The sequence below is a fragment of the Tamandua tetradactyla genome, chromosome 14 (assembly GCF_023851605.1).
Source record: "Tamandua tetradactyla isolate mTamTet1 chromosome 14, mTamTet1.pri, whole genome shotgun sequence".
NCBI lineage: Eukaryota > Metazoa > Chordata > Mammalia > Pilosa > Myrmecophagidae > Tamandua > Tamandua tetradactyla.
In genome coordinates this window covers 83,388,978-83,677,335 of record NC_135340.1, presented here as the reverse complement: position 1 = coordinate 83,677,335, position 288,358 = coordinate 83,388,978, and the positions used below count along the sequence as shown (strand labels likewise).

Genomic DNA, 288,358 nt, shown 5'->3' with positions numbered 1-288,358 from the left:
CCTCTGCTTTCCTTCTCCATTCAGACTTACTCAAAGAAAAGCACGCCACCGGTCCTTTACAGTTGGAATGTGACTGAGTTCAAATCAATAGCATGTCAGCCTGGGGTCCTGGATAGTTACTAATTTGGGGTCATGTGCTCCTCCCTCTCCTCAGGCACGAAGGCTGGTTCTGCCCAGTGCATCTGGAATCCCATATTTTATATTTTTATTGGTTTTTCCCCTTGCCCCCTACATCCTGAGTTGGGGGAGAGGGTTTATATGAGCCCACTAATTAAGAGAGAACAGAAGCCTTTCTATTTCATAAATAAAAGCATACATACACTGCATGAATAGAAATGCAACTGCTTGGAGAGTGTTTAAACATTCAAAAAATATTCCCCCCAGGGTCTGCGCAGGTGAGCCCTGAGGGGCTTATCCATGGGGTGGGGGTAGGGTGGCACAGTGTGGGAGCCCCTCAGGAGGAGGGAGTTTCCTTGGGCTCTGAACTGGGTCCCCCTGCAGTGGCCCCTTATGTGCCCATTCCTGTTCCAGGACCAGCCCTGGCAGGGCCCTCTCTGCCTTCCCTGTATGGGCTTTTTTTTTTTTTTTTCTGGGCATCTGGGCAGAGGTGGAAGAAGGGTTAATGACAGCTATCCCCAGAGTTAATAGAACCCAGCTCTGGAGGCTGATGAGGTGGGGCTGTGAGACCTTTGGCAAATCCCTGGCCCTCTCTGGATCTCCCTTTCCTCCATCTGAGGAATGGAAGGGGGAGGTGAGAAGAGCCCCAAGGTCTCATCACACTCTAAGCTCTGATGCCAGCTATGCAGAGGCTGTTCCGGGAGAACAAAGACCCAGAGCTCACCTGTAGGTGGCCAGACTTCAGCTTGCAGGTTTAATGCCTCAAATCACTTTTAGAAAACTAAACAAGACACAAGAAATATTATTTCAGTTTCACAGATGCAGAAACTCAGGCTCGGTGTTGATTCTGCACTCAGAAGAAAGCCGAACGGAGTTGACTGATACCTTCCTGCAAATATGGGAACCGAGACACTGAGAAATCCATCAATTCTACCAAGGTTGCTGGGAGAGACCAAGCAAGACTCTCATAAGGGGTCTTGCTCAAAGAGGATAATGGCCCCCAGGAAGCATAAAGTACAGGCTGTGTGACCGGGACAGGTCATTACACCTCCTGCCTCAGTGTCCCTTGCTCTGACCCAAAGCTAACTGGATAATGGTGTGGCCACTCCCAGAAGAGAGCAGCTGCTCTAAATCAAAGTTGGGACCGATAAACTTACAGCCTCTTCTTTGAGAGCCTGGAGGCCTGCAGTGTGCCATCTGGTGGCCAGACCCATCACTGCAGGAGCCCCCGCAGTTGCCACAGCTCAAGGTCTTCTGGCCCGATTTCCCGGAATTTCCAGAAACAACCTGCTTGAGAGTTTTAAGCCCAGATCACGAGGCAGCCAGAAGACTCAGAGGAAGCTGAGGCAGCTTCCATGCTGACCCTGCCACGGGAAAGACTCCTTCCCACCTGGTCTCCAGGGATCTGACTGCTGAGCTGCGAGAGAATCATCTAGCATTCTACCTCAGAGATCCCTGTACCCACACAATGGGGAGGCTGGGGCCCTAGAAAGCCCAGTCCTTGATTGAAATCACCCAGAAAATAGGGAAGAGGACAGGCCTCAGGGTTAATTCAGGACTTACTGTGTACAGTGAAGCCTAGCAGCTCTGTCTACTTGCTGTGTGACCTTCTGCAAGTCACACACCCTCTCTGAGCCTTGGTTTCTTTATTAGAATAGGAGGGATGTTGTGCAGATCAAAGGCATAACATGTACAAGATGTTTCCCACATGATAGTAAGCTATGATTATCATTATTATTACTGCAAATGCTTTCCATTGTTACCTCTCATCATCCTCACCATCAGGTGGGACCTTCTTAGCACCATTTCACAGGTGAGGACAGCTTGCCGAGGGGTACACTCAGTAAGCAGTCAGGCAGGGATTCAAATACTGGCTGTTTCAGGAAATATGCACTGAAGTCATAAGGGGTAGAGAGGTGATGCTTACAGCCTACTTTCAGATGGTTCAGAAAACAACATAAGGGAGAGAGGATAGCAAAACAAATAGGCAAAATGTAAACACTTGGATGATATTTTAAAACATTTTTAATCAGTTGTTTCAAAATTCTACCTAGTTTTCTCTACTACACTCTGCCTCCTGGGGAGCAGATGAAAAGCCAAGCCTCTGGAGTTCTTTCTTCCAGACTGGCCACCAAGCTCCTGAGATCGCTGGTGGAAACAGTCCTGCACTCCCTTGGAGGAAAAAGCTAGAGGTGCCCCTGTCCCGCAGCCAGCATCACCCATCGTTTTGGGTGGAGCAAACCAGACCCCCCAAAGCTGCTCCGAACCTGTCCTAGGCCTTGCGCTGCCCCTCCCCCCTCCCCTGGGCGGCTGTGCAAAGCTGAGGTGGGGTTTATTTATAAGTTCCCGCTGATTATGAATCACTGGAGGAACTGCTCATAGACTGGAGACAAAAGTCTGGGGCTGCCTGGCCGAGAGGAAACGCTCTTTACATTCGACTTTCCCCTTGGCACCGGTCGCCCCACGACCTGGCCCAGCCGGGCTCTGCCAGCCCCTTCTGTTCTCAGAGGCAGAAGCACATTTGCCGCCAAGTTCTATCCGCCTGTCCGCCTTGCTGTGTAAACAGGACCCGGGGCTGGCGGCCCGGCCCCGCATTGGAAATGAGCCTGCCTTCCGCAGCCCGGCCACTTCCTCTTCACATCCGGAGACTCCTCAGAGTTCAGATGAGGGCTGGGTGGGCGGGAGAGGAGGAAAAGCTGGGGCTTTGGCTTGCTGTGGTCTTCATCAGCATTGATGGAGGAGCAGTGGACAAATGGAGTTGCAGAGGACTCCTAGGCAACTGTCAAAGCCCAGTGTAAATGGTCCTTCCTCAGGGAAAAATGCCCCACCACTCTAGGTGTGGTCCGTTATTTTGTAGTTTAGTTACATTGAGTCTGACATGCACTGAACACTACAAGCCAGGCTCTGGGCAAGGTGTCTGTGAGGCAGGGGGCATGGAGATATTTTATTCTATATTATCATTAATTATTTTCACTCACTTGTGATGATCTTAAGGGCAGAGTTAATGTCTAATTCATGATTTGCCTGATGTTACAAAGTATATAGCATGATGCCTGCAAGCTAAAAAGTTTCTGTTGCATTGACTGGGATTAAACCAGGGCAGGCAACCTGGGAGAGAGCCCATATGCCAGCCCACTCCTCTTTCTGGGTTTCTGCCCCATCCTGCCCAACGTTCTGTGGCCAGAGAGTCATACCCCTTTTTGGAGCAACTTGATTTTCCACTATGAATATCTACGAGCTTGGGTTTCATCTGAGTAATTAATAAGGTAGATGATTTGCATTTAGGAGGTGCTAGAAAATATCTCCCCAACCTCATCCTGAAACATCTCCCCACTACTCTGAGCTGTCACCATGTTCAGGCGTTCCTCAGGGCTGCCCTCTCGCCAGGGGCAGCCATCTGGTCATGGGTCACCCCTCTGCTGGGCAGTATTTACTCCGGGTAATTGAATGGAGTTCACTTCTGGAGGTTGGCATTGTATCTCCATTTTGCAGATGAGGAAACCGCAGCTCAGAAAAGTAACTCACATCATCAGCAAAGGAGATCTGGGTTTTTGAGCTCAGCTCTGTGGGGTTGGGATCTTCATAAAAACCACTGCTTCCTCTTTTTCTGATGCCGCTTTGGGCATTGGAAGTGGATGCCGAGGAGGGAAGGGAGGAAAGCCAAGTCCCCTTAGGGAAGGCAGGACAGAAGTCAAAGCTAAAATCTTGCTGTGCCACCCATTCCAGGCTCCCATGGGGAAAACAGCACCTGTGCAACCTTCCCGTCACTCCATTTATCAACGGGCCCCATTGAACAGAGGGCAAAACTGAGGCTTAGACAGGTTGTGATGGGCTAAGGTCACCAAGGTAGTGTTGGCAACCAGGACCCTTACCCAGGCCCCCAGCTCTGTTTGGTTTTAGACGGAGGAGAGAAAGCATGAGAGGGGTACTGTGTCTTGTTCTCCTTCATTTGCAGCTTCCTCTCCTTGCCTTCTTCCCCACCTGTCCCCTCCTTCTATGTCCCCTCATTCCCTGCCTCCTTCCATCAATTCTTGCTGACGACCTAGAGTGAGGAGGCCAGGAGGCAGGGGAATGGACTCAGTGACTTCTCTGAGTCTTGCTTGACTACAGAATTCTGTGGGATGAAACTTCTGAGTTTGGGCTCCTGAAGCCTTTGCCTCAGCCAACAAGCAGGGATTTTTACATCGATTGTCCCACTTAACCTTCACAGCAACCTGAGCCCCATTTTACAGATGAGAAAACCGAGGCTCAGGGGGGCCAAGCAACTTGCACAAGGCCACTGGGCTAGAAAGGGGTGAGCCTGGATTTAAACTGAGGCCATGGTTTTGGTTGTACTGGTCTCCCTAGCTGAGGCGTTGGTGCCCAGAGAAGACAGGGTCTAAGTCTTGATTCACTGTGTGACCCAGCTCGGTCACCTCCTTGAGACTCAGCGTCCACCTCTGTACATGGGGACCACGGCATCCTATTGGTTGTTGGGAAACTTAACCGAAGTACCAGATGCAGATCCCCAGGGCGATACTTGGCATGAGCAGGGAATTAGTTCTTCCTCTTCGGTGACAATCGTGGTGTCTGACCCAAAGGAGCATGCAGTGAGGTTTGCACCTTCTCCAGGGGTGGGATGCTGGCTGCAAAATGTCAACCCATTAGCCACTGAGCTCCCAAGTTTATCATGCCATATACGTGGCCTGGTGCCCGCACAAAGTGGGTGCCCGGTAAACACTGCTGAATGAATGGATGTTGTCTGGATGCTGAAAGGTCGGCAGTGCCGCCCCTGTGCTGTCGCAGAGGACAATGGGGCGGCCTACTTGGAACGGGGGGCTGTCCCGGAATGTCTGAGGGGTGAGGTCATGGGCTTGGTTGAGCTGCCTACAGGAAGCACACTAGCTCGAGAGAGCCTGATGCCAGTGGGCAGACATTTCCTGGCTGGCAACAGGCCCTGCTGCCTTCTCTTCCTCCTCTTTCTCCCCTCAGGCCTCCAGGGTTGGCTTCATTCCTTGAGACAGGCCCCACCCTGAGATTGGAATGCCAGAGGGTCCGCCTGGGGCTTCTCTCTCCCTCCTCAGCTGCTCCGGGCTCAGGCCCCTCCTGCCCACAGCGGACGCAGAGCTGCTGTCCTCTCCAAAGTCCACCTCCTCTCGGAGGTCTGTGGACCCTGCAGGGAGGGATCCCCAGATTTGACCCTTTCCAAATTATTCTGGCCCGGCCTGACCAAAATAATTGGGTTGGAACAACTCCGCTTGGTAGGAGATGAAGTATCTTTCCTCAGGGGACCACCCAGCTCAGGGGACACTTGGGTCACCCCATGAGACGAGGGGAGCACATTGTACAAATGATGAACCAGTGCTTCAGAAGCAGAGCACCCCCAGCAGCCCCTCTGTGTGACCCACAGAGGGCAAAACTGAGGCCCAGCGAGCTGGGCTCCTAGTGCTGCCACAGTCTGGGCGGGCCCCTCTGGCCCTCTGTCTCCTCCTCTGACTGACGAGTAGAGACAACTGGATGTGCCTTCTGCCCCACATCTTCTTCCCCCAACAAACCCACCCCGTCCCACCATGGCCCCTTTCCAGCAGGCCATCACCCTTCCTTGTGTGATTCCCCCAAGTCCCTCAAACCTTCTCTCCTGCGGCCTCATTTTCTGCTTCAGTGGCAAAGGCTTGGATTTTAACTCAGGAGTGTTAATAAACCGTCACTTCCATGTTTCAACCCAGCTTTAAAAATCATTTTCACACATGATATTTTATTTATTTTTCCTTATCCCTCCATTTTTCGGATAAGGACACTGAGGCTGTTTGATTTTTCCCCGGTGCTGGCTGGGATTCAAACCCGGGCTCTTCAGGGACTGTCTGACTCATCCTGCCTGCCCCATTGGCAGGGAGATGCCCAGTAAACCTGTATGGGTACACGTTGGCCCTTTGGGGGTCCAACGTGTCCATTTAAATGGGGGTCTTCTGGAGATGAGGCCCTCCTGGGGGGTAGGTTTGGATCTTCTCACTTGAGAACCAAATCAGGAGGCACTTCTGCCTTCCCATGTGTCTGGTGGTTGCCAGAGCTGGGGAGCCATTCCCTCCATTTCCCCAGCTGTAAAATGGGAATAACAAGCATGCCGATGTCTTAGAGGATCACCTGGTGCCAAGTCCCCTCCCTCTACCAGCCCAAGGCAGTGGGGGGGTGGGGGGCGGCCCTGCCAAACAGTGGGGGTTAGGAGCTGGCCCTGAGCCTCTGGGGCAGCCCCCTCGGCCTGCTGCAGCAGGGCCCGGTGACTCCGACTCACGTCAAAGCCGAGGCCCCCGCCCTGCTTGCCAACCCAAACCTGGCTGCCCCAAGGGGCTGTCGCCAAGAAAAAAGCTGGGCCTGCCCAGGGATGCTTGCTCTGCAGCACCCTGATGGAGGGGTGATGGCCGCAGTGGCCGGGGAATGAAAGAGCACTCTGTTCCCTGAAGCCAGGGCTCCCGCAGGACAGGAGGGAGCCTGCTGCCCCCAGCCTGAAGTCATGCCCACAGTGCCGCACGCTGGCCTGGCCCTGGCCGCCACCGTGCACACCGGCCACACTCATTTCATCCTCAGGACAACCCTGCCACAGCGGCGCAGTCATCTCCATTGAATGGACAAGCAAACTGAGGTGCAGGGAGATGAAATGACTCATCTAGGTTCCCATAACTAGTGAGTGGTAAACTAGGTCTGCCTGACTGCGCTAAGCACAACACATGACCCAGCACCAAGATCTGACCATAATCTTTTTGGTGGTAAGAACCTAGCGAGGGCTGGACTGAGTTCACTTGAGCACCTCCTATGGGCCAGGCTAGCTGCTCTGCATGAATGCACTAGCTCCATTGTACAGATGAGAAAACAGGCTCACCGAAGCTCCACTTCAAATATCCACAGGCTCAGGTACTCTTTAGTAGCTGAGCTGTACCCCCTTCCACTTTGGAAAGAGAGCACAAGCACCAATAGTATCCTTTTGATTCCCAAATAATGCCCCTATGTCATGCAGCCTGTGCTGCACCAGGTCTAGCCATCTGTTTTGGGATCTGGGATGACCTGGTCCTGTCCCTTTTTCCTTAGCAAGATTCTCCATCAATTTTTTTTTTAAATTGCAGTTTAATAGGCCCACAGAAAAGGGCGTGCATCCTAAGTGGGCAGCCTGATCAATTACTGAAAAGCAAGCATACCACGGTAAGGTCCGAAGCCCCAGTTTTGGAAATGAGTGTGCTCACCTGAGCAGCTCAGCAGCACTTGGGGAAGCCAGATTGCGGGGTCAGGCCAGGCTACTCTGCCCAGAAAGGGGTCTCTGGGCTTGGGTATCTCAATGAGTCTTCTTGACAAAATCAAATTGAATCTTGTCCTGAGTCACCCAGGGCTCTAGTTAACTGCAGGTGTTGATTTAGAAGGTCTGAGATGGTTCTGAGAGCCTCACTTCTAAGGAGCTCTCAGCTAAAGCCGATGTGCGTCCAGGCTTTGAGCAGCGAGGCTGGCAGCATTGGCATTGTCGGGGAGCTGTGGGAAATGCAGGCTCAGGCCCCCCCAGGACACCGTGGCTGTCAGTCTTCACCGAGCATAGGAATCTGCTGGGAGCACAAGAAGCTATTGAGGTTTCACCTCCAGGTGTTCAACTTTCATTGTTCTCCGATGGGCTGTGGCTGGGTGTCTTCTGGGCTCCGAAGGTGCCTGTCACGCTCAGCTCCAGAGTCACTGGTCCAGGGTGCTGGAAGGGACCTGCTCCTTCAACCCGTTTTACCTCCTTTTACAGAGAAAGAGAAATAGCACCCAAAAGAGGGCTAGCGTGGTGATTTGGAGGTGAGGTACCCCACCAAACATGCTCTTCATTTCATCCATTCCTGTGGATGTGAACCCATTGAAAGTAGGGTCTTCAGTTAAGAGATGGGTCTTAATCCTGTAACTGGAGTCCTTCCTTAATCAGGAGAATGAAATGCAGACACACGCACAGAGAAAACCATACAGGAATCAGCCAGAAGCTGAAATCAATGAATCTGGGAAGAGAAGCTGAGTGACCAAGAGACGCATATATGTTGCCATGTGACAAATTAAGAGCCAAGGATCAGTGTCGGTCAGCCCCAGAATGCCACAACCTTTGGGGAGAAAGCATTACCTTGATTTAGACTTTCTTCTAACCTCAAAACCATAAGATAATACATTTCCATTGCTTAAGTTGACCATTTCATGGTATTTGCTTGAGCCCAGGAAATAAAAAGAGACAGTGACCTGTTTGAGGTCACAACAGGTTTAAATAGACTCACCAATTGTTAAAATAGAAAGTGACCTTGGAGTTCACCTAATTCAATCCCTTATTTTGCATCTAGAGGAACTGAGGCCAAGGGAGGTAGGGTAACTTTCAGGGGTGAGGCCAGAACCCAGCCCTGGACTTCTTTTCCACGCCATCCTGACTTGGCAGGGAACAGGCCCTCTGCAGAAAACCTGTGATCAGCAGACAGCTTTCTCCTCCCAATCTCAATATGTGAATGAAGAACCTTTGCAGTCACCAAGATTATGGTATTAAAAACGCAACTTGGGGTGCATGTAGTGAGAATTCAGTGGTAGAACTCTTGTCTGCCATGCGGGAGACCCGGTTTTAATTCCCAGCCCATGCACTTCCCAAACAAACCAACAAACAAGCAAACAAAAAACCGAACAAACAAAAATTTAGCAAATGGTGCTTCAATAACGGGATACTCACATGGAAAAAAGAATGAAATGTGACCCCCACCATACTGCATACAAAAAAAAAAAAAATGCAACCAGGCAAGAAACCAGAATTCTATAAAGGATAACTATTACTACATAAGATTTTAGATGTAAAAAAAAAAAAGACAATAAAGTAAAAATGTTAGCAATAAATTAAGAAGAAATATTTGCCAGTAATTATGACCAGCAAAAAGCTAATTTGATTTCCTATTTAAAGCACTTGTTACAACCAATAAGAAATAGACCAACAATTCAAGAGAAGAGTGGGCAATGCATATCAATGAAAGTGTAAAAGGCCGGTAAATTTAAGAGCAGTTCTTCTTCACTTACAGTTAATGAAATGCAAATTAAAACACTGAGCTACAACTCTCGCCATCAAATTAATAGATTGAAAAGATGGTGCGGTCATGGTTTGAGGAAACAGGCAATTGCACCACAGTTTGCAGACGTAAATGTACAAAAATTTGAATTTGACAGTTTGGTGATATCTATCAACATATTAAATATGCGTTTTTGTTTTTTTTTTACTCATTAATTGTACTTCTAGAAAGTGCTTTGCAGATTAGCTCATACAAGTGCATGAAGATTAAGTACAAAGTGTTGCATCACCACCGTAGCAAGAATGAAAAGCTGGAAAGGACCCAATGTCCATGAATGTGTTTATTCAAAGGTCAAGGGGACACGCATATGCTGACTGGTATATATGTGGCAGAACAGTATGTAGATTATGATTTTTTAATTATTTTATTTGCACAAATTATATGCTGTGTACACAGCTTATATATGCATAGAAATAATACACAGCAAACTGTTAACATTAGATGATGAGATGGAGAGGAACAGAGAATTTTCACTGTTTTTTTTTTAACCTCATATGTTCTATTTCACGCAAAAGCCCATACTTCTTTTACTATAAGTAATTCATAATGCAACTGTTCACTGGTTGTTAAAGACAGCGCTGGTTTTTTTTGGGGGGGCAGCATGGGGGCAATATGCTAGAACTTTCTTAGAAGGATATATGGAAATCTCATTTGAACAGTTGTCAGTCACCAGTACAACAAATTGCCTGCTAATGGCTGATGAAATCCACTAATCAAGTTAAACAATAAAATGTCTAATTATAGTCCTAGATATCTTTTTATGTGAAACTACAGAAAACTAATTGTAGGCTCACACCTCAGGTGTTCCCAGAAGAAATTCACGGGGAGAGGAGAGAAAGGGAAATCATGATGGGTATAGTATTTAATACTATTAACAAACAAAACTCCACTGCGACAACCTCCATCTCCTAGGAGGGATTAGTCAGCTAAAAAGCTCTGCCCATGTGTCTGCTTTGCGCCGGGGGCCTTGTCTTCTGGTGGAATAGCTCCCCTGTATCCAGCCCTGCAGGCGTGATGGACTCATTCCCATGAGAATCGTCTCCTGGGATTCCCAGAACCACCTCCAGAGCAGGATTCACTGGGGAAACTGAGGCCCAGAGAGAGGAGACACCAGGCAAGTAAGGGCCAGGACCAGGCTTTCTCCTGCTCCCAGACAGGGGTCCTGGACATTGTGCCAATAGGGTGCATTTTCTGAGGGCCCCCCACTTTTGGAGAGGACAGTGGGAGTCTCTGTTGGCTTTTTCTCAGGGTGATCAGAGAAGTTTGTGTTGCCCATCCTGCCTGGGGGACACCAAAGTGACCCGCCAGCCAGGATTCGGGAGGGGGCTGCGATTCCCGTGCCCTGCGCTGGGTTCCCACGGTCCCGGCTCCTTTGTAATACTTAAAGTCATGGTCGCTCTCCCTAGAAATAGTCTATTGGGACCCCTCACACCATTGCAAAACGCAAATTCCCTGAAATCCACCTTGGGCCACCCTGGGCTGGGGCAGGTCCTCTAGGGAGCCTCACCCGAATGGGGTGGAGAATCAGATCCCACCCCCCGCGCAAGAGGGCGTCTCAGAAGCACCGAGAGAGGCCATCCCCGGAGGTCCTCTGGCCGGGTCTGTGGCGCCCCCTGGGGGCGGGTCACTGAAGTGTCCCGGGGAACACAAAGCCCACCCCCACCCCCCAGGGCCCCCCCAAGCTTAAATTTCATGCCAAGATTCAGACGGAGAAAACGAGTTAAAGTCATTTAAAACCCTGTTTTTTTTTAATTTTTTAATTTTATTTTTTTAAATACCAAAAAACACCAAGCAAACTCATTCCTATTTTGATCATTCCTTTCTACATATATAATCAGTAATTCACAATATCATCACATAGTTGCATATTCATCATCATGATCATTTCTTGGAACATTTGCATCTATTCAGAAAAAGAATTAAAATGAAAACAGAAAAAGAATTTATACATACCATACCCTTACCCCTCCCTTAAACCCTGTTTTTTTAGTTGAAAGTGTCACATAGATGTTACAGAGCAAACTTTGCCCCAAACTTTAGGATAAAACCTCTAAGGCGATTCGGTCTCCTGTCATGGGAACTTGCCCTGCTGGGTCTCAGGGGCCACGCTGGTTTCCTGCCTCAGCCTGCACAGTAGTCAGGAGATGCCCTCTCCCGCGGGCCACACGGGGGTTACCTAAAACAGCACCCCAACAGAGTAAGCACCCAATAAATGAGACCTTTTATTACTATCACTGCTGTCTTATTACCGAAGGTGTGTGGTGTTCCCCTCCCAGAAGGTTCCTGCCAAGCAAAAAGGCCCTGATTCAAACCCCACCCTGGTGGGGAAGCCAGGCTCCGCCTCCCACCCCTCCCAGATCCATCCCCCCACCCCCAGTGTGCCCTCCCTGCTGTCAGGGCACCGGCCCAGCGCAGCCCCTCCAGTGGCTCTCAAGCCCCGTGTTTGTGGGGGTCCTACCAGTGCTATTTGTCAGATCTGTGGGTCTAAAGATAGCGAGTATGGGAAGCTGCAGGAGGGATGTGGGAAGCTGGGCAGGAGAGGTTGGGAGAGGCGAGTGGAAGCTCTTCGTAAATAGTAATAGAAATAATGATAATACGAATTATTGCTAGAATTTTTAATAATATAATATTGAGGCCAAGACAGCACTGGGTGAGAAGCCAGGAGGCCAGGCGTCTAATGCCTGCTCTGTCACCCACTAGCTGTGTTACCTTGGGCCACTCACTTTGCCTCTCTGGGCCTCCGTTTGCTTCCTACCGTGAGGAGGACTGGACTCACCCGATGATCTCTGAGGCCTTGTTTGCTGGGATTCCCAAGCCTTGGGGAATTGGCTTTGTCCTCTTGCTGCGGGGCTCATTTATGTCTCCTCCACCTGCCCTTCCCCAAGCCCAACAGCTCAAGCCTTTGGCCACTTCCCAGGCCTGTGAGAAGTACCAGGAGCAGACTCAGGGTTCTTAGTTATCTCATCTGTGTGGGCTCCAGCAATAGTTTTCAGAGCTGGAGGCGGCGCAACAGACCCTCTGAGTCCACCCCTCCATTTCACAGCTGGGGTGAGGGGAAAGTGACGGCCCGAGGTCACAGAAGAGCCAGGACAGGTACCAGGGGTCCTGCCTCCTGGATCCATAAGCCCCCAGGACCCTCCTTTCCAGAAAGACAGGCCTGGCAGGGATCCAGCCTGCAGCAGAGGGCGGGTGAGAACCAAAACGAAACCTTACTCAAGTACTGGGGGTGGGGCATGGGGAGGGATGGAGCTGATCCGCACGGGGACCCCCAGCCCCCCAAATCACCTTCTAAAGCCTGGTCTACCTGGGCCCCGTCCCAAACCCCAAACTGAAGGGCCATGGACCCAGGCCTCCCCACCCGGCCATCTCAGGAGAAAGAGGGAAGAACGGGGAAGAGAGAGGGTGACCAACTTGCCTTGGTTTACCGGAACTGTCCCTGTTTTAGAAATAAATGCCCTCCATTCCAGGAGCCACCCCCCTCAGTCCTGGGCGAACTGGACTGCCCTCTCCCCTCAGGGGACCAGCCTGTCCTTCCTCCCCAGCCTGGACCTGGGCTTGCCAGGCTTCCATAGTGGCTAAGTCAGTGACACCCAAGACTCAGGGGCCTCCAGAGTCTGACTGGGCCACCGGACCCTTTGACTCTGGGAGCTCATGGTGGAGTGATGATGTCAGCACACAGTGTGACCTGCTTTCCAAGGAAGAGCGAGTGGCAGGCTATCTCGACCCAGGAGGGACCCCTACCCCACTGGGAATATTGCACCCCCATCAGCAGAGCAGCCAGGGACTGGGGTGTGTTTTGCCCATACTGTGCTGTCCCCAGGAGACCAGGGAATGGCCTTCCCTGCCCCCCTTGCTGCCCACCGACCTGCACCCCACACTCCCGGACTGCAGGGGAGAGAGATAGTGCAGAGACCATTGATAGGAAAGCTGAAAAATCCTGGGGGGCAGCTGAACCCAAAGCATGTCTGAGGATCCAGGTGCTAAGGGGAGCTGCCCTAAAGGACACAGGAACTAGAAAGGGAATTTCTAGGGGGCACTTCTGACCATGGCCGCGATCATCCAGAAACTTCTGGGCCCCAGCGAGGGCCAGAGGCAGCAGAATGGTTCTCTAGCTCCCAGGTCAGGGAGTGCTGCCCGGCAAACTGAGGCCACCTTGGGGAAGAGGGGAAGACCCCAGCACCTGAGATGACGTTGGCATCACTTCCCCCTTCTGCTTCCCTCCATGTCGTGGCCTTCCAGTGGACCTCAAGTGGAATGGTAGAAGAGCAATGTATGTCACCTGCTCATCTGACTCGCTGGTCGGAGACACACCTGCTATATTGCTTGTTCCACTCCCTGAAGCCCACCCTCCCTGTCTGTCCCCAAAGTCCACCAACCAAAGGCCTGGTAAAGGGAGAGGGGCAGAGGCATGCCTGTTGCAGTGCCGCAGGGCCACCGGGAGCCCACGGCACCGTCCTTCCCCCGGGCAGCCGCCTGGACGCTGGTGTAGGAACTACGTCGCAGCTTCTGGGTTTGGGGTTGGAATACCAGCTCTGCCACTTGGCAGCCGCAAGCTTCTGCCAAGCTCATAAAGCCTGGAACCTTGATTTTCTCATCTGTAAAAATAGGGATAATGAGCCCCACCTCAGAAAGCTGTGGGGAGGTCCAAATGAGCTCATTCCCAGAGCACCCAGCACTCGCTGACCCGGAATCAGAGTTTGTGGGCCCCTCCACGAGGGCCTCAGTTTGCACACCCATACCCGGAGCAGACAGACAGGTCATCTGCCCCAGCTCCCTGCCCGCTCGGGGTGGTGGGCCCACGCCAGCTTTCTGTTACCTGCTCGAGGGCCCAGTGCAAAACAAGCCCCCCTGCCACAGCATGAGCTCCAGCTCTCGGGAGGGAGGGGCCCACCTCCGCCCTGATGAAATCCTGTTGAAAGCTGCAGCTGGCCCAGGCCGAGCCCAGCACCCACTGCACACCTGTCGGGAATGAATGACCCTTTAAACCAGACCCGCCCCGGAGCCTCCAGCCGGCACCCCTGTTCCCGAGGCAGCCTCTGCCCTCCATGTCTCCCCCAGTCTGGCCCGTTCGTCCCTTCCTCCTACACACACATTTTACGAGGGGCTCTGAGTGGAAGGAGCAAGTATTTGGAGCCACAGACAGGTGGGCCAGGCTGCCAGTCACGTGCACAGATGGGGGCGGGGCCGCCACAGGTGCCGTCAGCCTCCAGGTGGAGGGAATCCAGCCCCCACCCCTTCTCCCAGGAGGCTGCCCAGCCTGGCAGAGACTTGGGAGGATACCGGGTTTGTTGTTGAACTTTCATCTGGGGCACTCACCTCATTATGTTAGTTCTCGGGGAAGCAGGGGAAGGTCTGAGTGACAGGGGGGCAGAAGGAGGTGTGTCAAGAGGAGAGGAGACTCAGCTCAGACATTGCCAGCACTTACCTGTCCTGCGCTTGATAACTGACGAGAGCCTGCTCCCCTGTCCTTGCAGAAGTGACCTGCCCACAGCACCCCAACTTTCCCTGATTACAGCACCTAGATGCCCTTCTGGAGACCCACATAGCAGCATCTCCTTTTTATAAATGGAGCTAAAATATGTATAACCTCAAGTTTGCCATGTTAACTATTTTAAGTGCACAATCCATGTCATCAATCACATTTGCAATGCTGTGCAATCATCACCATGCCTATCCCCAAAACTTTTACATCACCCGGAACAGATGTTCAATTAAGGAACGGCCCCCTCTTCCCTCCACCACCCCCCAGCTCCTAGTAAGATCTGATCTTTCTGTCTCTCTGAATATGCCTAGTCAAGATGTTTCATGTATGGAATAATACTTTATTTATTCATTCGTACTTGGCTTCAACATAATGTTTTCAAGGTTAATCCGTGTTGTAGCATGTATCACAACTAACTTCGTTCCTTTTTATAGCTGAATACTATTCCATGCTTTCCAACATATACCACATTTTGTTTATCCATTCATCTGTGGATAGACACTTAGGTTGCTTCTATCTTTTGGCAACTGTGAATAATGCTGCTGTGAATATTGGTGTGCAAGTATGTGTTTAAGTTCTTGCTGTCAATTCTTTGGGGTGTATACCTAGGAGTAGAAATGCTGGCTTATATGGTAATAGCATGCTTAACTTTTTGAGGAGCTGTCAAGCTGTTTTCCACAATGGCTGCACCATTTTAAGTTACCACCAGCAATGCACCAGGGTTCCTATTTCTTCTCATGCTTGCCTACACTTCTTATTTTCCATTTTTTAAAAATAAATATATAATAGCCATTCTAGTGGGTGTGGGTACCTCATTGTGGTTTTGATTTGCATTTCCTTAATGGCTAATGGTGTTGAGTATCTTTTCATGAGCTTATTGCCATTTGCACATCTTCTTTGGAGAAACCTGTTGCCCATTTTTAATTGGGTTGTTTGTCTTTTTATTGAATCGTAGGATTTCTTTATATATCCTGGATATTACACCCTTATCAGATATATGATTTGCAACCATTTTCTCTCATTCTGTAGGATGTCTATCTTTTTTTGATAATGATAATGTCCCTTGAAGTATAAAAGTTTTCAATTTTATTGAAGTTTTATTTATCTATTTATTTAAGTGCCTTAAGTATAAAATGCACACTGGATTTTGAATACTTAACATAAAAAAGTATGCAGAAGATCTCATTAATAATTTTTACATTGACTACATACTGAAGTGATAATATTTTGGATATTATGGGTTAAATGCAAAGTACTATTAAAATTAATTATACCTAGGGTGCACGAGTAGTTCAGTGGTTAGAATGCCCACCTTTCATGTGGGAGACCCAGGTTCGATTCCCAGACCATGTACCAAAAAAGAAAAAAAAAAGTAAAGTTAATTATACCTGTTTCTTTTTTTTTTTAACTTTGTTTTATTGTATAGTATAACATATATACAAAGCAAAGAAATAAAAAAGCAATAGTTTTCAAAGCACTCTTCAACAAGTGGTTACAGAGCAGATCCCAGAGTTTGTCATGGGCTACCATACCATCCTCTCATATTTTTCCTTCTAGCTGCTCTAGAATATAGGAGGCTAGGGGGCTTAAATACTTTTTTATCATCACAATTGACTTTTTCTTCCTTCTTTTTATGTGAACAATAACATATATACAAAAAAGCTATAAATTTTTCAAATTTATACGATTAGTTGTAGAACATATTTCAGACTTTGACATGGGTTATAATTTCACAATTTTAGGTTTTTACTTCCAGCTGCTCTAAAATACTGGAGACTAAAAGAAATACCAATTTAATGATTCAGCAGTCATATTCATTTGTTAAGTCCTATCTTCTATGCATAATTCCACCATCACCTTTGATCTTTCCATACCTCTCTTTAGGGGTGTTTGGGCTATGGCCATTCTATTTTTGTTTTTTTTTTTTGACATGGGCAGGCACCAGGAATCAAACCTGGGTCTCTGGTATGGCAGGAGAGAACTCTGCCACTGAGCCACCATGGCCTGCCTGGGCTATAGTAATTCTAAATTTTTCATATTTGAAAGGTCTGTCACTGATATGGGGTAGGGAGATGGAACTATCTGATGTTCTGGAGAGGCTGGGCTAGGTTTCAGGACTTATCTAGACCAGAGACCCATATGGAGGTTGTAGGTTTCTGGAAAGTTACTCTAGTGTATGGAACCCTTGTGGAATCTTATATATTGCCCTAGGTGTTCTTTAAGATTGGCTGGAATGGTTCTGGTTGGGGGTTGGCAGGTTATGATAGGTAGCAAGGTGTATCTGAAGCTTACATAAGAGCAACCTCCAGAGTAGCCTCTCGACTCTATTTGAACTCTCTCTGCCACTGATACTTTATTAATTACACTTCTTTTCCCCCTTTGGTCAGGATGGAATTGTTGATCCCACGGTGCCAGGTCTGGATTCATCCCTGGAAGTCATCTCCCACGTCACCAGGGAGACTTTCACCCCTGGATGTCATGTCCCACATCGGGGGAGGGCAATGATTTCACTTGCAGAGTTGGGTTTAGAGAGACTGAGGCCACATCTGAGCAACAACAGAGGTCCTCCAGAAGTAACTCTTAGGCATGCCTATAGGTAGTCTAAGCTTCTCTGCCACCTACATAAGCTTCACAAGAGTAAGCCTCATAATCGAGAGCATGGCCTATATACCTGTTTCTTTTTACTCTCTTAGTGTGACCAAAACAAAATTAAAATTATATTTGTGACAAACATTGGACAGCACTGGGTTAGAGTATTCCCTCCTCTAATAGGCTGGAAGCTGTATGAGGGCAGCAAGCTGGAATGGGGACAAGGCTGAGACAAATCATGAAAGCCCACGGATGCCAAGCTGAGTGGTCTGGGGAGCCAGTGACTGTGGGAAGTGGTCCCCATAAGGCCAGCCCCGTCTACCCATCACCCAGCACCCAACTCCCCAGCCCCACCCACCGCAGCAGAGAGGGGAGGAGGTGGCCTCTGAGCTTGATCTCGAACAACGGTATAATTCAGGTGGGAAAAGGGGATCAGGAATTCCCTGGGGGACAGGTGTTCCAGGCAGAGGGAACTATCTGAGCAGTTTCGGAAGCAACAGCGTCAGGCTATGTGAGAGGGGACCAGAGAGAAGGGAAATAGAGAGAGGCAAGAGAGCAGAAGTAAAAAGATTGGGAAGAAGAGACCAGCCCAAAATAGAGAACCAAAAGGCGGTAAGAGTAGTCATCTTTGAAGATAAATTCTTTGAAGAAAGTAGTCAGTGCAATCCTCTTCATTGGGGCCCTTCAACTCTAGGGCATGTTTTCAAAGAAAATCTCCCGCCCCTTCCTTCCAGCAGGTGACACCATCAGCCTGCACCATGGCCAGTTTTGTCCTCCCAGCCAGCCCCGCTGCCCCAGCCCCAGACCATGACTCCATCTCGGGTCTACTGGAAAGCAGGGCAGAGCGGGGCCAGCCATGGGGGCCAACCTTTGCCCTCAGTTCCTGCCCTGAGACTGATCCCAGTTCCTGGGCGGACTTGGGAGTGTCTGGCCTTGAGAAGGTCTGTTTCTCACTTAGAAGGTGCTGGATCTTCAAAGGGCCCGGACAAGGGGCAGGGCACAGCCTCCTGCCCCTTTCTCCCGTGATCTGGAGGCAAACATGCAGAGAGCGAGGGGTGGGTATTATTAGCATCACACCACTGGCTTCTGGGAGGCAAAAATCCAGACTGATGAAATCGCTGATGCTAGTACTGCCTTTTCCAGGTAATGGAGGATTGGGGAGGGAAAGGGGTGGGGATGGGCAAACCACAGCTTAAGGGCCACATCGCCTGTTTTTGTACAGCCCTTGAGCTTAGAATGGTGTTTACATTTTAAATGACTGGAAAAAATGAAAAGAAGAGTAATATTTTGTGACGCATGAAAATTACATCAAATACTGCAGCAGAGCTGGGTGGTTGCAACAGACCCCACGTGGCCTGCAAAGCCTACAGTACTTACCACCTGGCCCATTATAAACAATTGCCAAACCCAAATTGGCTGATTTTGAGGACCTGCTTTAGATCTGGGACGAGGTTCTGGTCAGACAGAACTGGGTTGGAATCCCAGCCCATTATTGCTTAACTGGGTAACTTGACTGGTGGTTTAACTACTCTGTGCCTCTGTTTCCCCATCTACAAAGAGAAGATAATAACAGGGTCTACCTCAAAGGGTTGCTGAGAGGTGTAAATGAGACAATGCATTTAAAGGTGCCATAAACATTAGCAACTGTTATTATTACAATTACTATCCTTTTTTTTTTATCTAAACCTTTTTTTATTGTGAAAAATAACACGGACACAAGCAATAAATTTCCAAGTACCTTTTAACAAATAGTTATACAACAGATTTCAAAGTTTGGTATGGGTTACAGTTCCACAATTTTTCCTTTTTTCTTCTAGCTGCTCCAAGACACTGGAGACCAACAGAAATATCAATATATTGATTCAGCAGCCATACTCATTTGTTAAATCCTGTCTTCTCTGTTATACCTTTCCTTCTCTTCTTTTTTCTTCTTTGTGAAAAATAACATATATACAAAGAAGTGGTAGATTTTAAAGTACATGGCAATAGGTAGTTGTAGAACAGATTTCAGAGTTTGGTAGGGGTCACAATTCCACAATTTTAGGTTTTCAATTCTAGCTGCTCTGAGATACTGGAGACTAAAAGAAATATCACTATACTGATTCAGCACTCATACTCATTTGTTAAATCCAACCTTCTCTGTACAACTCCACCATCACTTCTGACCTTTCTCTACTCTTTAGGGGTATTCGGGCTATGCCCATTCTAACTTTTTCATGCTGGAGGGGGCTGCCGATAATACAATTAATATTCCTTTTAAATGGAGGAGTCTGAAGACTGTCAAATGTCTGTCCCCAACCCAGTTCCATCAAATATGCCACATTCAGCCTTGCCAAAACTGGCCTAACACTTTGTACCCCGCAACCTGCTCTCCCAGGTTAGTGATGTCAGGCAGACATGGGGAACAGCTGTCAAGAACCCCTCACCCCGTGGACCTTCCTGGCAACGTGGGACAGAAACCCTAGAATGAGCTGAGACCCAGCATCAAGGGATTGAGAAAACCTTCTCGACCAAAAGGGGGAAGAAAAAGAAATGAGACAAAGTGTCAATGGCTGAGAGATTCCAAACAGAGTCGAGAGGTTATCCTGGAGGTGATTCTTACGCATTAAGTAGATATCACCTTGTTATCCAAGATGTAATGGAGAGACTGGAGGGAACTGCCTGAAAATGTAGAGCTGTGTTCCAGTAGCCATGTTTCTTGATGATGATTGTATAATGATATAGCTTTCACAGTGTGACTCTGTGATTGTGAAAACCTTGTGTCTGATGCTCCTTTTATCTACCTTGTCAACAAACGAGTAGAACATATGGAATAAAAATAAATAATAGGGGGAACAAATGCTAAAATAAATTTAGTTTGAAATGCTAGTGATCAATGAAAGCGAGAGGTAATGGGTATGGTAGGTATAATTTTTTTTCTGTTTTCATTTTATTTCTTTTTCTATTGTCTTTTTATTTCTTTTTCTGAATTGATGCAAATGTTCTAAGAAATGATGATATGTAACTAAGTGATGATATTGTGAATTACTGATTATATATGCTAATATTTTATTTGGTTTGTTAATTTTTTTAAATTAATAAATAAATTTTAAAATTAATTAATTAATTTTAAATTAATAAATATATATTTTTAAAAAGAACCCCTCACCCCAACCCCCAAACACCAGCAGGTCTGGCACAAGCAGTTCCCAAATTGAAGTGGGTGAGCCAGGTAAAGTTCCAGCATCCTAGATAATGAGGGAAAGAAGAGAAGGGAGGGAGGTCTGTGCCGCACTGCCCTTTTGCCAGGCAATCCGGATATCCTTGTAAGGCTGGTGGTGCTACTGCCATTTGAGAGAAGAGGGAACTGAGGCTCAGAGAAGTCAAGGGACCTGTCCATGGCTGCACAGCTACACATGGCTGAACTGGGATAGATATATAAACATTTACATAATTGGAAATTCAAAATTTACAAGAGTACAGTGAAGAGTCTGTCCCCCAGCCCTGACTTCCAGCCTCCTAGTTCTTCCTGTTAGCAGCTGGCCTTCCAAAGATAATCTTTGTAGATGCAAATAAATATGCATATGCACATACTTAGATAGGTAAGTATAAATACATATCCTTCCCTCCCCCCTTGTTTTCTTTACCCAAATGGTAGTAAACTAAACACACTGTTCTTTACCTTGCTTTTTTCACTTACAATATATCTTGGAGATCTTTCCACAGAGATGCATCACTGTCTGTGCTGGTTTGAAAGGAAGTATGCCCCCTAAGAAAAGCCATGTTTTGATATAAATCCCATTTCTAAAAGGTAGAATAATCTTTATTCAATACTGTATATTTGAAACTGTAATGAGATCATCTCCCTGGTTGATGTGATTTAGTTAAGAATGGTTGTTAAACTGGATTAGGGGATGACATGTCTCCACCCATTTGAGTGGGTCTTGATTAGTTTCTGAAGTCCTATAAAAGGAGAATGAGAGATTCAGAGAGACTCAGAGAGAGCAGAGAATGCTGCAGCACCACGAAGCAGAGAGTCCACCAGCCAGCGACCTTTGGAGATGAAGAAGGAAAACGCCTCCCGGGGAGCTTCATGAAACAGGAAGCCAGGAGACAAAGCTAGCAGATGATACCGTATTCGCCATGTGCCTGTCCAGCTGCAGCACCACGAAGCAGAGAGTCCACCAGCCAGCGACCTTTGGAGATGAAGAAGGAAAACGCCTCCCGGGGAGCTTCATGAAACAGGAAGCCAGCAGACAAAGCTAGCAGATGATACCGTATTCGCCATGTGCCCTTCCAGCCGAGAGAGAAGCTCTGACTGCGTTCGCCATGTGCCTTTCCAGATGAGAGAGAAACCCTGAACTTCATCGGCCTTCTTGAACCAAGGTATCTTTCCCCAGATGCCTTTGATTGGACATTTCTATAGACTTGTTTTAATTGGGACATTTTCTCGGCCTTAGATCTGTAAACTAGCAACTCATTAAATTCCCCTTGTTAAAAGCCGTTCCGTTTCTGGTATATTGCATTCCGGCAGCTAGCAAACTAGAACACTGTCCATGTACAATAACTTCGTTCTTCTTTTTGTAATCTGTAATAGTACCTGTAATTCCGTAATAGTATTGCATTGTATGGATATATCACAATTTGTTTAACCAATCCCGTGTCGATGGACATCTGGGTTGTTTCCGATCTTTTGCAATTGCAACAATACTGCCTCAAATGGTCTTGCATATTTGTTGCTTCTCACATGTACGAGTATATCTGTAGGATAAATCCCTAGAAGTACAATTTCTGGGTTAAAGGATATGTGTGTCATTTTGACTGATAATGCAAAACAATGTACAAGGGAGGTGGGTCCACTTCGTAATTCCACCAGCACACGTGAGAACGGGGCCAGGATTTGACCTTAAGGACCACCTGGTTCCAAAGCTGGAGTTATTTGGCTGCACCAGTGATCACTCCCAGCACCAGTGATCACTCCCAGCACCGGTGATCACTCCCAGCACCACAGAGTCTTTCTGCAACAATGCTGAGTCTTGGATCCTCTTGCTTCCTCACCTGGAATGTCTCCTAGGCCGGCTCAGCTCTCCCTACTGCCTCCCATTTCCCGTGACTGAAGGAGACTCCACTTTCCCAGGACAATCCTAGGTGGTTTCCAGGCATCTAACAGCTTTTCCCTTCCTTCCTGAGGGTCACTCTTGCCCCTCCAGCTCTCCTGCAAGGGCAGAGATGGTGCCACACATCTCCAGAAGGATGAAGGCATGGTGCCTGGCACATGGGGTGGACTTAATAAACGTTGGCTGAATAAATGTGCCCGATTTCCTTACCAGGCGTACAGCTGTCCTAATTCTTTCTTCACCTTCAATATTTAACTAATCACCAGATCCTGTTGACATTTCCTCCCAAATATTTCTGAATTCTTTCCACGTGTCTCCTCCCAGCTGTCCTCTCTATCCAGGCCACCATAAACTCTCACCTGAGACACTGCCATGGCCTCCCACCTGGCCTCCCTGCTGCCACACCTACAGCCTTCCAACCCACTCCCTACATCACTTGCTTTGTGAGCAAAGCTGCCAGTTGTGCTCCCACATTCATTCTCCCCTCGTGTAGCAATAGAGCCCCTCCGTTTAGGCTGAGCACATGGCCACCCAGATGGGTGATGTCCATTCACAGCCTCCCTTGCAGCAAGGTGGGACCATGCGGTGAAATTCTGGCTTGGTGGATGTGAGTGTTTGTGGGCTGTACCCTCAAAGGGAAAGGGCAGCCTTCCACTCCCCCTTTCCCCTTCCCACACGGATGGCCGAATTAGACCTTAGATGGAAGCTGGGCATTGAAAATGGCAGAACAACAAAACAGAAGGAGTCTCAGGACAAAGGGGGCAGGGAGTACCTGGCAGGGACTTTCCAAACAGGACCCCTGGCTGAGTGAGGCATTGCTTCAGAATCTGAAGTCCAGCCAGGGGGCCAGCAAGTCCTTCTTCTCTTTAAAAATATTTTTATTGACAAAACTACACACCAACACAAAGATTCTTAACAAACATTCCATCCATGGTGTACTATGAACAGCTCACAGTATCATCACACAGTAGTATATTCATCACCATGATCATTTTTTAAAACATTTGCATGCAAGTCGTTCTTGAGGGTGCTGGGAATTCAGCAGGAAGCAAGACCAATTTTAATTTAAAATTTTCTGGGCGTTGAGTTGGAGCTCAGCTATTTAAATGTCATTCTCCAGGGTTCTTGCTTCCCACACAAATGTGCGCTCTACACTAGGAAAGAATGTGGCACTTTCCCTTCCGGCCGTCATCGCTGCTCTCGGACCACCTGCAGGCCTCCTTCCCTACATCAGCAGCCCCCGGCTCTGGGCAATCGCGTGGACACTGCACATACTCCGTGATCCCTCTACGGGGTCAGCTCTCTGCTCTCCGTGCCGGAGGACAGAGGAACAGACAATCCACAACCAGCCAATCGACACACACGAAACACACATGAAACACACATGTACATTTATTTCCTTTCATCCATGACCAGCGAGTGTCCACTATGGTCTGGGTGCTTAGCTGGGCCTTAGAGGACCCACACACGTGGTGGAGAAGCAGCCCCTGCTCTTCGGAAACAGGTCCATCATGTCCCTCAGAGCTCAGATCTGTGTCGAACCCACCCCACAGGCTCTGGTCCCCACCCGTCCAGGTCGCCTGTCCAGCCCCCTGCCGAGTTCCCCCAAGTACGAGTGGAAGTTCCTAAAAGTAGCTCACGTGAACTCACAAGAAAGAACAATTAATGAATGAGTATTCTATCCTTTGTAAAAGTTATCTTCTCCTGTGGCTCCTGTTGACCAGAATCAAGAAGTTCCCCCCCTCTCAGTGACACCCCAAGGACCCAACAAGCTGTGTCCAGATGACCAGTCATCTTTGTCCTGGGCCAGGGCCTTCAGCCTGGCTGTCTTGCTCAGAGTGAGGAGGACCCCTCCCCAGGAGCTCCCCCACAGCCCAGGACCCCCTTGACCCTTCGCATCCCACGTGGCTGTGTCACGGGGCAGTCCAGCCTCAGCTCACACCGGCGCCCCTCAACAAGGGATATAACCATCCTCATTTTGGTCATGAGGAAACTTAGGGCAGAGTGACTAATCAACTCACCCGAGGTCAGAGCGGAAGCCGGGACCGAAGCCTCCCCCCTCCCCAGTGTTCTTCATCAGCGCTTCACTCCTTAGGCATCCCGAGCTGGGTGGAGGGAGGGTTGTTTTAGGACTGGGTGGATGTAAAGAGTCTGTGCATCTGGGTGACACTGGGCAGTACGATGGAACTGGAATTGAAAACTCAGTAGAGAAGAGGGGAGGGAAGCAGATGTGGATAAGGGAGAGGTCCCAGTGGGAGAGTCGGGCGGAGAAACGGAAGACCATGGGGCATTAGGATGGCAGCTCCAAGCAGAAACCTCATTTTGGCCTCTGTTTGGCCCAGTAAGGGGGCTGGGTCAAGTCTGGAATTCTCAGGGCCTCAATCACTTGCCTCCTCAGCCAGGAAGCAAGCATGGGGGTTATATACGGAGTGGGTAGGTGGGGGCACAAAGTGTTGCAGGAAAGGGCAGCCTGGGGTCGTGGGAGCGCCGTGTGAGTGGACCTGGCACAGTGAGGGCAGTCAAGTAACTACCTCCACGAATGAGCCCAGTCTTGGGTGCTTTAACCGTCCCAGGAGACATCTATGGACAAAGGCTGGGCATCCTCGGAAGGAGCCAACGGAGCTAACGGTGGTGGTTCTGCTGCAGCGTCCACGACCGTGCCAGGCCGGCTCTAGGCAGGCAGCCGTGCCCTCCCCGTGACAGGGACGTAGGGATCTGCTCCCGGGACTGGGGGGAGGGGCAGGAGGCTGCTCTGTGCCAGGTGGTAGAGGGAAGAGGGGCAGTGATGGGGTGGCAACTCGGAGAGGAGAACAGGGGCTCAGCATGAGGGCCTTGAATGTCAGGCTAAAGCCAGCGACCGTGACTGCCCACAATGCACAGCCATGTGGCAGAGGTTCTGCTGGGATCCACTGCATACAGGTCACCTCTGCCGTTCTCGTGTGACGCTGCATCCCAGAGCCCAGAGCCAGCCTAAGCAGGGGCTCTACGAATATTTGCTGAATATATGAGTTCCTGGTTTTTTTATCCTAGCGATATCTTTAGGTGACATGGTTATCCCCACGGTATAAAGGAGGAAACTGAGGATCAAAAGGCCAGTGTCGCTGCCGGTGGGGCGTGGCGCTGGCACCGCACGGCTTACCCGCCCAGCCCGGCCGGCGCCCCGGCCTCACACAGCTTCTGCTGCCACTGGCGCGTGATGCAGGCGGCGGTCCCGGACTCAAGCAGGCCTTTGAACTCCCGATCCAGAGCTCTTCCTCCCTCTCAGTCATTCATCAACTGTTTCCTTGACCTTGTGAAATCCCCTCCCTGCTTCCTTGCTGGCTCTCAGCTCGGCCCCCGGAGGCCACGTGCCGCTTCTCGCTGTGACCCCTCCGTCTTCAAAGGCAGCCCCGGCGCAACCCCGTCTTGTGCTGCGAATCGCTCCGACTTTCCCTTCTGCCGCCCCCGGGAGGACGCTCTGCTCTCACGGGGCTCGGGTGGATTAGATCCGGCCCCCCCCCGGACAATCTCCCTTGTGTCATAGCACGTAGCAGAAGCAACGGAGTGGCGTCTCCTCGTGTTCGCAGGTTCCACCCGCGCTCACCGGGGAGGGGATGCCACAAGGTCAAGGGTCAGCCAGCAGCCCCCACGGGGGGCTTCACAGGTGTGCCGGGGGCGCTGAGATGTATCCCTGCCTCAATCAGTCGGTGGCTGTGGGCCAGCTGGGGAAGGGCCTGTGACCTTGGCGAGGCCCTTCCTGAAGCCCTGACGGCAAGTCCTACTGCTGGGGCAGCCGTGCTTCCCGGAAGAGGGGTCCGGACCGTGCAGCTCCAGGTCTGCTCAGGGGGACATGAGGCTGTCACCTCCCCCACCTGCTCTAGGCAGTGAACCCAGACTGGGGGGGGGCAGGGGGAGGGCTATGGGGTGGGGGTGGGGGGACCACACTGGGCTGGGAGCCAGGGGCTCCGGGGTCCCTGCATGGCCCCCTGCTGCTGCTCCCCTGGGAGTGATACCGCCCGCCACCCCCCACGGCATATTTTATGAAATCAGGGACGCGGCAGTGCGGGATGGGCAGCGCCTGTGGGCAGGGGGATGCGCCACAGCCAAAGAACTGCCGCCCTTACCGCTGTAAAACCCGTTTGTAATTCTCCACGTCTAGAGCCTAACTCTGCTTGACATAGAGACACAAAGTATTTGTTGTGTGGCTTTAACATACACGGAATTGTCCAGGGTTGCAACAACCGTATAAATCGAGGGAAGACGTGTGCTTTGTTCAGTTTGGAATTTTGCCAAGAAATAGTTATCTTTCAGAAAATATGCTAGGTATCTGAGCCACTGGAGCGAAACCCCTGAATGCACCTGCATTTGTACCTGGCACGTTCCCAATGCTTCTATTTATACCTAAAAGCTGGCAGTCGCTCGACATCATGACGTCTTCCTATAGTGATGCTTAAACATCTACAGACTGAAATACATTCCGGTTTATTACTGATTGCTTTCCTTTTATTTTTCCTTTGTATTACAGTTAAAGCAGCATACTTCTTTTTCACTCGTGTCTGTGGATTGACTGTGGTATCCATGAATTTCATTTCAGGGTGGCACAGGGGTCATCCGAATATGTTACAAGAGGCTATGAGCCTCTGGCCAGGGCGAGGGCCTTTTCCAGCCTGCCCTGTCTCTAAAGCGCACCCCAGGAGACCCAGCCCCTACACACACACACACACACACACACACACACACACACACACACACACACACACACGTGTGCCTTGGAACCGTGTGGGGAGGGCGCCCTCTGCAGGCCACTGGCTCCTCTCTCTGGGCAAAACAGGCCCAAGGGAACCCCCGGTTAGGGAACTGCCGTCTTGGGCAGAATCTTCATCTCGCCAAGTCTGTTAACATGGCTTCCTTCAGACCCATCATCGCTGATCCTGAACACTTTTGCCAAAAGGAAGTGAAATTCTGTCTTTCCAGCGACAAACATTTCACCCTGGGGACCTGGTGGAGGATTGGGGGGAGGGGCAGGGGGAGGGCCTAAAGGCAGTTGGGACCCGGGAAGTGGGCCTCTCCCAGCGGTCCCTTTCTGGGAGCAGCTTCCAGGCTTCAATCCCGCCTTCATGGACATTCCAAGGCAGTCATCTCTTGTGAGACATTTTCCCTGGGGACTTCAGCCAGCGAGGCTGGGCTCAGGCAGGGGGAATCTTGCAGGACAGCAGCAGAGAGACTGCCCACCTCACAGAGCTTGCAGCATCCGTGCGTCTACGAGGGGCGGGATTCTGTCTGAACAGCCAGGAACAGAACTTGGAAGTAGGAGTAGGGTTACCAGAGAAAATACACGACGCTCTGTTGAGTTTCAATTTCAGATGAACAATAATACTTTCAGTATAAGTATGTCCCAGGCAAACTTTGGAACACACGGCTGAAAAAGTATGCCTTGTTCCTCTGGAGCTGAAATTTAACTGGATCGTCTTGCATTTTTATTTGTGAATGTGGCAACCCTACTCGGATGCCAAATCCATCAGTCTGTCACCCAGCACTGTCACTGAGTGTGAGGGGAGCTGTGTGTGTCTGTGTGAGCACGAGCGTGTACGTCTGTGCATAGACTTACACACGTGCATTGTGTGCGCATTTGTGTAGGGGCTGTGTACGAGCCCTAGGGAGGCCAGGGTGGAGACAAGTGGAACTGTGAGAAGCCAGGTCCTGGAGAGGTATAAGGAATACGGGCCTGAGCGGTGCTTCTGCAGGTGAAAGGGCGTTGGTTCAGGACAGCCCATGTGGACGCCGCCTTGAATCCTTGGGCCTGGAGCCCAGTGGTTCTAAACCCTGGCGGGGGCTCCAGCATCTCCTGGGGTTCAGGTGCCCAGAATCACCCCAGCTTCTGATTCATGAGGGCTAAGGCTGCTGTTCTCCTTCACCCATCATTGGGTCCCCGGTTTTCTCATCTCCTCTGGGCCTCGAGGAGGTGAGGAGTGGGAAGGGATTTCTGGAAGGTGAGTGGGCTCAGACCCCCAGTCACTGCAGAGGTTGGAGCCTGGCTGACCATGTGAGGTCAGCAGGCCAGCTCCCTGGAGAGAGTCTGTCCTCCCTGCCTCCCTGTGATGAGGAATATTCTAGCAGGAATGACACTGTTCAGATGAGGAAATGGAGGTCACAAGCCAGCCCAGCACTGGCACCCAGCCTGCTGGAGTCCAAGCGAATGGAAGAAGCCGGTTCCAGCGTGCCCCCCACCAGCCGCAGCCCCAGTTTCCTCGCCTCCCCACCAAGGACCCTCCAGCATGACAGCCACGCAATCTGTGTTTTCCAGCCTGGCCAGACCCCATTTCAAACAATCTGTCCTGCTGCCCTCATAAGTATCCTAGGGTGTGTCAGCCCACGTGTTCTGGTCTTCCCGATCACCTCTTTCACCCTTCTCTCTCCTCTGTGCTAGAAGGATGTTTTCCAAACTGGCTCTCACTGCACCACATTGTAACCAACTGCATGGGAGCCGCTTCAGGGTGGAAACCCACCCGCGGGTCCCTCGCCACCCAGCTCAACGTGTGCTAGGAACATTTGAAGAACGAATGGGGGACCGGTCTCATAGAGTGACTTTTATAGGTCTCCTCCAGTGCCGGTAGCTGGAAACACATTCTAGGAACATAGAATCGTCAGCTGCTGAATGTGTGCACCTTCTGGGTAGGAATGGACAGAAATGATAACACATCAGGAAGTGCCCATGTAGCCACAGAAAATGAGGAATTGTGAGGAATATGAGTATGCATTTCTAATGTGCTGGGCAAACAGATCTGCATGGACAACCTAGGGCTTCTGGTTATTCAGTAATTTCATTGTCCCAGACACTCAACATCCTTAAAATTTAAGTATATTATGTTCCTATGGCTGTCTGTTCTGCTGTCCTCATATATTGATTACTATTTATCTATGATTATACATTATCATATATTCATATGTAGTATATATGATTACTATGATCTAGTATATTAGTTTCCTATGGCTGCTATAACAAATTTGGTGGATTAAAACAGCATAAACTTATCTCACAGTTCTGGGGACCAGAAGTCCAAAACGGAATTCCTTGGACTAAAAATAACAGTTAACAGGGCTCTGTTCTTTCTAGAAGCTCTAAGGCAGACTCTTTTTCCTTGTCCCTTCCAACATCTAGAGGCTGTCCCCATTCCTTGGCTTGTGGCCCCCTCCAGCCAATAGTTATGTCATTCCAGTATCTGCTTCCATGGCACATTTTCTTCTCTGACTTTCCCGCCTCCCTCTCACTCTCATGAGGACCCTTGTGATGACACTGGGCCCACCTGGATAATCCAGATAATCTAGATAATCCAGGATACTCTCCCCACCCCAAGATCCTTAGCTTAATCCCACCTGCAAAGGCCCTTTGCCACATGTCTTAGTTTGCCATGGCTGCTAAGACAAACACCATACAATGGGTTGGTGTAAACCACAGGAATTTTTTGTCTCACAGTGTTGAAGAGAAAGGTTCAACATCAAGGCATTGGCAGGCCATGCTTTTTCCTGGAGTCTGTAGCATTTCGGCAATCCTCAGTCACATAGCGTACCCGGTCTCTCTCTCCTACTGACTTCTGACTTCTACCTTGGTGTTTTGGTTTGAAAGGATGTATGTACCCCAGAAAAGCCATGTTTTAATCCTATGCAAAGGCAGCCATTTCTTCTAATCCTTATTCAGTACTGTATATTGGGAACTTTAATTAGATCATCTCCTCGGAGATGTGACTCACTCAAGTGGGTGTTACACTGGATTGAGTGGAGACACGTGGTCTTAATTACTTTACTAGAATCCTATAAAAGAGGAAACATTTTGGAGAAACCTGGAGATTCAGAGAGGGCAGAGAAGACAGACAGAGCCACAAGAATGCCACAACAGAGAACGCCACAGAACCACGAAGTAGAGTCCACCAGCCAGTGACTTTCGGAGATGAAGAAGGAAAACGCCTCCTGGGGAGCCAGAGAGGAAGCTAGCAGATGACGTCGTGTTGGCCATGTGCCCTTCCAGATGAGAGAGGAACCTTGAACTTCAACCTTCCTGAATCAAGGTATCTTTCCCTGGATGCCTAGGATTGGACATTTCTATAGACTTGCTTTAACTGAGACATTTTCATGGTCTTAAAACTGTGAACTAACAACTTATTAAATTCCCCTTTTTAAAAGCCATTCCATTTCTGGTATATTGCATTCCAGCAGCTAGCAAACTAGAACACTCCATGTCTAATTTATTTTGCCTGAAAGGACTCCAGTCATATTGGGTCAGGCCCCCCACCTCCTTCAGCTTGGCTTCACCTCAACTAATAATAACATCTTCAGGTTTCCATTTACAAGGGGTTCACACCCACAGGAATATTAATTAAAACTTTACAGTGTATTTTGTGGGGTACATGACTCAATCCCTAGCACCATGTAAAATAACATATTCAGATATTCCAGTGACTAGGAGATGGAAATCTTTGGGGGCTCATGATTCTGCTGGCCACACCTGCTTTAGGAGTCAAAATGCAAAATCCAATCAGGTTGTCAGCTTGAGAGGGAGCTGGACTTTGATAAGTGGGCAACAGAACTGGGAAATGTGTATATAATTTGTCTCCAAGGCTATGGGTTATTGTTTCAGTTTGCTAAAGCTGATGGGATGCAATATACCATAAATGAATCAGCTTTTACAAAGGGGATTTATTAGTTTACAAATTTACAGTTCTAAACCCATGAACACATCTGGATTAAAGCAGCAAGTGGAAGATACCTTCTCTGAGGAAAGGCTGCTGGCATCTGGGGTTCCTCTGTCATATGCAAAGGCACACGGCAATGTCTGTTGGTTCTTCTCTCCTGGGTTCTGGTTTCAAAATAGTTCTCTCTGCTCTTGTTGGGTCCTTCTGGCTTCTCCTGGGGCTTTTTCTTTCTCTGAGCTCTCTCCAAAGTATCTCTGCCTTTTATTCTCTCATAAAAGAACTCCAGCAAGGGAATGAAGACTCACCTTGAATAGGCTGGGTCACATCTCCATGGAAACAACCTAATCAATAGGTCCCACTCACAACAGATCTGCACCTGTAGATTGGATGAATTAAGAAAACGTGGCTTTTCTGGGATACATAACAGATTCACACCAGCACAGCTATTTGACCCATGAAATTAAATTTTTTTTTTTGTCTTAAGAGGGAATTAAGAGGTGATCTGTACCTATATGGCATTGCGTAATACTTGCATAAGATAATTTGGTCTTTTAGAGTGATAACCTTGCAACTCGTAATTAAAAGTGTAAAATTGAAGAATTTAGGCGTGTGTTTTAAGTTGAAATTTTACTGAATTTATGCACGATATTACAACATATAAGAGAACTTTAAAGTCACTGTATTTTAATTTTTATTATTCTATTTCAATTTTTAATTTTTATTACTTTAACTTATTGACCTCATAAAGATCATTCAGTACTCAGGAAGGAAGAAAGGGCTTGTTGGTTAAGTTAGAAATTGGCTACTGAAATAGAGAGTCTAATTTATAAATGAAGTTTAAAATATCTTAAGGTGTTTGATTAACTAAGTTTATAAGCTGAATCACAACATTGCTCACAGACCCCTCAAAGGGGATTGTTAAAATTTGCTCTACATAAATACAACAATAAGATTTACAAGTCGAGTTTTTGTTTTTTGGTTTTTTTTTTATACATTATTATCGATAAATCTTCACACACATACATTCCATACATGGGTACAATCAATGGCTCACAATATCATCACATAGTTGTGTATTCATCACTGTGATTATTTTTTAGAACTTTTGCATTGCTGCAGAAAAAGAACTAAAAAGAAAAAAGAAAAACTCGTATATACCATACCCCTTACTCCTCCCTCTCATTAACCACTAGTATTTACATCTACCCAATTTATTTTATCCTTTGTCCCCTCTATTTTTCATTTATTTTTATCCATATTTTTTTACTCATCTGTCCATGCCCTGGATAAGAGGAGTAATAGGCACAGGTTCTCACATCCCACAGTCACATTGTAAAAGTTATATCTTTATACAATTGTTTTCAACAATCAGGACTACTGGAACACAGCTCAACAGTTTTGGGTATTTCCCTCCAGCCATTCCAATGCACCATAAATTAAAAAGGATTATCTAGATAATGCATAAGAATAACCTCTTGACCCTGTTTGAAATATGTCAGCACTGAAACTTTATTTTGTCTCATTTCTCTCTTCCCCCTTTTGGTTAAGAAGACTTTCTCAATCCCATGATGCTGGGTCCAGGCTCATGCCGGGAGTTCTGTCCCATGTCGCCAGGGAGATTTACACCCCTGGGAGTCATGTCCCATGTACAGGGCATGGGGAGGGCAGTGAGTTCACCTGCCCAGTTGGCTTAGAAAGAGAGGCCACATCTGAGCAACAAGAGGTTCTCAAGGAGTGATGCTTAGGCCTAATTTTAAGTAGGCTGAGTCTATCCTTTTCAGGTATAAGTTTCATAGGGGCAAACCCCAAGATCGAGGGTTCGGCCTATTGAGTTGGCTGTCCCCACTGACAAGCTGAGTTTTAAAGTCAGGACGGCAATCCGTAGTTTTAACTTTCCCCAGGTTTGTCTTAGTCTGGCGGGAAAAGTGCTAGCTGGAGTATCCCCAGCAGCCTGGGGTTCCCCAGAACTTCAGAGACCTGCACAAGTGGCAGTAGGCCTGATGCACAGCTCTGTGGGTGCCCCCCACTGCATTTTTCATTGTTCATATTGGTATTGCTGTTTTGGACCTTTTATTATCAGAAAAATTAAATAAATACTTACATTTTGTTATGAATCAATATTTCTAACTTAAAAGAAAATTATATAATTGTAGGATCAAGAAATTAAGTAGGAACACTGTAGTATTAGAATTGAATTGGAGAGGACATCTCTACTTTCAATAAAGGCAGCATCAAAGAGCTGACGAGACAGCAATGAGATATACCGCTTCACACCCACAAGGATGGATATAATTTTTAAAAATGGAAAGCAAATGATGGAGAAGGTGTGGAGACATTGGGACTCGAGTGCACTGTTGGTGGGAATGGAAAATGGTGCAGCCACTGAGGAGAGTAATACTGTGCTTCCTCAAAGAGTTAAATACAGAATTACCATTTGACCCAGCAATCCTACTTCTAGGTGAGAGAGAAAAAGGTCACAGACAGACCCTTGTACACCACTGTTTATAGTAGCATTATTCACAATAGCCCAAAGTTGGAAACAAGCGAAATGTCCATCAACATATGAATGGATAAACAAAATGTGTTATAGACACAGGACAGAATATTATTCGCCATAAGAAAAAATAAAGTAATCAGACCTGCTGGAACATGGAAGAACTTTGAAAACCTGATGCTCAGTAAATAAGCAAGATACAGAGGGATTAAAGTTATGTGATATCACTTATAAGAGATGACTAGTAAGAGCAGATTTGTAGAGACAAAGCAATTAGAGGTTACTGAGGGAGGGTGTTGTAGTTTGCTAGCTGCTGGAATGCAATATACCAGAAATGGAATGGCTTTTAAAAGGGGAATTTAATAAGTTGCTAGTTTACAGTTCTAAGCCTGAGAAAATGTCCCAGTTAAAGCAAGTCTATAGAAATGTCCAATCTAAGGCATCCAGGAAAAGATACCTTGGTTCAAGAAAGCCGATGAAGTTCAGGGTTTCTTTCTCAAGTGGAAGAGCACATGGCAAGCACAGTCAGAGTTTCTCTCTCAAGTGGAAGGCACGTGGTGAACACAGTCACAGTTTCTGTCTTGGCTGGAAGGGCACATGGCGAACACAGCGTCATCTGCTAGCTTTCTCTCCTGGCTTCCTGTTTCATGAAGCATCCCGGGAGGTGTTTTCCTTCTTCATCTCCAAAGGTCACTGGCTGGTGGACTCTGCTTCTCGTGGCTATGTCGTTCTGCTCTGCTCTCTCTGACTCTCCTTTACTCTCCAAAATGCCTCTTCCTCCTCCTCCTCTATAGGACTCCAGAAACCCATAAGACCCACCCAAATGTGTGGAGACATGTCGTCACCTAACCCAGTTTAACCACTCTTGATTAAATCACATCTCCAGGGAGATGATCTGATTACAGTTTCAAACATATAGTATCGAATAGGGATGATTCTGCCCTTACGAAACGGGATTTAGATCAAAACATGGCTTTTCTAGGGGACACACATCATTTCAAACCAGCACAGAGGGAGAGGGTTGGGAAGAGGCAAAAGGGGGACAGTCTGTAAAAATAATATAATAAAGTAAAACATGTTAAGTTGGAGAGAAAGTAAAATTACCTGGCACCTAAAAAAAGAGGCTAACAATATACGAGGAAACTCCCTGTCCAGCGAGTCTGGCGTTGGGAGGCACTTCAGCTGTGAGGAGTTTGCCAGGTAGGGAGAGACAGTTGAGAAGAGCCTCTGAGAGCCTTGAGCGGTTTAAGGAATGGACTCAGAGGGGAGAACCTGGAAGCTACTCCACACTTGAGGCTGGGGAACCCAGAGGCTTGTACTGTGCGAGTAAAGGTGAGCCAGAAGGAAAGGAGCCCCAAGGGCTGTGTTCTGGACGCATCTGGGGAGGCCAGAGAGGCTTCAACATTGAAATTGGACTAAGGTGATTCCAGATTGCTAACATCCCAGACACCTGACAGAAGCAAACTGAACTCCTAGCTCAAAGAAGATAACAGCATTTTGGACTTCAAGTAATTTCCAAAAACAATATTTCAAAGAAATGTCCACTCTGCAGCTGAAGGTAACCAGGCACCCATGGTGACAAGATCACACGGACAAGAACCAGCTGAAACAGTGGACGTCAAAGACAGACCCCTGAGGACCTCAGTGAGGAATAATCATATCTTGCTGTGAAGCAAGTATGCTTGGTGTGGGTCAAAGATGGAACCCACTGTGTGAACTCCTGGGCTCATTCCAGGGAAGAGGGCTGGAGGAGAGTGGTGGCCAAGGCGCATTGGCCTCTGGCCTACTCCCTCCCTCCATTCACAGCTCACACCCTCCAGGTGACTCTGGGAAGTCTTTTTTCTTTTTTTGGTATGCTGTGTGGTGGGTGTCACATTTCATTATTTTTCCATATGGGTATCCCATTATTGGAGCACTATTTGTTGAGTTGGGGTAGAGGTAGGGGCCTGGGGGGTGAGTGCACAAGCCGGGAATTGAGCTTGGGTCTCCCACATGGCAGGTGAGAATTCTTCCACTGAACTACTCTTGCACCTCCCTGGGAGGAGGAAGGGGTGGTGGTTTGTGGTCTTGATGGCACTTTCCTACCTCGGTGCCTTTATTCCTGCAGTTCTCTCAGCCTGGAATTCCCAGTTCCTATGGGACCCCCATGGGTTGGATGCTTACCATGCCACTTCCTACAGGAAGCCCTCCCTACTTAGTCTAGCCAGCATACATCTCTCTGTCCCCTTCTGTTTTTTCCCTCTCATCACCCTTTTCTCACTCTGCCTTGTATTTTGAACCATTATGCCCCTGCTTTTCTTCCCAGTGGGCTGAGTGCTTTCGGGGGACTGGCCACCTCCCATTTCCTTTGTTCAGTGTGGGGCCCTTTGTAGGATGACCTCGGGGAGGCAGCAGATGGGCGAGGCTCCTGCGATGAGCACACTTTTCACTGTCGGTCCACGGGGTTCTAGAGGCCGAGGGGAGCCTTGGGGAACCCCACTGCTGCCCAAGCAAACCCTTCCTCCCACGGGCGGACGTGTGAAGACTTACTACCCAAGTGTTTACCTTTCCAACGTGCCTGAACACACCCTGGACGGCGATGGTTCCTCAGCAGCTGTGGAAAGCAGACATCATGAGCCCCACTCCACAGGCGAAACCGAGGCTCAGGGAGGTGACTGAGCAGCCCTGAGGTTCTCAAGCCTGGCTGCACTTTGGAACTGCCTGAGAAGCTTTTAGAAATTAAATCAGAATCTCTGGGAGTAAGGCCCAGGTGGCTAGTTTTTAAAGTCCCCACCCCACCCCCACCCCCCAGTGATTCTAATGCACGGTTCGTGGGTTACACAGCCAACTCTAAAATTCCAAATCTTAGAGCAGTGCTCTTTGTCCCGCCCCAGGTGAGAGCTGGGGGCAGGTTCCTTTGGGGCCCCCCAGGGCAGCCTTGGCTTCTGTGCAGCCAGCCCCTTCCCTCCATGCCCTTCCCTGACCCCAGAGCGTGGACCCAGACAGTCAGAGCCCAGGAGGACACGGGTGACTCACACGCTTCCTGTTTTCTTGGCCACAGTGACAGGGGAAATGGAAACAGCCGGGACTGGGGTTCATGGCCTGGGAGAAGGGGGCTGGAGGGAGGAGGGGACGGGAGCCACGGGAGGCCGGCCTGCCCCAGATGTGGGAGACAGTGTGAGCCGGTGAAGCCACCAGCCTCGGGAGGTGGAGACCAGGGAGGTTTGCTGAGTGGCCAGGTCAGCAAAGGGAGGGAGGATTTGGGGCAGCTTTCCTTGAAGTGTAGGGATTTCCTGAGTCCTCGGGGTTGAAGGAGCGGCCTGAGGTGCTGCCTGTAGATCTAGTGCAGACAAAGCACGCAAGCTCAGAGGCTGGGGCGTGGGCCGGAGGGAGGCACGCTTCCCCAGGAATCAAAGATCTTGGGTTATCTTGCCTCTGTGACTTGAGGAAGCCCCTGGTCATGGCCTGGGAACAGCGAAGAGCTGGGGAAAGCCCGGCTCTGACAAGTCCTGGGATTCTAAGAAAAGCTGCGCGCTCTTCCTGCTTTCCGGAGCACTGGGCAACTTGCAGAGGATTTCTGCTTGTGTGATTTTGATTTCAAGTCTGACAATAACCCCGAGAGGAAGGCAAGGCAAGTACTATTACTACCCGATTGTGATAGGAGACCCTGATGATCAGGGAGACTAAGAAAGGTGCTGGCCAAGAACAGGAGGAAACAGGAGACACTTCCTGGGGACTCAGCTTGGTTGAGTCTCTTCCTGGGATGGCAATTCGGGGCTGTTTACGAAAAAGCATGTTAGAATCCTGACCTCGATCATCTCCCTGCTGGGAGATGAATTTAGGAAACGATCCTAAATTCAGAAAAGGCTTATTATACAGGAGGATGTGGACTCAAGTGAATTTTCTATCAATGGATTAAACACAACCCAAAAGTCCAGCAATGGGAAAATGTAGAACCAAAAATGTACGTTAGCAATCTTTCGTCGAGTAGCAAATTATCCTCAAACTTAGTGGCTTAAAATAACAAGCGTGTGCTAGAACTGAAATTTTCTGTGGTGCGTAATCTAATTCAATCTATCTGTATAGCTCATTTGAACAATTGAAACACAGGGAGCACAGAATAAGAAAGAGGTTCTTTAGTCCTGTATAGATTATCGTAACGCCTGGAAACATCCTAGAATGTATTAAGCAGCTAATCAAAAAGTATTGGCAAAGTCCCCTCAGGGAGGGGAGAAAGTATATGGAACTATTAAACCTTACCATCAGGGAATCCCCTGATACTATGTCAAACCTTAGGGACACCCAAATCAATAGGTCATGCCCTTGATCATGAGGCTTACTCTAGTGAAGCTTATGTAGGTAGCAGAGAAGCTTAGACTACCTATAGGCATGCCTAAGAGTTACTTCTGGAGGACCTCTGTTGTTGCTCAGATGTGGCCTCAAGTCTCTCGAAGCCCAACTCTGCAAGTGAAATCATTGCCCTCCCCCGACGTGGGACGTGACACCCAGGGGTGAAAGACTCCCTGGTTATGTGGGAGATGACTCCCAGGGATGAATCTGGCCCTCGCTCTATGGGATCAATTCCATCCTGACCAAAAGGGGGGAAAGAAGTGTAATTAATAAAGTATCAGTGGCAGAGAGAGTTCAATTAGAGTCGAGAGGCTACTCTGGAGGTTGCTCTTATGTAAGCTCCAGGTAGACCTTGCTGCCTGTCATAACCTGCCAACCCCCAACCAGGACCATTCCAGCCAATCCTAAAGGACACCTAGGGCAATATATAAGATTCCACAAGGCTTCCATGCAGTAGAGTAACTTTCCAGAAACCTACAACCTTCAGATGGGTCCCTGGTCCAAATAAGCCCTGAAATCTAGCCCAGCCTCTCCAGAACATCAGATAGTTCCATCTCCCTACCCCATATAAGTGACAGACCCTTCCAACATGAAAAATTTGGAATTGCCATAGCCCAAACACCCCCAATGAGAGGTATGGAAAGATCAAAGGTAATGGTGGAATTATACATAGAAGATAGGACTTAACAAATGAATATGAATGCTGAATCATTAAATTGATATCTCTTTTAGTCTCCAGTATCTTAGAGCAGCTAGAAGTAAAAACCTAAAATTGTGAAATTGTAACCCATGTATCATGGTCAGGTTCATGTGTCAACTTGACCAAGTGGTGGTACCTGTTTGTCTAGCTGGCAAGTGCTGGCCTGTCTGTTGCATGAGGACATTTCATAGAATTAGATCATGAGCACGTCAGCTGCATCCACAGCTGATTCCATTTGTAATCAGCCAAGGGGCGTGTCTTCTGCAATGAGTGATGCTTAATCTAATCACTGGAAGCCTTTTAACAGGCTCTTCCTGTTTCGGCTGGTGGGCCTCTCCTGTGGAGTTCGTCCAGACCCTCCATTGGAATCACTGGCTTCACAGCCTGCCCTGTGGATTTTGAACCCTGTGTTCCCACGGTCACGTGAGACACTTCTTTAAGTTTTATATTTGCGAGTGTTCCCTGTTGATTCTGTTTCTCTAGAGAACCCTGACTAATACACCATGCCAAAGTCTGAAATATGTCCTAGAACTAATTGTGATGCTGTGCTTGGAAATTTATGGCTTTTTGGTATATATGTTATTGTTCACAAACAAAGAAGGAAAGAAAGTCGATTGTGATGATAAAAAAATATTTAAGCCCTCTAGCCTCCTATATTCTGGAGCAGCTAGAAGGAAAAATATGACAGGATGGCATGGCAGCCCATGACAAACTCTGGGATCTGTCCTGTAACCACTTGTTGAAGAGTGCTTTGAAAACTATTGCTTTTTTATTACTGTGCTTTGTATACATATTATACTATACAATAAAAAATGTTGAAAAAAATTTCCCCCTTAATAGAATAAAATTAAAAAAAAATAAGCATGTGTTATCTCACAGTTTCTGTGGGTCAGGAATCCAGCACAGCTTACCCGGGGGTCCCTGGCTCGGGGCCCAGGAGTGCACTGGGGCTGCAGGCAACTGAAAGCCTGAAGGGGAGGAGGGGCTGCGGGCAGGTCTTGGGTCCTCACTGCTGGGGGCTGGAGGTGGCAGTTCCTTGCTGCACGGGCTTCTCACGAGCAGAGTGAGCCAGCAAAAGAGCGAGAAGGGGTGAGCGAGGCAGAAGGCAGGTATACTCCTTTTATAACCCAGTCTTGGGAGGGGCAGTCTCAGCACTTTTGCCATATTCATTTGTTAGAGCCAGGCCCCAGGTCCGGGCCATGCTCAAGAGAGTGGATTACACGAGGGTGTATCCAGCAGGAGGGGGGCTCCCTGGGTGCCAGGTAAAGGCTGTCTGCCATGCAGTGTCTGTGAAATGTTTATGATCCTAAGTCCACCGAAGACAGCAGGATGCAAGACTGCACACGCGGGCTGCTCAGAGGGAACAGAGATGGGAAGAAATTAGTTCAAATCACACATACGTGCGCCTAAAGATCAAAACGGGGTTTGGATGAGATAAAGTGCTTCTGTAAACTACATCTCTTACTTTTCCACACAGATACACATTTGTGCATCCTTTTTTTATTTGTATGTTTTCAATTAAGTTTTCCAAACTTAACTGATTTTCTTGGAAGGAGTCTAGCCCCTGACTTTCTTCCTTGGAGCCTAGAAGTGAAGGCAAATCTTAATCACTTCTAATCTCATTCGTGTTCCTGGGATTTTTGGAGACTGAGGCTTTGATTTCCAGAGCGATCCTGAGCTTGGCGTTGCTTGGGGAGAATTTAGTGCAGACAGGATGGCAAGGAGTGGGACACAGTGGGAGTAAAGTGGCCCAGAGAGTAGGAGAGAGCAGCTGGTACAGTGAAAAAGCACCTGGAAGTTGGGGTCTCAGACTCTGTCCCTGCCCATCACTTGAGTGGGTAGCTCCTTCGAGTCTCAACTTCCTTATCCATCAAATGGGATGAAAATACGTAATATCAGACCCTCCTCATGTAATAGGGATAAATGGGATTGGTTATGCACATAGATATACTCTGTAAACTGTAAACCCTGGACCAATGATGAGGTTGTTAGGGATTAAGTAGAGCAAACATACCTCCCTCTTGCCACTGAGCTCCCAGCCGATGTCCCCAGCACCCGGGGCAGGGGCGGGGGGTGGGGGCTGCTGCCTCCCACACATGTGGCCACAATTCCAATCTCATCTCTAACCAGGTGAGGAGCTGAGTATGCTTGGGTTCAAAAGAATGCGGTTACTTCTATGAAGGGCAATTTGGCACCCCCCATCAACTGACTCAGCAATTCCACTTTTAGGCATAGAAATGATACATACACACACAGGTATGAAATTACACACACTGGAATATCTATTGCAGTATTCTTTGTGGGAGCAAAGCATTGTAAATTAAAGAAAAAAAAAAAAAGGTTCATCCACCAGGGACCAGTTAGCACGATCACTGACCATCCATACTGCAGAGTGGTGGGGTGTCATTAATAAGAGTGAGGCAGTGCTGGGGCCCTGATCCAGAAAGCTCTCCAAAATATAATATATATTATAGATGAAAACACAGCAAATTGCCAACCAATATTGCAGCATATGTCTTCCCTAATCAAACAGAGTTCCCCGTATGTGAGGAGGAACCCTGTGTCCCTTGTCGGAAGTGGCCACCCGGGAGAAGGGAAACATGGGCCAGGGGCCACAAGAGGAATAGATTCTAGTCCTGACTGCCTGTGACCCTTGCCCTTTCCAGGCTTCAACCTCCCCATTTGCCCCAGGGCTGCAGCAGCGCTCCTCTCCCGGGTGATGTGACCTGCACTCAGCCAGCCCTTCAGGTTCTCCCTCCGTCTGTCCCTTCCTTCAGGCCAGACTTTGGTTCTGGCTAGTGTTGTGGTCTCCTCAGAACTCCCTTCCCCGCCTGCCCCATACACTAGCCCACTGGGTACTCTGAGGTTTTACTGCGAATTGCTCAAGAGATTTTTGTGAGATTTTATTGGTTTATTGGTTTATCCAGGTTAGTGTTATGCTCCAATAAATCCCAGAGTAATTGGGGAATGAATAAAGAAGTATTTGTAAAGCCCCTTGGGGGATTGGGGAGATAGGAGGAAATATTCAACTTACACGTTTGGAGAATTTCTGATATTCTCACAAGCAGTGGGGACAACCATGTCAATAAGCCAAGCCCTCGGTCTTGGGGTTTGCTCCTATGAAACTTATTTCTGCAAAAGAGAAGCTAAGCCTACTTAAAATTAGGCCTAAGAGTCACCCCCAGGAACCTCTTTTGTTGCTCAATTGTGGCCTCTCTCTCTCTAAGACAACTCAGTAGGTGAACTCACTGCCCTACCCCGCTACATGGGACATGACTCCCAGGGGTGTAGACTTCCCTGGAAACACAGGACAGAAATCCTGGGATGAGCTGAGACCCAGTATCAAGAGATTGAGAAAAACTTCTTGGCCAAAAGGGTGAAGAGAGAAATGAGACAAAATAAAATGTCAGTGGCTGAGAGATTTCAAACAGAGTTGAGAGGTTATCCTGGAGGTTATTCTTACACATTATAAAGATATCACCTTTTTATGTTGTATTAAAGTGGTTGGAGGGAAGTACCTGAAACTGTAGAGCTGTGTTCCAGTAGCCATGTTTCTTGAAGATGATTGTATAATGATAGAGCTTTCACAATGTGAGTGTGTGATTATAAAAACCTTATGTCTGATGATCCTTTTATCCAGGATATGACAGATGAGTAAAAAACATGGATAAAAAATAAATAATAGGGGGAACGAAGGTTAAAATAAATCGAGTAGATTGAAATACTAGTGGTCAGTGAGAGGAAGGAGTAAGGGGTATGGCACATAGGAGTTTTTCTTTTTATTTCTTTTTCTGGAGTGATGCAAATGCTCAAAAAAATGATCATGATGATAGATATACTATTATGTGATGATGTTGTGAGCCATTGACTGTACACCATATATGGACTGTGTGGTAGTCAGATTCAAGTGTCAATTTGGCCAGGTGAAGGCACCTTGTTCTGTTGCTGTGGACATGAGCCAATGGTACATGAACCTCATCTGTTGCTGATTATATCTGCAGCCGGCTAGGAGGTGTGCCTGCTGCAATGAATGATGTTTGACTTAATTGGCTGGTGCTTAAATGAGAGAGCTCAACATAGCACAGCCCAAACAGCTCAGCATTCCTCATCTCAGCACTCACAGCTCAGCCCAGGCCTTTGGAGGTACAAAAAGGAATCACCCCAGGGAAAGTTGTTGGAACCCAGAGGCCTGGAGAGAAGGCCAGCAGAGATCGCTCTGTGACTTCCCGCATAAGAAAGAACCTCAGTTGGAAGTTAGCTAGCTTTCCTCTGAAGAACTATGCGTTAACTAAATAAATCCCCTTTTATTGAAAGCCAGTCTGTCTCTGCTGTGTTACATTCCGGCACCTAACAAACTAAAACAGACTGTATATGTGTGAAGATTTATCAGTAAAAATATTAAAAGAGAAAGAGTGGCAAAGAGAACCAGATTGGGAGATAAAATAGCAAGCACAGGGAAACTAAGCAAGCCTTAAATCCTTTACTGTCTTTGACATTTGGGGTCTCTGGTTACTGTTTCTTCTGAGGTCACCCCTACGGGCACTTATTCCTTCCTTGAGACTCTGTGTAGGAGGCTGCGGGGTCCCCTCTTCCAGGATGGCCAAGCCGGCACCTCTTCCCAGACCACCCCCCACCCCACCCCACGCCTGTGCCCGCCCGAGATGACCCCTGGAGCTTGTTCTCACACTGTCCATGCAAATGAGGGCAAAAGCCCCCTCTATTCATCCATTTGTTCACTCCTTAAACTAACAGTATTTCCTTGGGCAAAGCCATGGGGATTTAATGGTGAACAAATCCAGACAAGAGTCTAGTGAGGAGACCAATTAATCAATAGTCTTTTAAGTAAGGTCTGGAAGTGTGCTCTGGAAGACCCACTCCAGGGAATGCCCTGAGGAGAGAAAAGCCAAGGTCCTCAAACTGGAACCTTGAAGTCATTTTTTCCAGCTCTGGGCGGCAGCCAGCAGGGGGTCCCCTACCCCCCACTGAGCTGGGGATGGAGATTAGGGTGGGGTCCAGCCCAGAGAGGAGAGACGCAAGGCCTTCCCCGGGGAACTCGCCCATGGATGAGCTCAGACCCGAGAGCCCTGGCAGAGAAGCAGAGCGCTGGAGGGCTCTGCTGGCGGGTCTCACACCCCTTGCAGGCACCTTCAAACCCCTGCCCTCCCTTGCCTAACCCCCACCCTACAGGGACACAAGCAACAGGGTGTGACAGCTGCACGTTCCCCCACAAACCTGGGCTGAGCAGAATCTTTTGGTTTGAAATTGATAAGCTTCACTGTCAATGACAGAGTCTGAACCAAGATGAAATTCTTCAAATACGCATGTGCACGTGTGCATGTGTGTGTGTGCATGTGTATAATTATGCATGCAAGTCCACACTCTGTGGATAAGGGGCCAAGCCATTCCAGCTTTACTGGAACAATCTTGATTTCACCATTGAAATGTCTTGATGTAACCAGAGTCTTGCTGACACCAGAGTCAACTTAAGCCCCATTCCGAGTTTGGGGGTGTGCTGGTTTGAAGCTATTATGTACCCCAGAAAAGCCATTTTTTAAATTCTCATTCAAAGTTGCTAGTTGGAATCCTTTTTATTGTTTCCATGGAGATATGATGCACCCAATTGTGGGTGGTAACTTTTGGTTAGATGGTTTCCATGGAGATGTGTCTCCACCCATTCGAGGTGCGGTTGCTCACAGGAGCCCTTTAAGAGGGAATCATTTTGGAAAAAACTTTAGAGCCCACACAGCCAGAGACCTTTGGAGATAAAGAAGGAAAACGGCTCCAGGGGGGTTTCATGAAACAAGAAACCAGGAGAGAAAACTAGCAGATGTCTCCATGTGCCTTTCCAGCTGACAGAGGCATTTTGGACCTATGGACTTTTCTTGAGTCAAGGTTGCCTTAATTCCCTGGATGCCTTAATTTGGACACTTTTATAGCCTTGCCTTAATATGGACATTTTCAGTCTTAGAACTGTAAACTTGCAACTTAATAAATTCCTCTTTTAAAAGCCATTTCAGTTCTGGTATATTGCATTTTGGCAGCTTGCAAACTAGAGTGGAGCAGGGCGGCCGGGGTAGGGGGGTGGTTGTGGGGGGTGCCAATATGATTATTTCTTTATGCAGTACTCCTTCAATCTCATTCCAAAAAAAAGGTTTTGGAGCAAGCTTGGAGAGATGTATATATTTCAGACATATACACAATAGACTCGGAAATCAGGGGGAAGGGAGAATACGATAATGCAGAAATGCATAGCTAAAGTCCTGTGCTCATACCGGACAGGACACAAAGGCATCCCAGGATTTCCGAGCAGCCAGAGCCAAGAGGAAACAAGATGACGTTGACTGAAACCTGTGGGAATTTCCCTGAGAGTCCTCAAAAAATAGATGCGGGTGATGCAGGGTTTAAACAACACCCAGAGGGCAAGAAGTTGTGAGTTCTGTTCCCAGGGCCAGAGCTCACTGCCACCCTCAACATCAGCTGCACCCCTGGGTGTATTTCCATAAAGGCAGCACCCCCACGGCAGTAAGTGGGACTCAAGGCCGCAGACCCCGCCAACAGCTGGGTCAGAGGGGCTTGGGATTTGGCATCTCCCATACGAAGCTCTGAGATCATCAAGGTCCCTCGTTGGGCCACAGGCCATTGAAACTTTAGACACAGGGGCACCTCCCCTTTAGGGTGCTGTGCCTCACCCAGAACACTCGTCTAGGTGTCAGAAGTGGATTTTGACCTTGGCAATATGATGGCTTTGAGGACGGGCTCATTTGCTGGGACTTTTTTCTCTGCTAGGCACTGTGCTGTGCATTGACACCTATCATGGCACTTAATGTTCACAGTGAGCCTATGAGGCACGTGTTATTATCATTCTCATTTATACATGAAAAACAGGACTCAGAGAAGTCCTGTGACACGTGTGCGGCCACATGACTGGCAAAATGCCGAGCTGGGATTCGAACTGGCGCTTGCCTCTGAAGCCTTTGATCACAACCGCTGGTCTCTTCTACCTCACATGCCTCCCCTCTGCTCCATCCGCAGAAACTTCTGAACTGGGCTAACAGACCAAGTGCCCCACCACTGCCCCCATGCTCCCTGCACCCCAGACCAGCTCTGCACCCTGGCACTGGGTCCTGTCCCCAACACTCCGGGAACCATATGTACACATGCACATGGGGACACGCACACCATGACTCACTGAAAGACTGAACCAGCCCCACTTTTTTTCCTGCAAATCCCCCACGCCTACCCCAGCATCTTCAGGACTGCTCTGACCAGCTTCCCCACTGTTTTAGTTTCTTAAAAGTTGCCAGAATGCAATATACAAAGAAGCGGGATGGCGTTTAGAAAGGGGAATTTATTAAGTTGCAAGTTTACAGTTAAGGCCGTGAAAATGTCCAAATTAAGACATCCAGGTAAAGATACCTTGACTCGAGAACGGCTGATGGGTCCAGAACACCTCTGTCAGCTGGGAAGGCACGTGGTGCCGTCTGCTAGATTTCTCTTCTCATTTCATAAGGCTTCCCTGGGGGTGTTTCTTTCTTCATGACCAAGGACTCTGAATGTTGGGCTCTGAAGCCTTTTCCAAAATGGTTCTTTCTTAAAGGGCTCCAGTAAGCAACCCCACTTTGAATGGGTGGAGACATATCTCCATGGAAACCACCTAATCACAAGTTACCATCCACAATTGAGTGGGTCACATCTCCATGAAAACAATGAAAAAGATCCCAACCAGCAGTATTGAATGAGGATTAAAGAACTTGGCTTTTCTGGGGTACCCGACAGTTTCAGTCTGCATACTTACCTACTACAAAACTAAAATAAAGTCAACCTGAAAACCTCTTCAGTAGAAACCCAGAGCTAGAGAAGCCTTCAGATAGCTAACGCCAGCCGCCTCATTTTTCACAGAGGAGGCAATGAAGGCCCAGAGCGGGCAATGACTAACCTAAGGTCACACAGCAAAATTAAACCTTGTCTCCTCTCCTGGTCCTGGGGCTTGTCCCCTTCAATCAGGGCTGGGCAGGGCTGAGTAGGGCTGCAGGTCTGTGGTGTAGCGGATAAGGCCTGAAGGCCCCCTGGAGGGAAAAGACCAGCCTCTGGGGCCAGGGAAGAGAATTGCTGGGCCCCGCTGGGCCTGCCAGATGGACCCTGAAGGAGCATATGGCCCAGGCTTCACCTCAGTCCCAGACAGCAGAAGTGCCTGGCACAGGATTCCCCAGCCAGCTCCTGGAAAGACCAAGGCAGCCCTTGAGTCTCCTTCCTCTACTGCCCCCTTGAGTAACTTGCTCGTAAACATCCTGAGGTTCGGGGTGGGGGGCTGGGCTGGCCCAGTGCGTCCCTGAACTGCCCCTCTCCCCTTTCCCAGACCTGCCTGGCCCCTGCGCCCTCCCTGGGACCGGAGACCAGAGTCCTCACTGGCTTTAACCACGTCAGTCCTAAAAGTCACAGAGCTCAGAATGCGGCTGGGGCTCTGCCGGCAGAGGGCGCCCCACCTCTGCAGCCCCCTGTGGGAGGGAAGAGGAGGAGGTATGGGGGGCCGAGAGCCAGTCATTCCACAACACACCTGCTCATCGGCCAGCATCTGGCCTCCAGGGAAGGGTCCGGCCCTCAGGCAGGGCCTAAGCCACCCATGGAGTGTGTCTGTGGGGCGGGGGGCGGCACCCAGCTCTGACACCCACCATCCTTCCAGCCAGAGCCGCACACGGAGCCTGTGGGAGGAGAAGGAGGCATGAGAAGGTTTTGTGCACAGACACCCCTTCTCCACACAGCCCTGGCCACGCCAGGCTGACTAGGCCCCACCCACAAAAACATCGATCCCAGGCTCAGCAGGAAGGGGGCATTTTTTAACCATGACATCAGCTCCTAAAGTTCTATATTCCCTGCCCACCTGAGCTCACAGCACAGAGTCCCCCAGAGGCTGTCAACTTCGGGAGGCGGGCAGCGTGCTCTGCAGGGCCACCCTGCACAACAGAGATAGTACACTGCATGCCTTAGACACTCCCGGCGGCCCCACCCACGGAGAGACGACAGCACGCTCACCCTGAGGATACCCCTTACCTGGGCACTGCAGGCCAGATGAAAGAGGAAAGAAGGTACCAAGCTCCGAGGTCCCCAAACACACCCCTGGGCCTTTGGCTCATGCTGTTTCCTCTTTCTGGCATGACTTTCCTTCTTTGTGTCATCTAACAAACTCCTACGCATCCTTCAAGGATCATGCCCAATGATCCAGCCCCTGCAGCGTTTGTTTGCCCTTTGGCTGTAGCCCAGCTCACCCTGCATAATACTTAGCACCAACTCCCTACATCCCTCTCCCCCCAGCTCCTCCCACCCCTTAGGCCCTGAGATCCTGGAGGACACAGACAGGCCAAGCCACATTTTACTCTGGTCCCCAGAGCCTCTTGTAGCTCTTGGTGAGGACTCAAGAAATGTTTGTAGAGGAAACAATGGAGGCAGACTGATTGGAATTCTGTCATTAATTCCCTCATCCATCCAAATGTATTTGCTGAGGAACCCAGCCCTGGCATGCGCTTCCAGAAGCATCTTCTGACCCATGAATAAGGCTGGGAATGTCAGCATTTTGGGGAAGGGAGCCTCGGTGCAGGCTAGTGATCAGGTCCAGAAGGGAGCTGGTTTCTGGGCAGCACAGCAATACACACCTCCTTGCTGGGGGCCAGAAACAGCACCCATCCCACCCCCACTCCCCAATAAGGCTAAAGCTGCTTCAGCAGCCCTGCCTCAGGGGTTGTTGCAAAAAAATAAATGAATCAACACATGAAAAAACCTAGCCCATAGGAAGCACCCAGTAAATGTCAGCCATTTCTAGCACAATTGATCTGAATGTCAGCTCACATTGCTGAGTGCCAGCTATGCACTAGGCATTGTGTCAGCTCTGGGGATGCTGCATGAACAGAGTAGGTACAACCCTGCCTCTAAGGAGCTGACCAGCCAGCCAGGTTGACAGATGTACAGACAGCTGGCATGGAAGTGCAGGCTGGAGGAGAAAACCTGCAGCACCTAACCGGGCGGGGAGGCGGGTGGTGAGTGGGTCTGGGAAGGCTTCCTGGAGGAGGTGCTGCCCACCCAAACTCTGATGACTGAGCAGAAAGGGTTGAGAGCCTCCGTGAGGGCTCAGCTGAAAGCAGGAAGGCTGGAGATTGAACGAGGTGATGGGGGACTGCAACAGGGGAAAGGCCTTTTTGTCAGGGGCAGCCAACTAAAACAGGGGTTGAAGGGACTGCAGTGAAGGTCAGACAGTGGGGGAAGGACTTGAGCAGCTTGACTGGGGGACAAGAGGTGCTGAGCCTCCAGGAGGGTATGTTCCAGCCAGAGTGGTGATGGAATGAGTGAGTGAGTGGACGAATGAGGGACCCAAAGAGAGGAGGGCAAGTTGAACAAACCAACTTTACCTCCTGCAGTGACTTTTCTTGGCAGCAGGGAGAGCTAGACTGACAGACACGGCCTGGGATTCTGACTGCTTGTGCTGCACCCCACGGCCTGCCCCTTGAGCTTCGCAGGCCGGGAAGGTGGGGGCCTGTCCACTCAGCTGCTCCTCTGCCCTGGCGTGGGGCTGCTCTGGATGCCCAGGGTCAGGACAAGCTCTCCGGCCGCTGACTCAGGCCCCGCAGGCCAGCTCAGCACTCCCGCCCGGCCCAGCTGAATGGGGCTATTGTAGCTCTTTGTAGGGGGGTCAGGCCCCGCCCCTGCCCAGAGCCTTCCGTGCTGTAGGCTCTCTGGCTGCAGGGGGGCTGCGCAGACCCCGGGGGTCAGGCAGAGCGAGCTCTGGCCACGAGCTGTGGCCCCGGCAGAGCCTGCGACCAAGGACATTCCTGGGTGAGCTGGCAAGGCTTGCCACACAGAGGGGGGCCCCCATGGGAGGGAATCTCTCAGACCGTCACAGCATCCCCCCCGCTGGGTGGGCACTGGGGAGGGGAGTCCGTCCCGCTGCACGTGCCACAGTGTGGAGGTGTGACTGCTGCAGGGGCGCTGGGTGACAGCTGACCTCCCCCACTGTGGAGCTTCCCAGAGGCAGAGGTTGTTTCCCATTTGGTTAGCACCCCTCTCGGGACATGGGTGGGGTCCCCCCCCCATTGGACTGAGGGCCCAGGGAGGGCGAGGAGGGCTGGTTTGGCCATCAGACCTGGAGCTCTCCATGCCGAGCCTTTGTCTCCTCACCTGTGTTTACCATCGGGAGTTCTACCTGGGGGTCCAGCCTCAGTCTCTGCTGGCAGGTCCCAGCCAAGCCGTGGGCCAGCTACTCCCAGCAAAGCCAGTGCTCCTCCGGATAAAGCCCCCTGCCCTCCCCCACCTCGTCCTATACTCCTCCCCTCCTGACTTTTGCCCTGAAGCCCAAGGATCTGTCAGGTGTGCTTTTTCCAGGTATGGGGGAGGGCCAGGCACCATGAAGCCAATGCAGGTTGTCGCCCTTTGGTGGATGCTACTGCTGGAGCCCAGGCTGGGGGCTGCCAGGAAGGACCCACTGAAGAGGGCCTCCTTCTACTATGGAACCTTCCCACCCGGTACGTCCATTCCTCTGTTGGTCTGTCCATCTGCCTGTCAGCTTGCCGAGAGGTTTGTTGTGTTAGCCTCCAGACTGGTGGAAACAACTCCATGTAGTTACTCTAAAATGAAAGCAGCTCATAACAAATGTTTTAAATGTCACTAAAATCTACATAGACAGCGAGTACTAATCAGAGGTAAAATTACGCAAAAATTTTTTTTAAATGTTTTGTCCTTGGGTTTTGGTTTGCTAAAGCTGCTGGAATGCAATATACCAGAAATAGGCTGGCTTTTACAGTGCGGATTAGCTTACAGATTTGGTTCTAAGGCTGTGAAAATGTCCAAATTAAGGCATCGACAGGACGATATCTTCTCTGGAGAAAGGCTGCCGGTGCCTGAGATGCCTCCGTCACCTGGGAAGGCACGTGGCCGGGTCTGCGGCTCCTTCTCTCCATTTCGTGGCTTTAAGCTTCCGGCATCAGTGGCTTCCTCTCTGAGCTTCCGTGGGTCTGTCCTTGTCGCTCAGCTTCTGTGAGCTCTCTGAATTTCATCCCTTTTTTTTACCTCTGCTTGTGTTTTGTCTTATTATAAAGGACTCCAGTCAGAGAATTAAGACCCACCTTGAATGAGGAGAGGCATGTCTCAATTAAAATAATCTAATCAGAAGGTCCCACCCACAGTGGGTCTACACCCACAGGAACAGATCAAAAGAACATGGCCTTCAAGCCCTAGAGCTTGGGGTTCACCCCTATGAAGCTTATTCCTGCAAAGGATAGGCTAAGCCTACTTCAAATTAGGCCTAAGAGTCACCCCCAGAGAACCTCTTTTGTTGCTCAGATGTGGCCTCTCTCTCAGCCAACTTGGTAGTTGAACTCACTGCCCCATCACCCACCTCACGTGGGATATGACTCCCAGGGTGCAAATGTCCTTGGCAATATGGGACATCCCAGAAATCCTGGGATGAGCCAGGACCTGGCATCATGGGATTGAGAAAACCTTCTTGACCAAAAGGGGGAAGAGAGAAATGAAATAAAAGAACGTTTCAGTGGCTGAGATATTTCAAACAGTCAAGAGGTTATCCTGGAGGCTATCCTTATGCATTATATAGATATCCTCTTTTCAGTTTATGGTGTATTGGAGAGTCTGGAGGGAAGTTCCTGAAACTGTTGAGCTGTGTTCCAATAGCCTAGATTCTTGAAGATGATTGTTTAAAGGTATAACTTAAAAAAAAAAAAAAGAACATGGCCTTTTCTGGGGCACACAACAGCTTCAAACCAGCACATAATGTATTATATCTTCCCCAACAGGCCCCCCCAGGCTCCCGCTCCTAAGAAGACTAGGCCCCAGGGAGAAAAACAGGGTCGGGGGAAGGGACCTGCCCCATGGCCCTGGAGGCACAGCCCAGAGCCCTGGCTCTTGGGGGGAGCAGGAGAGTCCCAGCTTGGGGTGTTCTTTTCAGGCTTTTCTTGGGGCGTGGGCAGTTCTGCCTACCAGACAGAGGGCGCCTGGGATCAGGATGGGAAAGGGCCCAGCATCTGGGACGCCTTCACGCACAGTGAGAAGGGGACGGTGCTTGGGGATGAGACAGCAGATGCAGCCTGTGACAGCTACTACAAGGTCCAGGTGAGTGACACGTGTGTGCGTGTAAGCGTTTGCATGCACGCATAGCTGAGCTACTGGGGAGAACAGGGGACAAGGCCTACCCAGTACTCTGCTCAACTCTTCCAGCCCAGTGCCGTCAGTAAACAGGCCAGGGGCGAGAAACAGGAGATTGAATGCAGTCCTCAATGTGGCTAGAGCAGATGGGGCCGGTGGAGACTGGAGGCTGTGGAGCCAGAAAGGAGGCGAAAAGGAAGACCAAGAGATGGGTGGATGTAGGGCTGAGAGCTGAGCCCCAGGGCCTGCAGGCCAGCTGCCAGGAGCCCTCACTCCTAACTGTGCATTGGCCCCCCTGTGGAGGGAGTGGAGACCAGCTCACGCTCGGTCCTTCCGTTCAGCAGCATCTACTTTCCTCTCTGGATTAAATTCTGGGTGGGGGTGGGGGTTGGATTCATCACCTACAGTTATGGGGAACACCCGATGGACTTCTCAACATGACTTGATCTTGTGCATCTTGACTCCCAGCATATCCCCAGAATGAAGGGGGCAGGTGGCATCACTCCTATGGTAGAGATGAGGGAACAGCCCCTTCCTTCCCTCTGGAGCTGTGGATGGCAGAGAGCCTTGGCCCTGGGGCTCAACCCCTTCCCTGCACTCGCTTCCCAGGCCCTAGGTGCCCATGCCCTGCCTCCCGCCTCTGTCTCTGCAGGAGGACATCGCTTTGCTGAGGGAGCTGCACGTGGACCACTACCGATTCTCCCTGTCTTGGCCCCGGCTCCTGCCCACGGGCATCCGAGGTGAACGACGGCAGCCTCTCCCAAGCCCAGGCGGGCCCCTTGGGGCCACAGCTGGCTGGGTGGGATCCGCGGGGGGAAGGAGGCAGCTGGGGACACTCACAGGTTCCGCAGGTGACTGGCGCCCCCGGGAGTAGCTGTACCAGCTCCCTACAGAAAGCCACAGGGCCAGGAATGCTGCCCTTCCCTTCCGAAGGCCGAGATCAAGGTCCTTTGTGATTTCCCTACAGCTGACCGTGTGAACGGGGAGGGAATAAAATTCTACAGCGATGTCATTGATGCCCTCCTCGAGAGCAACGTCACCCCTGTGGTGACCTTGCACCACTGGGACCTTCCGCAGGTGAGGGGCTGCTGCAGGAGGATGCCTGGTTTGGGGATTTGGGTTGGGGGGCCCAGGGGCAAAGTCTGGGATCTGGACTCCGGCTCAGGACCGTAAGATGTGAGCGAGCGAAGCCAAAATCTCTCCGACTTGCTCCTGGCGGGGAGCTCATGCTGGCTTAATTGATGTTTATGATTTCAGGTGAAAAGTGTGGCTTTTGATGTTTTCCAAATCATTTGGCTTAAAATGATAAGCAAACAAACAAAAATCCAAAATACTATAAAGAAACGCCTTTGAGTACGATTTGATGACTTGGCATAATTAACCAACTTGGTTAGTCTTTCTTCCCTCCATTTGCACTGGCACCCACCTCGCCCCATAGCAATTTCCACAGTCTCAACATGCTTAAGAGCATCACTACCACACGTGAGTATTCAAGCAATTTTTGTATTCATTCTGCAAGGCCCCCCACAGAATCAGGCTGAGCATGGACAATTTTCTGTGACCTGGATAGAGGGCCTGGGGGGTGGGGTTGGGGTCAGAGGATGGAGAGATGGCTTCAGGGAGGCTGTGGGGAGAAGGTGGGAGTCCATCAATGCTTTGAAGGGTTTGCATATAAGGTTGGAGGAAAGGGTGAATCTTGGGAGCTTGGCAAAGAGGTGGAGAGAGTTCGGACAAGCGGTCCTGCTAGTCCGGGGAGCAGGTGAGAGAGGGGGAGGACAGAGGTTGGAAGAGGAGGTTGGGCTCAGACTCAAAGGCCTCAAAGACCGAGCTAAGCTAGCTGGGGTATGTTCTGTGGGAAGCCTGTAGGTTGGGGACGAGGAGGCAGAGGCGGCTGTAGGGAGCGGAACTGGATGCCATGCTCCGGACTTTTTCTTGGTTCATCACTTTCACTAACCTTTCCCTTGAGCATCCCTTCAGTTCCGTCAAGGAGAACACAGTCGGTAATCTCCAAGGAATAACAAATCTTGGGAAAATCTACCTTTGTTTGGGAGCGGGCTCTCAGCTGAAGGAAGCAGAGCCCACCCCCACGACAGAGACTTCTGGGCGGATTCTGACACCTGCATAGCCCTCAAAATTCAGATCACAGCTTTCACGCCAAGCATCATCTCATTTCTTCAGAACTTATGTTCAAGATTCCTTCCCCATTATCAGATTTCTTTCCCCCGATGATTTTTAAGTATTCAACACATCAGATTCCTTCCAAGCATGAATGTCAAGCTTTATCATCCTCCTGTTCAAATATATTACCCAGTTTTTTCTCCACATTTAAGTTGTTTTATGCTTTATCTCTGCCACTGTCTTCAAATCTTCAAACCAAGATCATGCATCTTTGCTCTCCTCTCAAGGTTTTCTAAGCCTCCTCTATAGGTGTAGTCACCCACGTTTTTCCTACACAGTCAGCCGATGGGCTCCAATAGTATTCTGGAGAAGGACTCTTCGGGCACCTGTTTCTCTTCTCCACTCCTGTTTGCAGCTGCTGCAGGTCAGGTATGGCGGCTGGCACAACGCGAGCATGAGTGGCTACTTCCATGATTATGCCAATCTGTGCTTTGAGGCCTTTGGGGATCGGGTGAAGCACTGGGTCACTTTCAGTGATCCTCGGGTAAGCTGGGGTTTCTCTTCAGGTGGGGAAACCTACTTCCCTGCTCCCTGTCACTTCTCCTGGTCTCATGGTCCCCACTTGCTGTCCCTACAGGCAATGGCAGTAAAAGGTTATGAGACGGGCCAGCACGCCCCAGGCCTGAAGCTCCGCGGCATTGGCCTGTACAAGGTGGCGCATCACATCATTAAGGTGAGATGGGCCGGTGGGTCCTTCTGGGAGTGAAGGCTGGGGTCAAGGAAGAGATGACCTCCAGTGTCAGCTCGGCCGGGCCCAGAGGTCCACACCTGAGTCAGACTTTAGCCTTTCCACCTCAAAGCCAGCATGTTCCACAGCACCTCTGCACAGCTCACGAGGACTCCCGGAGGGTCCTGTCATCCAGCCTCTGCTGGGCGCTGCAGTCCAAACGATACAGTGGCTTCCCTCTAAGAGCTTACAGTTCAACCCAAGGAATGGGACATATCATGTGAAAATGTGTCACCTGTAGGTCTACCTGTCTTGTGAGGAATTGTGACAGGAAAAAGGGGAGAGGGAAGACTGTGAGCTGGGGGCGAAACGCTTCAATGAATGAACTAGAAGTGGCTGGAGGTGGGTGAATGCCAAGAGTAAGAAGGGGTGAGGAGTGGCAGTCTGAGCATGGACTTCAGAGGACCTGGGGTTTTTTAAAGGAGGAAGGAGAAAAATGTTTAGAAGCAGCAGTAAAGGGCAAGGCAGTCACTACCCTTCTAGGCCCTAAGGTGCATGGGGTGTGAGAAAATAAATGCACTCTGCTTAAAAGAGCTACCACGGAGGTGGTCTTTATGGGCAGCCAGGGGTGGGCAAGAAAGTGAAGGAAACCTTCAGAGGGATGCCGAAGTGACAGACCATGAGTTCCAAGGCTACAGGAAAGGCATGAGGCAGGGAGGAGATTGGGTCACATGAGGGGCCATGGAACAATGTGGGGAGAAGGGTAATGATAAGTGAGGGCAGCAGTGACACGAGGTAGGAGGCTATTGGTCTTGATGGCGCACGATCTATTCAAGCTGGAAGGCGAAGGGCCACTGGGCTCATGTGAGGCCCTCAACACATGAAGGAGAGCTATTCCTCACTCTGCAGGAAGCTTATGATTTCTCAAACTGTGAGTATATAAAGGTCAGAGTTCTGACGACATTTCAGGCTTTCTCATCTATAAAAGTCAGTAGACTGAATATATGTGATCCTAAGATCCCATTTCATTAGACAATCCCATGATATGATCAAGAATTCATTTTCTTTTTCTAGCTGACAAAACCAAGTATAGGGGGAGAAGGCTGATAAATAGGGGTTCTCTATGACTAACAGAACCTCCAAATTTTGTAGTTAATTCTTCTAAATCAGTGCTTCTCAAACTCCATCAGAGCAGCTTGCCTCAGAATCATCTGGATGGTTTAGAAAAGTACAAATTGCTGGGCCACCCTCCCAGAGCTTCTGATTCAGTAGGCCTTGGCTAGGAGCCAAGAATGTCTATCAAGCTCCCAGGTACTTTGACCGCACTTTGAGGTCCTCTGTTCTAGACTGTCTTCCCTCTTTCCTTGATACCAAACTAGCCTTTGAAATGATCTCTTAGGCAGATCATTTGAGTCACTGGTATAAAATTTAGAGAGAGTGCAGGTTAGTACATTTTAGATTCCTTTCTTAAGACTGTGCAAGGTTTTTGGTCTTTCTTATGGAACATCTATGGGAAAAGTACTGCTTAGTTGCTATAGAGGATAAAGAAAGATAAAATAAGGAACTTCTGTGTAAGTTTTAGAAATAAAGAATAAGAACCCAAGGTGATGTATGCTGGGATTAAGCCACGTTTCCCCCACAGTGCAAAGAAAATGTCTCAGGAGGTCAGAGGCAGTGAGATTATGGATTGAGATCATCAAGGCAAGACTCATGAAAATGGTAGATCCTCTAGAGTTAGAAGGGAGAAAGGCCACCCCACAGAGAAATGAAGGAGAGGAAAGGATGTATCAGGCACCTCGGATGAATCCCTATTCCTCTTTCAGGCCCACGCCCGAGTCTGGCATTCTTATAACTCCACGTGGCGCAGCAAGCAGCAAGGTGAGCATTAGCATGTCAACTGCTGAGGGCAGACGGGTGCCAAAAGGATCAATGTCATCCCCAACCACCCATTTTTCTTTCTTTTCTTATAAGGTCTGGTGGGGATTTCACTAAACTGTGACTGGGGGGAGCCTTTGGACATCAGGAACCCCAGGGATGTAGAGGCTGCTGAGCGATACCTGCAGTTCTCTCTGGGCTGGTTTGCGAACCCCATTTATGCTGGTGATTACCCCCAGGTCATGAAGGACCGTATAGGTGAGCCAAGATGTGTTTTTAAACTCCAGATACAAATAGGTATTGAAATGGCCAAAGGGCAGGGTGGCAGAAGAACACCCTGGAGCTTGGGTGAAGCACTCAAAGGATAACTCAGCCCCCAAGGAATTGAGAACTGATAACTTGAATTGGGACAGCAGGACCCCAAACCTGAAAATGGAGAATTTCAGAACCCAGGAAAAAATTCAGCAATTCCTTGGGCTGTAGTCTTTCATGCTCAGCTGCCTGCCTTCTCCATCCCACTCTACTCCATTTCAAGTGAAGCAGGGAACTCAGAGTCACAGTGGTGGCATTGAGGCTATTGCCAGTTCTTTCTACGTTTAAGAAACACTTGCCAAGCTCTGATTTCCAGTGTCAGAGAAGAGAATAAAGACAGGTAGAGCTCACAGGGCTGTATCAAGTTGGGATGTTTTTGACTGTCACCTAACAGAACACTCCAACTAAAATGACTTGAAAAGTAGGGTATCTATTATCTCATCTGAGTCCAGAAAAGGGTAATCTAGGTCTAGTTAACCCAAGCCTCAGGGATGTTTTTGAGAACCGAACCTCATTCCATCTTTCCACTCAGGCACCTTTAGCTAGCGCATCAACCTTGGCCATGAGATGATAGTAGCACCTATGCAGCAAATCTTCACAGAATGACACCCAGGGGCTGAAAAAAGGAAGTAGCCGTAATATGTTTTTTTAATTGATAAATCTCCACACACACACAGTCCATACATGTACAATCAGTGGCTCACAATATCATCACATAGTTGTGTATTCATCACCATGATCATTTTTAGAACATTTGCATCACTTCAGAAAAAGAAATAAAAAAGAAAAAAGTCATACATCACATACCCCCCCCATTGACCACTACTATTTCAATCTACCCAATTTATTTTACCTCTTATTCTCCCTATTGTTTATTTTTATCCGATTTTTTTTTACTCATCTGTCCATACCCTGGATAAAAGGAGCATCAGACAAAAGGTTTTCACAATCACACAGTCACATTATAAAAGCTCTATCGTTACATAATCATCTTCAAGAATCAAGGCTATTCCAGAAACCTCCAGGTGTGTCCCTGGTCCAGATAAATCCTGAAACCTAGCCCAGCCTCTCCAGAACATCAGATAGTTCCATCTCCCCACCCCATCCATATTAGTGACAGACCCTTCCAATATGAAAAATTTAGAATTGTCATAGCCCAAACACCCCTGAAGAAAGGGATGGAAAGATCAAGGTGATGATGGAGTTATACAGAGAATACAGAATTTAACAAATGAATATGAATGCTGAATCATTAAATTGATATCTCTTTTTAGTCTTCTATACTTTAGAGCAGCCAGAAGTAAAAACTTAAAACTGTGAAATTGTAACCCATGTCAAACTCTGAAATATCTTCTACAATTAATTGTGGTGCTGTACTTTGAAATTTATAGCTTCTTTGTACATATGTTATTTTTCACACACACACACACACACACAAAACAGAAGGGGAAAAAAAAGTCAATTGTGATGATAAAAAAACATTTAAGCCCTCTAGCCTCCTACATTCTGGAGCAGCTAGAAGGAAAAATCTGAGAGGATCGTACGGTAGCCCATGACAAACTCTGGGATCTGTCCTGTAACTACTTGTTGAAGAGTGCTTTGAAAACTATTGCCTTTTTATTTTTTTGCTTTGTATATATGTTATACTATAGTTAAAAAAAAAAAAAAGAATCAAGACTACTGGAACACAGTTCAACAGTTTTAGGTACTTCCCTCCAGCAACTCCAATATACCATAAACTAAAAAGGGATATCTATATAATGCGTAAGAATAACCTCCAGGATAACTTCTCAACTGTTTGAAATATCTCAGCCACTGAAACTTTATTTTGTCTGTTCTAATTTGCTAGCTGCCAGAATGCAATATACCAGAAACAGAATGGCTTTTAAAAAGGGGAATTTAATGAGTTGCTAGTTTACAGTTCTAAGGCCAAGAAAATTTCCCAATTAAAACAAGTCTATAGAAATGTCCAATCAAAGGCATCCAAGGAAAGATACCTTGGTTCAAGAAAGCCAATGAAGTTCAGGGTTTCTCTCTCAGCTGGAAGGGCACATGGTGAGCATGGCATCATCTGCTAGCTTTCTCTCCTGGCTTCCTGTTTGATGAAGCGCCCCAGGAGGCATTTTCCGTCTTCATTTCCAAAGGCCACTGGCTGGTAGAGTCTCTGCTTTTTGTGGCTATGACGTTCTGTCTTCCAGAATCGCTTTTATTCTCCAAAATGTTTCTTCTTTTATAGGACTCCAGAAACTTATTAAGACCTACCCAAATAGGTGGAGACATGTTGTCACCTAATCCAGTTTAACAACCACTCTTGATTAAATCACATCTCCAGGGAGATGATCTGATTATGTTTCAAACATACAGTATTGAATAGGGATTATTCTGCCTTTATGAAATAGGATTTAGATGAAAACATGGCTTTTCTAGGGGACATACATCCTTTCAAGCCAGCACATTGTCTCATGTCTCTCTTTCCCCTTTTAGTCAAGAAGGCTTTCTCAATCCCATGATGCTCATCCTGGGAGTTCTGTCCCACGTTTCTAGGAAGATTTACACCTCTGGGACTCATATCCCTCACAGGGAGGAAGGCAGTGAGTTCACCTGCTGAGTTAACTTAGAGCGGCCTCATCTGTGCAACAAGAGAGGTTCTCTAGGGATGACCCTTAGGCATAATTATAAGTAGATTTATCTTCTCTTTTGTAGGAATAAGTTTCATAGGGGTGAACTCCAAGATTGAGGGCTCAGCCTATTGATTTGGCTGTCCCTACTACTTGCAAGAACTATCAGGAATTCTCCAAATGGGGAAGTTGAATATTTCTTCCTTTCTCCCCAGTCTCCCACGGGGACTTTTCAATACTTCTTTATTCACTACCCAGATTACTCTGGGAAATATCAGGATATCACACTAATCTGTACAAACCAACAAGATCTCACACCATATTCAAGATTCTGTGTATTTATGATGTTCAAGTAAACTGACCATATAAGTTAAATTAAGTAATGTACTAACCAAAATACAAATTTTGATCAAATAAACATCTCTTCCTTTGGTATCACACAGAAGTTGAAGTCTTAAAATATGGATGATGTCTTCCTTTACCCTGTATTCTCATCTACCTTCGTCCTATCTAGATCAGCTTCATTCATACCTCTAGTTGAAGTCTGCTCTCTTTTTCAACTTTTAATACAGTTTCTGTGTGTCATATTTGTTTTTAAGAAGGAAAATATTCCTAGGAAACAGCCCCCACCCCCAGATGACTTCCTTTCATTCCACTATCTAGGGTCCCAGAGGCTAAGTGGCAAACAGGATTATCATAAAGGATATGGCCCTTTGGAAGGGAGTGAGTAAAAAACCAACGTTCTGCTGGCAAGAAAGAAGACAGGCATGGGACAGAAGGGTGAGGACTACTGAGTAGGCAGCCAGCAGTGTCTGGCCAAAGGAATAATCTGTGATTTGGAGGCATTGTTCCCTTCCCCATCTCAACCACACTGCCAGCAGCACCAGCAGCACCACCACCAACCCCCTAAAAAAGAGAGAGCGAGTGTGTTGTGGATGGGTTACAACTAAAATGGGTTACAATCTCTCACAACAAGACTATATTAGATGTCTACAAGAGAACTAACTGTTAACATTTCAAACATTTCCCTTTCTAAAGCACCATTTATCAACCTTATCTGGAATAGGAGCAACACCTAATTCCAACTGTGCCACTAAGCAGTGAGTGACTCTGGGTATGCTTCACTTCTTTAGATCTTTTTTTAAAAAATATTTTTACTGATAAACAATACACAAACACAAGCATTCTTAACATACAAACATTCCATATATGGTATACAAAGTGGCTCACAATATCATCACATAATTGTGTATTCATCACCATGATCATTTCTTAGAACATTTGCATCACTCCAGAAAAAGAAATAAAAAGAAAAAAGAAAAAAAGGCATACATACCATACCCCATACCCCTCCCTCCCATTGACCACTAGTATTTCCATCTACCCAATTTATTTTAACATTTGTTCCACCTATTATTTACTTATTTTTAATCCATATTTTTTACTCATCTGTCCATACCATAGATAAAACGAGCATCAGTCACAAGGTTTTCACAATCAACACAATCACATTGCAAAAGCTGTATCATTATACAATCATCTTCAAGAAACATGGCCACTGGAACACAGCTCTACAGTTTCAGGCACTTCCCTCTAGCCTCTCTAACACACCTAAAACTAAAAAGGGGATATCTATAAAATGTGTAAGAATAACCTTCAGGATAACCTCTTGACTCTGTTTGGAATCTCTCAGCCACTGACACTTTACTTTCTCATTTCTCTCTTCCCCTTTCAGTCAAGAAGGTTTTTTCAATTTCTTGATGCTGAGTCCCAGCTCATTCTAAGATTTCTGTCCCATGTTGCCAGGGAGGTCCACACCACTGGGAATCATGACCCACATAGAAAGGGGGAGGGCAGTGAGTTTGCTTGCCGTTTTGGCTGTGAGAGGCCACATCTGAGCAACAAAAGAGGTTCTCTGGGGGTGAGTCTTAGGCCTAATTTTAGGTAGGCTTAGTTTATCCTTTGTGGGGAACAGTTTCATATGAACAAACCTCAAGATCAAGGGAGGGCTCAGCCTATTGATTTGGTTGTTCCCACTGCTTGTGAGAATATCAGGAATTCTCCAAATGGGGAAGTTGCTTTTCCCCCCTTTCTCACCATTCCCCCCAAGGGGACTTAGCAAATACTTCTTTCTTCACTATTCAAATCAATCATCTACGTTCTTTCTGGTTTCGTTTGTGCCTCCAGCCCTCCTCCCTCTATCATTCTCACATTCAGCTTCATTCAGTGTACTAACATTATTGTGCTACAATTAGGTAGTATTGTGCTATCCATTTCTGTTTTTTCACAATCAGTCCTGTTGCACAATCAGTATCCCTTCAGCTCCAATTACCCCAAATCTACCCTATTTCTATCTCCTGCTGGCCTCTGTTCTTAACTGAAATTCTCCAAGTTCATTTATTAATGTCAGTTCATATCAGTGAGACCATATAGTATTTGTCCTTTTGTTTCTGGCTAATCTCACTCAGCATAATGTCCTCAAGGTCCATTCATGTTGGTCTTAATATATCATCTGAAAATGGAGGGATTAGACAGAATAATCTCGAAAAATCTTTTGACATTACTAGTTCTGTGACACATATACACATACATTCAAAGTCTTGAGGATAACATCCTCAAGATGCACAAAGGAAAAAGCTCTCATGCCATGCCATGCCTTGTTTCCTGCTGACACACCCCATCATTCACTTGGTGCACTGGCTCTCTTGGAACCCTCAGAGGCCCCTTCAGTTGCCAGGAAAGGATGGCACCAAAAAAGCTGAAGTGATTGTTTACCATAGAACAGCTCTTGGGCTTAAAACCAATAATGTTGGATCCCACTGATTACTAACTTTGTGATGATTCAAATGGAAACTGGGCTGAAGTTTTCCTTTGTAAAATGTGGAAAGGATTCCTTATTAATATTTTAAATAATAAGTTAATATTTTCTTCAATAGTGAAAGCTATTCTGCCTGAAACCTTCTTTATAGATTATTTTCAGGCATCTTAGAAGCATCCTTTATAATAAATGAAAATATATAGACAATAGTAATTCTATAGCACTGTCCAGTAGAACTTTCTGCAATGACAGAATGTTCTCTACACTCTATTGCTGCCCAGTAAAATAGCCACATGCATCTATTTAATTACAATTTAAAATTCAGTTCCTCAGTAACACTAGCCATAATAGTACTCAATAGCAACATGGGGCTAGTGCTTACCTTATTGGATAGTGCCAAAACAATACCTGGTGTTTTTTCTCAAGTCACTAAATATAAGTGAAAGTAATAACAAGCTAAAATTTTGGAAACTTTGCACTAATTTAATCTAAACTAATAGCCTTGTTGGAACTTTTTTTATGCTTATATTTTAGTCTAACTCAAGAAAATGTTTTTTCTTCACTGATCCATTAAAATTTTTTTTGCATAGATTCTACAAGAATGTGATTCAAGCTGTTAAAAGTACAAAGTGGGGGCAATGGGGACTCAGTGGCAGAATTCTCACCTGCCATGCCAGACACCCAGGTTCAATTCCCGGAGCCTGGCCATACAAAAAAAAAAGAAAGAAAATAATAAACATTTATTTAAAAAAAAGTACAAAGTGAAAAGTCAAGCCATCGGCCACACACACCCTCTCCCAGCCCCTTGTACCCACCCCCCCGACTCCTCCCATTGTCTCCAGAGGGAAGTAAAATTTCAGAGAAGGATTGTGCATGGGTGAGCGAAATCACTGCTCTTTGTTGTGTGTGTGCTTACTACATTAAATGCATATACTATATATACCACTGCATCTTTTTTTTTGCTTAAATATCTATACATATAGGCATTTTTTCCATGTTGGTAAAGTGCTGCCTCATGTGCCCTCATGGCTGCACACTGTTGTACTGATAGACAACCCTTCATTTATTTAATCAGTCCCTACTGATAGACATTTAAATTGTTTCCAATTTTTTGCTACTCAATTTACAATGAAGGTCCTTGCACATACATCTTTTCACACTTGTGAGGAAATGTACAGGGTAAACAGAATTGGACTTGGCTAAAAGGCATATACTTTTTTTTAAAATTCTTATTCTACAGGATAGACTCTATTTTAAGTCACAAGTTTCAATAAATTTTAAAATGCTGAATTCATGCAGTATATCTTTTTGAACCACAATGGAATTATGCCACAAATCAATAATGAAGGGAGAGCTGGAAAATTCACAAACATTTCAAAATCAAAATAACCACATTTTTCTAAAATAGTTTAAATTCAGATACCATACAATTCATCCAAAGTATATAATCAATGGCTCTAAATACAATCACAGAACAGAGCTTTCATTACCACAATCCACTTTAGAACATTTTCATAGCTCCAGTGGGAAAAAACCCCAGCCCTTATAATCTTCTACTATTGACACTTAGTATTGGTGTGTTATGTTTGTTACAACTGATGGGAAACAGTAATATATTACTGTTAATTATAGTCCATGGTTTGCATTAGGGGTATTTTTCGCCATATACTCCCTTATTATTAATGCCTTGGAATTCTGACATACTTTTGTTCTAATTCATGGAAGAACATTTTTATATTTGTATTATTTACCACCTTCATTATCTACAATTGGGCTCACTATACTATCCCTTGTTTCACCTTATAGCTTTCCTTCAAGTGATATAAGTAAACGTAAATTTACAGCTTAACGGAAAACTTTCCTCCTTGTCTTTCCTGAGATCAGGAAGACAAGGAGGCCCTCCATCAACATTTTTATTCAACATTGTGCTAGACATTCTAGCTAGAGCAATTAGGGGAAAAAAACCAATATGTGATGATACTGTGAACTAGTGATGGTATACTTTGGATGGTTTGTGTGGTGTGTGAATATATCTTAAAATTGGGGAGGAGGGGAGGGAAGCATGACTCTTCTATATGCTGTTTGCAAGAGACTCCTCATATTCAAACACACAAGTAAGCTGAATGTGAAAGTCTAGAAAAATAATTCCATCCTACCATGAGATGAAATAGACGTTCAGTCAAAAACTGTCTCAAGGGACAAAGAAGGACACGATATTCTGATAAAGGGATCAATTCAACAAGAAATAACACTTATAAATTTACATATAAATAAAACAGAAAAGACAAAATATAAGAAGCAAATACTGACTTATATTAAGAGATAGATGGTTACAAATTAATAATAGGACACTTCAACAGCATCACTCCCAATAATGAGGAAAATATCTAGGCAGATCAATAGCTAAACAGAAGATCTGAAGGATATTATAAACTAACTAGACTTAGAACATTTTACCAACTGAATAAAAATACTGCTGTAGTGCACATGGCTCATTTTACAGAATAGACATCATTCTACATGACAAAACAAATTTAAACAAATCAAAAATACTGAATTCATGCAGTGTATCTCTTCCAACACAATGGAAGGAAGCTATAAACCAATAACGGAGGGAACAATGGAAATGCACAAATATATGGAAATTAAACCACCACATTTATTTCCAAAACAGTCTGATACAGACACCATACAGGCCCTCCAAATTATACAATCAATGGCTCTCAGTATACAATTGATGGTAGTACAGTAAAATATTATTAACTATAGTTCATAGTGTGCATTAGGTGTATTCTCACCCATATACTACTATATAATAATAGGGTAGCATTGCAATTGCAGCATACATTTATTCAAATTCATGGAAAAACGTCCTTATATTTGTATTTGTATTATGAATCAACTTCATCTTCACAAGAAGGGTCTACAGACAATACACTCCCTTGTTTCATCTTTTGGCTTTTCTTCTAGTGATATACACAACACCAAGCTCAGAGCTTAATGGCAAAAGACTGAAAACTTTCTATCTAAGAGACAAGGATGACCGCTGTCAATACTTTTATTCAAAATTGTGCTAGAAATTCTATCTGGAGCAATTAGGCAAGAAAAAAGAAATAAAAGGAACCCAAATTGGGAATAAAAAAGTAAAACTTTCACTAATTGCAGTCCACACGATCCTATATTTAGAAAGTTCAGAAAAATCTATGACAAAGTTACTAGAGCTAAATCAGTTCACTAAAGTGGCAAGATACAAGATCAACATGCAAACATCAAGTGTTTTTAAAACAACTGGAGGAGGAACTGAAGGAAAAAATTCCACTTATGATAGCAATGGAAAGAATCAAATATCTAGGAATAAACTTATCCACCCAGTGTTAAACAACCAATAGATTAAAGAAGAAATCAGAAAGGAAATTAAGAAATACCTTCAGGTAATAAAAATGAAAACAAAACATTCCAAATCCTATAGGATGCAGAAAAGGCAGCGTCAAGAGGGAAAATTTATAGCTCTAAATGATATGATAAAAAAGAAGATAGATTTCAAATCAGACTTAAAACTCACAACTTCAGGAACTAGAAAAAGGTCAGTAAACCTAATCCAATGAGCAGAAGAAAGGAAATAACAATTAGGGTGGAGATAAATGAAACAATTAGGGTGAATTAAAAAATAGTTAATAAAACCAAAAATTGGTTCTTTGAAAAAAAATCAATGAAATCAACAAGGCTTTAGCTAAATTGACATAGAAAAAGAGAATGCAAATAACATATCAGATATACATGGGAGACATTACTACTGATCACACAGAAATAAGAAAGTTATAGGTGAATACAATTAAATATTATACATCAATAAATTAGATAACCTACATGAAAGGGACAAATTCCTCAATACACAAAAAAACTACTTAAAATGTTAGATTCAATTTGAAAGCATTTTGTTGAGGATTTTTGTGTATAAACTCATTAGAGTTTGGTCTGTGATTTTCTTTACTTGTAGTATTTTTACCTAGTTTTGGTATTATGGTGGTGTTGGATTGGTATTAATTCTTCTTAGAATGATTGGTAGAATTCATCTGTAAAGCTATCTCATACTGGACATTCTTTGTTGGGAGGTTTTTGATGATTTTTCAAACTCTACTTGTGATTTGTTGATGTCTTCTGTATTTTCTAGTGTCAGTATAAATTGTTCATCTGTTAGTAGAAAATTGTCCATTTCATATAAGCTGTCTGTTTTGTCGCATACAGGTGTTCAGAGTATTCTCTTATGATCTTTTGCATTTCTGCGGGGTCAATAGTAATGTCCTTCTCTCATATTTGATTTCTTTCCATCTTCTTTCTTATTTTGTCAGTCTACTTAAGGGTTTGCCAATTTTTTTAATCTCCAAGAAGCAACTTTTGGTTTTGTTGATTCGCTCTATCGTTTTTGTTTTTCTTAATGTCATTTATTTCTGCTCTTATCTTTGTTATTTCTTTCTCTCTGCTTGTTTAGGGATTAGTTTGCTGTTCTTTATTTCCTTCAGCTTTGTAGTTAGATTGTTGATTTTAACTTTCTTCCTTTTTATGCAGGTATTTAGGACTATTAACATCCCTCTCAGGATTGCCCTTGCTACATTCCATAAGCCTTTGTATGAGGCATTCTCATCTTCATTCATCTCAAGATATTTACTGACTTCCCTTTCAGTTTTTCCTTTGACCCACTGTTGATTATATAAGAATATATTTTTTAACATCCATAAGTTAAGGAATTATCCAGTCCTCTACCTGTTAGTGATATCAAGATATGTTCCATTATGATCAGAGAAAGTGCCTTGTATAATTTCAATTTTTTTTTGAATTTATAGAGACCTGTTTTGTGTTCTATCCTGCAGAATAACCCATGAGCATTTGAGGACAATGTATAATTTCACTGTCATGGGGTGCACTATTCTGCATATGTCTGTGAGGTTTAGTTCATTTGTCAAATTATTCGAGTTCTTTGTTTTCTTATTGATCCTATATCTAGATGTTCTATACATTGATGTGACTGGTTATATTTAAGTCTCCAAGAATTATTGAGATATGTCTATTTCTCCCTTCAGTTTGCCAGTGTTTGCTTCATCTATCAAAGGACATATACTTTTATGATTTTGGAAGATAGGATGAAATTGCCCAATATAGAGGTGCACCAGCTTACATTACAACAATAATATGAACATGTCTATGTGTCCCTACTTTTCCCTCCTCAGCCTTTCAATTCCCTTCCCAGAGGCAACCAAAATGACCGACTTTTGATATAAGAATAATATAGGAACAAAATTCTACTTTTTTCCAGGTGGCTACCTACTTGTTCACATGCCACTTACTGAGAAATCCATGAAAAAATAACTTTAAGCAATATAAACTTTTTAATTTTTTGGTTAGTATTCAAATATCAATTCTAGTTTGAAAGGCTAAGGTTATATTTTCTATGAAGATGAATCCTAAAGTCCAGGATTTGAATAACAGCTTATGTCAACTGCATATAATGGTACATATTAAAACCAAAATGATCATGAGAAAATAAAACAAATTCTATTTCTCTCTCTCAATAGGAAGAAAGAGTGCAGAGCAAGGCCTGGATATGTCGAGGTTACCAGTGTTCTCACTCCAGGAAAAGAGCTACATTAAAGGCACATCTGATTTTTTGGGACTAGGTCATTTTACCACTCGATATATCACAGAAAGGAACTACCCCTCCCACCAGGGGCCCAGTTTTCAGAACGATCGTGATTTAATAGAACTGGTTGACCCAAATTGGCCAGATCTGGGATCTAACCAGCTATATTATGTGCCATGGGGATTTCGGAGGCTCCTCAACTTTGCTCAGGTAATTATTATATTAAACTATTAAAGAACATTTTTTACCTTCTTAACTCATGTTCTTACAGCTTAAGCTCAGGTACCTACATATCAAAGTTAATAGCTGATAAGAAGTATACACCTGGATACTCTTACTTCAGCGCCTACTGAAATACAGATCGTACAGACTAACAACTACTATGAATATCTGTTTCAATGTAAACAATAACTTGGGCTAAAATTTTAACCTATATTTATTTTGCTGCCCTTCTCACCTGAAATAGAATATGTGGAAAAGAACAAGACTGAAGTTTGTTTTACTCTCTGGTGAGGCTGATTTCTTGAGAAAAATGTTCTGTCATATGAACTAGCCTCCTGCCTACATTCATCTCTAACTAGGTTTACTGATATGAACTAAATGCTAAATACACTTGATAAGAATGTGGGAGGCTTGAATATTTGCTCTTACATATGTCTTTGACTTCAAAACCCATGTACAAGTCAGAATTTGTAAGATATTCATTACTGAGAGATTGTGGCAAGATGGTGGAGTAGGAAGCTCCAGGAATCAGTCCCTCTGCCAAAGCAACTATTTAAACTCTGCAGGAATTGTCTGAATCAACTATTTTGAAACTCTTGAGACTAGTGGAAAACTGTACAATACCCAGGGAAGAGCCAGAGGAAGAGGCAAGTAAATTATATTAAATATCAGCAAATTTCTCCTTCTGGACAGCAGCTACCACCTACCATCACCCATCCCTCAACAGCATGGCAGGCAGTAGTGGGTACTGCAGCCTGGGCTCCTTGAGCAGCTTGTTAGTGCCAAGGTGGGCTATACGGACTTAGTCCTCCAAAACCTGGGTCTGTGTGGTCTGTTTGCTGATCACTGCTTTCGATCAGCTACTTCAGATTGCCGTAGGCTGGTTCTGAGGGTAGCCACTGATCCAATCCAATCACCCTCTGGCAAAAGCAGCAGAGGAGTCTTAAAAGAGGTGGTACTTCATTTTTTTCCCGTTTTTCCTCTTTCCATTCCCCATTTGGGAGCAAATATAGTTTTGAAAAGTCACAAATTGATGGCTCTAGCTCTCAACAAAAACAACAAAATGTAGCAATCCCAGAGGAGAGAGAAAACTAAACTTCCAGAGCGATAAAATATAATACTCAGAATGTCTGGTTATCAATAAAAATTACAAAACACACAAGGAAATGGGAAAGTATGGCCCATCCACGGGGTAAAGAAAAAAAAAAAAAGAAATTGCCAGAAATCATCCCTGAGGAGGCTCATATATTGGAATTCTTAGTCAAAGACTTTAAATCAACTGTCTTAAATATGTTCGATGAACTAAAGGAATACATATACAAAGCACCCAAGGAAATCAGGAAATTTGAACAAAATAAATAGAAATTATAAAAAGAAACCAAACAAATTTTGGAGCTTCACAGTACCATAATTGAAATGAAAAACTTACTGGACAGATTCAATAGCAGATTTGAACAGACAAAAGGAAGGATCAGTGAATTTGAAGACAAGGCCATTGAAATTATCCAGTAGGAGGAGCAGAAAGAAAAAAAAATGAGCAAAATGAACAAAGCCGGAGCAACCTGTGGGACACCATCAAGTATACCATACCTACATATACATCTTTGGAATCCCAGGACAAGAGAAGAGGGCTGACAAACTTTTTTTGAGTCTTAGATATAGCCCAGGTGTTTTAGTTTGATAGCTGCCGGAATGCAAAACACCAGAGATGGATTGGCTTTTAATAAAGGGGGAATTTAATAAATTGCTAGTTTACAGTTCTAAGGCCGAGAAAATGTCCCACTTAAAAGAAGTCTATAGAAATGTCCAATCAAAGGCATCCTGGGAAAGATACCTTGGTTCAAGAAGGCTAATGAAGTTCAGGGTTTCTCTCTCAAGTGAGAAGGCACATGGCAAACACAGCCAGGGGTTCTCTCTCAGCTGGAAGGGCACATGGTGAGCATGGCGTCATCTGCTAGCTTTCTCTCCTGGCTTCCTGTTTGATGAAGCGCCCCAGGAGGCATTTTCCGTCTTCATTTCCAAAGGCCACTGGCTGGTATCATCTCTGCTTTTTGTGGCTATGACGTTCTACTCTCTGGAAGGACACATGGTGAACACAGTATCATCTGCTAGCTTCCTCTCCTGGCTTCCTGTTTCATGAAGCTCCCCGGGAGGCGTTTTCCTTCTTCATCTCCAAAGGCTGCTGGCTGGTGGACTCTGCTTCTTGTGGCTACACCATTCTTCTCTGCTCTCTCGGAATCTCTTTCATTCTCCAAAGTGTTTCCTCTTTTATAGGATTCCAGTAAATTAATCAAGACCCATCCGAATGGGTGGTGACATGCCTCCACCTAACAACCACTCTTGATTGAATTACATCTCCAGGGAGATGATCTAATTATAGTTTCACACATACACTACTTAATAGGGATTAAAAGAAACAGGTGCCTTTACAAAATGGGATTAAGATTAAAACATGGCTTTTCTAGGGTACATACATCCTTTCAAACCAGTACATCAGGGTATTCTCTAGGGTTTTTAGGAATAGTGTTGGTGGGGTTTGGCATACAATGGCAATTTACATAAGAGTAACCTCCAGAATGACTCCTCCACTCTATTTGAAATCCCTTAGCCACTAAAACTTTATTTTCTTAGTTTTTTTGCATGGGCAGGCACCTGGAATCAAACCCAGGTCTTCAGCATGGCAGGCGAGAACTCTACAACTGAGCCACCATCACACTGCCCTAAAACTTTATTTTGTTCCACTCCTTTTCCCCTTTTTGGTCAAGAAGGTATTCTCAATCCCACAATGCCAGAGCCAGGCTTGTCCATGGGATTCATGTCCCACATTGCAAGGGAAACTTACACCCCTGGGACTCATGTCCCACATAGGCAGGAAGGTAGTTAATTTGCAGAGCTGGCTTAGAGAGAGAGGCCATATCTGCATGCCAATTAATTTAATGGGCAAATGTGTAAAATAACATTTAATATCTATGTAAATGGTCATACAATATATAAAGATGTAATCTGAGGCAAGAATACAGTGGGATGATATATTTAAATTACTAAAAGAGAAAAACTGCCAACCAAGAATTCTATACCCAGAAAAACTGTCCTTCAAAAATGAGGGAGAAATTAAAACATTTTCAGACAAAAAATCACTGAGAGAATTTGTGACCAAGAGACCAGCTCTGCAAGAAATACTAAAGAGAGCACTAGAGACAGATACGAAAAGACAGAAGAAAGAGGTGTGGAGAAGAGTGTAGAAAGAAGGAAAATTAGATATGACATATAAAATACAAAAGGCAAAATAGTAGAAGAAAGTACTACCCATACAGTAATAACACTAAATGTTAATGGATTGAACTCCCCGATCAAAAGACATAGACTGGCAGAATGGATTAAAAAACAGGATCCTTCTATATGCTGTCTACAGGAAACACATCTTAGACCCAAAGATAAACATAGGTTGAAAGTGAAAAGTTGGGAAAAGATATTCCATGCAAATAACAACCAGAAAAGAACAGGAGTAGCTATACTAATATCCAACAAATTAGACTTGAAATGTAAAACAGTTAAAAGAGACAAAGAAGTCTTCTCCCCCCTCTTTCTCCGCCGGCCCGCCGCGCAGCGCCAACGCCCCGCAGCAGCCGACCCGCCCGCGCTCCTTCTCCCCCCTCCTCCCCCTCCTGCTCCGGCCGCTCTCCAACCACCACGGTGCCCTCTTCCCCCACCTTCACCGGCTCCTCCACCACCAGCCTCTACAGCCTTGCCGCCCTCACCTTTCCTCCTCCAGAACAGCTACTGGGGGAGTGGAGATAATACAGAGCAGCTCCCGGAGCCACGAGGGAGATCAAAGGGACGGCGTACCCCATCCTGGAACGGCTGACTATCTGGGAGAACCAGCTCCGGTGAGATCACCAAGGGGCATGGGCTTTCCTGGGTGGGACGGCAAGCGACCGGAGTCCCTCCCTTCTACCTTCCCAGGCCAGCTGGTAGAATTGGACAGGCGGTCCCCTTAGGCCGCGGCGGCTGGTGCCCCCACCACACGAGGCCCCCCGGAACAACAGAGATAGTTGGGTCGGAAATCCCCAGACTGCGGAGAACAGTGACCGGGGGATCCCTTCCAAACACGTGACTCCCCCATCGGCTGGGAATAGTGCACTCTCCTGGGCTGCGACAGCTGGCGCCCTCCCGCCACGCTTGGTGCCCCGGGCCAACTAGCTAATTCGGCCGGACGCTCTCCCGTGCTGCGGTGGCCGGCGACCCTCCCCGCATTCGGAACCCCAGGCCAGCTGGCATTCTTCCAAGACGCTTCGGCTGCCGAACCTCCCCTACGGCGAGAATTTTCCAGAGTTAAAGGACCCACAGCAACTTTAACTGGTGGAACCCGTAGACAAACGTGTGCCACGAGCGCCACCTACTGGGCAGGATAAGAAAAACAGAACCCAGAGATTGCACAGAAAAATCTTTCAACCTGTGGGGTCGAACACCCAGGGAAATCTGACTAAATGCCCAGACGCCAGCAGAAGATAACGGATCACGCTCAGAAAATTGAACATATGGCCCACTCAAATGAAGAAACCAATAGTTCAAATGAGATACAGGAGCTGAAACAACTAATGCTGAATATACGAACAGAAATGGAAAACCTCTTCAAAAACGAAATCGATAAATTGAGGGAGGACATGAAGAAGACATGGGCTGAACATAAAGAAGAAATAGAAAAACTGAAAAAACAAATCACAGAACTTATGGAAGTGAAAGATAAAGTAGAAAAGATGGAAAAAACAATGGATACCTACAACGACAGATTTAAAGAAACAGAAGATAGAATTAGTGATTTGGAGGATGAAACATCTGAATTCCAAAAAGAAACAGAAACTATCCGGAAAAGAATGGAAAAATTTGAACAAGGTATCAGGGAACTCAAGGACAATGTGAACCGTACAAATATACGTGTAGTGGGTATCCCAGAAGGAGAAGAGAAGGGAAAAGGAGGAGAAAAACTAATGGAAGAAATTATCACTGAAAATTTCCCAACTCTTATGAAAGACCTAAAATTACAGATCCAAGAAGTGCAGCGCACCCCAAAGAGATTAGACACAAATAGGCGTTCCCCAAGACATTTACTAGTTAGAATGTCAGAGGTCAAAGAGAAAGAGAGGATCTTGAAAGCAGCGAGAGAAAAACAATCCGTCACATACAAGGGAAACCAAATAAGACTATGTGTAGATTTCTCAGCAGAAACCATGGAAGCTAGAAGACAGTGGGATGATATATTTAAATTACTAAAAGAGAAAAACTGCCAGCCAAGACTCCTATATCCAGCAAAATTGTCCTTCAAAAATGAGGGAGAAATTAAAACATTCTCAGACAAAAAGTCACTAAGAGAATTTGTGACCAAGAGACCAGCTCTGCAAGAAATACTAAAGGAAGCACTACAGTCAGAACCGAAAAGACAGAAGAGAGAGACATGGAGAAAAGTGTAGAAAGAAGGAAAGTCAGATATGATATATATAATACAAAAGGCAAAATGGTAAAGGAAAATATTATCCAAACAGTAATAACTCTAAATGTCAATGGACTGAATTCCCCAATTAAAAGACATAGACTGGCAGAATGGATTAAAAAACAGGATCCTTCTATATGCTGTCTACAGGAAACACATCTTAGACCCAAAGATAAATATAGGTTGAAAGTGAAAGGTTGGGAAAAGATATTTCATGCAAATAACAACCAGAAAAGAGCAGGAGTGGCTATACTAATATCCAACAAGTTAGACTTCAAATGTAAAACAGTTAAAAGAGACAAAGAAGGACACTATATACTATTAAAAGGAACAATTAAGCAAGAAGACATAACAATCATAAATATTTACGCACCAAACCAGAATGCCCCAAAATACGTGAGGAATACACTGCAAACACTGACAAGGGAAATAGACACACATACCATAATAGTTGGAGACTTCAATTCACCACTCTCATCAATGGACAGAACGTCTACACAGGGGATAAATAAAGAAATAGAGAACCTGAATATTACTATAAATGAGCTTGACTTAACAGACATTTATAGGACATTACATCCCACAACAGCAGGATACACCTTTTTTTCAAGTGCTCATGGATCATTCTCAAAGATAGAACATATGCTGGGTCACAAAGCAAGTCTTAACAAATTTAAAAAGATTGAAATCTTACACAACACTTTCTCGGATCATAAAGGAATGAAGTTGGAAATCAATAATAGGCGGAGTGCCAGAAAATTCATAAATACATGGAGGCTCAACAACACACTCTTAAACAACAAGTGGGTCAAAGAAGAAATTGCAAGAGAAATTAGTAAATACCTAGAGGCAAATGAAAATGAAGACATAACATACCAAAACTTATGGGACGCAGCAAAGGCAGTGCTAAGAGGGAAATTTATTGCCCTAATGCCTTTATCAGAAAAGAAGAAAAGGCAAAAATGCAGGAATTAACTGTCCACTTGGAAGAACTGGAGAAAGAACAGCAAACTAATCCCAAAGCAAGCAAAAGGAAAGAAATAACAAAGATTAGAGCAGAAATAAATGAAATTGAAAATATGAAAACAATAGAGAAAATCAATAAGACCAGAAGTTGGTTCTATGAGAAAATCAATAAGATTGATGGGCCCTTAGCAAGATTGACAAAAAGAAGAGAGAGGATGCAAATAAATAAGATCAGAAATGGAAGAGGAGACATAACTACTGACCTCACAGAAATAAAGGAGGTAATAACAGGATACTATGAACAACTTTACACTAATAAATACAACAATTTAGATGAAATGGACAGGTTCCTGGAAAGACATGAACAACCAACTTTGACTCAAGAAGAAATAGACGACCTCAACAAACCAATCACAAGTAAAGAGATTGAATTACTTATTCAAAAGCTTCCTAAAAAGAAAAGTCCAGGACCAGACGGCTTCACATGTGAATTCTATCAGACATTCCAGAAAGAATTAGTACCTACTCTCCTCAAACTGTTCAACATAATCGAAGTGGAGGGAAAACTACCTAATTCATTCTATGAAGCCAACATCACCCTCATACCAAAACCAGGCAAAGATATTACAAAAAAAAAAAAAAACTACAGACCAATCTCTCTAATGAATACAGATGCAAAAATTCTCAATAAAATTCTAGCAAATCGTATCCAACAACACATTAAAAGAATTATACATCATGACCAAGTAGGATTCATCCCAGGTATGCAAGGATGGTTCAACATAAGAAAATCAATTAATGTAATACACCATATCAACAAATCAAAGCAGAAAAATCACATGATCATCTCAATTGATGCAGAGAAGGCATTTGACAAGATTCAACATCCTTTCCTGCTGAAAACACTTCAAAAGATAGGAATACAAGGGAACTTCCTTAAAATGATAGAGGGAATATATGAAAAACCCACAGCTAATATCATCCTCAATGGGGAAAAATTGAAAACTTTCCCCCTAAGATCAGGAACAAGACAAGGATGTCCACTATCACCACTATTATTCAACATTGTGTTGGAAGTTCTAGCCAGAGCAATTAGGCAAGAAAAAGAAATACAAGGCATCAAAATAGGAAAGGAAGAAGTAAAACTATCATTATTTGCAGACGATATGATACTATATGTAGAAAACCCAGAAAAATCCACAACAAAATTACTAGAGCTAATAAATGAGTACAGCAAAGTAGCAGGCTACAAGATCAACATTCAAAAATCTGTAGCTTTTCTATACACTAGTAATGAACAAGCTGAGGCGGAAATCAAGAAACGAATCCCATTTACAATCGCAACTAAAACAATAAAATACCTAGGAATAAATTTAACCAAAGAGACAAAAAACCTATACAAGGAAAACTACAAAAAACTGTTAAAAGAAATCACAGAAGACCTAAATAGATGGAAGGGCATACTGTGTTCATGGATTGGAAGACTAAATATAGTCAAGATGTCAATCCTACCTAAATTGATGTACAGATTCAATGCAATACCAATCAAAATCCCAACAACTTATTTTTCAGAAATAGAAAAACCAATAAGCAAATTTATCTGGAAGGGCAGGGTGCCCCGAATTGCTAAAAACATCTTGAGGAAAAAAAACGAAGCTGGAGGTCTCGCGCTGCCTGACTTTAAGGCATATTATGAAGCCACAGTGCTCAAAACAGCATGGTACTGGCATAAAGATAGATATATCGACCAATGGAATCGAATAGAGTGCTCAGATATAGACCCTCTCATCTATGGACATTTGATCTTTGATAAGGCAGTCAAGCCAACTCACCTGGGACAGAACAGTCTCTTCAATAAATGGTGCCTAGAGAACTGGATATCCATATTCAAAAGAATGAAAGAAGACCCATCTCTCACACCCTATACAAAAGTTAACTCAAAATGGATCAAAGATCTAAACATTAGGTCTAAGACCATAAAACAGTTAGAGGAAAATGTTGGGAGATATCTTATGGATCTTACAACTGGAGGCGGTTTTATGGACCTTAAACCTAAAGCAAGAACACTGAAGAAGGAAATAAATAAATGGGAGCTCCTCAAAATTAAACACTTTTGTGCATCAAAGAACTTCATCAAGAAAGTAGAAAGACAGCCTACAGAATGGGAGACAATATTTGGAAACGACATATCAGATAAAGGTCTAGTATCCAGAATTTATAAAGAGATTGTTCAACTCAACAACAAAAAGACAGCCAACCCAATTACAAAATGGGAAAAAGACTTGAACAGACACCTACCAGAAGAAGAAATACGGATGGCCAAGAGGCACATGGAGAGATGCTCAATGTCCCTGGCCATTAGAGAAATGCAAATCAAAACCACAATGAGATATCATCTCACACCCACCAGAATGGCCATTATCAACAAAACAGAAAATGACAAGTGCTGGAGAGGATGCGGAGAAAGAGGCACACTTATCCACTGTTGGTGGGAATGTCAAAGGGTGCAACCACCGTGGAAGGCAGTTTGGCGGTTCCTCAAAAAGCTGAATATAGAATTGCCATACGACCCAGCAATACCATTGCTAGGTATCTACTCAAAGGACTTAAGGGCAAAGACACAAACGGACATTTGCACACCAATGTTTATAGCAGCGTTATTTACAATTGCAAAGAGATGGAAACAGCCAAAATCTCCATCAACAGAAGAGTGGCTAAACAAACTGTGGTATATACATACGATGGAATATTATGCAGCTTTAAGACAAGATAAACTTATGAACCATGTAATAACATGGATGGACCTAGAGAATATTATGCTGAGTGAATCCAGCCAAAAACTAAAGGACAAATACTATATGGTCCCACTGATGTGAACGGACATTCGAGAATAAACTTGAAATATGTCATTGGTAACAGAGTTCAGCAGGAGTTAGAAACAGGGTAAGACAATGGGTAACTGAAGCTGAAGGGATACAGACTGTGCAACAGGACTAGATACAAAAACTCAAAAATGGACAGTACAATAATACCTAATTGTAAAGTAATCATGTTAAAATACTGAATGAAGCTGCATCTGAGCTATAGGGTTTTTTTTGTTTTTGTATGCTTGTTGGTTTGTTTGTTGTTGTTGTTTTTTACTATTATTACTACTTTTATTTCTTTTCTTTATATTAACATTTTATATCTTTTTCTGTTGTGTTGCTAGTTCCTCTAAACCGATACAAATGTACTAGGAAACAATGATCATGCATCTATGTGATGATGTTAAGAATTACTGAGTGCTTATGTAGAATGGTATGATTTCTAAATGTTGTGTTAATTTCTTTTTTTTTTCTTTCCGTTAATAAAAAAATAAAAAAAAAATAATAAAAAAAAAAGAGACAAAGAAGGATACTATGTACTAATAAAAGGAACAATTCAACATGAAGACATAACAACCATAAATATTTATGCACCGAACCAGAATGCCCCAAATACGTGAGGCAAACACTGCAAACACTGAAAAGGGAAATAGACACATCTACCATAATAGTTGGAGACTTCAATTCCCCATTATCATCAATGGACAGAACATCTAGACAGGATCAATAAAGAAACAGAGAATTTGAATTTTATAATAAATGAGCTAGACTTAACAGACATTTACAGGACATTACACCCCACAACAGCAGGATACACCTTTTTCTCAAGTGCTCATGGATCATTCTCAAAGATAGAACATATGCTAGGTCACAAAGCAAGTCTCAACAAATTTAAAAAGATTGAAATCATACACAACACTTTCTCAGATCATAAAGGAATGAAGTTGGAAATTAATAATAGGCAGAGGGCCAGAAAATTCACAAATATGTGGAGGCTCAACAACACACTCTTAAACAACCAGTGGGTCAAGGAAGAAATTACAAGAGAAATCAGTAAATATCTCGAGGCAAATGAAAATGAAAACACAACATATCAAAACTTATGGGATGCAGCAAAGGCAGTGCTTAGAGGGAAATTTATTGCCCTAAATGCCTATATCAAAAAAGAAGAAAGGGCAAAAATTCGGGAAGTAACTGTCCACTTGGAAGAACTGGAGAAAGAACAGCAAACTAACTCCAAAGCAAGCAAAAGGAAAGAAATAACAAAAATTAGAGCAGAAATAAATGAAATTGAGAACATGAAAACAACTGAGAAAATCAATAAAACCAGAAGTTGGTTCTATGAGAAAATCAATAAGATTGATGGGCCCTTAGCAAGATTGACAAAAAGAAGAAGAGAGAGGACGCAAATAAATAAGATCAGAAATGGAAGAGGAGACATAACCACTGACCTCGCAGAAATAAAGGAGGTAATAACAGGATACTATGAACAACTTTATGCTAATAAACACAACAATGTAGATTAAATGGACAACTTCCTAGAAAGGCATGAACAACCAACTTTGACTCAAGAAGAAATAGATGACCTCAACAAACCAATCACAAGCAAAGAAACTGAATCAGTCATTAAAAAGCTTCCCAAAAAGAAAAGTCCAGGACCAGATGGCTTCACATGTGAATTCTACCAAACATTCCAGAAAGAATTAGTACCAATTCTGCTCAAACTCTTCAAAAAAACTGAAGTGGAGGGAAAGCTACCTAATTCATTCTATGAAGCCAACATCACCCTCATACCAAAACCAGGCAAAGATATTACAAAAAAAGAAAACTACAGACCAATCTCTCTAATGAATATAGATGCAAAAATCCTCAACAAAATTCTAGCAAATCGAATCCAGCAACACATTAAAAGAATTATACGTCATGACCAAGTAGGATTCATCCCAGGTATGCAAGGATGGTTCAACATAAGAAAATCAATTAATGTAATACACCATATCAACAAATCAAAGCAGAAAAACCACATGATCATCTCAATTGATGCAGAGAAGGGATTTGACAAGATTCAACATCCTCTCCTGTTGAAAACACTTCAAAGGATAGGAATACAAGGGAACTTCCTTAAAATGATAAAGGGAATATATGAAAAACCCACAGCTAATATCATCCTCAATGGGGAAAATCTGAAAATTTTCCCCCTAAGATCAGGAACAAGACAAGGATGTCCACTATCAAAACTGTTATTCAACATTGTGTTGAAAGTTCTAGCCAGAGCAATTAGACAAGAAAAAGAAATACAAGGCATCAAAATTGGAAAGGAAGAAGTAAAACTATCACTGTTTGCAGATGATATGATACTGTATGTTGAAAACCCTGAAAAATCCACAGCAAAACTACTAGAGCTAATAAACGAATACGGCAAAGTGGCAGGTTACAAGATCAACATTCAAAAATCTGTACTATTTCTATACACTAGTAATGAACAAGCTGAGGGGGAAATCAAGAAACGAATTCCATTTACAACTGCAACTAAAAGAATAAAATACTTAGGAATAAATTTAACTAAAGAGACAAAAGACCTATACAAAGAAAACAACAAGAAACTGTTAAAAGAAATCACAGAAGACCTAAATAGATGGAAGGGCATACCGTGTTCATGGATTGGAAGGCTAAATATAGTTAAGATGTCAATCTACCTAAATTGATTTACAGATTCAACACAATACCAATCAAAATCCCAACAACTTACTTTTCAGAAATAGAAAAACCAATAAGCAAATTTATCTGGAAGGGCAGGGTGCCCCAAATTGCTAAAAGTATCTTGAGGGAAAAAAAACGAAGCTGGAGGTCTCACACTGCCTGACTTTAAGGCATATTATGAAGCCACAGTGCTCAAAACAGCATGGTACTGGCATAAAGATAGAAATATTGACCAATGGAATCGAATAGAGTGCTTAGATATAGACCCTCTCATCTATGGACATTTGATCTTTGATAAGGCAGTCAAGCCAATTCACCTGGGACAGAACAGGCTCTTCAATAAATGGTGCCTAGAGAACTGGATATCCATATGCAAAAGAATGAAAGAGGACCCATATCTCACACCCTATACAAAAGTTAACTCAAAATGGATCAAAGATCTAAACATTAGGTCTAAGACCATAAAACAGTTAGAGGAAAATGTAGGGAGATATCTTATAAATCTTATAATTGGAGGCAGTTTTATAGACCTTACATCTAAAGCAAGAGCACTGAAGAAAGAAAGAAATAAATGGGAGCTCCTCAAAATGAAACACTTTTGTGCATCAAAGAACTTCATCAAGAAAGTAAAAAGACAGCCTACACAATCTGAGACAATATTTGGACACAACATATCAGATAAAGGTCTAGTATCCAGAATTTATAAAGAGATTGTTCAACTCAACAACAAAAAGACAGCCAATCCAATTACAAAATGGGAAAAAGACTTGAACAGACACTTCTCAGAAGAGGAAATACAAATGGCCAAAAGGCACATGAAGAGATGCTCAACTTCCCTGGCCATTAGAGAAATGCAAATCAAAACCACAATGAGATATGATCTTACACCCACCAGAATGGCCATTATCAACAAAACAGAAAATGACAAGTGCTGGAGAGGATATGGAGAAAGAGGCACACTTATTCACTGTTGGTGGGAATGTCAAATGGTGCAACCACTGTGGAAGGCAGTTTGGCAGTTCCTTAAAAAGCTGAATAGAGAATTGCCATATGACCCAGCAATACCAATGCTAGGTATCTACTCAGAGGACTTAAGGGCAAAGACACAAATGGACACTTACACACCAATGTTTATAGCAGCATTATTTACAATTGCAAAGAGATGGAAACAGCCAAAATGTCCATCAACAGACGAATGGCTAAACAAACTGTGGTATATACAAATGATGGAATATTATGCAGGTTTAAGACAGAATAAACTTATGAAGTATGTAACAACATGGATGGACCTAGAGAACATTATGCTGAGTGAGACTAGCCAAAAACTAAAGGACAAATACTGTATGGTCTCACTGATATGAACTGACATTAGTGAATAAACTTGGAATATTTCCTTGGTAACAGAGATCATGAGGAGATAGAAATAGGGTAAGATATTGGGTAACTGGAGCTGAAGGGATACAGACTGTGCAACAGGACTGGATACAAAAACTCAGAAATGGACAGAACAATACTACCTAACTGTAATATAATTATGTTAAAACACTGAATGAAGCTGCACGTGAGAATGACAGAGGGAGGAGGGCTGGGGACATAAATGAAATCAGAAAGAAAGATAGATGTTAAAGACTGAGATGGTATAACCTAGGAATGCCTAGAGTGTATATACAATAATGAAATGTACAATGTACACAATTTTAAAAATATTTTTGCATGAGGAAGAATAATGGAATGTCATTATTGCAGGGTGCTGAAAATAGACGGTAATTAATATTTTAAAATGTCACCTTATGTGTGAGACTAAAGCAAAAAATGCTTATTTGTTACAAAATTTATATTTTGACTAGAGCATTTCCTAATATAACTTATATAGTTTGATTGAACGTAGTTCGAATCTCAGGTAGGACATGAGATTTTGTTGGTTTGTCCAGAGTGATGCCCCGATGAATCCCAGAGTGATTTGATCAGTGAGTGGAAAAGAATTTGAAAGCCCCCTTCGGGGAATGGTGAGAGTGGGGAGATATTCAACTTCCCCAAGTCGAATTCTTGATATTCTCACAAGCAGTGTGGACAACCAAAGCTACAGGCTGAGCCCCCAGTCTTGGGATTTGTTCATATGAAACTTAACCCCAGAAAGGATAGGTCAAGTCTACTTAAAATTTAGGCCTAAGAGTCACCCCCAAGAGAGCCTCTTTTGTTGCTCAGATGTGGCCTCTCTCTCCAGCCAACATGACGAGCAGTCTCACCACCCTCCCCCTCTCTGCGTGGGATATGACTCCCAGGGGTGTGGACCTTCCTGGCAACATGGGACTGAGATCCTGGAATGAGCTGAAACTCAGCATCAAGGGACTGAGAAAATCCCTAGAATGAGCTGAGAATTAACAGCCAGGGATTGAGAGAACCTTCTCGACCAAAAGGGGGAAGAGTGAAATGAGACTAAGTGTCAATGGCTGAGAGATTCCAAACAGAGTCCAGAGGTTATCCTGGAGGTTATTCTTATGCATTAAGTAGATATCACCTTCTTGCTCAAGATGTAGCGGAGAGGCTGGAGGGAACTGCCTGAAAATGTAGAGCTGTGTTCCAGGAGCCATGTTTCTTGATGATGATAGAACAATGATATAGCTTTCACAATGTGACTCTGTGAATGTGAAAACCTTGTGTCTGATGCTCCTTTTATCTACCATATCAACAAAAGAGTAGAACATATGGAATAAAAATAAATAATAGGGGGAATAAACGTTAAAACAAATTTAGTTTGAAATGCTAGTGGTAAATGAAAGCGAGGGGTAAGGGGTATGGTATGTATAACTTTTTTTTCTCTATTATAGTTTTATTTCTTCTTCTGCTGTCTTTTTATTTCTTTTTCTAAATTGATGCAAATGTTCTAAGAAATGATGAATATGCAACTATGATGATATTAAGAATTACTTATTATATATGTAGAATGGAATGATATCTTATTGCTTTGTTTGTTTGTTGTTAATTTTTTTAATTAATAAAAAAAGTTACTAGAAGGAAGGAAATGGTAACAAATAGAACAGAGAAAAATGAAACAGAGAACAGAAAAACAATAGAGATAATCAGCTAATCCACAAGTTGGTTTTAAAAAAGATAGATAAAATCAAGAAATCTTTAGTCAGATTGACAAAGAAAATGAGAAAAAGGACACAATTAAAATTAGGAATGAAAGTGGGGACATTACTACCGAACCTATAGAAATAAAAAGGATCATAAGAGGGCACTACAAACAATTTATATGCCAACATATTAGAAAACCTGGATGAAATGGACAAATTCCTTGAAACATACAAGTATCTAATCTGCATAAGAAACAGAAAATTTCAACAGCCCAATAATAAGAGGTTAAATAAATTATTAAAACCTCCCACCAAGGACAGTCCAGGGCTAGATGGTTTCATTGCTAAATTTAAGCAAACATTTAAAGAGTTAGCACCAATCCTTCTCAAGCCCCACTCCAACAGAAAAGGATTACTTTCTAACTAATCAGCAATACCCTGATACTAAAGCCAGATAAAGATAGCACAAGAAAAGAAAATTACGGACCAATATCTCTCAACAAACAAAATACTAGCAAACCAGATTCAACAATATAGTCAAAAGATTATACACTATCACCAAGTGAGATATATTCCAGGAGGGCAAGGGTGAGTCAACATAAGAAAATGAACCAAGGAAATATACCACAATAGATTAAATGGAAAGACATCCTATGTTCATGGACTGGAAGTCTTTATATTGCTAAGATGGCAATACTGCTTGAAGTGATCTAAATTCAATGCAATCCCCATCAAAATTCCACCAGCAGAAATGGAAAAGGTGATTTTCAAATTCATATGGAATTGCAAATGCCCTGAATAGTCAAATAACTTTGAAAAAGAAGAACAAAGTTGGAACACTTTCTAATTTTAAAACTTATTACAAAACTACAGTAATTAAAACAGTGTGGCACTTGCATAAGGACAGACACAAAGACCAGTGGAACTGGAGTGAGAATAATCCAGGCACTATGGCCAGTTGAGTTTTTACAAGTTTGCCAAGACCATTCAATGGGGAAAAATAATCTCTTCAAATTGTAGGTACTGGAACGACAGGAAATTCACATGCCAAAGGATAATTGTGAACCCTAACTTATCACCATATACAAAAATTAATTGAAAATGGATCAATGACCTAAATATTAGACATAATACTATAAAACTCTTACAAGAAAGCATAGGGAAATATCTTCAGGACCTGTTTTAGGCCACAGATTTTTAGACTTTACAACGAAAGAAAAAGCAGATAAAATAGACTTCATCAAAATTAAAACTTCTGTATATCAATGGATTTTATCAAGAAAGTGAAAAGACAACCTACAGAAAATATTTGGAACCATCTATCTGATAAAGATTTAATATCCAGAATATATGAATAACTCCTACAACTCAACAGCAAAAAGACAAACAACCCAATTAAAAAATGGCCCAAGAATTTGAGTAAACATTTCTCCAAAGATATTCAAATATCCAGTAAATATATGTAAAGCTGCTCAACGTCATTATCCATTAGAGAAATGTAAATTAAAACAACAGTGAGATATTACTTTACACTCAATAGAATGACTTATGAAGAAAACTGAAAATAACAAGTATTAAGAATGCAGAGAAATAGGACCCCTCGTATATTGTTGGTAGGAATGTAAAATGGTGCAGCCATTGTGGAAACAGTTTGGTGGTCCCTCAAAAAGTTAAACACAGAATTACCATATGACCTGGCAATTCCACTCCTAGGTTTATACCCCAAAGAAATGAGGGACTTGGACACATATTTGTACACCAATGTTTATCACAGCATTATTTACAATAGTCAAAAGATGGAAGCAATGAAAGTGTCCATCAAGAGATGCACAGAAAATGTCTTCAGATAGAGTATGGTGGCAAAGGCATGTCTATACACTTAGTCTGGCTTGTATGATGTGTGAATAAAACTGTTCAAAAAATGAAAAAAGAAAAAAGAAAAGAGATGAATGGCTAAACAAACTGTGGTATATCCACATAGTACAATATTATTTGGTTGCAAAAAGAAGTAAAGGGCTGGAAAATGCTACAACATGGATGAACCTTGAAGACATCACGTTGAGTGAAACACATGAAACACAAAAGGAAAAATATTGTATGATTTCTCTTATATGAAATACTTGGAATAAGCAAATTCATAGACAGAAAGCAGAATAGTAATTAGTAGGGGTAGGAGTAGGGATGGGGCGGAATGGGGAGTTACTGCTAAATAAGTATGAGTTTTGGTTTGGGATGATGAAAATAGTCTGGAAATAATGGTGAAAGTTACACAGTATTGTCAATGTACTTGTTGTCAAATAATTGTCCATTTAAAATGGTAAAAATGATCTTTATATTATGTATATTTTACCACAACTAAAAACAAATAATTCATTAAAAAAAAGATTTTCATTACTATTTTTCAGACTCAATATGGCAATCCTCCCATATATGTGACAGAAAATGGGGCGTCTCAAAAATTATATGGTACTCAATTATGCGATGAATGGAGAATACAATACCTTAAAGGATACCTAAATGAAATGCTAAAAGGTGAGATACAAACTAAGACTGTCTTCATATATCTTTCTATGTAACTTGGGCAAAATCTGAAAGCACACATGACCAATTACAACTTGTTCCTAAATTCCACAAATGAAAATATTTTAATACACATCCTCATAATTTTTCTAAGTAAAGAAAATATACTAAAAATGGAATGAAATGTCTTTGTAGCTATAAAAGATGGTACTAGTATAAAAGCGTATACTTCCTGGTCTTTACTGGATAAGTATGAATGGGAAAAAGGATACTCGGATAGATACGGATTCTACTATGTTGAATTTAACAACAGAAATAAACCTCGCTATGCAAAGGCTTCAGTTCAATATTACAAGAAGATCATCTCTGCCAATGGCTTTCCCAATCCAAAAGAGGTATGGCTAATTATTGACGTTACTCATTCTGGATTTTAGAAAAGCTACACAGCTAGGATACACAAAGTGTTTGGCAAATACTTCTCTTTCCTCCATGGAGGAAGATAGAGGGATGGGGAAGCATGGCCCTTTTTCTCTTCCCCCAACTCTTGCCACCTCTTTGCTAATTTGATTGGAATGGAGCAAACATGACTTAAAATTCAATTGCTAACACACAGAGCATTAAGTGCACAATTAGGGGTTGTACAGGAATCCTGTCTGCTTTAGGTTATGAGAAGGCAAAGTCAACAGAGAATTTTCAACATTATTCTAAATGTTGTGTCAATCCAAACAGACAAATACTACCTACTCTTCAACATATATAAGTAAATCAAGTGTATAATGACCTTACAGTTTTCATTTCTTTTCAAATCAAATGCAGAGCCAGACAAAATGCACTCACTGGCTCTATGAGATTAAAATAATGAAATTTAACAGTCCTTTAAAACCCACCATACATTTTCAATAATCTACAAATTTTTCCATCAATTTTCTGTCTATTCTCTATCTATGTTGCTATACCTATTGGCAGGGAAATACAAACTGTAATTTAGATTAAAGTGTCTTATTAAAAATAATGTTTAAAAAATCTTACATGTTTATCAAAATTCTGCTAGGTTGAACCCAGTGGGACTAGAAAAGGAAGCAGTGACTGACAGCTATTAGGCATTCACTAGTTTTCATTACTGGAAAAGCTCTAGAGGGTTAGATCATCAATAACAAAGACTGCTCTTAGATTTCCTCACAATGCCACACATAGAGGAGTTAGATGAATATTAACTAATTTAAACTACAGGCCAATTTTTATGTGTATTTTTATCCCAAAATGATTTTGAATAGCAAAAAATTAGTCTAAGACAACAATACTTACCTAGTGGGATTTTATTAGGTGGAAAATTGGCACCTCAAAGCCTTGGAAACCTGTGCTCTCAACAATCAGATGCTTGCTGCAGGTGAGTGTACTTTAATTTTTTCCTTTGATAATTAAGCTACATAAATATATATATATATATAAAATGACATTACCAAAATCTCAAAATATGAATATACCTGAAGTCAAATCTTCAAAAACCTTTGAACTAAAACTGTATTTTTTTCTTTGAAGCAATATAAAATTTCTATTTTATAAGCATCTTAATAGTATTTAAAAATCTACCATGAAAGAATTACTTTAACCACTCTAGTGCGATTCTTTCACAATAATTTATCTGAAAAGCTGAAAATGTTTCCCAAGGATTTTTCTTTCACAATTCCCACAAATGAAAATTACAGAAACAATGGAATATGACTCGGAATATTCTAATATTAATTCATGGAGAGCACAGGAATGACAATCTAAGTATTGAGATACATTTAAACTTTATTAGTTTCTGGGGAAAAAACAAATTCAGGCATTCTTCATCTCGTATTTCCTGAAGTACTTTACAAAGCCCTGTTTTTTTATAACCTTTAATTCATCAGGTTCTCTTTTATAGCAAATAAAAATTAGAAAATTTGATAATGCAATTTTCCAACCTTTTTTTTCAATACAATTACAGCTCTCAGGATGAAGCCATATTCCTTACAATGAGCACATTCTCATTTGTGGTGGTTGTTCGTTCTCTTTACCATTTCAGAGCCTTTATTAAGCCATATGCAAATGGTTACAGAGATTGTGGTACCTACAGTCTGCACGGTCTGCATTCTAATCGCTGCAGTTCTACTCATGCTCCTCCTTCAGAGGGACAGCTGAGACGGCATCACCAAGTTTGTAGCTACATTTTACAGAGAGACTCTGCAGGATCTTCCTCTTTTTCTGTTCTAAGGTTTAAATGTTCCTGTTTTCAGGTTCCATGATAAATACCATTCCTTTTTCTTTCTTTCTTTTTTTTTTTTGGCTTGTGCTGGGACTTAATTAGAAAATAAAAATAAGTATTAATAAAATAAAAATCACCTGTAATCTCAGCCTCCCAAAATTAGTTAATATTATTGCTGTATATTATGCACTTTACTTTTATCTTCTAAAATGGTATCAGAGTACAAGCTGTTTTATGACTTGACATTTTTCATTTTTAACATCTGTGCAGAAATATTACTGCCAACTCAGCAATGTCCTGCACATGACAGAGTCACTCATCTGTAGATAACAATTCTTCCAGGTTGTAAATCTTATTGCCCAACCTATTACTGCATTAGGTGAGTAGCAAACCTTTTTTGTGCTGAATTCAAGTTACTTCACCCAATGAAACACATCCAAGAAATGTTTTATGACTATATAAGAGTATATATTTAGTTTATATATCTTCTTTTTGACTAGATTTGTTAAAAAAAAAATGTCCATTTTTTTTTTAACTGTGCTAAAAGACTAAAACTAGTTCCCATTTATTTTTGGACAAAATACAGCTTAAGAAAGAATGATAATTTCAGGCATTTTACTCATTATCTGTTTCTATGTAATGCTATTACTGAAACACAACATAGGAAGATAATAGAAAATGTTATTACATTAGTTCTTTTGGTTAATATTATCTCAAACCAAAGCATTTTAAAAGGGGCTTGGTCCTACAACTGGCTAGAGTAAAAGTTTTTAACAAAGCTCTTTTTTTTCAATGCCAAATTGATATACCTGCTTGGGGTTTTTCTCTTCCATCAACGTTTTTAAAATCAAATTATCTTTCTACTAGACATACAGATTTAAAGTGCAAAGACATTACCCTATTCAAAAAAAAATTTTTTTTTAATTTTCTTGGTTGGGATTAAACTGACCTATTTAGTTGCCTGCAAAAGGGACAAAGAAAATTAAAGATTCTCAATGCTCAATAACATCTGGTAAGTTTTTTATGTGAGTACTGATAAATAATCCATCTTCCTAACATTTTAAGTCAGCACTTATGTTTTAGAAAGAACTAAAACATTAGGTACTAGCCAGCATTTATGTTTTAGAAAGAACTAAAATATTAGATACTTATTACACAATATTTGCAGAGAACAAAAATGAATAAAAATACCTTCTAGAGGACTTGATAAGCACACTTTACTTGAAAAGCACCTGGCTGCAGGTAACCATATTAGTAAAGGATATCCTTTCTTCCAAGCTACCGTTTAGTGTTAATTCAGAAAAATCTGTAACAAGAAAGATAGATCAGAACTGCTTAATGCCCTGCTGCCTCTTCTAGCATCTAGAATGCTGAATTTTATAAACAGCTACAATAATCAAGAGGTGGTATGAATGACAGGTGTCTTTTACTTTAAGATAATACTTTAGACAAAAAAATCAGGAAGGACAATTCTAAACACTAAACCCTCTCGGTATATTTAAAACATCAAGCAAACTAAAATATAAAGCACATTTTTAAAGAAGTAAATATTTTTAATTTGAGAACCTATTGCTTTATTTTTTGTGCCACATCAACAGAGTTAAATAATATAATAATCCATACACTAACATATTTCAGAAAAGAATTTCTACTTTGAATTTGTTGTTTGGGGACTAGACACATGTCCATTTCTTCTCCTGAAGATTGACTACTGCATTTCAAAACTAAATGGTCCAATTAACATTTAGATGGGATTATGTCCACTTCCTTGTAGGTCAACATTTTGGTTTCCATATTTTCCCCATTACCAGCAATCATTTTCTGAGCACCCACTGGGTGTGCAGCACTCTACTGGACACAGTTTTTCTCCCCCATTAACTTCAAATCATTATTCTCTCTTTCCATGGCAGCTCAAAATGCACTTTTCTCTTTTAAGTTGGCCTGCTTTTGATGTTAACCATTTTACTTGAGTATTTATTATCCCATAAGATATCTTGAAAGCTAGCATTTGGCCTAATTACTTAGTCCAGTGAAAAGGCGTATGATCTTTGGCAAAATAAATCATTATTGGGCTTCAGATATGTACCACTGGGGCCCTGTCTGAACAGTCCCGCAGATGAAGTCCTCCCTCAAGGGGATATAGGTTTGATCAAAAGCCATTAAATAATTTCTGGACAAAAACATCAAGAATATATGATAGGTAGAAGAGACTATAAAGTTTAAGCCAAAATGGAGCTTGAGTGTGTTTCCAAGCACAAACGTATTCAAAATTTTATTAAAATTCCTTACTTTCATAAAAGTCATTGGACCAATGTATAACAAGTCATTTTAACTTTAACATCCAAAATAACTTTCGCTTTTTTGAAGCAGCCTGCTTCAAAGCAAATGACAGGTTTGCTTAGTCAGTGTCCTTGAAAAAAGGTGTTTCATTATGTAATAAATTTTGAAACTTTAAAAATTATCATTTTTCAAAAATATATCATGCATACTTGTGTCTTTAAAACACTCTTTTATTAAGAGTAATACATGCTTTTAAAAAAAACCGAAACAAAAGCTGTAGATAAGACGTTTAATGCTGGTGGTTCTCAATTTTAATTACACAATGGAATCATGTGGGGAACTTAAAAATTATTGATGTCCAGGTTTTACCTCCAGAGATTTTTTATATACTTTGTGCAGTAGGACTTTTAAAAGCTTTTCTGATGAATCTGATGTAAGGCAAAGAATCACCCCATCCTAGAGCTTTCTCTGTACCCCAGTCTGTTTTTCTAGTCTTTTGCTACTATAAACCAGTCTCTGTGTTTTTCTAGTCTTTTCCTACTGTAAACAATACTACAATTAACAGACTTGTTCGTAGTGTTTTTTTTTTTTTTTTTTGCATATCTGGTTATTTGTGTAGAATAAATTCTTATTACTAGAACTGTAAGCTAAAGAATGTGTTCTTTTTAAAATTCAGTGGCTGTTGTCCTTTCCAGAGGCAGTACCACTTACACTCCAATGGACAATATATCAGATTGCCTGCTTCCCATATCCTTGCCAGCACTACAACTATGTACATTTTGATCTTTGCTAATCTGATAGGCGAAACATAGTATCTATGTAATATAAATCTGCAATTCTTATTAAATTTATATTTTATTTAGTAATATATTTACATTATATATTACTAGATATTATATTTTATTTGCTTTTTGCAACTTTTCCTTTCATTTTTTATTTATTTACTTTTTATTGATATATACTATATATTCGTATACCATGTCATCATCCAAAGTATATAATCAATGGTTCGCAATATCATAATATAACTGCGCATTCATTATCACAATTGACTTTTTAAAAATTTTTTGTGAAAAATAACATATATATATATAAAAGCATTAAATTTCAAAGCACATTGCAACAGTTGGTTGTGTAAGATTTCAGTTTGGTATGGGTTAGAATTCCACAATTTTAGGTTTTTACTTCTAGCTGCTCTAAGATACTAGAGACTAAAAGAAATATCAATATAATGATTCAGCAATCATACTCATTTGTTAAACCCTATCTTCTCTTTATAACTCCATTATCACCTTTGATCTTTCTCCCACACTTTATGGATACTGCAACTTTTCTTTTTAAGATGATACGTGAATATACTGGTAACTGTTCATATTATTTGCCCATCTTTAAATTGAGTTACTAATATTTTTGTTACTGAATTGGAATTTCTTAATATATTAAGCAGTGTAGCTGCTTTTTTGAACATAAGCTACAAATTTCTTTTCCTAGTTTACCATTTGATTATTGTTTTTGTTTTGCCAAAGACATTTTTCTACTTTTATATAGTCAATTTTCAATCTTTTATATCTTCTAGGGTTTATGTCACAATTAGAAAAGACACAGCACAATTTTAACTGATATCTCTCAGACAAATTTTTTCAGTTTCTTTAGGATTTTTGTAGTTCAGCCTTATGAATAATAAAACCTTTACTTGAGAGACGTTTCCATTACGCCCAAAAGATATTTGGGGGAAAGAATAAACATTTCTGGAAATAATTTTGCAAGGTTTTAGACAGTAAAATATAATAATTTTTATTTCCATAATGGTTGATTATATGCCATGAAATCTTCCTGGGTTGTTGTCTGAAAACCACCAAGATTGTTTTTTGATATCTTTGCAATATTTGAATGTAGCTATTTAATACCTATATGATTAAGAGATGACAGTATCGTACAATTCATATGCATGAAGACAATAGTTTTATATATGCTTTGCTGGAGAAGGAATAATTGGAAGCCAGCTAATTAATGCAATATTTAGCCAAAAAAAGATGATCTATGATAGAATACTAGAAATCTCAACCCTTAATTTAGCCACAGAGATGACACCAGGGCAGAAACATTATCACTGTTTTAAACAGTTCACAAAAGAATAAAATATGAGCTGGCATTCATATCCCAAAACCTAACTTACTCCTGGTCCCTATCATTTGATCTCTTTTAATAGAAGTTCCTCTTTCCAGGACAATGAGAAAAAGGATTCTTTCATGATCATTATACTTTGAATTTTTCTGGACATTATACTTACACAAAAATGATAGTTATTTTTTTTAAAGAATATATAAGTACAGCATCTAGAGTACAGAAAACCTAGTTTAAAACTGGGCACAAGAGCTAGAATAATGACTTCTTTCATTCAGATACAGTATATTTCCTATTGGAATAATTTATTTATCTGAACAGATTGTAAACTATAATTACCATATTTGTGAAAATTCACATGGTCTACAGGTGGGCTGTCACTCAGTTGCCAAACTGTTTTAACCTTCTTTTGACCACTATTTATTTCCACTCTCCATTTCTGTGGTTTCTCACTAAGGATATTTAAAAAAAAAAAAAATCAAAGGAAAGGATAAAGTTATTTCCATTCTTCTTTAGCCTTTAGTGAAGTCCTTATGTGATAAGCACTGAGGGAAGAGAGATAATAGGTCGTAATATTCACCTGCAAGAAGCACAGCCAAAATCAGAGACAAGTATAAAAGAAGGATATAAATAATAATTCAATGAAAAAAATGCTATAACAAAGAAATACAGAATGTGTTAGGGGACAAATAGAAGGGGAATTCCTAACTCAGACTGAAGGTTGTAAAGTTAGGGAATAAAGGCTCAGATTTTGGCACTGGTGTTAAGTAGGAAATGACCAGCAGAGCTAACTAAGCAGAAAAGGTAGAGAAACATGGTCAAGGATGAAGGGACAGCATGCACATAAGGACCAAGGGTAAGAAAGTACAGAGTGTCTGAATAAATGCAACAAGGCAGTGGCTATGTCTCTAAAGGAGAGTGTGAATCCAGGGGGGCACATGAGGTAAGAAAGGCACCACTGCTCAGGCAGAGGCCTCCCAGACCATGCTAAGGCATTGGACGCTGTCTTAAAGGTAACAGCAGCCACTGGAGAATTTTAAACAGACTGATGTCATGGCGGGACCTGAATTTTAGGAAAATCATTTTGGGGGTAACAGAGAAGATACGGGAGTAAGTACAGGAGTTTGGGAAAAGGATTTTACCATAGTCCAGGTTAGAAATGATGCAGATGTAAAACAATGACGATGTGGAAATACAGAGAAGGGGATGGATTCAGAGCTAGCAAGAAGGTCAAGACTTGGTAATTGTTTAAAGGAGTAAGGGGCAATAATAAGTGGAGGCTAAGACCTAGATTTTTCCATTAGACTATTTCTCCAGACTATCGATTGTTGCTTGAAAAAGAGAATACAGAGGAGGAAAAAGTGTTTGGAAGGGAATGAGGGTTAGACATTGGGGAGTCACATTTAATAGGCATTTGGTAACATGGGTCTGAAGCTCAGAAGACAGAAGTAGAACATATGGGTATTAAATCATTATTAGCTTCAAGGAACGAAAGCCCAGAGTATGAATGTAATTACCCATGGAAGATAGAAAGTGAGAAGGAAAGAGGGCAGAGGGTAGAATCCTGCTGAAAACTCACATAAAAGGGTAGGGAGAGGAAGAATTTGAAAGGAGAATTATTCTCAATGTTCAAGGCTGGCTAGAGAGGCAGAATTAAAATTAATATAGAATGTTATGTCATAGAAACTAAGGAAAGAAATAGGTTCAAGGCAACAGTGTTAAAAGCCAAACAGAAGTTAAGCAAGAGAAGACTGAAAATGATTTGGCAATCAGAAGACTGTTGGGAACTTCTGCCTGAGCAGTTTCAGGGGAGTGATAGGGTTTGGCTTAGAAGGAACTAAATAGGGGGAGGGTATAAATAAGAGTGGCTTTAGTATGAGAGAATTTCAAGTTTGTTTACATGCTTATGGAAATGCCAGGGGAGACCACTGCCAGAGAAAACCTCAGTGTCCATGTGGATGGCTGATGCATCACCTTAGCCTCATGGTTCGATACCTCCCCCAACCCCTATTCCTTCACTCACTCTGACAGCATACTCTTGACCTTGCTGTCATTATACTGATCATTTTTCTCCCAATCTACCATTTTCCTTCTGGCTAAACTTTTTTCCCTAATCAACTAGAAGGAATTACAAATTGAGAGAAAAATGAAAGACTAGAGGCCCAATGGTCTAAAAGAGAGTAGGCAGAAAGTCTGTGAAAAGAAGGAGAACTATATGAAACTGCAGTCAGAGAGAGGAATATAGACGATTAGGACTTCAGAGGTGATGCAGTTCTGGGTCGTACACTCCCCATGGAATACAGATACCAAAATTGCTCTGAATCATGGATGGACTTAAGGTATACTTTAATTATTAAATTGCTTACCTTTGATACAAGTTTTTTATAGCAGTTGGCCTGATTGGCAGCTGAAAAATATGTTGCTCATTAAGAGGATTTTGTTTATAATATTTAATGCAGGATCTAAAAAAAAAAAAAGGAATCTCTTTTGGAAAAAAAGAGCCATGTGGAGATAAAGTAGTGCAATGCTCACAAGGAAAACAACTTGAGTACCACTAACAACAATAACAGTAAAAGAATCACTTAAGGACCACAAACGTTAAAACAAAAATCAACTTCCTTCCTAAAACTTAGGTTATGTTTTTTTTCTTGGAAAGGAAATCCCACTCACTTTTCAAAAGTTAAAAATAAAAGAATTTCTCATAAATATGTTAAAATTTAAGTTAAGCCCAAATAAAGGCTTAAGTAGGGAGAAAAGAGGTATTAGAAAAAGAAAAACAGGAAGGCAAAAGAAAGAGAAAGTCATAGCTTCCATGGTTTTCAGAGTCTAGGGAATAGATTCTGGAAACAACAACAATTTAAAAATTTTCCCTTTACAATTAAGGTAAATTCTGATTTGGGGGTAAAGGCAATGGTACATTTTATTCTACAGGGGGAAAAAAAGTCCAGTCCTTCCACTTGGTAGTTCACTTATTCCCAGTTTGAGGCCAGGTGAATACACATAAGACACCAGAAGTTCACGTATGAAGATTATTCCAAACTTCTAGGCAGATTGATGAGTAGAATACCCAGATTTAAACAATGCTATTCCAGATTGGTAATAATATTTGATCCCATTAAATTACCATACAGATGGCTGGCTGGCAATGATTAGTTTGCCCCAAACTTGTATAATGAAAGGAGAAGGAAACTAAGATTTATTATGTACCCATTAAGTGCCAGGTACTTTATACACATTGCATCATTTAATCTCACAACAAACTCATGAGGTTATTAAATTCATTTTATATATGAAGAAACATGATTGAGGAGTCAGTGAAAGGTACCTTGTTAAGGCAGCTAGAAAGTGTACAGCCAGGTGTCAGACCTGACTCCTACTGAATGTCTTTCCTTCCCATGACATTGACTTAGAACCATTCTGCTACTATGAAGACAGGCATACAGGCTCTATCCTGACATGTAATATAAGCTATACATACTTTGGATGCAACTATTTCAGAACTGAATACACTTTCATATAAGTAAACAACAGGGAAATACTTACTGTGTTAAAGAAAAGAGGAGTTCATGTTGAAGTTGAATGAAAAGCATACAACTGACTAATATTTCTAAAATATGGTGGAGTTTTTGAACACGATTAACCTGTTCTTGTATATCTACTGATGGAGAAATGAAGTATTCCTGGAATATAAAAGGAATAAGCAAAACAAGGAGTTAAAGGAGGAAGAATAAAGCTGGGCCTGCTAAACCTAAGTCAGATAGATGCTTGATAACAGAGGGGAAAAAAAAAACCAGAAGGGAGCTAAATAAAATTTACCACTTTTCAATACTATTCTTCAATTCAATTAAAAGAAGACGTCACCGAGAATATTTTAAGCAAACCATTAAATGTTTTTCCTCGTAAAGGCAAATCACAGAAGTTTCACCAAGAAGGCCCAAGTGGTTAACTAACAGTACTTCCCCACCCCCACACCCACCAAGTTCTCCAGATGGAATGAATAGCAAATCCACAAGACAATTCTTTACCCTTTCCGGGTTGATGGAAATATCCACCTCTAAAAACAAAGCAAATCTGAAATACCAAGAAATTAATTGAGTGTACTGAGAAGCTTCCACTCATATATATTACTAGTAAACTGATACAGCCCTTTGGAAAGGTAACTTGGCAGTATATGTCAAAAATCATAAAAATGCTCAGGCCTTCTAACCCTATTTCTTAGAACCCATCCTGTGGAAATAATCCATGGTAAATGTGGTAGACAAAATTCTAAGATGGCCCCCAAGACTCCCACCCCTTAGGATATAAACTTCGTATAATCCTTTCCTCTTGACTGATGTCAGCACCTGTGAATACAATGGGAAATTACTCCCATGATATGCCATGATAATCAATGAATTTTTTTTTCAGTTGGCCAAAAGGGAGATCATCTTGAGCAGCCTGACCTAATCAGGCAAACCTTTTGAAAGAAGATGAAACATTAGAGCTGTTCTCCTGCTGCTGCCTCTGAAGAAACAAATTGTCATATTATGGAGAGGGCCACATGGCAAGGACCTAAGGAGTGACTTTCAAGAGATGAGAGTGGTCCCTTGTCTCCAACTAGCAAGAAAACAGAGACCTTAGTCATAGAGCCACAAGGAAATGAATTTTACCACCAACAAATAAGGGAGAGCTGAAGCAGATCTCTCCCTTGCCAAGCCTCCAAATAAGGTTGCAGCCAGCTGACACCTTGATTTCAGCCTTGTGAGACTCTGAACAGAGAACTTAGCTAAAATGTGAACTCCTGATCCCTGAACACTGTGAGATTATAGTGTTCTTTAAAGCTAAATTAGTAATCATTTGCTATGTAACAAAAGAAAACTAATGCATACAGGTAAGGGAAAAGCCATGGTCAACCCAACTAAGAGCAAAGGCAGGGAGATTCATGGATTATCGTAAATCATAGTTTAAAGGAAGCTAGGTAAAATGTGATAAAACTAATTTAATGTAAACTCATTTATAATTAAATCCAAAATATATGGACATGTTTATTGTTTACAAAGCTTATTCCAAACTGAAAATAATACAAGAAGAAAAATAGGCATACTCCCAGGAAGAGAATATCTTGACACAGGCCCACTCACCATTGGCCTGTGAATATGTTACATTTATAGGAAAAGGAATTAAGGTTGTAAATCAGTTGACTTTAAAATAGGGATTTTCCTGGATTATGCAGATGGACCCAATCTAATCACATGACCTCTTAAAATCAGAAAAGGAAGGCAGAAGAGTCAGAAAGATGCAACATCAGAAGGTCCTAACCAGTCACTGCTGGCACTGAACATGGAGGAATGAGGCCATAAGTCAATGAATGGCATGGTCTTTAGAAAATTGAGAATGACCCTCAGTAGAGAGCCAGTAAGAAAATGGAGACTTTAGTTCTACAATCTCAAGGAACTGAATTCTGCCAACAATAAAATGAGCAGGAAATTATTTCTCCCAATAGCCTCCAGACAAGAAAGCAGCCTGTTGACATCTTGATTTTAGTCTAATGAGACCTGTACTGGCCTTTTGACTTACAGAACTGTAAAATAATAAATTTGTTTTGCATTGAGCCAGTAAATGTTAGGCAATTTGTAATGGAAGCAACAGAAAATTAAACTAAAATCACCTGCACCAGAATCATCTGTGGAAGAGCCAGTTTGTTAAAAAATACATATTCTTGAGCCCTAGACCTATTGATATCCCAGGAATTAGCATTTAAACAAGTCTTCAAGGTGATTCTCAAAGTCTAAGAAGGACTATTCTTTGGGCAGCCTATAAAAAACATGTGGGGGGCGGGCCATGGTGGCTCAACAGGCAGAGTTCTCGCCTGCCATGCCAGAGACCCAGGTTCAATTTCCAATGCCTGCCCATGCAAAAACAAACAAACAAACAAACAAAATTAAAAACCATGAAATGACTTGAGGGAAATTCACAAAAATAAAAGGATTCATATTTGGGTGATGAGGTTATGGGTGTATTTGTCCTGTATTCTAACTTGCAAAAATGTTATTACATTTCTAAGTTTTAAAAACATAAAAAAACACCAGAGCACCCCCATCTGGGCCATCTAATACTACTTTTTTTCTCCTAGCAAGAGCATGCTTTCATTAAAAATACATACCCTTAATGAAATATTTAAAATTTGAATAGCAAAAGTTAAACCTCCAAAGAATCCAGTTTTATCTAACTTTACACAATAGACATAGCTAGAGATTTTCTCTTTATTATATGAGATACATGACAAACAAGTTGATAATTGTGGCAGTTTGACACTATTATGTACCCCCAAAAAGCCATGCTTTAATCCTGATCCAATCTTGTGGTAGCAACTATTTCTTTTAATTCTGATTCAAAACTGTAGAGCAGGGTGGTGCAACAGTGGCTCAGTGGCAGAATTCTCGCCTGCCACGCCGGAAACCTGGGTTCGATTCCCGGTGCCTGCCCATGCAAAAAAAAAAACCGTAGGGCAGAAACTTCAGATTGGATTATCTCTGTGAAGGCATGGCGTGCCCTACTAATGGATTAGATGGAGATATGGCTGCTCATTCAAGGTGGGTCTTGATTAGTTTACTAGAGTCCTTTAAAAGAGGAAACATTCTGGAGAAAGCTCAGAGCAAATGCAGATGCTTGGAGAACAGCTGCTTCAGAGCTAACAGAAACAGGGATGTTTGGGGATACCAGGAGTGCTGACAGAGAGAGCAGATGCCTAGACACGGGCAGAGAGCCCAGCAGACATTGCCATGTGCCTTCCCATGAGCTGAGCCAAGGGAAGCCAAGAGATGAAAGCCAACCCCTAAAAAGCAAAGTGAGGAACCCCCACAGAAATAGAGGCTGAAAGCAAAAGAGCCCAGGGGCAAGGGACCAGCCACGTGCCTTCCTAGCTGACAGAGGGATTTCAGACGGCATAAGCCTTTCCTGAGTGAAGGTAACTTTTTGTTGGTGCCTTAATTTGGACATTTTCTTGGCCTTAGAACTGTAAACTTTTAACTATTAAATTCCCTTTATAAAAGCCTTCCATTTTGGGTATATTACATTCTGGCAGCTTAATAAACTAGTATAGTAACACAGATTCATTTTCAAAAGGACCTTCCGATGAATGTCAAGGGTCCGTTCAGAAACTGATCTCTTAAACTTCTGAAGTAACAGGACAATGTTATAAGAAAGCTCATAATATTGACTCTGGGTCTCAGAACTATCTTTTGAATAAATATATTTAAAACATGCTTAAATTCTTTGAAAAGTATCTAAGCATTCTTTTGGAAATTACTTTCCAAAAATGTAAAATGTAAATGTACATTTACACATTACATTCAAGTGTAAATGTAGGCCCTTTTAGGGCCTATCTAAGAAAGATACCTCAATACCAATATTTTGATTCCCTAAACATTCTAGATAAATGAGATTTGTGTTAGTACATTGGCTTGAGCAGGATACAACTGTATGTCAGTATCACAAATTAATAAAGAATGAGAACTGATATTGAATGATCTGCATTTTTTTACTGTCTTCTACACTATAGTTAAGGGCACAGACTGTCTTATTTATGCTTCCTAGAAACTAGGAAAGAGGCTGTCATACAATGCGCTTAATAATTATATGCAGAATGTTTGAATTAAAGAAGTATCAACTTTAGAATAAGAAAAAATAAACTCACCAAATGATTCAAAGATGCAAGTTCCTGACCTATTAAGAAAAAACACACACGCAAATCAGTTTAGGCACTGTCTACAACATGTTAAGGAATTTAAGTAAAATTTTTCATAGTTCATACATGAAAGAGATAATCAAGCTAAATACTCTTTGAAAACAACCAAATTTTCTGGTAGAGCACAACATAAATATATATGAGTATTTATTCTGAAAATGATCACAGCTTGCCCCTAATAAAAACCAAGTGTGGGGCATCAAAAAAAGCAGCTCATGAAGTCCAGACAACAGAACAGTGTGGAAGTAATGGTCATTTTGCCACTGGGAAGAGATGGCCTCACCCGTACTGGTGGTGGTTAGCAAGATGACATCTCATGAATGAGTTTGGGCTTAAAAAAAGGGCAGCCCATAAAAGGGTTTTTATTTACTGCATTCACCTCAGAAACTCGAAATGTTTGAACTAAAAAAAAAAGAAAGAAAGAAAACATTGTAGTTATCTATAATCCAATCTCTTTATAAAGAAGAAACTAAAACCCAGAGAGTAAAAATGCTTGACTCATAGAGAACCAAGCAACCAGCACTACAAATGACTAGAAACAAGTAGAAAGATAAAAGAGAGTATCCATAGCTGACAACTGGTGTATTTTTAAAATTTTTTGAGGTGGGAAAGAGACTCACCTATGAAAAAGCTGATATAATCTTTCTTTATTTTGTCCAAACCAATTTCCAAAAGCATCTGAACTGGAATAGTCCCAATTAAAGAAACTGAGTCCATGGGTCCATGATAAGACTGATGAATTAGCTTACATAGTAAACTGCGACTCCCACTATGGAGCTAGAAATAAGACAATTTTACAACACTGTAAATTAAAACATACAGAAATCAATAAGCAAAAAAGAAATAAAATGCATTAACTACAAGCTAAAAATTTTAAGTCTAAATTCTTAGTCTCCAGACAATATAAACCAAACAAAAGCCCCCAAGTTACAAACATGTCAGTTTCTAAAATGCCACTCCTAACATCATTTAAGTCCAAAGCAACTAAAAAGGGTTCAAATTTGTCACCCCCAGATACAATTTCACCAAAGAGAAGTAAGATTTTGAAACTTTTAAACTAGAATGTCTTTTCTTCTTCCTGTTGATTTAAGTGCTACTGGACATCTTTTCCCAAAATTGAACACCTTTATCGATACTGGAAATCTGCGGAGGCAGGAAAGCTCTCTCTCCTTCAATGGTCCAACCATGTCTCATAAAACTCTTTTTTGGCTACAATATCCCCAACATACCAACAAGACAATTTGTAAATTAAGAAGAACCACAAACTTATAGATCTAACATGTATTCCAAATATTAAATGATTCATTTTAAACATACATAAAATATTTGTCATTTTCTCACTTACTCTTTCTATTATCACTTTAATTTTCATCATAACCATATAATTATTTTAAACTATTTTCCTTTTTTTTGCATACTGTACTTGGTGAGGTTCTTTATAAACATTTCACAAACACAACAAATTCTCTAGAAAAAAATCAATGGACAGGGCTAAAATGCCTAGAATTACTAGCACTCGGTCAGAGACAGCGCTGGCACGTCTTAGTTCTGCAGTGAGCATTTGTTCATGCCTATGAAGGTTTCTAGGTTTTACAATCATGAATTGGTAGCCATATCATTTAAAATAATTCCTATTATATGAAGAATCTTTTGTTTAGCTTTTTACTTAGATTTTCCTTGATTATAAAATATAAATTTATTGTGGAAAATCTGTCAGGTCCAGAAATGTATAATGAAGTTGGAAAACAGAATTTATAATCCTACCACCAGAGATGACTGCTATTAATACTTTACCATATTTGTTCCCAGGCTTTTCTCCCCAAAGTTTACATCTTTTATAGAATTGTGTATATCCCTTTTTTTTTTTTAACAAAACCCTATAAGTATTTTGCCACATCATTAAAACTAGTTAGCATCTTTTTAAACAACTATTACATGTGTCACTATGTGGATATAGCATTATTTACATAGCCATTCCATTAACAGTGGGAATTTAGGTCATTTACAATTTTTTGTTACTAAATGATGCAGTGATGAATATTCTGGTATATAAAATTTTGTTTCTGTTTATGTGCTTAGGGTAGATCCTAGCAAGAGTTAGGAGTTCAAAGGGCATTTTGAGGTTCTCAATACATGTTACTGAAATTGCGTTCTAGAAAGTGTGCCAATTTGTATTCTCATCAGAATATATATATCTGTATACGAGAATTTTCAATCATAATAATGGTAACAATAATAAGAGTAGTTGCTTACATATCCTAAGCCCTTAACTATGAGCTAAGCACAAGGTGCTTCATAGGAATTAAATTATTTAATCTTGTGTCCTTAACTACCACATTACTCCATGCTGCAGGAATAAAGGCTCTAACACACACTATTAAACCTACCCATGGCTGTATATCACCACACTGCAGACTCTGGATGACCAGTGTGAAACACTTCACCAAGTCTTGATATGAAATCACACCTTGGAAAACAAGTCAGTCTAATATTATTTTCCTGGATTTATGTAGAACAAATATGTCATTAATCCTAAGGATATACAAATGAAGTAGAAGATAAATATCTGTACTGTATACATGGGAAAGGGAAAAGAATTTAAAAAACATAAAGATAAAAGTACAGAAGATAAATATCTGTACTTTATAGATAGGGAAGAGGAAAGAATTTAAAGAATGTAAAAAAATGATTAAATGCATTTTCTTTTACTGATGGCCCACTACAATGTCTCATTAGATCTTATTTATTTTTATTTATTTTATTATTATTTATTTTTTTGCCTGGGCAGGCACCGGGAATCAAACCCTGGTCTCCAGCAAGGCAGGTGAGTATTCTGCCACTGAGCCACCATCAACTGCCCTAAATGCATTTTTAAAGCAAGAAATCAAACTCAGATTACTACAAAATAAACACACCTAATAAAATATTAAGGAACATCTTTTCCTTTATCTAAGAATTACAATGTCAATAATGTACACGTTTTGGTTCATATAAATATCACATAAAACCGCCTAAGTCTATTCTCAAAAAGTCAGGAGAAAAAATAGATGGTATGAATTGCCTTGTCTTACTACAGTTCTTGAGAAGAATGTGCCAATGAATTATGAGAAATAAATATGATACAATAAGAACCAGACTTCCAAACAAGGCTAATAGTACACATTATATTCTTATTTCCAAAAGACTTATAAATAAAAATAAGAAATAATAGGAATAATTTTATTTTATTATCACAATGGACACCTACTACTGCACATTTTGCACCACAGCTGCTCAGCAAAATCCAGATCACCACGTACTGTGAAAAGACACTCAATGGAATGATCAACTGCAGCAGTGTCATGCTTCACTGTCTGAAACAGAAGTAAACTTCAAGGAATACTCAGTTTATTAAAAAAAAAAGTAAAATAAGATCAGTAAACTTCCAAATGTTGCTCTGAAAAATGTGGATCCATCAACACACACAAAGAAAGATGTATACAAAATTGTTTTCTAAAACTTCATTCATTAGTGAGGAAATACAGTGAAAAACTGGACTTTTAAAAAATTGCTTTAAAATTATGGTACCTAAAAGCAACCATTCAACTTTCCTTCCATGCAAAAATACTGATTAAATTGCCTTTGTCTCCATTTTCCTACCTGTCAAATGAGAGCATATCTAACTTAATTTTATAGCACCATCTTATGGCATATTAACCTACCATCTTATAGCATATTAATGTACTATAGTAAGGACACAGCAAAACTATCTTAGTGTACATTAACATTCATTTCTATTTCTCTACAATCTAGCAACTTATAATATAAATGTGTTAGTTCTCTTTAAAAATATTTAGTAGTTCTGAAGAGAAGCAATCACCAGTGCTGACATTAAAGACCAACAAAAAACTACATAGTTTTTTAAATATAGAGCTCCATTTAATTTCATGCTTGTTGTTCCCCAATTATTTCCTCTGTATTTTCTGTCCTTCTTAACCACAAAGCTACGTGGGCTGTACTAGATCCATCTGAAATAGTACAACATGAAGGATAATGGTACAATCAAAATTTTAAAGGTATTTCATTGTACATAGCTAACTGATAATAATCACTTACCTCTATGTCTTTTTTTGCAGAATCACCAAATCCATCCAGTTTATTTAAGTCTAGAAAGTGGCAAGAACTTATTAACTCCATTTAATTTTCGGCTTTCTAACTTATTTCCATCCTATCCTATTTTCAAATGGCAAATGGGGAGTGTAGAAGTATATCTGCGGATTTTATGCAAATTAATTAACTCTCCAATAGAGGTAATAAAAGCTACTCATCAGGTAGGGGGAGGTGAGGATTAACTGAGGTAACATGACAGTCCCTGAATACAATGTTGGGCACCTAGTATATGAGTATATACTCCATTCCCTTCTATAATCTCAAACATTGTTCTATGTAAAATTTAAATTAAATTTTAAAAGTACTTGGAACTTTACTATTAGCACTTCAGAACCAAAGCTGGTCCACCCTCCTCCATGATGGACCTCATAAGCTTTATATATACCCTATGCAAAAAGAAAACTAAACCTAAAAATACCATTTATATTTAAATTTCCAAGTATACATTCTCAATTAAAACAAACAATTTACGAAGATGAGTTAGGAAAACAAACACCATTAAGAAATTCCTGCACAAGTTCAACAGCAGATTTTACTTCCAGAGGCTCGGGCCATTCAGTTATACCAGTCCTTAAACCATCAGCCAAAACCTATGGGAGGATAAAAACAAAATAAAACAAAACAAAAAACTTGTTAGCAGCAAACATATTTTAATCACTATGGATGCATTTAATAATATTAACTATGGTAACATTTCCTGAGTGTTTATCACATGCCAGGCACTGCTCTACGTGCTTTATACTTATTTGCTATTTAAACCTCACAAAAATTCTATGAGGCAGATATTACTACTATCCCATTTCATTGAGGCTAGGAGGTTAAGTAACTTGCCCAAGGTCACACAATTAGTAACCAACAGTAATTACTTATTGACAGGGTATACATGCAGCAGTATGACTCTGAACTAGGATGCCAGGAACACAGGTGCTACAGATGGCTCACGACTAATGATACCGGGCCTTTCTTGAAGATGCTTGTGATTATGGTTAAGACAGACAGAAAATACAGAGGAAATAATTGGGGAACTACAAGCATGAAATTGAATGGAACTCTCTATAAAAATAAACATGTAACATCTAAACAAAAATAAAGGGATTTTGATAGGCTATAATAGCTAGGAATACAATGTGAAACTTCAGCTGCAATTTAAATAAGGGAAGGATTGGCTACAGAGCAGGGAAGGGGCATGGGATAAGATAAAGAGGGTAGAATGACCCCAACTTGGGTGGAGCAAAAAACCGAGGGAACAGTGAGAAATAAGATTAGAAGGAAATGGGTTAGATCATCAAGAGATTTTAAAAACTGTTGTTTTCATAGAGAAGACAACAGCCACTTAATTTTTTTGGAAAATGGCATGGTAACATGATTCTTGTTTCAAAAGGACCCCACAATGGATTTCAATGAAGAGAGAAATGACAATATTTCTCAGCAGGATTGATATTTCCCCACCCCTACCCCAAGGGGGTCTTTGGAAAACATGAGGATAATTTTTGGGCAAGTTATCACAGTAACTTCGATGGGGGAGTACTTTGGGCATTTAGTTTGGTGGGGGCCAATGACGCTAAACATCTTGCAATATATACAATGGCCCCAAGCCACAAATAAAGGTCCTACCCAAAATTTTAATAATACTCCAGTTGAGAAAGACTGAATGATCATTAGATTCAGGAGGGATGTGATGAGGGCTTCAACTAGGAAGGAAAGAGTGAGAGACTGCAAAGGAAAAAAATAAAACAAATTATTCCATACAGTATATGTGTGTGTTGGAACAGGTTGGAGGTAGGGATATACATAGAATTAAAAAAAGAAAAAATCCTGCCCATTTATAAAATATAGGAATTGAACTCAGGAATTGGCCACATGCACATCTAAGATTCTGTGAATTTAAATGCAAGGTTGTAACATATTATGAACTTTTGAGTCAGAGATAGACACATATTTGAATCAAAGCTCTTCCACTTATCAGATGTTGTCACTTCAGGCAAAATAAATGAACCATCTAACACCATGCTTCATACACAGTAGAATGAATGGCAGCTGCTAGATGTAGTAGTAAGTGGCGGAGGTGGTGACAGAAATTGCAGTTCTTACAAAAATAAAATATAAGGTTTCTAGCCTAGGAAATTGAATGAAAAGTGGATCCACAGACAAAAATGGGGGGACTTTCTAGGTGATCTAGTCTGAAGAAAATAAGCAAGTTTCAACTTGGGCATATTAGGTTTGAGGCAAAGTTATTTGGTGGCTGTTGGAAAGACAGATAACGATAGTATCAGCTCAAAGTTGGGAGTCTGGAATTTACACAAAAGTATTAACCAAATCACTGAAATTAGATAAGCTCTCTACAGGTGTGTGGAGCGAGGGGCAGAAACGTGAGAGCCCAAGTATGATGGAAGACCATGACAAGTGAAAGAGGAGCTTTCAAGAAAATGAGAAAAGGGACAAAGGTAAAAAAAAAAAGTAAAACAGAATAGGAGATAGTACATGCAGTGAGTTAAAGATGTCCAGGTAGGGAGTTCAGTGGGATGCAAGAATAAGCTTAAAAAAAAAAAAAAGGCAGCAATAAACACATGAAAAGATGCCTAACATCGTTTTAGCAATCACTGTAATGCAAATAAAATCCATAAGATACCACTTCACACCCACTAGAATGGTTTATAATAAAAAGACAATATTAAGAATGGACAAGGATATAAAGAAATTGGATCTTTCATACATAACTGGTGGGAATGTTAAAAGGTGCAGCCACTTACGGAAAGTTTGTCAGTGCTTCAAAAGGTTAAACATAGAGTAGCCAAATGACGTGGGAATTTCACTCCTAGTTATGTAACCAAGAGATGTGAAACTATATATCCACACAAAACTTCTACATAATTGTTTGTAGCAGCATTAGTCATAATAACCAAAAAAGTAGAAATGATCCAAAGTCCATCATCTGATGAACAGATAAATAAAATGTGGTATAACCATGCAATGATATTTTATTTAGATGTAAAAAAGGAATGAAGTACTGACACATGCTTCAAAATGAATGAACGTCACAAATACTATGCTAAGTAAAAGAAGCCAGGCATCAAAGACTACATATTTTATGATTCCATTTATATGAATGTCCAGAACAGGAAAACTATAGAGGTAGAAAGTATATTAGCTGTTGCTAGGGGTGAGTGGGTGGGAAGGGACAGCTAATAGAACACAGGTTTTCTTTCTGGGGTGATGAAAATGTTCTAAAATTGACTGCAGCTACAGCTGTACAACTCTGTACATATACTAAAAACCACTGAAGTGCAGACTTAAAATAAGTGAATTTTATGGGATATAATTTGCATTTCAATAAAGCTGTGTAAGAAGAAAGAAGAAGGGCAATGGTTGGATCATAACTGGATTTATAAACTAGGCTAACGTGGAATTTCTGCGGCATTAAAATGAAGCACCCTCTTGAAATTCAATTGCCAAATGGAACTAAAATTACCGAAACTTAAAACTTTTAAAACACATGTTAATTAATCTTTAGCTTCAATCAAAACAGAAGTTATTAACAATCAGATTATATATACATTTGGAATATACTGGCAAGCTGACCCACATGGACAGAAGGAACCCATCATGTGAATAAAACCCAAACACTCCAGCAGACAGGATGGAAGAACTGTAGCTATTAACTATCTAACCTATGCTCCCTTGAATTATAAGGGCAAATACCATATGGTAAAATTAAACTGCCCAAATTGCAAGAATAATTAATATATAACATTTTAAAATGCTTATTGCAAAATATAGCATATATACAAAGAAGATAAAAAGCAATCATTCTCAAAGTACACTTCAACAAGTCGTTACAGAACACATGTCAGAGTTTGTTATGGATTACCATTCCACTATTTCAGATTTTTCCTTCTAGCTGCTCCAAAACACTGGAGGCTAGAATAACAATAGTGATCCAGCAGTCATACTCATTTGTTAAATCCTATTTTCTGTTATAACTCCTCCTTCTCCTTTGATCCTTCTCAATGTATAGGGAGATCTTTAGGCATGCCTCTTCTGACTTTTTCATATTGAGAAGGGGTGTTGACACTAAAGGAGAGGGGGGTATAATTAGTTGATAATCTTGGAGAGGCTGGTCTCTCTGGGTTTCAGGATTTATGGCCTAGGAATCCTCTGGAAATTATAGGGTTCCAGGAAAGCAAATTTAGTACATGAAACTTCAGATAGTCTCAGTTCGAATCCCAGATGGTCTTAGGAGTCACAGGAGTGATATTGGTTGGGTTTTGCAAAACATGGCAATTAGCACTATCTAACTGAAATTAGTGCATAAGAGTAGCCTCCAGAATAGCCTCTTGATTCTATTTGATCTTTCTTAGCCACTGATGTCTTTTTTCCCCCCTTTTGGTCAGGAATGCATCATCAATCCCATGGTATCAGGGCGAGGCTAATTCCCAGGAGTCACAACCCATGTTGTCAGGGAGACTTTCAGCCTTGAACATCATGTTCCACATAGTGGGGAGGGTAATGATTTTCCTTGCAGAATTGTGCTGATAAAGAGAGGGGCAATCCTGAGTAACAAAAGATATTTCCTGGAAGCAACTCTTAGGCCTCCTTTTAGGTAGTCTTAGCTTCTTCACTACAGAAATAAGTTTCATAAGGGCAAGCCTCAAAATTAAGGCGTTGGCCTATTTTCTTGGGAGTCACCAATGGCTCGAGAAGGTACCCAGGGTTTGCCATATGGAAAAAAGTTTAAGAGTCCTTTTTTTTTTTTTTCTTCAGACTTCAAGGGACTCTACCAGTATATAGTATGAGATGTATTCAGCAATTACATTAAACTATAAGAATGGCAAGGCCTTATTCCCGTTCCGAACTTCAGGATTTTGGGTTGATTTAGATTGTGTGTAACAGAACTTAGGTTCTAGACACAATAAACCTTTCTGCCTTTGGTCTTATATAGTAGGTGAAAGTCTAGAGCACATACACTATCATCTTTTATCCTGTATTCTGATTTACTTTAATCCCAGACAAATTGGCTTTCTTTTTATCTCTGAGGCCTGATCTCTTTCAATTATTTTAACTGTTACTGTATGTAGCTATGCTAACCTTCAGGGGTGCAGCACTCCATTTTTGGGTCTTAGGTGTCGCAGAGCTACTCAAAGTTCAGGAAAATACCAGCTGATACACACACAGCTCAGGGTTTCAGAATCCAGAAATACACTTACAACTTCAGACTAGGTGTGGCTCCTGTAAGGGCTTACAATCTAGGCTCCAATTTTCTTATAATTTTGGAGAGAGACCTTAGCTGGAAGGTTTTCTCATTCAGGATCTTAAATATATCATAACACTGCCTTATTGCCTCCATGGTTGCCTGACGAGTAGTTCAAACTCAGTCTTACGTGTTTTCCCTTATATGTAGTATATCGCTTTTCTCGCGCTGCTTTCAAGACTTTCTGCTTCTGTTTAACACGTGACAGTTTATTATGTGTCTTGAAGTAGGCCTATTTGGATTTATTCTATTTGGAGCTCATCAGGGCTCTCTGAGATGCATATTTATGTCTCTTATAAGGACATTTTTTCTGATTATATCTTTAACTAATCTTCCTAGCCCTTTACTCTTCTCTTCTCCTTCTGGGACACCGATGATTCTTACATTTCTGAGCCTCTTGTTGCCTATCATTTCCCTAAGATCCAGTTCCATTTTTTTCATCTTTCCTGCCTTTTGTTCTTTTTTGTGCTCTACTTCAATAATTCTTCTAGTTCACTTATTCTTCCTTCTGCTTTTTTGAATCTGCTACCATGTGTCTCTAGTACATTTCTAATTTGGTCTATTTATTATATCTTTCGTCTCTGTGAGAGGTGCCATCTTTCTATTTCATCTTTCAAATTCTTCTTTATGCTTTTCCAGTGTCTTCCTGATATCTTTTGTTTCCTTATAAATAACCTTGAGTGGTTACTCAGTCCCCTCCAGTGTTTTGATTCAGCTGTTTGGATGGGTCATTTTTGCTGGCTCTTCACATGCTTTATGATTTTCTGTTGTGTTTGGGGCATCTGATTATTTCCTTCTCATCTAAAGTTTTGTATTTACATGATTTTGCAATGAAGGTTCCCTTTTGCACTTGGTTTGTCAATGACTCCCAGCCAAACCTGGTTCTTGGAAAACTAAATATCAAGCTTCCCTACGATCTGGCAATACTACTACTTGGTATATACCCAGAAGAGCTGAAAGCACTGACACAAACAGACATTTACACAGATGTTCACAGCAGCATTATTCACAATTGCCAAAAGATGGAAACAATCCAAGTGTCCATCCACACACTAGTGGATAAACAAAATGGAAGATACATATGATTGAATTTATGCAGTAGTAAGATAAAATGAGATCATGAAGCATACGACAAATGGATGAACCATGGGATGTAATGCTGAGTGAAATAAGCCAAACACAAACGGACAGATACTGTATGATTTCACAATTATGACCTTGGTAAACTCAAAGCTTATAATATGGAATATAGGGGATCTAGAGATACACCGAAGCTAGAGATGGGTTGTTCTAGTTTGTAAAAGCTGCCAGAATGTAATACACCAGAAACAGAATGGCTTTTAAAAAGGGAATTTATTAAGTTGCAAGTTTACAGTTCTAACTTTACAGTTCTAAGCCTGTAAAAATGTCCAAACTAAGGCATCCAGGAAAGACACCTTGATTCAAGAAAGGTCAATGGGTCCAGAACACCTCTGTCAGCTGGAAAGGCACATGGCGATGTCTGCTGGGGTCTCTTTCTTCTCGTTTCAAACATCTTCCCTGGGGCATTTTCTTTCATCATATCCAAAAGTCTCTGATTGTGTGGGTTTTGTTGGCTTTGTGGGCCCTCTTAAGCTTTTTCTAAAAGTGGTTCCCTCTTAAAGGGCTCCAGTAAGCAACCCCACCTTGAACAGGTAGAGATACATCAATATGGAAACAATATAAAAGATCCCATCTAGCAACGCTGAATGAGGATCAAAGGACATGGCTTTTCTGGGGTACATAATAGTTTCAAACTGGCACATGGGTGAACCATTAGCTGATGAGGTTGAACTTAAATGTAAGGGAATGGATAGGAGTAAAGGCAGTTCATTAGTGGGTTTATAAGCAATATTGGTATGTTGAAGGTAAACAGGATTGAAAGAAGGTTGTATGGAGCCATGTATCCCAGCAATTAACACTAAAAATATAAATAAACTCTTGCATAAACAACTTCAAAGGTTTGAATCTTGTACAAAGAGTCGATAACAGAGAGATATTGGGGAAAACTACTATTGCATGCTATGGTCTATATTTAACAGGAAGACATCAACATTACCACAGCAATACCAGGGGTAAAAAGTTGTGGAGGAAGGACAAGAGCTATGGGGAAGTTTGGATTTTCTATCTAGTGAGGGTGGTATTAGTCATTTTTCTCTTTGGAGTAATGAAAATTGTCTAAAATTGAGAATGTTGATGATTGTACAACTTAGTGAGGATAATGTGAGACGTGGATTGTTGGCTTTGGACACTGTATTATTAGGGTTCTCTAGAGAAACAGAATCAATAGGAACACTCGCAAATACAAAATTTATAAAAATGTCTCATGTGGGAACGCAGAATCTAAAATCCGCAGGGCAGGCCGTGAAGCCAACTATTCCAATGCAGGGTCTGGATGAAGTCCACAGGAGAGGCTCACCAGTCAAAGCAGGAAGAGAGCCTGTCTCTTCTGAATCCTCCTTAAAAGGCTTCCAGTGATTAGATAAAGCATCACTCATTGCAGAAGACACTCCCTTTGGCTGATTACAAATGGAATCAGCTGTGGATACAGCTGATGTGATCATGATTTAATTCTATGAAATGTCCTCATTGCAACAGACAGGCTAGCACATGCCCAACCAGACAACAGATACCACCACTTGGCCAAGTTGACACATGAACCTGATCATGACAGACATCTCTGATCAGTCAGAGATTACTGACTGAGAAGTAAAATGGCAAACTGTGGTGTATACATAATGATGGAAGATTGTGCGGTTATAGAAAGGAGTGAAGTCATAAGGCATGCAATGAGGTGAATGAACCTTCAGAACATTATGTGGTGCAAAATAAGCCAGAAACAAACATACGAATAGTGTATGGTCTCTTTTAGAAAATATTTATAAGAAAATGTGGGGTTAGGTTGTAAGCTTTTATCACAGTCACATTTAGTCTGGAGCTGTAAATGTTATTTCTAGATCTAGAGATGCTGTGCTGTGTATGTATAACCTGGAATCTCCCTGGAACTTTGGCTACCTGTGTGACACCTAAGACTCAGAATTGGAGTTCTGCAACTCTGAAAGTCAGCACTGGACATACAATAACTGTTAAAGGAACTGAAAAAGAGATCAGTCTTCAATCAGAGATAAGAAAGAAGCCAACTGGGTCAGGACTAAGGTAAATAAAAATAAAGGGGTAAGGATGACATTGTCTGCAGTTTAGAACTTCACTTACTGTATGAGCCCAAAGGCAGGAATGTTTATTTTGTCCCAAACCTAAATTTTCTGTAGCACATATCTAACTCAACCTGTCTGGACAGCTCACTTAAACAACCCAAACACATGGAGCCCAGGATGGGAATGAGGGCTTGTAATTTTGTACAGTTTAATGTAAAACCCGATATATCCCAGAGTATGTTGGGCAGATAATTAAAAAGTATTGGCCTTCTGATCAAAAGGGGGAAAAGAAATGCAACAAATAAGTTATCAGTGGCTAAGAGAGTTCAAATAGAGTCAAGAGGCTATTCTGGAGGATACTCTTATGTGAGCTTCAGCTAGATATTACTAATTACCATGGGCTGCCAAACCCTAACCAAAACCAATCCTGTTAACCCTAAGGAACACCTAGGGCTCTATCTGAGATTGTACAAAGGTTTCACGTACTAAGATTACTTTCCAGAAACATATAATCTCCAGATAGATTCCTAGACCAGATAAATCCTGAAACCCAGAGGGGCCAGTCTCTCCAAGAACATGAACTAGTTTCATCTCATACTGTTGATACCCCTTTTCAATATGAAAAAGTTAGAATGGGCATAGCCCAAATATCCCTAAAGACTGGGAGAAGGATCAAAGGAGAAGGAGGAGTTAAAACAGAGAAGTTGGGATTTAACAAATGAGTATGACTACTGAATCGTTACATTGCTATTTCTTTTTAATCTCCAGTGACTTGGAGCAGCTAGAAGGAAAAACCTGAAACTGTGGAACTATAACCCATACCAAACTTTGAAATCTGTTCTGTTATTACGTGTTAAACTGTACTTTGAAAACTATTGCTTTTTTTATATTATATTTCACATCAATCAATCCATCAGTAAATATGATAAAAACATATGGAAAAAATAAATTTAAACAAAAAAACCCTGAGCTGATAGGAGTTTGACAGACTGCACTTACCACTTCTTCCCAGCAGGTGACACTCCTGAGGCACTCCTTCCCTCAGGCCTGCCCCTCCCCAACTGCAGTGGCTAGCTGGGAAGATGGTGCTCCCAGTGGGGAGAGCTGATCCTAGCGCTGGAGATGGCAGCGCCTGGCACTTGGTGGATCCACCATTCACCACACCCCATGGGACAGCTATCTGTCACTGGTGGGGGTCACAGCCTAACAGACTCACCCTGCTCTCCCTGTCCAATCTCCCAGCCTCTCTCCTCCCTATGAAATATTAAAGACCCTCTTTGATCATTCACCGCCAGCGATTACAGTCCCGGTTGTTTTTTCCCCATTACCTATCTCGCTCTATGGAGCCTACTCTACTCCACCATATTCCTGGAAGTCATAAATATATAACGATTGAAACAAATTTTGAAGAACAGAAAACTAAATATAAATTAGCAAACATTTTTATGATAACACAAAATTTAATGGAAATTAAAATTCCAGAAAAATACTCACAAGGAGAAATTTCAGTTCTCTGTGAAGATGATTCAGAGGACTTCTGGGTTCTCCAGATTCCACTTTAATATTCTAAAAAGTTCTCAAAGTATGTCAGTTTTCACCGGTAATCCCACCTTCTATACATAAGGGTCACAGTTACTTGCATTTCAAACTACCCACACATTAAAATGCATGTTTTATAAAGTGCCAGTGAATTGAAGATTCAGTCGATACTTAATTAAAAACATCCTACCCAGAGATACCAATGAGCTACCCCAAGCTAACAGAGTAATTTACCCCAAGCTAAATTCAGGTCGTGGCACTCTCTATATATACCACAAAACAATCGGACCTACAGGTAACCACTGCTCTCTTTTATGCTCTCCTACCCTTTATCACTGAATTTACAAGATGACAAGGTAGGGGAAATATAAATAACTACATTGTAAGACTTGATGATAAACTTGGCATTATCAAACATCAAAAAGAAAATCCCCCAAATAAATCTATCAGACTCTTCGCAACTAAATCAAGTGTACTGTCCTAGCCAGAGTTAAAAGTTTAAGAAACCTAAGACCATTTAAAATAAATAAATAAATAAATAAGGAAAGTAAAAGAAGAAAGTCAATGCCAATTACAAGAGAAAAAAAACATAAAGAATGTAATTGTCCATAATCTTACCACCCCAGGGAAACCACTATTAACAGAAAAGCACATTTCTGTGCCAGCTTCTTTCTAGACATGTTGAAAAAACATAGTTGAGGTCATACTGTATATACTATTTTGTACTTTTTCCCTTTTTTGCTTAATAATGAGCATTTCCTATTATTATTAAAGTTACTTTAATACTTGATTTTAAAAAGACTATATAATTTCCTCATATGAAAATCTATTTAACAATTCCTCTAATATGGAACAGTCAGGTCTTATCTTTAATACTTGGAAACACAGAATATCTTTGTATACAAATTTTTGCTAGCAATTTTTTTTTCTTTTCTTTTTTTTTTCCCCCCAGAAAAATGGTTTTGTCTCTTAGGTTTTGCTAGCAATTTTGATTAATTTCTTAAAATAGATTCCTAGAAATGTAAACAAAGAGTGCAATGGCATAATATTATGAAGATTCTTTTTTGTGTTGTCAATATCTGCAGTCTTTCAAGAACAGGGGAGACAATAAGTTACTTTGATGATTCGACCTAATTCCCCATTCAAGAGACTTTATCATCAATCACAGGAAAACTCTTAATTTATTCAATGATAGGCCTCTGCACACCTGAGAGACCAACATCCTAGTAAAACCTCCACTGGCTGCCCTGATGAGATCTGAGGGGCAAACCAAGCCTTTCAGAGTTGTCCAGCTTCACACCCAATAAATGCTGGGGCTGAAATAGGCACCACCAGCACCTAGCAAGTAAACGAACATTTAGGGGCCTCATTAACAAAGAAAAAGTAGGGTCTGCTCCTACCAGGTTTGCAGTTGAAGAGAGTGGAGGAATTTGAAGAATTTCATCCACAGGATTCCAAGAAATATCCAAAGTGATTGCTGTTTGTGATGTGGAAACTGTGTCATCCAACACAGTCGACTTAAAGAGTTCATACCGGGCAAAGCCCCTGGTTGTTACCTGAAAGGAGTACATTCAACAGACCATTTAGACTTGCCTTTTCACAGTTAGGGGCCACTACAGAACTACTTTTGTTTTTGTTCTAAAAGGAAGAAAATCATAATACATTTGTCTCAAATGTAAAAATAAGACAATTCTTTTTAACCACAAAGGTTAGCTAACAGGCAAGAAAATATACATTTTAATATTAGCCATTTTTTGATATGAAAAATATAAACATTTTGGTACTACAGAAAACACCTAGTCATATTTCACTCATAATTGGAGTGATGAAACCTTTAAACCAAGATGGAGGCTGGTTAACAGTTTGAAGAAAATAATATGAGAAGAGAAATACTCACAGTAGACAAATGGTGTCTTTTCTTGTGTGAATTCTTTAGGTCTTCAAGATTTACAGAATAATTTTTATCAACTATAGTATAGGAAAGAAAAAAAATTTAAGTATAATTCAAAATTTCATTTCTAGAGAAAAACAGAAAAATACAATCCTCAAATTCTGAGGGTACCAAAACCCAACAGTAATAATTGATGAAATTAAATTTTAAATCACAGATGAATAAAATGTTTAGAAAAGAATTAAAGTGGAACACAGTTCAATATCACCAAAAATAATTCAATGCCTACTGAGATTGGAATTATATTTGTAATTATATTGTTTCCTATTCTCCAGTGAAATTTTCCAAAAATACATATATACAAATCAAATCAAACCCAAACATAAAAACAGGTGTACACTGATACTCTCTCAAACCTTAGGAGTCCCAAGTTAATAAGCCAAGGTATCAATCTTGAGTCTTGCTCTTAAGAAACTTACTTTTGTAGCGGAGAAGCTAAGCCTACTTATAATTATGCCTCAAAGTTACTTCCAGAGAACGCTTTTGTTGCTCAGATGTGGCCTCTCTCTCTCTAATCACAACTCTGCCAAGTAACCCATTACCCTCCCCACTATGTGGGACACAACATCCAGGGGTGTGAGTCTCCCTGGCAATGTGGGACATGGTTTCCAATGATGAACCTAGCCCTGGCACTATGGGATTGACAATGCTTTCCTGACCAAAAGGGGGAAAGAAATATAACAAAATAAGGTATCAGTGGCTAAGAAAGTTCAAATAGAGTCAAGAGGCTATTATGGAGGCAACTCTTATTTGTTAATTGCCAAGGTTTATCAAACCCCAACCAACATCATTCCTGTTACCCTTAGAGAACACCCAGGGCTCTATCTGAGATCCTACAAAAGTTGAATGCACTAAGTTGTAGGTTTCAGAAACCTACAACCTCCAGATAGGTTCCTAGGCCAGATAAGTCATGAAACCCAGAGATGCCAGTCTCTCCAAGAACACCAACAAGTTTCATCCCCCTATCCATATTGTTGACATCCTTTTTTAAAGTAAAAAAAGTTAGAATTGGCATAACCCAAATATCCCTAAAAATTGGAAGAAGGATCAAAGGAGAAGGAGGAGTTATAACAGAGAAGTTGGGATTTAACAAATGAGTATGACCACTGAATCGTTACATTGCTATTTCTTTTTAGTCTTCAGTGTCTTAGAACAGCTAGAAGGAAAAATCTGAAATTGTGGAACTGTAACCCATATTAAACGTTGAAATTTGTTCTATAACTACTTGATAAAATGTGCTTTGACATTTATTGCTTTTTTATATTACATTATATGTCACAATAAAAAAATGCTAAAAAAAATACAGAAAAACAGGTATAAAGGCCATCCAGGCTTTTGAGGATCAGCATCTGATATTTCTGGAATACCTCCTCCATGCTGCAAATTATAGACTGGAGTAGATTCATAGTAATTGATGCAAGTTCCACTGTGTACAGTTCCCTCTTAACAATACCAATTTTCAGTAAAAATCACAAAACAAAACATTAAAAAATAAATACATTAGTAAATGCATTAAATATATATATGAAGAGTGAGCTCTCTCACCTTTACAACTGACTGCATAGAGGATAATTCCTGTAATGCTGTTATTTGTTGTCACAAGCTCAGCTCCTAGCCAACAAGTACCTTCAGGATCTGAACTGTCACATCTTACCCAAAGAGGAGGAAGGACAATAAGTGGCCGATTAATCTTCAAATGGGTCATATTAGGATTGTGGACCATGGTGTAAAGTCCAATTAACTGCCTTGAAAACAAGAGTAAAAAGAGTAAGAGTAAGAAGAATAAATTATAGACAGGCATTGCCGTTAAGCACTTCTGTAATCTGTTAAGAGTTTTCTTTTCCAGAGATATCAAGAAGGGTCTCACAGAAACAAAAAAATTTGGAAATTGAATTGCAAAATGTTCCACCAAGCAAAAAGACAGAAGGGCACATCAGACAGATCAAGATACACCCATCAAAAAGTGAAAATGTGACAGAATCAGGATCAGAACACTACAAACAAGGAGTTCAATATAACAAAGGTAGGGGCTTCAGTGTGAGTGGGAGTAGAGTATGAGATCACGCTAAAGAAAGAAGTAGAAGCCAATAAGCAAGTAAAAGATGTTCAATATAATTAGTCCTTGGGATACTTAAGGACATTTTAATATGGACTATGACTTAGACAATATTATAACAATGTCAGATTTCCAGATTTTGATCATTATTCTCCAGTCATATAAGAGAATGACCTTGTTCTTAGGAAATACATGGTGATGTATTTAGGGGTAAGGGGTATAGTGTTTCCAACTTACTGTCAATGCTTCATTTTAAAAAAAGTGAGTGTGCACATATGCAGGAGGTGGGGGGTGACAAAAGGGAAAGGAGTGATAAAGAGGAAGGGAGAGAAAGAAAATGATAAAGCAGATGCAACAAAACAACTAGTGAATCTCAGTTAAGGGAATACAAAAGTTCCTTTTAAAATTATTGTAACTTTCCTGTAAATTTGAAAGTACGTTAAAATAAAAGTTAGCAAAAAATGAGGCTTAAAAGATTTTCCAAAGAAATGAAAATTGAATTTATTACCAACATGTTTAGTAAAGGAATCTCTAAATGATTTTTCTTTAAAAAGGAAGTACAATAATCTCAGAAGGAAATTCTGAAATGCAAGAAGAAATGGAGAGCAAAGAAGTAGTAAATGTATGGACAGATCCAAACAAATACTGGCTGGAAAAAACAATACAGCTAAATACTTAAGTTGGGTGGGGGGGGGGGAGCAGATGGAAACAGGTCAAATATAAATTAAAATTAAAAAGCCCATAAAAAAGATTAATTCAACTACATAAAAATAGAAAAGTTTTTTGCATAGCAAAAATAACAAAAATCCAACATAAAGGAAAGTCACTTTAATATTGCTATTACAGTAGTTATTCTCTTGTGTTATAATTTATATGACTATATCCTACAGAATTTTTGAAGGCAAGGCTTTTTGGTTTTCGAGTTAGTGGAGGCCAGGCTCAGTAAACTGAAAATGAATGCATGGGCAGGGGAGGAGAGGAGGTAGGAAGTCAAGTTAGAGAGGGAGTCAGAGGCACCAGGGTTTCTAATAGGGGTATCAATGGCATGCTGGGTGGGATAATTCCTTATAATGCAGGAGAGCCCATGCATTGGAGGAGATTTACCATCCATGGCCCAGGTACACTAAAATGCCAGTAGCTATCCTTGGTAATTGCGACAACCAAAAACTATCCTCGCAAATTTCCAAACGCCTGATGGGTATGGCACACTGCAGGTGGAGGACCCCTCAATGAAGGTTCCTACATATTACAGGTAAGGAGCTTGAATTTTATCATGAAGGCAATGAAGAGCCACCAAAGGATTTTTAAGGAGAGGAACAACACGATCAGGTTTTCATTTTTAAAAATCACCCTGGCAGCAATGATGAAGAAAGACTGGAGAGCAATCAGATTAGATACAAGGAAAACAATTAAGAAGCAACAATATTAAACTGGTATGGGGTGGGAAGAGACCAAGGGCAGATATCTTCAGTCTTGGTCATATTTTGGATACCAATGGCATTTTTAAGTAGAGCTATCCTTACATAGCTGAGTATACAAATCTGGAGCTTGAAAGAGAAATAGAAAAGGAGAGAAAGATAGTTGAGCTAGACACATAATAGTGTATATAAACACAATTAAATTTAAATTCTACACCCCACCCCTACTCCTATTTCCATGCTAAGAAAAAACTTACCTTGCTCTCCCAACTGGTAAAGCAAGTGGTCCAATAGTCTCACCAGCAGAGAAATCAGAAATAGCAGTTTCTTCAGATTGCAGTTCTTCAACATGATCTGTTTCTTCCTTTTCTAAAGGCTTTTAAAATGTATTAGAATTATTTAATCAGTTAAAGGAACATTTAAGATGGCACTCAGAGAGAGGTCACAAATAAATCAGAAATGAAAGGGATATTACTACTGAACCCACAGAAACAAAAAGGATTATAAAAGTATACTATGAACAATGGTATGCCAATACATTAGAAAGCCTAGATGAAATGGACAAATTTATAGAAACACACAAACTAACTGTACTGACTCAAGAAGAAATAATAGATCTAAACACACCAAAAGTAAAGAGATTGAATTAGCTATCAAAAACCTCCAAACAAAGAAAAGTCCAGGTCCAGATGGCTTCGAAACTGGTAAATTTTACCAAATATTCCAAGAAAAATTAACAAATTAATTGGTTAATTTCAAAACAATAGAAGAGGAGGAGAAAACTTCCTAACTCATTCTATAAGAACATTACCCTAATATCCAAGCCAGATGAAGACAGCACAAGAAAATAAAATTATAGACCAATATTCCTAATGAATATAGATGCAAAAATTCTCAACAAAACATTAGCGAAACAGAATCTAACTGCATATTACAAGAATTAAACATCATGATAAAGTTGGGTTTATCCAGGTATTGCAAGTGTGGTTCAATATAAGAAAATCAATTACTCTAACAGATCATATTAATAGAACAAAGGCAAAAAACCACATGATCATCTCAGAGGGTGAATAAAAGTCATTTGACAAAATCCAGTCCCTCTTCTTTTATTTTTAAAATGTTTTTATTGATATATCTTCACACATATACAGTCCATGCATAGTGTACAAATCAATGGCTCACAATATCATCACATAGTTGTGTATTTGTCACAATTATTTTCAGAATTTTGTATCACTCCAAAAAAAAGAAATAAAAAGAAAAAATTCATACATCCTATACCCCTCACCCATCCCTCTTATTGACCACTAGTATTTCAATTTACTCAATTTTCTTTATTCCTTACCACCCTATTATTTGTTTATTTTTTTACCCATTTTTTTTTACACATCTGTCCACATCCTGGATAAAGGGGGCATCAGACACATGGTTTTCACAACCACACAGTCACACTGTAAAAGTTCTGTCATTACACAGTCATCTTCAAAAATCAAGGCTACTGGAGGTGCAATGGTGGCTCAGTGGCAGAATTCTCACCTGCCATGCCGGAGACCCAGGTTCGATTCTCGGTGCCTGTCCATGTTAAAATAAATAAATAAATAATAAGGCTACTGGAAAACAGCTCAACAGTTTCAAGTACGTCCCTCCAGCCACTGCAGTACACCGTAAACTAAAAAGGGATATTTATATAATGCATTAGAATAACCTCTCGACTGTTTGAAATCTCTCAGCCACTGAAACTATTTTTTCTCATTTCTCTCTTCCCCCTTTTGGTCAAGAAGCCTTTCTTAATCTCATGTTGCTGGGAATCAGACTCCATACTGCCATGGAGATTTACACCCCTGGGAGTCATGTCCCACACGGGAAGGAGGGCAGTGAGTTCACCTGTGGAGTTGGCTTAGCGAGAGAGGTCACATCTGAGCAACAAAAGAGAGCCTCTGGAGATTATAAGTAGGTTTAGCCTATCCTTTGCAGGAATAAGTTTCATAAGGGTGAGCCCCAAGATCAAGGGCTTGCAAGAATATCAGGAATTCTGCAAATTTGGAAGTTGAATACTTCCTCGTTTCTCCCAAGGGGACTTTGCAAATACTTTTTTATTCACTGTCCAAATTACTCTGGGATATATCAAGGCACTAACCTGTACAAACCGACAAGATATCAAGTCCTATTCAAGATTCCATGTACTTATGGTGTTCAAGTAAACTAACCATACAAGTTAAATTAGGTAATGTATTACCCAAAATATAAATTGTGCACTGTTGTAGTTTGCTAGCTGCCAGAATGCAACACACCAGAGACGGACTGGCTTTTAATAAAAGGGGATTTATTTTGTTAGTTCTTCAGAGGAAAGGCAGCTAACTTTCGACTGAGGTTCTTTCTTATGCGGGAAGGCACAGGGTGGTCTCTGCTCGCCTTCTCTCCAGGCCTCTGGGTTCTAATGTCTTTCCACAGGGTGCTTCCTTTCTGCATCGCCAAAGGCCTGGGCTGAGCTGCGAGTGCTGAGATGAGGTATGCCACGGTGCCTGGGCTGTGCTAAGCTGCGCTCTCTCATTTAAGCACCAGCCAATTAAGTCAAAGTCATTCACTGCAGCAGGCAAACCTCCTAGCCGGCTGCAGATGTAATCACCAACAGATGAGGTTCACGTACCATTGGCTCATGTCCACAGCAACAAAATTAGGTGCCTTCACCTGGCCAAGTTGACAATTGAATCTAACTACCATGTGCACCAAATAAATATCTCTCCTTTTGATCTCACACAGAAGTTGAAGTTTTAAAATATGGACAATATCATCCTCTACCCTGTATTCTGATCCATCTTTGTTATATCCAGATCAGCTTCATTGTATCTCTAGTTGAAGTCTGATCCCTTTCTGAACTTTTTAAACAGTTGCTGTATGTGGTACTGCTGACTTAAATAGCTTCAGAGCTATAACTCTGAGTCTCAGGTGTCACATAAATACCCGAAGTTTCTGGGAACAACTAGATTATATACAAAGAACTCAGTACCTCAGAATTAAGAAATAATAGTTACAACTCCCTGAATATGTATGACTGCTGTAAAAGCTTACAATCTAGGACACTTTACAAGAGATCCCAACCTGATAACTCATACCCTCAACTTCAGTTCTCTGAGGTTGTATATTACAGTTAGTCCATATGAGTGAGGCATGATAATATTTGTCTTTTTGTTTCTGACATTTCATTCGACATGCAGTCCTTAAGGTTCATTCACCTAGTCGCATGCCTCACAAATTCATTCCTTCTAGCAGATGCTCAGTAGTCCATTATATGTATACATCACAATTCCTCCTTCCTTTCCTCAGTCATTGCATACTTCAGTCACCTTCATCCACTGTGAATCACCAACACTGCCACGATAAACACCAGTGTACAAATGTACATTTGTGTCCCCACAGTTGGTTCCTCCACACATAATACTGAGCAACAGGGTTGTGGGATCACGTAACAACCAGCCTCTCTTCTTGCTAAAAGAATAAAACTAGGAACATGGAAAACTAGGAGAGGAAGGAAACATCCTCAACATGATAAAGGGCATGTATGGAAAACCCACTGCTAACAAAATCCTCACTGATGAAAGACTGAAAGTTTTCCCTCTAAGATCAGGAACAAGATAAGTATGCCCACTGTCACTTAATATTGTTCTGAGAGGTCTAGTCAGAGAAATTAGGCAAGAAAAAGAAAAAAAAAAAAGATATCCAGATTGAAAAGGAAAAGATGAAACTTTTCCTATTTGCAGATGGCATGACCCTATTACAGAAAACCCTGAAAAATTCATAACAAAGCTACTGGAGCTAACGAACGAATTCAGCAAAGTAGTGGGGTATGAGACCAACATGTAAAAATCAGTAGTGTTTCTACACACTAGAAATGAACAATCTGGAGAACAAAACAAAACAATTCCATTTACAATAGCTACAAAAAAATCAAATAAATTTAACCAAGGGCGTAAAGGACTTATACACAAAAAAATCTGCAAAACATGGCTAAAAGAAATCAAAGAAGACCTAAATCAATGGCAAGATACTTTGTGTTCATTGACTGGAAGACAAAATATTGTTAAATTGGTAATTCTACCCAACATGATTTACAGATTCAATGAAATCCCAATAGAAATTCCAACAGCTTTCTTTGCAGAAATGGAAAAGCCAATCATTCATTTTTTTCTTCACACCAAATCTACAGATATTGAAGGGCATTACCAAGAATATTATGAACATTACGCCCATAAATTCAACAAACCTAATATACAATAAAGACATTAAACAAATGCAAATTACAGAAAATCATTTCTCATGAATAGAAACACAAAAACCCCCAACAAATACATAATAAATTGATTAAGCCACATATTAAAGTGATAATACATTCTGATCAAATGCAGTTTATCCCTGAACGCAAAGACTATTCAACACCAGAAAATCAACTATAACACTAGACTAATGGTCATCTATTAGTCTATGACCATGTCAAAAGATGCAGAAAATCATTCAACAAAATTCAACATTCATCAATGACAAATATTATCTACAAACAGGAACATGGGAAGTTCCTCAACCTGATAAACAGACTTTATAAGAATTCTGCAAATCTCATTGTGCTTAATCATGAAACACTGGATGATTCCCACTCCCTTAAGATTTGGAATAAGACAACGATATTTGCTCTCAGCCATCTTATTGAACATTGCACCTATGATTCTAGCCAGTTGAATATGGCAAGAAAAATAAATAGAAAGGTATTGTCTTGTTCAAATTTATAGGGAAGGGTAAGAGGTCCCAAATAGCTAAAGCCAACTTGGAAAAGATTAATGAAGTTGGAGGACTTATATTTCTTAATTTTAAACTTATTACAGAGCTGCAATGGTCAAAACAGCAATACTGGCCGAAGAGGAGCCAAGATGGCAGGTTAGTGAGGAGTGGGACTTAGTTCATCCACAAGAGGAGCTAGTAAATAGCCAGGAACAGTATAGAACAACTGCTGGGGCCACGTCAGTGACCAGACACACAGCGTATCCCAGTTTAGACAAGCTGAACCGGCTGCGAGCTGACCCAGAACCATTAGTTTCCCAAGCTGCAGTGGCCAAGGCCCCTCCCCCACAGGTTGCCTCCCAGAGGGAAAATGAAAGAGACTTTACTAGCAGCAAGGGCTGAGCACAACCAAGCTCCAACTGCGGAATTAATTAACAAATTCTGATTACAAAAAATAAGCCCCCCAGCTCATCTGAACCTCAAGTAAAAGTGGAGGTTGCTGGTTTTTGCCTCGGTATAGAATGGGCACAGCTGACAGAGAAAAGAGAAAAACTAACAAAACCAGAGGTTTTTGGGTCAGACACCACAAAATACTTGAAAGGGTCTGGACCCTGAAGGAAAGGAGGCGCACACAGGATCTGGAGATACACAGAGCAACATTACCAACTTAAGCTCTAGATTGGCAAACTCAAGGAAAGGGGGCCCTGCTCTGAAAAGGACTTTTTTTTCTTTTCTTTTTTTTATGGCTGTGTTCTGTGCTTGACCACTCTTTGGATACAGATGCAGGGTTTCTCAGGCTCCAATTGACCAGGCATGAGCAGTATTAAGCTGGTCTGAGAGCCTGTCTGGAGGGTATGCCTTCCCCAGGAGAGGGATGGGACCCAGCTCAGGTGGAATCCCTCCCTCAAGGAATTCAGACCCCAGAGTCTGGAAAACTGAAGCAATTAAAGCCAATGTTCAACCTCTCCTCTGTCTCAACCATGCCCCAGGCAGGGAGAGTCTGCTGAAGTTAAAGGTACCACATCACCTTATGAGGGTGGGACCCGCTGTCAGACAAGCAGCAAATACCAGGCAGGATAGGAAAAACACAGAGTCCAGAGGCTCCACAGGAAAGTCTTTCAAACCACTGGGTCATACCCTCAGGGAAAACTGATGCAGGTGACTCTTTCCTCCTGAGAGGAGGCCAGTTTGGTCTGGGAAAATCTGACTGGGGTCTATAATACCTAAGTAGACCCTCCTGAGTAGAAAAACAAACTAACAAACAAAAAAGGCACCATACAGGTAGGGCAAGAAACAAGAAAACAAGAACTGAAAAACTCTGATCTGTTAAACTAAAACCTAAGCTGTTTAGAATAAGCTGAACTCAATGTCAAAGAACAGACAGACAATAAAGTCATCCAGCAAGAAAATCCTAGGTAAAAACAGTGAAAACAATCTCCAGAATAAATCAATTAAGGTAATGAAATGCCTAGATGCCAGCAAAAAATAACAAATCATACTAGGAAAATTGAAGATACAGCCCAATCAAAGGAACAAACCAACAATTCAAATGAAATACAGGCGTTGAAACAATTAATTCAGAATGTTCGAACAGATATGGAAAACCTCATCAAAAATCAAATCAATGAATTGAGGGAGGATATAAAGAAGGCAGGAAAGGAACAAAGAAGAAATTAAAAGTCTGAAAAACCAATCACAGAACTTATGGGAATGAAAGGCAAAGTAGAAGAGAAGAAAAAAACAATGGAAACCTACAACATTAGAGTTCAAGAGGGAGAAAATAGGATTAGTGAACTGGAGGACAGGCCATCTGAAATCTGACAAGCAAAAGAAAACATAGGGAAAAGAATGGAAAATATGAGCAGGGACTCAGGGAATTGAATGACAATGTGAAGCACAGAAATATACGTGTTGTGGGTATCTCAGAAGGAGAAGAGAAGGGAAAAGGAGGAGAAAAACTAATGGAGGAACTTCTTACTGAAAATTTCCCAACTCTTATGAAAGACTTAAAATTACAGATCCAAGAAGCACAGCATACCCCAAACAGAATAGATCCAAATAGATATACTCCAAGACACTTACTAATCAGAATGTCAGATGTCAAAGAGAAAAGAGAGAATCTTGAAAGCAGCAAGAGAAAAACAATCCATCACATACAAGGGAAACCCATAAGACTATACATAGATTTCTCAGCAGAAACTATGGAGGCGAGAAAACAGTGGTATGATATATTTAAAACATTAAAAGAGAAAAACTGCCAACCAAGAATTCTGTATCCAGCAAAACTGTCCTTCAAAAATGAGGGGGAAATTAAAACATTTTCAGACAAAAAATCACTGAGAGAATTTGTGAGAGACCAGCTCTGCAAGAAACACTAAAGGGAACACAAGGGACAGATAGGAAAAAACAGGAGAGAGAGGTGTGGAGAAGAGTGTAGAAATGGACACTATCAGTAAAGATAAAAAGAAGAAAAATTAGATATGACATATAAAATCCAAGAGGTAAAATGGTAGAAGTACTGCCCTTACAGTAACAACACTAAATGTTAATGGATTAAACTCCCCAATCAAAAGACACAGACTGGCAGAATGGATTAAAAAACAGGACCCCTCCCCCCCAAAAAAAGGAAAAAAAGCAGGACCCATCCTAGACCCAAGGATAAACACAGGTTGAAAGTGAAAGGTTGGGAAAAGATATTTCATGCAAACAACAATCAGAAAAGACCAGGAGTAGCTATACTAATATCCAAAGAATTAGACTTCAAATGTAAAACAAAAAGAGACAAAGAAGGACACTATGTATTAATAAAAGGAACAATTCAACAAGAAGACAAAATCATAAGTATTTATGCACCAAGCCAGAGTGCTTCAAAATACATGAGGCAAACACTGAAAAGAGAAATAGACATATCTACCATAATAGCTAGAGACTTCAATTCCCCACGCTCAGCAATGGACAGAACATCTAGACAGAGGATCAATAAAGAAACAGAGAATTTGAAGAACACAATAAATGAGCCAGACTTTAACAGATATCTATAGAACACCCCACAACAGCAGGATACACCTTTTTCTCAAGTGCTCATGGATCATTCTCAAGGATAGACTATATGCTGGGTCACAAAGCAAGTCTCAAAAATTTAAAAAGATTGAAATCATACATAACACTTTCTCGGATCTTAAAACAATGAAGATGGAAATCAATAAAAGGCAGAGTGCCAGAAAATTCACAAATATATGGAGGCTCAACAACACACTCTTAAACAACCAGTGGGTCAAGGAAGAAATTACAAGAGAAATCAGTAAATATCTCGAGGCAAATGAAAATGAAAACACAACATATGAAAATTTGGGGGATGCAGCAAAGGCTGTGCTAAGAGGGAAATTTATTGCCCTAAATGCCTATATCAAAAAAAAAGAAAAGACAAAAATGGAGGAATTAACTGTGCACTTGGAAGAACTAGATATAGAACAGCAAACTAGCCCCAAAGCAAGGAAAAGGAAAGAAATAACAAAGATTAGAGCAGAAATAAATGAAATTGAGAACGTGAAAACAACTGAGAAAAATCAACAAAACCAGAAGTTGGTTCTATGAGAAAATCAAAAGATTGATGGATCCTTAGCGAGGTTGACAAAAAGAAGAGAGAGGATGCAAATAAACAAAACCAGAAATGGAAGAGACATAACCACTGACCCCGCAGAAATAAAAGAGGTAATGAGAGGTTACAACGAGCACCTTTATGCTAATAAACTAGACAATGTAGATGAAATGGATAACTTCCTAGAAAGGCATGAACAACCAACATTGACTTGAGAAGAAATAGACAACCTCAATAAACCAATTACAAGTAAAGAAACTGAATTAGTCATTAAGAAGCTCCCCAAAAGGAAAAGTCCAGAACCAGATGGCTTCACATGTGAATTCTACCAAACATTCAAGAAAGAATTAGTATCAATCTGCTCAAATTCTTCAAACAAATTGAAGAGGAGGGAAGGTTACCTAATTCATTCTATGAAAACAACATCACCCTCATGTCAAAGCCAGACAAAGATATTACAAGAAAGAAAACAACAGACCAATCTCTCTAATGAATATAGATGCAAAAATCCTCAACAATATTCTTGAAAATCGAATCCAACACCACATTAAAAGAATTATACACCATGACCAAGTAGGATTCATCCCAGGTATGCAAGGATGGTTCAATGTAAGAAAATCAATTACTGTAATACACCATATGAACAAATCAAAGCAGAAAAATCACATGATCATCTTGTCTGATGCAGAAAAGGCATATGACAAAATTCAACACCCTTTCCTGTTGAAAACACTTCAAAGGAAAGGAATAGAAGGGAACTTCCTCAACATGATAAAGGGAATATATGAAAAACCTACTGATAATATCATCCTCAACAGGGAAAAACTGAAAACTTTCCCCCTAAGATCAGGAACAAGACAAGGATGTCAATTATCACCACTGTTAATCAACATTGTGTTGGAAGTTCTAGCCAGATTAGACAAGAAAAAGAAACACAAGGCATCAAAATTTGAAAGAAAGAAGTAAATCTCTCACTGTTTGCAGATGATATATGTTGAAAACCCTGAAAAATCCACAGCAAAACTACTAAAGCTAATAAATGAGTACAGCAAAGTGGTAGGTTACAAGATCAACACTCAAAAATCTGTAGTATTTCTATACACTAGTAACGAACAATCTGAGGGGGGACTCAAGAAAAAATCTCATTTATAATTGCAAACAAAAGAATAAAATATTTAAGAATAAATTTAACTAAGGATACAAAAGACCTATACAAAGAAAACTACAAGAAATTGCTAAAAGAAATCACAGAAGACCTAAATAAATGGAAGGGCATACTGTGTTCATGGATTGGAAGAATAAATATAGTTAAGATGTCAATTCTACCTAAATTGATTTACAGATTTAATGCAATACCTATTAAAATCCTCAAAACTTACTTTTCAGAAATAGAAAAAAACCAATAACCAAATTTATCTGGAAGGGTAGGATGCCCCGAATAGCTAAAAATATCCTGAGAAAGAAAAACAAAGTTGGAGGTCTCACACTACCTGATTTTAAGGCATATTACAAAGCTACAGTGGTAAAAACAGCATGGTACTGGAATAAAGATAGATATACTGACCAATGGAATCAATGTTCAGATGTAGACCCCCTCATCTATGGACAACTGATCTTTGATAAAGCAGTCAAGCCAACTCACCTGGGACAGAAATCTCTTCACTAAATGGTGCTTAGAGAACTGGATATCCACATGCAAAAAAAGAGGATCCATATCTCACACACTATACAAAAATTAACTCAAAATGGATCAAACACATAAACATTAGATCTAAGACCATAAAACTTTTAGAAGAAAATGTAGGGAAATATCTTATAAATCTTGTAATAGGAGGCTGTTTCCTAGATCTTACAGCCAAAGCATGAGCATCAGAGAAAGAAATAAATAAATGGGACCTCCCGAAAATTAAACACTTTTGTGCATCAAAGAACTTTGTCAAGAAAGGAAAAAGGCAGCCTACACAATGGGAAACAGTATTTGGAAATAATATATCAGATAAAGGTCTAATATCCAGAATATATAAAGAGTTTGTTCAACTCAACAATAAAAAGACAAACAACCCAATTATAAAATGAGCAAAAGACATGAACAGACACTTCTCAGAAGAGGAAATACAAATGTCTAAAAGGCACATGAAAAGATGTTCAACTTCCCTGGCTATCAGGGAAACACAAATCAGAACCACAATGAGATTTCATCTCACACCCACCAGAATGGCCATTATCAATAAAACAGAAAATGACAAATGCTGGAGAGGATGTGGAGAAAGAGGTATGCTTATCTACTGTTGGTGGGAATGTAAAATGGTACAAACAGTGTGGAAGCTAGTTTAGCAGTTCCTCAGGAAGTTAAGTATAGAATTGCCATATGATCCAGCAATACCATTGCTAGGTATCTACTCAGAGGACATGAGTGCAAGGACACAAACAGACATTTGCACACCAAGGTTTATAGCTGCATTATTTACAATTGCCAAGAGATGGAAACAGCCCAAGTGTCCATCAACGGACGAGTGGCTGAAGAAGGTGTGGTATATACATACGATGGAATATTATGCAGCTCTAAGACAGAATAAAATTATGAAATATGTAACAACATGGATGGACCTTGAGGACATTATGCTGAGTGAGACTAGCCAGAAACAAAAGGACAAATACTGTATGGTCTCACTGATATGCACTAACGTTAGTGAATGAAGTTGGAGAATTTCAGTTAAGAACAGAGGCTATCAGGAGATAGAAATAGGGTAGATTTTGGGTAATTGGAGCTGAAGGGATATAGATTGTGCAACAGGACTGATTGTAAAAATTCAGAAATGGATAGCACAATATTACCTAACTGTAATACAATGCTAGTGCACTGATTGAAGCTGAATGTGAGAATGATAGAGGGAGGAGGGCTGGGGGCACAAATGAAATCAGAAAGAAAATAGATGATAAAGACTGAGATGGCATAATCTAGGAATGTCTAGAGTGTACAATGATAGTGACTAAATGTACAAATTAAAAAATGATTTTGCATGAGGAAAAACAAAGGAATGTCAATATTGCAGGGTGTTGAAAATAGATGTTAATTCATATTTTAAAACTTGAACTTAAAAGTCTAAAGCAAAAAATGTTTATTTGGTACAAAATTTATAATTTGACTAGTGCATTTCCTAATATAACTTACGTGAGCAGTTTAATTGAACACTATAAATAAATGGAACCTTGAGTAGGGCATGAGATTTTGTAGGTTCGTCCGGAATGATGCCCCAATAAATCCCAGAGTGATTTGAACAGTGAATTTAAAGCATTTGCAAAGTCCCCTTGCGGGCACAACAAGAAAAGGGGAAAATTCAACTTCCCCATGTGGCGAATTCCTGATATTCTCACAAGCAGTGGGGACAACCAAAGCAATAGGTCAAGTCCTCAATCTTGGGGTTTGTTCATATGAAACTTATTCCCACAAAGGATAGGCTAAACCTATTTAAAATTAGGCCTAACAGTCACCCCCAGAGAACCTCTTTTGTTGCTCAGATGTGACCTCTCTCTCTCTTAGCCAACATAACAAGCAAACTCACTGCCCTTCCCATCTCTACGTGGGACATGACTCCCAGGGGTGTAAACCTTCCTGACAATGTGGGGCAGAAATCCTAGGATGAGCTGCAACTCAGCATCAGGGATTGAGAAAACCTTCTAGATCAAAAGGGGGAAGAGAGAAATTAGACAAAATAAAGTGTCAATGGCTGAGAGATTTCAGAGTGGAGAGATTATCTGGAGATTATTCTTACGTATTATATAGACATCACCTTTTTAGATAAGGTATATTGGAGGGGCTGGAGGGAAGTGACCAACTCATTTTTGATAAAAGTGCCAAGTCCAATCAATTGGGAAAGAGTATCTTTCTTTCCAGTACCAGCAACAAATGGTACTGGGAAAACTGAATATCCATATGCAAAAGAATAAAGATGGAACCTATGTCACACCATATACAAAAATTAAGAAAAAGTGGATCATATCCTCTTTTTTCACAATTTGCACCAGAACACAGGTTTTGTGAAAAACCATCACTATACTTAAGCCAAAATGGGAAAGGAAAAGACTCATATCAACGCTGTCGTTTTTGGACACGTAGATTCGGGCAAGTTCATGATGACTGGCCATCTGATCTACAAATGTGGTGGAATCAACAAAAGAACCATTGAAAAATTTGAAAAGGAGGGGGCTGCTGAGATGGGAATGGGGTCCTTCATGTCTGGTCTTGGATAAACTAATAGGTGAACATGAGCATGGTATCACCACTGATATTTCCCTGTGAAAATTTGAGAACAGCAAATATTATGTGATCATCACTGATGCCCCAGGACAGAGACTTTATTAAAAACATGATTATAGACACACTTCAGGCTGACTGTGCTGTCCTGATTATTGCTCCCGGTGTTTGTGAATTTGAAGCTGGTATATCCAGAGAGCATGTCCTTCTGGCTTACATACTGGGTGTGAAACAACTAACAGTTGGTGTCAACAAAATGGATTCCAGGGAACCACCTTATAGTCAGAAGAGATATGAGGAAATTATTAAGGAAGTCCGCACCTATGTTAAGAAATTTGGCTACAACCCTGACACAGCAGCATTTGTGCCAATTTCTGGTTGGAATAGTGACAACACGCTGGAGCCAAGTTCTAATACGCCTTGGTTCAAGGTATGGAAAGTCACTCTTAAGGATGGCAATGCCAGTGGAATCGTGTTGCTTGAAGCTCTGGATTGCATCCTGCCACCTACTCATCTGACAAGCCCTTGCATCTGCCTCTTCAGGATGACTACAAAATCAGTGGTATTGCTATTGTGCCTGTGGGCCGAACAGAGACTGGTGTTCTCAAATCAGGCATGGTGGTCACCTTTGCTCCAATAAAAGTTACAACCGAAGTCAAGTCTGTTGAAATGCACCATTAGCTTTGAGTGAAACTCTTCCTGGGGACAACGTGGGCTTTAATGTCAAGAACATGTTAGTAAAAGATGTTCATTGTGGCAATGAGGTTGGTGACAGCAAAAAATGACCCACCAATGGGAGCAGCTGGCTTCACTGCTCAGGTGATTATCCAAACTATCCAGGCCAAATCAGTGCTGACTATGCACCTGTGCTGGATTGTCACACAGCTCACATTGCTTCCACATTTGCTGAGCTGAAGGAGAAGATTGATCACTGCTCTGGCAAGAAGCTTGAAGAAGGCCCCAAATTCCTGAAATCTGGTCACTGATATGGTTCCTGGCAAGCCCATGCGTGTTGAGAGTTTCTCTGACTATCCTCCTCTGGGTGGTTTTGCTATTCATAAAATGAGACATATAGTTGCTATGAGTGTCATCAAGGCAGTGCACAAGAAGGCTGCTGGAGCTGGCAAGGTCACCAAGTCTGTCCAGAAAACTCAGAAAGCTAAATGACTATTACCCTTAACACCTGCCACTCAAGTCTTTATCAGTGGTGGAAGAACAGTCTCAGAACTGTTTGTCTCAATTGGCTATTTAAGTTTAAAAGTAAAAGACTGGTTATTGATAGTAATGCATCTAAAACCTTCAGAAGGAAAGGAATTTTTTTTGAAACATTTGCTTCTGTGTGGCAGTTTTAACATTAGTTTTTAAAATCAGTACTTTTTAAATGGAAACAATGACCAAAAATCGGTCACAGAATTTTGAGACCCATTAAGACATAGTTTAATGAGAAACCTGTCTCTTCTTTTGAAAGGTCAGCCTAGAACTGCTTAGGCAAAAGACTCAATCTATTTCTGGTTTTCCGTTTGCTGAAATTTGATAGTTCATGGTAATTATAAGAGTTTGCATTTTTTGAACGTTACTATGTACCAGACATTGTTTTAAGTTCTCATTTATTCCTCACAAAACCCTGAGATGAGACCCATTATCCGTGTATTATAGATGGGAAAACCTGAGGTAGCAACTAGCTAAATAACTTGCTCAGAACTGCATAGCTGCTAAGTAATAAAGCCAATACTGGAATTTAGTTAGCTGGACTTTAAAACTCAAGTTCTCGTCAGTTATGCTCTCCTGACAGTACACTACCCAGACATTTAATAGGTATCATATCTAGATGTTTTCTCAACTTTTAATTTATTTTGCCAAATTTCCAGGTTTTATTCTTTTCCAAGTCTGGCTCTCCAAACAGTTCCTAGAAATGTTATTTTTTCCCACTGTTGTACTTTTTAATATTCCATCGACCCAAATTTCATACTTTAAGCTCTCAATCATTGCAGAAATAAATGTTTATTTGTTTTCCTTTCAAAAATGGCAGGGCCTTACTGCAAGTTATCCCTCAAAATTTCAAGCTCTATTCTACCTAGTATCCAACCAAGGTTTCCACAAATTCCCTCTGCTCATCTTTACCTTTTCCAAGATAAACTGGCTTTATCTGACCTTAAGTTTTCTATCTTTTGCTCTACTACATTTTCCCTTTATCTGATAACAAAAGTCTGAATTCAAGTCCATAATTCATCTATAATGCTTTTCAAGCACCCATTCATCATAGATAAACAGTAATAATACATCTTTAATACAGAAAACACATAAAGTAACTTGTTCATTCATTACAGTGTTGTTATAGATAGTATGAAGTTCTAAGATAAACAGAGGTGCTCCTTCTGATGTAAAATCCACTTTCCCATATCAGGGCCTATTCTTATGAAGGCTCTATAACCAATGGAACAGGCCCTGGCTCCAATGCCACTGGATAATGTGACAGCTCTAACAACGCTCAATAAACCCAGTAAAAATCACTAAAATTGCTGTACCAAAACAGTTACCATAATGAAAACAAAAAGGTTTACAGCTGTAATTGCAAAGCGCTGTACAAAAATAAGAGGTAGTCTCGTTATTTAACAAACAAAAATTAAGCTTTATTAGTCACAGCTACTTATGCTGTGTGTCCAGTACAGTAGTCACTAGCTATATGTGACTACTGAGCACTAGAAATGTGACTAGCCCAAACTGAGATGCAAAATACACACCAAATTTCAAAGATACTGTGTGAAAAAAAAGAATTTAAAATGTCACTAATAATTTTATACTAATTACATGTTGAAATAATATCTGAGTCATATTAGAGTAAATGAAAAAAACTATTAAAATTAATTTCAGAGTGGACCATGGTGGTTCAGCAGGCAGAGTTCTGACCTGCCATGCCAGAGACCTGGGTTCAATTCCCGGTACCTGTCCACGCAAAAAAAAAAAAAAAAAAAAATTAATTAATTTCAAATCCAGCAAACCTACTAGGTATTTACTATGGAGAAATGAAAACATATTCATACAAAAACCCATACGAGGATAGTTGTAGTAGCTCTAGTGTTAATTGCCAAAAACTGGAAATAATGCAAACAACCCTCAAAGCATAAATAGGTAAATAAACTTTGGTATTTCTAAACCAGAGACCACTATTCAGCAATAAAAAGGAATGAACTATTGATATACACACAACTCAGATGAATCCTAAAGGCATTATACTCAAAGGAATTATAATAAATTATATTATATGTAATTATACTGGCTAAAATGTTATTTGTTATTTAGCGTAACACTCAAATAACATTCTGGTTATTTGAGTATAACCAGACTTAAATGGTTACAAAAGTATGCTTCCATTTATGCAATATTCTTGAAAAGACAAAACTACAGGTAAAAACATTCAGTGGTTGCCAGGGGTTAGGATGATTCTAAAGGAATAGCACAAAGGAGTTTTTTTAGTGTATCCCACCAATTAACTCAACAACTATAAGTTCTTGCACAAACTACTTCAAAGGGTTGATCTATAGGGCAAAGAATGGTAGATCACTATCATCCTTTCACCTATTGTATGAGACCAAAGTCAGAGAGGTTTATTGTGTCTAGAACCTAAATTTTCTGTAATTTTCTAAATAAACCTGTCTGGATAGCTCATTTAAACAACCCAAACGTATGGAGCCCAGAACAGGAATGAGGTCTTATAGTTCTGCAAAGCTTAATGCAATACTTGGCTATATCCCAAACTATGGTGGGCTGATAATTAGAAAGTGTTGATAGAGTCCCTTGAGGGACTAGAGTAAAAACATCAAACTACTAAAATTTTCCACCTGGGAAAACCTGTGTACATGCTCAAACATTAGGGACTCCCAAGAAAACAGGCCAAGCCCTTGATTTCTTTTTTTGGTTTGTTTGGGTTCTTTTGGGTGCCAAAACCCAGGAACAAACCACCTTGATTTTGAGGTTTGCCCTCAAGAAATTTATTTTTATAGCAGAGAAGCTAAGACTACCTATAATTTACCTAAGAGTTGATTCCAGGAAAATTCTTCTGTTGCTCAAATGTAGCCCCTCTCTTTCTCTAACACAACTCTACAAGGTAAATCATTACCCTCCCCTCAAGGTGGGACTTGACATCCAGGAATGAAAGTCTCCCTGACAACATGGGACATGACACCCAGGGATGAGTCTGTCCCTGTCATAGAGGGATTGAGGGATTGACAATGCTTTCCTGACCAAAAGGGGAAAAGAAATGTAACAAAATAAGGTATCAGCAGCTAAGAGAGCTCAAATAGAGGCTATTATGGAGGCATCTCTTAAGTAAGCTTTAGTTAGATAGTGCTAATTGCCATCATTTGCTAACCCCCAAATTGCATCATTCCTGTTAACCCTCAAGAACACCCAGGGCTCAATCTGAGATTCTACAAAAGTTTCACACACAAAGTTTACTTTTCAGAAACCTAAAACCTTCAGATGGTTCCTAGGCCAGATAAGTCCTGAAACCCAGAGGTGCCAGTCTCTCCAAGAATACCAACCAGTTCCATTCCCCTATCTCATACTGTTGATACCCCTTTTCAATATGAAAAAGTTAAAATGGGCATAGCCCAAACATCCCTAAAGACTGGGAGAAGGATCAAAGGAGAAGGAGGAGCTATAACAGAGAAGTTGGGATTTAACAAATGATTATGACTTGTTACACTGCTATTTTTTTTTAATCTCCAGTGTCTCGGAGCAGCTAGAAGGCAAAACCTGAAATTGTGGAACCATAACCCATATCAAACGTTGAAACCTGTTCTATAGCTACTTGTTAAAATTGTACTTTAGGGAGCCACAGCAGCTTCTGAGGCAGCAATGGTGGCAGAGCTGGCAGCTCTATGCTCGGGGCCCCAGCCATCTGGCTGCTGTGAGGGAAGCCACAGTCACCTCAGGCCGTGGGGTTCCCCGCAACAGCGGAGGGACAGCTGGCCACGGCCCACAGCGGCAAGGCAGCATCCCGCAGCTCCAGCCCTGCCTACCTTGTTGCTGATCCAGCCATCAGTGAACGTGCTGTACCAGGCCATGAGCACCATCATCCTGTGCATCACGTGCAGCTGCAGCAAGATCCTGCCCAACAGCCCAGTGCTTAACACGCACCTGGTCAAGAGCCACTGCTTGCAGAACAGCAGAGTAAATCTAACTATAAGGAAAGATTTGAAAACTGTACCAAAATTCTACTGTTGTCCAATTAAAGGATGCCCTAGAGGTCCCAACAGACCATTTTCTCAATTCTCTCTTGTAAAACAGCATTTTATGAAAATGCATGTTGAAAAGAAGCATAAATGTAGTAAGTGCAGCAATTCTTATGTTACTGAATAGGATCTGAAAAGACATGCAGAGGATTGTGGCAAGATCTTCCAATGTACAAGCGGCTGTCCTTACACCAGCACAACTGCTTTGCAGTCACACATCTACTGAACTGACTATGAGAACCCTGCTCAGCACAGGGATCCACCTAGTAAGAAAAGGAAAATGAACTCCACGGACAACGAGAGGTTGTCAAAAAGGACAATTGAATCACCGCTCGATAAACCAACCTCTATACCAGACACACAAGAACTAGACACTTCAGAAACAAAGTTAGTAGCTTCCTCTGAAGACTACTACAACGCTAATGTCAGAAAGTAGACTCTTACAATACCTCCTAGATATCCTCAGAAGTTGTTTTTACCAAAGCCCAAAGTGGCTTTGGTTGAATTGCCTGTTATGCAGTTTTCTCTATGCCTGTCTTTGTGCCTACTACAGCCGACTCCTCAGCCAGCCTGTGGTAGTGGGTGTGGATCATCAGAGCTCTGCCATAGGCACCGTTCACCCACTTCCCTTGTCCATAGGAACCCTGATCCTCGGCCTCCATTCAGAGGCTTGCTCTCTTAGGGAGACCCTGCCTCTCCAAAAAATTGTGACTCCCGCTGCTGTTGATGTAATTAGCACAGGTGTTACAATGAACTTGGGTACTACTTTATAACAACTAGGGAACACATGTCAGAAAACAGCATGTCTTCCATCAATATGCAGAGAGATCTGTCTTATGCACCACCAAGCTGCAGGCCTTCTGCACAGTGGTTTTCCCCAGACTCCTCTGCATCATCTTGTTCTCAACCTGATTTGACATTCGGTTCTCAAGTTTCACTTCCCATTAATGTCCGTACCCAAACATTGTAACCCAGTTCTAAAGTAACTTCATCTATAGCTGCACAGCCTGATGCTTTTTCAGATGTTTGTTTTCAGTCAGGTGGTATCTCCGGAGAAACTCAAACTAGTGGAGTGTAAAGTTCCACAGATGACCCAGTACACATGAACCAAGCTGTAATGTGGAGACATTTTTGAAAATGTCCAGTCTTCATACAGGGTTTCTATAGACAATATTATAAGCAACAGTTTGATAGGAGAGATTATAATTCATGGTTTGCTATCTCAGAACAACCCTAAGACTTTAAATCAAGATATTGAGAAATCTGCACCAATTATAAACTTCAGTAAGCAGAACAGTATACTTCCTTCACAAAACATGACAGATACTCAGACCCAAACCATAGATTAAGTGATTTAGAAAACATCTTGTCAAGTAACCTGCCAGATCAGACATTGGATAATCGCAGTGTTTTGTCTGACACAAGCACTGAACCCAACACCCAGCTCTCATGTGGCTCAACTCACAATTCTGAGATAGAGTTTGAGATTGAAGAGTTCTTTTCAGTCTCAAATATCCAGCTCAAATGGAAGAGAGTGAACTTAGCAGTATGAACACTGAACCAGTCTTGGAATACCTGGACACAGAGACCCAAACCAACTTTTTACTTGCAGACAACTCTGCTCAGTACTACAGTTGTAGGGGAAATGCTAACTTCTTGCGCCTTGAAATGTTTGATACACAGACACAGACAGACTTAAACTTCTTTTTAGACAGTAGCCCTCATTTGCTTCTGGGAAGTCTTCTGAAACACTCCAGCTTTTCCATGGGCAATGATTCATCTGACACAGAAACCCAAACAGAAGTGATTTCCTCTAAAAACCTATCTGCTCTAGAAAGCAAGGTTCGGTTTGAACAGTACAGAAATACAGACCATGAATTCTGGTTTGAAACCCTAGGGAGTTTGTTTTTCACCAGCAATGAAACTGAAACAGCCAGGGATGATTTCCTTCTGGCTGATTTGGCCTAGAACACGATGGAGTCTCAGTTCAGTTCCGTGGAAACCCAGACGTGTGCAGAACTACACACAGTGTTCAACTTTTAAAATTGAAGTCCTCATGCAGGATGGCATTTACAGCTTTCTTCTGGATTTAGAAAATGGGGATCAGGGACAATAGTATTAACCATTGACTGCAGTTGTCTAGATTCTTTGTGGTTCTCTTTGCCTTTTGTACTTGTAAATATGAAATTTGTGTATAAATGTGAGTGTATTATAAAGTGCATGATGCTGATCTAAAAAAAATTGTACTTTAGAACCTATTGCTTTTTTGCATATATCTTATATCTCACAATAAAATATGTAAAAAAAAAAAAGGAGTTTTTTTGGATAAGAGAACAGGTTTGTATCCTGATTGTCATGGTGATTATGAGAATCTACATGTTTTGAAATTCATAAAACTGAGCACCAGAAGAAAAAAGTCAATTTTATTATATGATAATTTTGAGAATTAATTTCACTTGCTTCTTTTTAAATTTTTTTAATGAGGCTACCAGAAAATTTAGAATTACATATGTGGCTCACATTATATTCCTATTGGACAGCACTTTTATTCTTAAAAGGATCAAGAACGACTTTTCACTAAAATGCTGGAAAAATAAGAGTACATCCTAGATTATTTCCAAGGAATCAAATTTGGTCACCTAGAATTAAATACCAAAAAAGCCCATGTACTACTTACCACTTTTTCCATGATGAATACTGCATCATTTTCATTTAGGATATTTTTTAAAGGGTTTGGTTGACCTTTGCTAATCAAATGCACTTGAACATCAGCCTGTTAAAAATAATGTCAGACAAGGTTATATAATGTAAAGCAAGCATACATATTTGCACAAATATTTAAACATATAATGACCAGTTCTATGCAAAGGACTGGAAAAGAAAATTTGAATGTGACATAATGTCTTAAAATTAAAATTTTATTTATTCTTTGCCCACATTGTTCCTCATGTATAGAAAATCTAGCTCTTCAAGGTCCAGCTGAAGTGAAACCTGTCAGGTGAATACTTCTTTTAATTAGGATACCACTGACACCCCCTTCCTCCAACCATACTGCATATACTGTAAAGTACCACAAAATTAGCACTTTACTAAATACTATCCTTTCTTCTAATTGTTCTATGAAATTCACAGCTTTTAAACAGTTTTAGGAATGATATATCTTTTTCTACTAAAAGTGAAATACATATTTACTGTAGAAAAGTTTGAAAATAAAAGATAGCTAAAACAAATAAAAAAAAATCACTTGTAATTCTATTACCCAGAGATCATTACTACTGTTATTATTCTGGTTGGATATTCTTCCAGATCTTTTTCTGGGCATACAAATCAATCTACTTAAATTGAAAGGCATCTGTTATTCAGGTATCTAGACCAGATTTTATTTAATAAAAACAGAGCATTCTAATAATCTCAAATGCCAGGAACCTCATTTCATGTTATTAAATATTTTTTGATAGTTTGGTACCATGACTCTATCATCATATAACTAATTCCATATTGTTCAACATTTAGGTACACTAATTTAGGTACACAATTATACACTATAATAAACAACTGAAGATTGAACTGAATTATCAAGCTCTTCAATTTTCTTAAGACGAATACCTAAAATCACAATGACTTTGCAAAACTTCCTTTCAAATATTTCATATCTATATATTCACATTCCAATCACTTAGTTCAACATATTGAATATTTTCATTGCTTAGTTTTATTATTTCGTAGCAAAAAAAAGAAAGTAGCACATTATTGTTTAATTATCATTTGTTTAATCATAATGAAGGTGAAGTCTCTAATGTATTTGATTTCTTAGTTTGGATATTGAAGCATTTAGACACAAAGTCCCGAGAGCAGGGAATACTGCACTACTCTAATCTACTAGGTTCTTAAGCTTCTGGTATCAAGTAGCAAGAATTCAGATGATGAGTGAAAATTATATTTGTTTTTTGTCTCTGTGATTGCTTATTCATGTCCTTGCCTATTTTTCTATTGATTTTTAAGTTTTTTATATATTAAAGATATTAACCGTTATCATTTATGACTAATTCCCCCCCAGCTAACATGTCTTTTACTATATAATTCATTTTAGTTTGCGAGTTGTTTTATGGATGTAGGTTTTTTTCTCCCCAACAATTTGGAGTTTACCTATGGAACATCTAGCATGTATTAGATATTCAATAAATAATTTAAATTAATACCTTAACTCTCTAATTAAGGGGAAAAGGACACTCTCTAAACTATTCTATAATTTATTATTCTAAGAATTTAAATGCAACTCTTTAAGCCAATTGTTAATTTTCATAAATAGTATAAAATTGGAAAGTAATTAAACTTTAATACTTATTTTCAAGGTTGAAAAGCATATTGTGTTTAAAAAAGGTTAAGTGGGAAGTCAGGATATTGATAGGACTGGCATAGGAGGTCCTTAACAGATGGTTCTTAATTCTGTAACTGATGACCTTACAGGGAAGGCCAGAAAGAGAGGGAAGCCAGAAGTGGGAAGTCAATGGAACCAAGAAGCCAGGAGAGGTTGCCGGATACACTGCTGAGTCAGAAAGGCCAAGGACCAGGGATAACTGGTAGCCAGTCCTACCCAGACCACCATTCTTCTGGAAGAAAGCATTGCCTTGATGATACCTTGATTTTGGACTTCTCCTAACCTCAAAACCATGAGCCAATAAATTCCTGTTGTTTAAGCCAACCAATTGTATTGCACGGTATTTGCTTTAGCAGCCAGTAAACTAAAACAATATTGTGAGATTTTATTCATTTGACATTATAGAAGACAAAAATATAGAGACAGAAAACAGATTAGTGGTTGATAGGGGCTGGAACTGGGGAAAAGGGTTGACCATAGAGTGACAGAAAAACATTTTTAGCAGTGTTAGAAATGTCCTATATTCTGATCATGAAGGTGATTACACAACTGAATACATCTGTCCAAACTCCTGGAACGGTACCTCGAAAGCATGAATTCTAAAGGTATGAAAATTAACCTCAATAAACTTGACTTTAGAAAACCCACAATTTTAGCATTATCAAGTTGTGCTTAAAAATCAAATAAAGTATTTATACCTCATAGACAAATGGTTCTTTGCAGCTTCCTTTCTTTTCTTCATCAAATTCTCTGAAATGCAGAACCATACGTAAAAAATAGAGTTACAGTATCTGTTCCATTATTTAAACTAAGGGATTAGTCATCACTTTATTTCTGATAACACCAGTAGAAAAACAAAAACAAAATATTCTGGTATTAATGGAAGTCCTAAGGCATAGTTGGAGAGAGGGAAAGAAGACAAATAGGTGTATTAGGATTTTTTTTTTAGAAAAAATAAGGACAAAAAAATAATAGGGGGGACATAAGGGGTAAAAAAAAATGGGTAGATTGAAATACTAGTAGTCAATGTGAAGGGGTTTGGGATGTATGAGTTTTTTCTTTTTATCTCTTCCAGAGTGATGCAAATGTTCTAAAAAGGATCATGGTGTTGAATACACAACTATGTGATGATATTGTGAGCCACTGTTTGTATACTTTGGATGAACTGTATGTGTGTGACGATATCTCAATAAAAATATTTAAAAAAAACCCAACACCACCTGTGATGATTGGCAGACTACTGTCAACAATTGGGTACAACTGTTTCTCAGAGGTAACAGAAAATTACTTTGCCTGACTCTACTCTTGCCTTTTTTTTTTAACGCATCACCAATTAATATAAAAATGTAAAAATTATTGTCATCTGATCTGGCATGTCATTAATGGGTAACCACAGACAAATTATGTAAAGATCCCCAGTTTTAGAATTCTATGGCTAAAACGGAAGCATCTAGTCCCTCTCAATCTTTATGAACTATTCCTACAAAATTAGTACTTAATGAGTTTGGAAATTACCAATAAGCAGCTGGATATACAAGCATTGTCAGACATGTAAGAAAAAAGAGAGAGACTTTTGGTGTTTACAACTAGAGAGATAAACTAACATTCATGCAATAAATTGGCAATGCAAGGCTCTATATCATTGAGTTGTATAGAAGCATCAATAAGGGCCTGGTTAAATAAACATACATCTATTATAGAATGAAGTATTTATAAACGAGATAGCTCTTTCGGTTTTCATAATAAATGATGCCCAAGACATTATTAGTTTTAAAAAAAGACAATTAAAAATACGCTATTAAAAAAGAAAAAGAACATAAAAGTATGCTATTTAAGAAAAGAGTGGATGAGACTGGATCAGTGGTTCTTAAAGTGCGAACCCTAGACCAGCAGCATCGGTTTCACCAGGAATCTGTTAGAAAGTCAAATTCGTAGGCCCCACCCCAGACCTAGAAAATCAGAAACTCTGAAAGCGCGGTCCAGCCAATCTGCGTTTTGACAAGCTTCCAGATGATTCTGATGCGCGCTCAAATTTGAAAGCCACTGGATTAAATGCAAGCATTTTCAGATAGGATGTAGAACTAGAAGGCCACCCCTTGCTACTACTTAAAATATTTCACTCTAAAAATAAAATGAAGTCTTGGAGCACAGTATAATATAGGTGCTTTTCAAAGCCAATACACCATCACGTTAGCGTTACAGTTGTAACTCACTGGTAACTATCTTGAGTAGACAATAACAGTATATTTCAATTCTAAAGGTAAGGCAACAGGTGAAGGATAACAACACCTAGTTTTCCACATCTTCGGAGGGGGTCTCTACATACCACACATTGTGTGCATCATCAGAACTGAGAAACCTCCTCCTGGAAAACTTGCTACCTTTTACCTCGTTTTGATAACATACAAATATTTCTCCTAAATGAGACTGCACGCAAGTCCCCACAAGGACAACCCAACACTAGTGCTCCTGATATGACCTGAGCTTCTCCCCAGGAAAACTGACTGTAAAATACGCGCCGCCGAGAAGCGGCAAGGTCCTAATCCCCAAGGCTGTGGCGAGAGGCTCCGGGCAAGGATCCGACACCCAGGGGAAGAAGTGATATCCTAGAACCCCAGCCAAAAAGTAGGGACCAGCCACGACTCACTGCAGAAGGCGAGCATATAACTCCTCAGCAGCTCGATTAACTCGCGACCACATCCCTACCCAGTCAGAGATCAAGTCGGGAACCGCCGAAATGAACTACGCGCCAGTCTCGCGACGCATGAGGTCATGACCCCGCTCTGCCGGTACTACTTTTTCCTCTCCAATAAGTTCCGTTTGTCCGAAAAGTTAAACTTGTGTTTTAATGGGTGCAACAATTTTTCCTATCCCAATGATATTCCATTCTTGTCGGATAAAAATTAAAATAAGCGTAGTAGCTGAGGGGAAGTTGCTTAATCTCGCGAGATGTTCGTCATTCCTTTCGCGGATTATTCCGCAAAAAGGAGTCCCCAGTTTCTAAGCACTATTATTGGATTCGAAAGACAATGATTGCCATAATACTCAAATATACAAAAAAAAGTGTGCTGTTTTTAATTTATATATAGTGATAGGGAGATATTTTGTGCTTTCTGGTTAGTTCTGAGGAGGCGTAGAGTGGGGGGGTGGCTAGACGAAGGATACATATAGAGAGGTTGTGGTAGGCACTTCCTTTTCCTGTGGGAGCCGCCGGGTTGAGGGGAGTGTGGCCCTCTCCTCTCCCCGCCATGGTGAGTCGAAATTCTGTCGGCTGGTGTGTTTCCTCATCTCTTTCCCCAGCACGGTAGAAGTGGGTGTTCGGATGATAAAGTCTATGGGAGAGTAGGCAAAGTGGGGAAAGAGATGAGGGCCAAAGACACCTCACTTCGGTTAAGTGAGTTGTGTGGCGATATGGCAGCCATTTTAGAGGCAACGTGGGCGTCCCGGCCCAGATCACCCCGAGAAGCAACCCAGGCCACCGGTTATCTCTCAGCCGTGGAGGGGCCTTTGGGGTTCTAGTTTTACTTGGGTCCTAGGTATCTTGGGTTCCGCCGCAAACTTTAGGTTTTGAAGTTATCAAGAAATACAGGTTAAGAACGAATCGGGACATGGAGCAGTAAGAGAAAGCTGTGTCAGTTTTGGGCTTTGCATCTCCAGGTACTGCTTGGCAAAGTTTTTTTTCCTACGTTTTGAAGGGGTTCTCTTTTTTTTTTTTCAACCCAATTAACTTGTTCTTCCACCTTTTTTTTGTTATTGTCCTTGTGGTATTTTTTTCATTTTGGAAAGCTCGTCTCTGCCTAGTTTAGGAATTCTCTCTATAAAACCTCCTGTTCTCTTCGCTTAGTCGTTCTGTCCCATGTCACCTAAATATTTGTATCCCAGCCTTTTAACAGTATGGTAAACTAATGCTCGATGGCAGTGACTGCCGTGAACGTAGAGAATTACGGAGACAGTGGTTCAGTAAACGAGTGGGGGAAGGCAAGGATGGAAGTTTGAATGAGTCGAATCCTGGTAGACAAGTTTTGCTGACAATTGGGGGAGGAGGGTGAAAGAAATTAGGAGGTGCCATTGAACAACATTGAAACCTTACGGTATGATTGTGCTTTGTAAGGCTACTTTGAGTGTTGTGTGTAAACCATTCTCTGAAAATGATAAATTATGTGGCAGGACTTCAGATTCTAAGTGATCTGCAAATGTGAGAAAGTTATTGAATTTAGTAGACCACTTGGTGTATTGATAGGTTAGCTTTCCTTTTAGTGTTTTGGCTTTACATGTTTCTTGCTTAACTCAGTCTTCTATAACTGAGCATTTAATGGTACGATTCATACTTGAAAAGAGTGTTTCTGGTGACAGTGCTTGCTAATACATCTTTTCTTTTTTCCCAAGGCGTGTGCTCGCCCATTGATATCGGTGTACTCTGAAAAGGGGGAATCATCTGGCAAAAATGTTACTTTGCCTGCTGTATTCAAGGCTCCCATTAGACCGGATATTGTGAACTTTGTTCACACCAACTTGCGGAAAAACAACAGACAGCCCTATGCTGTCAGTGAGTTAGCAGGTATAAATTTAGATTCTTCTACAAATTGGTATTTGGGGGCTGCTTTTACAGTAGTGATGAAATTACACTTCGTTGGTCCGTGTTTCTGAACCATATGATTTTCCTGAATGTTCTGATGCTGTTTGCTGCCATGCATAATAGTCATAGATTGGTAAGATTGAGTAGCTAAAGCTTGTCATTTTATCCCAATTTTAGGTCATCAAACCAGTGCTGAGTCCTGGGGCACTGGCAGAGCTGTGGCTCGAATTCCCAGAGTTCGAGGTGGTGGGACTCACCGATCTGGCCAGGGTGCTTTTGGAAATGTATCCTCTTTTCTTAAAGTGTGGGGGCAATTTTGAGATTAGAAAGCTTTGCTTGCAATGATGTTGTAATTTGCGTCTTACCCTGTTGTCAGTGACAGTTGCCTGCTGTCAGTAAGCTGGTACAGAAGGTTGACGAAAATTCTTCCTGAGCAGGACAAAGCTTTTTAATTCTTAAGATTTGAGAAATTTAATTCTTAAACTGGGAAAATAGATGTGTCGTGGAGGCCGCATGTTTGCACCAACCAAAACATGGCGTCGATGGCACCGAAGAGTAAACACAACGCAGAAGCGATATGCCATCTGCTCTGCCCTGGCTGCTTCAGCCTTACCAGCACTGGTCATGTCTAAAGGTGTGTGATAATTTGTATCATAGGGCTGGTACAAACAGTTCTGTTCTCCTTCACCTGAAACTCTTTGTTCATGTCTATAACTGTCTTTTTAAATTGTACTTATCCCAGATTGTCTGTTGGATGACACTGTTCTAGGACTGTAGATTCTTGTATAAGCTTTTTCATGGACATGACTAGCTTTCCCTTTCCTAAAAGCTCAAGCTACCTTAATCTAACAAATTGGCCATATTATAAACCTTCCTACTTGAACTCCCCCTCAGATCCCCCACCCCATTTGTATTTAACTGTCAAAATGATGAGATTCCACTGTATTGGTCCGTGTTTCTGAAACACATGATATTTGTGGGAATTCTGACTTTGCAGGTTGTATAGTTGTGTTTTTGTGAGTTGCATAAAATAAATCTTATATAAATGCTTTGTTAATTTTACAAAAAGTTCAGAGTAACCAGGTAAGTGTTGGATTGGTTTTATCAGGTCATCGTATTGAGGAAGTTCCTGAACTTCCTTTGGTGGTCGAAGATAAAGTTGAAGGCTATAAGAAGACCAAGGAGGCTGTTTTGCTTCTTAAGAAACTCAAGGCCTGGAATGATATCAAAAAGGTGGGTTCAGGGAGTGCATATAATTTGGTAGTCCTAAGTAAGATAAGCATGAAGGACAACATAATTGCTAAGCCTTATTGAATAAGAGTGAGGAGTCAGAATCCAGATTGGTTTGAGTTTAAATACTGACGGCTTTTTAAGGCCATTATATGTGCCTTGGTTTAGTCTGTAAAGTGGAATTAGCTTTGAAGATCTGAAGGAAGCACGTCGTTAGTGAATATTGCTTTGTAGGTCTATGCTTCTCAGCGGATGAGAGCTGGCAAGGGTAAAATGAGAAACCGTCGTCGCATACAGCGCAGGGGACCATGCATCATCTATAATGAGGACAATGGTATCATCAAGGCCTTCAGAAACATCCCTGGTAATTGTACTGCTTAGATGTTTTAATCACTTCTATTATGCATACTTACTCAGCTTTTATTGTGATGAGATTCCACCTTATGGTCCATGTTTCTGAAACACATGATTTTGTGGAAGTTCTGATTCTTGGCTGAATGAGGGCACCGTTGAAGGTTGAAAGTAAGATTGAGCAGGTTGAAGTGCTAATTATATCTCAGGTGCCTTATGTAGCCAGTAGACCATAAAGATGGGTTGTGTTCTGTTCAAATACAGGCTTCTTAATTCTCCTTTACTTTTAAAAGGAATTACTCTGCTTAATGTAAGCAAGCTGAACATTTTGAAACTTGCTCCTGGTGGGCATGTGGGACGTTTCTGCATTTGGACTGAAAGTGCTTTCCGCAAGTTGGATGACCTGTATGGCACTTGGCGTAAAGCTGCCTCTCTAAAGAGTGACTACAAGTGAGTTTTTCATATTGATTTATATTTTGAAAACAGGTATGGATATTTATATTCACAATTGGTTTGCGTAGTTTCTAAATAATGATTCATTTTGGAACCTTTCATCTTAGTGCAGAAGGTGATATTCTGTGGTGGTGAGATTCTACCTCATTTGGTCCACATAGTATGAAAATTTTGACAGTATTTTGGGGAGCGTAAATGATTTTTTAAAAAGTCTTATTTTCTGGTCTATTGCTTGAGGAATTGGAATTTGTGTATCCCTGGCAACCTTTCCCCCTTTTTTCCTTCAGCCTTCCCATGCACAAGATGATGAATACAGACCTTAGCAGAATTTTGAAAAGCCCAGAGATCCAAAGAGCCCTCCGAGCACCACGGTAAAATTTAAGACAATCATAATAAGTTCATTATGCCTACCCCCATCTTTAATACTATAAAAGGTAGTTGTTTGACAGAACTCAGAATATACTACAGCGGTTCAAATAAGATGTCCACCTTTTTACAGCAAAAAGATTCATCGCAGAGTCCTAAAGAAGAATCCACTGAAAAATCTGAGAATCATGTTGAAACTGAACCCATATGCAAAGACCATGCGCCGAAACACCATTCTTCGCCAGGCCAGAAATGTAAATGATGATTTTATATTTATATTACTGATAAGTAAAGTTTCTAGAAAGATTTAATTCTTACATTCTCCTAATTGTTTTGTAGCATAAACTCAGGGTGGATAAAGCTGCAGCAGCACTAGAGGCCAAATCAGATGCGAAAGGGGTTCCAGGCAAAAAGCCTGTTGTGGGGAAGAAAGGGAAGAAGGCTGCTGGTGTTAAGAAGAAGCCCCAGAAGCAGAAGCCTTTGGGAAAGAAGGCTGCCTCCGCCAAGAAGCCAGCAGAAAAGAAACCTGCCACAGAAGAAAAGAAGCCTGCTGTCTAAACTGCTTACTCCATAAAACTCAAAATCATTTTGGCCACATTATTTTGAATAAAGACCACATTCAGATCAAAGAGGCAGTGAGAAATAGTATTTGTGTGAAACTTGTTAATTGCAGTCCTTCCATTCTGTTTTATAGTCGGGTATAAAATGCAGGCTTGGATTCATGCATTCTGAATCCATGCAGATTGAATGAGAAGGGGTAACATACATAAAACCCATTTATAAATACCAGTTGTCTTCAGAAATAGATGGTTACAGGACTTGCTTTGGAAAAGATGATAAAAAGCTGTAGAAATTCAGCCACAAACAGGTAAACTGGGTAAAATTACATGAAGATTTGATGCCTTAAAGTAACCACAAGAGGGCAGAATTGTAAATTTGCATTAGTGTGGTCATTTGTTAAAAACGGACTGGTCATACAGTTGATAAAGGAATGCTTGCCCCTGTATTTAATATTTTGATGTCTGGTGTGAAAGGTAAGCCAGAAGTGTTTTTTTCTAAACCACTTTTAGTACAGGGTGCGAATGTGTTGATGAAATGTGGTATTTCAGAAATGACCCAAAATTGCTATAGGTAGGTTAATTCCTATATCTTGTACCTATCACTGCAAATCGTACTTGGAAAAGAGTTAGGGGCCTTCAGGTGGGAGCGGCGAGAGCAAGATTGGACACCTAGAATTAGCCTTTAACTCTGCTTTTGTCAAATGCTTGGGTCTAGTGCCTGGGCTGACAAAATATCTTCCACTGGCAGGCTGCCTTGAGTGGCAGTCACTGTCACGTAAGTTTAACAGCGTTTCTAAAGTAGAGGTGTAATGAACTTTGAGAATTAGTCAAATCAGCATATTAAGGCACCGCATTACAGTTTGCTAGCATTTCTTTTTGTGTATGTAAGCCTCCTCGCACTTAGTAAATTTTTCAAGGTCACCAGGAATCTTCCTTGCAGAACCTTAAAACGCAGTTGTGGGGGTGCAGGTGTAGTTCAGTGGTAGAACTTGCTGCCATGCAGTTCAATACCGGGTCATTATACTACCCCAACACCCCCCCTCCCCCCCCAAAAAACTGACCAAACAGCGCTGCAGTAACGGGATAGGTACACGGGAAAAGTGAAAAGTGGCCCCTACCATACAGCGTATAAAAACAACGCAGTTGAATTTGACAGCTTTGTACTAGGTGCTGTTGATTTTTAAGTCCCTACTTTCAAATTAAGTAGCCTTTTGTCAGAACACCACGTTGGAGGTGCAACAAAGCAGGTACTATTTAACAACCATTTGGAACATGGCCATTTTTCACTAGTTGAGAAAACGGGTTATTTGACTAAAATTTCCCCAATCTGAGATTTATCTCCCAAGGTCATTACACCTCCAACTTCCTCTCCTTTAGGAATCCTGAGTAAATTTTTAAGTTAAGATTCGTCACTTGCAAAAGGGCTAGGGGTCTTCTGGTGGGAGCGGTTAAGAGCGAGCCTGCACGCCGGAGGAGCGCTCCTGGGCCTTCTGCAACATGGCTGCCAGCCCCGCCCGGCGCTGCGCTTCGGTTTCCGGAGTGCGTCGCTGGTTGCGTCATCACAGGGCGACCCGGACGACTGGGTTGCTCAGAGAGCGCTCCAAGTGAGGAGGGACAATGCTGAGCCGTCTTCAGGAGCTGCGCAAGGAGGAGGAGACATTGCTTCGATTGAAGGCAGCTCTGCACGATCAGCTGAACCGACTCAAGGTGACCCTGCGGCCCTCACCCGCCTCTCCAATCCGCGCGTGCCGCCAGCCCTCTGCGTCCCCGGCGGCCGGCTCACGCCGTCGCCTAGCTTTCCGGAGCTACCTGGCTACGCGAAAACCCTAGCGCTCTGAGGCGCCCATCTGAACTTCCCGCCCAACCCCCTGTACTGCTGTGCCTGCTATCCCCTCCCCCGTCAGGCTGTTGTAGCACTAAATCTAGTGATTTATATTCGAAGCGCATGAGATTATCGGGCCCCACCCCTCTCAGAATCTTGCAGGTCTGTTATGAGGTGTATTTCCCAAGTACACGCCCACCCTCCCCTCCGTAAATGCGCAGGCCCCGCGCTGAGGAAATGCAACGTCTTAGACTCGCATAGACCTTTCCTGACCACCAAACTCTTCCATCTGAAAGCCACAGCATTTACTGCTCGTATTGGCGCTTGAAAGAGCTCTAGCATTGCAAAGCCATCCGAGACTCATTCTTTCCGTTGTAATAAGGAAGACACTGAGATCTCGGAAGAATTCAAAGCCTAGAGTCGCAGCTCTTCCCAGAGCTGCTATTATTGATTCCATGCCCTTGACATGGCCCACCCAGGCCACTTTCCAGGCCAATTGGGATTGTAAACCCACAGGAGCTTACTTCAGTCCATGTGAGATTTTGATTGTCTTCCATTTTTCCTTTCACTTTCTCATCATTGGGTAGACAAGCCTGGGCCCAGGAAATCAGGTCCTCTGTGAAGCCAGAGACATCTGGGTTTTTGAACAACACACTTGTCCAGGGAAGAACTGTTAGGTCTGGGGATTGGAGGCCTTGGTTTAGTGGGAACACCCCAGGTGTTCCTGGCTGGAGGCTTGCTTTACCAGCTTCCTTAAAAGGCAGAGAAAGCTTACCAGCCAGCGCTTCCCTCTAGAAAGCAGCACAAATATTAACAGCTGTTTTCACTTCTTCTCATGATGCCATCCTCTTATAGCATGCTCAGTAATTTTTACCCACTTCAGTACCCAGTGAAATAATGAGTGTCCTCAACTCCTCTTTTTTAGGTTGAAGAGCTTGCCCTTCAATCAATGATTAGTTGTAGAAAAGGAGATGAGATGCTGTCTTCTCAACCTGCACCTGAACCACCACAAGATGTAAGTGTAATCAAATACATGCCTAGGGAGAGAACGCAAAGTCCACAGTTGGGAAATGCTGTAAGAATTTTAATTTTCTAGTTCAAAAAACTGGCTATTCTACATTACTCTTTTGGCAAGGAATAATCATCTTTAATTTATTAATAAGTTACTAATATTTTGTCCCCTCTTAATCATCCATCCTTTAGTTATCCTGAGGAACCCAGGGAGAGTGTGATCTTTTTAGAGATGTTTCAAAACTCTTGCTGATTTGTGAACAGTAAGGAATCTTGGGGTTAGAAAATAATGTGTAGTTTCAACTAAAAGCACAATGCTAAAAAAAAAGTTCTCTTCTTTGGTATATCCCTCTCTTACTAAATGTCCTCAAGTCGGTGAATCAATCATATTCTTTTTTAATATACCATATTTTGAATAATTCTTCTGTTGGCACTTTCTACAAGAATCATGTTTGTAGATCAGGTTGTATTTCCTATCTGGGACATGTACACTACATCCCCACCCCATCCATACCACTCCTCATTTTGGCAGCAGGGTAGGGATTTGAGAAATTGGAACATAGCCATACCTCTTAGGTCCAGTTCTTGAAGGTCATAAGTATTAGGGATGAAGATTTGATTTTAAAATATTTTTTAGGAATTCCCTGTTTTGAGTCCAGTGTACTTCCTACTAATCTATAATCTCGTTGGCTAAAACAGATGTTGGTGCACGTAGATAATGCAGCATCAATCAACCAAACTGCACTCGAACTGAGCACAAGGAGCCATGCTCTGGAGGAAGAGGAGGAAGAGGAGGAAGAAGAGTCAGATTCTTGAAAAGGTGGAAAAGCCAGGATTAGTTATACAAATTAAATATCCAAGTCTCATGAACTTTCCCTCTTCAAAGAAGTCTTCCTGGCATGGTCCCTATGGCCTGCTTGAAAGGAAAGCAGGAACTGTAGAAGGATATGCAGTTGTAAAAATGGCTCTGTAAATACCTCAAGTTTCAAAGTGTTTTAAAAATTGGTGACATGCAGAAAATCAAAGATGCAATGACTTAGCATTGAGCAATATGGGTGGTGCTGTGTCTGTAATCTAGTCCTACTTAGAAATTATGTTCAAAACAGACAAAACTTCCTCTGAAATGCTATTGACAAAACCCAGCATTTGCAAAAAAGGACAGAGTTCAAATACAAGCCAGCCTTTCCATCTAACAATACCTCTTTTAAGAGATCCATCAAAGGCAGTTTGCATGCTACTGAACCCTTGTGAGCGCAGCAAAGCCATGGTATAGGAGAGAAAGCTGACAAGCAGGGCAAAGGACAGAGGGTTGCTTAAGAGCCCGAGCTTTTGCCAGCCCTCAGTGGCATTGCAATATGGTGCCCATTATAAACTGCTTTTGAGACACTGTGGTGAAATGTGCTTAGAAATAAATTATAGTTAAAAACTGGTCATGGAGCTATCTGGTTTCCAGATACCAGCAGAGAAAAGGATCATTTCCTCCTCTGGGAAGAAATACAAGGGGATGGTTTAAAACCCATGTTTGATCTTAGAGAGGAAATATGTCATTAAAGAAGAAATGTCTGTGCTTAAAATATTTGGTAATTTTATAATAAAGAGATGACAGCTACAGAATAAGGGTTGATAAAACTTGGTATTTGAATTTGCAATTCATTTCTTTTTCCACTGAATATAGGTAAGTAGTTGCTTAATTTTAAGAAATTCATTTATCCTGCCCAAGTGACAGAAAAGCCAAACAAAACACAAAGACCCCTTCAAACAGAACTTTTTATGTAACTATTCCAAAAGAGAACAGACTTTTAAAATCAAGGTTTCATTAAAGTTATTTTGAGCTGTTTTTACAAAAGATAGCCGGAAGTTTAAATGAGCATGTTTCGTAGAAAATACAGCGTGAGATACTTCCTGAACAAAAAGCATCAAGGTATACTCTACTGGGTTCTTATTTAAAGTATGAGCATGGGTTTTTAAGAGCTGGAAAAGTTGGCACTGAATTCTAGCTCTGCCACGAATCATTCGCCCTCTCACCTCCCTTCAACTCCTTCAACTCGCTCTTTCCCATCTGGAAAATGACGACATTCATATCTGTTCTAACAGTTTCGCAGGTTGTGAGGTGCTAATGAGATAACATTTAAAAATCTGTTTTTGGTGTCTCTGTAAGAAGTAGTTTGGAACAGGGAACTCAATGGACTGCAAGAATGATGCAAGGAACATCCATTTTGAGAACAAGAACATGCCTAGTAAAAATTACTGTAAAAACATCTTTGGCTTTAAAAATGCAAAGACTTCAGATATGACTAGAGAATTTTAAAAGCCCCTCCCCTCCCCACCCCACAAAAGCAGAGAACACAAAAGCGTCTTAGACAGATTACACCATTCCTTACTCCTAAGAAAGCCATCTGCTCATTTTAATGAGACTTTCTCAGCAGTGGTTTCCATCTTCTTTGTCAGCAAAAGAGGGTGTGAGGGGCGTGTGGGTCTTAAATTTTGGCCTGAACATTTATATGTTGCAGTTACAAAGTCAGGCTGTTGACTTAAGACAGCTGTTAGCCTCATGATGAGGAAAAACTACCAGCTTACAACACTGTGTATACAACACTGACCAGTTTTTAAAATCCTGCTTCTAACCTGAAAATGCAATAGGCTTTTTATTCTTAAATAACCTATGTTGGCTTTGGTTTTCTATAAATTGCCCATTCAAGGAAAATGACGGAAGAGGTGAGGTGCTGGTCAGGTAGCCTCACATGTACCTAGGGTGTCAAAAGTCACTTTTCAAAGAAGAAAAGAACACCAGTGGCCAGCTGGGATGTGGCTTTATTTTCTATACTTCTCTGCTGCCTCACAAACATGGCCAAGCCTGCACCAGGCACATTCTTCCTCTCCAGGGTGTGTGGCTAAGTGTGACTACAGGAAGAGGGGAAGATGACTGCTCTAAGTAGCAAAGCAGACTGCGACTGACTGTGCTAGGGCAGTGGCTCTTGCACCAGCCAGGCACAGCCCAACCACCGTCTCGGGCCCCAGGTCACCCCTTTGTTACAGAAAATGAGAAAGATTCTGTGAGATGTGTTTTGTGATTCTTTTCCTTCAGATTTGTTTCCATCCCAGGCTGCTGCTTTTCACGTTTCTAAATAGGTATAAGCATACCTCATTTAATTGCACTTCACAGATACTGCATTTTTCCACAGCAACCCTGTGTCAAGAAAAGCCTATGGGCACCATTTTTCCAACAGCATGTACCCAGTGTATTATCCCACATTTAAGGTATGTAAATTGTTTTTTTAAGACAAAATGCCATTGCACATTTAATAGACTATAGTATAGTATAAACATAACTTTCATATGCAATGGGAAACGAAAAAGTTTGTGTGATTCACTTAATTGTGATCCTAGCTTTATTGTGGTGATCCAGAAGCACATCTGTAACACCTGTGAGGTGTGCCTGTGTAAGGACAGACAGGAGTGCTTCAGGGCCAGCAAGGTGGTTGGAAGATCCACAGACATGGGTGTTTAGTGACAAGACTTAGACAAAGTCTCAGTCATTTTGATTGTGATTCTAACACTGGAATTAAAAGAAGCCCCATTAGTCCACAGCACTGAACTTGGTCTTTCTGTAGTATTTCTGCCTTCCATCTCTTTCCTGTCTGTACCACGCCACCCCCCCGCTCCCCTTTCCCCACCATAATGCTTAACTAAATTGTTTTAACACTTATGTACTAGAGAAAACACCACCACAAAAGTAAAAATATTTTTTAGCCCGGATATTTTTAACTTGATAGTGTATTTATTAGAATAAGAGATTAGATTTGTTAAACATCTGGATTAAAATGGTTAAAAGGATATTCATACAATTTTTAGGCACTATACACACTGTTTAACAATAGCTTCAGTACTTGGATTGAGGGAAAGATAAATCTGACACATTTTAATGCCTTGATCCATGTATGACATTCAAAATAACCACCATTTTAGAAACATCAATCCAAACTTAAAAGCATATATCACTAAATATTCCACACAGTATATTTAAAAATAAATATAGAAATACAACCAGAAGTCTACAAATCATGACAAAAGACAGACTGGTGAAGTCTATCATGGCAGTGAAGGGCTCTGGTTAGATTTTGATGGAAACTGCTGAATTCTACATCAAAAGCAAAAAATAATAATAAAATAAAATAACGTGATGTACACTTTCTGATGCCTATTTTCATAGCAGCAAAGCATGCTTCACATGCACTGCCTGTAAAGGATCTTACGGGGCTCCTTCTCCCTACTTGAATAGAGAGAGGACATGCCCGGCAAGAACGAAGTACCACCGAGCGTCAAAGAATCCAAAAACCACAGGCAGCCAGCTAGTCAGGGTGAGGGAACAGCAGTGCGGTTTTCAGTAAAAATGACTACCCACAGTCACCAAAGTTACACTGTAATTCAGCATTGCACATGTTTTGATCAACATATACACAAATGCCCCAAGCACAAAGCCAATCCACTCAGGGGAAACAAGTGTAAATAAGAATAAAGACAGTAGGAGTAAAAATGACATGAGTAGAATTTTGGCACATGCTGTGTTCTTCATCCTTTGTCATAGGTGAAATGCACACCTGATTGCAGTCAGGCATGGAAAAGAGACCCAAAAGCAACATGGCATGCTACTGGGCAGGGGACTTGCTTCTTTGCTGCTTCCCAAATGCTTAGATGCCAGCCACATGGGTGGGTGTGCTTGGCTGGTTAAGGCCGATGGTGGAGCAGAGCCAGCCTGCAAAATCCACTTCTTCAGCATCAGATCTTTTGATAAAAGCATGAACCTGGAATTGAGAAAGTGGTGTTTAAAAATTACCCTAATGGAAAATCCAAGAAGAATCTCAGGTCTAGAGCTTGTGCTGCATTTTGAAAGTGCTCCTGGGACCTGCCTTTGAGCAGCAATGGAGGCCAGGAAAGCAGGGCTGACTGTAGGTCAAAGGTCCAGCTCAGCCTGGTTCTGCCAGTTACACCAGTTGGGAGACCTTGGGCAAGACACTCACCTCCCTGAGGCTGCTCTCCAATTTATGAAATAGGGGTAATAACCCTGCCTTACACACTTTATAGGGCTGGTATAAGGAACAAAGGAATGGTGGGCTTGGAGGTGCATATGTAGCCTGTACATTACAGAACATATAAGTTAAGATTTATTCACAAGATTACTTTCTCACCTCCCCAAATAAGAGGCAGAAAATAGAGAGTAACCAAGGGAGAGTGGGGATGATAGAAGAATAAGGTGAGCCAATCAGTCTTAGAAAAAGGCCCCATCCATCCCTGTGAAAAGGGTGGTTGGCCCTTTCCCTTGACCCCCTTGGGCTCTTCCTCCTGCACACTCATCAGACTGTTCAATCATACTAGCTTTTCTTTCTTTTATGAGATTATGCATAGATAAAACAGTCTCTCAAAATCCAGAACCAAAGAAAAAACTTTTCTTTTAAGCTAATGGAAGGACAGAGAAAACACTCAGTGTTCAAAACACAGGAAGTGATGGAAGGATGAATGGATGATTGAGAAAGGATAACAAATGAGTAAATTGGAAATAAATGGACTTACCATGAGCTGTTTCAAATCTGCTCTCTCGGCAGGGTTTTTTATTAAGCTTAAAGGAAGAAAAATAATGTTAAGAGCTATTGCCTGACACAGATTCAGACTCATGATTACTTATGCTTGCTTGCCTGTCCCAACAATGGGCCCTATGAGAAGTGTCTGAACCGTACTCATTTTCTTGTTCTTAGCACAGCATTATGCCCAGAGTAGGTTAATAAATGCTTGCTGAATTCAACTAAGGTCAGTCTCTGTAAAGCGCGTGCCAAGAGCAGCAGCTACTTTATTCACTGCTGTAGTCACATGTGTCATATCAGTACTAAAGAGGGGCAGCATCCAAGGGCTGATCAGAGGGGAAGGGAAAAAGGCCAAGCTGCATCCAGCAAAAGCGAAGCTGGAGTTCCCAGAGGTGGGGTGGGGAGCCTTACAAGGCCAGACTATCTTTCCAGAGAACAAGAAGCCAACTTACCATTTATTCACAAAATCTTGAAATTCCAGACTGAATACTCCACTGGGCAATTTTGGAGGAGGCTGCGAAGACATGTCAAAATATGAGAAATGTTTGACTCCCTACTGAAGCCATCTCCTCCCACCCTACCTGTCCGCTCTGTTGGGCAGTGCTGCCATATCCAAGCAAAGAAAGAGATGGTGGGAGGCCAGTGCCTGCCCACAGATCACCCTATTGAAATCACTGGGCTCACATAACACAGAACTGGGTCCAAATCCGTGTTGCCTAGGGATCTGAAAACAAATCACTGTTCCTCTACAGGCCTGTTTGCCCCTCCATGAAAGGAAGGGATCAGGCCAAATAATCTCTGGGACCCTTTCCCATTCAGACACTACATTTGTAAATCTGAGAGGATGGCATGGAAACAACCAGAAATTTTACTATCAGCTAGGAGGAGAGGCAAACCAGCAGGCATGTCTCAGCCCTGCGTAGCATCTGCAAGTCATAGGAGGGGCACATATGGGAAAAACAAACAAACAAACAAACAAAAAAACTCCATTTTTTGAACACTGAAAGGGCAGAGAAAGGTTAATGAAACAACTGCCAGAGGGCTAGATCTAGAAAAATATTACCTGTGTACTCTCGGAATGAGGCCATTTTCAGACCACAGACCAAGAACTCTGGGAACAACTCTCATTTCCCTGTGTCTGTGGGGAAAGGGGTGCACGGACAGGGGGTGGGGGTGTAGGGATCACAGAGTATAGTTCTGTGCAAGGTCCCATCCCAGAGCACTAGGTTCACAGAACTACATGTAACTCAGGAAGTGGGAGCCCACCTTATGTGACTGGGGGCTCATGTAGCTTCCTTGTGAGAGGTGAGAGAGCAAAATGCCCTGGATGTCACTGCTCTCATATGTAGATTGAGGATTAGTAAATGACCCATGAAATAAAAAATAAAACTCAGACCCTCATTCCCTACCAAAAAGTCCAGCCTAGCCCTCTCTTCCTATGGAATGCTGATTAGAACAGCAGGTGAAGAAGGCTGAACTAGATCGAGGCTGCTACACCCCAGCTCTCTGGAACAAGGGCCCAGAGCAAGTCCCACCCTGCAGACTGGCCTCGCTGCTAAGGGGAGAAAGGAACATTCAAGGGAGAAAGGAGTCTGGTAGCTTGGCCTTTAGAGGCCAGCATTCATCACTTCTATGTAGGAGGGGGCTGGGCAAGTGTGCCAGGAGAGTGAGAACAATCCATCACCACTCAGCCCAGCCTCCTGGGAGGGTCAGGGGTGGGGTGACATTGAGGGCGGGGGACAGTTGGTGGTGAAGAGGACAGGTGGGAAAGACTGAGCCACTTTTCATCTTAAGGCCTTCAGATTCCTCACCTATATGAAGAGGATAACAAAACCAATTTGGCCCACCTCAACAATGCCTGGAAAACTGAGTAGGAAAATGAATATGAAAATATGAAAGGAGAATGCACTGCACACTAGGAAATTTGCCACTGAATTTAACCTCAGTCATCCGTTCCCTAATATGATTCCCACCCAGCAACTCCCAGCTTAGGTCCCAAGCAGGAGAGGACAGCTTTCCTGACTACCACATAATGCAACATGCTTTGCCTTCTTTGAACTCAAGATCAGATTGTGAACTACTTTCATGATGTGTATGTAGCAGAAGGCTGTGCAGACTAGTCATTAAACAAGTAAATTAACCACTCTAGTGACAGTGATTTCACTAACTGTGAGGGTGAACCAGGATTTTCTCTATTGACTTTACAATGGAAAATGGCACTTTTTTTTTTAAGCCTTTTGGGTATGGGTTTAAAGAAAAGAAAGTGGGAGAAGTCAGTCCACTGGTTTTTTGAAGAAAAAAAGAACTGAGAGATACCATTTACCTCAGCTGAGTGGAGTCTACCATCTGCTTCCCAAACCTGCTAGAGTGTGTCCACTTCTCTTCCACTACCCTTTCTGCTCCTGCTGCCAGGAGTGTGGCTTGACATCTTCCAAATTCCTGTCCTGACCCCGGCTCAGCTCCTGCAGCCCTGCCAATCAAGCATGAGCCCACCCTCCCCTGAGCTACCATGGTCTTGTCCACAGCTCCCTGTTCCCCTGAAACCCAAATTTGATTTCTTCCTTCCTGAAATCTTTTTTCATTTAAACATACTAGTATATTTATTTCACTAATAATATACATTCCTTGCATTAAAATCAGCCAACACCAATAAGCAAAAAGAAAATTTTAATTGCTTATCGTTCATCACTCAGAGATAACGACTATAATTTATTATATTACTTTGCAGACTTCATATATATATATGCATAGATTTTTTAAAAGAATTGATTATAGGGTACATACTACTTTGTAATCTCTTTTCATACAACAGTTAACATTTTTCTATTTCTAAACTCTCCTTTTTATGATGATAGCTTTTTAATGGCCCTTACAAGAGATAGTCCTGTATTGTAGTTATAAATGCATTTGCCTTGCCCCCACCACACAATCTAACAGTTCTTGAGAGTAGGGACCCCCCCCCCCATCTTTAGATTCCCACCCACTCCTACTCCCACCCCACAGGGCTTAGCGCATAATAAGTTCACAATAAATGTTTGGTGAATGAAGGAACAAGAATGTAAGTAGGCAAGATGGAGGCTCCTGAATGTGGGGAAGGAAGAGGGACTCAGCTACCTGAAGGCATCCCCTGTGGAAGGGACCTGAGGTCTCTAAACTAGCCACTCAATTCCAAGAGTACAAACCAGATGATCCCTAGGGCCCAGGCAGTGTACACTGAGGGAACAATTCACAGGTTCCTAGTCCACTCAGTCATGTCTTTTTCCTTAAGAAGAATAAATCAATTCCAAGATCAAGAAAGCCATACAAAAAAAAGAAAGCCATACAGTATTTACCTCATTGACTATGTAATCCAACAACTCAAAAATTGCCATGGGTGGTCGGCTGTCCATTCCATAAGCTATAGATTTTATAAAAAGAAAAAAAGAAAGCTCTCATAAGAAACAGACAAGTCACCTGCCAATATGAGGAGAAGGGCATGGATCCTGGGGACCAGGGTCATGGATAATAAACAGAACAGCCAGAGTCAAGGCCTGAACACAAGCTGGATCAGCAGAAGCAATGGAATCAGCTCTCTGGGGTTTAAGTCCAAACTCTGCCACATCCTAAGATTGTGATGTTGGGCAGATCAGTTGACTGCTGAGGCTCAGTTCTGAGTTTAGCTGGAGATGGGGAGTAATCATGGCAGCCCTTCGAGGTGCAAATGAGATCATGTGAAAGGACTTAAGTTTTAATTGTCCCTGAATGTGGGTTTCTTCCTTCCATACTCCAGAATCATGGGCCAGCCTCGAGGCCACAGCCACCAATCCTTCCAATGATAAGCCACCACCAGTCCCATCTGTGGCTCCCTTCGTACCCTTCTCTCCCATGTGGCCTTGTGGAGGTCAGATCTCCCTGCTCAGAAAGGTACTTCCTGGCAGGAACTACAGAACGTGATGATAGCTGGGTCAAAATCTTTCCTGAGTTATCAGGTTTACTTCAAATTATCCATGTTAGGAGGAGACAGTACTGCACAGTGTTTATCATCTTGGGAGTCAAGCCTATGTGGATCTTAGCAAAATAATTGCACTGTGTCTCAGTTTCCTCATCTGTAAAATGGAGACTATAATAGTGCTCACACATAGGGTTGCTATTAAAATTAGATAATGCTAGGCAAATCCGGAACGTAGATTAGTGGATTCCAAGGGATGTAGCAAGGGGAAAAACTGGGAGTGACTGCTAATGGGTACAGGGTTTCTTTTTGGAGTCCTGGAAATATTCTAGAAATAGACAGTGGTGATGGTTGCAGAACACTATGAATATACTAAAACCCACTGCCATTGTACAATTTAAAATAGTTAAAATGGTGAATCTTAGATCTTGTGAATTTTATCTCAAAAAAATAATGCCATGACTTAAAAGAAAATTAGAAAATGATTATAAAATGCTAAGCTAGTACTCGGAACATATTCAACAAATGTTAGGATGCTGTTGATAATGACAATTTCCTGAAGGGAAAATTGAAAAACCCCTTCTCTGCTCCCCTGCAGCCCCAGCCTGACATTCAGGAATGAGAAATCAAGTCTTTGGAGTGTGCACAGAGAATCGGCTCTCCAGAAACCTCCAACAGTAAGGGCCTCCCACCCCCACCCCAATGCCAATCCAAACTGGGAGCACACAAGACGACTCACAGCTGAGGGGTCTCCCCGGGGTCCTTGGCCTTGGTGGTGTCTCAGCTGCATCTCCCTCCACCTGACACCCAAACATCAGTTCCAACTCCTTGGCATCTGGAGGAGGGATGGGATACCTTCCCACAGCCATCTCAACCAGAGAGAGCCCCATGCTCCAGATGTCCGACTGCACAGAATAATGAGTCCCCTGGAGTCTTTCTGGCTGCAGGAGAGATAGAGACAGAGTTACAATCACCTGTGGACTAAAACCTGGGTCCACACAGAAGAAGGAGGGGTGAGTGTCCACGGATGCTAAGAGGCCTCAGGATTGGCTGTTTGCGGCTGGTTTGTATTACAGAAGAGTGTGTACTCTGTTGGTTCCTGATGCTGGGTCTGCTAATGGATTTTTAAAAAATATTTTTATTAAGAAATCTTCACACACACACATTCTATACATGGTGTACAATTGGTGGCTCACAATATCACACATAGTTGTGTATTTCTCACCATGACCATTTTTCAGAATATTTGCATCACTCCAGAAAAAAAAGAAGAAAAAACTCATACATACTATACACTTTACCCCTCCCCCTCATTGACCACTAATAACTTTCTTCTACCCGATTTATTTTACCCTTTATCCCAACTATTATTTATTTATGAATTTATTTTTGTTTTTTATATTTCTTTTTTTACTCATCTGACTATACTCTGGATAAAAGGAGCATCAGACAGATTTTCACAATCACACTGTCACATTGTAAATGTTATATCTTTATACAATTGTCCTCAAGAATCTGGGCTGCTGGAACACAGCTCAACAGTTTCAGGTACTTCCCTCCAGCCACTCCAATACACCATAAACTAAAAGGGATTTCTACATAATGCATAAGAATAACCTTCAGGATAACTTCTCAACTCTGCTTGAAATTTCTCAGCCACTAACACTTTATTTTGTCCTATTTCTTTCTTCCCCCTTTTTGTCAAGAAGTCTTTCTCAAACTCTTGATCAGGGCCCCCGCTCATCCTGGGATTTCTGTCCCACGATGCCAGGGAGGTTTACACCCCTGGGAGACATGTCCCATGTAAGGGGGAGGTCAGTGAGTTCACTGTTGAGTTGGCTTAGACAGAGCGAGGCCACATGTGCACAACACAAGAAGGTCTCTGGCGGGCGACTCCTAGGCATAATTTTAAGTAGACTTAAGCCTCTCCTTTGCAGGAATAAGTTTCATAGGGGCAAACCCCAAGATGGAGGGCTCAGCCTATTGATGTGGTTGTCCCCACTGCTTGTAAGAATATAAGAAATTCTCCAAATGGGGAAACTGAATATTTCTTTCTTTCTCCCCAGTCCCCCAAGGGGACTTTGCAAATACTTTTTTATTCACTGCCCAAATTACTCTGGGATTTACTGGGGCATCACACTGACTCAGACAAAACAACAAAATCTCACCCCCTATTCAAGATTCCATGTACTTAAGGTGTTAAATAAACTGACCATAGAAGTTAAATTAGGAAATGCACTACCCAAAATATAAATTTTGCACCACATAAACATCTCTCCCTTTAATCTCACACAGAAGTTGAAGTTTTAAAATATGAACAGTATCACCCTTTACCCAGTCTTCTGATCTACCTTAGTCCTATCCAGATCAGCTTCATTTATATCTCTACTCGAAGTCTGATCACTTTTTCAACTTTTTTAACAGTTCCTCTATAGGGTACTGCTAGCTTTCATAGTTTTAGAGCTCTTAGTTCTGAGTCTCAGGTGTCACATAAATACCTGAAGTTTTTGGGAAAAAAACATGTTATATACAAACAGCTCAATATCTCAGAACTTAGAATTAACAGTTACACCCCATGAATATATGTGACTGCTGTAAGAGCGTACAATCTAGGACCCTTTACAATAGGCCCCAACCTGATAACCATGCTCTCAACTTTAGTTCACCGAGTTTTTATATTATAGTTAGTCCATATGATTGAGGCATGATAATATTTGTCTTTTTGTTCCTGACATTTCATTCAATGTACAGTCCTTAAGATTCGTTCATCTAGTTGCAAGTCTCACAACTTCATTCCTTCTTGCTGCAGCTCAGCAGAGTCCACTGTATGTATACACCATAGTTCCCTCTTCCATTCCTCAGTAGTTGAACCCTTAACTTAGGCCACTTCCATTCATTATGGATCAGGCATTCTGCCACCAGAAAACACCAGTGTGTAAATATCCATTCCTGTCCCCAAACTCAGCTCCTTCATGTATATACTGAGCAACAGGGTTTCAGGATCATATGGCAAACCCACTCATAGCCTCCTGTGGAACCACCACCCTGCCCTCCAAGGGGCTGCACCTCTCAGCTTCCCTACCAACAGTGGATAGGTACCTCTCTCTCTCCACATTTTCTCTAGCACTTGTATCTCTGTTCATTTTTAAACAGTTTTATTCACACATTATACAATCCAACCTAAGTGTGTATAGACATGCCTTCAACACTATACTCTATCTGAAGACATTTCCTTTTCTTCCACAAAGAATCCATACTCCTTTCCCATGCCCCCCACCTGCTGACATTTAGTTTTGGCATAATGCCTTGGTTTTATTCAGTGGAAGTGTATTACAAGGTTGCTGTTGACACAGACCCTAGCTTGCACTGATTGTACTTTTTCCCAAATACCATCTATTTTCAACACTGTGCAATACTGACATTCATTTGCTCTCCCTCATGCAAAAATGTTTCTTAATTTGTACATTTAATCACCATCATTGTCCACTCTAGGCATTCCTAAATTATACCGTCTCAGTCTTTATCCTCTAACTTTCCTTCTGGTTTCATACAGGCCCCCAGTCCTTCTCCCTCTATCATACTCACATTCAGCTTCACTCACTGCACTTGTATTATTGTGCTACAATCAGGTAGTATTGTACTATCCATTTCTGAATTTTTACAATCACTCCTATTGCACAATCTATATTCCTTCAGCACCAACTGCCCAATCTCTACCCTATTTCTATCTCCTGATAGCCTGTGTTCTTAACTTCAATTCTCCAAGTTCATGCATTCATGTTAGTTCATATTAGTGAGACCATACAGCATTTATCCTTTGGTTTCTGGCTAATTTCTTTCAATATAATGTCCTCAAGGTCCTACAGCTGCATAACATCCCATCTTATGTATATACCACAGCTAGTTTAGCCACGCATTGGTTGATGGGCACTTGGGCTGTTTCTAAATCTTGGCAATTGTGAATAATGCTGCTATAAACAATGGTATGCAAATGTCCATTTGTGTCCTTGTCCTCATATCCTCTGAATATATGCCTAACAATGGGACTACTAGATCATATACCAATTCTATACTTAGCTTCCTGAGGAACCACCAAACTGCCTTCCAGAGCATGTGTTCTACTTTACATTCCCACCAATAGTAGATAATTGTGCCTCTTTCTCCACATCCTCTCCAGCACTTGTCCTTTTTTTTTTTTTTTTTTATAATGGCCATTCTAGTGGGTATCAGATGATATCTCATTGTGGTTTTGATTTGCATTTCCCTAATAGCCAGTGAAGTTGAGCATCTTTCCATGTCCCTTTTAGCCATTTGTATTTCCTCTCCTGAGAAGTGTCTGGTCTTGTCTTTTGCCCTAATTTTTTAATTGGGCTGTCTTTTTGTTGAGTTGAAGAATCTTTTTATATATTCTGGATACTAAACCCTTATCTGATATATAGTTTCCAAATATTGTCTCCCATTGTGTAGGCTGCCTTTTTACTTTCTTGACAAAGTTCTTTGATAGACAAAAGTGTTTAATTTTGAGGAATTCCCATTTATCTATTTCTTCCTTCAATGCTTGTATTTTGGGTGTCAGGTCTAGGAAACCACCTATATTACAAATTTTATAAGGTATTTCCCTACATTTTATTCTAAAAGTTTTATGGTCTTAGCTCTAATGTTTAGGTCTTTGATCCATTTTGAGTTAATTTTTATATAGGGTGGGAGATACGGATCCTCTTTCCTTGTTTTGCATATGGATATCCAGTTCTCCAAGCACCATTTATTGAAGAGGCTGCTCTGTCCCAGGTGGGTTGGCTTGACTGCATTTGCTGATAGATATTTTTCTTCTTCTGTTCCTTCCTGGTCAGAGCTGACATTTTGAGTCAGAATCTCCACTAACCTCTGAAATTTGTTCTCTCACTTGCCCTCCAAAACTGTGTTCATCTACCCTTGGGTGGCTCCCCTGGCTCTGATCCCTCCTCACTGCTCTATCTCCCCTGAGCTAAGCCCTGACATCCAATGTGGCTGCTCTGACAACCACTGTCTTGCACATGTGGAGCAATCTGTCCAAAGCCAGCATGAGAGGCTCATCTTGTCATATAAGTCTGAAATATGGAGCTTCTGGAATGTCGGTCACAAGGAGGTGCAGTGCTAGAACAATGGCCTGAGAATCAGGAAAGTGAGTTGTAAGACCTGCTCAGCCTCTGACCTTCACTGTCCTTGGTCAACACAGAATGGTAGAAAGGGCAAAGGATTTGGGTCAGGAGCCAGTGTACAAGTCCCAACTTTAGGCCTTTTAGGCTATGTGATCCTAAGTCTCAGTTCCCTTTTCTGTAAAACGGGGCTGATAAGGAGGAATAAGAGTAACAACATAACAAAATACCTGCCCTCCTTAAGGAACATGTTATTGAGAAGGTCAAATTAGAAGGAAATGTGTGTTAGATATTGCAAAATTCTATGCCGAAGAGTTATTATTTATGAAAAGAGTCAAAGAGAAAAAAGTATATAGTGTCATACAAAAGCATTGTTTTTATGGAACACTTTTTGAAATATCCCATGTATTTCAAGAGCCTCAGAAAAAATCTTTATTGTAACCAGTGTACATTAATTTAGACATCAAATTAACTTCTCTCATAGGATTTTTCACTAACTCCAATGCTTGAATATTTTAAATCTAACCACAAAACCCCAAGCACTAAACCCTAGATAAATAAGTCCCAGGGCCTCTTAATTGATTATGAACTTGAGAGTCATAGTCAAGTACCCAGGGTATTGTCTGCTTGGCTTTTAGACATTTAGAGAAGAGGTGATGAGGGGATGGCAGGGTAAGGGGGTGGGTTCAGACGTTTCTTAAGAGTGAGCATCACCAGAGTTGACATGGTTAGAGTCCTGGCGGGGGAAGGGGGAAGGAGACTAATTTCCACATAGAAGCTAGGGTCAGCTGCCAAAATGCCACTTAAGAGGCAAGTGGGGGCATGCTGGAAAGGACAAAGTTCTTAATCCTAGCTCTGCCAGGTTAAGTGAACAAGTCACTTATCCTCACAGAGTCTAGATGTCTTCATCTCTAATATGGGAACAATAATCTTTATTTCATGGGACAGTCAGATGGATCAAATGAGATCACTCAAGAATGTGAGTGTTTTGAAAGAGAACACATAAGCACTCTTTGAACGCATCCTGGGTCTCTGTGCCTGTTACCCCGCCAGTCAGTACCGGGGCTGATCTCCACTTCCATACAGAAGTCCCACTCGCCCAGGGCTCATCTGCTCTGTGCCCCTTCATCACTTGCCCAAAGTTATGCTTCTGTTTTTCCAAACTGTTCTTGGTAAAGTATTCCATTCACTCACCCATTCCATTGATCAGACATTCTCCCATTCACCAAGCACTTCTTGGGCACCTACCACATGCCAGGCCCCATGCCAGACCCTAGGGACAGCAGAGAAGCCTACAGCATTATCCCCACTCTTAAGGAGCTCACTGTGTGAGGGAGGGAAGAGAACATGGGAACAGCCAGAAACAACATTCTGATGGTGGGGGAGCTCTTGTGAAGAGTGTCAGCTCAACTAGAGCACGGGCTCCTGCTAGCAGACCGGGTGTGGTGGGGTGAGAGGCAGGGGTAGTTGATGGAGACGTGTAGTGAGGATGGAGAGAAGAGGCTAGACTAGAGAAACAATTCTGGGTAGACCCACAAAAGTTGGGGGCCACTGGAGGATGAAAGGATGAGGAGCCAGGAAGAGAGGTTAAAAGGTGATACTCAGGTTTCTACCTTGATGTTATTTATGCTAAAATAAAAGGAGAAAGTGGGACAGTTTGGGTTAGGGTCATATTTGGGAACATTTGAGGGTCTGAAGACAATCATATAGAGATGCCCAAAGATAGCTCTTTCACAATCTCTTTCAGAATGGAAGCCAATATCTGGGAAATTTCATCAGGTACAGGCAGTAGCTAGAGCTATGATCATACAGTCTTGTCTGGTGAGTCGAGGCCCAATACCCCAGTTATGTTTCATGGCCGAGACCATCTCCCCATTAACCTGAGATCTCCTTAGGGAGGGACCACGGTGCCTTATCATCTTTCATTTCTCTACTCCCCACCACATCATCACCCAACACAAGGCTCTAGTTCCACAGGGGGAGGCACCCACTTGGCCCCTGCACCTGACCTGGACAAGGTGCTCAAGAAATGGAACCCACTGTTCATACCGACATGTAGGACCTTGTGCCCACAAAAGAGTTGGCCATGGAGTCAATGAGCTGCCCGCTGACCCCAAAGTCACAGAGCTTGATCTCCCCACGGGAATTCACCAAGATGTTGGAAGGCTTGACATCTGCAGGGAAGAGAAAATAGAAAAGTAGGGAATCAACACAGATTGGGTGGGAAAGGTAAGGTTCGGCACTCCACAGATAGAGTAGCCCTGACCACGGGTCCCAGGACCTCCCCAGCCAGCCCTAGGCTTACAAACACACACAAAAATAAAAGACAGCAGGATCTCTTACTCACCCTCATTCAGGGTTCAAGGAAGGATTATCAGTAGAAGTGGGACAGAGAGCTAGGGGAGTTCTACTCTTGGAGAATGCAGACTAGCCAGATAACCCACAGGAAGGCATCATTATCATGAATAGTCAACATTTCTGAGTATGTTGCATTGATTATCCTCATTTACAGGGAGGAAACAGGCTCTATGGACAGACATCAGCAAACAGTGAGGGGCCCACTCAAGAGCAGGCACAACCAGAGGTAAAACTACAGACTGACAGAGAATCTTTGAAAGAATATAAACATAATATAGAACATCTAGAAAATCAAAGAAAAATTCAAGCTATCCATAATTCCAACCTTCTAGAACCATTTTATTATTTTTCCCTCCAGCGCTTTCTCATACAATTGCGTTTATTTATTTATTCTAATAGGTCTTTTAAGTATCCTTCCAAAGGGAAATTAAAAAAAAAAAAAGTCAATCTCTGATATCACAAGTCAGTCCTTCCTCTGCTGCATCCTCACTAGCCCCTTCTTGTCATCACCCCTAGCCAGCTCTAACTTACTCCACCTGACCATCAGCTCCAAAATGCTGGCGGTTTGCTTCATCACAGTAATTCCAGGACCAGAACAGTACATGGCACACAGTACATGTCCAAAATGTTAGTTGAATAAATGGATCTATACACCGTGGACACATGCAGGCCGGTGTACACACACTCATCACACACAGGCCTCGGTGCAGTCTTTCCAAAAATCGTGCCCTTGTCAAGTCCCCATGACATCCCCACTACCACCCGGTTGCAGGCCAGGCTCTTCTGTAAGGAACACAGGACATGAGACCAAGCTGAGCTTCCCAGTTGACCAGCAATCCCCCCTTTGTCTCTCACATAAAGACTTTCAGAATGTGACTGCCAAAAGTAGGCTTACAGGGCATCTGGAATATTTAGGTATTACCTGTTAGGCCTTGTTTTAAAGCAAAAGAGTAGCACTAGCTAAAGAGACAGGAGACCTGTATGCAAATCCTGATCCTGCCACCAGCTCTCTACATAGCCTTGGGCAGGTCATTTGGCTCCTCTAGGCCTTGGTCTGCCCATCAGTAAAGGGGCAATAATGACCATAGCTCTGGAACCTTCGCAAGATGGCCAGGATGTAATAAAGATGAGCATTTAAACAGCACACCAAGTTACAGGAATACGAGGAATGGTGGTTATTACACAGGCTGCCCACAAGATCAGCAGTTCATAGAACCAGATACCCCTCACTCCCCAATAGAGAGCACCACCTCCTCAGGGCCCAAGGAACGCCTTCCTCTCTAGGATGCAGCTTCTGTTCACTGTAACTGTCCTTGTAGCTGATTTCTATTCACACGTCAAGCAAGACTCCTTTTCCTCAAACTTATGTAACATTTATTTCCGTCTATCTCCAGCTGTCAGTTCTGGCTTCCCCTACCTACCCCCAGGCCAACAACACTGCCTTGAAGGGAAGCTCTGAGGGGTTTTTCCTGCCTGGACTACACTAGTCCTGGGAGCCAGATATACTGCACATGGCCCAACCTGGTGACCTAGGGGGCCTGACAAGGAGAAGCCACTTGGAAGCCTGGAACCACTAAACCCAGAGCAGGGCCAGGATATGCTCCACCCTAGCCACCCAGCCAATCCTAGCTCTTCTCTAGCGATAGTAGAGGTATAATACTAGACTAAGCCAGAGAAGTAGATTCCTGATGTCCAGGTTATGGGCACTGGCTTCCCACAATAGCTATTCCCACCAGCTTCCACAGTTCCTGTCTCCAGTATCTTCTCTACTTGCCCCATCCTGCACCTAATACCAGCGAGGCTTCCAGTGGGACAGGGCCTAAGACGGCTCCCTTTTACCTTAGAGAACAACCCAAGTCCCTCAGCCTGGCTCTCTGAGCCCTCCACTATTTCTTCCTTAACTCTCCAATTTCATGCCCCAATGCTTCTCTATGTCTCCCTCTTCCCAGCTGAAGCTGGCCGGCCTACTTGCCCCTGTGTACAGAGTCTGTCCTCTGTGCCTTCTCTTGTGCTGGTTCCTGTATCTAGAACATCCTCCCTTCCTACTCACCTTCTTACCTCTACTTCTAGCTGCCTTGTTCTTCTGAGTCCCCTTCCCAACTTGGGGATACTGCTAGCTCCTGGAGTCCTAGGAGGGTTCATGAGCTTCCTTCGCTCATGTTTCCTATCAGAGCCTTCAAACATTGGGCAAACCAAGAGCTCAGTCCCTCACTAATTCCTGAGGCCCCCTACACTCCTCAGGTTTTTTTTTATGACCCTTGGGGGGCCAGGTGGCATTATAAAGGAAGCATCAACCACCCACTGAAGTTCCCAGATTGACAAGCTTCCTCAGGGAAACCCACATGATACTAGGATTTGATACCCCAATTCGCTTGACCTCTGAAACAATAAGGATGGGCAACCCTCCTTCCTCAGAAATGAACAAAGAGGTTAGTGGAAGAAAGTACCAGTCTGATATTTTCTATCCCAGAAATAACCACTGTTCAAAGCCTCCTGACTTTTCTCCCAAGAACACACATTTTAAAGTTAACTTCTCATTATTTTCTGCCCCTCAAAAACAAGGGGTTTGAATTAAATCATCCAGTGTGTCATTTGTTTCTTCTCTAAACATGCATGCTGTGAGTAGAATGGACATAGTCCCTGTCCTCACTAAGACAGACAGACTCACAAAGACAACAGCACACGCGCACATGCCTGACAGTAAGGGTAGAGAAAGACCCAGTCAGGGCACTGGGGCGCAGAAAGTCTACAGTTCTCTAAACCAGTTTGAGTCCAGCGGTAAGGCCCTGTCAGGCAGATGTAGCAAGGCTATTATCAACCCTCCAGTTTATTCCATGTTCGAGCACCTTCATTTTGCTTCACTTCAGCTACTATTAGAAGAACAGGACTCCCTACTGGAGGGTGGAGGGAGAAATGCGAGATGAACGAAGGCGGCCCCGGGGGAACGGAAGGGAAGAAGAAGGGTAGGGGTGGCACGCACCACAGGAAAAGAAGAGGTTGAGGGAAGAGGCAAAGGCCAAAAAAAAAACAAGCCATGTGACAAATGGAAGCCTGATTCTGGGTGACAGGCTGAATCCAAAAAGTGAAATGACTTTGGATAAGTGAGAGTTAAAGGTGGGGTGGAAAAAAAAAAAGGCAAATGAAATTTTTAAAATGGTGACTTTAGACATCAAATGACCTTTTCGTAGCAACACCAAGAGAGCCTTAATAATCTGCTCTAAAGATGAAGAAACAGGAGAGGGAAGAAGGTAGCTGACCTTGGTAAATCAAATAATAGCCTCACACTTTATCCATGGCCTCAGGGAGCTAATTAAGTAAGAAAGAAAATGAATCCAGAGTTAATTCCACACCTTTCAATCAGCCATTATCTATAACCTCTTTTTCCCACCCAACCTTCCCCAAGTGCTCTGAAAAAAGAAGATCCAGCTTTCTCCCCCCACCTCTCTCCCCCCAGCTAACAGGGATGATGCACAAGAGGACAAACATTATATGATTTCACTTATATGAGAATATACAAATTCGTGGAGACAGAACATAGAAGACAGGTTGGGGGAGGCAAGGAAGGAGAATGGGAAATCAATGTTCAACGGATACAGAGTTTCTGTTTGGGATGATGGAAAAGTTTTGGTAATGGATAGCTGTGATGGTAGTATCACACTGTGAATTTAATTAAGGCCACAAATTGTACACTTGAAAGTGGTTGAAATGGAAAATTTTATGTTGAATATATATTATCACAATACAAATTTTTTTAAAAAGAAGAGGAAGAGGTGGAGGAAGAAGAGAATAGGTGCAGCTCAAAATCTAGGGGTGGGACAGACAGGAGATGAGACAGCAAAACTAGAAAGAATCCACAACAGCCCTGGGCACTACTATGGCCAGATCTTTTAAATACAATATTGTGCTGGTTTGAAAAGATGTATGTCCCCTAGAAAAGCCATGTTTTACTCTAAATCCCATTTCGTAAAGGCAGAATAATCCCTACTTAATACTGTATGTAATTAGATATCTCCCTGGAGATGTAACCCAATCAAGAGTGGTTGTTAAGCTGGATTAGGGGAGATGTGTCTCTACCCATTTGGGTGGGTCTTGATTAGCTTCTGAAGTCCTATAAAAGAGGGAACATTTTGGAGAATGAAAGAGATTCAGAGAGAGCAAAGAATGCTGCAGCACCACAAAGCAGAGTCCACCGTCAGTGACCTTTGGAGATGAGGAAGGAAAACGCTTCCCAGGGAGCTTCATGAACCAGGAAGCCAGGAGAGAAAGCTAGAATATGACTCTGTGCTTGCCATGTGCCCTTCCAGCCGAGAGAGAAGCTGTGACTGTGTTCACCATGTGCCTTCTCACTTGAGAGAGAAACCCTGAACTTCATCGGCCTTCTTGAACCAAGTATCTTTTCCTAGATGCCTTAGATTGGACATTTCTATAGACTTGTTTTAATTGGGACATTTTCTCGGCCTTAGGACTGTAAACCAGCAACTTACTAAATTCCCCTTTTTAAAAGCCATTCCGTTTCTGGTATATTGCCTCCCAGCAGCTACCAAACTAGAACAAATATTGTAGGGCAGAAACTTTTGATTAAATTACCTCCAAAGCGATGTGGTTCACCCAACTGTGGTTGTGGCCATTTCATTAGACCTTTCGATTAGGCCTTTTGATAATAATGTGAAGTAAGCATTACAAATAGCAGACTAGGAAGGCTGAGGCCTAAAGAGGGGGCATCCCCTGTCAAGGTAGGGTAAAATCCTTGAAATCTGACTGTGAGAGAAAATAATTTCCCACTCCTATTTAGCAGATGAGCTCGATGATTCGTTCTCCGCTGCAGCCATTATCCCTCCTGACAACTGTAAGAAACATGTCGACAGCAAGAACTCAAGATCGCGTTTCCCACCTCCTTTTGCTTAACAATTGAGTTCAAACAGGGAACCTTTGGAGCATCCAAGCCAATTCCAAACATGGCAAGATTCTTCCTTCACTGTGAATATTTTTGTAGACAAGCCCAGAGAGGCATTTTAAAATTTTTAACTTCCCTCCTGTATTAGTTTGTAAGCTACCAGGATGCTATAATACCAGAAATGGAGCAGCTTTTAAAAAGGGAATTTAATAAGTTTCAAGTTTACCATTCTAAACTTATAAAAATGTCCAAACTAAGGCATCCAGGTAAAGATAACCTTAATACAAGTAAGGCCAATGCACCTGAAATGCCTCTGTCAGCGGGGGAGGCATGCTGGTCCCTTACTCGGGCTTTCAGCCATGGTTCCTGTGGGGGTTCCTCACCTCTCCAGGGCTGGGTTTCACTTCTTGGTTTCCCTTGGCTCTCCCGAGGATCTGGCTTGCTTAATATTGCATAGGGAAACACACGGCAATGTCTGCTGGGCTCCAAGCATCTCCAAACATCCACGTCTCTGTTTTCCAAGTGTCAGCATCTGTGTCAGCTCTGCTCTGAAGTTTTCATCAGCTCTCTTTCTCTGTCAGTTCTCTCTCTTTTGGCTCTGAGGCTTCTGTCATTTCTGGCTCTCTCCAAAATATCTCCTCTTTTCAAGGAGTCCAGTAAATGAATCAAGACCCACCCTGAATGGGCAGAGTTACCTCTCCATCTAATCAAAAGGCCATACCCACAATTGGGCGGGCCACATCTCTGTGGAGATTATTTAATCAAAAGTTTCTGCCCTACAGTACTGAATTAGGATTAAAAGAAACAGCTGCCCCCACCAGATTGGATCAGGATTAAAACACAGCTTTTCTGGGGTATATAATATTTTCAACGGACATACCTCCCAAGATTCATTAGTTTGAAATGTTTTTATTCTCCACCCTCCTGTACCCCTCTCTGTCAATTTACTGCTTACTCTCTGATCCAAAAGGGAATTAAATATTATATGATGTTGCAAGTGTACAGGATCTGGCTTTCACCTGCACAGACTATTCCCAAAAAAATGGTCTGATTTTTAAAACAGGAAGTAACAAAAGCTAGAGCAAAAAGCAAAGGGGCTGAGAGAAAGAAATAAAGGGAGGGAAGAAGGGAGGAAGGGTGGTGGGGAGGGAGGGTGGGAGAAAAATAAGGGGATAGAGAAAAAAGGAAAGGGCTTGAAAGCTTATAGATCCTGGATTCCCAAATCTCTCATTTCTAATGACCCCATAATAATAATATTTGGCTATATTTAGAAGAGCAGCCCCATTTTACAGATATAGAAATTAATTATAGATATATACTTATCAAGAATAAAGTCCCTTGCCCAAGATCACAAAGTAAACTCTACATTTGAAAAACATGATTTAAAGGAGGACTTTCCCCTTCTAGACTATGTGGGTTAGTCAGAAACAAGTAGAGATGCAATCTATCAGAAAACCAACCAACCACCGCCAGCAGAAAAACAGTGCTGGTTACTGGATACTTACCACAGGCTATTCAAGAAAGGGAAATCAGCTAACAACCTATTTTGACCTGTTGAAGGCTAACTTTGCTGGGGGGTGGGGTGTGGGCGGCAGGTTAGGGAGAGGAGACAAAGGGAAAAGGATGGAGAGTGGGAAAGAATTTCTAGCAACACTGCTATATTTATGATGACTTAGGAGTCACCAAAAAAAGGAGTCACCAATCATGCTTGGGTCACCACTCAGTATGATTCCTGAGATAAGTCTGGAAGGAAGGCACCAGTCATTCCCTGGCTTAGCCTGGGATAGACCTCTAAAGGGACAGCACTGCAAACAGATGACCTGACAATTAACAGACAAATGTAAGACACATATCATGGGCATTCATTGTTGAGTTTACTGAGAAGAGACTCCCCTCCCCACCACATATATTTCTTTGGGGGAAGTACTCTCCTTCACATTCCAACAAACTGGTTCAGTCAGAGACTTCAATGAGATAACACTGTCCCCTGGTCAAAAGGAAGGCCTCTGGCCATGGTAATCCTGTCAGGTCAGGGGATCCATGTTAGTTCAAGGGTTTTCCAGCCAAAGCTGGGAAAAATCTCTTTCCTCTGATAATGAGACTACGAAGCCAGAGGGCCTTATAGGTCCATTCTGGTAGAGACAGCCGGACTGGAAGGATAAAACCAACAAAGAGAAACAAATCAGAGAGGGAGAGAGCTTACAGCATCTTTATAAGTACATTTTTAACTGAAGTATAAGATCTAATGGAATTTTAGTTCCTGGACACAATTACCCCTTAAGCCAGCCTGGGGTTTTGGTTAGCTAGACATACCCCCACCCCACTCCCCCTCCAAAAAAAGAAAAGAAAGTCCCCTTTATTGTTTGAGCTCATTTGAGTTGGACTGTCACTAACAACTAGGAATCTTAACACCCAGTGATTCTTATCAACTGGCATCAGAAATTACATTATTAAGTAGGCCATATGGTGTGGTGTAGAAACAGCATCACTAACTCTGGAGTCAGGCAGACCGGGGTTTGAATCCTGGCCCTAGCTCTACCAAGTAGAGTTGTGTGACCAAGCCCATGTTATAAGACTATGCTGTGCCTGTTTCTCAGCTATCAGGAAGAAATAGTAACTCCTAATTCATAGTGCCTGACAGGTCCCAGGTGCTCAACAAATAGCAAACAATACATGTGAGAAGCACGGAATTTAGAGTTCAGATCCTCCTGAAGCATGGAGGGAAAATAAAAACTAATGTTTACCTGAAGAAAAACACAAAGTGATATAAACAATAAGGTCCTCCTCAGTGTGGCTCCCACCAACACAAGCCCCACCAGTGCAAGAGGCCCCGCACTGCTCCCTGAATGTACCCTGTATGCTTGTCTCCGAGTTATTTGCTCTTGCTGGTCTCTAATCCAGATGTCTTCTCTGTTCATATGTGTTCTACTAGCTTTCAAGCCTTTTTATTTGTTTTATTTATATTTGTTTGTTTCTAATTAATTTGGTGCTTAACTGGCTTTACCCTCAAACAGAGATGCACCATCTGGGTTCTGCATTGTCACTATAGTGCTGGGCATCCGGAACCAAGTTCCATCTCATCTGGGGGATGATTCATCAAATCTGTCCTTCTTTGGTCACCAGGCCTCCAAATCAAATAAGATCCCTGGGGCCCAAGATCCCTCTTAGAAAATTATCCATAACTGAGGAGAGGGGCAGTCTCAGCCACGGGTTGCCTTTAGAAATAAGGCTTTGTACTGTGAGAAGGGGCAGGCCATGGCTCTCCTGGAGTAAAGGGCCTTCCTGAAAAGTATAGGTACAACCTTGGGGCCCAGACATGGGCTTCATGCTCCTTCCCACCACAATCATCTTGGGAAGGGCCAGGGGCAAGTCTTCTGGCTCCCTTCCCCTCCACATCTTCTCAAACCAGTACCTGCTCTCCAGGGAGGCCCACCTTGCTCACCAATGACTGCCTGGAATAAACCCTGACCAACGCTCTCCCATCTGTCACCTCCTCTCCTCTATGACTATCCTAACGCAGACCCACATTATCTCAATTTCTTATTTGAACCACAGCAATAACCTTTGGACTGACCTCTCTCCATTCTCCAGCTCAATTAGCCAAAGCAGCCACAGTCCTTTTCCTTAACTGACAGCCTTGCCCATCTGGCTTCCTCACAAGAACATTCTACAACTTGCTATTGCCCTTGACGAAATCCACTTCCTACCACAGCAACACCAGGGGTAAATCATGGGGGGAGTGACAAGAGTTAAGGGGAGGTTTAGATTTCCTATTTGGTGAGGGTGTGTTTATTTGTTATCCTTCTCTTGGGAACAATGAAATTATCTAAAATTGAGTGTGTTGATGGACTGTGGACTTTGGGCATTAAACATGATACCTAATGAATGCAGGTGGCTGAAGGATGCACTGACTGAGAAGTAGACTGGTGAACGATGATATATACTTATGATCAAATATTGTGTGGCTACAAAAAGGAACAAAGTCATGAGGCATGCAACGATGTGAATGAACCTACGGGACTTCGGTGAGGCAAAATAAGCCAGAAATGAAAGAACAATTATTGTATGGTCTCCTTTAGAAAATGCTTATAAAGAAGCAGGGGCCTAGATTGTAAACTCTTATAGCAGACACATTTAGCCCAGAGTGGTAATTATTATTTCAAGAGGATGATATATATATATATATAAACCATTAAGTGTGGCTATGTTCCAATAAAATTCTTATCTGTAAATATCAGGTTACATATGTTATTTAGAGACAAGAACGAAGCCAGTCAGGTTGGGATTAAGGATTAAGGTAATTCAGAGCACAAGGGTAAGGAAGACATTGTCTACATTTCAGAACTGCACATACTCTTTGAGACCAAAGGGAAGAAAGGTTTATTTTGTCTGGAACCTAAATTTTCTGTAGCACCTAATCTAACTCAGCCTGTCTGGATAGCTCATTTGAACAACTGAACCACAGGGAGCCCAGAATAAGAATGAGAACTTTTAATCCTGTAGAGCTTAATGTAATGCCTGGATACATCCTAGAATATATTAAGCAGATAATCAAAAAGTACTGGCAAAGTCCCTTGAGATGGGAGAAAAACTTTACCATGGGGAAACACCTGATACTGTGTCAAACATTACAGACATCCAAATCAATAGGTCAAGTCCTTGATCTTGAGGTTTACTCTTGTGAAGCTTATGTATGTAGCTGAGAAGCTTAGCCTACCTATAGGTATGCCTAAGAGTTACTTCTGGGGGACCTCTTCTATTGCTCCAATGCGGCCTCACACTCTCACAACTCTGCCATTTCAGGACAAAGGCAGCCATAAGCAACACATAAACCATTAAATGTGGCTATGTTTCAATAAAATTTCATTTATAGACATTGAAATTTGAACTTCTTAGCTTGTAGGCCATACAAAATTAGGCAATGTGCCCATTCCCGTCTTAACTGCTTGATTATTGTTTAGAACCCATGTTAACAGTTTTTGTCTTTCTGATCCCATGCTTAATATTAATAGTAATTGTATAGAAAAAAAAACTTTTTTAAAATTTTCATGTCTAGAATACATTTCTTCTCCCCATCTTCTAGTAATAAAACCCCTCTTTTCGAGTATATGTTCCTCCCCAAACATGTGTTTCTGCTAGAATGGCAATCAAGGGGCTCCATCTTTCCTACCAGGGGATGGGTATATACATAATCCAAGGCAAAAACCAGAGGACTCTAGTCCCCAGACACAGTGACAGATCCAGAAGTGGGCAGGTACTCCAAGCAGAGCCAATCAGACCCAATCTGTATTTTGAGCACTGATTTTACGCTAGGGAGAGAAGGAGAAGCTCTTTCCCCAGTATTGGGAGTACCAAGGACCAGATAGACATGCCTAGGTCTACTGAGGTCCACTGTGCCTCAGTGGAGAGACTCCAACAGAAAAGAAAGCCCAAACAAGGACAATAAACCCTAGAGGTGATGAGAGTCCTGACACTGTTATTTCAACCCAGATTAATGCCTGCCCGGACCCCCTGGTTACCTGAGCCAATTCATTCCCACTCTTGTTAAGTAATCTTGAGTTTTTTTTTTTTTTTCTGACACAATCAAAAGAGTCCTGACTGATAAATTACACCATATCAGGTTCAACTTCAAAGTTGGCAGGGTAGCAATGCAGACATAAAACAATGACACTGGCTGTGTCTCCCCATGTTCTAGAGGCATTTGTGGATATGTCTATTTTCTCCTTTATACTCTAAGCTCCTAGAGGACACAATTCATTTCTGGGCCACCTTTATGACCTCCAGAGCCATTCACCCAATATCTTATATTTGGAGAGATATTTAATGAATATTTTACAAATATGAATTACGTGTCTTAATTAGGAAAAAAGAGTGTTAGGCGAGTGGTGAAGAAACTACCAACCAGAATGTCCTCAGAGATATCAGAGCAAACATATTCCGAGAGGGATCACAAGACCAATAGCCCATACACCACACACAACAGGCTGAGACACACAGACTGCTTCTCCCCATCAATACCCAGGGGAAACAGACTACAATATTCACTAGGACAAATCACAGTGGACCTGTTCACCACGGATGCAATCCAGAGAAGCCACCCAGAGGCTCAGACATTAGGAATATTAGCTATATTTGTCCTGATCAAGAAGTCCTGTTTCATGATGGAAGAGAAAAATCACCTCAGGAATGAAGATGAAACCTGCTTATCTTTAAGTTCCCACCCAGCACAGACACACTAGGAATGTAGGAAAGCTAGTCACAAGGCTTTGTACCTCACCAGGACCAGGACATACTTAACCAGTTGAAGAGAGATAATGGCAAAACTTTCAAAAGGTCACTTACCCACCTGGGAAAATAGTACCTAAATGGCACCTGAAAACAGGTGTTCTCCGCCCAAATACATTATTGCAATTCCTCTCACTTAAAAAGTAATGTATTAAAAAATAATAATAATAACGTATTGACAAAGGATTTGACATGCCCTGGATCACATGCCCTGACGCCTCCAACACCTCCACCCTCCCTGGTTACCCAGGAGCCCTGGCATTCCAGCTGACGCCCTTCCTGCCACAATCCTTTTGGAACAAATGGGGATATTACTATAACCCCTTTCCTGCAGCTCAATATTGATCTGGAAGTTTTGCCTGCAGAGTCGTTTGTAAAATTCTCTATCATCCTGCCAATAAATGAGTCCTCCAATGCCCAAGGTGGGGGGGTGGGAAATAATGTATGCTTCACTCCCATCACTGACATATTCCTAAAAAGAAATGTTTGCATCAGCACAACCCGTGAGAACTTATATCTGAAGGCTTCTGTAGTGAATTGCTACCAGAGTAAGTTGTGCTGTAAGTTCTCATTTTTGAAAATTACTTTTACTTGGAGCTGGGCACACCTAGAGGCCACTTCTGATAATTCTTTAAAATTCTGTGTCACTTCTGCATGCTGGACCAAGTAACAGGGATGCCGATAAGCCTTAGCAAGAAAGGAGGGTATCGTTCATTTCCAGACAATTGCTGTGGGAGTGGATATCTCAGAGCACTGTTCCTGGGCCCCTCCAGCAGGTAACTAAGCTGGCAGCCCATTTACCGTAGAGGCTCAGAAGGGTCAACTGGCTTTCTGACAGCAACACTGTGACAGTAGTGGACTCAGGGCAGCCACTTTTCTGCTTGAGTTACCCAGCAAGATCCCCAGAATAGCCTCGGTTCCTGCCCTACAAGGATTGTGAGTTCAACCTTTCAAAGGATTTCCTGAACTTACCTAGGATCCTTCTATAATGAATAAGTCTGGGGGAGTTTAAACTAATTCAGACTGGTTTCTGTTGCCAGCAATCACTAATAACCTATACTAATTCACTAATAACCAGCAGCTGACATTTATTAAATGCTTACTATGTATCTAACACTATTTTAAGAGTATTTTCTATGACTACCTCAATTAATCCTCAGAACCCCAGAAGTAGGTTCTCTTTTCTCCATTTTCCTAAAGTTCAGAAGTTAAATAACTTGTTCAAGGTTACACCAGTAAGTAGCAACCAGGATTTAAACCTTGAATTTTCTACACTGTGATAAAGTGAAAAAAACTGTCTGCTGCAGTTCCTCCCAAGAGGTGGGGCATATCTCTCACTTGCTAAAACATGACTTGACTAAATGACTTGTTTTAGCTAATGGGACATTAGCAAACCTCACATAAGCAGAGCCTTAAAAGATGCTTGGAACTTGTCCTGTCGTGCTACTAGGACTACTAAAACCATCACGGAAAGAAGTCAGAGCTTTAGCTTCCAAAAGGATAAGAGACCAAGTAAAGAGAGAGGCCAACACAAAGAACAATAAAAAGTAGTACAGTGTTGTTGTTTACTAAGTTTTGGGATGGTTTGCTACAGTGCAGAAGTTAACTGAAATAATCACTAAGCTCTCTCCAGCAAATAAATGTCAACAAATAAGAATAACTTAAATTTGAGGCAGAAAAAGCCTCTTAACTCTTCCCAGTTTTTCCTTAAGGGCAGAATGAGATGGAAACACATTTACATTCCATCAGGAAAGAACATATTTAGATTAGAAGAAGAAAACGGCAGCAAGGAAGATTAAAGACAGGCGGGGAAATTGCCCTCTCATTCTCATTCTGATTCAGGTTTCCAGGAATGATCTACTTACTGTCTTGTTCAGGAACCAAGTTGTGCAAGAGCACCATTTCGTAGTGCAGGCGTTACAGCTAATTCTTTCAGAATTTCTGGAGAAACTCCACAAACAAGAGGAGTCTGAAAAAAACTAAGCAGCCAGGCCAGGTTCACTATGGCAAATTCCTTCTAGGGGACTTCCTCTTCTTAGCTGGGCAAGTGGTGAAGCTCCCACCAAAGACATCTGCCTATGAAACTTTGGCATGAAGATCAAAGCAGCTCTTCATGCCAAAGAGCAACCGACACTAATGAAGCCAGAACAAAGTCCTGTGAAGGTGGTGGCAGCACCAGACAGAAGGGAAAGCAAGTTGGTTATTCTAGGAATGAGCTGGAAGCTTCCTCTATTTGGTCTCCATTAATAAACACGAGGCGTGGCACAGGGAAGGCACAGTGGCAGACAAGGTAGACAAAGACAAAGGATTCACCTGAACGACCTGTAAATTAATCACTGCATTAATAGTTAGGAATCATTGGTTCTTGGCTAAGTTTCACTGTTGACTTGCTCTGTTTTCTGTCACAAGTCAACCACACATTCGCTCATCTAACAAACCTTTAAGGAGAGAGATTTTCTGCTACTTCATTAGGTGTCAGGGATACAAAGATGTATTCAGCAGGTTCCCTGATTTGAAGAAGTAGATGAGACAGGGATATAAGCTTTCTGACCTTTGGTTTCTACATTTGTAACAGGAGTAATGTACCTAGTTGTGGTGGTTTGAAAGGATTATGTGCCCTAGAAGAGCCATCCGTGCTTTAATCCTGATCCCATCATGCAGAGGCAGCCTTGCTTTTAATCCCTATTCATTACTATAGGTCGGAAATTCGATTAGATTATCTCCACGGTGATGCGACTCACTCAATTGTGGGTACTAACCTTGGATTAGAGGGAGATGTGACTCCACCCAGTCCAGGTGGGTCTTGATTAGTTTACTGGAACTCTTTAAAAGAGGAAGCATTTTGGAGAGGCAGAGCCAAGAGAGAAAGAGAACCACAAGAGCCCACACAGCCAGAGACCTTTGGAGATGAAGAAGGAAAACGCCCCTGGAGGAGTTTCATGAAACAAGAAACCTGGAGGCAAAAGTCACCATGTTGTCATGTGCCTTTCCAGCTGAAAGAGAAATCTTAAACTTCATCAACCTTTCTTGAGTGAAAGTAACCCCTTCTTGGTGCCTTAATTTGCACATTTTTATAGACTTGCTTTAACTGGGACATTTTCTCAGCCTTAGAACTGTAAATAAGTAACTTATTAAATTCCCCCTTTTTGAAAGCTGTTCCATTTCTGGTATAGCGCATATTCCAGCAGTTAGCAAACCAGAACACTATTTCACAAGGTTACCGTGAGCAGTAAATGAGACAAAGTACATACAGCACGTAACACAGCACCTCTCATATGACAGGCCCTCAATAAATAACGATCATTGTTTATTACATAAGGGATGGATACTCTGCCTAAGAAACACAGAGGCAGAACATTTAATCCATCTGGGGAAGGGTTGGTGTGCTGGCTTGGAAGTATTATGTACCCCAGAAAAACCATATTTTAATCCTGATTCAATTTTGTAGGGGCAGCCGTTTCCTTTAACATTGATTCAATACTGTAGGTGGGAATGTTTGATTAGATTATCTCATGGAGGTGTGACATGCACAATTGTGGGTGTGATCTTTTGATTAGATGGAAATGTGACTCCACCCATTCCAGGTGGGTCTTGATTAGTTTACTAAAGGCTTTAAAAGGGGAAATATTTTGGAGAAACCTCACAAACAACAGAGAGACAGCCTGCATAAACTTCAGAGCAGAGTTGACAGTGTCTTCCCCCACTATGACATTCAGGGGTGAAGGGCTCCCTGGTGGTGGGATCAGCAAAATCTTCCGGACCAAGGCGAGGAAAAGAAGTGTAATAAAAAAAAGTCATCAGGGGCCAAGAGAACTCAAGCGTAGTCGATAGGCTATTCTGGAGGTGAATGTCATGCAAGCTTCAGTTAGATTGTGCTGATTGCCATGGTTCGCTAATCGCCAACCAGCAACAAACTCCTGTCGACTATTAAGAACACCTGGGGCTCAAGAGACTCTATATAAAGGTTTTATGCACTGTTTGCTTTTCTGGAATCTATAATTCCTCCAGAGGATTCCTAGGTCAGATAAATCCTGAAATGCTGAGGGACCAGCCTCTCCAAAATTATCAATTAATTAATCCCCTATCCTTTGGTGTCAACACTGCTGCAGTCAGAATGGGCACTGCCTAAAGATCCATATAGATTGGGAGAAGGATCAAAGGAGAAGGAGGAGGTGCAACAGAGAGATCATGATTTGGCAAACGAGTATGACTGCTGAATCACTATATTCCTTCTAATCTCCAGCGTTTGGGAGCAGCTAGAAGGAAAAATCTGAAATAGTGGAATGGTAACTCATAACAAACTCTGAAATCTGTTCTGTAACTACCTGTTCTTTTCCTTGTACATATATTTCACATTAAAAAGCATTTTTAGATGGTCATTCATATTTTAAAACTTCAACTTCTGTGTGAGACTAAAGGGAGAAATGTTTATTTGGTGCAAAATTTATATTTTGACTAGTGCATTTCCTAATTTAACCTGAATGGTCAGTTTAATTGAACACCATAAATACATGGAGCCTTGAATATAGTATGAGATTTTGTCTGTTTGTCCAGTTTAATGTGATGCCCCAATAATCCCAAAGTGATTTGAACAGTGAATAAAGAAGTATTTGCAAAGTCCCTTTAGGGAAATGGAGAGAAAGGGGGAAAAATTCAACTTCCCCATTTGGAGAATTACTGATATTCTCGCAAGCAGGGGGGACAACCAAATAGGCCTAGCTCTTGATCTTGGGGTTTGCCCCTATGAAACTTATCCCTGCAAAAGACAGGCCTAGCCTACTTAAAATTATGCCTAAGAGACACCCCCAGAGAACCTCTTTTGTTGCTCAGATGTGGCCTCTCTCTCTCTAATAGACACAGCAAGCGAACTTACTGCCCTCTCCCCTTTACATGGGATAGGACTCCCAGGGGTGTAACCCTCCCTGGCAATGTGGGACACAAATCCTAGAATGAGTTGGGACTTGGCATCAAGTGATTGAGAAAACCTTTCAATCAAAAGGGGGAAGAGAAAAATAAGACAAAATAAAATGTCAGTGGCTGAGAAGTTTCAAACAGAATCAAGAGGTTATCCTGGATGTTATTTTTACATATTATATAGATATCCCCTTTTTAGTTTATGGTGTCTTAGAGTGGCTAGACGGAAGTATTTGAAACTGCAGAGCTGTGTTTTCGTAGCCATGTTTCTTGAAGATGATCACATAAGACATAGCTTTCACAATTTGTGTGACTGTGAAAACCTTGTGTCTGATGCTCCTTTTATCTACAGTATAGACAGATGAATAAAAAATATGGATAAAAAATAAACAAATAATAGGGGGAACAAAATTTAAAATAAATTGAGTAGACTGAAATACTAGTGGTCAATGAGAGGGAGGTGTAAGGGGTATGGCATACATGAGTTTTTTCTTTTTCCTTTTTTATTTCTTCTTCTAGAGAGATGCAACTGTTCAAAAAAAAAAAGATAATGGTGATGAATACACAACTATGTGACGATACTGTGAGCCACTGACTGTCCACCATGTGTAGAACATTTGTATGTCAAGAATGTTTGTATGTTTCTTCGTTTTTTTCTACAATAAAAAATTAAAAAAAAAAACATTTTAAAAAAATGTAATTCAGTGCCTGCCCATGCAAAAAGAAAACAAAAAGTAATTGACCATATAGGTATGGATCTATTTCTGAACTCTTTATTTTGTTCTATTAATCTAAATGTTGATCTTTATGCCAACACCACACTCTACAGATTTTTGTTACTTTGCAATAAATCTTGAAATCAGTTAGTCTAAGTTCACCAATCTTGTTTTTCTCTTTCAAAGCTGTTTTTGGCTACTTTAGGTCCTTTGCATTTCCAAATGAATTTCATTCAACCTGTAAATTCTACAGACAGAAACCAATTCTGAAGAATTTTTCCCAGAATAAGGTGTGTTTTAGTTTGTTAATGCTGCTGGAAATGCAATACACCAGAAATGGAACAGCTTTTTTTTTTTTTTCATTTTTAAAAATTTTTAATTTATTTTAAAATTTATTTATTAATTAAAAATTTTAACAAACGAAATATAACATTAACATAGATAATCAGTAATTTACAATATCATCACTTAGTTGCATATTCATCATTTCTTAGAACATTTGCATCCATTCAGAAAAAGAAATAGAAAGACAATAGAAAAAGAAAGAAAATGAAAACAACAACAAAAAAAGATTATACCTACCATACCCCTTACCCCTCGCTTTCACTGATCACTAGCATTTCAAACTAAATTTATTTTAACATTTGTTCCCCCTATTATTTATTTTTATTCCATATGTTCTACTCATTTGTTGACAAGGTAGATAAAAGGAGCATCAGACACAAGGTTTTCACAATCACACAGTCACATTGTGAAAGCTATATCATTATTCAATCATCCTCAAGAAACATGGCTACTGGAACACAGCTCTATATTTTCAGGCAGTTCCCTCCAGCCTCTCCAGCCTAAATTCCCCTTTTTAAAAGCCATTCCATTTCTGGTATATTGCATTCCAGCAGCTAGACTAGAACACCTGCTGTTCAATGCATAACTTCATTGGTTTCAATTATTTTCAAAGATCATAGCTTCAGATTTGCTTTGTGAGGAATGAAGTCTACTTATAAAAGTATTTCAAACTCAAATCCAGGAAGTAGGGCTACTGCTCAGCCTGTAGCATGTTGGCATCAACTTCTAATCAAAGTACATCCAGTCTAGGAGCCAGACTTTGTTCGGTGACAAATGGATACGTAACATCTGAATAATTTTCATATTATTCATATGAATGATTTCATATTCATATAATTTTCACCCTTTCTTTTTTTTTTTAATTTTTTTATTAATCAAAAAAAAGAAAAGAAATTAACACAACATTTAGAAATCATTCCATTCTACAAATGCACTCAGTAATTCTTAGTATCATCACATAGATGTATGATCATCATTTCTTAGTACCTTTGCATCGATTTAGGAAAAGAACTAGCAAAACAGCAGAAAAAGATATAGAATGTTAATATAGAGAAGAGAATTAAAATAATAATACTAATAAAATATATATATATATATAAAGGAAAAAGAAAAAAAACAAAAACAAAAGATACAAACACACAAACAAACAAACAAAAAACCATATTTCAGGTGCAGCTTCATTCAGTGTTCCAACATAGTTACATTACACTTAGGTATTATTGTGCTGTCCATTTTTGAGTTTTTGTATCTAGTCCTGTTGCACAGTCTGTATCCCTTCAGCTCCAATTACCCATTATCTTACCCTGTTTCTAACTCCTGCTGGTCTCTGTTACCAATGATATATTCCAAGCTGATTCTCGAATGTTGGTTCACATCAGTGGGACCTTACAGTATTTGTCCTTTAGTTTTGGGCTAGACTCACTCAGCATAATGTTCTCTAGGTCCATCCATGTTATTACATGCTTCATAAGTTTAGTCTGTCTTAAAGCTGCATAATATTCCATCGTAGGTATACGCCACAGTTTGTTTAGCCACTTGTCTATTGATGAATATTTTGGCTGTTTCCATCTCTTTGCAATTTGTAGATAATGCTGCTATAAACACTGGTGTGCAAATGTCCGTCTGTGTCTTTGCCCTTAAGTCCCTTGAGTAGATACCTAGCAGTGGTATTGCTGGGTCGTAATCCATTCTGCCATTCTATGTCTTTTGATTGGGAAATTCAGTCCATTAACTTTTAGTATTATTACTGTTTGGATAATATTTTCCTCTACCATTTTGGCTTTTGTATTATATATATCATATCTGATTTTCCTTCTTTCTACACTCTTCTCCATACCTCTCTCTTCTGTCTTTTTGTATCTGACTCTAGTGCTCCCTTTAGTATTTCTTGCAGAGCTGGTCTCTTGGTCACAAATTCTCTCAGTGACTTTTTGTCTATAAATGTTTTAATTTCTCCTTCATTTTTGAAGGACAATTTTGCTGGATATAGGAGTCTTGGTTGGCAGTTTTTCTCTTTTAGTAATTTAAATATATCATCCCACTGTCTTCTAGCTTCCATGGTTTCTGCTGAGAAATCTACACATAGTCTTATTGGGTTTCCCTTGTATGTGACAGATTGTTTTTCTCTTGCTGCTTTCAAGATCCTCTCTTTCTCTTTGACCTCTGACATTCTAACTAGTAAGTGTCTTGGAGAACGCCTATTTGGGTCTATTCTCTTTGGGGTGCGCTGCACTTCTTGGATCTGCAAATTTAGGTCTTTCATAAGAGTTGGGAAATTTTCAGTGATAATTTCTTCCATTAGTTTTTCTCCTCCTTTTCCCTTCTCTTCTCCTTCTGGGACACCCACAACACGTATATTTGTACGCTTCATATTGTCATTCAGTTCCCTGATCCGCTGCTCAAGTTTTTCCATTCTTTTCCCTATAGTTTCTGTTTCTTTTTGGAATTCAGATGTTCCGTCCTCCAGTTCACTAATTGTAGCTTCTGTCTCTTTAGATCTACCATTGTAGGTATCCATTTTTTTTTTCCAATTTTTCTTCTTTGTCCTTCACTCCCATAAGTTCTGTGATTTGTTTTTTCAGATTTTCTATTTCTTCTTTTTGTTCAGCCCATGTCTTCTTCATGTCCTCCCTCAATTTATTGATTTGGTTTTTGAAGAGTTTTTCCATTTCTGTTCGTATATTCAGCATTAGTTGTCTCAGCTCCTGTATCTCATTTGAACTATTGGTTTGTTCCTTTGACTGGGCCATATCTTCAATTTTCCGAGTGTCATCCATTATTTTCTGCTGGTGTCTGGGCATTTGATCAGATTTCCCTGGGTGTGGGACCCAGCTGGTTGAAAGGTTTTTCTGTGAAATCTCTGGGCTCTGTTTTTCTTTTCCTGTCCAGTAGGTGGCGCTCGTGGCACTCATCTGTCTGCACGGCAGTCGGCCCGGGAAACCGCGCGTGGAGGCGGGGGTCGCTGGCCGCCGCGGCTTGGGAAAGTGCCGGTCCTAATTGTCCAGCTGCCCCGAAACGCCAAGCGTGACGGGAGGGCCCCGCTATCCAACGTTCCCAGTCAGACCGGGGAGCCACGTGCGTGGAGGGGACCCCAGTCGCCAGCCGCCCCGGCCGGGAAAACGCGCGCCCCTCGGGTATCTCACCGCAGCAGATTCTCCCTGACCATTCAGCTGTTCCAGAATGGGGTACGCTGTCTTTTTGGTCTCTGTCGTGACTCCGGGAGCAGTTTCGTATTGTTTCTGTTTCTTTAGTTGCTTTTCTGGAGGAGGAACTAAGACCCGCGCGTCTTACTAAGCCGCCATCTTCTCCGGAAGTGGAACAGCTTTTAAAAAGGGAATTTATTAAGCTGCAAGTTTACAGTTCTAGGCATAAAAATGTCCAAACTAAGGCATCCAGATAAATATACCCTGACTCAAGAAAGGCTGACGTTTGTGAAGGTATGTGAGTGGTGTCTGCTAGTCTTTGTTCCTGGTCTCACTGCTTCCAGCTTCTGATTCCAGTGGTTTCCTCTGTAAGTGTCTGTGGGCTTTCACTTAGCTCCTCTAGGACACAACTCTGGGCTCTGGCCTGCTTAGCACCTCATGGGAAGGCACATGACGATGTCTGCTCTCTCTGTCAGCATTCCACGCATCTCCAGATGTCTGTTTCTCTGTAGGCCCTGACCTTTCTCCAAATGCTTCCTTTTAAAGGACTCCACTAAACTAATCAAGACCCATCTTAAATGGTGGAGTCACATCTCCATCTAACCACAGGTCCCACTCACATCTGGGTGTGTCACATGTCCACGGAAACAATCCAATCACTAGGTCCCACTCATAACTGGGTATGTCACATTGCTATGGAAACAATCCAGTCAAAGTGTCCATCCCACAATACTGAATCAGGATTAAAAGAAACATGGCTGCTCCCACAAGACTGGATCAGGAAAAAGAACATGGCTTTCCTGGGGTACAGAACAGTTCCAAACCAGCACAAGGTGGAACATCTGTACAATATTCCTCTTCATGCTTCATTTTTTCATTGCTTTTCCTTCCATGGGAACCCATTAGTGAGGACCTGCTGTTACTCCTTTTCTCCCCAGAAAGCCATCTAGCTAGGCACTCACTCCTCAGTGCAGTGTTTCTTAGAGTGTAGCTGTGGACCACAGAATCAGAAACTGCTTTAAAAAAAGCAGAGGTGGGGGGGGACCTGCTTATCTAAAAATTTTCAGATTCCTGGGCCCCACTCCAGATCTACTTAATCAGAATTGTTCTTTAATGTTTTATACCCTCTATCATTTGCTAACACTGTCCCAAATAGATGAAAAGGAGAGGAAATTGGAAATGTTATAAGTTAGCCTTGTCAAATCTGGCTCACCTCAGTTCTCAGGTAAAACATATCATTTATCATTTAACATACGATGGCTGGTATGCTGGCCAGTCAATTCCACTGATTTGCTCAACTCCTATCCAATCCCCTCTCAACCATCATTGTTAGCAATACTACAGACGGAGGAACAGGGTCAGTGGCAATGTGTTTTTAAGAAAAGTTTCCATCTTCTGGCTTCTTCGCTCTTTTTTTTTTTTAATAACCTTTATTGCAGTGCAATTTACATAGAACAGAATGCAACCACTTAGTATACACTTCAAAGCTTTGATAAATGTATATACCCATGTATCCATCACCACAATCAAGATGTAATATTTCTATCACCTCCCAAATTTTAACTTATGCCCCTTTGAAATTAATCCCCCCGCAAGGGCTCTCAGGCAGCCAACCACTGATCTACTTTCTACTTTTTTTAGTGGTTGTTTTCTTTATAATTTCACATAAACTGAAGCAGTTTGTACTGTTTTGTTTCTGGCTTCTTTCACTCACCATGTTTTTGAGATTCATCCAAATTGTGTGTATCAGTAGGCTGTTTGTTTCTACTGGCAATAGTGTTCTATTTTATGGATAAACTACAATTTGCTTATCCCTATGCCTACTGAAGGATATTTCAGTTGTTCCAACTGTGAATAGAGCTGCTTCAAAGACATCTGTATACAAGTATGGACATGTTTTCATTTACCTTGGATAAATACCTAAGAGTAATATTTTTATATGTGTACTTATACTAAAAGTCCCGCTACTCAGTACATATACAAAAAGATCTGAAAGCAGGGTCTCAAGCAGATATTTGCACACTGATGTTCACAGCGGCATTATTAACAACTGCAAAAAGATGGCAGCAGCACAAGTGTCCATCAACTGATGAATGGATAACAAAATGTGTTAAACACATAAGATGGAATATTATTCAGCAGTAAGAAAGAATGGAGTCCTGAATGAAGCACACAACAACATGAATGAACCTTGAGGACATTATGCTAAGTAAAATAAGTTAGACACAAAAAGACAAATATCGTATGATTTCACTAATATGAAATAATTATAAAACTCATAGACATAAAATCTAGAATACAGGTTACCAGGAGATAGAATGAGGCTAAAGAGTAGGGAGTAATTGCTTAATATGTGCAGAATTTCTAACTAGGTTGAACTTAAACCTAGTTTAAGTTTATCCCTTTGAAAAGGGATAGAGGTTATGGTAGCACGTTACTGTAAAATAATGAATAGTGCAGAATTGTGTGTGAATGTGGTTGAAAGGGGAAGTTTAGAGTCATGTATGTCACCAGAAGGAAGACTAGAGGTTAAAACGGGAATGTGTAACATAGTGAATATTGTGGTGAACAATTAACAGTATTAAATACTAAAAAGTTCTTTCAGGAACTAGGACAAATGTTTGATACTATGACAAGAAGTGAATAATAGAGGGGTACATTGGGAAAAAATGTACCTGTGACAAACTATAGACTATTGTTAACAGTAATAACTTAATATTCTTTCATCAACAGTAACAAAGGTACCACAAACAATACTAGAGGTCAATAATAGGGGGGAATAAAGGGCATGGGGTATTTTAGGTTTTATTTTTTATTTTATTTTTTGTGAGTAATGAAAATGTTCTAAAATTGATTGTAGCAATGAATGCACAACTATGTGGTGATACTGTGAGACACTGATTGTATACATTGGATGGATTTAATGATGTGTGAACAGATCTCAAAAAAATTACATTTAAAAAAAAGAAGAAAGCAGAGTGTATTAGTTAGGGTTCTCTAGAGAAACAGAATCAACAGGGAACACTTGCAAATATAAAATTTATGAAAGTGTCTCACGTGACCGTAGGAATGCAGAGTCCAAAATCCACAGGGCAGGCTGCGAAGCCGATGACTCCAATGGATGGCCTGGATGAACTCCACAGGAGAGGCTCACCAGCCAAAGCAGGAATGGAGCCTGTCTCCTCTGAGTCCTTCTTAAAAGGCTTCCCATGATTGGATTTAGCATCACTAATTGCAGAAGACACTCCCTTTTGGCTGATTACAAATGGAATCAGCTGTGGATGTAGCTGACGTGATCATGACCTAATCCTATGAAATGTCCTCATTGCAACAGACAGGCCAGCGCTTGCCCAATCAGATGAACAGGTACCACAACTTGGCCAAGTTGACACCTGTCCCTAACCATGACACAGAGCTTCTTTTATAGTAAACTCATATCCAGCAGGTTAGTCATGGCTTTGGGCCTATGCATAACCTAGACCTGGTGATAAGACAGTGACACTGGGGGTTAAGCAAATAAGTTTTAGTTGAGTCTTTAGCCTTGGCTCTCTGGATGATAATGACTTCATGGCCTGTTTAGTTTGCTAGCTGCTGGAATGCAATATACCAGAAATGAAATGGCTTTTAAAAAGGGAAATTAAATAAGTTGCAAGTTTACAGTTTCTAAGGCCAAGAAAATGTCCCAATTAAAGCAAGTCTACAGAAACATCCAATCTAAGGCATCCAGGGAAAGAATCCCTGATTTAAGAAGGCCAATGGATGTCAGGGTTTCTCTCTCAAGTGAGAAGGCACATGGTGAACACAGTCAGGGCTTCTCTCTCATCTGGAAAGGCACATGGCGAACACGGCATCATCTGCTAGCTTCCTCTCCTGGCTTTCTGTTTCATGAAGCTCCCCAGGAGGCATTTAACTTCTTCATCTCCTAAGGTCACTGGCTGGTGAACTCTGCTTCTCGTGGCTATGTCATTCTCTGCTCTCTCTGAATCTCCCACTTTCTTCAAAATGTTTCCCCCTTTTATAGGATTCCAGTAAACTAATCAAGACCCACCTAGAATGGGTGGAGACACGTTGCCACCTAATCCAGTTTAACAACCACTCCTGATTGAGTCACATCTCCAGGGAGAAAATCTAATTAAAGTTTCAAACATACATTACTCTAGAGGGATTAGAAGAAACGGCTGCCTTTACAAAATGGGATTAGGATTAAAATATGGCTTTTCTAGGGTACATACATCCTTTCAAACCAGCACACGGCCTCAGGTAATAAATGAGCCAAGACCAAAAAGAGGGTAACACTTGGCTCCAGCTATCCCAAATTAAATAGTAAAGACTTGTAATAGGATGAAAATCACTTTTAAAAAAGACTTTAGGCTAGGAACACAAGTAACAAAAACAAAAAACTAAAAATAAAATAATATAATAATAATTAAAGGCTTTAGGCCAAAACAAAAACACAAACAAAAGAGAATGCAATAACCTCTGAATTTCAGCTAAAATTCAAAACATAACAACTAGCAAGTGACTTCTTACCTCTGTGCATAATCTTGTGCTTCTCCCTCAGATATGTCAGTCCCTTTATTACCTAGAGGAAATGTAAAAAGATGGAAAACCGAACAATTATGTTGAGAAAACAATTTCTCTACTTTAAAATATCTAGAAAAGATTTCACCTAATATCACAAATTTGCCTTCCTCCCTTAATTTTTATTTTGTTTCATTTTTTTAACCTGCTATATCAAGCAACCAAATTTCTACATGGCATATAGAGTATTACTTTTTTAAAAATTGTGGTAACATACAAACAACATAAAATTTCCCATTTTAACCAATTCATACAATTCAGCTGGTATTGATCACATTCACAATGTTGTGATACCATCACCATCATGCATTATCAAATAATTTCCATAACCCCAGAGGCTCTATACCCATTAAGCATTCCCCCCTCCCCTCCCCGCCGACAGTAACCCGTACTCTATTACTTTCTGCCTCTATGAATTTGCCTATTCTAAGTATTTCATATAAGTTAAGTCATACAATATCTGTCCTTTTGTGTCTGACTTATTTCAGTCAACATCTGTCTTCAAGGTTCATTCATGCTGTTGCTTTATCAGAACTTCCTTTTTATAGCCGATTAATATTTCAGTGTCTGTATCTTCCACACTTTGTTTATCCATTTGTTGGCTGATGGACACTTGGGTTGCTTCCATATTTTGGCAACTGTGAATAATGCCACTATAAACATCAATGTGCTTTTGTCTGTTTTTTGGGGGGGGGTGCGGGGGTGTGCATGGTCCGAGAATTGAATCCAGGTCTCTCGCATGAAAGGCGAGCATTTTACCACTGAACCACCTGTGCACCCTGCCTTTTTCAGTCTTTTAATTGGGTAGTTGGTCTTTTTGTTGCTGAGCTGTAGATGTTCTTTATAGTTTCTGGATTTTAAACCTTTATCACATATATGGTTTTCATACCTCTTCTCTCATTCTGTAGGTTGTCTTTTCACTTTCCTTAATAATGTTATTTGATGTACAGCAGTTTTAAATTTTGCTGAAGTCCAATTTATCTATTTTCTCTTCTGTTGCTCATGCTTTCACATAAATTCTAAGAATACAGTGCCTAATATAGGGTCCTGAAGGTATTTCTCTATGTTCTTTTCTAAGAATTGTCTAGTTTCAACTCTTATATTTACGTCATTATCCATTATGAATTAGAGGTTTTTTGTGTGTGGGGGGGGTGTACATGGACCATGAATTGAACCTGGGTCTCCTGCATGGCAGGCGAGCATCCTACCACTGAATTTACCTGTGCACCCTAGACTACTAGTTTTAAGTAAAAAAAAAGCTTTTGCTTGAATCTTCATTTTTCTAAATCTGCAGTCTGCTTTTCAGCTTTTCTAAAATGGATATTCCCTTAGACATCTTGTTATTTTTCAAGAGACAGATTTAATGTAAAAGAAGTCACTTTCCTAGTTCCAATGAGAAAGTATTGTACCTGAGTAGAGAAAATTCTAGTGAGAAAACTCCACTTTTCTTATAAACTTTCCTTTTACTAACTTCCCATCTATCTCTCGTCTTCTACCAACCCATTTACTGATCAATGAGGGAACCTGGAAAAAAAAACTTGATGATATACTCACAGCAATGCTAACTTTTCCTAAAATTTGTTCAGGAATTCTTCCAGCTTTCTTCAAAACTTGATCCAAGGAACCCCCATCCTAAGAATAAGAATATCAACCCATTTAGTGAAAATTTTTCTATTCTTTCAAGTGTTAAACTTCATAAGAAAAGTGAACCTCACACATGGCTAAGGATAAGTACCCTTTGGTTTGTTTCAGATGTCAAATACGCCACAAATGCAAAACATAAAAGGTGTCACATAACTGGTAATTCAAACCCTACAAATAATCATTAAATAATCAGTGGTCACAGAAAAGGCTTGATTTGCACTAAACTGAGAATATAGTATAGTGGTTAGGAAAAGTATCAAAATTCTAATCCCAGCTCTGCTTACTACCTAAGGCACCTTTACCATATTGCTCAGCTTGTAACATGGCGATGATAATAATTAGAAGCTTATAAGACACACAGGGCTATTATAAAGATTAAGTAAGTTAATACACATAATGCACTTAGAACAATATTTAGCACATGGCAAGTGTTCAATAAATGTTAGTCATTATTATCACCATTATCTAAATCATAACTTACATTTGGTATTACCCCAATGAATCATAATTAAAAAAATTTTTTTTCAATTGTCAAAAAATGCAATAACTGATTCCACAAATTCTATAATATGCCATGGACTATACTATGTCCTAAGGTGGATAAAGATATGCAAAAACCAGAAGACCTATTTCCTGTCCTAAATAAATTTACAAACTACTAAAGAAAATAGATAATTCTGAAATATTTAAAAAAACAGCAACAAATAAATGTATAAAGAATGCTGCTGACATGCAGAAGAAGAGAGAAGTAATTCTGTCTTCACTTGGAAGCTGGTATTTGAGCTGAACTTTGAAAAATGATTATGACTTCTATACCTAGGAAAGGGAAGAGCAAGGATAGAAAAGAACAGGATACTTCTATAGGATCAAAACATTAAATTGCCTAATACTCCTGGGATGGCATGTGGCTCACTTCACCGTGGGTACATGAAGAGATGCAGTGAGGAATATGGCAGAAAATGCAGCTGTGGCCAGATCATGGAACTCTAGCAAAGAACAAGACTTGAATTCAGGGAAACAGTAGCACATCAATCCAACCTGAGTGTTTTAAGATTAGAACCATAGCAGCTATGAGAATGAGAACAAGACTGTGGAGGCAGGGAGACAGCAAAAAGAATAGGGAACAAGGGGAAGATGTCATGAGCCAGGCCCTGGGCAGAGGCAATAGAAAGGGAATGTGCAGGAAATGATGCAATTTAAAATTACCCTCAGGGGAGAAAAAAAAAATACCCTCAGAAGTAGAGATAATTCCTGCATATTCAAACTGATTTTCTAAAATGTACTATCTACACCAAGCAGTTATCATTATCAGCTAACATTCATAAAACACCACCTGTGTATAAGACAAAGCAATCTATAATAAACTAAGGATGGAAAAAGCTATAAGATGCAGAAAGAACATATTCATAGAGGCAAGGCACTTTAAATCCTCCTCTGAAGCAAGGCAGGAAACAAACAGTTGAATGCAGAGAACAGACAAGGCAACAATTAATTGCTCAGAGGAGGAAGCAATTCCTGGACAAAGCAGTTAAGGGAAGGGTCCTCAACCTGGCATGGAAAATGTGCCTCAGATGTGGGCAAGACCTGGATAAGCACAGAAAAGTTCTAGACATCCTCCCTTCAAGATCACCTTTATAATACAACCATCAAGTGCGGGATTAAAGAACAATACATGACAGCATGATAAACAAGAGAAGAGCATAACTCCAGTTTTATAAAAAGTAAATATGTATTTACTCACACAAAACAAGAACATCAAACATGTTAACAATGGTTATTTCTAGTCTAGGTGGTAAGATCATGAGAGATTTTTTGTTACATGACAATTTCTTTGTGTTTTCCTATTGTCTATAAATTTTCTACAATTAATATGTTTTATCTTTTAAATTACTGAACTTTGTTATGAAACCAGAGTATTAATCTATAAATCAATTAACAGATACTGAACCAGCACCTATCTTGTGCAAAGGCACTGTTTTCTTTGTAGAGTAGGTGAGGAAATAAGCAAGACTCAACAAGGGATACACAGGAAATACTGCCCAAAACAATGCTAAAAATGGACTATCAACATAAAAATTCTGCGCTTAAACAAAGGACAGTTTGGACCAACTGATTTCTGTTACTGTTAACTCTGGATCACTGATGCTAAAAGAAAAGAAGTGGTGCAGGTATGTATTTCTCAAATGCAGGAGAGTTTCACATAGCATATTAATATCCTTGAACATGTCTAACTTCTGATTATAATAAAGTCCCTAGTACAAAATATGTAATGGTGGGTCAGGCTGCCCGGTAGCACAGTAGACTGCATCACAGATAATCTACACACAGAGATTAGCATGGAGTTATGAATCGATAATCAAACAGAATTCCCCTGTGAAGACACATTTTCCAAGAGTTCTTACCCAAGTTGTGACCCAGTCTGAGGCTTAGCTTAGTAATTCTATTGTCCTGGCTCCCTTCACGATGCCATAGGTCCCTTGGGGCCGAACCAGAACACCACCATAGCCCAGGTAATCTTCCCCAAGTCAGCAGTCTCCCAGAGAAACACCATAGCCCAATTCAATTTCCATACTGATGTGAAGAGGGATCTCAGTGCAGAAACTTCCCAAGCCATTTCTACTTTGCTTCCAATTGAATATGTTTTCAGTTCCTTTGTTTGAATAATCCTGCCTAGTCTTCAGGAAGGACTATACATACGAAACAAGATTGCAAAGCAACTCTGTAATAACCGGATTCAAATGAGGTAGGAAAGTTAACCCCGTGGCTCTCAGGTTCATCTCAGCAATGAATATCAACACCTCTCGAATGACCCAAACAGCAGTGTAAATACAGAGGGCAGCCTAACTAACCATCCTGGTTAATACTTTCCCTGGAAATTGACAAGATAAATATTTGTATTAAAAAGAAAAGATCCTTGGCTCTCTTCCCTTTAACCTCCTTCTGAGCTATAAACAGAGTCACACTTACAGTGTGAACAATGGAATTAGTAAGATTTAAGGGGCATGACCCACAGTCAGGATCACCCAAAGTTGCCTGCAACTAACCTTACTATCCATAATTCTACATGACTGTTGCCAAGGACTTGCCTTCACTGACTAAAGCTGATGAAATTGTGCTTATTTTTAGAAGCCAATTATTAACTAAGTCAGTGAATAGGTTTTCTGTAAAAGAGACAACTGCTTTATGAAGACAATAGCTCAAAAGATTTTGCTCCTGCATAAAAACCATCAATTCTAAGTCCTCAGTTCTCTGGTTGCTCAGCTACTACCTGTGCAGGAATCTTCTTCCCTAAAAGATAAGAGCATTCCTGTTCCACCTTGGGTCTCAGAATTTGGACTGGGTAGTACAAACACAGTGTATTTATAAAAAAAAAGTTCAGTCCCTGGCAAAGTGCTTTACAAGATGGGAAAAAAAATGCCAATGACACAAATTTACTTTCAAATGCACCCAAAAAATGATCTAAGCAATGGACAATATATAATAAAGCAAAAAAAGCAAAATTTCCATTTTAGAATATAGGTGGTAGGTTTATGGATGTACATTATGCATAATTCTTCAACTTTCTGTATGTTTGAAAATTTTGATAATGAACTGTTGGGAAAAAATGTTAATGACACAGAAACTAATGGAAAGAGTATGAGGAGAAGAACTTCACAAGTTGGAATGTGGCTATCAAACAGAGCTCTACATGACACCTTTAAAATGCTGAATATGAAACAAAGCAGAAATCCTCCAAGAGCCATGGCAACCGACAATGTTCCAGTCAGGAGCCATGGTGCAGGAGTTTCCCGCAGGAAGGTCTACTCAGGAACCAGGAAGAAGTGAGAGTATCCAGGACTGGGGAAGAAAACTACTCTGGACCTGGCTACTTGGGCTTCGTGGAACTGCTTCCCTGCAAGGGCCCATCTAGACTCTCTAGCAGCTCTGGGCCTCTCCACTGGCATTAAGAAACTGTTCAGCTGCCCTTGGGACCCGTGTACATCCAAGGACCGAAGGTTCTATTGGTGACTTCAAGGTCTAACAGTCTCCAACTAAGCCTTTGGCCATCTTGGTCACTTCATTCATTTACTCAACAATATCAGATACAGGGGTCAGATGCTGTGCTTGGCCCTCAAAAGTTTTTTAACCCTTTCAGCCTCTGACAGGTGGTTCTCCAGGCTCAGGTTCCCCAGGGTACTCCCAGAGATATGTTCTGCTTGGGGACTTAACATGGGAAAACTATTCCCAGAAAATCAAATCCATGAGGAAGAAAAAAACAGAAAACTGGCCTCCAGATATTGGAAATGGGCCAGGGGAAGGGAAACTATTCCCATTTTGTCCTTTTTCATCTTCTCCTTCTGGAAAGGAAGGTTGAGGGGATTGGCAGCACAAAGGGTACAAAGGGTGTGGTCATTATCTATGAAACTAGAGTGTATGAACAAATAAGGATTCCAGAATAAGGGAGCTTAAACATCTGAAAACAGACAAATATAAAGATGTTCCTATTTCCCATGCCATGAGGTCATAAAGGTTCCTATTTCCCATGCCATGAGGTAAAAGGGTCTAAATAATAAACAGGCAGCCATCTATCAATGTTTGGGGCCTAATTCTAACTTCTGAAGCAAGCAACTGGAGTTCAACTACCGTCACCCCCCCCCCCCCCAAATGGCCTCTTGGTTCCTCTATTAAAGGAAGAATTCTGGGTGATACAGAACTTGGAGATAATTGAGGGAAAAAGTTCCTAATGGTTCAGAAGAGGGAAGGTATGAGGTAACATATGGCTGGTACTCAGAAGCCCTTTCATCACAACTGACACCCTCACTTGAGTTTCTACTGGTGAGAAGGCCTCCCCATGGGAATTGAGTCAGCAAAGGAGAAGGCCCTAGAACAAAGTCCTCTAGCTTTTGAACAACCCTGGAAGGCAGAGATGCTGCTCTTGATGTCTGCCTCCCCTTGGCAGCTCACATGGCATCTTGCATGTAACAGGCACTAAAAATAAGTGTTTGCGAAACTGAATCCATGTTGATTAATTACTGTTGATGTAAACTCTAACTGGCTCCAAGAGCTAAAAACCATAGAAACACAGGATGCTGGCACAGGGAGGGGCCCCTAGAGGAGATCTGGTCCAAACATTGCGCTGCACAGATGAGAAAATCCTAAGAGAATGTATGACTTGAATGGGATAGTGGAGGGTATGAAATTTAAAGCAAGGAGATCTGGTTTGAATTCAGCTCTAACACTTACTTATTCTGTCACTTAGAATTTCTACAGTTTCTCAGGGGGCCTTACTCTTTCTATCTCATGTCAGAAGAGGGGAGGGTTACTCATATGACAAGGCTGATGTTTTTAGCAACTCACATGTTGTGAAAAGGGTCTGACATGTGGTGGTAAGATGCAAAAGCCATTTGTTTATTTATGTCTAGTCATGCCATTACACCCACCTTCCATCTTGCATGCAAGACTAAGAAAGAAGGCTACTCTGGCCTTTCGTGTCACCATTTTATCTCCATCGCCTGCATCCCATCCCTCTTATAGTTTTCCAGGCTCTCCACTGCCATTTACTTATCTTAATCCAAAACTGTTAGACTACAGCTGGAAACCCAAGCTTCATCAGCACAAGCAGCACAAGAAACCCAAAGCCTAAGGAACAGCAAGCTGAGGGGAGGCCAAGACCAGAAGTGCGCACATGCTTCCCAGGGAGACTGCTTTGTTTTCACTGAACACGGGGGAATGAGAGATTTCTCAATAACCTTGAGACATGCTGAAAACAATTTCAGGATCTATATTCCACATGACACCCACAAATGTTGGCAAATGCCTGGAAAGAATGTGTAAAGCACTTCTTGATCATTAAAATGAAGAGAAATTCAAAATAATGGGGACAATGGCGAGGGAAAAAGCTCCTGGAGTTCAGTAGGACGAGACGCTGAGGCTCTTTCTCCAGAAGTTAGGGCAGGTCTAGGGTCAGAAAAGTATGAGGGATGGGAAGGGAACGAAGGACACAATGCTGGACTATGCATAGAAGCCACACTGTATGCAGACTCAGCCCTCATCTCTGAACTGTCAGCCCCAATGAGCATAGAGCAAAAGCTTATGTTTGCAGAACACATACTCTTCAACAGGCAGTATGTTATTTTAATTAATCTTCACAACAGTGAGGCAGGAGGTATAATAACGGCCATTTTATAGATGAGGAAGCTAATCACCAGAAAAATAAAGAAAGTTCTCCAAGGTCACAAAAAGAAGGCAGTGGTCCACCAACAAATATTTACTGAACATTTACTATGTCCAGGAACACTATGGGCTTTGGAGACACAGTGGCGAACAAGATAAGGTCTCCACTTGGATTTCTGTAGAGAATAGAGACGTGAACAAAAATCTGTCAGATTCCATAAATGCTCTCTCACTTTAAGAGTGTATCCACCAGGAATACATGATTACTGCCACCTCTCTTTGAAGATAGTCAGGAATGTAGAAAGGAAGCCTGTCATCTTTTGGATCCTTTAAGTTCTACCGTCAGGCTTTCCAGAGGCTCAAGACAGAAGTGTGGATCCAGGAAGCAGCAAGAAGGCAGCTGGTCACCACCCAGACAAAATATTAGGCCAGAGCTATCCAACTCCCAGGCCCTTCCTCCAGGTGCTAACAGGGGGCCACATACCATGTGCTCCATGCAGATGCTGATCTCGCCATCACTGTAAAAAGCACCATAGAAGCCCACGATGTATGGAGAGTTGCACTCATGCAGGACTTGCAATTCCCTTATGATCTGGTTCCGGATTGCGGGTTTGATCTCCAGGTGAATCAGCTGGGGAAAAAACGTTAGGAGGAAGAGAGGCTTTATAAATATATGGATAGATGGATGGATGGACTCTTTCTTAAATGCTTAAGCTCTTGAAGGCAGGGTGAAGGGAAACAGGCAAGTTTTAATGAATGAGCTTCTGTCTAACCACAGCATTGAGTGCTAATGAATTAAGCCAGGTATTAGCACAGGAGAAGCTGTGACAAGGGTATGACTAGCTGTGCCTCTGCCCTGGGAGCCCAAATTAGATAACAGGGGCTCACCTCTCAATAATTGTTGACTGGAAAGCCTCCTCGAAAAGGACTCACAGACATAACAGATAGGAAGAAAGTGGCTTTGAAGAGTTGGTCTATACTCAAGGATTGTTGTGGTAGAAGGGAATGAGGAACTGGGGGATATGCTGAACTAAGCTGCCCAAGAGACCTCAGGAGCCTGATGTGGTTAAGATTTAGCCAAGACCTTAGGTGCCACCATAAGTCCCCCTAACAGTGTCCTTTGTTCCAGTTAGGGAGACAAGTGACAAACTCATAAAATGGTTACCTAACAAAGCTGTGTTTCTAAGAAGAAATAATGTGTGTCAGAGGACATGAAGGCAGTGGTCATTAGGGTGCGCTGAAGCAGTTAGTGAAGGCTAGACAAGAGGCAGGCACTGAAGACAAGTAGTTTGAAAAGACAGAGGGAGCAGCATAAGCAAAAATATAGGGACAGGAATGAACATGGAATACTGAAGAACATGGAGGAATTCAACCTCACTGGAACAAAAAGGTTGTGTTCAAGAGAAGGACCAAAGACAGCAAACAACAGAAGTACATTAAAAAACTACATGCCATGGTGGGAAATTATGGTTTTATATGAAGGGAGATAAAGAGAACCACTAACAGAACTAGAGCACAGGGAAGCAACCTGAAGTCAGTGTTCTGTGTGTCCTTGGGGCTTAGTGGATGAAAGTGGCTTCTTCTACACTTGATATATGACAATCTCCCTGGCATTCTTTTCACAGAACACAGACAGCTAAAGAAGGGTCACCTACTGTTATTTTCCAGTCTAAAGAAGGGAACAAATACACTAACATAGTCAACTGTGTATTTACTCATAATCTGATAAATTACCTGAGTTCAGAAATCATTAGCACCAAAAGGGTTGAGTGAAAAGTCAATCTCCTTTCTCCTGTGTCCCCAGGTCTGTTTATATGTTAATCAAAGCAAACCTGATTCAGTCCTTTTTTTTTCTAAGTAACCTCACCTTTCTGGCCATGACCAGGCCGGAGGGCTTGTGGGAGACCTTGAATACCACCCCGCCATTGCCAGCACCCAGCTCACTGATCTTCTCAAAGTCATCATCCTTCAGTTCTCCAACCTTCTGCTTCTGGGTAAGAAAGGCCTCAAGGCGCTTCCGCTGCTGTTCATCAAGCTCTAACTCCTCCAGCTTCTTCTGCAAGGCCTCCAGATTGGTCCTGTGTCAAAAGGGAAAATAGAGTTCAACACTTTCACCAGAGAAGTCAACCTGAGTGAGCTTCTGCCTTCAGGCCAGATAGTGAGAAGACAAAGGAGGAGGCAAGAGTTTCCTTGTCTGGTGCTCCTTTTATCTACCTTATCAACAGATGAGTAAACATATGGATTATAAATAAATAAATAATAGGGGGAACAAATGTTGAAATAAATTTAGCAGATTGAAATGCTAGTGATCAATGAAAGGGAGGAGTAAGGGGTATGGTATGTATGAATCTTTTTCTGAATTGATGCAAATATTCTAAGAAATGATCATGGTGATGGGCGGGCCACAGTGGCTCAGCAGGCAAGAATACTTGCCTGCCATGCCAGAGGACCTGGGTTCGATTCCCAATGCCTGCCCATGTAAAAAAAAAAAAAGAAATGATTATGGTAATAAATATCCAACTATGTGATGATATTGTGAGCTATTGATTATATATCAAGAATGGAATGATCATATGGTAAGAATGTTTACGTTTGTATGTGGTTATGTTTAAGAAATTAAAAAAAAAAAGAGGCAAGGGTTTCATCTGCAACGGCTCTGCTTCCTCCACTCCAGACACCTCACGGAATTCACTGCTCAGGGCCTCGGTTCCCTCATTTGTAAAATGGGGAAATTAGACCTCTCTGAAAATGCTGTATGTCCACACAAGGAACCAAAGAAGCTACTAGAACCCAGAATGAACCACCTGCCTTTGTTTTAAAACCCCAGTTTCAAAAGTCCAACCAAAGCTGGTTTTATTACGTTTACCCCATACAGAAAATAAAATCTCTTCTCTAAAACCACTAAACTAAAATCAAACCAAATCACCAAAACAGGCTCCAGACTGAATCACAACAGTAGAAACCCTCATTTCAAATGTGATCAGGTCCAACAACCAAGCTAATTGAAAGAGTGAGTTGGAAAAAGAAATTAGAAAAACGATACACCTAAAATATCTTATTTTTGCATAACACATATAAATGTGGATTCACTCACCATCTTTTAAAGCAAACATAAAATAAGGTCTTTTCCTTAAGTGAAAGTCCAATGGTGAGAACTCTATATAGTCTTTCTTACATGAAGTAGAACATAATATTATATATGGTTTCCAATTCCTGATTCTTTGGTTTAAAATGATAGACATCTGCAGAATAATCTCAATGTAAAATTTCAAAATTTTATGATTTTATGATTTTCCCTTAATCATAACACTCATCTAATTTGACAATAATGTTTTTTAGTGAATGAATTTTTTTGAGTCTTTCCACAGCTTTCAACTTAGTGCTCATAGGCGAAAAAAAGAAAAAATAAAAACTCCATTTATAATTACATTTCATCAGTTTATCTGATATTAAATACAAAACCAGCTACAACTGGCATAAACGGGCTTGTGAACAAACTGTCTCTTGGTAAACATAATTCAACCAGTGGGAGATGAAGCGAGTGGGAAAATGACAGAAAGCAACCTACCAGTCATGCAATAAGCATGTCGTGGGTATTACAGAAAGAATGTCATGTTTTAGGGAGGGAATGGAAAAGTACACATTAATCCTGTCAGTCTGTTAAGGGGAGGGCGGTATAGAGGTTCTACAGTGTTTAAGCCTTTAATTCAAACAGATGACAAAACAGGCTACCACACATTAGAACACGGGTGCCCCCCACCAAACACACACACACACAATTTCTGTAGGGATAATCTTCCACTTTTCATTCACTCCCTTTATTCCAAACCTCAAGAAGGCAGAGATGGAACCCTAATGACAATACAGTATATGGAGAGATCCAACACTGCTTTGCAAATAACATAGAACACGGGGTCAAAGAGGACACAAGGTTGACCAATTTTCAATTCACGAAGATTTCACAGGCTAAAGCCTATGCTTCAAATACAATCCTATCTCCACTGCACACCAATCTGATGATGGATCTACTGGGAAAGATTAACATAGCTTTGCAAGTTACACCAGCCACCAGAAATCCCATCCATTTGATAATGCTGACTGCTCATTTTCTTGGCTATCTTAGGAGAGAAGTTATTCTCCCACCTTTGGGAAGAAAACAAAATCTGGGCTTTGTGCCACCTTCTGCCTTCTTTCACCTGACATTCATTACTCTCTCCTATGCTCTATCCTCTAATCGCCTATCCCATCAGCTAAGGAACATTTTTTGCTTGTTTTTTAAAAAAATTTTTTTATTGTGAAATATATTCAAAAAAGCAATAAATTTCAAAGTACATTTTAACAAGCAGGTATAAAACAGATTTCAAAGTTTGGTATGAGTCACAGTTCCACAATTTCAGGTTTTTCCTTCAAGCTGCTCCAAGTCACTGGACACTAAAAAGAAATATCAATATGAAGAACCAATAGTCATACTCATTTATTAAATCCTAACTTCTCTGTTATTGCTTCTCCTCCTTTGATCCTTCTCCCAATCTTTAGGGATATTTGGGCTATGCCCATTCTAACTTTTTCTTGTTGAAAAGGAGTATTGACATATGGGACAGAGGAATGGGACTGGTTGATGTTCTTGGAGAGACCAGCATCTCTGGGTTTCAGGATCTGGCCTAGGAAGCATCTGGAGGTTGTGGGTTTCTGGAAAGTAACCTTAGTGTGTGAAACTTTTCTAGACTCTCAGATAGAGCCCTAAGTGTTCTTTAGGGTTAACAGGAATGGGGTTGGTTGGGGCTTGGAAAACTATGGTAATTAGCAATATCTAGCTGAAGCTTGCATAAGAGCCTATGTACTTTTATACACACATAAACACGTACATAAACTTATTTGCGAAAAGTCTGTGTTTTTAATAAATGGCATCATAGTATTCTGCTACTTGCTCTTTTTAAAAATCAGTGTTTTGGGGGGGTAATTTCATTATTACATAAAGGCCTGCTTATTCTCATTGATTGCGGTGTATTCTATGAACACGGACTATATCATTGTTTCCATTGATTCTAAAAGTATCAAAGTAACCATATTACAAGATAAATCAAAGTTGACTCTCCTCACTTGAAGTTATTCCTCCTGTTTTCAATTTACATATTAAAATACGAATATATTGTGGTTTTAGGTTTCTGAAAAGTAAACTTAGTGCATGAAACTTTCGTAGAATCTCAGAGCCCTGAGTGTTGTTCTTTAGGGTTAACAGGAATGACGTTGGTTGGGGTTTGACAAACCATAGCAACTAGTGATATCCAGCTGAAGCCTGCCTAAGAATAGCCTCCAGAATAGCCTCTTGACTCTATGTGAACTCTCTTACCTTATTTTGTTACAGTTCTTTTCCCAACTTTAGTCAGGCAGGCATTGTTGACCCCAGACTCATCCCTGGAAGTCATGTCCCATGGTACCAGGGAGACTCACACCACTGGACATCACATGCCACGTAGTGGGGAGGGTAATCATTTTACTTGCAGAGCTGGGCTTAGAGAGAGACAGACCACATCTGAGCAACATAGAGGTTCTCTGGAAGTAACTCTCAGGCATAATTATAGGTAGGCTCAGCTTCTCTTCTACAGAAGAAATAAGCTTCATAAGAGTAAGCCTCAAGATCAAGAGCCTGCTCTCTCTCTCTCAGCCAACATGGACAAGCAAACTCACTGCCCTCCCCTCTCTACGTGGGACATGACTTCCAGGGGTGTGGGCCTTCCTGGCCACGTGGAACAGAAATCCTAGAATGAGCTGAGACTCAGCATCAAGGGATTGAGAAAAACTCTAGATGAGCTGAGAACCAGCATCAACGGATTAAGAAAACCTTCTCAACCAAAAGGGGGAAGAATGAAATGAAACAAAGCGTCAATGGCTGAGAGATTCCAAACAGAGTCAAGAGGTTATCCTGGAGGTTATGCATTAAGTAGATATCACCTTGTTATCCAAGATGAAATGGAGAGGCTGGAGGGAACTGCCTGAAAATGTAGAGCTGTGTTCCAGCAGCCATGTTTCTTGATGATGATTGTATAATGATATAGCTTTCACAATGTGACTGTATGATTGTGAAAACCTTGTGTCTGATGCTCCTTTTATCTACCTTGTTAACAGACGAGTAGAACATATGGAATAAAAATAAATAATAGGGGGAACAGAGGTTAAAATAAATTTAGTTTGAAATGCTAGTGACCAATAGACGGGAGAGGTAAGGGGTATGGTATGTATAATTTTTTTTTTCTGTTTTCGCTTTATTTTTCTGTTTTCTTTTTATTTCTTCTTCTGAATTGATGCAAATGTTCTAAGAAATGATCATGATGATGAATACGAAACTATGTGATGATATTGTGAATTACTGATTATATATGTAGAACGGAATGTGCATATGTTAAGAATGTGTGTGTGTTTCTTTCTTGTTTTAAAAATTAATAAAAAAAATCTTGTGTCTGATGCTCCTTTTATCTATGGTATGGACAGATGAGTAAAACATATAGATTAAAAATAAATAATGGGGGAACAAATGTTAAAATAAATTTAGCACATTGAAATGCTAGTGATCAATAAAAGGGAGTGGTAAGGGGTATAGGAAAAAATAGGGAAAACAAAGGCTAAAATATATTGGGTAGATGGAAATATTAGCAGTCAATGAGAGGGAGGGGTAAGGGGTATGGTTGTATAATCTTTTTTTTCTGTTTTCGCTTTATTTTTCTGTTTTCTTTTTATTTCTTTTCTCTGAATTGATGCAAATGTTCTAAGAAATGATCATGGTAATGATATTGTGAGTTTTTTTATTACATACCGAGAATGGAATGATCATATGGTAAAATGTTCATGTTTGTATATTATGTTTAAAAAAATTTTTTTAATTAAAAAGATCAATGGCCTGGACTATTAACTTAGAAGTCCCTAGTATTTGAGACAGTATCAGGGGTTTCCCAGTGGGGAAAGTTTTCATAAGGAGCTGGCTTTTGATCTCTGCTTTCATAAGGTGGAAACCTCAGATGTGTGAGCCAGGAAAAGGTTTGGTATCCAGCAAAGACTGTAAACTGTGGTGGTGAGATGCTTTTAATGACAGGTATGTAAGGAGGAGGACTGGGGGTGAAACTGTGTTGCTGAATTAAAAAGTCAATGGTGGAGAGGCTGGAGGGAAAATGTAGAGCTGTGTTCCAGTAGCCATGTTTCTTGATGATGATTGAACAATGATATAGCTTTCACAATGAGACTCTGTGAATGTGAAAACCTTGTGTCTGATACTCCTTTTAGCTACTATATCAACAGAAGAGTAGAACATATGGAATAAAAATAAATAATAGGGGGAACAAATGTTAAATTTCATTTGAAATGCTAGTGGTAAATGAAAGTGAGGGGTAAGGGGTATGGTATGTATAATCTTTTTTTTCTCTATTATTGTTTTATTTCTTTTTCTGTTGTCTTTTTATTTCTTTTTCTAAATCGATGCAAATGTTCTAAGAAATGATGAATATGCAACTATGTGATGATATTAAGAATTACTGATTTATATGTAGAATGGAATGATATCTTAATGTTTTGTTTGTTATTTTTTTTTAATTAATAAAAAAAAAAAAGCCAATGGTACTCAGGGGTTTTGGATTCTTGGTGATCAACCAGTCATGGGACCATGTTGACAAGTCACTCAACCTCTTCACATCTCAGATTTCTCTTCTGTAAAATGGGAGTAACTATTCCTTGCCAACTTTATCAGGATGAGGATCAAATAGAAAACTAATATAAAGAAATGGAATTTCTACAAATTTCTACATTAATTTTAGGGTTGAGGGGGCTGGAAGACAAGGACAAACCAAAGCAGCAACCATAGGATCCTAAAATTATTGCTCGATCTTTTAATTTAGTGATTCTTAAAGCTCTCCAAAATTTTTAAAAATATGTTTCAGAGAATGAAAGACTAAAGATTTTGTCTGAAGGTAAAAGGGAGATCCCAGCATCAAAATGGCTTTCAATACTCAGCTAAAAAAAAAAAGTCAATAATGTAACAGTATTCAGCACTGCTTCAGCTTACAGAGTTAATTATGTTCAAGAAGGCTCATCTCTGCCCTCCCAACGTGAAATGCTGCAAGCAAATGAGTAAGAATTAAAGCAGAGAGGGCCCCTCACCCTTTTAATCATACTACAAATCTTCAAAACTTGGTGGTCAAGAACCTGCCTCCTTCATAATCTTCAGTTTTAACTGAAATCAGCAACACAAAGATTGGAGAATGAAAAAAAGAAACTGGGGCCCTGATACAATAAATCTCTCAGACATACACACCCTTCTCCAGGGAACAGCTATAATCAGCTCTGACCCCCATCATGTTTACCATAGCAGAAAGAAAACAGCACACTGCAATGTGAATTCTGCTTCATGGCTGTTTTGGAGTAAACCCAAGTTCATTCAGATACAAGAAGATTATAGGCTTGATATGGGAATGCAGAGGAAAAACTAGGGTTGTCATCTGAGTCCTGAAAACACCAAAGAAGCAAACTGAAGTGGGCGGGGAAAGGAAGATCCTATGGAAAAGGACATCTCCTTTCCTCTCTTCTCACCCCTCTGCTAAGGCTAATTACACTGCCACACTGGAATCGTTCATTTGTATTGCAGTAAATTTAATCAAGAAGCAATACAAAATGTAGCACAAGAGGAACCTTAAAATCCACCTGATCCAACCACCATTTTACTGGTGAGGAAACCGAGGTCCAAAGAGGACAAGGTCACACAGAGAATTGGTGGCAGGTCTCCCAACTTCTAGAACAGAGATCCTTTCAAGGCCCCACACTGCCCCCTCCAACCTTGAGAGTCACTGCACTCAGAAGCTGGCCTAAGGAATTGCTAAAGGGGGGCTGAGGGGGAGAGGGTAACATTCAGACAAAGGAATGGCATCTTCAAACTGCCAAAAACCAGCCAGTTGAGTTCTCTCTGCCAGGGTGCATACAAGGAAGGCCAGAGGGTGAAGCCAATCATAATGCTGGAAGGAAAGTGAGGGTGCAAATGCAAGTGGATGATCTCACCAGAGAACCTGGGGAATTGTCAAGTTCTCTCTGCCCTGTGGCAGGTATCAAGTAGGAATGCTACTGGGGCAGGAAACAGAAAAGGAAGCAGGGAAGGAGAAGCAGAGAGCCCCAAGATAAGCGGGGAAAGCTTGCAGAGACTAAACTGCAACTCCTTGATCTACACCCTCCACCAATAACCAAGCTAACTTCCCTTCTGGTCCTCAGTTTCAACGCCCATTAAAAAAAAAAAAAGTATGGCATGAGACCAAAGGAAGAAAGGTTTATTTTTTCCAGAACCTAAATTTTCTGTAGCACATAATCTAACTCAACCTGTCTGGATAGCTCATTTGAACAACCGAAACACAAGGAGTAAGAATAAGAACAAGAATGAGGGCCTTTAATCCTCCAGTCTTGGGGTTTGTTCACATCCCCACAAAGGATAGGTTAAGTCTACTTAAAATTTAGGTCTAAGAGTCACCCCCAAGAGAGCCTCTGCTGTTGCTCAGATGTGTCCTTTCTCTCCAGCCAATATGACGAGCAGTCTCACCACCCTCCCCCTCTCTGCGTGGGACATGACTCCCAGGGGTGTGGACCTTCCTGGCAACGTGGGACAGAGATCCTGGAATGAGCTGAGACTCAGCATCAAGGGACTGAGAAAAACCCTAGAATGAGCTGAGAATTAACATCAAGGGATTGAGAGAAACTTCTCGACCAAAAAGGGGAAGAGTGAAATGAGACTAAGTGTCAATAGCTGAGAGATTCCAAACAGAGTCGAGAGGTTATCCTGGAGGTTATTCTTATGCATTAAGTAGATATCACCTTGTTGTTCAAGATGTAGTGGAGAGGCTGGAGGGAACTGCCTGAAAATGTAGAGCTGTGTTCCAGTAGCCATGTTTCTTGATGATAATTGAACAATGATAAAGCTTTCACAATGAGACTCTGTGAATGTGAAAACCTTACGTCTGATGCTCCTTTTAGCTACTATATCAACAGAAGAGTAGAACATATGGAATAAAAATAAATAATAGGGGGAAGAAATGTTAAAATAAATTCAGTTTGAAATAGTGGTATATGAAAGCGAGGGGTAAGGGGTATGGTATGTATAGTCTTTTTTTTCTCTATTATCATTATATTTCTTTTTCTGTTGTCTTTTTATTTCTTTTTCTAAATCGATGCAAATATACTCAGAAATGATGAATATGCAACTATGTGATGATATTAAGAATTACTGAATGCATATATAGAATGGAATGATATCTAAATGCTTTGTTTGTCAATTTTTTTAATTAATAAAAAAGTTTAAAAAAAAAAAAAGAATGAGGGCCTTTAATCCCGAATAGCTTAATGTAATGCCTGGATACATCCTAGAATATATCAAGCAGATAATCAGAAAGTACTGGCAAAGTCCCTTGAGGGATGGGAGATAAAGTATGGAACTATTAAACTTTTCATCAATGAATCCCCTGATACTGTGTCAAACATTAGGGTCACCCAAATCAATAGGCCAAGCCCTTGATCTTGAGGCTTACTCTTGTGAAGCTTATATAGGTAGAGGAGAAGCTTAGATAACCTATAGGTATGCCTAAGCGTTACTTCTGGACCTCTTTTGTTGTTCAGATGTGGTCTCTCTCACTCGAAGCCCAAATCCGTAAGTGAAATCGTTGCCCTCCCTACTGTGTGGGACATGACATTCCACATTTCACTTTGGTGAAAGTCTCCCTGGCAGCGTAGAAGATGATTCCTAGGGAAGAGCCCAGCCCTGGCACCATGGGATCAACAATTCCATCCTGACCAAAAGAGGGAAAAGAAGTGTAATAAAGTATCAGTGGCAGAGAGAGTTCAAATAGAGTTGAAAGACAACTCTGGAGGTCACTCTTATGCAAGCTTCAGTTAGACATTCCTACCTATCATAACTTGCCAAACCCCAACCAAAACCATTCCAGCCAATCCTAAAGAACACCTAGGGCAATATATAAGATTCTACAAAGGTTTCATGCACTAGGGTAATTTTCCAGAAATCTACAACCTTCAGATGGGTCCCTAGGCCAGCTACGACCTGAAACCCAGAGAGCCCAGCCTCTCCAGAACAACAGCTAGTTCCATCGCCCTATCCCCTATTATTAAAAGCCCCTTTCAACATGAAAGTTAGAATGGCCATAGCCCAAATACCCCTAAAGAGTGGGACAGAAAGCTCAAAGGTGATGGTGGAGTTATACAGAGAAGGTAGGGTTTTACAAATGAATATGATTGCTAAATCATTAAACTGATATTTCTTATAGTCTCCAGTATCTTACAGCAGCTATAAGAAAAAAACTAAAATTGTGGATCTGTAACCCATACCAAACTTTGAAATCTGTTCTACAACTAAAATTGCTGTGCAGCATTGTGAAATGTATTGCTTTTTTTATATATGTTATTTTTCACCAAAAAGCCAATTGTGATGATAAAAAAATATTTATTCCTTCTAGCCTCCTACATTCTGGAACAGCCAGAAGGAAAAATCTGAGGATGGTGTGGTAGCCCATGACAAACTCTGGGATCTGTCCTGTAACTACTTATTGAAGAGTGCTTTGAAAACTATTGCTTTCTTTCTTTGCTTTGTATATGTTTTATTACACAATTTTAAAAAGTTAAAAAAAAAAAAGTATATGGTGTGAAGAGGAGGTAAAAAAGAGAGAATATATCTGAGACTCCACACTGTTGATGTAACAGTAAGCTGAGGAGGTATGGAATAAGGATGCTGGTATCTTCAACCTGAAGGACTGAGGTTCAACAGGCAGAGAGATGTGTGAACAAAGAGAAGAAGTGGAATCAGGGGTCCTCTAAACAGTCAAACTATAGACAGCTAGGGATGGGAGAAGAGGAGAGGAGGTGCAAAGAAAAAGGGGAAAGGAGAATGGGCCTCAAGGAGGAAAGCAGGTGCCAACTTCTGGGATATCCCCGGTACCAGCCCATTTGTGCTAAAGAGTATAGATGTATCAATAAGAGCCAGCCTCAGACAACACGATGTGGAGGGGGTTCTACATTCACCTACTCTAGGGAGGGCTACCTATCTAACTAGCACTGCAAGATGTCAGACACAACAGAGCATATTCTATATTATTCCATTTATATAAAATACAAAAAAGACAAGATGAATCTGTGCAATTAGAAGTCAGGACAGTTTTACTTTGTTTTCTAAAAATCATATAAGTACAGAAGACTTCTCATCAGATGCAGTACAAATTAAAAGATAATGGAGTGACTTCTTTAAAGTACTAAAACAAAAAAAAAACCGATAAAGCCAGAATTCTAGGCCCAGCCAAATTATCTCCAAAATAAATAAAAAAAAAAAAGCAAAAGAAATTTAGGCTAAAACACCTTAGATATTTAGGTTAGATGGAAGTTCTCACCCATTCCTGACTATATTGACACTCAGGAACCCCGCTAGGCAGGCAGCAAGAACTCTAGGGGAAAATTCAGACCAAGAGTCAAAGGAGCAGGGTCTACAAGCACCCTGGTTCTACCATGAAAGCACAAAGTGACTCTGAGAAAGCATTTCCCTTACCTAGTCTCAATTTTCTTATTTTTTAAATAGGAATATCATATTTTATTCCACCTCTTATAGTTACTATAAAGACTATCTGTAAAAATGCTTGAAAACTGTGAAATATTCCACAAACAAATTTTTACAATTAAGTTATTACCTTAGAACTCTTCAATCTAAGCCCTTTATAGAACAAAAATGGGGTCTCAGAGAGGGTAAGTAACTTGTCTAATCTCACACAAACTTATGGGTATCAGAAATTTGATACCTGATTAAACCCTCCTATGAGAGAAAAATGAACACATATGAGTAGGGAACCACGGATGAATGAAATTGGTTGCTGTGTTGAGGTAATGGGATAGAAAATAGTTTTCAAAATTGTATTTTCACATTGTTCATGCAACAAACAATCTGGGGGGAAAAGGCACAGGTAAATTAAATACTGCCTTTTAGACTTAAATTGGTTTCATCACACCCCCCAAAAAAAAAAAAAGACTTTGGGGTAAGAACTGTTCTTGCCCAGTTCTGACAAAGGACATGAATGGCTCTATAGATCAGAAATGGCTGGGGTAATCAGAGTAAGTTTTGTAGAGGACATGAGACCTGAATTAGTTGAAGATACACAAAATTTTGATAGGAAAAAAAACAGCATTCTAATAGGGACTACTTTGTGGGCAATGGTATAGAAGTGGGGTTAAGCAAAGAGTCTATTGCAAAGAGTAAGTGTTGGAGGAATAAAGTTTAAAAGGGAAAGTAATGAAAGGTGTTTATCTTAATTTTGACTTTAAATCAAGAAGGGAGAGAGGGAGAGAGAAAGGGAAGGAAAGGAGACAGGGGAGGGAAGGGAGGGAAGGGAAGGGAGGGAGAGAAGGGAAGGGAGGGGAGGGGACAGGTGGGATGCAGGGAGGGAGAGACAAAGGAAGGAAGGAAGGGAATTTAAAAGAACTCAAGAAAACAGGTTTGACTAAAGGGAGACAAAAATAAAGAGATGAATAAAACTCATGTATTCTTATCCTCTTAAAAAATCAGCTTAACTCTTGGAATTAAAAGTTTTCTCAAATCAAATAAATTACCATCCCACAAAATGTGTCTACAGATAGTCATGCTGAAACCACACACTCACATACATACACACACACATAGGCACCTCTGGAGTGATGGGACCACCCACTCACACGCTTCTCAAATACTGAACAACATCCTGGAATCAGAGAGGGGGTGGTATATTGTTACTTAAAAGAACTGACAGTCAATGATTCTTTCTGCCCCAGTGGTCAAAATTTGTTCATTTAGTCACTATGAATTAATTCCTGAAAGATCAGTCTTCAGTAGAAATATAGAAAAGAAAAGTGATGGTGTTTGGAAGGATAAAAGGTCAGCATATAGAGGATAAAAGGAATACCACCATTTTTTGACAGAGGCAAAAGATTAAAAAGTCTGAAAATCTGGATGCAAAACTTGACAGAGAGAAAGAGGCACACTTATCCACTGTTGGTGGGAATGTCAAATGGTACAACCGCTGTGGAAGGCAGTTTGGCAGTTCCTCAGGAAGCTAAGTATAGAATTGCCATATGACCCGGCAACACTATTGCTAGGTATCTACTCAGAGGACATGAAGGCAAGGACACAAATGGACATTTGCACACCAATGTTTATAACAGCATTGTTTACAATTGCCAAGAGATGGAAACAACCCAAATGTCCATCAACAGACCAGCAGCTAAACAAGCTGTGGTATATACATACAATGGAATATTATGCAGCTCTAAGACAGAATAAAGATATGAAATATGTAACAACATGGATGGACCTTAAGGACATTATGTTGAGTGAGATTAACCAGAAACAAAAGGACAAATACTGTACAGTCTCACTGATATGAACTAACATTAGTGAATTAACTTGGAGAATTTCAGTTAAAAACAGAGACCATCAGGAGATAAAAATAGGGTAGATATTGGTAACTGGAGCTGAAGGAATACAGATTGTGCAACAGGACTGATTGTAAAAATTCAGAAATGGACAGCACAATACTACCTAACTGTAATACAATAATGCTAGTACACTGAATGAAGCCGAATGTGAGAATGATAGAGGAGGAGGGCTGGGGGCACAAATGAAATCAGAAGGAAAGATAGAGGATAAATACTGAGATGGTATAATATGGGAATGCCTAGAGTGAATAATGATAGTGACTAAATGTACAAATTTTAAAATGTTGCATGAGGAAGAACAAAGGAATGTCAATACTGCAGGCTGTTGAAAATAGATGGTAATTCATATTTTAAAACTTTAACTTACGTGTGAGACTAATGCAAAAATGTTTATTTGGTACAAAATTTATATGTTGACTAGTGCATTCCCTAATATAACTTATGTGGACAGTTTAATTGAACACCGTAAATACATGGAACCTTGAGTAGGGCGTGAGATTTTGTAGATTTGTCCAGAGCGATGCTCAATAAATCCCAGAGTGATCTGAACAGTGAATAAAAAAGTATTCACAAGGTCCCCTTGGGATAACGGCGAGAAAGGGGTAAAATTCAACATCCCCATGTGGAGAATGCCTGGTATTCTCACAAGCAGTGGGGATAACAAAAGCAATAGGCCAAGTCCTCAATCTTGAGGTTTGTTCATATGAAACTTATCCCCACAAAGGATAGGCTAAACCTATTTAAAATTAGGCCCAAGAGTCACCCCCAGAGAACTTTTTTTTTTAATTAATTAAAAATAAAGAAAAGAAATTAACACAACATTTAGAAATCATTCCATTCTACATATGCACTCAGTAATTTTTAGTATCATCACATAGATGCATGATCATCATTTCCTAGTACATTTGCATCAATTTAGGAAAAGAACTAGGAAAACAGCAGAATAAGATATAGAATGTCAATATAGAGAAGAAAATTAAAATAATAATAATAATAAAAATATATATATATAAAAAAGGAAAAAGAAAAAAACAAAAACAAAAGATACAAACAAACAAACAAACAAAAAACTACAGTTCAGGTGCAGCTTCATTCAGTGTTTTTAACATAGTTACATTACAATTAGGTATTATTGTGCTGTCCATTTTTGAGTTTTTGTATCTAGTCCTGTTGCACAGTCTGTATCCCTTCAGCTTCAATTACCCATTATCTTACCCTGCTTCTAACTCCTGCTGGTCTCTGTTACCAATGATATATTCCAAGTTGATTCTTAAATGTCGGTTCACATCAGTGGGACCATACAGTATTTGTCCTTTAGTTTTTGGCTAGACTCACTCAGCATAATGTTCTCTAGGTCCATCCATGTTATTACATGCTTCATAAGTTTAGTCTGTCTTAAAGCTGCATAATATTCCATCGTAGGTACACACCACGGTTCGCTTAGCCACTCGTCCGTCGACGGACACTTTGGCCGTCTCCATCTCTTTGCAACTGTAAACAATGCTGCTATAAACACTGGTGTGCAAATGTCCGTCTGTGTCTTTGCCCTTAAGTCCTTTGAGTAGATACCTAGCAGTGGTATTGCTGGGTCGTAATCCATTCTGCCAGTCTATGTCTTTTGATTGGGAAATTCAGTCCATTAACTTTTAGTGTTATTACTATTTGGATAATATTTTCCTCTACCATTTTGGCTTTTGTATTATATATATCATATCTGATTTTCCTTCTTTCTACACTCTTCTCCATACCTCTCTCTTCTGTCTTTTCGTATCTGACTCTAGTGCTTCCTTTAGTATTTCTTGCAGAGCTGGTCTCTTGGTCACAAATTCTCTCGGTGACTTTTTGTCTATAAAAGTTTTAATTTCTCCTTCATTTTTGAAGGACAACTTTGCTGGATATAGGAGTCTTGGTTGGCAGTTTTTCTCTTTCAGTATCCCAAATATATCATCCCACTGTCTTCTAGCTTCCATGGTTTCTGCTGAGAAATCTACACATAGTCTTATTGGGTTTCCCTTGTATGTGACAGATTGTTTTTCTCTTGCTGCTTTCAAGATCCTCTCTTTCTCTTTGACCTCTGACATTCTAACTAGTAAGTGTCTTGGAGAACGCCTATTTGGGTCTATTCTCTTTGGGGTGCGCTGCACTTCTTGGATCTGTAATTTTAGGTCTTTCATAAGAGTTGGGAAATTTTCAGTGATAATTTCTTTCATTAGTTTTTCTCCTCCTTTTCCCTTCTCTTCTCCTTCTGGGACACCCACAACACGTATATTTGTGCGCTTCATATTGTCATTCAGTTCCCTGATCCCCTGCTCAAGTTTTTCCATTCTTTTCCCTATAGTTTCTGTTTCTTTTTGGGATTCAGATGTTCCATCCTCCAGTTCACTAGTTGTAGCTTCTGTCTCTTTAAATCTACCATTGTAGGTATCCATTGTTTTTTCCATCTTTTCTACTTTGTCCTTCACTCCCATAAGTTCTGTGATTTGTTTTTTCAGATTTTCTATTTCTTCTTTTTGTTCAGCCCATGTCTTCTTCATGTCCTCCCTCAATTTACTGATTTGGTTTTTGAAGAGTTTTTCCATTTCTGTTCGTATATTCAGCATTAGTTGTCTCAGCTCCTGTATCTCATTTGAACTATTGGTTTGTTCCTTTGACTGGGCCATATCTTCAATTTTCCAAGCGTCATCCATTATTTTCTGCTGGTGTCTGGGCATTTGATCAGATTTCCCTGGGTGTGGGACCCGGCTGGTTGAAAGGTTTTTCTGTGAAATCTCTGGGCTCTGTTTTTCTTTTCCTGCCCAGTAGGTGGCGCTCGTGGCGCTCGTCTGTCTGCGGGTCCCACCAGTAAAAGATGCTGTGGCTCCTTTAACTTGCCAATCCGAATCTCGCAGTCGGCCCGGGAAACCGCACGTGGAGGGGGGGGGTCGCCGGCCACTGCGGCTTGGGGGAATACCCGTCCAAATTGCCCAGCTGGCCCGAGACGCCAAGCGTGGCAGGAGGGCCCCGCTATCCAACGTTCCCAGTCAGACCGGGGAGCCACGTGCGTGGAAGGGACCCCGGTCACCAGCCGCCCCGGCCCGGGAAAGCGCGCGCCCCTCAGGTATCTCACCGCAGCGGATTCTCCCTGCCCGTTCAGCCGTTCCGCCGTTCCAGAATGGGGTACGCTGTCTTTTTGGTCTCTGTCGTGGCTCCGGGAGCTGTTTCGTATTGTTTCTGTTTCTTTAGTTGCTGTTCTGGAGGAGGAACTAAGACCCGCACGTCTTACTAAGCCGCCATCTTCTCCGGAAGTCCCCAGAGAACTTTTGTTGTTCAGATGTGGCCTCTCTCTCTCTTAGCCAACACGACAAGGACCTTAAGGTCCATCCATGTTGTTACATATTTCATAACTTTATTCTGTCTTAGAGCTGCATAATATTCCATTGTATGTATATACCGCAGCTTGTTTAGCTGCTCGTCTATTGATGGACATTTGGGTTGTTTCCATCTCTTGGCAATTGTAAATAATGCTGTTATAAACATTGGTGTGCAACACAACAAGCAAACTCACTGCCCTCCCCCTGTCTACACGAGGCATGACTCCCAGGGGTGTGGACCTTCCTGGCAATGTGGGACAGAAATCCTAAAATGAGCTGGGATTCAGCATCAAGAGAATGAGAAAACCTACTTGACCAAAAGGAGGAAGAGAGAAATAGGACAAAATAAACTGTCAATGGCTGAGAAATTTCAAACAGAGTCGAGAGGTTATCCTGGTAGTTATTTTTATGCATTATGTCAATATCACCTTTTTAGTTAAGGTATAATGGAGAGGCTGGAAGGAACTGACTGAAAACATAGAGCTGTGTTCCAGTAGCCATGTTTCTTGAAGATGACTGTATAATGATATAGCTTTCACAATGTGACCACGTGAATTTCACATTTCACAAGGTGAAAACCTTGTGACTGATGCTCCTTTTATCTACCTTATGGACAGATGAGTAAAACACATGGATTAAAAATAAATAAATAATAGAGGGAACAAATGTTAAAATAAATTTAGTAGATTGAAATGCTGGTGATCAGTGAGGGGGAGGGGGAGGGGGTATGGTATGTATGAATTTTTTTCTTTTTATTTCTTTTCCTGGATTGATGCAAATGTTCTAAGAAGTGAGCATGGTGATGAATATACAACAGCGATGATATTGTGAGTTACTGCTTATATACCAAGTATGGAGCGATCATATGGTAAAAATAAATAAATAAATAAATCTGTTTTTATGAACATTGCCCTGATTCAGTTTCTTATACAGGATTTTCTTCACATCTGTGCTCATGTGGATTAATCTTGTCTAATTTCAGTATAAATGTTATTTTAGTACAAAATGTGTTGGGAACACAAGGGGATTTTATTTCTATCTTGACTCAAACAAAAAACAAAAAGTATAAGATAATCAGAAATTTGATCACTGATTGGCAATTTGATAATACTAAAGAATTATTATTAATTAAAAAAAAAACTTGGCAGACATAAAAGCCTGAAAATCTGGATGTAAGTGAAGAGATAAACTTCCTAAATGCTAGGCAAGGTACATCCATTAACCCATTTAATCCTTACAACAACATTAAAAAATAGGTATGTTGTTTCCAATTTACAGATGTGGAAATGGAGACCAGGAGCGTTTAAGTAACGTATACAAGACTAGGTTGCTCTTTCATATCACACTATGCTAAAGGGTTCGTGTCCTTTAAACAAATCCCCCACAGGCTTGTCCCTAATACCAGGTTATTTCTCCATTAGTGATTCATTCTTTGGAGGTAGGTAAAACACATTCTTTAAAGAACTGTGTTTTGCTAAAATTGAAAGGTTGCTGGAAGTACAACAAATTAAATCTACTCAGAAAGGAACTCCCTTAAGTGTTCATCCAAAGCATTTTGATTGGGATGGGAAACAAAGAATAAGACTCCCTTCAGTGTTCATTCAAGGCATTTTGACTGGGATGGGAGAAAGAATAAGCAGTAAGCAGTAAAGGTTCTTATAAGCAGAAAAGAGCTGGGTTACTAATGTGGGTGGAAAGGGTTAGAAAGAGAAGGCAGGATATGTTAAAATAAAGAAAGTATCAAGAGCAGTCCAGGTGGAAAATTCAATAAATACGTCTATACCATGAGAAAAACAAAAGGAATACTAGACCTTGTAGTGGCCACTAAATGGGCTTGGTTGGCTATAAGTGAAAGGACAAGCCTTTGAAAGATGATGTATGTGACCTCAGCCATTTCTCTGATCTTGAGAACCCATCCAGAGAAAGACCTTATATAAACTCCCTTGTGCAATAATGGCCCATGCTGTTCTGTGGATCATAGAGGTACAGGTTTCTCTTCAATAAAGGAGAAGGTAAAGGACCCAATGACTGCAATCTCAGATTCTGTAACCCAGAACCATGAAGAAAGGCAAGTTCCCAGGGAAAAAGGTTAAGAATCAGTGTCAAGAAGCATAGCTGAGAGAAGGGAGATGCAGTCAGAGAATCACAGCACTCAAAATGCATCTCCAATTCTGGTTCACATTAAGAAATCTTCATTTCTTCAGACCTGTTTCCTCCTTTATATACATGAAGCATTTTTGCTAGAGCTGGGCCCCCTTCCTTGCCCAAGTATATGCAGTAAGGGTTAGCAAACCCCATCGCTGAGCCTCTATCACCTCAGGAATAAATCCCACCCCCTAGATCATTCTCTTAATGCTCATCTAAGCACTCAATATCTTAAACTAGGGACAAAGAACTCAAATTCACGTTCTCAAATTATTATTAATTGGCTTGGAAGGGTCAAAATCTACCAGACAGAAATGACATCATGGACCAGAGAGAAAACCAAACTGACAATGCTCTCTTCTGTTTTCTGAAAGAAGATGGAGGGTGGGGAAAAGAGTTTTTGTTTTAATACCTGCCCCTCCCTACTTCCACCTTCTAGCAGAGGTTACTAGAAGGCTAGAAAGCTCATTCATAATTTAGAAGGGTCTGCTCCTGAGCCTTGGGATAGGCAGAAGCAGGTCCGAAAAACATGTGGGGGTGGGGCTAGAGAGCTGAATTATGCTGTAGAATAAAATGGAAAGATTTATTTGAGGAGTGGCTGAGAAGCAGGCAGCAGAAGAGGAAAGAAAAGAATCAGCATGAAAGGATGGCAAAGGTCTTTAAAAACCAGGGATAATAAGACCATTAGCTTTTATTTTTTCCTCAATAGAAATAACACTGATATTCAATTTCTTCCAATTTTTGTTTTTGTTTTTACCCCATCTTATTCTTCTTCCCTGTTTTTTTGTCTCTGTGAATTTGCTATTTCTAGCCCTCTCTTATAAGTGACGTCATGCAATATTTGCCTTTATGTGTCTTGTTTATTTTACTGAGCATAATGCTCTCAAGGTTCTTCCGAGTTACAGCATGTCTCGGGATTTCTTTTTATGGCTGAATAATATCCCAGTTTGTGCAGGTATATGTTGTCTCTCCATGCTTCTGCTGATGGACAATTGGGTTGTCTCCATCTTTTGTTTATTAGACCACCAGCTTTTTTTCATCTAAATTTTTATTGCTATCTTTAAAAAAAAAATTGCATTGAGATATATTCACACACTATACAGTCCATCTGAAGTATACAAGCAATAGTTCACAGTATCATCACATAGTTGTGCATTCATCACCACAATCACTTTTTTTGATGAAATAATAGTTATTGAAAATTTAATACGTGCCAGACAATTTTAAGGTACATTATATAGTTTCTGGTAGCCACAAAAGAAAGGTAACAAGTCTTGTTACTAATTATAATTATCAAAACATTATACTGCAATTCTTAGAAGCCAACAGCAATATTTTTAAACTTTCTACTCAGAGACAGTGGCCCAACAATTGATATTAACAAGAAGTTTACTTTTTCCCAACATCAGTTAAAGAAAATCTCTGTGACCAGAAACACACAAATTGTTTCTTTTAAACAATTTAGTGAGCATAGTTGTGCATGCTATGTCAAGAGAAAAGAGTGAATGAAACAGCAACTATGGCACCTTTGGCTTCAATTTAAAATGGCACCACACCAAGATCACTTTTTGAACTTCTGGCATTATTCCAGAAAAAGAAATAAGTAGAAAAAAGAAAACCCCAAAGATCCCACATCCATTCCCCACCGTGTTACTGATCACTACCCAATTTTAAGACCTATAAGAGAGGTAGGTTAACTAAGACAATGTAGTATTGTCAGATATATATGTCAGTGGAGCAGAACAAAACATTCAGAAGCAAATCCACACAAACACAGGCAACCAACTTTTTTTTTTTTGCTATATAATTTTTCAATCATTATCAAAAAGCAGTGCTGCTAGATTACAGTTCGACAATTTCAGGTATTTTCTTCTGGCTATTCTAAAACACTAGTCACTAAAAAGTATCTGTATAATTAGTCAGTAGTCACAGTCCTTTGTCACATTCTAATTTCTGTTTTACTTCCTCCCTTTCATTTGATCTTCCTCTCAATCCTCAGAGAAAATAAACTTGCTAAGAAAAACTTTTATAGAGACTTAGAACCTAGTACACTACCGAGGATAGATCACTAGCTTTTATGTTGTCTTTATTACTATGATAAAACACACCCCACACCAAACCTTCAGTCCAATCTTCCATGCACACAAAAAGCCTTGTATAAGTTTTTGCTCTTGCTGTTGTTTGGTGGAAAGCAAGGGAAAAGGGTTGAATTCCAGGTCTGATTCAACACAGAGAAGAAAGGAGAAAAGCCACAGAAAGGGAGACTTGGGTGAGTCCCACAGAAGCAGAAGCGATCATGAGAATGTTAACTCCAGGCTACTCCTATCTAGAGAGAGCATGGAATAGGGAACTTGAGTAGATATCTGGTTAAACCCATTTATGTTTGTAGCTGTGAAAATGCAATGCGGATGTATTAGGGAGTACCCACTGTATGACAGGCACTAAGTATGCTAGAGGTTAGAGAAGTGCAGCTGAGAAGACAATGGCCCTGTCCTCAAGCCACGCTAAGTGTGTGCACCAGTATAAGTATTTGTTTAAGAGATAGGAAGAGAAAGAAGAGAGAAATTACAGTGCAAGCCAAACACAGAAAAGTATACTAAGAAGTAAACCAACAATCACCGGGATGAGGTTGGGAGGGGGTAGACAAAAATGTTGAGACTGAGGTATGTACTGGGTGCTACGGGAAATCAGAGAAAAGCCCCCCCAATTCTGCCTGAACTGAGGACGGAAAAGTGAATATCAGAAAATGCAATACCCAGGTTAGCCCTGAAGATAAGTAAATTTTCCTGGCAGATAAAAAGGGAAAAGCAGTACAGGCTTGGACATCAGCATGTGCATAAAGGCACTTTTTAGTTACACGTGATTCTAAATGGGCAGAGAGCAGACATATCCAGAGAGAGAGGCAAGATGAGACTGGAGGGTTAGCAGGAGCTAAACCACGAAAGGCACGGTATACTATGATAAGGAGTTTGACTTCTGGGGAGTGGAGTGGGGTGGGGAGAGAGTTTAGTCTTCCATAATTTTACCAGGCATAAAAAGAAATGTGTAATTCTCCCCAAATTGATCTATAGATTCAACACAGTATCAATCAAAATTCCATCAACCTAATCTGAAGATTTGGAAAAGCTAACTACCAAATTCATCTGGAAGGGAAAGAGACCTGGAATAGCTAAAAGCATTCTAAAAACGAAGAATGAAGTAGGAGGCTTAACATTTCCTGACTGTGGCTATTATAAAGCCACAGTAGTCAAAACAGCATGGTACTGGCACAGAGACAGAAGCACTGACCAACAGAATCAAATTGAGAATGCAGAAATAGACCACCAAATCTAAAGTCAACTGATTTTTGACAAGGCCCCCAAATCCTCTGAACTGGGAAGAATAATCATTTCAATAATTGGACATGGAAGAACTGGATATCAATAGCCAAGAAGATAATGAAAGAGGACCCCTATCTTATACCCTACACAAAAATTAACTCAAAGTGGATCAAACACCTAAATATAAGAACTAGCATCATAAAGCTTCTAGAAGAAAATATAGGAAACATCTTCAAGACCTAGTAATAGGAGGTAGCTTTCTAAACTTGACACCCAAAGCACAAGCAACAAAAGGAAAAATAGGTAAATGGGAAACTCCTCAAAATCAAATAAATGCTTCTGCACCTCAAAAGACTTTGTCAAAAAAGTTAAGAAGCAGTCAACTCAATGTGAGAAAATATTTAGAAATCACATATCAGACAAAGGTTTGATTTCCTGTATATACAAAGAAATCATACAACTCAACAACAAAAGAACAAACAACCCAATTATAAAATGGGCTAAAGATACGAATAGTCATTTTTCTGAAGAGCAAAATACAGATGGCTCAAAAGCATATGAAGAGATGCTTATTTTCACTGGCTATAAGGGAAATGCAGATCTAGACTACAATGAGATACCACCTCACACCTATAAGAGTGGCTACTATTAAACAAACAGGAAACCATAAATGTTGGAGAGGATGCGGAGAAACTGGGACACTTATGCACTGCTGGTGGGAATGTATAATGGTGTAGCCACTATGGAAGACTGTTTGGCAGTTCCTCGGGAAAGTAAATATTGAGTTGCCCTACGACCCAGCAATAGCACCACTTAGTATATATACAGAAGAGCTGAAAGCAATGACAAAAACATACATTTGCATACCGATGTTCATAGTAGCATTATTCACAATCGCCAAAAGATGTAAACAAACCAAATGCCCATCAACAGATGAGTGGATCAACAAAATGTAGTATACACATACAATGGAATATTATGCAGCAGTAAGCAAAATGATGTCCTAAAGCACATGACATGATTGATAAGCCTTGAGGACATAATACTAGGTAAAATGAGCCAGACACAAAAGGATAGATACTGTATGATTCCACTTTTATGACCAGCATAAAGGTATAATCAGAGGCTTATAATAGAATATAGGAGACTTAGAGATACACAGAAACTAGAGATGGGTGAACCGTTAGCTAATGAGGATGAACTCCAATGTAAGGGAATAGATAGGAGTGAAGGTGATTCTCTAGTGGGTCTAAAAGTAATATTACCACATTGAAGATGAACAAGATTGAAAGGGGTTGTATAGACCTACGTATCCCATTGACTCACACTAGAAATATGAATAAGTTCTCGTAAGAATTACTTCAAAGATATAATTCTCATATAAAGAGTTTTTAAGTCCAGGGAAAGGGGGAAAACTGTGATTGCACGCTATGAGCTATGCTCAAAAGGAAACCATCAGCACTACCACAGCAACAGTAGAGGTAAATAATGGGGTGAGGGACAAGAATTAAGAGGAGGTTAAGATTTCCTATTAGGCGAGGGTGTGTTTATTGGTTTTCTTTCTCTTCAGAACAATGAAATTGAGAATGCTGATGGACTGTGGACTTTGAGCCTTCTACATGATGCCCAATGAATGCAAGTGGCTGAAGGATGCACTGACGGAGAAGTAGATTGGCATATGATGGTGTATACTTATGAACAAAGGTTGTGCTGCTACAAAAAGGAACAAAGTCGTGAGGCATGCAACGTTGTGAATGAACATGTGGGACATTTGGTGAGACAAAATAAGCCAGAAACAAAAGAACAATGGTATGGTCACCTTCAGAAAATGCTTATAAATCAACAGGGGCCTAGACTGTAAGCTTTTAGAGGAGACACATTAAGTCCAGAGTGGTGATTATTATTTCTGGAGTTTGAGAAGCTGTTTTATACAAGTAACCTGCAATTTAGAGATAAGAATGAAGTCAAACAGGTTGGGGTTAAAGTAATTCAAAACATAGGGATAAGGAAGACAGTGTCTATATTTTAGAACCACATATACTCTTTGAGACCAATGGAAGAAAGGTTTATTTGCTCTGGAACTGAAATTTTCTATAGTGCATAATCTAATTCAACCTATCTGTATAGCTCATTTGAACACAGAATAAGAAAGAGGTCCTTTAATCCTGTGTAGATTATTATAATGCCTGGAAACACCCTAAAGTGTATTAAGCAGATAATCAAAAAGTATTGGCAAAGTCCCCTGAGAGAGGGGAGAAAGAATATGGAACTACTAAACCTTACCATCAGGGAATCCCTTGATACTGTGTAAAACTTTAGGGACACCCAAATCAATAGGTCATGCCCTCAATCATGAGGCTTACTCTTGTGAAGCTTATGTAGGTAGTGGAGAAGCTTAGACTACCTATAGGCATGCCCAAGAATTACTTCTGGAGGACCTCTTGTTGCTCAGATGTGGCCTCAGTCTCTCTAAGCCCAGCTATGCAAGTGAAATCATTGCCCTCCCCCCTACGTGGGACAGGACATCCAGGGGTGAAAGTCTCCCTGGTGAGTGGGAGATGACTCCCAGGGATGAGTCTGGCCCTAGCACCGTGGGATCAACAATTCCATCCTGACCAAAAGGGGGAAAAGAAGTGTAATTAATAAAGTATCAGTGGCAGAGAGAGTTCAAATAGAGTCAAGAGGCTACTCTGGAGGTTGCTCTTATGCAAGCTTCATTTAGACCTTGCTACCTATCATAACCTGCCAAACCCCAACCAGGACCATTCAGCCAATCCTAAAGAACACCTCCGGCAATATATAAGATTCCACAAGGCTTCCGTGCAGTAGAGTAACTTTCCAGAAACCTACAACCTCCAGATGGGTCCCCGATCCAGATAAGTCCTGAAACCTAGCCCAGCCTCTCCAGAACATCAAATAGTTTCATCTCCCTACCCTTCCAATATCAAAAATTTAGAATTGCTATAGCCCAAACAACTCTAAAAAGAGGTATGGAAAGATCAAAGGTGATGGTGGTATTATACACAGAAGACAGGATATAACAAATATATGAATGCTGAATCATTAAATTGATATCTCTCTTAGTCTCCAGTATTTTAGAGTAGCTAGAAGTAAAAACCTAAAATTGTGGAACTGTAACCCATCTCAAAGTCTGAAATATGTTCTACAACTAATTGTGGTGCTGTACTTTGAAATTTATAGCTTTTTTGTATATATGTTGTTGTTCACAAAAAAAGACGGAAAAAGTCGATTGTGATGATAAAAAAAATTTAAGCCCTCTAGCCTCCTGTATTTTAGAGCAGTTAGAAGGAAAAATATGAGAGGATAATATGGTAGCCCATGACAAACTCTGGGATCTGTCCTGTAACCACTTGTTGAAGGGTGCTCTGAAAACTATTGCTTCTTTTTTTCTTTGCTTTGTATATGTGTTATACTATACAATAAAGAAAGTTAAAAAAAAAAAAAAAGTAATGTGTGCCTGGGGGCTGCAAGGGTAGTTAGTTCAGTGGTAGAATTCTCGCCTGTTATGTGGGAGACCCTGGTTCAATTTCTGGCCCATGCACTTCCCCAAAAAACAAGCAAACAAACCTAACCAAACAAAAACTCAACAAATGGTGCTGCAATAACAGGACACTCACACGGAAAAAGAATAAAATGTGATCCCACCATACAGCATACAAAAAAAAAAAAGTAATGTGTGTTCATTGCAAAAAGTCCAAACAGTCCAGAAATGTACGGTATAAAGTAAAATTCTATGTTCCAAATAACTACTACTAACAGTGAATATATTCTTCTAGACTCCTTCTAAGTGTATTTCCAGTATGTATATACAGTACATTTTGTTTTAGAATTGCTATAGCCCAAACAACTCTAAAAAGAGGTATGGAAAGATCAAAGGTGATGGTGGTATTATACACAGAAGACAGGATATAACAAATATATGAATGCTGAATCATTAAACTGATATCTCTCTTAGTCTCCAGTATTTTAGAGTAGCTAGAAGTAAAAACCTAAAATTGTGGAACTTTTTTTTTTGTATGCTGTATGGTGGGATCACATTTTATTCTTTTTCCGTGTGAGTGTCCTGTTATTGCAGCACCATTTGTTGAGTTTTTGTTTGGTTAGGTTTGTTTGCTTGTTTTTTGGGGAAGTGCATGGGCCAGAAATTGAACCAGGGTCTCCCACATAACAGGCGAGAACTCTACCACTGAACTAACTACCCTTGCAGCCCCCAGGCACACATTACTTTTTTTTTTTTTTAACTTTCTTTATTTATAGTATAACACATATACAAAGCAAAGAAAAAAAGAAGCAATAGTTTTCAAAGCTCATGTTGAGTGTTGGTTGTTTTGTTTTTGTTTTAATACTTGCTCAAACTCCACTGGGAAAAATACAATGTCAAGCACCAAGAAGAGAACAATCAAGCTTACTCCCCTCATCAAGACGGTCCTAGCACACCAGTCCAGAATACTTCAGGATGTCTAGGGTTCAGCAAAGAGCAGCCTGAAATCTCAGCTTCTAAAAAAATGCTTTAAGATACTTCTTTCAATATTTAAACATCTAAAATGTATACAAGATATCACACTTTGGCAAGGATGAAATTTAAGTAAGAGCACCCATAATATGCTCTGGTGAAGTAGTCATTTGGGTAAATGCAAAAATTCTAGTTTGGAACTTTCATGGAGTCAAGAGTAGTGCAGATGCAGGAGACACTGGCTTCCTCGAGGCAAAGAGCAGTATGGGAATAAAATAGTCTAAAATCCCCAGTCCCTCACCCAAGAGAAGGTGAAGCTCACAATTTACACCAGTTTAACACATACAACCCAAATTCCTGGTTAGAAAACAGTGTGATTTTAGATGAAATTTTATGCTCATTATGATTCCTCACAGAGCATTAAAGAATACACCAACGATCAAATTAGAAAAAAATCAACTAAGACAATATTCCACTGCAGATTAAACCTGAGTTATTAGCTGTGGGGGAAAATAAGACAATTGCAAAATCAGCATCATTAATGTTCTTTAGATCTTGGCCACTTTAGAAAAATTCTGCAATGTCTGCCTGGCATTTGAAAAAGTAATTCTTAGAACAGCAGATTAAAAAGATGTGTCCACCGAGCTCTTCACTTCTCCCCACCTACTTCCTTTTCTTCCAAAGGAGAACAGTTCTCATTTACTTGCCACATCCTGTCTTGAAGCTACTTCCTAGGAGCTGCCTGGGCTATTCTGAGAGGAGCTTTAACTCCTTCAAGCTCCCAGACCACTAGTATATTTGTGACATCCCTACCTATCACGGTCACAGAGTCTAGTTGACCAGATGATACTCCCAACTTTCTTTGTGCCAGGACATCAAGCATCTTACCTACAACAAACAGGGCTGGGTCAGAACCACATTGCTTGGTCCCATTTAAGCCTTGCTTAATCATTCAACCCCATAAGACAAAGAGACAAGGTGATTCAAGAACAGTTATCCAGAAACTCAATGCATACAACATCCCATATGATATTGGTAAAAACGCAATTGAACAAAGCTTCCATTCTACATGAGCTCTGTAAACTACCACTGAAATTCATTCATTCCACATTTACTGATCACCCACTTTATGCCATGCCTGGGCTAGAGGTGGGTCATCAAGACTCTTGATCTCAAGAAGCTCATAATTTAGACAGTGAGACAAAAAAGATATGTACAAAGATTGTCACCACCACCCCATTAATTTGCCACCTGAATAGCTCATGCACAGTGCCACTGGAGCCTTTTAGACCAGGCAAAGTTTCATGGTCAAGGTAAGATCTGACTTTAGCCCAAACACTGGCAACAAACATGAAGGAGAAACCCAAAACAAAATGTAAAACAAAAACAAAAGAAAAATGTAAACAGTAGTGGACATTTATTGAGTACTTGCTATGGTTTAGGTGCCATGCTAAGGACCTTATATTCAACCCTCAAAATATAAGTATTATTATCACTCTCATAATTACTAATGAGGAAATTGGGGATCAGAGAGGTTAAATAACTAGCCCAATGCACACAGCTTGTAAGGGGTAGAGCCAGGATTCTAGCCTCAGACGTCTGCCACAGGGACCACTCCGACAAAACACGGCAAGGACACCCACTAAGAGCCAGAACAGAGCCTGTGTCTATGGGGGAAGTGTCATGGTGTTGGAAGAGGAGTAGGGCATAATTACCTCCTCTTTCTCCCCTTAATTAGAAGAGACTTGAGATCTTTGTAGTCAAGGAAGGAGGAGGAAGATATATTAGGGTAAGCTGTGTTATAATTGGGCTGTCTGCTACATACACCATCCCAGTGCAGGTCTCAGACCCTCTGGCTGATCAGGAACTTGTGTCCCTCTCAGAAGTTTCCACTTACACAAAGACAACATCCATCCAGACAGGGAAGGGATCAGAGACCAGTTAATGGCACACCAGTTACCGTGGTCCCAGACTCTCCATTAGCAGGAGGACAAATGATACTGATGCTTCTGTGACAAATAAGAAGTATTATTTTTTTAAAGCTCCCGACTTGGACCTATTGGAACATTTTCATAATCTTTGGCAGTTTGGACATCTACCTTTGGTTTATACAATTTTCTGCCACATCTGAATCATTAAAATCTGATTTTTAGGACCAAACAGCCAAACGGTATGAATGTGTTATTTCAGATTACCTATTGTGAGAATATTTAATAATAATCTTTTCTCTTCTTCCAAATACACTTATCATCCTTCCCTTTTCTCCCCCTTAAAGTTCAATTCTAGAGGTCAAACCTACAAAGGGTGAACCCTAGGCTGCACTTGACTATAAAGAAATGTCAAGACTTTAATGGCCCTTTCCAAAGATATACCAAAGGAAAATATAAGGATTAATAGTACATTATTTCCCCTGTGCTAGGACCTTTAACAATGGCCAAATATACACCACTGTGCATTTTAAAGTGAACATACCATAGATTCTCCCCTAGTTCATAAAGACAGTAGCCAAGGGCAGGCAGCTAAGCAGGGCAGATACCAGGAGCCCGAATTTAGAGAGAAGTTAGGAGCCTTGGGACCTTGACTCAGACCTTGAGTAGCCATATGACACCAAGTAAATTACCCAGCCTCTCTGGGCTTTGATCTCTTCAGGCGTATATCAAGGAGGATGAATTATGAAGATCTTTTCCATCTTTTACATTTTTAAGGACAGGTGGCTATACTCGGGGGAGAAGAAATTACAAGTGTTGGTGGTGAGAAGAATGATTAATATAATGTAATTCTATCCTGGGTCCAGAAATAGCTTGGCTTAGTGCTGCATTCACCTTATCTGCCTAGATTTATTAGAGGGGTGGGAGGGTTAGTAGGTGGGAATCACAGCCAGCTACAGTGAAATTATACTCTGTTCCCAAATGAATTCTGCTGGTGTGATTTATATAGAGAATATTAACTTACCAGCACTATGAAACCATTTTACTGAAATAGTGTTATTGCACAAACTTAACTTTTCCCCAAATGCAATTTGCTGAGAAGATGCAGAGCTGCGAATCCTGTGTTTGTGGCCATCTGTCCTATCCCAGTCCCTGGAGAGGCGTGGGGGGAGTGTGAAAAGCCACCAGGTGCCATGTAAATTCAGCCACCGATGTCACATATCAATCAAAGAGCCTAGCATTTGCTGGAGATGATAAGTATGCAGCACAGGATGTGAAAAAAAAAGACTCACCAATCCACCCAGCCCCAGACATTTCCTGAGCCTTCCTTCATTCTAGGCATGGGGCTGATACAATACCATAGAAGAGGAAAGATGTCAGCTCCAGTAAAAACTTCCCAAATGGTTCCTCTTCTGGGCTAGGATGAAAGGAAGCACAGAAGACTGCAGGCTAGGTTCACTGAGGCAAAAGTGCCCACTCTTAGCTGTCTATCTGGCATGAACAAGTTAAGTCCCTTAACCAAGGCATGCATACAACCTGCATACCTCACGTGTTGAGCAAAGAAATAAATGGATGTAAAAACAATGAAGACTATACAGAGCCTTACAGAACAAAGGCTATGATGACCATCAACCCTGTGTAACTCTGGTACCAAGATATGATAAAATGATAATAATCAACTACAGATAAAATTGACATCATATTTCTCATGTATTAGCAGAGCCTTGACTTTGGTAGAGATGTTTCCTGTGCTCTGCCTTTATTGCCATCTTAAGGCTTGTTAAGTCATTCAACAAAATGTTACCAAGCCAGATGCCAGGGAACATGCAATGTACTGGAGATAATGATGAACAGCCCAAGTCCCAGGTGTCTCCAAGTCTGATGCAATTGGAGTGAGCTATGCAAACAATGGAAGTGTAATGGGATATACACAGAATCCTCTGGAAGACGGAACAGACAACCACAGCCTAGGGTAGACAGAGGAGAGGTCTGTGATGGATTTATAGAAGAGATGACCTACAAACTGAGGTTCTGAAGCAAGGTTAGGTTTTCAACATGTACTGATGATGGAGAAGGAAATCCCCAGTAGAAGATACAGTATGAGCAGAAGCCAGGGTCCATTAGGGAAGATGTCTGGATGAACTATAAAGGAGAGACTGACCCCAAGATCTACCTAGAGCTGATTCCAATATCAGGCTTTAACCACAGGAAGGGAGTGTTCCCTTCTATTTATGCCACAACTGGTTAGTGATTATCCGTCCCTAGTTCCTTCTGCCTTCCTTCCCACCAATCACCCCTCATCACAGGAATCCTCTTTAGACTCTTGGAGGAGAAAGCTAAGCTTTCTGGGTAATGCTTCTCAGGCAGACAGCCTTCTGGAAAAGCTGGGACGAGTCTATATTGAGATATACTGTGTAGCAGTTGTTTCCTAGGCACCTTTTATAGCCTCCTGTTTCATTGAAAATAATTCTTTTGCTTCCTGCACATCCCAAAATATTGCTAGTATGCCCGGAGGTGTCTCTATTCTAAGTCTGTATGGATAGAGAACAGTTGCTTCAGGCCAGCCACTGGAAGTTCTTCAGGAGGTGAGAATTTTCTCTACTTCTCACCTGACAGAAAGTAAAGCACCCACGGTTAGGAACCTGGTCCTGCCTGTAACAATTAGTCCTGTTAACCATTAAAAAATAAGTTTACACACATGATGCGTCTAAAAATCCTTTCTGCTAGATAGCTGTTATTATGCCCATTTTACAGATGTGGAAACAAACTCAGGATGTGAAAGAACTTGCACAAGATCACACAGATAGTAAGAGGCAGGATCAAGAGTCAAACTCAAGTCTGTAGGCTCCAAATCCTATGCCCCTTCTGTTGTGCCAACTGCCTATAGACTAGGCTGTGCTTACTCAAAACTCATATTCAAAATTAAAAATAGAAATTGCCGTATGACACTGCCAACTTCTCTTAACTCTTCTGTGGATTCTTTATCTACCAAAAGGGAGGGCTGCAAGAGAGATTTCCAAGATTCCTTTCAATAATAAAATTCTATCAGAGCTTAAAAGTGTGCTGAATAGTGACTCATATGAATATGTAGCGCTCGTGTGATCCTCGTAAACCCTGTAAGGTAGGAAGGCATTACTATCTCCACTTTGCAGAAAAGAAACTATGACACTGTGTGCAAATTTAACAGCTGCAATAAGAAATGAGCTCAGGTCTCACATACTCAGGTCTCACAAACTCCACACTAGATTTTGTTATTCTAGAACATTGCAGCCTGAAAATTTTGAAATCTGAAGACCTTTAGACTCCTCTCTGGAGAGGAGATTAGTTTCTGAATTCAAATGAAACACTTGGAGAGACAGAAACATTCATTTGAAATCTGCTCTTCACTGCCCTGCCAGCATACAAAATAAGCACCACTGAGAGAAAACCACATCCTCGTCAGACCATCCTACAATTGGGCCTGCTGACTCCATAACTCTCATAACTTCATTCCCAACTTCCTAGAAATTAGACCCTACTTTACAAAACAATACGGGGAATTGTTTTAGATGCTCTGCTCTCTGCTTCCCTGCCACACGATCTCAGGCAGTTAAAAAAACCAGATGCCAGAGCTCGGAGGGCTCTCTCCCAGCTGTCCCCACCATCTTTAAAGTCCTTTCCACTCCTGCCTTTGTGTTCTCAAAGAAAAATAGGCCCTTGCCTGGATACGGTACCACCAATCTGGTTTCTCAGTTTTTAATCTCTCTGAGCATAGATTTCTTTAGGAAGAAACCAAAGGTTTTAATTCCTCCATATGAGTGACAATTTTCAAAACCATGAGTCTATCAGTAATACTGAAATCAAACATCACATTTAGGCTTTCTAAAAATATTATCCCAGTACAATGCCTCCTTTTTGCTCCTGCATGCCCATCCGCCAAGCAGACACACATATACTCTAGGCTGTCATTTAGAAATGGGAATGTATAATTTAAATGTCTTTAATAGCATCTACTAAAAGGACATGATTCCTCACTTTACATCAAAGCTACACTTAAAACTGGAGTTTTTATTGAATTTCAAGATTAAATAGGTAGATTCACGGATGACAACTACTGACAATATAATCCATACAAGGAAATAAAATGCATTCTAATTGCCCAGCACACACCACATCTTTTTCAATTTTCAGCAAAAGTCCTTTCATCCATCTCACAGCCCAGTACCTGGTTTTGTCAGGTGTGTTTTAAATATCAGTTAAATGAATGTTAATCTTCTTCATCTTCTTCATCTTAATTTTCTTAACATACAAGTTAGAGATCTATTGTGATTTTGGCCATAATCTAACCTAGTTGACCTTAATACAAATGTCATACGATTCGAGAAAAAGTTAAGAGCAGCTGCTTGCCAGTGTGGACAACCAAAGCTATAAGCGGGGCCCCCAGTCTTGGGGTTTGTTCATATGAAACTTAGCCCCGCAAAGGATAGGTCAAGTCTACTTAAAATTTAGGCCTAAGAGTCACCCCCCAAGAGAGCCTCTTTTGTTGCTCAGATGTGGCCCCTCTCTCCAGTCAACACAACGAGCAGTCTCACCACCCTACCCCTCTCTATGTGGGACATGACTCCCAGGGGTGTGGACCTTCCTGGCAACGTGGGACAGGGATTTTGGAATGAACGGAGGCTCAGCATCAAGGGATTGAGAAAAACCCTAGAATGAGCTGAGACTTAGCATCAAGGGATTGAGAAAACCTTCTTGACCAAAAGGGGGAAGAGGGAAATGAGACAGAGTGTCAATGGCTGAGAGATTCGAAACACAGTCGAGAGGTTATCCTTTTGAGGTTATTCTTATGCATCAAGTAGATATCACCTTGTTATTCAAGATGTAATGGAGAGGCTGTAGGGAACTGCCTGAAAATGCAGAGCTGTGTTCCAGTGGCCATGTTTCTTGAGGATGATTGAATAATGACATAGCTGTCACAATGTTACTGCGTGATTGTGAAAACCTTGTGTCTGATGCTCCTTTTATCCACCTTGTCAACAAAGAAGTAGAACATATGGAATAAAAATAAATAATAGGGGGAACAAATGCTAAAATAAATTTAGTTTAAATGCTAGTGATCAATGAAAGCAAGAGGTAAGGGGTATGGTAGGTATAATCTTTTTTTTTTCTTTCCTGTGTTCATTTTATTTCTTTTTCTATTGTCTTTCTATTTCTTTTTCTGAATTAATGCAAATGTTCTAAGAAATGATGAACATGAAACTAAGTGATGATATTGTGAATTACTGATTATGTATGTTGTTTTATTTTGTTTATTTTTTTAATTAATAAATAAATTAAAAAAAAAAAAAGAGCAGCTGCTTGCACTGGAAGTACACACACCTCTGTCATTTGAACTGTTTTGAAGTTGGTCTTGTTTGAAGACAAATGGTTAGCAGCTGCAAGTTCAACTACAAAGTGCTTGGTAGGAAGGCAGAGAAAGAACCAGAGGGAATCTAAATGCCATTTCATACATTAAGGGTGGAATTACTTTCCAACAAACATCTTTCATTTCCCTGGGGAAAACTAATCCCAACATGCCCTTTGAATTTGGGAAAACACAGGGCTGTGCTTTGGGAGAAAGAATCTAGTTTGAAGGCTGGGCAAAGCTGGGAGAGTCCGGGAGTCACTCCTTTTGCTCATCTCCATTCTGTTCATTTCTTTTAAGAGAGTACGGGGGACATGGGAAAATCCACCAGACCATTCCAGATGCCTAGATTAATGAGATGTATGATGCTGAACAAGTTACCTCCACTCTTTGACCCTACTTCGCTTCTTTGCAAAATAAGGTTTTCCCCTTTACAAATTAATCAATTAATTAAAGAGGGCAAGACTGGACGATCTCTAGATCAAGGATATACAATAGAACTTTCTGCAATGATGAAAATGTTCTAATCTGTGCCTCTAATACAACAGCCACCAGCCATATGTGGTCTCTAAGCTCTTGAATGGCTAGTGCAACTTAGGGACTGATTTTTTTTAACTTTTAGTTCATTTTAATTAACTTAAATTTAAGTAGTTATGCCTGCCTAGCAGCTACCACTTTGAACAATGCACCTCTAGACAGACCTCTAGATTTTCACAGTCTTGAAAGGGCCACATGAGAAAAGCATGGTGTAAGAGTAGGACAGACATGGGTTCAAAACTTAGCTCCATCACTTACTAATTGTACAACATTATACAACTTACCTCTTTGAGCTTCATTTTCCTCACTTGACAATAGAACACTACAACCTTTCTTGCAGAATTTTAGAGAAAATTCGAGATAAAGGATGTAAAGAGACCCCAGAATAGGCCTTCAATAAATGGTAGTCATTTTTCTAATGTTTTCTAATGTTTTCTAATCTTCAGGGATAAAAATTCCATGTGACTTCATCCTACTGCTCTGTGGCACTAAGATCTCCACCTTATTATACCACAGTTCAACAGCTGCGATGCCACAGGTGCAGCTACAGAAGCAGTACTTGTCTATGAAGAAAGCTACTTGCCCAAGAATTGTTCCAAGTCCTCAGCTGTAGGCAAGCGTCCAGTAACCCAAGTCTCTGCTTCCAGAACCACTGGTTTCCGCTTACCCTGTGTCCCCTCCACCTTACACGGTCATTCAGGAATTCACAGTGCTTTGCCCCATGACTGCACATCAAGATGAAAGTGGGTACAATGCAACCAAAACATCTGGTGGTGGTTTCTGGTACTTTCCTCACAAACTCTCCCCTTAACTTCCCCTATTAAATAAATAAGCTTTTTTTTTTTTGATTTGGAAATGCTATAGGGCTATCAGTTATTATTCAATGCTCAGTGACTTAGAACGCTCAGAAATAGAAATTCAGCCAGCTACATTTATAGCCAACCCAGCATCAATAAGTTACCAAAAGAAGACAAAACAGACAATGTCTTAGAAGTAGAGTTCTAGTTAAAAAATAAAAATGGTGCAATCTCTCTCTAAACTAATATAACGTGTTAAGAGCCCAGCCCAAGTGTTCTATTGGTCCTTCTTTTACTTTCCTTGGCCCCAATGACTGGGTTTTTTCAGTGGACACAAATGAATTCCTAAAGAAAACAGGATAAATGTTGTATTATTAGTAATTATTGGAATGTTAAACTGCTTTCTTCTTCCTGTCTCCCCACCATTCCACAGATTCCAAGAGAGAGAGCTGAAATACAGACTGGTGTTTTGTTGAATTTCAACCTCAATCTGAGTAGGCTATGAGACAAAAGGTTTACAGTTAACGTGGAATGCTCTATAACTTTGAAGGCCTCCCCTGACAAGGATATTCTTGAAAGGATTCTTTTTTGAAAGATGGTATAAAAACAAAGGGGACAAATAGTTTTGAATCTAGGCTCCCAAATGTGATGAGAGTCTGATCTAATTTTTAAAACCTAACCTGGATATATAAGTTGTACCTCAATAAACATAATTAACTTGGAACCAAACTGGTAAATATGAAAATATGATTGGTTAATTCATATCTTCTCCTTACAAACTTCCCAAATTCCAAAATTTAACCTGAATATGGAACTCCTGTAGATTATTCACTCAAATCAGTTATTCCACTTTATCTGAAGAGTAAATGCACTTACGGCACTCAAGATTCTGATCCTTTCTTCACATAAACTCAAAATAAGTCAATCCAGAAAGGTATTAATTTCAAGGGGACTTTTGTCTGTTATTTTGAAAACTACTACTTTTAAAACAGTCATTATGATGCTTAAAAATAGTCCCCTACTAAGGATCATGAACTAAAATACCCTTTCCTTCCCTCATTTCCTTCCTCCCTTTTCCCTTAGCCACCTAAGAGAGCGGGGATATAGAGGGGTATATTTTCTAGTGCTTCAGACTATTACTTGAAAATAATTCTATTTTTTGGACATTGGGTAGAGTCACCAAAATTTAGTATTTGATAACCTTGGATAATTTTCAAACCAAGGAAGTGTTTCAAATGAAAACTTATGATATATACACCATAAAAAAAAATTTGTGAGTAAGGATAAAAGCTCAACCACCTTCTTCTATTCTAGCCGTGTGAACTTTGGCAAGTTCCTTCCCCCTCTCCAGGTCTGGCTTCCTTACCTATCAAATGAAGGCCCAGGACCAGAGGATCCGCAAGGTCCCATTCAGCCCTAACAGGTTCTGTGTCTAAAAAAGCTGGACAGCTGCTTCCTATTTTCTTGGCTTCTTATAAAGAGCAGAAGAGTACCAGGCCCAGAAGGCCTCGGGAAGCCCTCTTTATACACTTAATAATGTTCCTCTGGAAATGTAAATTAACATATAAAAAATAAAACACATTAGTGGCTGCCTGGGATAAGAGGGGCAGGAGGGGCAGGAAGAATTCCAAAGGGGTACAAATAAACTTGGAGGAGTACAGAATATGTTTATTATCTCGATTGTGGTGATGTTTATGGGTGTGCATGTGTGCGTGCGTATATGTCAAAGTAATCAAATTATATACTTTCAATATGCATAGTTTGCTGCATGTCAATTATACTTCAATAAAGCTGTTTTTTTAAAAAATAATAATGATAATGTTCCCCTGGAATGTAAGGACTGCTACTCAGAGCAACTCAAATGAGAAAGCTATAAAATATATAAAGTGGTGAAAGGAAAAAATCAAGTTATCACATTCTGCAGAACATTAGCAAATCCAGAGATACATATCCAATCAAAAGATTACTAGACATACTAAGTGAATTTATCCAGTTGCAGGAGATAAACAATTCATAAAAATCAAACCAGCATCAAGATGGAGAAAACAAATTCGAATACTTCCAACCATTAAAGATTAAAATGTGGGCTTCCGGGTCAAGATGGCGGTTCAATGTGTACGTTTTAGTTCGTCCTCCAGAACAACTACTAAATAATCAGAAACAATACAGAACAGCTCCTGGGGCCACGTCAGTGACCAGACACACAGCATACCCCAGTCTGGACCAGCTAGACTGGCTGCGAACCCCCCCAGAACCGTGAGTTCCCAAAGCTGCGGCGGCCAGCGCCCCTCCCCCACAGGCCGCTTCCCAGAGGAGAAAGGAAAGGACTTTACCAGCAGCAGCAGGGACTGGGCACAATCAAACGCCAATTGTGGAACTAATTAACAAATTCTGACTACTAAAAATAGGCCCCCAGCTTAGGTGAACCTGATCAAAGCAGAGGTTGCTCATTTTTGCCCTGGCGCCAAGGGGGCAGAACTGGCAGAAAAAGGGGAAAAAAAAAAAAGAAGGAAACAGAGGTTTTTCTGGCTGTGTTATCTACAAAGGCCTGACTGCCTCTGGATACAGCAGCAGGTCTTTTCAGGCTGCAACTGCACCAGGCATAGGCAGAAGTGAGCTATTTTAGGGGCTTCTCTGGAGCCTGTGCCTTCCCCAGGGGAGGGGTGAAGCCCAACTCAGGTGGAATCCCTCCATCAAAGAATTCAGACACCAGGGCTTGGTAATTTGAAGCCATTAAAACCAGCCTACAACCTCTCCTCTGTCTCCACCACGCCCCCAGCTGGGAAAGTCTGCTAAAGTTAAAGGTACTGCATCATCTTATGCTGGTGGGACCTGCAGTCAGACAAGTGCCACATACTGGGCAGGATAAGAAAAACAGAGTCCAGAGACTTCACAGGAGAGTCTTTCAACCTGCTGGGTCTCACCCTCAGGGAAAACCGACGCAGGTGACTCTTTCCTCCAGTTTGGTCTGGGAAAATCTGGCTGGGGTCTATAATATCTAAGTAGACCCTCTTAAGTGTGTGTGTGGGAAAAGCACCACACAAGCAGGGCAAGAAACAAGAAAACAAGAACTGAAAAATTCTCCTCTGTTAGACAAAACTTAAGCTAAAGGTCCAGATAAAGCTGAATGGAATGTCAAAGAACAGACAGACAACAAATCCATCCAACAAGAAAACCCTAGATAAAAGAAGTGAAAGCAATCTCCAGAATAAACTAATTAAGGTAATTAAATGCCTAGACACCAGCAAAAAATAACAAATCACACTAGGAAAATTGAAGATATGGCCCAGTCAAAGGAACAAACCAACAATTCAAATGACATACAGGAGCTGAAACAATTAATTCAGAATGTACGAACAGACATGGAAAACCTCATTAAAAAATCAAATCAATGAATTGAGGGAGGATATAAAGAAGGCAAGGAAAGAACAAAAAGAAGAAACTGAAAGTCTGAAAAAACAAATCACAGAACTTATGGGAATGAAAGACACAGTAGAAGAGATGAAAAAAACAATGGAAACCTACAATGGTAGATCTCGAGAGACAGAACATAGAATTTCAAAACTGGAGGACAGAACATCTGAAATCTGTCAAGAAACAGAAACTATAGGAAAAAAAAATGGAAAAATATGAGCAGGGACTCAGGGAATTGAAAGACAATATGAAGCACACGAATATATGTGTTGTGGGTGTCCCAGAAGGAGAAGAGAAGGGAAAAGGAGGAGAAAAACTAATGGAGGAAATTATCACTGAAAATTTTCCAACTCTTATGAAAGACTTAAAATTACAGATCGAAGAAGTGCAGCGTACCCCAAAGAGAATAGATCCAAATAGACATACTCCAAGACATTTAATAATCAGAATGTCAGAGGTCAAAGAAAAAGAGAGGATCTTGAAAGCAGCAAGAGAAAAGCAATCTATCACATACAAGGGAAGCCCAATAAGAGTATGTGCAGATCTCTCAGCAGAAACCATGGAGGTGAGAAGACAGTGGGATAATATATTTAAATTATTAAAAAAGAAAAACTACCAACCAAGAATTCTATATCCAGCAAAACTGTCCTTCAAAAATGAGGGAGAAATTAAAACATTTTCAGACAAAATATCACTGAGAGAATTTGTGACCAAGAGACCAGCTCTGCAAGAAATACTAAAGGGAGCACTAGAGACAGATACGAAGACAGAAGAGAGAGGTGTGGAGAAGAGTTTAGAAAGGAAGATTATGAGTAAAGGTAAAAAGAAGGAAAATTAGATATGACATATAAAATCCAGAAGGCAAAATAATAGAAGAAAGTACTACCCATGCAGTAACAACACTGAATGTTAATGGATTAAACTCTCCAATCAAAAGACATAGTCTGGCAGAATGGATTAAAAAACAGGACCCATCTATATGCTGTCTCTACTGAAAGGACATGAGGCCAAGGACATAAATGAACATTTACACACCAATGTTTATAGCAGCATTATTAACAATTACCAAGAGATGGAAACAGCTAAAATGTCCATCAACAGACAGTTGACTAAACAAACTGTGACATTTACATAAGATGGAATATTATGCAGCTGTAAGACAGAATAAAGTTATGAAGCATGTAACAACATGAATGAACCTTAAGGACATTATGCTGAGTGTGATTAGCCAGAAACAAAAGGACAAATACTGTATGGTCTCACTGATATGAACTGACATTAGTGAATAAACCTGGAATATTTCCTTGGTAACAGAGACTATCAGGAGATAGAAATAGGGTGAGATATTGGGTAACTGGAGCTGAAGGGATACAGATTGTGCAACAGGACTGAATATAAAAACTCAGAAATGGACAGCACAATACTACCTAACGGTAATATAATTACGTTAAAACACTGAATGAAGCTGCATGTGAGAATGATAGAGGGAGGAGGGCTGGGGACATAAATGAAATCAGAAAGAAAGATAGATGGTCAAGATTGAGATGGTATAATCTAGGAATTCCTAGAGTGTATAATAATAGTGAAATGTACAATGTACAAATTTTTAAAATGTTTTTGCATGAGGAAGAACAAAGGAATGTCATTATTGCAGGGTGCTGAAAATAGATGGTAATTAATACTTTAAAATCTCACCTTATGTGTGAGACTAAAGCAAAAAATGTTTATTTGTTACAAAATTTATATTGACTAGAGCATTTCCTAATATAACTTATGTAGACAGTTTGATCGAATGTCATAAGTACTTGGAATCTCAGGTAGCACATGAGATTTTGTTGGTTTGTCCAGAGTGATGCCCCGATGAATCCCAGAGTGATTTGATCAGTGACTGGAAAAGTATTTGCAAACCCCCTTCGGGGAATGGTGAGAGTGGGGAGAAATTCAACTTCCTCAAGTTGAATTCTTGATATTCTCACAAGCAGTGTGGACAACCAAAGCTATAGGCTGAGCCCCCAGTCTTGGGGTTTGTTCATATGAAACTTAGCCCCGCAAAGGATAGGTCAAGTCTACTTAAAATTTAGGCCTAAGAGTCACCCCCAAGAGAGCCTCTTTTGTTGCTCAGATGTGGCCTCTTTCCCCAGCCAACATGACAAGCAGGCTCACCACCCTCCCCCTCTCTGCATGGGATATGACTCCCAGGGGTGTGGACCTTTCTGGCAATGTGGGACAGAAATCCTGGAATGAGCTGAGACTCAGCATCAAGGGACTGAGAAAAACCCTAGAATGAGCTGAGAATTAACATCAAGGGATTGAGAGAACCTTCTCGACCAAAGGGGGAAGAGTGAAATGAGACTAAGTGTCAATGGCTGAGAGATTCCAAACAGAGTTGAGAGGTGATCCTGGAGGTTATTCTTATGCATTAAGTAGATATCACCTTGTTGTTCAAGATGTGGTGGAGAAGCTGGAGGGAACTGCCTGAAAATGTAGAGCTGTGTTCCAGTAGCCATGTTTCTTGATGATGATTGAACAATGATATAGCTTTCACAATGAGACTCTGTGAATGTGAAAACCTTGTGTCTGATGCTCCTTTTAGCTACTATATCAACAGAAGAGTAGAACATATAGAATAAAAATAAATAATGGGGGAACAAATCTTAAAATAAATTTAGTTTGAAATGCTAGTGGTAAATGAACACGAGGGGTAAGGGATATGGTATGTATTATCTTTTTTTTTCTCTGTTATCGTTTTATTTCTTTTTCTGTTGTCTTTTTATTTCTTTTTCTAAATTGATACAAATGTTCTAAGAAATGATGAATATGCAACTATGTGATAATATTAAGAATTACTAATTGTATATGTAGAATGGAATGATATCTTAATGTTTTGTTAATTTTTTTTAATTAATAAAAAAAGTTAAAAAAAAAAGTGTTACCTAAGGACTTGCACCCTATTCTGGAGAGATGTAGTGCACTTCTGGTTTTCAGTTGTACGCAGGAAAGCTGAATATTCTTAGGTGAAACATATTTCTGTTATTGTGTTCTATTTGGAAATTAACTGTGCTTCAAGGTGATGTGTATAGTTGCCAAGTTGACAAGGGGTAGACTGTGATGTTTAGGTTCCGGTATCAACTTGGCCAAGTGATGATATTCAATTGTCTGGTCAGGCAAGCACTGGCCTGACCATTGCTGCAAGGATATTCTGTGGCTAGTAGATAAACTGGAAGGCTGTTATATTAAATCATCAGTTAGCTGACTGCATCTGTGGCTGATTACATCTGCTATCTACTAAGGCATGCTTCTCACCAATGAGATAATCCAATCACAGTTGAGAGTTTCTAAGGGAGAAGAGAGATTTTTTTCACTGCTTCTTCAGTCAGCAAGCCTCAAGTTCTTCCATATCCTTCACTGGAGCTGCCAGCTTCACAGCCTGTCCTAAGAATTTTGGACTCTTCCATTCTCCTGGTTGCATGAGACACCTTTATAAGTCTCCTATTTACAGATATCTTCTGTTGGTTCTGTTTCTCTAGAGAACCATGACTAATACACCTTCCATACAATAAATGATTCATGTGTTAAAAAAAAAAAGATTAAAATGTGAAGTATTTAAAATATTAACTCAAAACACAAGAGAATTATTCAGAACAAATTATAACCACATAACAGGTGAACTGGATGAGGATATTAATGAATGGATAGACCATGAACATTTTTAAGTTTTTTTAACTCTACTAAATTAAAAAAAAAACCTTACAACTATTAAAACTACATAAGAGTGAGGTAAGACATTTTAGAAATAGATCAAAATACAACAAAGACCAGGCAAAGGTAAACCAGGAAATACAACAAATGGGTAAATAAATGATATTTAATAAACTCTAATAATACACCCAATCTCCCTGAACTTAGACCCGAACCTCATACCAAATACATCAACTAAAACCAGATGGGACAAAGAGTTAAACATATAAGGGAGAGTAAAGCCAAGAAGAAAATGAAACCACATACTTCTGTTGGCTGTAGAGAAATGACAGATGTCTAACTGCTAAAGAAAAATAGACCACCCTATATAAATGACATGCTTATGAAGAGATAAAAATACATCTTTTTTCTTAAGTAATGCAACATAAAAAGAAAATACCCCAAAGGGAAAATAAAATATCATATAAATTATAAAACTTTAAAATACGAAACATATAAAAACTATTTTAAAATGTTTACTAAAAAATGGTCAGAGGGAAATAAAAGTTTGCATGTGACTGAATACAAAATGCTCTGTCTGGTACCAGAAAGCCGTTCCAACCTACCTCTCCAGCTTCATCTCCCACAACCTGCACCAATGGACCCGTCACCCTAAACTACTTGCTGTCTCCTTCACACATCCCAAGACTTGCCACTGTGTGAAGTTGCTCACCCTGTGCTCTCTTCCTGCTATGCCCTCCTCCATGCCCATGGAAATCTTAGCCATCCTTCAAAGCCCAGCTCACATGTCATCTCCTCCAGGAAGCCTCCCCTAATCCCTGCCACTGGATGTGTGTTCTCCTTCCACAGAAAGAGCCCTGACAGTACTTTCTTTGTACCTCTTCTTCAGGGACATTTATCTTACTCTGCAGTCATTTGTTTCTTTCTTTCTGTCTTCTTGCAACCTTCTCCCATCCACATATGAGAACTTAAGATGCTTGGAAGCAAAAACAACCTTATTCATTTTTGAGTCACCTACCAGCATGGTGACTTACATTCACTAAGCACTCTATAAGTATTAGTTTAAACTGAACTGAGGAAATAAAGAAAATCATCACATGTCAAAAATACAGACTGGCCAGTAAAGGCAAACAATGACCTTTAAAGAAGTCCTTTATACAGCTTATTAAACTATCAAAAAAAAACAGTAACCTTACAAAAAATAAAATCCTGACGCTTGAGTTAGGATTGAAAAAACAGTTGAAACACATATTATAATCAGTTCAATCTTTTTTTGAACAAACAGGTAACATGGTTCATTGCCTCTGGTGTGGTAGATGAATTAATCTAAAGCAAACCAAATCAAACTGGTTCTAAAATATTTACAAGAGTATTAATAAATAATAAGAACCTAAAAGTCACCTAAATAATCAACAAATAGTGTCATTTGCTTTTAGCCAGACCCCAAACTCTACTCTGTAGTCAAAAAAATTATAAGTATGAGGGCTATACCCTGTAAAAATCTGCCAAAAAAACAAACAAAAAAAAGTATCCACTGATTACAATTATAATGAAATAAACAAAAGTTAAACTAAAGAATTTATGTCAGTAAGTTTTTTAAAAGGTTCACATTCAAAATTACGGAGAAAAAGAAAAGTATTGGCCTGAAGCAAGCAAATATTCAAAGGGGAAATTTTTAAAAGAGGTCACTATACCCTCATCCACTTTTTCTTCAACTCCCAAGTAACTGCTTCCAAATCTGTTCCTTTTGCTGACTTCAAAGCTGGATGCCCCTGGGAGCTACATAGGGAAATCAGAGGCAGGATCAGCATTTTTAGCAGTGGGCCCTGCAACAGGATTTCAAGACTACCTGCTATTTTAAAACAAAACACCATTCATCCTGAGAGGAGACTGCTTAAGAAATAGGTATGTAAGCCTCCAAACAGCTCTCCTGGGCTTTCAGGCAATAAAATCAGGACAAAAGCCATGAAGTAAAAACAAAATTAGTGGTGGTAAGAGACAGGTTGATTTTTTCAAAATTGGCAGCTTCTAGAAGGTAACAACAGAAATAAAACTGAAATTCTTAGCTTTCTCTCAGGCTCACCTCATCTTCTCTCCTGTCTGTGGGTTCTCTAGTGGTTTTTTTTCCCCCAACATGTTAATGATTTACTTTATCAGCAATGTTGAAGACCCAGGGATACACAAAAGTATGGTCCCTAATAATCAAGATAAAGAAAAAAAAAGACACATAAGGAACATTTAGTGAATAAGAAAGTATTATAGTAATGCAACAGAGTACTAAAATGCGGATCATTAAAAATGAGATTACATTTAATATAATGTTTATTATACAATACAGACAAGCACAAAAGGATTTAGGGAAAGAGAGCAATTACAAGCTGATATTAAAAAGGACATAAGACTTGGGATGGATTTTGTTCTTTGGATTTTTAATTTATTACATAAAGAAAAATGGAAAGAATAGAAGAGTGGAACCCATAAACTAACCAACCAAATTCAATAATTGTAAACATTTTGTCCCATATGATTTATTCATGTGTATGTATACATACGCTTTCATCTGAACCACTTTAAAGTAAGCAGTCTGCATCACCTGTGAATAAGAACATTCTCCTAATTATAATACCATTATTACATCTGAAAACACAACAAAGATTTTTATGGTAGTTTGAAATTGTATGTATCCCCAGAAAAGGTTATGTTCTTTTTATGCATTCCTGTGAGTATACACCTATTGGTGGCAGGATCTTTTGATTACATTACTTCAACAGTGATGTGACCCACCTCATTCAATATGGGTCTTAAATCAATTCTCTTACTGAAGTTCTTTAAAAGAGAATAAAACGTAAACAGAAGCAGAGAGATGTAATTAAGAGCTCACAGAAAAAGCCCTGGAGAAGCAGAGAAGAAGCCACTGAAGCCAGGAGCTGGAAGCCACAAAACCTGGGAAAGAAGGACCAGCAGACTTTACCACATGCCTTCTGACAGAGGAGCCCAAGCTCACAGTAACCAGACTTGAGAGAAAGTAACATCCTATTGATGCTTTAATTTGACATTTTCATGGTCTCAGAACTGTAAACTTGTAAGCTAATAAATTCCCATTATAAAAGTCAACATATTTTTGGGACACAGCATTTCGTTAACCTTAGCAAACCAAAAAACTGTTACCACGAGAATGCATTTTAAAATTGTTCCAAGATCCAGGATCCAATCGAGGTTCAAGCATTACACTTGGATGGCATATCATCTTATTCTCTTATTCTAGAGAATAACTGCATTTCCTTCCCTTTTCCCCCATGACATTGCCATATATAGAGATAAATAGCATCTCTCTCTCTCTCTCTCTCTCTCTCTCTATATATATATATATATATATATATATATTTTTTTTTTTTTTTTTTTTTTCATGAGCAGGCACTGAGAATCGAACCTGGGTCTCCGGCATGGCAGGTGAGAATTCTGCCACTGAGCCACCATCGCACCGCCCCATATCTATTTTTATCAACACATCTTCACACACATACAGTCTATTGACATTGACTTTCTGAAGAAACCAAGTTGTCTTAGAGAACAATTCATATTCTATTTCCTCCTAGCGCCAATTAACTTGTCCCTCTGTCCCTGTACCTGCTGTAAACAGAAAGTTAAGTCTCAACACTTGATATAACACTAGCCTACAGGCTTAGGCTAGATTTCTGAAGGATAGGCAACATACATGATATCCAAATCAACACAATTTTTTATCAACATTTATGATTTGGCATTAAATAGAAAAGGTAACAGCTTTTTGAGAAGTTGGAAATCAAAAGCTGGCATCATTAACAATACTTCCTACTTGGATAGTGTTCCAGTAATCCTACAAAGTGCTGAAATTACTTCAGATGCTGACTGTGCTGGTTTGAATTTGTGGACCCTAGAAAAGCCATGTCCTTTAATCCTCATTCAGTATTGCTGGGTGGGAATTTTTTAATTATTCATGGAGATGTGACCCACTCTGTTGTGGGTGGTAACTTCCGATTAGATTACTTCCATGGAGGTGTGTCTCCACCCATTCAAGGTGGGGCTGCTAACTAGAGCCCTTTAAGAGGGAACCATTTTGGAAAGAGCTACAGAGCCTGTACAGCTAGAGACCTTTGGAGATACAAAAGGAAAACGCCCCCGGGGGTAGCTTCATGAAACATGAAGCCTTGAGAGAAAGTAAGCAGATGCCACCATGTTCAACACGTGCCTTTCCAGCTGAGAGAGAAATCCTGAACATCATAGGCCTTCTTGAACCAAGGCATCTTTCCCTGGACGCATCAGATTGGACATTTCTATAGCCCTGCCTTAGCTGGGACATTTTCACAACCTAAGAACCGTGGACTTGCAACTTAATAAATTCCCCTTTTAAAAAGCTGTTCCATTTCTGGTATATTGCATTCCAGCAGCTAGCAAACTAAAACAATGACCCACTCTAATTCCCTTAAAGGTTTGTTATCATCCCTACTTTATTAATGAGGAAAACAGAGGTTCAATGTAGCTAAGTCACAAGGTCACACAATTAAGAAGGGCTTTAACTAACACTTGAACCCAGGTCGTTTAACAAACACAGCACAGTTTCTCAGAACAGGCTAGGGAAGATGAACTCTAAACTCAGTATCATTTAGTACCCTAATCACAGAAACACACATAATGCTACAATCTATTTCCCAAGGGTAAATATATATCTAAACAAATCAGCAGAATTATAACGCCATATATTAATTACCAAAGTGGATGAGCTGAATGCCTATGAAAGGAAAGGAAACGGAGGCAGAGGGGAGAAGGGGTATAAAGAGGAAAAGAAGAGGAAATAACGAAAAAGTTTATTAAAGACATTGTGCAGATATTAGAAATTTCATTATGTGCTAGGTACTATTCTAGGTACTACTTACAGACTAGTGAATCAAAAATGCAGCCCTATGCTTACAGTATGGCATACAGGAGAGACAGATATTCAAAACACCCTGGTAAATAATTATAGACAGTGATCAGTGTCATTAAAAAATGAGGTGACATGACAAATGGAGTCGAGAGGCTACTCTGGAGGTCACTCTTATGCAAGCTTCAGCTAGATACTGCTGCCTACCCTAACTTGCCAACCTCCAACCAAAACTATTCCTGCCAATCCTAAATAATATCTAGGGCATTGTACAAGATTCTACAAAAGTTCCATACACTAGGGTAGCTTTCCAGAAACCTACAAGCTCCAGATGGATCTCTGGACCAGGTATGTCCTGAAATGAAGAGAGGCCAGCCTCTCCAGAACATCAACTAGTTAGTTCCAACCCCTTTACCCCATATTATCGACAGCCCCTTCCAACATGAAAAAGTTAGAATGGGCATAGCCCAAATACCCCTAAAGAATGGGAGAAAGAGCAAAGGTGAAGTGGAGCTATACAGAGAAGGTAGGGCTTAACAAATAAGTACGACTGCTGAATCATTACATTGACACTTCTTTTAGTCTCCAGTATCTTAGAGCAGCTAGAAATAAAAACCTCAAATTGTGGAACTGTAACCCATATCATACTCTTAAATCTGTTCTACAACTAATTGTTGTGACGTGCTTTGAAATGTATAGCTTTTGGTATATGTCATTTTTCACAAAAAAGAAAAAAAAGTCAACTGTGATGATAAATCCACAGCTATATGATGATATTGTGAGCCATTGATTATACAGTTGGGATGATTACATGGTATGTGAATATTTTATATACATATATCAATAAAAACTAAATAATTTTAAAAATAAAATGACAGGAGTAAAAGGGGCCTACCTTAGATTAGGTAGTCTGTGAGCAACTCTGAGGAAATGACATTTAAGCAGAGGTGAATATTGCTTCCTGGCTAGCTAGGGAAGAGGGAGGAATGATTCATTCCAGGCAAAGGGAACAGCATATGCAAGTGCCTGGAGGGAGCACAAACGATCCTACAGAGGAAGTGAAAGAGGGCTAGTGAGGCAGAAGAAAGGAGAGGCAGGAAGTGTGGTTAAAGAAGTGGGAGGGTGGGAGGACCACAGCAGATAGATCACTTAGAGTCTTGTACTACAATTTACACTGCCAGTAGATTTTAGTCTACCTTGCGGTGGAACCACTAAAACATTTAGCAGAGAATAATATAATCTTATTTTCAATTTACTGGAATTTTCCAATTTATTGGAAATAGTCCACCACTTAGGACCCTAACAATATGCTCATAAGTTTTTGCAAAACTTGCAAAAGAAAAATACTTTCACATTCTTTTTCTTTGAGAACCCCAGAACTTACATAAACTTTAAATCCCAAATAACTCAGCACATTTTCTAAGTAGGGTAAATGATAAATTGGAGGTAAATCCCAAGGTGCTAATAGGCCACGGGGGACCAGCAATCTTGCCAATTTGATACAAAGAGTTCTTTACTGTCAATGGATTTTTTTTCTTCTTCAGTTCACTTTGTATGATAATGTTAAAAAATATGCTCTAGTCAAATCAGAGAAATCATTAGAACAAAAGAGTTCTATCTTTAGCAGCCCAGGATAGGGAAAGCTTTGCTTGAGAAACACTCTCCGAGGTGAAAGATGAAAACGTGGGTACAGCTTCCACCCCTCACCCCCCATTAGTGCCAAGAAATGAAAGGAAACAGTTCCTATTAGTCTCAGGCAGCCTATACAAAAATGCTTCCTATTGTAATACAGCAATGAGTCATGGAGGTAGATGCAGATGGCAGAGAAAACTAAGCGAGGGAGAGAGTCATTTGACTAGGAGCAAAAACACTTAATACATGCATGTACCACCATGAATATTACCTTTCAGTTTCCTTCAGCCTTCTCAGCATGCACCCAGTAACAAAGGTACCAGCAGCCAAAATTATGGAGGATTTGCTATGTATCAACAGCTTTACATGCATTTAATCTTCACAACCACCCTGTCCCAGTTTGTAAGGATTATGTGCCCTAGAAAAGCCATGCTTTAATCCTGATCCAATCTTCTGGGAGCAACCCTTTCTATTCATAATGTAGGTTGGAATCTTTTAATTAGATTATCTCCACAGAGATGTGATGCACCAAATTGTGGGTATTAACCTTTGATTAGATGGAGATGTGACTCCACTCATGTCAGGTGAGGCTTGATTATTTTACTGGAATCCTTTAAAAGAGGAAACATTTTGAAGAGAGTCCCTTTTAGAGCCATGAAAACCAGGAGAGCCCACACAGTCAGAGACCTATGGAAAATGTCCCCCGGGGAGCTTCCTGAAACAAGAAGCCTGGAAGGAAAGCTAAAAGATGTTGCCATGTTCACCATGTGCCTTTCCAGTTGAGAGAGAAACCCCGAACTTCATCGGCCTTTCTTGAGCGAAGGTAACTTCTTGTTGGTGCCTTAATTTGGACATTTTTATGGACTTGCTTTAACTGGGACATTTTCACAGCCTTAGAACTGTAAACTTGCAACTTAAAACAAGCCGTTCCATTTCTGGTGTGTTGCATTCCAGCAGCTAGCAAAGTAGGAACACAGGCTAAGTAGGTTCTTTTATTAACCCCGTTTTGCAGATGAAAAAACTAAATCTAAGTCTTACAGAGGCTAAGAGGCTTGTCTCAGGACACAAAATCATAAGTAGAAGAAACAAGCTTTAAATCCAGGTTGACTCCAGAGCCCAACCTCTCAACAGCTGTTTAGAGTCTCCCAGTCCAACCCAATTTTTCTGTTACCAACACTGAGGTAGTTTCTTCTTATCCTCTCCAGTACGGTTTTCTGTTAATGAAATTCCTCCCCTTTGCAAGAATATAGCTCTGGTGTCATAATTATCAGCAGAACAACAGCACATACTTCCACTTTGTCCCCACCTCCAAATCAAATAGGTAAATGATGATCAGGACACAAGATTCAACCAGAATCCACTATAGTTAAAACTTGTCCTGATAACAATGAGGGTAACTGAGAAACCCTTGCCCTTGAAGAACTTTTGGTTCATGAGAACAAAATACTGTACACTAAAACTGAATGAATGCAAAGCAACCCACCGACCTGTACAAGTCAGTATCACGCAAAATCGACACTACAGTGTTGACTGGGCCTATACAAGGGGTTTAATGTGATGAGCAGGCCTGAGAAACCTGGCTGAACTCACAAAACAGATCCACACCAGCCTTGTAATCATTGCAAGGATGGCCACAGTCACCTAACCTACAGGTCCCCAAGCTACAGAGAGAAAGGAAGACTACAGAAAATCATCAAAGGGCAGAGGATTCAAGTCTCCTAACTACTCATTTTACCAGCTCGTTTCCTAAAGACTACAGTGTTCAGGTAAAAGAACCTAATCTTTTCTGGTTATTTCTCCAGCTAGCTGGATCTCACTTTTTCACATGGTCTTATCTCTTCCCTAGGACCCCAAAGAGCTGAGGGAGAGAGCTCAGAAACCCCCATGAAACAGCCTCTTCGTCATTTAATGGAAATAAAGTGTGTATGTGTGAGCAACAGTGGAAGCTGTAGAGATAGAGCACCTTGTGTGTGACTTCCCTAATCACGGAGCTCCCATCAGGAGTTTAGGGTTCCTGGTCAAGTAAGGAAAGCCAGGGGAATCAATGGTGAGGAGATGATTTGTTGAATGAACGAATGAAGAGTGCGAGGAAGAAGAAAGCCGCTGCCCTTCCAGGCAAAACAGTTCTCAGGAAGAAGCCTCCAATGTCAGCAAGGGGAAAAGACGCAGACAGGTCTGTACACAGGCCCCCGCCCGCAACCAACTCCTTCCCGCCCACAGGTGTCAGGTGCCAAGGTGAGGATGCTGCTCGCAGGTCCCGACTCCACATTCCCTGAGCCCGTCTCGGAGGCACAGAGGCGATCTTAATTCTTCCCAACACATTCACCCCCTTCTCCCCCTTCTGACGCCAGAATCCCAGAGAATCGCTTTTTGAAAACAGTCGGGGGAGGGAGGATGAACTAGCTTTAATTCCCTTGGGGGAAGGAGAGTAGCTAATAGCCAGGAACCACAGAGAGGGTCGAAAGGTGGGGTGGGGTGGGGGAATACAGGCTCCCTGGGTCCATTGCCCAATCTGAGCAAGGAACACCATCAGTGCTTAGTCACCGATATCTCGGCAGCCGGGAATTCCTTGCCCGCGGCCAGCCCGACATGTACGTGACCAACCGGACAGGAGCCCCGCATGCCGCCGCGCACACCCGACGGGCCCCCGGGCGCCCTGGTGGGGCCTCCCCAACCCCGGCCCCCGCGCTCGCCGCCCGCCCCCTACTCACTCCGCCGAGCTGGTCCCGTTAACCGCGGAGCCGTCCGGGGCCGGGTTCAGCTGGATGGGCGTCGGCTTCTTCTTGGGCATTTTGAACCCGTGGAAGGCGCTTCCAACTCCGGGAGGAGGACGGTCCCTCTCGCTCCCTCCCTCCGCGCTGCCCGAAGCCCGCCGCGTGGGGCCGCGGGCCGGGGGGTTGCTTTTGGGGCCCGAGCTCCGCGCAGTCCCGTCAGCGCCGAGGGACCGGACGCGGTCTCCTGCGACCCTCGCCCCGCCCGCCCTCCGCTCGACGCGCCGGGACTCTAAGGGCTTCCCCGACGGCCCGAGCAGACCGCGCGCGGCGGCTCGGCAGCCCGGGATTCCCTCCTTCCCTCCCTCTGTCCGCCGGGTCCTCGGGTTCGGGCGGCTCCTCCGCGCGCGCACCACAGCCGTGTTGGACGTGCGCACCAGGGAAGTGCAGCCGCAACCGTCGCCGCGGCGCAGCGGTCCCTGGGAGGGAGTGGAGGGCGGGGGAAGGGCGGGGAAGGGGAAAGCCTCGCCCCGCCCCAACCCGGGCTGCTACGTTTTTCCACACCTCCACTCGGCTCCGCCCCTACAGCCTAGCCGACAGCCAATGAGAGAAAGCCTCGGCAGCAGATGACGCGGAAATGCGTCACGGAGGCGTGCGCTCAGCCCCAGGGGCGGGGTCCGGTGCGGGTTCCCCAGCGCCCTCTGCTGCCGGGAGACAAGCCCGTGGAATGATGGGGGAAGAAGGTCGTTCCTGCTAGGAGTGGTTGCCGAGGTACGTGGGTCTCCGCCGGTGCTGCCCGGGAGAGAGTGCTACGCGGCTTCCTCCTTTGCAGTGGCTGGAGCGCCCAGGCCCGAACCACTTTGATGGACATGAAATAACAAAATCAAATTAATAAGAAAAGGGACCCCTTCTCCGGTGCAGAGGAGAGGTAGTGTGGAGAAACAGAAAACTTGTCGAGACTCCAAACAAACAGGCAAATATATATATATATACTTTTGGGGTAAAATCCACTGTTGATGAGGTTGCAGGGAGATGAGTACTCAGTGCCGATGTGACTTAAATTGGCACAATCTTTTTTGAGAACAGATTGTTAATATTTTTAAAATTTTAAAGCGCTCTTTCGTCCAGTCATTCCAGTTCTATGAAACTTGCTGAAGAAATAAGATGTGAATAAAGAGCTTAAGAAAATTTGAAAAGGCATAGTACTTACTCAGAAATGTACGTTCACTCTTCCCTTATCCCTTTCCCAAAGTACTCTGCCCTAAAGATGGTAAAGGGCTGAACTAAGTAACATCCGAGCCTTGATGGTTCAGAGAGGAGTGTCAGAGCCCCTGCAGGGGAGGGCAAGGGGAAGACCTAATGGGGCCTTCTAGCCCTAGAGTCCGTGGGGGAAGAGTAGGGTATCCAAATGGAGAAGGCTTAGCAGCTTAGATGAGACATTGTTTGTATACAGTATAATTGATCGAATAAGCAAAAACCAAATTTCTCAATGCCGGAGAATGGAGTTGCAAATACAGAAACGGAGGAAATTTAATCTTCCTCCTTATGGTGTATTGGAATTAGAGATATTAGGATGAAATCATGGTTTTCAATACATATAAATAGATGTAAATATGTTGTACGTGTGTGGGTGTAAGTCCATCTTCATGTAAAATTTTGATGTTTTATTCTTCATGGATGTTTTGCATTAATTTGGATTTTTTCCAAGTTTTACATTAAAATATTATTTATCTTGATTACTGAATTTTGGGGCACAACTTTAAAATTTGCACCTGAGGCAAGCATTTCATTCACCTTAGGGGAGGGAGGTACCTCCTGGCCCTCTCCTACAGGGACTCTAGTCCCAATTCCATGTGTACGCATATATGTATATTCACAAGTTTGTCCACTTATGGGGACAAAGAGTAGGGACACCCCAGTAATACCTGTTAACTTCTAAATACCATTCTCCATTAAAATAATCCAGGGTTTTTTGGAGAAATGGCTGATTCCAGAAGTGATGATGGAATGCACAAGATAAGCCTGGAACATGTTGTTATGCAAGAAAACAAGGAAGTGCTCAAAAATGGTGTTCTAGTTTGCTAGCTGCTGGAATGCAATATACCAGAAACGGAATGGCTTTTAACAAGGGGAATTTAATAAGTTGCAAGTTTACAGTTCTAAGGCCGAGAATTAAAACAAGTCTTTAGAAATAAAGTCCAATCAAAGGCATCCAGGGAAAGATACCTTGGTTCAAGAAGGCCGATGAAGTTCAGGGTTTCTCTCTCATCTGGAAAGGCACATGGCGAACACAGTCAGGGCTTCTCTCTCAGCTGGAAGGGCACATGGCAAATATGGCATCATCTGCTAGCTTACTCTCCTGGCTTCTGGTTTCATGAAGCTCCCCGGGAGGCATTTTCCTTCTTCATCTCCAATGGACTCTCCACTTCGTGGTGCTGCAGCATTCTCTGCTCTCTCTGAGTCTCTCTGAGTCTCTCTCTTTCTCCAAAATATTTCCTCTTTTATAGGACTCCAGTAAACCAATCAAGACCCACTCAAATGGGTGGAGACATGTCATCCCCTAATCCAGTTTAACAACCGTTCTTAACTAAATCACATCAACTAGGGAGATGATCTCATTACAGTTTCAAATATACAGTACTGAGTAGGGATTATTCTACCTTTAAGTAATGAGATTTATATTAAAACATGGCTTTCTTAGGGGGCATACTTCCTTTCAAACCAGCACATTCCACCCTCTGGCCCCTAAAAAAGACATGTTTTTCCCAAATACAAAATACATTAATTTCATAACAATATTAGAAACCTTAAACCTTTCAGTAGCAATACAATGAAGTACAAAATTAGAGACAGTATAAAATGTCATCAAGTCAGTTACAGGCATGGTCTGTCCTAAGGCAAAATTTTCTCCATTTGCTTTGGACCTTTGAAAACTCATCCACAAGTTATTTGCTGCCAACATACAAAGAAGGAACATTCACAGGATACACAGACACATTTCCATAGGGAGGAAGGAACACAGGGGTCACTGGACCCATACAGTTTCGAAAACCCGCAGGGCAAAGTCCATTAGATTTCAAAGTCTGAGACTCATTTATCCTCAGGGCTTTAGAAAGTGGCAGTCCCACCCTATCCAAATGCCTTCGCCTGCCTCTCTCTGAATGGAACCTTGGGGGACACTGGGGAGACCACCTTTTTCTCGGCTCCACCCTCTCCAAGCATTGGGGCTGCACCCGGGCTTTCTGCCATCTCCAGGGCACACGCTCAACCCCTCCATGTGGTGGCAGCCAGGCTCTCCCCAAACCCCAAGGAATGTGCTTCACCTTCTCCAAGGCCTGAGGCGGCATGACTCTTCCACTGCAACGAGGTGGAAGGCCCATTCTCTGCCTTTGAGGCAAACTCACCCTCTCCATGGGCTTGGGTGGGTCCACTCTCCTTGCCCGAGGCTTCTTGACTTCAGACCTCAGTCTCCACGGTTTTGCCTCTGAAGTTATTTTTCCTCCAATGTGTCCCTTCTCTGAACCCCTCAGTCCAGACTGGCAGCAGCTCTGTTTATACAGGTCCCACAGCACTCTCGTTGGCTTTCTATGCAGTAGCCTTGGATCATGCCCATCAGACATAAGGAGTTTCCACAAATCTTTCCTGGATAACTCCATGTCCGATCCTGACTTTCTCTGAAATGGCTGGCTAGTTCCACATTGGGTTAAATCCACACACAGGGCACTATACTCTGGGGTGTTCCTTTCTGTAGGCCCAGAATTTTCCGGGACCTCAATTTCTGGTTTCTTTTTACTCAAGAGTTCAGTTTTCAGCTTATCTCTTTCCTGTCGCATTTCACTATAAGCTGTGAGGAGAAACCAGGCTGCACTTTCAACACTTAATTTGGAGATCTCTTCTGCTAAATATACAAGTTCATGGCTTTTACAATCTGCCTTCCAGCCAAAGCCACGAGTCAATTTTGCCAGATTATCTGCCATTTTAAAACAAGGCTCACTTTCCTTCCAGTCTACAATAACGCGTGCCTCATTTCTGTCTAGGACCTCATCAGAGGTATCTTTAGAGTCCACATTTCTCCCAACAGTCTCTCCAAAGCATTCTAGGCCTTCTCTATCAAGCTTCTCACAACTCCTCCAGAATCTTCCCTTTATCCATTTAAAAAGCCATTCCAACATGTTTGGTATTTGCAAACTGTAGCAGCAGCACCCCACTCTCTGGTACCAAAATCTGTTCTAGTTTGCTAGCTGCTGGAATGCAATATACCAGAAACGGAATGGCTTTTAACAAGGGGAATTTAATAAGTTGCAAGTTTACAGTTCTAAGGCCGAGAATTAAAACAAGTCTTTAGAAATAAAGTCCAATCAAAGGCATCCAGGGAAAGATACCTTGGTTCAAGAAGGCCGATGAAGTTCAGGGTTTCTCTCTCATCTGGAAAGGCACATGGCGAACACAGTCAGGGCTTCTCTCTCAGCTGGAAGGGCACATGGCAAATATGGCATCATCTGCTAGCTTACTCTCCTGGCTTCTGGTTTCATGAAGCTCCCCGGGAGGCATTTTCCTTCTTCATCTCCAATGGACTCTCCACTTCGTGGTGCTGCAGCATTCTCTGCTCTCTCTGAGTCTCTCTGAGTCTCTCTCTTTCTCCAAAATATTTCCTCTTTTATAGGACTCCAGTAAACCAATCAAGACCCACTCAAATGGGTGGAGACATGTCATCCCCTAATCCAGTTTAACAACCGTTCTTAACTAAATCACATCAACTAGGGAGATGATCTCATTACAGTTTCAAATATACAGTACTGAGTAGGGATTATTCTACCTTTAAGTAATGAGATTTATATTAAAACATGGCTTTCTTAGGGGGCATACTTCCTTTCAAACCAGCACAAATGGCAACGATATTTCAAAAGACACAGAAACTAGCTTAAAGGGCCTTCCAACTGGCCAAATCTCAGATTACTTCAACCTTAAAACAAATAATACTAGCAAAAGATTATCCTCTAGTGACTAAAATAGAAAGCCTTCAGTCCATACTGAAATCAATCAGTGAATGAATAAACTGAAATTTGATGAAGAACAAGAAGTTTATAGCATCTCAAAGTACCACCTCACAAAATACTAATTCATTACAAAGACAAATGGCCTGAATCTAATTATAAAGAAACACTAGACAAATACAAATTGAGAGGCATTTTACAAGATAACTGACCTGTACCCTTCAAAAATGCCAGGGTTGTAAAAGGAAAGATTGAAGAGTTGTTTAAATTGAAGGAAGTTTAGGAGACATGACCATTAAATGAACTGGATTTCTTTGGTATCAAGGACATTATTGGGAAGATTGGCAAAACATGAGTGGATCTGAGAATTAGATGATAAAAATGTTTGAATATTTATATCCTGATTTTGATGGTTGTCTTGTGGTTTAGTAGGAAAATGTTCTTACTTGTAGAAAATACTACTAAAATATTAGAGAATGAGGGGTGTCAAGTAGGCTAGCTACTCTCAAATGGTTTTGTCGGGAAGGGAAATTCCTTGCACAGTTTTTTCATCAGTTTGTAATTGTTTCAATTTTTTAGAATTATCTAAAAGCATTGTTTTGGTTTACTAAAGCTACCAGAATGCAATATTGCAGAAATGGGTTGGCTTTTACAAAGGGGGTTTATTAGGTACAAATTTAGATTTCTAAGGCCATGAAAATGTCCAAATTAAGGCATCAACAAGAGGATTCCTTCACTCAAGAAGGGCCGATTGTGTCTGGGTTCCTCTGTCATAGAGGGCACGTGGCAATGTCTGCTTTCCTTCTGTCCCTGCTTCTGGGTTCAAACACATCTCTCTGCATCTCCAAGCATGTCTGATGTCTGCTCTCTGTGTTGGCTCATTTAAGGACTGCAGTAAACTAATTAAGACCCACCTTGAATGGGCAGGGTCACATTTACATGGAAGCTATGTAAAAGAATGTCATCATGGTATTATTTAAATAGCTAAAATCTGAAACCACCTAAATATTCAATAGAAGGTAAGGGATTATGTCATTTATGGTATATATGAATAATAGACTACTGGTCAAGGAAAGGCTGTCCAAAAATTACAACCAGTAGGCAGTTTTTTACATAACTGTTTTAAAATGTTACACCTAGATCTCTATGTTCTTATCACTAAAGAGAAAAAGGTGACTTGCTTAAGTACTTTTCTACTCAAACCAGTTTCTCTATTTATGCTAACACCCAAAAAAATGAAAGTAAAATGAACCAGTATTGAAACACCGTTAGAACATATGGACATCTGGAAAATGGCAAGGACTTCCAATTTTATACAATACTCAGTAAAGGGTATAGGGAAAACTGGCTGGCTATTTTCCAGAATAAATTCCAGGTACTTCAAAGATGAAACCATAAAGTATTGGAACAGTACATGAAAAAATTGTTTTTTTAGTTTTGGAATAGGAAAAGCAATTCTAAAAAAGACCCAAATCCCCAAAAACCATAAATGCAAAAGATTGATGAAGGTGATATCATAAACATTAGAATTTATCCGTGGAGAAGAAAATGCCTTGCACAAAGACATAAGTATGCAAGTGACAAAAAAAGAAAAGAAAGGTTTACTATATATAGCAAAAATATAATTTATTTAATCTCAAAAGAGCTCTTATAAATCAAATGAAAAAGATCATCCACCCAATAGAAAAATGGATAAAGGAACACAAATAAAAGTAGTTTGCAGAAAAAGAAATGCAAAGGCTTGCAAATATAAAAAAAAAAGTTTACCCTCATTTTTTTAAAGAAATGCAAATTAAATGAGCTATCACTTTTCACATAATATATTATTGAGGGGTGGAGGAAAAGATACTTTCTACACTTTTTAATGATGTTTTGTAGGGTTTTTTTTGTTTGCTTTTACTTTTCGTAGAGCAAGCAGGTAGAAAATTTATTAAGTATACATAGAGGGGACGAGCATGTGGGCAATCTCGCAACGAAATAGAAGCAAGAAGTGAGAGGCCCTAGCACTGTGGCACAATCTGCTTTTATAGATTTTTATTCCTTTAGTAATTTTTATTAACTATTTTACTACCCTCCCCTTTCTCCTCTTTTGTTGATGCTTGATTGTAGATGATTCATTCAAGTGGGGTCGGTTGGTGCCAGCTTCTGTTGATTGCTGCTCTTTTCAAAAATATCTTTCTCCTTGCGGCCCGACCACTTCTTGGAATTTGCCCTTGGTTCCTCATCCAGCCACTGACCTAATTCTAACCCTGCCTCAACTTCCCCCTCTGAGAGTTCTAGCTACCCCTAATCTAAAGGGAATTTGGGCAAAGGTCCATCTTCTGTAATTCCTTCAAGCTGTTGGTGGATGGCAGGCCCTACTTGCAGGAGTACGGAGGTCTCTAGCTATGCTATTGAGGGTGGCTGGGTGAGTATGGGGAATGGGAGCACAGCTTCCAGCGAGGAGAAGTTTGTTCTGAAAGGCTTCTAATCTGGAAGAAACAAAATGGGTGAAAAATTTTAGTATACATGGTCTAAAGAGAAGCAGGAGCAAGACAGCCCTCAGAGTATTCTTTAGAATTTTCAGGAACACTCCTATTTGGGGCATACTGTGGCAGTTTGCAATATTTGGCTGAAATTTGCATAAGAGCAACTTTTAGAATGACTTCTCAACTCTATTTGAAATATCTTAGCCACTGAAACTATTTCCCTTTTTTTTTGCCAAATAATCCTATGATGCAAGGGCCAGGCTCATCTTTGGGAGTCATGTCTCCCATTCCTAGGAAGACTTATATCCCTGGAAGTCATGTCCCATGGAGGGGGGAAGGTAGCGAATTTATCTGTAGAGTTTGACTTAGAGAGAAACTACATTTGAGCAACAAAAGAGATTCTCTCGGGGTGGCTCTTAGGCATTAATTAATGGCATTAATGGCTTAGCTTTGCCATTGCAGAAATAAATTTTGTAAGGGCACGCCTCAAAATTGAGAGCTTGGCTTATTAAACTGGAAGCTCCTATTGCTTAAGAAAATAGCAGAAACAGGACTGATTGTAAAACTCCAGAAATGGATAGCACAATACTACCTGATCATAGCACAATAATGTAAGTACACTGAATGAAGCTGAACGTAAGAATGAAAGAGGGAGGAGGGCTGGGGACACATATGAAACTAGAAGGCAAAATAGATGATAAAGACTGATGGTATAATCTAGGAATGCCTCGAGTGTACAACGATAGTGACTAAATGTAAAAATTAAGTGTTTTTGCATGAGGAAGAACAAAGGAATGTCAGTATTGTAGGGTGATGAAAATAGATGGTCATTCATATTTTGAAACTTCAACTTCTGTGTGACACTAAAGCAAAAAATGTTTATTTGGTACAAAATTTATATTTTGACTAGTGCATTTCTCATATAACTTATATGGACAGGTTAATTGAACACCATAAGTACATGCAACCTTGAATAGGGCATGAGATTTTGTAGGTTTGTCCAGTGTGATGCCCCGATAAATCCCAGAGTGATTTGAACAGTGAATAAAGAAGTAAATGCAACATCCCCTTGGGGGAATGGCAAAAAAGTGGGAAAATTCAACTTCCTCATTTGGAGAATTCCTGGTATTCTCACAAGCTGTGGGGACAAATCAATAGGCTGAGCTCTCAATCTTGGGGTTTGTTTATATGAAACTTATCCGTGCAAAGGATAGACCAAGCCTACTTAAAATTAGGTCTATAAGTCACTCCCAGAGAACCTCTTTTGTTGCTCAGATGTGGCCTCTCTCTCTTTCTCTCTCTCAGCCTACATGACAAGTGAACTCACTGCCTTCCCCCTCTCTATGTAGGACATGACTGCCGGGGGGTAAACCTCCCTGGCAACGTGGGACAGAGATCCTAGAATGAGCTGGGACTCAGCATTAAGGGATTGAGGAAACCTTCTTGACTGAAAGGGGGAAAAGAGAAATGAGACGAAATAAAGTGTCAGTGGCTGAGATATTTCAAACAGAGTCAAGAGACTATCCTAGAGGTTATTCGTACACATTATATAGATATCCCCTTTTTAATTTAAATTGTATTAGAAAGTGTGCTGGTTTGAAAGGATGTATGTACCCTTGAAAAGCCATGTTTTAATCCTAATCCCATTTTGTGAAGGCAGCCATTTCTTATGTGATTTGATCAAGAGTGGTTGTTAAACTGGATTAGCTGAAGGCATGTCTCCACCCATTTGGGTGGGTCTTGATTAGTTTCTGGAGTCCTATAAAAGAGGAAACATTTTGGAGAATGAGAGATCTGAGAGAGAGATTTAGAGAGAGCAGAGAAGAACGAAATAGCCACGAGAAACAGAAATCCACTAACTATTGACCTTTGGAGATGAAGAAGCAAAACACCTCCCAGGGAGCTTCATGAAACAAGAAGCCAGGAGAGAAAGCTAGCAGATGACGCCGTGCTCGCCATGTACCCTTCCAGATGAGAGAGAGAGAAGCCTTGACTGTGTTCGCCATGTGCCTTCTCACTTGAGAGAGAAACCCTGAACTTCATTGGCCTTTTTGATCCAAGGTATCTTTTCCTGGATGCCTTTGATTGGACATTTCTATAGACTTGCTTTAATTGGGACATTATCTCAACCTTAGAACTGTAAACTAGCAACTCATTAAATTCCCCTTTTTAGAAGCCATTCTGTTTCTGGTACTGCATTCTGGCAGCTAGCAAACTAGAACAGAAGGGCTAGAGGGAAGGGCCTGAAACTGTAGAGCTGAGTTCCAGTAGCCGTGTTTCTTGAAGATGATTGTACAATGATATAGCTTTCACAATGTGACTGTGTGATTGTGAAAAAGAAAAAAAGAAAAAGCAGGAATTCCCCAGGTGGGGCTGTTTAATAGTTTCACATTTTTCTCTACTCGTTTAAGGGTCTTTGCAAAATTTTTTTTGTCTCTCTTGATAAAATACTCTGGCTCTTCTTTGTCTCACACAGAAGTTAAAATTTTAGAATATAGGCAATATCATCCTTTATCACGTATTCTGATTTACCTTAGTCCGCACTAGATATGATCAATCACATATTGCTGTATGGAGTAATGGTGATTTTCAGAGCGGAGAACTTTAACTCTGTTCAATTCAAGTGTTACACAGATAATTAAAATTTTAGGGAACTACTAGGTTATACAAAGAGAAAAGCATCTTAGAATTTAGAAATAACAGTTAAAGCTCAGGAGTAAATGTGACTGCTGTAAAAGTTATAATTTAAGCTTTAAATTTTTATAAGCATTTTTAAATTAAACTTTTTCAGAAATAAGAACATCTGATGGTTGTTTTATATTGGGATTATCAACTACAAACCATAGCAGAAGTTTTGTCTTGTTTCACTTCTACATATTTACTAGGCTTTGTTAATTAACAGGTTTATATTCATCTTGCTTCTTTCTTAAAATATTTTTGTTGAAGATGAAGTTTTGACTTATAGCTGACTACATATGCTTTTAGAGAAGCCTTAGAGTAAAGTAGTGTAACTAACAAGGAAATTTGATTGTTTCTATGATCTGTAACTTTTTTCTAAGAATAATTAAAGCTATGTAAAATTACATCTTTTTATTAGAGTCTTATACACTACTGCTGGGTGTATAATTGCTCTAGTCTCTTTAAAAGGCATTTGGCATAATGGATGGAGGTGGCCTAAGGGTATATCAGTTGAGAAATGGGAGGGGGAACTCTGGTATATACATAATGATGGACTACTGAGGGGCTGCAAGAAGGAATTAATTTGTAAAGCATGCAACTAGGTGAATGAACCTTGAGGACAGTATGTTGAATGAAATGTCAGAAACAAAAAGACAAATATTATCATACTACACTCATATGGACTAACTATAATATACAAAGTCGAGAGCATGGGTTATCAAGTTGGGGTCTATTGTAAAGGTTACTAGTTTGTAAACTCTTACAGCAGTCATTTCTATTCCAGAGTTGTGACTGTTATTTCTAAATTCTGAAATGCTGAGCTATTTGTTTATAACCTGGTCATTCCCTGAAACTTTGGGTGTTTGTGTGACATCTGAGACTCAGAGTTAGAGCTCTGAATCTATGAAAGTCAACATTACCCCAAATAGCAGCTGTTTAAAAAGTTGAAAAAGTGATCAGACTTCAGCTAGAGATATGAATGAAGCTGATCTGGACACGACTAAGGTAAATCAGGATACAGGGTAAAGGATGATATTGACTATTTTAACACTTCAACTTCTGTGTGAGGTCAAAGGAAGGGATGTTTACCTGGTACAAAATTTATATTTTCTGTAGTACACTATTTAACTTGTATGTTCACTTTATTCAAACACCATAATTACATGGAATCTTAAATAGGGAGTGAGATCTTTTTTGTTTGTACAGGTTAGTGTGATACCCCAGAGTAATTTGGGAAGAGAACAAAAAAGTATTTACAAAGTCACCTTGGGGGACTTGGAAGAAAGGAGGAAATATCAAACTTCCTCATCTGGAGAATTCCTGGTATTCTTGCAAGCAGTGGGGACAATCAATTCAGTAGGCTGATCCCTCATACTTTTTTTTCAATCTATCCAATTTATTTTACCCTTAGTCCTCCCTATTATTTATTTATTTATTTATCTTTTTTTTTTTTTACTTATCTGTCCATATCCTGGATTAAAGGAGCACCAGACACAAGATTTTCAAATCACACAGTCACATTGTAGAAGTTTTATCTTTGTACAATCATCTTCAAGAACCAAGGCTACTGGAACACAACTCAACAGTTTCAGGTACTTCCCTCCAGCCACTCCAGTACAACATAAACTAAAAAGAGATATCTGTATAATGCATAAGAATGAGCCCTCACTCTTTTTTAAAAAAAAAAAACAAAAAAACATGGAACGCTTCACGAATTTGTGTGTCATCCTTGTGCAGGGGCCATGCTAATCTTCTCTGTATCGTTCCAATTTCAGTATATGTGCTGCCAAAGCGAGCACGAGCCCTCACTCTTGGGGTTCACCCATGTGAAGCTTATTCCTGCAAAGGAGAAGCTAAGCCTACCGATAATTATACCTAAGAGTCACCCCCGGAGAACCTCTTTTGTTGCTCAGATGTGGCCTCTCTCGCTAAGCCAACTCAGCAGGTGAATTCACTGTCCTCCCCCCTACATGGGACATGACTCCTAGGGGTATAAACCTCCCTAGCAACATGGGACCTGACTCCCAGAGATAAGCCAGGCATGGTACCATGGAAATGAGAAAATCTTCTCAACCAAAAGGGGAAAGAGAGAAATGAAACAAAATAAAGTCTAAGTGGCTGAGAGATTTCAAATGGATTTGAGAGGTTATCCTGGAGATTATTCTTATGCATTATATAGAAGTCCTTTTTCAGTTTATGGTGTATTGGAGTGTTTAGAGGAAGGTACCTGAAACTGTTGAGGTATGTTCCAGTAGCCTTGATCTTGAAGACTGTATAACTATATAGCCTTTACAATGTGACCATGTGATTATGAAAACATTGTATCTGATGCTCCTTTCATCCAGGGTATGGACAGATGAGTAAAAAAAACAATAAGGATCAAAAAAATAAATAATAGGGGGAGATAAAGGGTAAAGACTGAGTAGATTGAATACTGTCGGTCAATGAGAGGGAGGGGAATGGGATGTATGAGTTCTATTTTTTTAATATCTTTTTATGGAGTAATGTAAATGTTCAAAAAATGATTATGATGAAGAACACACAACTATGTGATGATATTGTGAACCACTGATTGTATGGTATGTGAAGATATCTCAATAAAAATTTTAAACTGTTGTACTCGATTTATCATCTGTGTCCTCTACACACTCAGTTGCTGCTACTAGATAGATAAAAAAATAAGATTCATGTATTTGGGCCACCCAGTTTTTTAGTAGTTAGCAGGGATAAGCTCACGTTGAGGGTTTTCTGCATGTAAGTTTCACTATGTATTAGCAGAATTGGGTTTTCGGGGGAGAGAGAATGCCTTGGTATTTCAGAGGTCAATACATGTCTTGTCTTAATTTAACTATCTAATAAAATAATTATTTTATTTAAAAAAGGCATTTGGAAATAAATTTTTAAGGGCTATAACTGACCTAGCAATTTCACCATTAGGAATTTTTTTCTATAAATTCATTTAGATATGTGTACAAACAATATTTTTAAATGCACGATCACTGCAGCATTGTTTAAAATAGTAAAAAAAAAAAAAAAAGCAAAAAATAAAAATTAAAAAACCCAAAAACCTAGAAACAACTCAAACTGTCTATCAAAAGGAAAGTAAATCATGACACAAATTAACTTGATACATTTATATTAACATGACATTTGTACAAAGGAATACTATAGAATCATTAAAAAGAATTAGGTAGCCCCATCTATGCTGGTGAAAGATCTCCAAAATAGTATTATGTAAAGAAAAAAAAATGGAGCCGAACCCTGTGTAGTATGGTCCTATTTGTTAGGGGAAGAAAGGATATATTTGCACATGTACTTATATATAATGGAAATTTTCTGTAAGGACACAAAAGAATCTGTTAATAGTGGATGCCTCTGGGGAGGACTTCTGAGAAGTCTGGAGGTACAGTTTCTTTTTCATTATGTAGCCTTTCGTACTGTTTGAATTTTTAATTACACATACAACTTTTTCAATGAAAAACAACATCAACATGGGAATGTTAAATGGTGTGGCAACTTTGGAAAACAGTCTTTCAGTTCTCCAAGGGTAATCATAGTTACCATATGACCCAGAAATCCCACTCCTAGGTATATATCCAAAAGAAATGAAAAGATATATCCCTACAAGAACTTGTACACACACACACAAAGAACTTGTACAGAAATATTCATAGGATCACTATCCACAATAGCCAAAGAGTTGAAACAATCCAAATGTCCATCAAATAGTGAATGGATAAACAAAATGTGATATATCTATACAATGAAATATTATTCATCCACAAAAAAGGAATGAAATGCTGATACATACTACAGCATTGGATGAAACTTGAAAACATTATGCTTGGTGAAAGAAGTCACAAAAGACCATATATTACATGATTCCATTTATATGAAATGTCCAGAATAGGCAAGTCTATAGAGACAGAGATTAGATTAGTGGTTGATTACAGATGGAGAGGATGGGGACATAGGAAGATAATAGGGGAAAGATGTGGATTTTCTTTTGGAGGTGATGAAAATGTTCTAAAACTGCGCTGATGGTTGCACATATCTATGCGTATGCTAGAAACCACTGAATCATACATTTTAAACGGATGAATTGTTTGGTATGAAATTATACCTCAAAAAAGCTGTTATAAATAACATCATCAACAAAGAAATTTAAGGAAAACTAAAATAGCCAAGACAATTTTAAAGAAGAACAAAACTAGAGATTTATACTACACATATCAAGATTCATATCATGATTGAATAGGTAAGACAATATGGCACTGGCACAAGGATAGACCAATAGACTAGTGGAATAGATTAGAGAGTCTGAAAACAAACCCATAAACATTTGGTCCCCTGATTTATAACAAAGGTGACAATGCAGTACGATGGATAAAAGGATCTTTTTAATAAATGGTGCTGGGTCAATTGACTATCCACATGGAGAAAACTGTCTTGACTTATACCTCACACCATAAATAAAATAATGTACATTAGATGGATTATAGAACTGATTAAAAACTTTAGATAAAATTTAGGAGAATATATTCATAACATTGGAATAGGCAAAGATTTCTTAAGACACAAAAAACAAACTATAAAGGAAAAAATGGTAAATTGTACTACATTAAAATTAGCAACATGAACTTCCTGGAAGATGGCGGCTTAGTAAGACGCGCGGATCTTAGTTTCTTCTCCAGGACACCTACTAGGGGAGTAGAAACGATACAGAAAGCGCCCAAAGCCACAACAGAGATAAAAAAGACAGCGTACCCCATCCTGGAACGGCTGGCTGGCTGAGAGAAGCAGCTCGGGTGAGATCGCCGAGGCGCGCGGGCCTTACCGGGTGGGGTGGCAAGCGGCCGGAGTTACTCCCTTCCCCCTTCCCGGGCCGGCTGGGAGAATTGGAGAGGCGGTCCCCTGAAACCAAGACGGCTGGCGCCCACACCACGCGCAGCCCCCAGACCAACTGAGAGAATTGGATCGGAAACCCCCAGCCCGCGGAGAATGGTGACGGGTGGGGGAGGCCCCTTCCAAACCCGTGACTCCCGGGGAACGTGCACTCTCTCGGGCGGGCCGCTGCCGCTGGCGCCCTCCCGCCACGCTTGTTGCCCAGGGCCGACTAGGAAATTCGGACGGGCTCTTTCCCTGGCTGCGGCGACCAGCAACCCTCCCTGCGTTCGGACCGAGGGCCGGCTCAAGCCGCTTCGGCTAGCGAACCCCCAGGACGGCGAGAGTTTTCCAAAGTTTAAGGTCCCACAGCACCTTTTACTGGTGGGACCCGCAGACAAACGTGTGCCACGAGCGCCACCTACTGGGCAGGATAAGAAAAACAGAACCCAGAGATTTCACAGAAAAATATTACAACCTTGCTGGGTCCAACACCAAGAGAAATCTGAATAAATGCCCAGACGCCAGCAGCAGAAGATAACTGTCCACGCTCAAAAGATTGAGAATATGGCTCAGTCAAAGGAACAAACCAATAGCTCAAATGAGACACAAGAGCTGAGACAACTAATGCTGAATATACGTACAGAAATGGAAAACCTCTTCAAAAATGAAATCGATAAATTGAGGGAGGACATGAAGAGGACATGGGCTGAACATAAAGAAGAAATAGAAAAACTGAAAAAACAAATCGCAGAACTTATGGAAGTGAAGGATAAAGTAGCAAACATAGAAAAAATAATGGATAGCTACAATGATAGATTTAAAGAGACAGAAGATAGAATTAGTGATTTGGAGGATGGAACATCTGAATTCCAAAAAGAAACAGAAACTATAGGGAAAAGAATGGAAAAGTTTGAACAGGGTATCAGGGAACTCAAGGACAATATGAACCGCACAAATATACGTGTTGTGGGTGTCCCAGAAGGAGAAGAGAAGGGAAAAGGAGGAGAAAAACTAATGGAAGAAATTATCACTGAAAATTTCCCAACTCTTATGAAAGACCTAAAATTACAGATCCAAGAAGTGCAGCGCACCCCAAAGAGATTAGACCCAAATAGGCGTTCTCCAAGACACTTACTAGTTAGAATGTCAGAGGTCAAAGAGAAAGAGAAGATCTTGAAAGCAGCAAGAGAAAAACAATCCATTACATACAAGGGAAACCCAATAAGATTTTGTGTAGATTTCTCAGCAGAAACCATGGAAGCTAGAAGACAGTGGGATGATATATTTAAAATACTAAAAGAGAAAAACTGCCAACCAAGACTCCTATATCCAGCAAAATTATCCTTCAAAAATGAGAGAGAAATTAAAACATTCTCAGACAAAAAGTCACTGAAAGAATTTGTGACCAAGAGACCAGCTCTGCAAGAAATACTAAAGGGAGCACTAGAGTCAGAACCGAAAAGACAGAAGAGAGAGATATGGAAAAGAGTGTAGAAAGAAGGAAAATCAGATATGATATATATAATACAAAAGGCAAAATGGTAGAGGAAAATATTATCCAAACAGTAATAACACTAAATGTCAATGGACTGAATTCCCCAATCAAAAGACATAGATTGGCAGAATGGATTAAAAAACAGGATCCTTCGATATGCTGTCTACAGGAAACACATCTTAGACCCAAAGATAAACATAGGTTGAAAGTGAAAGGTTGGGAAAAGATATTTCATGCAAATAACAACCAGAAAAGAGCAGGAGTGGCTATACTAATATCCAACAAATTAGACTTCAAATGTAAAACAGTTAAAAGAGACAAAGAAGGACACTATATACTAATAAAAGGAACAATTAAACAAGAAGACATAACAATCATAAATATTTACGCACCGAATCAGAATGCCCCAAAATACGTGAGGAATATACTGCAAACATTGAAAAGGGAAATAGACTCATATACCATAATAGTTGGAGACTTCAACTCACCACTCTCATCAAGGGACAGAACATCTAGACAGAGGATCAACAAAGAAATAGAGAATCTGAATATTACTATAAATGAACTAGGCTTAATAGACATTTATAGGACATTACATCCCACAACAGCAGGATACACCTTTTTCTCAAGTGCTCATGGATCATTCTCAAAGATAGACCACATGCTGGGTCACAAAGCAAGTCTTAACAAATTTAAAAAGATTGAAATCTTACACAACACTTTCTCGGACCATAAAGGAATGATGTTGGAAATCAATAATAGGCAGAGTGCCAGAAATTTCACAAATACGTGGAGGCTCAACAACACACTCCTAAACAACGACTGGGTCAAAGAAGAAATTGCAAGGGAAATTAGCAAATACCTCGAGGCGAATGAAAATGAAAACACAACATATCAAAACTTATGGGACACAGCAAAGGCAGTGCTAAGAGGGAAATTTATTGCTCTAAATGCCTATATCAGAAAAGAAGAAAAGGCAAAAATTCAGGAATTAACTATCCATTTGGAAGAACTGGAGAAAGAACAGCAAGCTAACCCCAAAGCAAGCAAAAGGAAAGAAATAACAAAGATTAGAGCACAAATAAATGAAATTGAAAACATGAAAACAATAGAGAATATCAATAAGGCCAGAAGTTGGTTCTATGAGAAAATCAATAAGATTGATGGGCCCTTAGCAAGATTGACAAAAAGAAGAAGAGAGAGGATGCAAATAAATAAGATCAGAAATGGAAGAGGAGACATAACTACTGACCTCACAGAAATAAAGGAGGTAATAACAGGATACTATGAACAACTTCACGCTAATAAATACAACAATTTAGAGGAAATGGACGGGTTCCTGGAAAGACATGAACAACCAACTTTGACTCAAGAAGACATAGATGACCTCAACAAACCAATCACAAGTAAAGAAATTGAATTAGTCATTCAAAAGCTTCCTAAAAAGAAAAGTCCAGGACCAGATGGCTTCACATGTGAATTCTACCAAACGTTCCAGAAAGAATTAGTACCAATTCTCTTCAAACTCTTCAAAAAAATCGAAGTGGAGGGAAAACTACCTAATTCATTCTATGAAGCCAACATCACCCTCATACCAAAACCAGGCAAAGATATTACAAAAAAAGAAAACTACAGACCAATCTCTCTAATGAATACAGATGCAAAAATCCTCAATAAAATTCTAGCAAATCGTATCCAACAACACATTAAAAGAATTATACATCATGACCAAGTAGGATTCATCCCAGGTATGCAAGGATGGTTCAACATAAGAAAATCAATTAATGTAATACACCATATCAACAAATCAAAGCAGAAAAATCACATGATCATCTCAATTGATGCAGAGAAGGCATTCGACAAGATTCAACATCCTTTCCTGTTGAAAACACTTCAAAAGATAGGAATACAAGGGAACTTCCTTAAAATGATAGAGGGAATATATGAAAAACCCACAGCTAATATCATCCTCAATGGGGAAAAATTGAAAACTTTCCCCCTAAGATCAGGAACAAGACAAGGATGTCCACTATCACCACTATTATTCAACATTGTGTTGGAGGTTCTAGCCAGAGCAATTAGACAAGAAAAAGAAATACAAGGCATCAAAATTGGAAAGGAAGAAGTAAAACTATCACTGTTTGCAGACGATATGATACTATACGTCGAAAACCCGGAAAAATCCACAACAAAACTACTAGAGCTAATAAATGAGTACAGCAAAGTAGCAGGTTACAAGATCAACATTCAAAAATCTGTAGCATTTCTATACACTAGTAAGGAACAAGCTGAGGGGGAAATCAAGAAACGAATCCCATTCACAATTGCAACTAAAAGAATAAAATACCTAGGAATAAATTTAACTAAAGAGACAAAAAACCTATATAAAGAAAACTACAAAAAACTGCTAAAAGAAATCACAGAAGACCTAAACAGATGGAAGGGCATACCGTGTTCATGGATTGGAAGACTAAATATAGTTAAGATGTCAATCCTACCTAAATTGATTTACAGATTCAATGCAATACCAATCAAAATCCCAACAACTTATTTTTCAGAAATAGAAAAACCAATAAGCAAATTTATCTGGAAGGGCAGGGTGCCCCGAATTGCTAAAAACATCTTGAGGAAAAAAAACGAAGCTGGAGGTCTCGCGCTGCCTGACTTTAAGGCATATTATGAAGCCACAGTGGTCAAAACAGCATGGTATTGGCATAAAGATAGATATATCGACCAATGGAATCGAATAGAGTGCTCAGATATAGACCCTCTCATCTATGGACATTTGATCTTTGATAAGGCAGTCAAGCCAACTCACCTGGGACAGAGCAGTCTCTTCAATAAATGGTGCCTAGAGAACTGGATATCCATATGCAAAAGAATGAAAGAAGACCCATCTCTCACACCCTATACAAAAGTTAACTCAAAATGGATCAAAGATCTAAACATTAGGTCTAAGACCATAAAACAGTTAGAGGAAAATGTTGGGAGATATCTTATGGATCTTACAACTGGAGGCGGTTTTATGGACCTTAAACCTAAAGCAAGAGCACTGAAGAAGGAAATAAATAAATGGGAACTCCTCAAAATTAAACACTTTTGTGCATCAAAGAACTTCATCAAGAAAGTAGAAAGACAGCCTTCACAATGGGAGACAATATTTGGAAATGATATATCAGATAAAGGTCTAGTATCCAGAATTTATAAAGAGATTGTTCATCTCAACAACAAAAAGACAGCCAACCCAATTACAAAATGGGAAAAAGACTTGAACAGACACCTCTCAGAAGAGGAAATACGGATGGCCAAGAGGCACATGAAGAGATGCTCAATGTCCCTGGCCATTAGAGAAATGCAAATCAAAACCACAATGAGATATCATCTCACACCCACCAGAATGGCCATTATCAACAAAACAGAAAATGACAAGTGCTGGAGAGGATGCGGAGAAAGAGGCACACTTATCCACTGTTGGTGGGAATGTCAAAGGGTGCAACCACTGTGGAAGGCAGTTTGGCGGTTCCTCAAAAAGCTGAATATAGAACTGCCATACGACCCAGCAATACCATTGCTAGGTATCTACTCAAAGGACTTAAGGGCAAAGACACAAACGGACATTTGCACACCAATGTTTATAGCAGCATTATTTACAATTGCAAAGAGATGGAAACAGCCAAAATCTCCATCAACAGAAGAGTGGCTAAACAAACTGTGGTATATACATACGATGGAATATTATGCAGCTTTAAGACAAGATAAACTTATGAACCATGTAATAACATGGATGGACCTAGAGAATATTATGCTGAGTGAATCCAGCCAAAAACTAAAGGACAAATACTGTATGGTCCCACTGATGTGAACGGACATTCAAGAATAAACTTGAAATATGTCATTGGTAACAGAGTTCAGCAGGAGTTAGAAACAGGGTAAGACAATGGGTAATTGAAGCTGAAGGGATACAGACTGTGCAACAGGACTAGATACAAAAACTCAAAAATGGACAGCACAATAATACCTAATTGTAAAGTAATCATGTTAAAACACTGAATGAAGCTGCATCTGAGCTATAGGTTTTTGTTTTGTTTTGTGTTGTTTTGTTTTGATTTTACTATTATTACTTTTATTTTTTTCTCTATATTAACATTCTATATCTTTTTCAGTTATGTTGCTAGTTCTTCTAAACCAATGCAAATGTACTAAGAAATGATGATCATGCATCTATGTGACGATGTTAAGAATTAATGATTGCATGTGTAGAATGGTATGATCTCTAAATGTTGGGTTAATTTCTTTTTTTCCGTTAATTAAAAAAAAAAAAAAAGAGAGAAGGGATAATTGGAGATGAAGGGATACAGACTGTACAACGGGACTGGATATAAAAACTCAGAAATGGACAGCACAATACTACCCAATTGTAATGCAATTATGTTAAAACACTGAATGAAGCTGCATGTGAGGTATAGGTTTTTTGTTTTTGTTTTTTTTGTTTTTTTTCTTTCTATTATTGTTTTAATTCTTATTCTGTTGTCTTTTCATTTCTTTTTCTAAATCGATGCAAATGTACTAAGAAATGATGAATATGCAACTATGTGATGTTATTAAGAATTACTGATTGTACATGTAGATTGGAATGATTTCTAATTGTTTTGTTAATTCTTTTTTTAATTAATAAAAAAAAATCAAAAAAAAATCAAAAAAAAAAAATTAGCAACATGACTTTCAAAGATGATGAAAAGAGAGAAGACATTTTAAATTCATATTTCAAAAAAAACAGAACTCCTAAAAAGTAACAAAAATAAGACATTCAACAGGGAAATGGGCAAAAGACTTGAACAGGCTCTTCACAAAAGATATCCAAATGACCAATAAAAATATGAAAAGATGCTACACTTTCTTAGTTATTCGGAAAGTGCAAATTAAAATCAAAGCATGACACAACACCCACCATCCTGGCTACAATGAAAAAGATAATATTTACATATTGGTCAGGACGTGGAACAACAAGAACGCTCTTACACACTTAATGGTGAGAGTGTACACTTGTGCATCCAGTTTGGAAAACTGCTGGGCAGCATTTACTAAATAAAGCTGCATTTGCATCTCCCCTTTGACCCAGCAATTCTACTCCTAGTTATATACCCACAAAGATGGATTTATATGTTCACCAAAGACACATATGAGAATATTCATGGCAACTATTGTAACAGCTTTTGGGGAAACAATGCAAATGTCCATCAACAATAAAATGGTTACACAGTGGTATACTCATGCAGTGGAATACTGTATAGCACTGTCAAAAATAAACTACAACATGCAACAATGTGAATGAATCACACAAACATCTTGTTGCATTAAAGCAGCTAGACACAAGAGAGCAATACAATTTGATTTATTTTATATAAAATTCCAAAGCTGGTGTTCTAGTTTGCTAGCTGCTGGAATGCAATATACCAGAAACAGAATGTCTTTTAAAAAGGGGAATTTAATAAGTTGCTAGTTTACAGCTCTAAGGCCAAGAAAATGTCCCACTTACAACAAGTCTATAGAAATGTCTAATCTAAGGCATCCAGGGAAAGATACCTGGGTTCAAGAAGGCCGATGAAGTTCAGGGTTTCTCTCTCAAGTGGAAGGGCACATGGTGAACACAGGGTTTCTCTCTCATCTAGAAAGGCACACGGTGAACACAGTCAGGGTTCCTCTCTATCTGGAAGGGCACATGGCGAACACAGCATCATCTGCTAGCTTCTCCTGGGTTCCTGTTTCATGAAGCTCCCCGGGAGGCATTTTCCTTCTTCATCTCCAAAGGTCACTGGCTGGTAGACTCCGCTTCGTGATGCTACAGCATTCTCTTCTCTCTCTGAATCTCCATTCTCCAAAATGTTCCCTCTTTTATAGGACTCCAATAAACCAATCAAGACCCACCCAAATGGGTGGGGATATGTTGTCACCTAATCCAGTTTAACAACCACTCTTGACTAAATCACATCATCCAGGGAGATGATCTGATTACAGTCTCAAACATACAGTATTGAATAAGAATTATTCTACCTTTATGAGGTGGGATTTTGATTCAAGTAGGCTTTTCTAGGGGGCATACTTCCTTTCAAACCAACTTGTCCCTCTGTGTACTGTCTCTGGATAAATAGACCTTTGTAACTGGATCCTAGACTGCTAGCGAATATGAGGATTTTGCATTTAGAAAATGAGAGGCTGAGTTCATTTTAGAATTTTAGACCAAAGCGGTCATTAGGTCTAATCACCCCATTCTACAAAAATAGGAAAATGGAGGCTCAGAGTACTTAGTGGTGTTTTCTGAGGTCACGCAGCTATTTAGGGGCAGAATAGGGACTATAGGACATTGCCTGACTCCCAGACCAGTGATCTTTTAAAAATTCACTAGTCCCTTCCCCGTAGTAGATGAGTATAATTAGGTAAAACTAGCCGTCAAGTAGATTTGTTGAGCTGTGACATTTTCGAAAATCTCCATTTATAAAGGAACGAAAGATCCTGGTAATGCCATAATAAACAAGAATACCATTATTTTTCCTTTATCTACTTTCTTTTCCTCTAATTTTGATAGTCATCTTCAAGTTCAAGTGATGTCAAACCATATTTTGCCGAAGTTCTATAGGTTTAGATATATAATAATCCACGCTTCTCTTGAGTTCTATGCATTTAGGGCCAAATTTAGAAACTGACAAATCTTGATGCCCTTCAACCTTAGTTTATAAACTATACAAAATAAAAGTTATTTCATGAATGTCCATGATAGATACAGTTCAAATTTAGGAATTTATTTTAAGGAAATAATCAGAGATGTATAATTAGAAAGAAAGATTTTCTAGATGGGAGGAAAATCTTTCACTTTTTATTCTTGTTTGAATTTCCTGTCCATATGGTTGTACTATTTTATTTTACTTTATTCAAAAACATCAGTAGATGTTTTCTAGGTGGGGAGAGTATGGACAACTTTCGGTCTTCTTTGGAGTTCTCTGTGTTACAAAAGGTACCAAGTTACAGTGTCTTAAAAAATAACATCCCCAAATAGGGGATTTTATGATATATGTACTGGATGAAATTCAATGCATCTGCTAAAAATATAACTTTAAAAGAATACCTAATGGCATGGGAAAGTGTTCAGAAAATATTAAGTGAAAAAACTTCAAAAGAATAGGTACCTATGAGCACCATTTTATTATAAAAATAAGTATAACTGTGTATGACAGAGAGAGAGAGAAAACAGTAAGATAGGAAATACCTTACAATGCTAATAATGTTCATTTCTAAGAGGTGAGAAATGAGTGAGATCATTTTATTTTTTATTTTGTGTTTTTGATATTTTCCAGATTTTGTTGGTAAACATTTTGTGGTAGATTCAGTGGTCAACTTGGCCAGGTGAAGGTACCTAGTTCTGTTGCTGTGGACATGAGCCAATGATACGTGAACCTCATCTGTTGCTCATTACATCCGCAGTCAGCAAAGAGGCGTGCTTAATTGGCTGGTGCTTAAAGGAGAGAGCTCGAGGTAGCACAGCCCAAGCAGCATACCTCATCTAAGCAGTGGCAGCTCAGCCCAGGCCTTTGGAGATGCAGAAAGGAATCAGCCCAGGCCTTTGGAGATGCAGAAAGGAATCAGCCCAGGCCTTTGGAGATGCAGAAAGGAATCAGCCCAGGCCTTTGGAGATGCAGAAAGGAATCAGCCCGGGGGGAAAGTTGTTGGAACTCAGAGGCCTGGAGAGAAGGCCAGCAGAGATCACCCTGTGCCTTCCCATGTAAGAAAGAACCTCAGATGAAAGTTAGCTGCCTTTCCTCTGAAGAACTAACAAAATAAATCCCCTTTTCTTAAATGCCAATCTGTCTCTGGTGTGTTGCATTCCGGCAGCTAGCAAACTAGAACACATTTCTTAATTGCAAGTGCCTCAGGTATGGTCTCTTTTTTGTCTCTGCTTAGGTGACTTTAGTGCTAAATACCATCTCTATATTAATGGGCTCTCAAAGTTTTAACTGCTTGTCTCCTTGGTCTTTCTAAATGGATACATTAATGGACATCTGTGTTAGTTAGATTCAGTTGTCAACTTGGCCAGGTGAGCATACCTAATCTTGTTGCTATGGGCATAAGCCAACGGTACGTGAACCTCATCTGTTGCCAATTACATCTGCAGTTGGCTAGGAGGCGTGTCTGCTGCAATGAGTGACATTTGACTTAATTGGCTGGTGCTTAAATGAGAGAATGCAATGTAGCCCAGCCTAAGCAGCTTGGCATTCCTCATCTCAGCACTTGCAGTTCAGCCCAGGCCTTTGGAGATGCAGAAAGAAATCACCTCAGGGAAAGATGTTGGAACCCAGAGGCCTGGAGAGAAGACCAGCAGAGACCATCCTGTGCCTTCCATGTAAGAAACAACCTCAGTGGAAAGTTAGCTGCCTTTCCTCTGAAGAATTAACAAAATAAATCCCCTTTTATTAAAAGCCAATCCATCTCTGGTGTGTTGCATTCCGGCAGCTAGCAAACTAGAACAACATCTCAACTCAACCATATCTGCAACGGAGCACTCGAATCCACTCCTTCACCCACACTGCAGCCATCATGCCATCATGAGTCCTCTCTCCAGCACCACTATGTCTAATATACTACAAAACCCTGAGCTGTCTTGGGCATTAGAGGCTCCACTTTGGCCTTTGTCTGGCCATGCCCTTCCCCATGTGGTGACGGGTTTGCAGGGCCAAGGAGTCATACCCACCGGAATTACATGCCCCTTTTCTGGATCACTCTTTGAGTACCTGAGCCCCCCAAATTCCCTGAAAAATCAGCCCCAGGCTTGCTCCCAGGGCCTGCACCAGCCTCTTCCCCTGATCCACCTCCTGAAAAGAGAGGAATGACATACTGCACCCAGAGGTGGCCAATGGCCTATTTGAAGAAGGTGCGAGTAGAACTTGGTTGGCGGGCTGGGCGTCCACACACCAGTGGGTGAAGCTCCTTACAGAGTGGGAAGGAGTTGGGGGTCAGAAGATCAAGAGGAGCAGACAAGAGGAAGGAGGGCTTCAGGCTGGCTCTCCCCATGTTCTAGCATGGCATTCCAAAGAGTCTGAGACATCTAAGTCCCAGGGTGGACTTTCAGATGGTTATGAGAGGATATTTTTTTAAGGTAGGGGAATAGAACATATTCTATTTAATGGTCTGTAGCTTGATCCCTGACGCTACACATTCAGGCATTTGGTATTGGGCCTTTATTTGTTCTCTTGCCCTGGGCCCTGCAAACATTTCAGGTGGACCCGCCTTTTAAGTTCTAACTCCCAAATCTATCAAGAACCCAAGTTCCATCTCCCTACCCCGTATTAGTGCAGAATGTCCCAATATCAAAAATTTAGAATCGCCATAGCCCAAACACCCCTAAAGAGAGGGATGGAAAGATCAAAGGTGATGGTGGAGTTATACAGTGAAGATAAGATTTAACAAATGAATGTGACTGCTGAATCATTAAATTGATATCTCTTTTAGTCTCCAGTATCTTAGAGCAGCTAGAAGTAAAAACCTAAAATTGTGGAATTGTAACCAATGTCAAACTCTGAAATATGTTCTACAACTAATTGTGGTGCTGTTCTTTGAAATTCATAGCTTTTTTGTATATATGTTATTGTTCACAAAAAAGAAGGAAAAAAAGTCGATTGTGATGATAAAAAAAAAATTTATTCCTTCTAGCCTCCTATATTCTAGAGCAGCTAGAAGGAAAAATCTGAGAGGATCATACTGCAGCCCATGACGCACTCTGGGATCTGTCCTGTAACTACTTGTTGAAGAGTGCTTTGAAAACTATTGCCTTTTTATTTCTTTTCTTTGCATATATGTTATACTACACAATAAAAAAGTTAAAGAAAAAAAAAGAGAATCCTAACTGGCTCCCTCTCTTTCCCTCTGGCCTCCTGATATTGCATTCTCCACAAAGCAAAGGGAGGATCTTTTAATAAAAAAACAAACATTAATCTACTGCTTAAGGCCTCCCCAGTGAATCCCCATTATCAAAATCTTTTCGGCTCTGCCTCCTCCATACCTCATTTCACCTGCTCTTCCCCTTACTCACCACACGCTGGCCACCAGGATCTTCTTTCCTTTTTTTCAAAACACCTGCTTGTTGAGCTTCCTGTTCATGGAGCACAGAGCTCTCTGCTTCCCCTTTGCTTGGCTGGTGACTTCTTGCAATAAGGACTAGACTCAAATATCACTTCCACACCCTGCCTACTCTAGTTACTCTCTGTCACATTACCATTTTATTTTCTTTCCTTCATGTCTTCTTTGCCTATCTCTTTACTTATTTATTGTCTGATTCCCTGTTAGAGGACAGGGACCTCATCTGTCCTGTTCAACATTTTATCTCTGGCCCAGAGGACCATACCGGGCATATGGACAACCCATAAATATTTGTCGAACGAAAAAAAAAATCCCCCAACTATTTCTGGCGAGATCCTCAAAAAATTTTTTTGAACTATACAAGGTGAGTACTTTGATTCCTGCTTCACAGAAGATTCTAGCAGCCAGAAAAGTTCAGGTCACACTGCAAGCCAGGGGCAAGTGAGTGACTGGCTGTGGCTGGTGTCTCACCATCCCCGGGCTCCTTCCCTGGCAATAAGCTGCTTCCTGAGAGTTCACTGAAGCAAATAAACCATTGCCTCCATATGCTTTTGTATATTCTTCCTAAAAATATCTATAGAATCATACCGTTTTAGAGATGGAAAAATCCCTAGCGAGTTTCAAAAAAACTCCATTTGGAATGTACTGCCGTGCTGTCTTATGAAAAAGAAACATTCCTAGGCATTTACTTAAAACCTTGTCACAAGGGTATATGGGTGGTGGAATGCGTACCTTCCATGCAGGAGACCTGGGTTCGATTCCTGGACTATGCATCTAAAAAAAAAAAAAGTTTGTCACAGTTTTCCTGTCCTTATTAACTTAAAAATATATGGTTTCTTTTAGCATGAAAATATTTTGTTTTATTTCAAGTCATTTAGCCAGTTTGCAAGATGGAGATTAAAAAAAGCATTCTGATCTATTTCCTGGACGGGTTAAGATTGCTGGAAAGACCAATTATAAGATGAAATAAGCAGCTAATTAATGTACTTTTTTTTTATTTCTCCCCTAATATGCAGTTTGAAAGGATTATGTGCCCTAGGAAGGCTATGTTTTAATCCTGATCCAATCTTGTGGGAGCAACTCTTTCTTTTAATCCCTATTCTATAACGTAGTGTGGAAACTTCATTATCTCCACAGAGCTGTGACTCACCCAATTTGGAGATTAACTTTTGATTAGACGGAGATGTGACTCTACCCATTCCAGGTGGGTCTTGATTACTTGACTGGAATCCTTTAAAAGAGGAGAAATTTTTGGAAAAAAGCTTGAGAGCAAGAGAGTCAGTCACAAGAGAGAAATCGTAGCCAGAGACCTTTGGAGATGAAGGAAAACACCCCCTGGGGAGCTTCACGAAAGAAGCCTGGAGAGAAAGACATTGTCATGTTCGCCAGGTGCCTTTCCTGTTGAGAGAGAAACCTTGGACTTCCTTGGCCTTTCTTGCGTAAAGGTAACCTCTTGTTGGTGCCTTAATTTGGACATTTTTAACTTTTTTTTTTTTTTTTACATGGGCAGGCACCAGGAATCGAACCTGGGTCCTCTGGCATGGCAGGCGAGCATTCTTGCCTGCTAAGCCACCGTGGCCCGCCCTGGACATTTTTAGAGACTTGCTTTAATTGGGACTTTGTCATGGCTGTAGAACTGTAAACTTGCAACTTAATAAATTCCCCTTTTTAAAAGCCATTCCATTTCTGGTACATCGTATTCCAGCAGCTAGCAAACTAAAACACCTAATAATTGTGATAAAGTGTTTTGTTTTTTCTTTTATGTTTCAATTTTTTTAATACACAAAATAATAATAATAACCATAATTATAGCAGTAGTAGTAGTAAAGTGATTACTCATTCAATTCCTATAACGTAATAGATCCCAAATTCAGTGCTATGTGCACTTGGTAAATAGGAGCTCAATAAATAGAGTTGAAATTAATTTAAATACCATTGAGGGAATTTTCTTCCATATTAAAAAAAAATCTCTTATACTTTGAATCATTTTACAGCTTTATTGGAGCATAATTGGCATAAGATAAATGCCATATAATGAAAGTGTAAAATTTGAACAGTTTTGACATATGTAGAGAAACCATCACCACAGCCAAGGTTATCAACATATCCAGTGTGCCTGTTTAAAACTGTTGTGTACTCCAGAAAAGCCAGGTTCTTTCATCCTGGTTCAATAATGTTGGTGGGTCTTTTTGATTAAATTGTTTCCATGGAAATGTGACGCACCCAGCTGTGGTTGGGGCCTTTTGATTAAGTGGTTTCCATGGAGATGCGTCATCACCCATTCAAGGTGGGGTTGCTGACTGGAGTCCTTTAAGAGGGAACCGTTTAGGAAAGAGCTACAGAACCAGACAGAGCTGAGAGAGGAGACCTAGAGGCTTGGAATGCAGAAAGTAAATGCCCTGGGGGAAGCTATTTTTAAAACCTGAAGCAAAAGACCCCAGCAGATGCCAGTCCCGTGACTTCCCAGCTGACGGGGGTGTTCTGAACCCATCAGCTTTTCTTGAGTCAAGGTATCGTTTTCTGGATGCCTTAGTTTGGATGTTTTTATGGCCTTAGAACTGTAAACTCTCAACTTAATAAATTCTCTTTTTAAAAGCCATTCCATTTCTGGTATATTGTGTTTGGCAGTATTTAACTGAAGTATCCCCTTCAGCTTCCTCGTGTCCCTTTACAAAACCTCGCTCCCTGCACCAAAGCAGCCACCACCTCATCTCCAGGCAACCACTGAACTGCTTTCTGTCTCTAATTTAGTTTGCATTCCCTAGAGTTTTGTATGAAAAGAATTATAGAGTATGTACTCTTTAATCAACTCTTCTTGTCTGGCTTCTCTGCCAGATTACTCTAAGATTCATCCATGTTGTCGTGTGTATCAATAGTCCATTTATTGCTGAACATGCCATTTTATGAGTATCCCACAATTTGTTTAGCCAGTGCCCTGTTGACATTAGGGTTGTTTCTAGTTTTTTGACTATTACAAAGAAAACTGCTGTGAACATTTGTGTACAAGTCTCTGTATGGACATGTTTTCATTTCGTTTGGATAGTTACCTAGGGGTAAAATAACTGGGCCATACAATAGGTATCTGGTTAACTTTTTCAGAAAATTCCAAACTATTTTCCAAAGTGTTTAAGCTATTTTACATTCCTGTCAGCACTGTAGGACAGTTCCAGTTGTTATATTGAGTATAATCATTCTTTTTAAATTTTAGTCATTCTAACATCGAGCAGATATGTAGTGGTATCTTACTGAGGATTTTAATTTGCATTTGTCTATTGTTTATTGAGTGTCTTTTTTTTAAAACTTTTTTATTGTATAGTATAACATATACACAAAGCAAAAAAATAAAAAAGCAATAGTTTTCAATGCACTCTTCAACAAGTAGTTACAGGACAGATCCCAGAGTGTGTCATAGAGTACCATACCATCCTCTCACATTTCTTTCCTTCTAGCTGCCCCAGAACATAGGAGGCTAGAAGGCTTAAATATTTTTTTATCATCACAATTGACTTTTTTTCCTTCTTTTTTTTTATGAACAATAACATATATATATAAAAGCTATAAATGTCAAAGCACAGCACCACAATTAGTTATAGAACATATTTCAGAGTTCGGTATGAGCTACAATTCCACAGTTTTAGGTTCTTACTTCTAGCTGCTCTAAGATACTGGAGACTAAAAGAGATATCAATTTAATTGTTCAGCATTCATATTCATTTGTTAAATCCTATCTTCAGTGCATAACTCCACCATCACCTTTGATCTTTCCATCCTTCTCTTTAGAGGTGCTTGGGCTATGGAAATTCTAAATTTTTCAAATTGGAAGGGTCTGTCACTGATATGGGGTAGGGAGATGGAACTATCTGATGTTCTAGAGAGGCTGGGCCCTTTAGGTTTCAGGACTTATCTGGACCAGGGACCTATCTGGAGGTTGTAGGTTTCTGGAATGTTACTCTAGTACACAGAACCCTTGTGGAATCTCATATATTGCCCTAGGTATCTTTTAGGATTGGCTGGAATGGTCCTGGTTAGGGGTTGGTAGGTTATAATGGGTAGCAAATTCTACCTGAAGATTGTGTATGAACAACCTCCAGAGTAGCCTCTCCACTCTATTTGAACTCCCTCTGCCACGGATACTTCATTAGTTACACTTCTTTTCCCCCTTTTGGTCGGGATGGAATTGTTGATATCATGGTGCCAGGGCCAGATTCATCCCTGGGAGTCATCTCCCACGTCGCCAGGGAGACATTCACCCCTGGATGTCACGAGCATCTTTTTTTTTTAATGCAATTTTATTGAGATATATCCACACACCATATAATCCACCCAATATATATATAATCAGTGGCTCACAGTATCATCACTTAGTTGTGCATTCATCACCATGATCAGTTTTAGGACAGTTTCATTATTCCAGAAAAATAAATAAAAAGAAAAAAGAAAACCCAAAACATCCCATACCCTTCATTCCCCCATTATTGACCCCTAGTATTGGTGTGGCACATTTGTTACTGTTCATGAAAGAATATTAAGATATAACTGTTGACTATAGTCCATAGTTTGCAATAGGTACTTTTCCCCCATATACCCTCTGTTATTAACTTCTTGTAATGTGTCATACATTTATTCTACTTCATGAAATAACTTTTTAATATTTGTACAGTTAATCACAGCCATCATCTACCACAAGATTCATTGTGTTAGACATTCCCATGTTGTAAACTCCAGCTTTCCTTTTGGTGACATACAAGATTCTAAATTTCCCCTTTTCTACCACATTCACCCATAATTCAGCTCTGTTAATTATACTCACAATAATGTGTCACCGTCACCTCTACCCATTTCCTAAATGTTAAGTTCTACCTAGTAAAAAAAGTTCTGCATGTATTAAGAAATCACTCCCCATTCTCTAGCTTCATCCTATATTCTGGCAACGTACATTCTAGATTTTGTGACTATGAGTCATAAACTAATTATATATTATAATTAGTTCATATGAGTGAAATCATGCAATATTTGTCTTTTTGTGTCTGCCTTATTTTACTTAATATAATGTCCTCAAGTTTCATCCATGTTATTGCGTGCCTCATTCAGGATTTTAGTCCTTCCTACTACTCCAAAGTATCCTATTGTATGCATACACCACAGTTTGTTTATCCACTCATCAGATGATGGACACTTGGATTGTTTCCATCTTTTGGCAATTGTGAATAATGCTGCTATGAACATCGGTGTGCAAATATGTGTTTTCATCCCCACTTTCAGATCTTCTGGGTATATATCGAGGAGCAGGATTGCCATGTCATAGGGCAATCAAGCATCTTTTTATGTGCTTATTTGATAACCATATATGTTCTTTGGTGAAGTCAATGCTTATATATTTTGCCCACCTTGAATTGGGTTGTCTTGTTATTACATTTTAAGAGTTCTTTATATAGTCTAGATATGAGTCCTTTGTCAGATCTAAGTTTTGCAAATATTTTCTCCCCATCTATGGCTTGCCTTTTTATTTTCTTTGAAGAGCAAAAGTTTTTAACTTTGTTGATATCCAGTGTATTGTTTTTTTCCCTACAATTGATTGATTTTTTTCTCTTATAGTTCATGATTTTTGTGTCCTGTCTAAGAAACTTTTGCTGTTTAAATATGCCATCAAGGAAATCGTCTCTATTTTGAGTGAAATCTCTTTAACTTTGGATTTTTAAAATATGTTCCTCATTTATGAAAACAGTTAAGGAATAGCTCCCCAGCTCCCTCATCTGGTGAGCATGCTCTTATAAACTTTGAACTAAAACATTTAAAATATATAACTAAAATGCTTTCCTTTTCCCAAATTTTTCCAGAATTGCAAAATACCTTACTATTTTGGGAACACAGAAGCAATATTAGAAAATGTGAGCCAGGAAAATCAAATAGCATTGGTCTCAGGCTATAGGAAGGCTGAGTGCCTGCTTCCAGTTCACCCCATATTGGGAATGCTTTCTTATCACCATTCATTGCCCTTACGTTCTTTTTTTTTTTAACCTTTTTTTATTAATTAAAAAAAATTAACGAACAAAACATTAAGATATTCCATTCTACATATACAATCAGTAATTCTTTTTTTTTTTTTTATGTGCCTCATGTACTTTGGAGCTGCTTGATTTGGAGCATATACATGTATGATTGTTATTTCCTCCTGGCAAATTGTCCCTTTTATTAATATGTGGTGTCCTTCTTTGTTTCTTATGATGTCTTTACGTTTAAGGCCTATTTCATCTGCTATTAATATAGTTACTTCTGCTTTCTTTCAGTTACAGCTTGCATAGATTATCTTTTTCCATTCTTTCACTTTCAATCTAACAGTGTCTTTGAGTCTAAGATGTGGATGTGTCTTTTGTAAGCAGCATATAGATGTTATGTTTTTTGATCCGTCAGTTTGTGTCTTTTAATTGGTGAGTTTAGCCCATTAACTTTCAAAGTATAAAAGTGGTTCTTGACTCTACCACTTTTACAATCAGTACTGAATTACAATCAGTAATTCTTAATATCATCACATAGTTGCATATTCATCATTTCTTAGAACATTTGCATCAATTTAGAAAAAGAAATAAAAAGACAACAGAAAAAGAAATAAAACGATAATAGAGAAAAAAAAGATTATACATACCATATCCCTTACCCCTCGCTTTCATTTACCACTAGCATTTCAAACTAAATTTATTTTAACATTTGTTCCACCCTATTATTTATTTATTTATTTAAAAAAAAATTTTTTTTAATCAAAAAAAAGAAAAGAAATTAACACAACATTTAGAAATCATTCCATTCTACACATGCACTCAGTAATTCTTAGTATCATCACATAGATGTATGATCATCATTTCTTAGTACATTTGCATCGATTTAGGAAAAGAACTAGCAAAACAGCAGAAAAAGATATAGAATGTTAATATAGAGAAGAGAATTAAAATAATAATACTAATAAAATATATATATATATAAAAAGGAAAAAGAAAAAACAAAAACAAAAGATACAAACAAACAAACAAACAAACAAAAAACCATATTTCAGGTGTAGCTTCATTCAGTGTTCCAACATAGTTACATTACACTTAGGTATTATTGTGCTGTCCATTTTTGAGTTTTTGTATCTAGTCCTGTTG

The 288,358-nt window shown here is 40.8% G+C and overlaps 5 protein-coding genes, 5 non-coding genes and 1 pseudogene across 11 annotated transcripts; 8 read left to right on the top strand and 3 right to left on the bottom strand.

The window, feature by feature from the left end:
- Positions 1-49,271: 49,271 nt before the first annotated feature.
- LCTL (lactase like) lies at positions 49,272-87,927 on the top strand. Its single transcript, XM_077128285.1, has 14 exons — positions 49,272-49,371; positions 49,918-50,057; positions 51,497-51,660; positions 52,346-52,433; positions 52,661-52,770; positions 54,227-54,355; positions 54,449-54,544; positions 56,362-56,416; positions 56,510-56,671; positions 67,732-68,006; positions 85,519-85,645; positions 85,829-86,028; positions 86,957-87,020; positions 87,684-87,927. The coding sequence occupies exons 2-14, from the start codon at positions 49,940-49,942 to the stop codon at positions 87,797-87,799; spliced, it is 1,704 nt and encodes a 567-aa protein (XP_076984400.1). The 5' UTR covers positions 49,272-49,371; positions 49,918-49,939; the 3' UTR covers positions 87,800-87,927.
- ZWILCH (zwilch kinetochore protein) lies at positions 87,192-144,695 on the bottom strand. Of its 2 annotated transcripts, none has more exons than XM_077128284.1 (19): positions 144,469-144,695; positions 142,461-142,512; positions 140,062-140,157; positions 119,785-119,903; positions 117,599-117,798; positions 116,000-116,070; positions 115,503-115,658; positions 114,058-114,129; positions 104,639-104,732; positions 104,089-104,138; positions 103,241-103,346; positions 102,381-102,460; positions 100,614-100,770; positions 99,943-99,971; positions 95,811-95,947; positions 94,634-94,729; positions 92,607-92,719; positions 89,055-89,169; positions 87,192-87,956 (listed from the first exon to the last, which is right to left on the bottom strand). In XM_077128284.1, the coding sequence occupies exons 3-18, from the start codon at positions 140,071-140,073 to the stop codon at positions 89,081-89,083; spliced, it is 1,581 nt and encodes a 526-aa protein (XP_076984399.1). In that variant the 5' UTR covers positions 140,074-140,157; positions 142,461-142,512; positions 144,469-144,695; the 3' UTR covers positions 87,192-87,956; positions 89,055-89,080. The 2 variants fall into 2 exon arrangements, with proteins under 2 accessions (XP_076984399.1, XP_076984398.1); XM_077128283.1 differs by having other exon boundaries at positions 87,201-87,956; positions 144,410-144,695.
- Positions 137,200-139,526, top strand: LOC143656293 (ATM interactor pseudogene; annotated as a pseudogene).
- Positions 144,696-144,932: 237 nt separating the features above from the next.
- Positions 144,933-149,367, top strand: RPL4 (ribosomal protein L4). The gene is made up of 10 exons (XM_077128282.1): positions 144,933-145,013; positions 146,149-146,320; positions 146,516-146,622; positions 146,834-146,972; positions 147,447-147,571; positions 147,803-147,932; positions 148,213-148,369; positions 148,660-148,743; positions 148,872-148,992; positions 149,078-149,367. Exons 1-10 carry the CDS (start codon positions 145,011-145,013, stop codon positions 149,294-149,296), a joined length of 1,257 nt encoding a protein of 418 aa, XP_076984397.1. The 5' UTR covers positions 144,933-145,010; the 3' UTR covers positions 149,297-149,367.
- On the top strand, positions 146,369-146,440 carry LOC143656649 (small nucleolar RNA SNORD18). The gene has a single exon (XR_013162556.1). It is a non-coding gene; the product is annotated as a small nucleolar RNA SNORD18 (small nucleolar RNA).
- Positions 146,676-146,774, top strand: LOC143656650 (small nucleolar RNA SNORD16). The gene has a single exon (XR_013162557.1). It is a non-coding gene; the product is annotated as a small nucleolar RNA SNORD16 (small nucleolar RNA).
- On the top strand, positions 147,260-147,331 carry LOC143656646 (small nucleolar RNA SNORD18). Its single transcript, XR_013162553.1, has one exon. It is a non-coding gene; the product is annotated as a small nucleolar RNA SNORD18 (small nucleolar RNA).
- LOC143656648 (small nucleolar RNA SNORD18) lies at positions 147,989-148,058 on the top strand. Its single transcript, XR_013162555.1, has one exon. It is a non-coding gene; the product is annotated as a small nucleolar RNA SNORD18 (small nucleolar RNA).
- Positions 149,368-150,842: 1,475 nt separating the features above from the next.
- On the top strand, positions 150,843-153,177 carry SNAPC5 (small nuclear RNA activating complex polypeptide 5). Its single transcript, XM_077128281.1, has 3 exons — positions 150,843-151,005; positions 152,046-152,135; positions 152,831-153,177. Exons 1-3 carry the CDS (start codon positions 150,916-150,918, stop codon positions 152,945-152,947), a joined length of 297 nt encoding a protein of 98 aa, XP_076984396.1. The 5' UTR covers positions 150,843-150,915; the 3' UTR covers positions 152,948-153,177.
- Positions 153,178-155,887: 2,710 nt separating this feature from the next.
- On the bottom strand, positions 155,888-254,796 carry MAP2K1 (mitogen-activated protein kinase kinase 1). The gene is made up of 11 exons (XM_077128280.1): positions 254,572-254,796; positions 203,671-203,881; positions 202,288-202,434; positions 195,561-195,638; positions 193,956-194,007; positions 168,820-168,944; positions 162,375-162,576; positions 161,040-161,104; positions 158,160-158,221; positions 157,700-157,745; positions 155,888-156,933 (listed from the first exon to the last, which is right to left on the bottom strand). Exons 1-11 carry the CDS (start codon positions 254,649-254,651, stop codon positions 156,820-156,822), a joined length of 1,182 nt encoding a protein of 393 aa, XP_076984395.1. The 5' UTR covers positions 254,652-254,796; the 3' UTR covers positions 155,888-156,819.
- An 11,608-nt stretch (positions 254,797-266,404) lies between these two features.
- Positions 266,405-266,511, bottom strand: LOC143656693 (U6 spliceosomal RNA). The gene has a single exon (XR_013162596.1). It is a non-coding gene; the product is annotated as a U6 spliceosomal RNA (small nuclear RNA).
- Between the last annotated feature and the right edge of the window lie 21,847 nt (positions 266,512-288,358).

Excerpts from the sequence above, each read along its gene's own strand:
- LCTL (XM_077128285.1), top strand. The coding sequence starts at position 49,940 with ATGAAGCCAATGCAGGTTGTCGCCCTTTGGTGGATGCTACTGCTGGAG. Across the intron at positions 52,434-52,660 it reads CCTGCCCACGGGCATCCGAG|CTGACCGTGTGAACGGGGAG; the intron begins GTGAACGACGGC and ends ATTTCCCTACAG. Across the intron at positions 87,021-87,683 it reads CAATCAGATGCTTGCTGCAG|AGCCTTTATTAAGCCATATG; the intron begins GTGAGTGTACTT and ends TTACCATTTCAG.
- ZWILCH (XM_077128283.1), bottom strand. The coding sequence starts at position 144,462 with ATGTGGTCGCGAGTTAATCGAGCTGCTGAGGAGTTATATGCTCGCCTT. Across the intron at positions 119,904-140,061 it reads TATTCATCATGGAAAAAGTG|CCTTTAGAAAAGGAAGAAAC; the intron begins GTAAGTAGTACA and ends ACATTTTAAAAG. Across the intron at positions 95,948-99,942 it reads TTGCATCTTTGAATCATTTG|GAATACTTCATTTCTCCATC; the intron begins GTGAGTTTATTT and ends TTTATATTCCAG.
- RPL4 (XM_077128282.1), top strand. Across the intron at positions 148,370-148,659 it reads TCTCTAAAGAGTGACTACAA|CCTTCCCATGCACAAGATGA; the intron begins GTGAGTTTTTCA and ends TTTTTCCTTCAG. Across the intron at positions 148,744-148,871 it reads AGAGCCCTCCGAGCACCACG|CAAAAAGATTCATCGCAGAG; the intron begins GTAAAATTTAAG and ends ACCTTTTTACAG.
- SNAPC5 (XM_077128281.1), top strand. The coding sequence starts at position 150,916 with ATGCTGAGCCGTCTTCAGGAGCTGCGCAAGGAGGAGGAGACATTGCTT. Across the intron at positions 151,006-152,045 it reads ATCAGCTGAACCGACTCAAG|GTTGAAGAGCTTGCCCTTCA; the intron begins GTGACCCTGCGG and ends CCTCTTTTTTAG. Across the intron at positions 152,136-152,830 it reads CACCTGAACCACCACAAGAT|ATGTTGGTGCACGTAGATAA; the intron begins GTAAGTGTAATC and ends TGGCTAAAACAG.
- MAP2K1 (XM_077128280.1), bottom strand. The coding sequence starts at position 254,651 with ATGCCCAAGAAGAAGCCGACGCCCATCCAGCTGAACCCGGCCCCGGAC. Across the intron at positions 202,435-203,670 it reads GCCTGGTCATGGCCAGAAAG|CTGATTCACCTGGAGATCAA; the intron begins GTGAGGTTACTT and ends TTTTTTCCCCAG. Across the intron at positions 162,577-168,819 it reads GCACAAGGTCCTACATGTCG|CCAGAAAGACTCCAGGGGAC; the intron begins GTATGAACAGTG and ends TCTCTCCTGCAG.